This window comes from Phragmites australis, chromosome 5 (genome assembly GCF_958298935.1).
Source record: "Phragmites australis chromosome 5, lpPhrAust1.1, whole genome shotgun sequence".
Classification (NCBI taxonomy): Eukaryota; Viridiplantae; Streptophyta; class Magnoliopsida; order Poales; family Poaceae; genus Phragmites; species Phragmites australis.
In genome coordinates, this window is record NC_084925.1 from 42,520,649 (window position 1) to 42,798,770 (window position 278,122).

Genomic DNA, 278,122 nt, shown 5'->3' on the forward strand with positions numbered 1-278,122 from the left:
GGACGATGACCGGGTTTGCTAGCCAGTCGGGGTGGAGGACTTCTCGGATGAATCCGGCGTTGAGGAGCTTGCTGACCTGCTCGCGGATAAACTCCTGGCGCTCTGGTGCCTGCCGCCGGACCTTCTGCTTCACCGGGCGGGCGTCCGGACGCACTGCCAAGTGATGCTCGATCACCTCCCTAGGGATCCCGGGCATGTCGGACGGTTGCCAGGCAAACACGTCTACGTTAGCCCGGAGGAAGGCGACGAGCGCGCTTTCCTATTTGCTGCCCAGGTCGCCACCGATACGGACAACCTGGGTAGCGTCTTCGCCCACCACGACCTCCTTCGTTGGAACAGAGGTGTCGGCGGCGAGTCAGGGTTTGGATGAAGAGGGTCCCGGGCCCCCTGTAGAGCCATCAACCTCGGCCTGCGCTGAGACCAGAGCCATGTATGACTGTTCAGCGCAGGAGACGGCGCCGCCGGAATCGGCGATCACAGAGATGGAGCCTGCGGGGCCGGGCATCTTAACCGTAAGGTATGCATAATGCACGGCCATCATAAACTTGGCGAGCGCCGGACGCCCGAGGATGGCGTTGTAGGGGAGAGGGAGCTCCGCGACGTCGAAGAGGACGCACTCCGTGCGGAAGTTGTCCCGGCTCCCGAACGTGACAGGCAACTCAACCTGCCTGAGGGGCAGGGAGTGCCCAGGGGTCACTCCACAGAAAGGGAGCGACGGCTTTAGGCGTCGGGAAGACACCTGCAGCTTCTCAAAAGCCTCCTTGGAAAGGAGGTTGAGGCCGGCACCACCGTCGATCAGCACCCTGCCGACCTTGACATTGCAGACAGTGGGGGACACTACCAAAGGTAGTCGCCCCACGGCTGCAGTACTGGCGGGGTGATCAGCCATGCTGAATGTGATCGAAGTATCCGACCACCTTAGGGGCCTTGCGGCCTCCTCGCTCGGGGTTGCCGAGCACACCTCGCGTCGCATGACCTTGATGCCACGGCGCGAGGAAGGCGTGTACGCGCCCCCGTCGATGAAGGCGACGGTGTGCTCGGGCTCCTGGAAGCCGAGCTCGGCGTTGTCGGGGGCGACCTCAGTATCTCCTCCTCCACGGGACTCGTCGCGCTCCCTCTGGCGCTGCTCCACGAGTCCTTTGACCGTACGACACTCCGTGAGGTCGTGCCATCTGGTCTGGTGTATGGGACACCATTTACCTGGCTCGGGCCCCGTGGGAGTGGGGGCCCTCGCTGGAGCGGGAGCTCGGCCGGGGGCCGGGGCTCTCGCTGGAGCTGGTGCCCTTGCTGGAGCCGGGGCCCTCGTAGGCACGGAGGCCCGAGGAGGAGCCCGAGCAGGGGCCCTGACGGGGCGTCGATCGACATCCGGCTGGCGCCCTTGCCGGTGATCGGGCTCTTGCGGCACCCTGTGAGCGGGGACCTGGGTTGGCTCAACGGGAGCAGCCTCGCGCTTCCTTCTCTTCTTCTTTTCCCGCTTGTCGGAGCGGGAAGAACTTGGCTGGTCGGAGGCGGGGCGAGGAGCATGCCACGCCCTGGCCTCCGCAGCCTTGGCGCACTTATCGGCCAGTGCGAAGAGTTCCGCAGTGGTCTCGATCTCGTGCGTACCTAGCTTTTCGAGCATCCGCTCATCGCGGACGCCCTGCCGGAAAGCAACAATAACAGCGTGGGGGGGCCACGCGTGGAATGGTGTTGCGAACCTGGCTGAAGCGCTGTATAAAGCGCCGTAGCGTCTCCCCTTCCTGCTGTTGGACGGTGTGAAGGTCGCACTCCAAACCGGGACGCGTAAACGTGCCCTGAAAGTTGGCCACGAACTGGTGGCACAGGTCATCCCAGGAGCCGATAGACCCTGGGGGTAAGTTCATAAGCCAAGAGCGGGCGGAGCCCCTCAGGGTAACATGAAAGTAGTTTGCCATCACCTTTTCGCTGCCTCCGGCCGCTGGACGGCCGTTGTGTAGATCTGGAGGAACTCGACGGGATCGATGGACCCGTCGTACTTCTCCGGCAGCTCGGGGCGGAACTTGGAAGGCCACCAGACCCGGTGGAGCTCGGCGGTGAAGGCACGGCAGCCGGTGCCGTACCCCGCAGCGCGAGCGAGGGTCCTTGGTGGCGAGTGGCGGCGAGCCGGGGATCCCCGGTGGCCTTGGGCCGGGAGAGAGGAAGCCTGGTCCTCTGCCCCGACCCCTTGCCGGGTCTCCCGCTGACGCTCGAGAGTAACTCGGGCATCCTCGTGGCCCCTCCGCTCGTCAAGGCGCAAACGAAGGTCCCGGGCTTCAGACACGACCAGGGGGGCGGCACTCCGCCTGGAGACCCCTCGGCCCGTTGAGGAGCCGGCTCTGACGGCACCATGCTGGGAAGTGGTGCGAGGACTCCCGGCCTGCACCTGGCGACGAGCAGTGCCGACCAAAGTGACGACATCTTGTATCCACCGGCCTTCCGGAGTGTTCGGCGTGGCCTGAACGGGCGGGTGCCTAAGGAGAGCGTGTGCTGCAAGCAGCGCGCTCCCTGGGCTGGCCTCGCTGAAAGCGAGCCTGCGCCGAGGTGGCCGCCACGCGCAGCCCCGAGCACTCTCTCCCGAGCACTTCGGTGAGACCTTCGGGGAACCGAGTCCTCGGGGGCTGCCACGTGCAGCCCCGAGCACTCTCTCCCGAGCACTTCGGTGAGACCTTCGGGGAACCGAGTCCTCGGGGGCTGCCACGTGCAGCCCCGAGCACTCTCTCCCGAGCACTTCGGTGAGACCTTCGGGGAACCGAGTCCTCGGGGGCTGCCACGTGCAGCCCCGAGCACTCTCTCCCGAGCACTTCGGTGAGACCTTCGGGGAACCGAGTCCTCGGGGGCTGCCACGTGCAGCCCCGAGCACTCTCTCCCGAGCACTTCGGTGTTTGGATCATCGGGGGACTACAGTACTCGGGGGTAAGTGAGAACCCTTCCGAGCACTTCCTTCCCGGTACTTGGACACTGCGGATCATCGGGGAACTGGGGTGCTCGGGAATCTTAGAGGCTACGGCCCCGAGCACCTTCCCCCGGGACTTAGTTTCTTCTTACCCGGCAGGGTGGACCCCGCGGGATGGTGACATGTGGCGGATGGCCGGTCCGGTCTCAGGACTCAGGGACCCCTGGTTCCTAATACACCGACAATGTTCCTTTGTATTCTTCTTCTTCTTGAAGTTGGTAGTCTGTGAGGCCTTGTTTTCCCTTTGAACTTGTGGTCATTCTTCTTCTGCACCAAGTTGGCACTAGAAGGGTCCTCGTTCCCCTTGGAATGTGTGTCCTCCGCTCGCGCCTTTTCTTCGACATCAAGGGACCCAATGAGATTCCCGGCGGAGATCTCCTATCTCTTATTTTTTAGAGAGGTGGCAAAGTTTCTCCATGAAGGTGTGAGCTTGGCAATAATGCCCCTAGTGACAAAGCTGTCGAACAACACACATTTTAGGAGTTCAAGTTCCTTTACAATGCACTTTATCTCATGATCCTGCTCAACTACAAAACAACCATCGATCATTTTGTAGTCATAATATTGCTTCATAATATACAGTTCACTGTCTGTATCAGTCACGCCGAACTTGGCTTCGAGCGTATCCCACAGATCCTTGTCTTCTTGCATATGTAAATATGCTTTCTCACCGATCACGTTTATGACGGCACCCACAAAGATGATGGTGGCTTCCTTGAACACTTTCTCTTGTTCAGGAGTAGTTATTCCTTCAGGCTTACCAGCTGCCGCTCAGTACACGTTCATAGCGGTCAGCCACAAGGTGACTTTTGTTTACCATATCATCAAGTGTGTTTCATCAAATGGACCCAGTTTTAATGCAGCAGCCAGTCATCAAAAATTGCCTATAAGGTTTTTAGATTGTTGAGATATTAAGCAATTTTGAAATTAAACTAATCCAAAAAATATATTAGATACAACATGAATATTTTTCTAGCAAGTTTAATCAAACAAATATTCCTACACAGACTAGACATGTTAGTACACTTAAACATCAAAATATCTCTAAACATGCTATGAATCATCATCAAAATTTTCTCCAACAGTCTAGACATACTAGTTTCCAAGAAATAGCAAAAACAAAGCACGAATAGAAGGATTTGCAAGACAAACATGATGTTTGCAAGGAAGGTAGCAGTGGTACTGTTATTGTCTTCAGCCATGACGTAGTAGTTCACTTGATGTAGATGATGTAGTCATACGCTACGTGGTTGGTGTAGACAAAGGTAGTTGTACGAAGCCACGCGAACAGACGGAGACGATTGTGAGCAGTTGCGCGAAGAAGCGCTCCCCAAAAGTCTTATTCACCTTCTTCCGGTGCAAGATCTCAAAGACGGGGTTCTGAAGGTCTGCTCTTTCTAACTCCTGTGCACACTGAAGCAAGAATGGGAAAACATATGTAGCATCAACAAAACAGTAGAATGAGAGAAAACCTTTTATGGCCATCTTTTTATATGCGCAGGACTCATTCTTGTATAAGCGCGAGCAGGAAAGCCGAAGTGCTTCATTTCTTTGTAACTGATGAGAGGATTAAATAACATTGATTCTAACAATCTGTTCATCTCCTTAAAACCGAAAAGCACATCGCCTCCTGTAAACTGGTTCACATTGAATGGGCCTTGGGATTTTCATGGATTAAATGGGGTGACCCATTGATTCCAACAAATCATTTCAGCTTCATCCATCATTGAATAAGAACCAACAAATTAAATAATATTACTAGGCTTTGGAACATACTTAGCTTGCGATACATGTGCTGCAAGCATTTGTTACTACCTCCGTTTTCGGGATGCACTAATGGCAGTGTGCCGTAAAAAGCTAGAAAGGCAGAGGATACGATTCCATATATGTACCACGTGCTATTGATTCAACATGACATCTATTCGCGTGATTTCCTACGCTAACAGTTTGCTTTTGCCTTCTGATCTGAGGGATATGGCCGAGCTAAACATCGTCGCATTCATTTGGCACAATCTAGTAGGCTGATGTATAGTGGCTCCCGTTAAGAAACCTGAAACCGAGCTTGGCGGCAGCACTGAGCTGAGCCTAAGGGTGGCAGTTAGCCCTATCCGGTCGGGTTCTCGCTGGTTTCAAATCTGATGGGACAAGTTCGGGTCTAAAAATCGTCCCATGGGGCTACCGGATCAAGGCCCATAATCAGGTTAGGTTCAAGCTCGAAGCTAATTTTGCACCGACGGGTGCCCCACGGGTGCCCCATGGGTCCTGAAATCCTTACAGCCCAGTCACATATTCATCCCCCACCAGCCCACCTAAACCCTTAGCACATCCTCACCTGGCACCTCCCTGGGCCTCGACCCATCTCAACCTCCTCTTCACCCTCACTATCCCGTACAGCCACACCACTCCCCCACCCCAGTACCCCATGTCCTCACCCCACCCCCACCTCAGTACCCCACCCCACTCCAGATCCAAATCCACCATCGTGGCTACTCCGGTCTCCTCGGCGCGGCGACTAGCCACTCTGAGTTCTGCCTCCTCACCACCGTCGTGGGGGCCCATTTCACCCCCGTCGTCTCCCATCTCGATGCCCGCCTCGGCGGCTCCGCCTCTCACCCTTTGTGACTGCCGTCACGCTCCTCACGTTCGGCAATGGCGCGCTCGATGCGTTCGCGTCCACCGCTGCACCCGACGCCACGCTTGGGGAAGGCCACCGATGCTCGGCAACGGCACACCCGATGAGTTTGCATTCACCACTGCACCCACCGCCGCGCTCTGGTGGAAGAGCAACACAATGAGGTCGAAGACGCGGCAGTTGCAAGGATGGGAGAAACGGGCGGACTCTGACTCTAATTTCCCTTGTGAGGTCCAAGCAAGAGAGACCGTCAGGTGGATGGCGCCTGTGGTCTCAGCGTTAGACTGAGGAGCTGGTGGTGAACCGATGAGGGATCCGCAAGGAAGAGGGAGGGACGGCCAGGGAGAGCAGGTGGCGGCGCTGTAGTGCTGAGATGTGCATGCACCAGCTCCAGAGTCCAAATGGGGAAAGGAGAAGGGCGGGAGCGGGTTTCAGGTCCTCGCCGGGTCTGGAGTTGGGGGCCGATTTGCATCTGCTATCCATTTTGGGACCGAATCGGATTTGACAAACTGGGTTTCGGGTCATGTGCGGGCTAGCAAAATCTGGCGAGGGCAGACCCATCGCCACCCCTAGCTGAGAGTAGCCGCCATGCCAGGAAAGGCCCCTCTTTTCCAAATCTCTTGTCGCTCGCCACATACCAGCAAATGCTTTACGATCGACCAAGAGAAAATGTATTTGACACTGGAAAACCTTGTGTCTAACCTGAAATGTGTTACCATATTTCTGCTGCAAACTACTGACCGTTTTACAGTTTACTAGACCCCTAGTGTAATCTCGTATTTTTTATTCGATGAATTATCAGATTGAGCATTAGTACTTTTCTTCGAAGAGCTTCTCGTAAGAAACATGTTGCATTTGTGCCGTTTCCAGAAGACTGAAGATACTTCATTCTGAAGGATACTTGTGTACAATAAAAAATGCAAATTATTCAAAATTTCCTCTGGGGTTGGTCAAGATGCAGCTAATGTTCAGTCTTCCAAAAAAGGCCCCTTCTTTTATTCATCAACCTAGTAGGATGGTATTTCATATCCTCGTCCGGCCTACTATTATGAATCATCAGCAACTTGGCACAAGTTCATTCAGATTTTGCAGTCTTTCTTATTCAAAATCCAACAAAAATAAGCAGAATTTCAGGTTAGCATTCACGATTTACTTTCCCATACATAAATTTACCAGTAAGCAATCTGGTTTCCAGCTAAAGCATATCTGAAGCTGAAGCTAGTTTCTACCGGCAAACCAGCAGAGCCGGCATCGATCACAACCTCAACGTTCAAAATCGCCATGAAACTGCAAAATACTCTGTAGTCACTGCCATCGTGCTCTCCAACCACTTGGCCGCTTAAGTCCGCGCCGGCGACGACGATGAGGGCGCGTGGCTAGGTTGGAGGAGCCGATGACCTCACCGTTCAGCGCACCTCCCTATCTATCGATCAAAGCTGTCGGCCATCTCCCCCGGCCTGCCCGCACGGACGCGTGGCCAGACCAGCGCGAGCCTTTCCTGAGGAAAGGAACGACGAGCTTGCCAGCGTCCTCAACGCCCGGCTCGCCGTCGACCTCCTCTGCGTCACGCTCTGCTCTCGTGATCCACCCGGCCTGGGCCTTCGCAATGCAGCTCCCGAGCCTTGCGACGATGACCAACTACCAGTCAACTCACCCAATCTGGGCCGCACGGGTCCAATCGGACGGCTGGCAGGCACCCAGGGTGGTCGGTATTTCGAACACCGTCCACTCCTGCTCGGTGTTCCAAATTGCGACTGCCCCTGATCGTCGCAAGGACACCTCATTCGCAACATGCCGTGGCTCGCCGGAGCGCCGCTGAGTTCCGAACGTTGCTTTGCTTGCTCCACTCTCCTTCCCTCCGATGCCTCCGGAAATATCTTGCTGCTCAGCACACAGCGGCAGATGTCTTGAAATTGAGCAAGCAACGAAAGATCTTCCCGGCGTCATCGCGCGGCCGGGCCGCCGGGGTCATGTCCCTGCAGGAGATGGTGTTGGATGCCGGGACCGTCCTCAGCTAGAGCGACGTTTCCAACCACGCCTCCGTCGTCCTGCGGCCGCGCCTCGGCCGGCGCATCAGGCTCGCCGGGGGCGCCGGGCATCGTGCCGCCGGTGTTCCTCGCGGTCTGCATGCTCCCGCGCCATCCCAGAAACGCCCCAGCTCCGCTGGCTGGCCATGCACGGCCGCGACGCCGAGGCGCTCGCGCGCTCTTCCTACACAGAGGCCGAGGCTGTTAGGTTAATCACGTTGCACACACGTTGTGCAAATTTAATCACCATTACTTGGCCCGTTTCAGCCTTTCTGCGTGTAGATTGCATGTGGCCCGAGTCATGCATGTAGCGTTTCTGCACTTTAATCAGCATTAGCTAATCTTTCATTAGCATTAGCTAGCCTTTAATTAGCATTCCTTGCATGTAACGGTAGCTGAGAATAAATAGAGGAGAAAAACAGAAAAGGCTGCAAGTTGTATCGCAGCGCAAAAACACTCTCGTGTCTCTCTTCTGAGCTCTGTTCTCATATCGTGTTCAAGACTCGTGTGAGTTGGTGTTCCAGGTGATTGCAAGTCCGTGGAAGCAAGTTGGCAACGACGACTGGTACCATAGCCATGTTGAGCTCGCTCCGGACTCCACGCTGGCGCTCATCGTCGCCACCGCGTTCCAGTGCGCGCCCTGAAGGTAGCAGTGCAGGCACTGCTAGGTGGCGCCCTGGTGATACATGGGGTGGTGAGGGAGGCTGGCAGATCGGCTCGGTACCCAACGCTCACGCGAACAAACTATATTGAGTGGTCACTAATGATGAAGGTGATGATGCAAGCTCGAGGACTATGAGAGGCAATATAGAGGTAGGCAGCGTTGACTTTCATGAAGATAGTATGACGCTCGAGACCATCCTCCATTCAGTTCCTCATGAGATGCTGGCAATGTTGGTTAGCAAGGAGAGCACCCAAGATGCATGGGAGACGATCAAGGCCAAGGTCCAGACGCTTTGCCACGAGTTCGAGCACATGTTGTTCTGTGACGGGGAGTCTGTTGATAATTTCTCGATGCGCCTTACTGGGCTTGTGAGTAATCTTCAGATCCTCGGTGACGAACATGGCGATGAGGAGGTAGTCCATAAGTTACTACGCGTTGCCCACACAGGTACTCACATATCGCGTTTTTGATAAAGACCCTACTTCATCTCAGCACGCTGTCTGTGGAAGAATTGGTTAGACTGGCCGAGGAGCGTCGTGATCTAGGCATGTCCATGGGTGTGAATATGACTTGTGGCAAACTGATGTTGATGCAAGAAGAGTTGTTAGCGAGGCACAAGCAGCGTCAGGCAGGCGAGGACGAGTTCGACAGCTCAAAGTCGGGTCGCAACACTTGGTGGTGAGGGGAGCCAAAGCCAAGGAACAAGGACAACAACGCCAGCTAGGACGGCAAGGACATGGCGCACCTCGTCGACGCGCAGGACAGGCACTGGGCGCGCGACTGCCGCCAGCCAAAGCGGGCGTGCAAGGAGGAGGCGCACCTCATCGACGTGCAGGATGACCAACCCGCCCTACTGCTCACCGAACAATGTGAGCATGCTTAGGTGGCTGAGCACAGGCCGGCTAATGACTTCACCAAGCCTCTGGTTCATCACATCTTCCTCAACAAAGAACGTGTGATTCCGTTGGATGTTGGCCATGACGTGTGGTACCTCGACACCGGGGCAAGCAACCACATGACGAGCAACGAGTCCGTGCTGGTGTCGCTCGACAAGATCATGAGCGACACTTTGAGATTTGGAGATGATTCACGTGGAGATAGAGGGGAAGGGAGCTGTGATGTGTGATGTTCAAGTGCAAGAATCAAGAGCACAGGGTGCTGACCCATGTGTACTACATTCCTCGACTTCATAGCAATATCATGAGTTTATGTCAACTCAACGAGAACGGTTGCAAGATCGTGATTCAAGATGAAGAACTCTGCATCTTCGATCGCGCACGTCTCCTACTAGCAAAGGTGACACGTGCACGGAACTGCGTGTACATGGTTGGGCTGGACATCGTTGAACCCATCTATCTTCTCGGGAAGGCTGATGATGTGGCGTGGCGCTGGCACGCACGCTACGGCCACCTTCACTTCTGTGCGCTCCACGACCTCACCACCAAGAACATGGTTAGCAACGTACCGAACATCAACCACATGGACCAGTTCTGCGATGATTGCATGATCACCAAGCAGCACCGTGCCCTGTTCCCTCAGGCCTCAAAGTACCAGGTTGAGCGTGGACTTGAACTCGTGCACATGGATCTCTGTAGCCTGATTTCTCCTGCAACACAAGCGGGTAATAGATATTTTATGTTGATCATTGAGGATCATAACAGGTTTATGTGGGTCGAGATGCTACGCACAAAAGACCGGGTGTTCAAGCTATTTCGCAAGATCAAGGCACTTGCAGAGAACGAGTCCGGCCTGAAGCTGATGGCGTTCCCGACGGACCGTGGAGGTGAATTCAACTCCATCGGTTTCATGGAATGGTGAGATGAGCATGGTGTCAAGTGGTGCACAACGACCTCGTACTCACCTCAACACAATAGGGTGGTTGAATGCCGGAACCAAACAGTCGTGGAGACAGCACACAGCCTGCTCAAGAGCCTACGGTGCCAACGTTGTTCTTAGCAGAGGCTGTCAAGACGGCCATGCACATTTTGAACAGGTCACCAACACGAAGCTTGAAGGGCAGAATCTCGTACGAGGCATGGCACAGGCGGTGCCCGAACGTATCCTACTTTTGAACATTTGGGTGCATCGCCTACGTGAATATGTTGGGCCCTAGCGTCACCAAGCTCTCCGACAGGTCCACTCAAGGAGTCTTCATCGGCTACGAGGATAGAGCAAAATCTTACCGTGTCTACGACCCTGCGACATGCAAGCTCTTCATCACTCGTGATGTCGTGTTCCAGAAAGACAGGGCATGGAACTAGAGCGAGATGGCTTCGGCACATGACGGTGACAGTGGCATGGAGATGTTCACCATGGAATACACCACCGAACATGTCAGTGTTCATGCTCCGGTGAACAAAACTAGTGATTAACCAGTCACAAGTGACGTGGAAGACTCAGTGCACGTCGAGGTGTTGCATGACCGCGCATCTAGTCCAGACGGAGTTGATGAAGTGGTGCCATAGACTCCGCCATCAGCGGGTCCTAGCAGAATTGGGAGGCTAACGACCGAGGGTATGACCTAGGTCACTCCAACAGGTGTGTCGCATGACACTGAAGGCATGACAATGCGACATCGTGCGATGAAGTACATCCTCACCCTGACTAAGCCGCACAACCTTGAGCTAAGCAGGCTATGCATGCTCGCTGCGGAAGAACCTGCGAGCGTCGAACATGCACTCAAGGAGCCATGCTGGAGTCGCACGATGGAGGCCGAGATGAGCCCTATCATAGGCAACAAGACATGGGAGCCGGCAACGCTCCTAGCAAGCCATCGTGCTATGGGCTTAAAATGGGTCTTTAAGATGAAAAGGGCCCAGAGGGCAACGTCGTCAAGAACAAAGCACGCCTCATTGCAAAGGGGTATGAACAGTGCCAGGGGTGGACTTTGACGAGGTCTTCGCTCCGGGTGGTGCGAATGGAGACAGTGCGTGTCCTAATTGCACTAGCCATGCATGGAGGCCAGCAAGTCCATCACATGGGTGTAAAATCTGCCTTCCTCAATGGAGAGCTCGCTGAGAAGGTGTACATGTAGCAAACTCCCGGCTTCATCGATAACACTCAAGAACACATGGTGTCAAGCTGCGCAAGGCGTTGTACGGTCTTCGCCAAGCGCCCCGTGCATGGAACGAGAAGCTAGACGACACATTGCAGTCACCCGGCTTCAAGCGCAGCCCACTGGAGCATGCCGTGTGCCATAGGGAGAAAAATGGTGCAATCCTGCTAGTGGGGGTGTACGCCGATGATCTGATCGTGACCGGCTCCAACACAGAAGACATCCTTGAGTTCAAGGCACAGATGAAGAAGAACTTCGACATGACTGATCTCGATCTCTTGAGTTACTATCTAGGGATCGAGGTTAATCAAGATGTCAATGGGATCGCGTTTTGCATGGAGAGCTATGCGAAGAAGATCCTCGAGATGTCAGGTATGGCTAGGTGCAATCCATGTCTCACACAGATGGATAATCGGTTGAAGCTGCAGAAGAATGATGGGAGTGGCACCATGGACCCAACTCAGTACCGCGGCATGGTGGGGAGTCTATGCACCTGGTGAACACAAGGCCGGACATCGCCTACGCTGTGGGCATAGTTAACCGTACATGAAGGCACCCACGGCACAACATTTGGCAACGGTCAAGCAAATTCTAAGGTACGTGAGTGGCACGGTGGGATTCTACTGTTGCTACAAGCGTCGTGGGGCTCAAGCCTTGGCGGTAACGGGTTATTGCGGCAGCGACCTCGTTGTTGACACAAATGATCCAAAGAGCACCACGAGAATGACATTTTTCTTGGTGAAAGCCTGATCACATGGGGATCACAGAAGCAGAAAATTGCTGCCCTCTCATCGTGTGAAGCTGAGTATATTGCAGCAGCAACAGCGACACGCCAAGCCGTTTGGATCAGCAACTTGATCGGCGATTTGATGGGAGAAGAGCCGAGGAGGGTTAAGCTAGTGGACAGCAAGCCTGCGAACCGGAACGTTAATGCGGAAGAGGGCGCAACAACTTTTCGCTGCAAATCTTTGGCCCAAAAGATTGCGTGCCTCCAGGCCCCGAGCCACCACCGGATAATGCTGTCACTCACCTAACCTGGGCCTTGAGAGAGATTAACCAGAAGAGATTGAGAGAGACAGACCGAGACGTATGATGGTTGATATGAGCCATCCATCGATCAACCAGGGTGGCCTGCAGGCAGGCGCAGCAGCGCGCGCGGCAACGTTAGGTGCGTGCCTGCCTGCGCGCAGGGGCAGGCAGACCACCATGCCGTGCGGGCAGCCGTGCAGCCCGGCCACCACCACGGCACCACCGCCGGTCCCCGCGTCACGCGCGCCCCTGTGTAGTATACCCGATGCCACTCGATAGCTTATCGGTCCCGCGCGACCGCGACGCCCCCCATCGTCCCTTTGTACGAGCTACGGAGCTAGCTTATCGATCGCTCGTTTCCTGCCTGCCCGTCACATCGATCGGCGTCGGCGTGACGCATAGCCTCGGCCCCGCCCGGGCGACGCGCGAGCGAGGCGGCCTGCAGCCCGTGCCGCTGACAGCTCAAACGAACGGACCCGACGGCGCCAGCGAGCCGCCGCCTGAATGCGCGCGTGTTATGTATGCGCACCGCCGCAGATGCATGTGAGTATGTGACGAGAGCTCCGAGCGGCGCACTGGCGGTGCGTCGCACTGACAGGGATGAAGGGGGAGCTTGTGATTGGCTCCGAGGAGTTGACGCCGCCTCGCCTTTGTACTGGCCACCCCAGCTACTGATGTGCAAGCTGTCAACAAGTTGATCGGCGACGCCAGCGGTGCATGTGATGTGGACCTGCTGCGCATACGTTCAGGACTGCTGCATGAGCGGTAGACTAGTCAGTTTATGTAATAAACTAAGCAATGATTCCGTACGACACTGCCAGTTAATCAGCTTGCCAATGCCATCTCCACAAAAGTTGTTGCACGACTAAGCGGTGCCTGAGCCTAGCTCATTGCAAGTTTGCAACTCATCAAGCAAGCAGGCAACAAATCAAATGCTCATATATACGAGAATCCTGGCTAAATCTCCACGGGATCTCTAGCTTTGATGGATACTACTCTTTCCTCCGATCATAAATATACTTCGTTTTAGCCTATCTCATTCTTTGACAAATGTATACCATTCTAGAACTTTTATACACTTTTCAATATTTTCTTCCATTTTTGCTCCTGCTAAATAAGTGCCACCACTTTGATGAATAAACAACCTCTCTTTTATAATATATTATAAATAAAGAGCAACACTATCATTTGATATACTTTCTTAATACTTATACACAAATCTAAAACCACACATATTTGTGATCGAAATAAGTACAGCATAATCACTAGCCGACCGTGCATGAGGGTAGCTGGTCCAGGAGCTAGCTATAACTGGACCAAATTTACATGAGGAGATATGCACGTTCTACTGCACCGCCGCTGGACCAAATTAGCAGTTCCCTAATCTGGGACCAAACAAAGTTAGTAGATACGTAGCGTTCGGACCATGAAATCCGGCCGGCCCAGCTGCAATGCTGCTGAAAATTTATAAGGCTGACGGTGTACGTACGCCAGCCCGTTCCTAACTGCAGATTGCAGAGCTAGTCCACCTACGCACTGCACGCGTGGCTTTTGATACGAGGCCATTAAGTTTTGTTGTCAGTCGACAACATAACAAAAACATTTCTTTTCTTGTTCATGCTGCTGGCAATTTGACATGATTAAGGTATCGATCGATGCAGCTTGTCTCGAATACGATACTTGTACATGCGTAGAGATTGTTCCCAGTCGCTGAGCGTCAGTTTTGGTTGTCAACTGAAGCGCGTTTAGGACTGGCAATTGGTCGGATCAGATCCAGGTTAAGCAAAATCATATATGATCTGAAACCCGCCAGTCATAATCCGATCCGAATCCGAATTATCAAACGGGATAAAACTAAAACCTAAATCCAAATCCACTGGACACTCGTCGGGTTCAGTTCAACATCAACATAACAGCACCACATTGCAAATAAGCAGTTCACCACATCTTGGCTCTCAGTCGCTCACTGATCGGCTGGCGTTAGACTTAGGGAGCGACGGAACGTAGTGCGGCAAGACGTCAGCGCCTCAACGAGACATCGGTGGCGGGGCGTCAGAGGCCGAGTATCGGTAGGGCCTAGATCCACACACCTCTGCGCGCCCTACTCGCCCTTGCATTACCCTACACCACCACCTCCCATCGGCCTCCATCACGGCCACCCCATCATCACCCTCTCGCTTCCGTTTCCTCTTTCCCCCCGCGGCCCTCATCACCACCTTTGCAATTGAACCCGTGGGCATTTTATCGAGCAGTTGAGGGGCAACATGCGAGAGAAGCTAAAAAAAATGTGACACTTCACAAGATTGTACCTTGTTACACTTCACAAGAGAGAGGCTGCTACGTTTGGTACCCAATTCGCCACTTATTTTTGGTGACTGGACATAGTTTCCAATAGATTGATTGTGTCAGTTCTGCCAAAAAAAGGAAAGGGAAATAACGGCGGTGAGTGTCAAACCAGCAATCATTAGCGAAGGCCGTGAGAGATCGGAGTGATCATCGCCGATTGCTGCGGAGGTGTAGTGGGGAGAGAGAGAGAGAGAGAGAGAGAGAGAGAGAGAGAGAGAGAGAGAGAGAGAGAGAGAGAGAGAGAGAGAGATTCCAAACTCGCGCTAGCAAAATGCAACCGTGCGGTGGCACGGAATGATTAATCTCAAAACACATTGATGTGGGCTTGGACCGGAGCAGATCTACGTATATCGGGGCAGGGGAGGTGGAGAATGAGACGACCATCATGAGGAGAAGAGCGCAGAGGAGCAGCAGAGAGTTCGGGCGGCGGCTACACGTCAGCATCGCCGGCAGCGGAGGGGGTTTGATTGGGCAGCGGGTGGTGCGTCGGAGTCAAGCTCAAGCACTGTGCGGGCTGTGACGGCGAGGAGTTAATCAATATTAGGGTTTTCACTTTTCAGTTCACTGGGCCGAATGCAATGAAATAGGCTATGTTGTTACTATACTGAGTGACTCATGAGCATCCATATATAAAATGTAAAATCTAAATCCGATCTGGTCTTATTAAGTACCTAACTCATCAGATCTGTAGACGAAAATTTAGACTCAAATTCAAACCTATCATATATAGAATCCACAGGAACACAAATCCACATGTTCAATTGCGAGCTCTAAGCTCGTCAGTTTCCTACAAGAATCGAATAGAACTGCTCGCGCGAAATTTTTTCCAAACAGGCCGTCTTACTAGCTAACAGCAACCGACACCAATGAAAATCGTTGCACGGCGTACGCTCGCACAGTACGTTAACCGATCGCCAACCAACCACAGGTCCAAGATCTGACAGGTGCTGAAAGTTCCGCCTTAGGATCCGTTTACCGAGTGTGTATATCTCGTTGAGTAAGTAATTCGACACGCAATTAAGTCACTGAGGACGAAAAATGCACGGTCGGCTAATCATATGACAAGAGTATTAAAAAATTGCGAGGTTCATGCATCAAGCTCGCCGGGAGTAAGACCCAAAGCTTGAGACCAGTGGGGCGCCCGTGTATTCATCTGGTCGGATTCACACACTTATTTACCCCCGACCGTGCCACAATTTAAAACGATATCTCACTCCATGATATGCCCGCCAGATGGGAGACAAATTATATGAGATCGGGTCTCATAAAAAGACCTTCATCTCTATGTGATATATGTTCTCTTTTTCTCTCACCTGTGTTTAATCAGACCGTTGGATCCAGAACGAACGGCGTGGATCAGGATCTCACTGAGATTTTTCTGCAGAGGGTCTCACGTAATTTTCTTCCCGCCAAATGACTGTTCGATCTGTGAAGTCGTTTGACTTAGATATATATATTTAGTCATATCGTGTAGAATAAATTATAAGTTTAGCCTGATCGCAGCTCACGGTGGCCCCGATCACAGGATTCCATGGGACTTGAGAACAGCAAAACAACAGTGCCCTCGAAAGGATCTGATGAACGAGCATTTTATATAGTTACCGGCCGCCGCCTTCGGGGAGATATTTTCACTCACGCCGCTCGCGCGCGCGCGGCCGGTACGGTCCAAGCCCAACGAGATAAGAAAGCGAAATGGTCGGCGTGACGCAAGTACCCCACATGAACCGGCATCCAACGAGAACACTGAACACATGACCACCGGATCGGACTCGTACGTACGACGACGGAGCAACGCGTGCGAGTCTTCCTGTGCGCCCTGCCGTGACATACGTTGATGCATGCCTGCAACTGTTCGCAACTGCGGCGAGTGTGCTTGCATTGGGTTAGCTCGATCGTACTCGCACAGCAAGTGTGCCTCTAGCGGAAAGGGAGGGAAAAAGGCAACGTGCTCGTACAAGCGTACGCGTACGTGTACTTGAGGCAAGGGTACGCGAACGTACGCGGCAACTGCCGATGGAGGACAGGAGGAGTTGGTTCCTTGTGACGCCGGGCACAGGCACGTGTAGGAGCCCACGGCTGCCTTCCGCGCGGAGGGGCAGCCCATGCAATCGGGTCCCGTCCGCCCCATTCAATAAACACCTCGACGGCGACGTGCAACTTTGCATGGCAGTCCTCCGACCCGCCCATGGCAGTACAGCCAGTACTACGAGCTAGCTGGCCAATGGCTACCATCCCTGCTTCCTAGAATTACAAGACGGACACGTACCTGCTGCAGCTTTATCATCGCGTAGGTCCACAAATGTAGGAGAGCAGCACGTACGATCTCCGTGTAGCAGTAGCACGTACGATATATAACTGCTGCTACATAGCCTAACTATCGAACCCTAGCTCTAGAGGTAGTAGCTTGTTGTAAAATGACAGATGTTTTTGCAGCACTGCCTTTTCAGAGGCTTTTTGCCGGAGAGGACAGTGGATCCAACATGACTTTGCAGAAGGGCACACGCAACTGTTCCTTAACTTTGCCGTACCATCTTTAGCCTGTAGCTAGGCACAGCAAGCTTACCAATCTTAGACTAGGATGGATCAGTTGCCGTACTAATTTTCGATAGTTGGGGTGTTAGGTATGGAACTTTTTTTGTTTTTTAATTGATAATGTATGGAGTTCACATTCACATTAGTTTCTTTGATGGCGGTTTATATGATCACTTTGAGTTGGCAGAAGCTATCTACTCATCGTCTCTTGCCGGATTTGAGATCCTCTTCGAAGCTATGGTTTTTCGCTGGGACAATCAAGGTGGACCGATCCACACTGGTATTCTCGAGTCTAGCCCATTAAACGCATACCATGAGGTGTGATATCTCGACTGGGATTCCAAGGAGGCTAACGTTCTCCAGTGCATAAACACTGACAACGAGGGCGAGGATCAGGAGAGTGGCCACGACAACTCGGTCGACAGCTAGAGCAGCCGAATGGATCGATTCATGTTCATGGTTTGAGGAGTCGGGACCCCACTCGATGACCTGATGGCGGTAGATCAAAACACCGTAGAGAACAATGGCGCCAGGATTCTCACGGACCAAGTAGCGACAACCACTACCCACGGTATCGACGTCGCTGGAGATATACTACCAGGAATGTCTGTGGCTGGTACCCAGTTAGCTCCTAATACTATTGATCATCGATGGACTATAGGAGGTCAGGTGCCCTCTTGTTTTCAACGATGACTTCTAGTGGGTACCTCTCCACCAGCACCGATCCCGAGATCGAGGAACAAATACTCTCAAGACAACTATTATGAGGCTTCATCGACTCAGCCACAACCAAGCCTCGACAGTGGTGTCTTCAGTACTCCAGAGATCCAGAGCGCTCATCTGATTCTAAGATCCTTCCCCAAGTTGGATCCGGCGAATCCTTTACCCTCGATGCTCAATCAAGTGAAGACTTTACTCGATACGGCTCAGATCCAGGCTGCTCGAGTAAAGAACCCTGGCAGCTCTAGGCACCCGAGTCGACACAACGCCGATTAGAGGAGCCGTGGATGCGGACATCCCTGAGTCGATGAATCGTAGATGGGAAGCTTGGGCGGTCGGGGTCAAAAGCAGTCCTGCGAGCCAACCTGTATGTAACACCCAGTTTTAAACGAACAAAACCGGGCACAACACATGTATGCCAGGATCAAGTTTCATACATGTGCTTACATCATTAGTAATATCATCACAGTGCCTTTATTACAACATCGTATTTAACTTAATACAAAAGGACCCGAGGGTCTTAAGAAAACACAGCGGGGAAACTAAAGGGTTTTCAGCGCTAGCGGCTCCATCTTCCACAGGCGTCGACCGGGGGCAACACAGCCTAGAACAGCAGCTCTGGGTCGAAGTCGTCGAAAGCTCCAGCTTCATTGCCAGCTTCTGAATAGAGGTAGAATGCAGGGTAGGGGACAACAAGTGTGAGTACAAGGATTGTACTCCGCAAGCATAGGGAAAACATGATATGCGGCTTAAGTCAAGGAACGGCTTTGACACTGGCTAACAGCACTAAGCAACTACGATCTGCCTATGACTCCAACATCAGGCATTCTATTTACTAAGTGAAAAGACACGACTGTATCCAAAGGTTTGACTAATCGGATTCCATCCGACTACCAGGACTCACCAGATAATTTCATTACCTGGCTACCCAACCCACCATACCAAACCCTGACCCCAACTAATCTTGAAGAAGTCCAAGCTCGCTCTTAACCGTGAGCACGGCTGATCGACCAGATTGACACTCTGCAGAGTTTGCACTGCTTTCCCCACGAGTCATGATTCCCTTGTTGCTCCAAACTTCTGGGGTGTGGAGTCGGGGTCTCACTACAAGGCCTTTACAAAGCTCCCTTTAACCCGCAGGCACCCACTGAGATTTCACCGCTAACAGACAATTACATTGCTGCAGAAGCCCCCTTTTGTACCACTTATACCGACCTATGGTGCCCACTAAGCTAGAAGGTGACTAATTAGTTAGCCAGGCCGTACCCATATAGGCCTCGTGGTTGTGCGGACAAAACTTGGTTACATGCCCAAGAACCGGTCCTTAGGACCCCACACAGATACAAACACAAACATGCCATAGGCTCCACCTCAAACCATCCATTCTGTTGGGAAAAACCTATACCATGTTGCTACAAAAAGAATTACCATCTCCCAACATTGTTGCATAGTTTATTAATCAATATTAAGATTTCCCAACCAAGACTGCGCTAGCATAGACTACCCATTTTCATAACATGATGAACAATGACGGCAAGGAAATATTGATTCAAAACCAGTAAACCCTAACATAGCATTCATGTTTAGACAAGCATGCATTTTGAAGGTTAAAAACTACACATGCAAATTCTAAAACAGGATAAATATGCTCAAGGACATTTGCCTTCGACAGGGTGCTGCTCAACATCCTCAAAAGCTTGGTCTTCGAGATTGCCGAACTGCTCAGCTCCTAAACGACACACCGGAAAAGCACACACAGAACAAACTTCTAAGATCAGTACACCAAACGATACAGAATCTAAGCAAAAACCCTATAAAAAGATTTTACACGTCGCTACAAACATTTGGGCGCGAAAATCGCCCAAATCGGAGCTACGAGCAAAAAGTATTGAGCTTTTGAAGTTTTAGAGGCTTAACTGCAAATTTTACATGATTTTCAGAGAAAAACCTGAATTGATTTTATACTGGAAATTCTAATTATGACGTCATAAAACAAAACAACATTATTTTTCAATGGAAAAATCGCATGGAATACATTTATGGGCCCATGGACCACGGCCTGGAGGCCAATCCATGGGTCCACGGTGGACCGGGCCGAAGGGGTATGCGTCCCTTTGATCTGGGCCATCCATCCAGGATCGGATGGTCAGGGTTCAAAACGGGCGACGGCCGGTAGCACGGGACGGAGCGGGTGGCAGCTGACGGCGGTGGGGCACCGGAGCTTCGCCGGAACACGCATCCGGCCATGGTTCTTCATGGGACAAAGAGCAAAAGAACGAGGAGCTCACAGGGATTCTATACCGAGACTTCACGGCGATGGAGATGGTCCGAGTGATGGCCGGCGACGGGGAAGAACGGGCGGCGGCCTTGGAGCTCGGTGCGACGGCGTCCGGCGGCGGGAGAGACACGGAGGAGCGTCGGGAAGCGTCGCCCGGGGTCCTGCGACACCAAAGAAGCGAAGACCAAGGTCAAAAGGGGTTCGGCACGGTGAAACAAGGCGGCGGCGAGCTTCTCACCGGCGGCAATGGAGGAGACGGCGTCGGGCTCGAATCTGGGCGGAAGAAAAGGGGGAAACGGGTGCAAAATGCGTGGAACGTCACAAGGGAGACGATGGCCGGCTTATATACGAGAGAGGGGAAGAGGATTGGCCGGAATTTGAAGAAAGTGGCCAGCGGCCATGGCCTTCAATGGCGTCGGTTTTCCCGTTTTGATTGGGCACTAGAGGGAGAAGTAAAGATGGGAAACGGGCGGGGGCACCTTGATGGGGTTTATGGCTTTGAATTCGGCTATTTTTGGGAGGGGAGAGGGCGCGGGGAGGAGCGGGATTTGCACGGCGGTGGATTTGGGGGCGCTCGGGTTTGGGCGGCGGGAGGAAGAGGAAGGGGAGCCACGGCTCAGGCGGAGCAGCTCGGCGCGGGGCCCGCACGGCAGAGAGGGAGCGGTGGAGGGGGCTGGCTCGACCAATGGGCCGGCGCGGGGAAGGAAGTAGCGGCCCACGAGAGAAGGAGAAAGGGGAGGGAAGATGGGCCGAGGGAGAGAGAATCGGCCCAAGGGCATTTTTTCCTTTTAGAAATTCCTTTTCCAATTTGATTTTCAATAATTTTCAAAGTGGGGTTTGAACGAGCGATTTCTAGCGAATTTTAACAAATTTTTCCACACAATAAAAACCTTAATGCATCTATAATGGCATGAATGCATCAAACATTATCCTAGGACAATTTAAATTTAGAAATTAATTTTTCTATTGAACAAAATTGCAACCACCTATTTAATTTCTAGCAAAATTTTAAATTATTGCAAAAATTGAAATTTGGGGTGTTACACTGTAACTGCCCTATTCATAGGCATAGGAACCAGAAAGACCTGAGAAGCTGCATCCCTCATGATCGGCACAATCTATGGAGAGTGATAGACAACTGTCATGAGGAACGTCATAAGGACAACATGCTATAATGAGCGTAGATCTCCAGGAAGGGACGATTGACGTGACTCCCCTATTCAAAGGAACAGACGTGATAATCCTCCTCCTCTGCCTCCTGAAGAGTTTAATGAGGGTTGCGAAGCCTTTGTACCTAAGCTCCGGTCGATACGATGGTCTGAGAAGTTCAAAGCGGGTCTGATCCAAAAATATGACGGAAATCTCAATCCCAATGAGTAGCTGCAAATCTATACCACTGTTATTCGAGCGGCTAGCAGTGATAACAAGGTGATGGCCAACTATGTGCTAACCACGCTGGATGGGCGAACATGTCCTGATTATTGAACATGCCTCCCAACTCGATCCGATCGTACTGAGCTGAAGGCTCAATTCATAGCCAACTTCCAGGGCATGTTCGAGCACCTAGGAACGAAGAACGATCTTCATTAGATGAACCAAGGCAAAGACGAATCTCTTTGAAACTTCATCCGAAGGTTCAGCGATAGGCGCAACACGATCCTGGACATCTCCAAAGAGTCAGTCATCATCGCCTTTAAGCGAGGCGTCAAGGACACATATCTGGTTGGCAAGTCAGCCACTAGAAAGATCCAAATGGCCAAAGAGCTCTTTGAGTTGGCCAACAAGTCTACAAAGCCCGTTGAAGCTCAGGCACATGCCAAAAACCCTTACCTGGCAAGGACAACCCTGAGTCCTCAAAGAACGGGGGGAAGAAGAATTAACCTGGTGACAAGCGCAAAGGCCCAGACACGACTGTAGCTGCGGTCGATAGGAGCAAGTCGTGCAACACCAGGGATGACAAAGGCCTGAGCTAAGGTGGTAGAAAGTGGTGTCCCGTCCATCAGACCAACCAACACAAATTCGACGAATGCCACATCATTAAAAAGAAGGTCGATGATAAGCTCAAGGACGTTGTTGCTGAGTATCACATCAAACAAGCCAAGCCAGATGCTAAAGACGACGAACTCAAATTTCATGGGGCCGATCAGAGCTTAGCACACATCTTCAGAGGATCTACCACGTACAAGTCCAAGAGACAATACAAAGCGGTCGAGAGAGAGGTCAACCTGGCTCTAACAGGGCCTACTCGATACCTCAAGTGGCCAGAGGTCTCGATCACCTTCAACCAAGCTGACCACCTAGCTACGGTTCCACACCCTGATTGTAGTCCAGCTTACTATCCATAACATGTAGATACATCAAACATTGGTTGATGGGGGTAGATCGCTTAATCTCATCTTTGCCAAGACATTAGACAATATGGGAATTTTAAGGTCGGAGCTCAAGGCAGGAGCTGAGCCTTTTCATGGCATAACTTCAAATTCATCCAATATACTCCTTGGCCAGATTGAGCTGCCAGTCACGTTCGAAGAGCCTACATACTTTGAGACGGCTTACAATGTGATTCTAGGCTGTCCAATACTGGGCAAGTTCATGGTTGTGGTGCACTATGTATATCAAACACTCAAGATCCCAGGTCCCAAATGGGTCATAAATGTCAAAAGAGGATCAGCGTGCAGTGATCAAATGCGATAAACAGAGCTTGGATATGGTCGACCATTTCTACCGGACGGAAACTACTTCAAAAGGTACAGTGTCTAAGCGCCAAAAGCATCAAGCCGTTGTTGAGGTTGAGGATTCCAAGATTGTAAGTGTTGCTGGCACTTCCAAATCCAACGAGTTCGTCAAAGGAGATCACAACGATGGTGCCAAGGTCAAGAAGATTGATGGTGGTGTTAAGGTGGTACCCCTCGACTCGTGTGATTCAGCCAAAATGGTTAACATAAGGGTTGACCTTAATCCTAAATAGGAACTTGAGCTCATCATTTTTCTCCAAGTGAACCAAGATGTGTTTGCATGGTAACTGCTTCTAAATCCTAGGAGGTGATTGAGCATCGACTAACTGTGAAATCTGATGCCAAACCCGTGGTGTAGAAACAACAAAGGTTTGCAAAAGATAGGAAGCAACTATCCAAGAGGAGGTTGGCGAACTCCTAAAGGCGGGCTTCATTCAAGAGGTTCGTCATCCTACGTGGCTAGCAAATCCCGTCCTCGTGAAGAAACCCAATGGCAGGTGAAAAATGTGTGTCGACTTCACCAACCTAAACAAAGCCTATTCCAAGAAACATTTTCCTCTCCCTCGCATCGACCAGATCGTCAACTCTACGGCGGGTTGTGCCATGTTGTGTTTTCTAGATGCCTATTCGGGGTATCACCAAATTAGCATGGGGGTGGAGGATGAGGAGAAAACTACTTTTGTTACTCCCTTCGGTGTATTTTTATATAAAGATGTCTTTTGGTTTAAAGAATGTTGGTGCTACTTACCAACGGTGTATTCAAAACTACTTATAGCTCCAAATTGATCGCAATATTGAAGCTTATGTCAATGATATTATAGTCAAGTCTGTAATCAAAGATGCATTGATTAACGACCTCAAGGAGACTTTTGACAACATCAGGAAGTATCGTATGATTCTTAATCCCAAGAAGTGCTCATTAGGCATTCCATCCGGCAAGCTTCTTAGCTTCCTTGTGTAAAGTTGAGGCATCGAGGCCAATCCACATAAAATCGAGACACTCAACCAAATGTTGTCACCTCGAACACTGAAGGAAGTTCAAAAATTGATAGGATGTATAGCAACCCTTAGTCGATTCATCTTTAGGATGGGCAAGTGAGGGATGTCTTTCTTCAAGCTACTGAAGAAACACGACCAGTTCAAGTGGATAGAAGAAGCAGATGACACCTTCCAGGATTTAAAAAGGTATTTATCATCTCTGTTATTTCTAGAACCGCCTAATGAAAAAGAGGAGCTTTTTTTGTATATTGCAGCAACACCACAAGTTGTAAGCACAGTCCTGCTGGTCGAGCGGGAATGTCCTAAGAAAAAGGCCAAGGTCCAAAAACCGGTTTACTACGTGAGCGAAGTCCTACACGATGCTAAGCTACGATACCCTCAAGTGCGAAAGTTGCTATATGCGGTCTTGATGTATTCCCATAAGCTACAACACTATTTCCAAGCGCACAAGGTCATTGTTGTGACAACGTATCCACTGAAGGATGTTATACGCATCAGGGAGGCTATTGGATGAATCGCGCATGGGCGGTCGAGCTCAATGAGTTCGACATACATTATGCACACAAACAAGCGTTAAGTGGAGGGTACTAGCGGAAATCATTGCTGAATGGACAAGTGTTAAAGAAACAAAGCCAAGTATGGTCGAGGACCACTTGACACTCTTGTTCGATGGATCACTCACGCTTCAGGGCTCGGGGGCTGCCAATGTACTTAAATCTCCAACGGGCGATGAACTCAGGTACGTTGTTCAATTAAATTTTAAACCTTCCAACAATACTGCAGAATATGAAGTACTGGTAAATGGGCTCTGCATAGCTTCATCACTTGTAAATGCGTTACTTATCGTGAAAGGGGACTCATAACTAGTTGTAAACCAAGTGTAAAAGGAGTTCTAGTGCTTGGATGATAACATGATGGCTTATCTAAATGAGGTGCGAAAGCTCGAGGAAAGGTTCGAATGGCTAGAAGTAACGCATATCAAAAGAAATGATAACTCTGGTACGGATGAACTTGCTAGACTCGCTTCTTCTCAAGCACCAGTGCCCATGAGAGTCTTTATTGAGAAACTCCTCAAACCATCTGTCCCGATAGTTCAGCGAATAGATGCTGCCCAACTCGACCAATAGTTAGGTCAGGCCAGTAAGGTAGAACTTAAAGACACATTAGCTGCGCTACTCGAACGTGAGCTGACTTAGATGACCCCATTCCGAGCCTATCTCGAAGGCCGAGAGGTCCCCGACGATGATGCGTCTAAAGGGAAAATTGCTCATAAATACAAGTTATACGCTTTGGTAGACAACAAGCTCTACCGAAAGGGGAGTAACATAATCTTGATAAAGTGCATCACTTAGGAAGAATGCGATAAAATATTACTCGATATCCATGGAGACATGTGTGATAATCATGCGTCTTATCGCACCTTGGTCGGAAAAGCTTTCCGCCAAGGATTCTATTGGCCGACTGCCCTTCAGGATGCTTTCGAGCTGATCAAAAAGTGTGAGAGCTGCCAATTTTTAGGAAGACAGACCACTCTACCAGCTCAAGCTCTACAAACAATTTCTCTTTCTTAGCCTTTCTTCGTTTGGGGCTTGGATATCCTAGGACCATTTCCAAGGACCCAAGATGGTTATAAGTTCCTATTTGTGGCTATCGACACGTTCACTAAGTGGATCGAGACCGAAACCGTAGGGAAGATAACCACAGAAGTAGCTAAGAAGTTCATGAGGAGCATACTTGATTCCAAATTCCGCATTGGATAATTACAAACAACGACTGTCAGTTCAAAAGCGGGACCTTTATCACGTTCTGTGAAGAATTTGGCATCAAAACTTGTATCGCTTCAATAACTCACTCTCAAAGTAATGGTCAAGTTGAGCGTACCAATGGTATAGTCTTACAGGGTATCAAAAATTGGGTTCAACAGGCTAAAAGCCTACTCGAAATGATGGGTGAAAGAGCTTCTCTCGATACTATGGATCATTCGCACTTTGACTAACAAAGCCACCAATGAAACTCCTTTCTTTGTAGTCCACGGAGCAGAAGCAGTGCTCATGACCGAGTTAAACTATGGATCACCTCGAGTGGAAAGTTACACGGAAGGAGGACAAGAGCAACCACAAGCGGACGATATCAATTTACTCGAGGAGAATCGTCATCAAGCATCCATTCGAGCAGCTAAGTATAAACAAGTGTTGCGTATGTATCACAATCAGAAATTCTAATCCAGGACACTCATTGTTGGGGACCTTGTTTTACGGAAGGTGCAGAAACAGGCTCAGTGCCATAAATTATTATCTAGTGGGAAGGACCTTATATAGTAATCAAAGTAACTCAACTTGGATCTGTATGGCTATCTACTCCAAATTGTGAGATACTCGAAAACTAGTGGCACATCGATCAACTCCGATAGTTCCATTCATAGATAAGGTAAGTCGATTACATTTTGATCAGACTGACTGTCGTATTATATATTGTTAATAAAAATGATTCGCCTAGCTCTTGCAAATAATGAAAATCCACCACCTCTAAGAGTTCAGAAGTATGTGGATCACTACTCACCCTCAAACGACTCGAGGAATCTCTTCCACTCCTCTGCGGAGCAGCAGCTAATTGTCCCAGGGATCGGCCGTCGACCAGCGTAAGGGCTAGGGAAGGTAGCTGGGGAAAAGACCCTGCTAGAGCTACAGATCGGTGCTGACGATGCCGAGTGGCCCTCCACAGGATGCGAAGGAGATCTGTCGGTTGTCGACGTAGAAGACGATCGCATTTTCATCACTAACAGAGGTTTGGGGGCTCCATCACTGAATACCTCGTTGGCAACCTAGTCGATGATCTCATCAAGATAACACCATCTTTATTTTCCCCATGCGCAGCTCACGTCGTCGACTCCTATGCCGCTCGTTCCGCGGTGTTGGCATAGAGGAAAGCCAGAGGTGGCGGGTGAAGGGTCGATGACCTCCGACGAACATTCTGTTACTTCTCCTCTTAGGCCTTTTGATCGATTCCTCCTCATCAGAGGAAACGATGATGACACCAGGTGGAACCATGGCGAGAGGCCTTTGGACTAGAGGTCCTACTCATCCTATTTCTGAACATGGCTTGGGAGATGACGATGGAGTGGAAGCCATAGTTTCAAGCTTTTGAGTTTCTATTGGGCAATAGGCAGGGAGAAAGGAAGGCGATGGGGTGAAAATAGACAACCCTACATGTATCTATTTATAGCTATGGAAATGGGCCATACTGCGGAAATGGGACCGTCAAGATCCAATAGCGCTGGGTGTGATGACGAGGTCGCCTCGGTCATGCGACATGTTGGGCTGAAGTCAAGGCGTTGCTGAGGCGTTATGACTTGTCCAATCTTTGCAAAGTGGGGTGTGGTGTTATGACATGTTAAAATCAAAGGTTGCGGTAAAAATGAGCACGAGCAGGAATGGGTTTCTAATGCTCACCTACCCTACTGTTTGATTTTCACTTGATGACCAAAACATAATTGTCGCCGTACGCCCTGGAGGCTTATACCCTTGAGCATATGGTCGAGAAGAATGAGTCGATGGTTATGCTCTACTCCCTGCTTGATCAAGTCATCAAGGAGAGTTTGGGGCTATATTATGTATTTTTTATGCTTATATTTCACTCTCTATTTAACTATCATGTTAACCAGAGAGCTGGAAGTTACACTGTTTGATGACAGTGCTTATGCTCCACTTTCTACTCGAACTTAGTTATTGAGCGAAGAGTCAGGGGCCATATCGGGTATCTTATGATACTACAACTCTACTATCGGTCTTGATTATCACATCAAACATAGAGTCAGGGCTACATTGCATACTTTTGATGCTACGAATTTACTCTCCACTCGATCCAATCATCGAGCAGAGACTCAAGGGCTACATCGTATACTTTTGATGGTACATATATGTTGTTTCTTACTCTCTGATCCAGTATGTTTTCCTCCTCGACCAGAGAGTTAGTGGCTACATGGTATATTTATTCAGTAATGATGTAATTTTTGCAAAAATTTATCTGACTATGTGTCGACTACGTTGGATAGAACCAGCAGAGGCATACGTTGGGTTGATGATGGAAAACTATACTTAATAAGGCATAACAGCATAAGAGATTGTCAGTCATCTCGTGCCTAATAGCTAACAAGGTTATGAAGTTCTACTCGATTCTATGTGTGTCTCCATTGAGTTTATGTTCGTATGTTGGTCAAAGCGTAAGCTAGTAAAAATTTGCAAAAGATTATCATGTTATTCCAGTTTCTAGTTTTATACTAGTCTTTTTCTCATTATTATGGTTGCTTCGAGTGGTTACTCGAAGGCCAATGTATGTAATCATCTATCTAGTTGAGTTTTTAGGCGTTAATGGATATTCGGTCAACTAAACACGAGGATGGTTACAACATTTACTAATCAATATTTGCATCTACTTGCGCTAACTCTATTTCATCGATAAGGATATAGCAGGCAGTAGCATAATAGAGAAGAAAAATATCAGTAACGTTTACAAACATCTCCAAGTCACAGAACAAGTTTCAAATGTTTTGAGTCAAGTCATTTAGAAGGGCTACCCTCACTCTCGTTGTCAAGTAGGCTAAGTGCTAAAGACTTGACGAAAGTAGGGATCTAATACTCGATACTCTAAATAATGTCTGTTGCTTCCTTTGTTGAACACCTGAACTCCTCTATCACTACTGATGTGTCGAGGTCAGGGTTGTAGCTCTTGAGGAGATCAAGCATTGTCTCGGCGCTTATGGAGGTTGACTAGTTCTTGCAGTCGATGGTCCATTCTCTCAGTTTTTGAAGCGCTGAAACCGCAGTGTCCCGCTCAGCAGCCATGGCATCTCGATCACTTTCAAGTTTCATCCGAGCATCGGCCTTTGCATCTCGGTTAGCTTATGCTTTCTTCAAAGCCTCAGCCATGGTTTCCTGATCAACTTTTGCTTTCTTCGAAGTTTCTTTGAGTCATGCAAGGTATTTATCCTTTACATTGATGGTTTTCATCGCATCATCAAGAAGGGTTACCTTGTTTTCTAAGGAAGATTCAAGACCTGAGAAGGCGAGCAAGGGCAATTATCATTAGTTGCTCGTTGTTCGAATCATATACTAGCGATCTGCGAGTAAAACTGACACTCAATCCTCTTTTGTTGAGCGATTAGTTCACTGTCCTTCTCCTCGAGAGTTTTTTGGTAGCTCGTGGGGTCGATCACCAGAAGCCGGGACTTGGCAGCTTCTGCTTGGGTGCAAATAGCCTCGAGATAAGATTTCATTGCCGCCCATGGATCTACGGTCGGTGAGCTTGTAGGAGCCTCGGATGGATAGAGCCTCAGGTTTGGTTCACGAGCATCTTCTGAAGTTTGCTCTATTCGAGGAGGCGGAAGTGGCGCTTTAGAAGAAGCCAGAACTGGCTGGCTAGTTTGATCGCTTGTTCCCTTCTACTTCGACTTCTCTGGGCATGGCAACCTACCATTGACTGGCTAAGCAATATGAAGGAAGACCGCAAACCAAGATAAATAGTCAAATCTAACCTTGTGGCGACTGGGATGCGGGAAAAAACACTTGACTTCTGCCTTTTGATGGTAACTTTATTCTTCATCATACCGGCAGTTGGTATCGGTTGTGTTAGAGGGGCCATCTGGGGGATAGATGAAGCCAATGCTTAGAAGAATGGCCAATGTGAGGGGGCAGCTCGATAAAAGTAACCTTTCTTACCGAGTCATCAGACGTGTTCGTCACTTGAGTAGGCGATCGAGTGGCTTTGACTGTCTCCTATAGAAAGGCCACCCATATAGACTAAGCGTTAGTATGCAAGTGCTCCATAGCTAGAGTAGTGACTAAATAATCACTTGATCCCTCGATGTTAGCACCAGTTAGTTTTTTTTTCTGCGAGCACTTGAGGGGCACTAGATCATATAGCGGAGACGATCTCTTGGATCGAAGAGACCCTTCGGCCCCTCGATCAACTGGTGTTTTCTCCTTGTCGTCGGTTCCAGAAGAGGAAGTGTCATCAAGGTCAAGGACCTCAGTCGTAAGGATATGCTCTTGATGAAAGATTAGGACCAGAAATCAAAAAGTCAAATTAGGTTGAATAAGTAGTAATCAACACTGCTCTCTTACTTAAGAATCCCCACCTCTGGTTAAGGATTCGCGAGGGAGTAGGGCTGCATAGAGCATTCTTGTGTTTCTTTAGAGAAGAGTTTGCTCAATCGATCAGCAATATTTGGAGGAGACAAAGCTATAAAAAGAAAGAAAAACTCACTCAAAAGAGCTTGACTGTGATAACAAAAGCAGCAAATTGCTATATAAATCTTACCTCCAACCACATCCTTGGAGCTATTGATGTCTCCAACATATTTCCAAGTGAAGTGATCCCGCGCTTTCAAAGAGCGTAGCCTTCGACTGATGAAGTCTTTGCTACGTGCCACCTAGTTAAGCCACCTTGCCTAAGTTCACCAATCTTTGTGACATAGTAGGCGGTATGGTTGGATTCGCGGTGCTTCTTCATCTAGGATGGATTTTGTAGGGGAAAGAGGCCTCTATAGACTAAGGGGGAGTGGATTAGGTCAAGGTTGGAGATATAAAACCAGTGTTTTTTCCAATCCTTTTTCCAAGAGGAGATTAAAGCAACTGGGATATAGGAGTTTTTCATTCCAAATCGCAGCTGAAAACCACAACCTCCATCACACTTGTTCTCCTTATTCCTCTTTAGATGATAAAAATACTGGAACGGATTTAGACCCAGCTCGATGCCAAGGAAGGATTCACAAAGATGAACAAAGACACTAAGTATAGCGATGAAATTTGGATTTAAGTGGATCTCGATTTGGTGCAGGCCGAGTACATTTAGAAGAAACTTAGAAGGGGGAACGTTGAATCCACATTGGAAGAAGGATTCAAAAACCACGATCTTATAGTCTAATCGACAAGATGGAAATTTCTCACCAGATGCAGGCCTCTAGTAGACAAGATCGTGTTGAGGCACTATCCCTTCAACTTCAAGCTCTTTCAGCCTTGACTCTTGCATTGTCGAAATCGCCCAAACTTCAATCAGGTGCTTCATCTCGTCTATCTGCTCGAGGGAGGTGCCGGTGGTCTTTGCGTCTGGCTGCTTCTCCGACGAGGAAGGAGCGGAGGTCTTCGTAGGGGAGCTGGGTTCCATGAGTCCAAGTCTTCTGGCGGCGGCATGTGTTTGGGTGGAGAAAAATGGATGCTTGTGCGAGAAGGTCGAGGGCGAGCAAGGAAGAATTGCTACAGTCCAGGTTTGTACAGATAAATAGCCCAAAATTTATCACCTTTTTGGTAACCATCCCCATCTCTATGGCACCTCGATCGGCATGAAAGGCAGATGTTGGTGTTGTGTGAATCTCTGCACACCCGTCTGCGCGCATTAAATGCTCCTATACCCAATGTTTCAAATTCGAAGGTTTTTTTAACTCTACTCAGAGTCAGGTGTTGATTAGTTGAGTTTTATTCCTTTTTCGAGTTTTGAGTGCGATTAACAGCAGGGCGCTCGACCCAATTACGTTTCCACTCGATACCCAGAACAAGATCTATTTCTACTCGATTCTTTCGACTGCAGGCCTAATCCACCTTACTCGACTCGACTTAGACTTGGAAGTACTCAAGTGGGCACTTGTAGAAACCTTTCTTCCTAAATAGAGTTAAGAGGCTACTATCGTATATCTAACTATGGGGTATATACGCATAAAAAGTACATTGTATATGGACAAAGTATACCGTGCGTATGCATAATAACTCTGGATACAATAAAACCAAATTAGCGGTACTTGATACACTCAAAATTTTAGAAGACGTATACTAGGAATATCTCGATTGGTTGCCCAACTCGAGAACCACTAGTATCCAAATCGAATTCATCTGCTTTATCGTGGTAGACAAGATATCGACTACGGATGGATATGAGGTGACATATCAGCCCTATATAAAGCGACCTCCCCCAGAAGAGAAAGAGACATCTGCAACTCAACGCAAGCATCAAGACCATAGAAGATATTCGGAGACATCATTCTTAGTTTAACTTAGATCTGATCTATTTCATGTAATAAGTCTAAACATATTACTTATACTCGAGAGAATATAAACACACCACCATTCATACAGGATGTAGAGTATTATTCCTACCGGGATCCAAACCTATTGAAATCGCATGTTTCGATTCGAATTCAACCTCTAATCTCATTAGTACCACAATCAATTACAAATATATTATTAGGAACCAATCTTGACACATCCCTACGCGCGCACGCATTATCTTGAGGGCCTCTGCTACTTGGTCTAGCCGGCCAAGCAGCTGGGTCGACCCAGTTCGGTCGTGCCTCTGTTAAAAATAGGGCCTGCTGCTCCCTAGCACGCATCACGCATGGATACATGGAGTGACCGACACGTTAGTTGTTTCCTGCATTTATCCGGGAGTTACTCCTCCCCAATCGATCGGGCGTTTTCTGTTCGGCTAGCTGGTCCGATCCAGCCAAGGCGCGTACGACCCAGCCGGCCGCGCGGGTGCCTGTGGCATGCATACGACCCAGCCGGCCGCGCGGGGCGACCGGGCGACAGACGTACGTGCCGTGTAACGTAGTCGCACGCCAAGACCGCGTGCCCAGATCGACCGGTGGGCGCCCGCCCGACCTCGATCGCCATCAGCCAGCGAGCACACCCCCGCGCGCGGCACGCCCCTCACATGGGCCTTCCGCCCGCCACAAGTGGCAGCTGTCGCTCCCCGTCCCTCGCGCGCCGGATCGATCGAGCTCCTTCCATCCATCTCGCATTCTCGCTAGCGAAGCAAACACGCCCGGCATGCCACCCGCGCATGTCGTGGCAGTGTCTCGTTCTCACGGGCGCGCGCCTCTCGACCCGACCTTCAACGCCCGCGCCGCGCACACATGTTTGCTCGCGACGTCGCCAGAGCACTGAAGGGCCGCTCCGGGGCCCAACGTGTCGCCCGGCCGTGACGTGACGGCCATTTTTCTGCAGGTCGCATGCACGCAAGGGGCTGTCTCTCGCGCGCGGCACGCCTGAGGGCTGAGGCGGAGGACGTCACACATGGTGGCCGCCCGGGCGGGCCGGCCGGAAGCGCCCGGCTTCAATGCATTGCGGGGCAGGAAGGCATGCATGCGCCACGCGACTGTCACGTGAAGGGTTGGCGCACGCTGTCCGGTCGGGGCCTGCCATGCAATGCGTCCGACATGGCAGCGGCGCAGGGGTTCCACGTCGGCCCCCCCGAGATTTGCGTGCGTTCGGTAGACGCGGCCAAGCGAAGCCCGGACATCGATTGGCGTACGTCCAGATCATGGTGGCGCGAGCGTCGACAAACATAAGAGGTTCTGCATCGATCATGCTCCTTGATTATCGTAGTATGACGTCCAGGCATTATTGTTCGACTCGTTTTCTTTAGCAGACATTGTATACTTGATCTGGTTTTATTAAGACTTCCGCTCATTAGAGTCATTATCCTGCGCGTATGTGTGCAATACAATAATACGTGCTTTGTGTCCTTTTCGTGTCGTCATTCATCTTACATGTATGTAATTAGCATACTTCTGATCTTCGAGCGGGCAAGGACTTAGCTTTAACATCAGTTTACAGCATCAAAAACAAATTAGGAGTAACTAGATTGCTTATTCAGTCTTTATTTCTGGATCCTTCAACACTGAAACATGGCCGCTAGTCATTCGACCTAGCGATCGACGTTTTTTCCCCATGGAAATGGATACAGCTCCGCAGCTCAACTTGGGCACGTGGCAAGTGGTGGGTGATCATAGCTTAATATAATTAGGAAGGGCCACGAGCTGCCTACCAGTAGGCCAGGGGGGTCTCCGCGGTGATTAGGCAGAGAGACACGGGGCCCCCCGTCTATCCCTCCTTTTTTTCCCTCTCTCATTGCAGCCGACTGCGTACATTTCCCAACTCCTTTTCCTTCAAAAACTAATCCCTCCTCCCCCCCCCCCCCCCAAACCCCCCTCGTTATAAAGGCACGCTCTCCCTTTCTGTCTCCCTCACAACACACTCCTCCAGCTATCGCAGAGCGACCTCGAGCGGTTAACAGAGTTTCTTTTCTCATTAGCCAGAGCTGCTGCAAGTGTGTGAACATACGCTCCTCGAAGCCACACGCCCCAGCTTAGCTAGCCTTCCTACCGCCAGAAGTGATCGTCCCCGCCGGTGGCGAAGTACGACGAGGATGTCCAGCCGAAGGTCGTCGCGTGGCAACATCTCCGAGGATGAGATCAACGAGCTCATCTCCAAGCTCCAGTCCCTGCTCCCGGCCAGCTCTCGCCGACGCGGCTCCGGCCAGGTATGCAGCTAGCCGACCATCGCGCGTTCGCATTATAGTGTGTACTTCCATGCAGTAAGTCAAGTCGTAGGTGGTTATGTGTTTTGTTCGTATAAAACCTCTAATGCGGCGTGGATATTGCAGGCGTCGACGACGAAGTTGCTGAAGGAGACATGCAGCTACATCAAAAGCCTCCATCGGGAGGTGGACGACCTCAGCGACCGGCTGTCGGACCTCATGTCCACCATGGACCATAACAGCCCCGGCGCGGAGATCATCCGCAGCATCCTCCGCTCCTGATCGATCACCTACATACGAGCGTATTGCCGCGCCGGCACGCCGTGGTGGTCAACGTCGACGACGACCGCGCCATTCCCCGGCCACGTACGGGGGAGCTCCATTAGCTAGGGTATATATATCTACCTACATATATGTGTATCTTTCTCTTTCTTTTACCTCTCCCTAGATCTGAGACCATCTGGCTGCTAGCTAGCTACACGCACGCGTATGATCTCTGCTAAGCTTCACTGTGTAGAGCATTAGCGCTAGGGCCTAAGCAAGCTTATCCGCACTTTAGCTCGCATTTCTCGCCTCTTCAACTCCTGTTCCTTCGTGTACGTCTCTGTCCTCATTCCGTTTCTTCTTTTGATGTTCCCTTGTTCTCCGATCTCTGTAAATTTAGTCTGTGTGGCTCGGATCGAGTTGTGTTCTCTACAGACAACCGACCGACCACTACTACCTAGAGGGAATTAAGTATCATCACCATGGTGTACTGCTCCAGCTTTTAACAACTTTAATTACTAGCTTGCTGCGTACGTGCTACGAGAAATGCTTTGTCTTTCACTCATGGTTAAGTGCTGCATGTGTAACCAAATGATGCCCTGCCTTCCCTTTCATGGTCGCTTCAATTCCTCGCGCTCGATCGGTCTTTCCCGTACGCAGGCACGTGAAATGCCGCGTGTACTTGGAGATTAAAGTGTGGTAGCACTTGGCATGCCGCATGCAGATGCATGGCCGTGGCCCCTCGAAGGACGCCGTGCACACACGCCTGCTGCGTGATACTAGTACTAGCTCGTAGCTTCTACTACTAGCTACATACTATTGGTGCGTGGCCGACGGCACAGCGCCGTGACAAAAGTCCGGCCCTAGCTGTGTGTCGTGATCTATCTCTCCTCCCACTTGGGCTTGTCTCTTCTTTAACTCGCCTGAAAGAAATAGATGAGCGGGTCAGGCAAAGGTCCGCGTCAACAGCCTCAGTTTGCTCGGCTGTTAACGCTGTGTGAGTGCTGTCTTCCTTAACTGAGTTTCTCTCCGCGACACGCGCCCCCACATGATGTGGTCGATCGGCGACGACCAAGCCCGGAGGGAGAAGTCACGCTCCGGTGCCAGTACAAATGCACCCGCCTTTCTTGCCATCCTTCTATAGCTAGTACTCTGCGTTTACTGGTCGCCATTTCTACCCTGGCCATCTATGATGCGCGCACCCGGCCGGCACCATGGCGAACTCCTATAAGGAAACCCACGTGGTCACGCTAGTAATTAATAATTAAAAATTTAATAGAAATATAATATACGTGTCCTTAATCTAACATGGTAACTTACATAACCATTATGAAATAAATTAGCCATTTGCAAATATTTTAGTCAGTTCATCGTGTTCTATACAGAAATCATCCTCGGGTTAGTAAAGAATTCTCTAAATATTTAGAAGTAATACAATCCAACAAAGTTAATGTCAACTATTGGAAAAATCGATTGCAAATACTTATAATAAAGTAGGGATACCCACTAGTCTCGATATATATATCGAAGATAAAGACACAAGTTTTTATACATGTTGAAGCCCCTATTAGAATAATAGGCCTATTATCTTGCTTTGATTAATCTTAAAAAAATGATTTACCTAAGGGGTGTATATATACCTAAACCTAAGGTTCTAGGCAAAATATCTCGTGTTCTATGTCTAAAAGACTCAGTCTGATGAATCTAATCTTACCGTAGATCTTTGTTGAGTGCCTTTGTTTCCTACTCAACTAGGTTTGTTCTGGAGTTGAATTGACGTAGATGTCATTTCAAGATGGCGATCTCCTGACTGTGATTAGATGTCAATTCGCCTCCCAAGGACATACCCCTCCCTTCCTGTTCTATTATACTTCTTCCAGATATTTAGGAGATTTTTTACCAATCCAGTGATATGCTTTATTTACCCCATGATGTCTATAGAATCTACCGTATTCAGAGTAAATATATAATTATTGATTACATATTCCTTGTCTCCTTGACAAAATTATGTAAAGAGGGGAGGGATTCATCCGGAGGGGAGAAAAAGTAAGGGGAGTAAAGAAAAAGGAGGAGAAAGAAGGAGAAGGCGAATAAGAAATACAATGTAAGTATAGTCGGATCAAAGCAAAAACAATCATATTGAGATCTATGATAGATTCGAGTCACAATTAGATTAATCCAATAAAGGATTTTAGGACTTAAAATACGAGAAAATTCACCAAAATCCTTAGGGCTTCAGAGTCAGAGTAGACCTAGACACATCTCGTTGTGATTGTTTTTTTTTAATTAATCATGGCATAACATGATATTTGGTTATTATTGCTAAAGGAGTCTTAAAAATATATAAATTCTCATATACTTTTCTTTGACTCGCGGAGTTAATGACTAGATATCTTAATTTAAATAAGAAATAGACTTTGTGATAGTACCACGCGCGTACGCTAGTGCTGCGGCAAAGGAAAAAATATGACATGCATTATTTAGTTTCATCGATCTTTCTGGGGCCATCGTGCAAGTACATACGTACTTGGCCAATGAACGGCCGTCGCAGCCAACCAGCCATGGATCCCTCGATGGAGGAGCTTGTTGTTGTGTTGGTTGAAAACAAGCTATGTGTGCAGCTAAAGGCCTAAAGCTAGTGGTTCTAGTACTAGTACTTTGCGTTTGGTCGATCTAAGTAGAGGCTAGCGAGCTAGAGAGCGGTGCAGTAACTGCCGGCCACTGCCAGACTCAGAAGAGATTCAGTAACCGATCAGGAGCATATGTTACTGCACTCGCTCGCTAACGTCGTGTGAATAAAACTATTGGACGTGCGTACGACCGCACGGTCAAAAGATGTGAGGACCAGCGCCCAGCGGCACTGCCTGCGCCTAGTCAAGATCTGACCACTCCTGGCAGAAGCATCTTTTCACATGAGAGAGTAGGAGCAGTATACCAGTAAAAATCGCTGTCCGGCCGGCACATATCAGGTCTGGACCAGCCTATATATCTACGTTGTCATAAAAAATCTAAAATTAAATAATATACGTGAACGTATTTGTTAAAATAGATAATACTCCATCCGATTGTAAATATAGGTCATTTAGACTTATGCACAAGGATTAAGAAAATAGATCAAATGAACTTGTTATCCCTATTTATTCTGTATTGAAAAAGATAACTTATTTATTTGTAAGAGTGATAGCATTTATTAAACAAGGGCAAGAAAGGAACAAAAGAGAAAAAAGTACATAGAGTTTGAGAATAACTTATATTTAGATAATAGTTGAGGAGGCTAAAACGATCTACATTTGCAATCAGAGGGAGTATATTATCGTATTTATAATTTTAGCATTCGTATTCGATACATCATTTACCGAAAATAGAATTCGGTACACCGTACATCGAAAAACCACGGACCCGATCATATTACCATTCCCCCAAAACTACCATTACAGAGCTCTTTGTATTGACCCGAAGTGTATCTGGGTCAACCTTGAGACTCCAGGTTGGCACTTTAACGCGTAATCGAGAGCCCTGTTCGGAACCCAATTTGGATGGTCTGGATGACTGATAGATCCTGGAGTATCCGAGTCCACCCAGAGACTCGGGGTAAAACACAAATGCCCTAACCGAACACCTCCTGTCGGAGCTGAACTTGAAGACTCTGACTGACACACCAGAATCCGGAGTATCCGGTCAGCCCGGAGACTCCCGGTACAGACTAAGACTTAGAACTTTTCGATGTTTGTGGGGTGATTTGTGTCTTTCTTCTTTGGTCTAAATGAGTACTTTGAGCACTGAGACATCTTTAATTCTATCTATACGCATCCCTCCTGATAGTGCGGTATACCTATACTCAATTTCAAAGATAAAAAATGTTTGAATCACATTGAGCCTTTGAATACCTTCAAGTACCGCTCATTTCCTTCAAACTTAGAGTGTTGCCAACTTTTATATCGTCATCACTCTATTTCTTCTTCATTCTTCGTGTGATTGATGCAAATCAGCCGTAGCATCCCATAGCCTCCCACGGTATTAGCGCAAAGCCTTCACTCACTCTTTACCACCGTCTTGGTCCTTCGATGCCAAGCTATTTGCCTTCCCTTCACAGCAGATGGTCCATCAAAACTGAGTCTTGCTTACCCTTCACCGTCTTGCCATAGAAAAATCACTTTGTATTCGACATCTTCAAGGAGTTCACTTTATCATATATGGAGTCCACTCTTGTTCTTCACTCTTGGCATTTATGATTTCAATTCAACTTATACCTTCTTATTGATCCTAATCCCAACTCACTCTCGAGCACAAAGCACATGGGTTAGTCCATAGAACTCTATTGACAATGACATACCTTTAGTTATTTGATCTCCATATGTTCCGAGTGGTGGAGTCGTGCTCCTCAACCAGTTCCGAGTGGTAGAGTCGTGCTCCTCGACCAACTGAGTACTCTTTAAGACTCTAATACCTCATGATCACAATCTAATCAAACCCATATACAAATCTAATTCATATGTTTTATTCTAACCCATTAAGTGTGTGACCCGTTAGGTTCACGTACAAATAACTACGACTTGGAAATGGTCCCTAGCAGGATATGTTGATTCCCGAGTGTATGATGTCATTTTGTCGTATATTGGTGCAGTACACATACACATAAAAAAATGAAAGAAAAAAAAGAGAAAGGAAGGAAGAGGCAAAACCAGCCCACTTATCCTTCTTGGCCCAACCGGCCTTTTTTCCCTCTCTTCTCGGTCTGGCCCAGCCCCGGCCCGCCTCTCCTCCTTTGGCCCAGGCCGGCCCGGCCGCCACCTCCCTTTTCCTCTCCACACCGCACCGGCCCACCCCTCTCTATCCTTTCCACTGAGCCAGCCAAACTCCTGTGCTTCTTCCTCATCCACCGGCCCAGCCGCCCGCTCCTCTCCATGAGCGCGCCGCCACCAGCCTCGCACTCCACCTGCTCCCTGCGCCCTCAACCCGACCGAGCCGCTCCCGTGATTCTGCCACCCAAGCCTCCGCGCCACCACACGGGGCACCTCTCCGCTGGGCCCAAGCGTGCCGCACCACCCGCGCCACCGCCTCTTGCTGCCCCCGAGCCACGTTGCCCAAGCTGTGACGCTAGAGCCGCCGCTCCTCTCACCTCTCTGAGCCGCAGGTTTGGCGTTGGGATCCCCTCCCTCTATCTCCGGTCGTGCGGATTCGAATTGGAGTCCCATGCTTATCTCATCCATAATCGATCCGATCGGGACTCTTCTTCAAATCCCAACTGCCTCGTGCTTATCACCTCTCGTGGGAGCCTCGTGCTGCCTCTATAAAGGCAAGGAGGGGGTGCCCGAGATATAGGGGGATCTATTCTGCTCCAGCTGAAGCCCTGCCACATCGAGTTCTTATCGCCACCCTCGAGTTTGTCGATTTCCTCATCCACATAGCCGTTGCTGCCCCTCGAGCTCACAGCCCAACTGAAGCTCACCGCCGCCGACATGTTGCCGTCATCGCCATGTCTCCGACCCAAGGTGAGCCCTGGCCGTGACTCTCCCTTCCTAATCCTCTCTAATGCCATGCTCCTGGCCAGAGATCGAGCCGTGCGTGTGTTGCATCATTGTTGGCCCGAGTCTGATCCCTGTGTGCAAATCGGGAGCGGCAGCCCCAGCGTAATGTGTGTGGATGCTTTGTCATTGTGATGTTGTCGTGCCCGTTGGTCAGTGATGAAAAACTGAGGCCTGGCCGCTATAACTCGCCGTTGTGCTCTCCTCTCTAGAGCCTGACTGCCTGTTGGTGGATCCTGCAACCTTCTCACTTGTTGAGAAGCCGTGCTATTTATGTTGGTGATGATAGTGCTGATCTGGTCTAGAACGTTTGGATATGTTCACTTCGGTATTTGAGTTTGTTGGTGGTTGGTTGCAGAGTATAAAAGTTAGATGGCAATTCCTTTGTGATTGCCTCTATGATTGATGATGGCTGATTGCGGAGTATAAAAGCTATATGGTGGTCTCCTTTGTGATCGCCTCTATATTGTTGTGGCTTGCTGTTGCTTACCCTACTGATGCCTTTGGGGCTCAGTGTGATAGCCCCTGCCTGTGTGGCTTTGCCTTTGTGGCATAATGCCTATGTGGCCATCCGATAATGGTTATCGTAGAAAACATAATGCCATAGCGGAAGGAACCTTCGTGGCCCAAAAAAGTGATCACCCTCGCCTTTGTCGCCTTCGCCTATGTGGCATTAGTCGCTTGTTGCCTTCGGAGACGGTCGATGAGGACAAATCTGAGGCCCGAAGAGTGAGTTAGTGAGTCAAGCACGACGTCAGAGCTCCTAATTGTGGCCATGCTACCACTTCTGGTAGAAGCTACGCGTCGTGTCGCACTCCTAGCTCATCTCTTCGTAGAAACATACACAATTATGAGGCCTAAGTGGCCAATGATGACCTGTGATACATAAACAGTCCAAAAAGCTTATGCTAGACTGTTATCCTGTACTTTACCGTATTTTATTGCTAACGCTTACTTTGTTTGGTCTTTGTTACGTGTGACTACAGCCTTGCAGACTCGGAGACGACCTCGATATGACGACTGCCAGCGCAGCTTAATCGGAGGTATCCTGAGGATGAGCGTAATTAACCGGAGAGTTTCATGAAGCCCCGGGAACCAAGGCGAAGCAATCGCCGAAAAGATCATACATCAGATAGCATGTGCATTGTGGAGTAATACTTTGTAATTGAAAGATGTACTTTATGAATTCGACATGAATTAATAAAGTTGCAATTTCATTACATTGTCCTCCTGTCTTTTGTATACACTGTATATTGGCACGCCCGCAAACACATACATACAAAGCTACAATACAAATACAATTCGAAGGCTTGTTTCGAATCCACGAAACACCGAGTATACACAAAGTTCATATCGGCTAAACCTTGTTATACACGTGCACCGATCCCTTCGGTTCACAATACCAGTCAAGCTTAAGGCGAGATCTGTACCACCCTTGCGTTAGCTCGACCATTCACTCGATCAAGTAGTGGATTCATCATGATTAAATCTTTAATCATATTGACATGAACATGCACTTCCTCAATTCAACCACCTCGAGGGGCCTAGAGATATCTCTCCCATTATCAAGGAGAGGCAAATTCTATCTTGATCTCTCATACCCCACGACATGTTTTATGACAAATCTGAAAAGTACCTTTATTACTACTCAGTTACGGAATAGCGTTTGGCAGCCCCAAAATATGTCACTACACATTCTAGGAATCAATGATGATCTCAGATCTAAAGATTCTGCAGGTACACCATATGAGATAATAACTGATGGTACATCATAAATAAAAATCGTAGTAGTATCTCAAGGTGGATCTATCCAACATCATGTTCTCCAACATAAATATTCATGTTATTGACATGATATCTCCATACCTATAATCCGTGAAACGTGATCATCAATCAATACATGTGCTGGTCTTATAAATCATCACAATGATACATGATCAGTGATCAATTTAGAATAACATCATGATACAAACAAAGAGTTCCACAAACAAGTCATATGAGTTCCACAAATAAGTCATATACTTGCCAATTAATATAAATAATAGTCATTATTGGAATAGCATATTATTCAAAAGTACATAAATATAGACGTGATACAATCATCTATATAATTATGTTTAGAGTATATCATTTCATTGTAGGCATTAGCTGAGCTAGGATAGAGAAGACCCGTGGAGCTAAACACCCCCTTAATTTCTTCCTTGAGTACTCCAATAGTTGAGTCAATCCGCATGCTCGCTCACCGCTTTATGTTGTGAATATGGATTGAGCCTCGCGTTGCATATTTGCGTGTCATCTATACCGGATCCGCTTGCATCTACAAACAATATATATTCCTGACACATACATGCAATTCTAAAGTCTAGGCGCCAACTATCGTGCGCGGCTTTCCAAATAGAAAGGGAAAAATGAAAAAAAAAAAACCCCTCAAAAATAAGTCTGATTATGAGATTCCTCCTAGAAGTTTTTGCTAAAAAATCCCAAAAGTCAGTCTATTTTTAAGATTCCCCTTTTTACATTTTCCCCATATATATACACACGTATATAGATTTGCACACTATTTCTTCCACACACACCCTCTCTCTCTCTATATATATAAGCGCCCCGTATCATCTTCAGTGCTTAAAACTTTATTTTTATCTGTACCTGGATCAGTCGTTGGTAAATACAAGTTTTAACAACAGGTGATATCAAGTTATATAACAAAAGGCGTGGTGAAATAAAGGACTAATAGAACATAAAGGACTATGCTAAGGCACGCAAGAAACACAGTCCACAACATCAAAGTGCACTGCAGCGCCAGCATGGTGAACATGCCACTCCACAGGCAACTCGGGTGCAGACGCAACCAAGAATTATTTATTAGCCTTACCGTCAGTGTCGATGAAATCCAAATCTTCCACTGAAAACACAAGGATGAGTACAAACATACTCAACAAGTCACAACGCTTGCCCTATATCAAGGTGTATAAATACACGCATATAGTATAACAAGAGTAAAGCTGTAAGATTACCTTTTACGGAAAGTCAAGTTTACACATGCAATGATTCATTTCCATAAGACGGGTTTTGTGAAAACAATGTGTCATCATTATTAAATGAAGGGGGTTTTGGCCGTGATGGAAGGTCACCTGAGCCCAAGTTTTAATGATGTCGGACACTCCATCCACAATAACCCACGGCAAACTGTCAAACCTATTTTACAAAATGGGTGCATCCTGCCCACTCATATTCTAAGGAAACACACGTAACCCATGCTAGTTGTTGTGATCGAACCATAGTTTGTCCATGACTGTGGACACAGCTATTCGAATAGTTTAACCTCTATAGAATGGTACACTTTATCCACAAGCTGAGTTTGGTAGCATACCACCGTTGTGGCAGTGCGATTCAACACAGTTGTTACCCACCCAAGCATCATCTCACTAGCCTCATATGGGAGCTAACCAGGGGTTCCTTACCAATAGCTAGGCCTCCAATCGGGTCGACAAACCTGAACCTGCTTACATCTATTCCATGGTCTCCTGTTTCACTCCTGCCTCTAGATGACTATTAGACAAGCTGTCGGGGTTAGACTAAGCCCTGCCACATACAGGGTCGAGTGGTTGTACGGTGAAGACTAGGTAGGATATCACAGTAACTCAGTCCTTAAATGAGTCAAATCAAACATCTCCACACTGAGCTGACCACACAGGCAACACTCAAACTCCCAAGGCATTCTCGGTGGGGAACCCTGATTTGCCCCAGCTCTAACAGGTTCTAAGTTGTTATCATTAACCGGTGAATCTTTCCATCCCTACAACTCACACAACACAAAGCACCAAGTTTCACACATTTTGCAAAACTAATTATGTTTACGCATTAAGTAACAGTAAAGATTACAATCCTAAGCATACTAGTAACAAGGTGATCGTCTTAGCGTAAAAGTAGCTGGGACGAATGTCCTAGGGTTACCAAGATTATACTTGGATTGATAATAATTAGGCCGGCTAATCTATAATAGGTCATAACTAGATCAACAGTTTAAATTAAGCAAACAAGTAATACTTCATACAATTATTTGGTGGAAAAACGACTATTATGGGTTGTGGTGATAAAATCTAGGTTCAGTATGATCAACAAGAGAAACGGATTGAAACTTGCCTCAGTCGAAGTCCTTGAGAGGGTCCTACTCGAAATCTTGCGTTCCTGGCTCCTTCTCCTTTTCCTCGAACTCTTCGTTTTCTAAAACACGGACAAACAAACAATACAAACACACAATTAAATACAAATATATTCAAAATAAATATGAAATTGATGGGAAGAGATAGGATTTGAATTTAGAAGAATATTGGTGGAATTTTCAAAAATAGAGTTGAAACGGAGGAGATATGGGCTTCAAAAGTTGACCGGTAATTAAATTCAGGGGGAAAAAGGGAGAATATTCCCTAGAATATTCTTTGGAAGAAGGATTTTTGGGAAAAAGAAAAAGTCTATTGTGCTTTGGACTCGATTCATGGATTTTGTGGACCGGATGGGCTTTAGACTACAGTTTGCAGTGGACTGGGGCCATGGACCATGTTGATGTGGTGGCTGACTGGGCTAAAGGGGGTGGGGTTGGCTCAGGTGGCGTTCGCCATGGCACTGATGTGGATTCCACGAGTCGGCATTAGGTGACTGGTCGTCGAGGTGACGGCACCGAGGGATTAGTGGTGGGGGCTCATTGAAGAGCTCAACGCCAGCGGCTCCTGGCCTCGCGTTGGACCGAGAGATGGTCCAAAAGGATCATCACTGCATGACAGAGCCGGTCGGGGCATCTCGACGGTAGGCAGTGACCGAAATAGTGCTAGCAGCACGTTGTAGTTGAGAGCGGCAGCGGTCAACGGGGAAAGCTCACAGGGAGTGGATTTGGCTCGGGAATTTGGGCGTCAGGAGCATATGTGGGGTGCGACGAAGGGTTATCCATGCTCGGCTTGGCCAGTGAGGCATCCAAAGCGACCGACGATGGAGATGGAGCCCAACGAGCCATGATGGCTCGGTGAGGGCTCGGAACAGAGAGGGTAAGGCTGAACAGAGGGGTGAGGGAGGTGGAGAGTGGTCAGGTGGAGCTCGCCATGGGGTCCAATTGGCCAATAGCGGTGTCTAGAGGCGGATCAACGGTGAGCACCGTCGGCGGAGGGGAAAGTGACGAGAGAGAGAGAGAGAGAGAGAGAGAGAGAGAGAGAGAGAGAGAGAGAGAGAGAGAGAGAGAGAGAGAGAGAGAGAGAACCTTTGGCTCGGTTGGGTTGCGGCGAAGGCTCAGGCATGACCTTTTATAGGCGGAAGAGGGAGGATTGCCGCGGCAATCGGTCGGCAAACATGGCGAAAGGCATCCGTGGCGTGCGGCTTTGGCAAAAGCGGGGCCAGTGTCAACTTGCATCAATGCCCACACGTGTGTGTGCAAGCACAGAGAGAAAAGGAAAGGGAGAGAGGCTAGTGGTCGGCGACCACCTCTGTTGGTCGTACACGGCTTTCGTACGTGTGAGTGTTGTGCTCTCATCGTCGGCTCTATATGTGGTGACCTTGTAGAGAGGGCCGGGGCGATAGGGTGGCAGAAGCTGCATGGTTGTGGTAGAGGGTTTGGTGGGTGGTGCTATAGGCGGTGACTCAGCGCGGGATCCTGTTGTGGCGAGCTCGAGCGCATACACGTGGGAGCCACGAGGCGGGAGGAAGACGAAGGTGTGGCTGGGTTGGGCTAGCGCAAGCGGTCGCGGGAGAGAGGGAGCAAAGAGAGAGTGAGATGGAAGAGAAAGAAAGTGGGCCAGTCGAAAGAAGGAAAAGGAAGGTGGGCTGAGAGAGAGAGAGAGAGATGGATTGAGCACAAGAAGAAAAGGGAAGAAGTTTTGGCTTTTGAAAATATATTGAACTAATTTCTTTTGAACAAATTTTGAATTCGAATTTTCTGAAAACTGGGAAGTTACATATGCACACACGTATATAGGTCTGCACACTATTTCTTCCACTATTTTCATATATTTACCCACGTATGAATGTGTATATATAGACACACATGTATATAGGTTTGCACACTATTTCTTCCACTATTTCCATATGTATATATACGTATATAGGTTTGCACACTATATCTTCCACTATTTCCACACACACACACACACACACACACACACACACACACACACACACACACATATATATATATATATATATATATATATACACACACAAACACACACATATCCTTAATTATTAATTATCAAAATCTTACTAGTGAGTCCTCCAACTCTGCTAAGAAGAAGGTGATTATACATTGTCGATGATCCGACTATATTAGAACTCACCTAATCGGGAATGGTTCATAGCAAAAAAGATTCTTCCTAGTTGGGAATCTTCTCTGACTAAATAAAACCTTTTCTGGTAAAAAAAGTTATCCAATTGAATTGAGTTCTACTTGTAGAGATCTACCTTATCTAGAATTACATCCGATCATAGAAGCCTAAATATTACCTTCTCATTTTCTATGTCATCACAGAATATTGAAATAAATATGCATGACTTCTTAGAAGAATTAAATTTAAACTCAATTTCGAAGTTTGAAACTTGTTGTTATACGACGGTGTTTTGGAGGCAACAAGATTCACGAGTGTGCAACCCTATATATACATATATACACATGCGTATATAAATATATGGATATGGGAAAAATGCAAAAAGGGGAGAATCTAAAAAACAGATTAATTTTTGGAGCTGATTTTGCAACAAAACAATTTCAAAGAAATCTCAAAATCAGACTGATTTGGAGAGTTTGCATTTTTCCCAATTAAATGGTTGCGCCTTCTTTGACTCGACATACAGCACTACCACGATTACTTTCCTATCTGTGCATGACAAAGCTGCGACCAATGGATGCACAGTACAGTACCTGATAAACATACGTTCGCTCTAACGCAAATGTACATGGTCGCGTCTTGCCGGGTGTACCAATGGAAAATGTGCAGGCGCAGCGGTCGCTGGTTCGTCCACGGCGCTAGCTGCAAATATATGCGCGCGCGATGTACTCCAGATGCAGTGGTTGCTACTCATGCGGCAAGGAGGACAGTGGCATGTGCCGCGGCAGTGGTGTGGTACGTACGTGAAAGGCGCCCCGCGGCTGCAATTCGTGGAAGTGGCCAGGCCGGCGGCTGCGCGCATCGTGGGAGCAGCGGGTGAGGTGGGGGAGAAGGACCGGGAGCTTTTGGCGGCCCCAAGCCGGCGAGGCGACTCGTAACGGCCGGCATCCCCAGCTGCCAACCAGAAACCACCGCCGGGCCCCGCGAACGGGTGCTGTCACGATAGCGGTTGGGTGGCGCCGAGGCGACGGTTAAAAAGGCCGCAGGGCGCAGGCAGAGGCTCGTCTCGTGCAGGCTTGCTTGCCAGTGGCGAAGTGCAATGACGGTTTCGCCCCTATGGGGCGCTGCAACAGGATCAGACAAAGGCTACGCGGCGCTAGCGCTCAGTAGGGGTGGAACTGGGAGGGGGAGCGTCAGCGGCCCCGTAAAAAGCCTAGCGCGCCGCAGTTGTGCCGAGGAGATCGCAGGCAGGGCGAGCCAGAGTACAAGCGAGCTAAAAGTTCTGCAGAGAAACGTGTAGAAAGTTATGCGGACATACGGATTCGAACCCAATGATGAATAAATAGATATTTATCATATTTAGATATCTTCTGTAATTCTTGAAGCATATTTATTTTTAGAAAAAAACATTTTTGAAAAAAGAACTACTCATAGTACCAAAAGTGTCTCGTATTCGGAAAGAGTCTATCTTCAAAAATAAGAAGAAAGAGTTTAAAGCACGTGCGACACCTTATATATATACTGTACGGAGGGTTCCTATGGAGGACTATCCGGTACAAGTCGTCTCAAGCTATACGAGTTCACGAGCCCATACAAGCCAACAGAAGCTAAAAAAGAAACTACCGACTAGATTTAAATTCATCTAGGCTAGCTACACACTCTTATAACAGACTCAGATCAATATAAGATAAATATGATATAGAGTTATTAACCTCTGGGATGTCTAAACCTATCTAAAAACCTCTGTGTATTTCTCTTGTGATTCATCTACTCAAAATAGCCCCTTATTCTTCAACAAATTCGTTAGATCGGTGATTTATGAATCATCGACAGCTGGTGCTATCCATGAGGATCATGACAAAAAGCCTTGAAACGTCTACACACGACATGCCGTCAACATCGCTAAAGCTTCACTAAAAAATGGTTTTTTGGATAAGGTTTCTACGACAATCTTACCTCTCGTTTCGACGAACCGGTGATCGATTGGGAGATTTTGGCGACGAATTTTCTAGCAACGATTCAAGTGTCAAGGTAAGTCGGTTTATGCATCAACACGTCAAAGATTACGATATCAAGTTCGAACCACCCGGTTGCCAAGATAATTATAGATATCTAATTCACAGCAAGTCGGGATTAATCCCTGTAATTTCTGATAACATAGATTATCAAGATACCAATTCGGAGCAATCCAACGAAGCATCCATGATGGATCTAGATACCTCCTCCAGCAGAATTTACCCATGAGAAGTTTTCGCAATCAGAAGCAGAGGTGATGATCTTGATCATCATGACGACGTCCCTGTAAACACCTGGGGTCCTCTGCCCACAGCGGCAGGCAATGATCAGCCACATGCAGACAAAACACCTCCGACCTTATCGGGGCCTCGGGCATACAATCTCCTGATCATCAACAGGGGGCTGATCATTTTAAATCCATAACTGCAAAGAGGATCCTTCTTCTATAAGAGGCTCTCATGCGCCCTTTAACCACAGATTTAGCTACCCCAGCCGGTAAGGATTGTGTGAACTTAGCAATCGACATGACAAAGGAGATCATGCTCTAGGCCACCCTAGCTGGAAACATTACTAACCGGGGCAGGCCGGACAATCCTCTGTCACGAGATGCATCTGACTCGGAGAGGCATAACTCTAGGAACAGGACTTCCCAGGATGGCAATTGGGCAAACAATCACTGTCGAACCTTACCAGTAAAAAATTATCAAATCAACGACTTGTGTCAGTTTATCGACAACCAGCAAAGACGCTCAGGGCTTCTGAAGAAGCTTCTTCTACCCTATCGATCTATTCCAGAAACATCCTGACATCGATCAAATCAAGACCAATATCTGATTATTGTGAAAAAGACTCTCATGGGTGCTGGAACAAAGCAATGCACCATCAACGAATGTATGGCCTTCTCTTCATATCTACAGAAAAGCTGGCTGGCAAGGTTCCGCCCCAGGATGATCAAGAAATATAATGGAAGAACAAATCCCGTTGAGTTTCTCCAGATCTATACCATGACCGTCCAAGCAGAAAGTGGGAACTAGAAGGTAATGGCGAATTACCTTTCAACATCCCTTGAAAGGCAATAAGAACCTAGTTGACCAATCCATCGTCGAGAACAATATACTCATAGGTTCGAGCTAACTTCTAGGTTCTAGGGTACGTACATTCGACCTGGTATGAAAAATGATCTCTTTCGCTGTTAACAAATGACAAATGAGACTTCGACTCAGATGGTGGCGGGGATGACACATACACTAAGTCTTTCTAGCCGGGGAGAGGATGATCAACCACATGTTTGGTGGTTCCACGTCATACGAGTCCAAATAGCCGTACAAGACGGTGGTCCGAGAAGTTCTAGTCACTATACCTAAGGGTCATCAAGTTGTGAAGTGATCCGACACAGAAATCTCCTTTGGCAAAAAAGATTGCCCTAATAACTTTGGACGGTTGGGCCACTTTCGATAGTGGTCGAGCCTACATAAAGAATTGCAGGGTTACCCGAGTTCTTATCAATGGTGAAAGTTCCCTAACATCCTCTTCGCTAATGCACTCGGAGGGATGCATATCTCACAGTCTGCAATCAAACTGATTACTCAAGCCTTCCATAGTATAGTATCCGGATCTTTAACCACTCCTATTAGCCAGATATTGTTACTTGTCACCTTCGGAAAGCAAGACAATTTTCGAATAGAAAAAATTGTATTTGATGTGGTTGATTTCGAGACGGCATACAATGTCATCTTAGGAAGACCTATTCTTCCTAGATTGATGGTAGTCACGCACTACACTTACCAGTGCGTGAAGATCCCAAGATCTGAAGTAATCGTCACCGTCTGGGGTTGTCCTATGCAGATCTCCATTGCGACAAACAAAGTCTCAACATCGTAGTTCAACAGCAACCAACTGAGGAACACAAACACTCAAGGATTAAGGTGGATAAGAAGCCACAGTCGTAACCACGATCACAGCGCCTTGAGTTGCGTTACAAATATATAGTGCCTTGTCGTTTTACATTTAAACCATCTGGTTTTAAATGTATTGCACTATATTATATTTACATCATGTAAATATGCATTCCAGACCCTATTTTTTTGGAATTTGTGTAATGTTCAATGTGTTTGCCCCATACAATCCCTATACATGCAATAATGTTTACGACCGCTTTAATTTTGCAATTGAGATTCATTTTCTTGCAAGATTCTACATTAATTCATCTTAATTAAGCTAAAAGTACTTTTATGCTCGATAATGCTTAATTCAAGCAGAATTAAAATGAAAAATTAAATTAAGTGATTACCTCAATTTAATATTTATGAAACACAAGGTAATGGAACTATGACATCTACTGTATATTTGCAGATTATCCACCATTACGGGGAGATCTACTTTTTGTCACCTTAACTTAATGACTACATTTTAAGTGTTCTTCCAAATATTCTACTCAATATAACACAAGGTAATACAAACATATGCATCTACTGACAAATGTCAGATGATGCCTCATACTACTGTGAGATCTACACTACATTTGGTGATTATCTTTAACGTGTTAGCTATGTAATTTAAGGTCTGCACTATGTAATTCAAGTCTCAACTTGACTTTACAAAATTTTGCATCATTATTACAATATTACCATGATGATTTTTAATTTACCAACAGTAAATTAATCAAATATATGGTCAAATCCATGTATGATACAATGACCGGTAAAGAGTTCGATAAACTCGCACTTGACGGTCACAATTATCTAACATGGGTAATGGACGTCAAGGCTAGTCTTACGTCCCATGGAATTGTAGCGGCACTTCAACCTCCCCAAGAGGGAGATCTACCGCTACCAGATCAATTAAATGTGGCGCTTTATACCTTATAAGGCATCATATCCATCCGGATCTCAATTCTGAATATCTAATGGAAGAAAATCTGAGCACTCTATGGCTAGCTCTCAAAATAAGATATGAAAAGCAGAAGGCAGTCATTCTGTCCAATGCAAGTCATAAATAGACACATCTCTGACTTTAAGGCTTTATATATGTCAGAGATTACAATCATGTTGTTCATAAAATCTGCTCAAAATTGTGTTTTTGCAGAAAAAAAACTTACATATGTGGAAAAGATAGAGAACACTTCATCTATTATACTTCCCGCTGATAGGATCTTATAGCAACAATACCGTGCAAGAGAATACTATATTTATTCTGACTTAATCCATGTATTACTTCAGGCCAAAAAGCATGATGAACTCCTTCTGAGGAATCATCATTAGTGTCCAATCGGCGCTGCTGCTTTACCTGAAGTATATGCTAATGTCCAGAATAACAACAAGTTCGGTGGATCTTTTAGACGCCATCCAAAGAACTTTAAAGGTAAAGCAGACGCAATAGGAAGTAGAAGCCACATGCACCGGAGCAGGGGAAAGATATTTTTAAACCCAAACTTGACAAATCTAAAATTTATCGCAAGTGTGGATGCAAGCACTTCACTAAAAAATGTCGCACCCTAAGAAATTTAATTGATTTGTATTTACAATCTGTGGGATGTAACCAACCTGCTCAAGGACAAAAATTTGAAGCATACTTCAATCTTCAAACTGACTACACCAATGAGGCTAGTTGTTCACAACAAGTTCTATAAGAACCAAGTAACGACCAGACTCTTCTGCAACCAGAAGATCTCATGAGCACGAAAAATATGTTTGTCAAAACTGCTTCGCATGACATGTTTATAGATCTTAACTAGTCTTCCAGTTCCTTAGATATCATGTTATCTACGTCACATTAAATGTTGTAATATAATATAAGGTATCAACACTTATGATACTAAATAAAGTTTGTATGTATTCTATATATCTAATAAATAATTTTATATTAAATTCTTCATATATATATATATATATATATTTCTACAGGAGTCAATCCGATGGAGGAAATATATCTTGTGGACAGATGCACCATAAACTCTATACTTAGGGAAATAAAATATTTTCAAACTCTTACTAAGAGACAAAAAAATATTTTGACAATCGCTAGATATGATGCAGCGATTGTTGGCTCTGATTGGGCCATAATTAATCTCCCTATATATACTCAAGTAATAATCGATAATGTTCTATTGTATAACGATTCAACTCGTATCTTACTAAGTTATAGAGATATCTGTTAGAATAGTTTCCATATTGAAACACATAATGACGACAAAGAGGAATTTCTCCTCTTAATCAAAACAACGGATATGACAAGCTTCTCTATATACCATCTAGATTGTACTATACATACATCAAACCCGTACCATATATTGCGTACAAAATAATTTTTCTATCTTGATCAAATCAAGACTTAGCATGATTGCCTTGGTCACTCTTCCTTAGAGATAATGAGAAAAATTATTAATAATTCTATTGGTCACAATATCAATTCCCAAAAAATTTCAGACTTGTGTGCGCCGCACGTGACACAGGGAATTTAATTTTAAAGCCCTCTTACCTTAAATTTCATACATGTGGTTCTATTTAGCAATTTTATAGATCATCTAGTTACTCTATAATACTGACTAATGCATCTAAAAATAGTCTCACATGTGTTCCTTATATATAAGGCACCACACTTATGCCAAACTCATTGCTCAAATAATTAAAATTAGAGCAAATTATCCTAGACAGCATACATCAAAAGGCATTGGGGATCCATATGAGGTATAATTATCCATCAATCATATAACACCTCGAGTTGCTCACACGGGACTTATTCATTGTCCGTATGCTTATAACATTTTGAGGACACTTTCAGACATTGGGAGGAGATTAATACCACAACAAATGTCAAAAATTAGAAGAGAATGTCACACACATTCATATCTAGTCCTCATATCCACGTACTAGAGATCTAAACTCTTATTCATAACATCTTGTATTTGCAACATATTACAAATAATCTGTCAAATGCATTTACTCATCATAAATGTGTCATCAAATCCAATTCCCACTATTAATGTGTCAGAAAGAGTGGATGTACCTAACAAAACTACTCAACTCCCAAACCAAAATAAGAGGGGGAGAAGTATGGTTACAACGGATACAACATCTTGCAAGTATTTTCGGAAATAAGAGAAGAATATCCTCCAAGACAGTAAATGCAAATCAATATCAAGTTGATAGACACCTTATAGATATTCACTATCCAAACACCTATGGATGTTCAGCATCCAAATACCCAGCACAAATATGTACACAAATTCAGACGCTGGGTCATGGGAATACCCTAACTCTATTGTTTTGGGGAATACGCGAAGTTAAATAGGATAATATTTCCATAAACTATATTGATTATATAGAATCAATCAATACCAAAGACTAAAAATTATCAACATATATTTCTCCTCAAAATAGCCATACACCTTCAACTGGATTCAAACCAAAAGTCCTATGCAGAGTGCTTCAGCACTCAACTTGATCAAACCAAAAGGTGGTAATTATGGAGAATCGCTTTCGCTCAACAACACAATGTCTTCCCTATGAAAGCAAAATAGATTTTTATTCCATAAGGTGGTGAAATAGCGAGGCTTATAGCACAAGAGTTCACGTAGAGACCCGGCGTCAAGTACGATGCTACATACCCCATGGTATGTATAGAAATTATGTTCTCATATTCAATAACTCTGGCAGATCAAATGAATTGGATAGATTTGAATATATAAGTTCCTAATGGACTTCGTATTCTGAATCTAAATACAAATATCATGTGGTATTGGTTCCATTAAATCACCAACAATTATCTATGAAGATAATTATACGTGCATTGTTCAAATGCAAACAGGTTACATAAAGAGGAATATAACCAAATATATTACTCCTAAATTGTTCAATCCTCATGAATTACAAATAATGGGGAGATAAAAATCATGCAAGCTAAATCTTGTGATAACCTCGCAGATTTATTCACAAAGTCCTTACCAACTTTGACATTCCAATATGTTCATAGTATTGGTATGCGACGATTTCGATATTTGCAAAGATCAGGGAAAGTCTCCTCTTGAATTTTGACATGTTCATACATCATATTGTACTCTTTTTCCTTATATGAGTTTTACTTACAAGATTTCTCATAATAGATTTTAATGAGGCAATATCTACACAAGAATATATGTCATATTTCCTATTTTTCCTACCAATATTTTTAAGGGAGATATCAAAGATCATACCTAATATTGATCCACAGATCATACCTATTGTTCTCTAAACTCGCTTATGGGTTTTTCCTTTTCAAGGTTTTCTCATATGAGTTTACAATAAGACAATAATCAATATATGATGAATCATTTTCTCCTTATTTTCACACTAGATCTTAAAAGAAGTTTTAACAGCATATCACTATTATTCTCCTCATTTTTTTTACATAGTTTTTAGAGTTCTATATTTATGTGTGATGTGGATCGGCATTAATCAAGAGGGGGTGTTGGAAACCGAATGATCCAAGCCGGACACCAGACAACTGCTCGACGGTTTCACTCGCTCGTAGCATCAGGCGCCCGTGCAGGTGGGATGCCTCCCAGCACCTTTTCAATATGTATATATACAAACATTAACCAATGAAAGAATGAGTTCGATCCATTTGTTCATTGTCTCTTTGTAATCTTATCTGATTACTCTTAATATGGGAGACAAGGAGCCAGCGAGTTGGGTGGGGAATATTTCCGAAGTGAGAGAGAGCGAAGAGGAGGGGTTTAACCATGCTGTCCTCCACCATCGTTTGCGATCGTCACACGTCGCTCCAACCAGTAAAATGCTGCCACGTGTTATCTCCCCCAGCATGCCCTCTGGGCCGGATCTTTTTCCGGCCCATTCACGACTGTACATTCACAACAGTGTAGCCTGCTGAAAACACCGTGTAGGGCGCGCTAGTTGCTCGACCAGATGGACGGGTCACGGGTGGCCACTCCACCGTCGGAGGATGTTCCTGCGGCATGAGGATCAAGTAATACATCTACAAACAGTTCAACAACAATCCTACTTGCCTGCAGAGTTGGACAACTACTACTAGCATTACTCGCTAGACAAGAATATTAACATGCACCTGAACGTGCGTCAACTACGGCGTGGTACTAACGAGCGACAAAAGCAGCGGCGTGTCGCTTCATCACGAAGCGAACAATTCTGCAGAATGCCGGAGCGAAACCAAAGTGAATCCAAACTGAGCGCAGTCATCTAGCTCGTCGTAAAATAGACAGCAACGTACCCAAAAAAAAATGTAAGCACTATGCCTGTTTTAAGAATCCAAACGACATAAATCAGTCTCAATTTTTCTGAAAATACTTTAACATAAATCACATCCAAACATAATATTTAGAGATCCATCAAAAATTTCAAAGATGGGCTTCCAGCATGTGATCTTAACCCCCTGATATATCCTTTCTAGAATCTTGCAAACTGCCTGCGATCATAACCGCCTCTCCTTCCATAGGGGTTTGAAGGGCCAATTCCATGCCTCTGTCCACCGTCCACTTTCCTCATCTTTCGGTGTTTCGATGCACTACTCTCCAGGTCCAGATTCACTTTAGGAGGGTCCTTAAAACAGAAAGATGCCGCTACTTTCTGAAAGACAGCAATGAATTAGACATATAACCTCGTTCAATTCTGTGTAGTATCAAAACCCTCCAATTCATATGCAAATGACTCGTGTCGTTGATGCAAGACAGAGTTAGTGAAATATCAGCATTATTCTTACACAAACTGACAATTAGTATTTTTCATTCATCCTCAGCTAGCTTGGTACTTTCAAGGGATAAGCTAGGTTACCACTAAATTTAAGGAAATAACAAATGTGCTTCAACTTGACAACTTAAGATTATGTAAGTTAAAAAAACAATAGCCAGAGTACAGATATATGCCCCCCAACATTTAGGGCGAATTTCAACTTGCAATGAAACAAAATGTCGAGCGGATAAATGCACAGAAACCAACGACAGAACCTTGAGGAAGAACTTCGCAAACATTTACCTTGAGATCAAGTTGATGGATATCAAAAATGTCTTTCATAGAGTGTGAGTTGTATGCCAAAAGGTAGGACCTGTAGGCTTCCTTCGCTGACTGGTTTAGGAAGTAATTCCCAACAACAATATTCCCCTGCTCCAAAACTCGAGTTATAATACTACACATTGAAACAACAAGATTGAGTTCCGAAAGAGACACTCACAAGTTGTGATTGCAATTTTGGCACATGCTTTTCACTGAACACATATTCAGTCAGAGAAATATTGGCCACCTGCAAGCAAACATTAAATGCGTTACTCCCTCTGTCCAATTATGTAGAGCATGCATGTTATTGGAGAAGTCAAATCCTAAAAAATGCTTAGCGTATAAAATTATAGAACAAGATTCATATTTCAAAGTACTTTCACACTATATTGACTTTGTAGCTAGACGATATATAATGTCAGGAAACAATGATCACTTAGAAGTAAGAAAATAGTGCCGCATACACTTCAAGGTTCCTCTTAATAAAGGGGGGACAGACATTATGTCACCGTAACATATATTACCTGCAGGTGAATGAGCAACTTTAATTCTTCCGGTAGTAAGAACAGTAATGCGCTTCCTTTGCCTTTATCACCTCGGGCAGTACGACCAACTCTGTGAATGTAATCCTACATATTAAATTCCAATGTCAAGTTAGCAAATGTGAGAAATAGATAATCTCTTTAGCACGGTTCAGAACCACTGACCTTTGGGTCATCTGGAGGATCATATTGCACAATATAGTCCTAAACAAGGCAACAGATCCTTAGGTTAGTAAGGGGATATAGAAAGGAGTGGCACAAATGGTTTAAAAACCACGGGTCAAAACCTTACCACATCAGGAATATCAAGCCCACGTGCTGCCACGTTAGTGCATAATAAGATGCCCTTTTCTGACTTCAGAAATCGGAAGAATGTACTAGTTCGTTTCTGCTGCTTCAGTTGCCCATGGATATCGTAACACTCTATCCCGAGGAAATTTAGAAATTCTGCATGGAATTTGACTGAGCTGCACGATGAAAAGAACACCATGACCTTCACCTTCTGCTCCTTACGCACTTTCCCTCTTAGGAAAGCATACAGAACCAGAAACCTTTTCTCGCTAGGAACGACACAGTAGCCCTGCTGCAAGCCCTCAACTGTAGGCTGTCAGAGCATCAAAGTTAGTTCTCATACCAAATAATCCAAAAAATCTTTAAAAGAGAGTTGAACAGCATGGTGAAGCAGTTCCATACCTTTAATTCAGAATCATCAACTCCAACATAAACAAGTTTTCGTTGTCTTTCTTCATTTTTCCCAAACGTAAAATTCGCAAAATCTTCAACCTGTGGGATGACAACACATAAGCATTGACACCAATAGAGAAAATTAAGGAAAAGTTTGAATAGGCTGAATAACAGATCCACTAACCTTTTGAGTCTGTGTTGCAGAAAAAAGAACAGTTTGTCTATCCTGCATATGATGCATAATAATTCCAGGACAAAATATAGTGATCTCAGTAGAAAGTTAAAGGCTGCACTATGCATATGAAATGAAATTGCCAGATGGTCACATACCCGAGGGAGGCGTTTAAATATTTGTTTCATATCCTCCTCAAAATTTTGCTCAAGTATGCGATCAGCTTCATCAATTATAAGGCACTACAACATAGGATGAGTTATGTCAGAAAAATAAGGGGGATAGAGGTCAGTCATGACATTCATTGCCTTAAACAGCAATTTTCATGAAATTCAATGTCATTTTCCTGCTAAACAGGGACCCATGGCACATGAGCCAGCAAGCAAAGCTTGGACTTGTCCATGGGCAGCCCAGCACAGTTGGCAAAATATTCCATTCTCTGGGCCAAGGTATGAGTGGGCAACAAGATTGATTCCATCCCTGCCCCACAATATATTTACAATGCAATTATATGCTCCTTCCATTAGAAAACAGAATTTGGTTTTGGTGACGGATATGAAAAAAAAAAACTTTTAGCTACAGATCCAACACTTCTACCCGTTGTAACTAGTTCCCACTTAATTCGGTTTACAGAATAACAAACAACATTATATCCACTGGACTTGCCAACCCACAAATTTGGTGCAACTAATAACTAACGAAGACGAAACACATAACAGAGCTAATGATGACTTTATAAAAATAGAAACTATTAGCTTTTATGATTTTGCATATCCGCACAATGTACGCTGAAATTTGATCTATACTCTAATTCAGTATTAACAGGTAAACTTCCAGTCATGGACAAGAAAAAGGTAGACGTACGCAAAGAATTCATATATGAAATAATCAGGTGACTGATTATGCAAATAGAGAAGTATGAAATTGCTGGTTGTATTTGTTATTTAATGTGACAATTTAAATATGTGCACTATTTCAACAGAAATATTTCCTTGAAACTTGGAAAAAATGATAGTAACCAGAATGTCTTTACCTATAGCCTTTCGTATTTGAAACTACTGGTACTTCGCAGATGGTCCAGAAGCCGGCCCGGCGTTGCAACTAATACATTGATCCCTTTCGCGAGCTGGTTGGTCTCACTTCTGATGTTAGTGCCACCAATTACATATCCAAGAGTTTGTGAGTGATACTTCATTAATTCCTTGGCAACATTATGTGTCTAGCCCAAATGAATCAGTGAAACACATAATTAAGGATAGTGAAGTGTGAGTCCCTACGAATGAATAGTCTCAGCAACCATCCAACATTTAGATATACTACAGAAAACTGCCTTTTGAAGCTAAACAACTTGCTAATATTTAGCAATAGCAATGTGAAAAGCAGTTTTCTTACCTTGTCTTCAAAATACTGTTAAAATGAACAACTTTGTGCATTATATTTACACAGCATTATCTTAGCAAAGAATAACCTTATCTCAGTTGGGACATCTGATTTGATTGTTTCACTCACAGCAAGTTTTTGAACAGTCATAAAACATGTAAAATGGATCAAAAGAGAAATACTGTTGCGTCATGCATATACCTGGATAGCAAGCTCCCTTGTTGGGCAAACCACAATAACTCCAGTTCCGTTCCTCGGCATGAAGTGCATGTTGTGTAGCAGTTCGATCGCCGGTATAAAGAAAGCAAGGGCCTTCCCTGAGCCAGTCTTGGCTGAACCCAGCACATCACTTCCTACCATCAGATGCGGAATTGATCTAGCTTGAATCTGCAATCATGAAAACAACCATGCATACATGCCATTACATCAATACTAAAATCCAACAGCGCAGCAGAGAGCAGATCGACCCACATAACGCAATCATTCACAGAAATATTCAACTACATGTAATTATGGACTTGCACCGAGAACAGAAGTATATATCTTGCCAAAAAGATTGTGTAATGGTAAAATTTAGACGGAGGCGAGCATGACCTCGGTGAGGTGGGTGTAGTTCATCTCTCTGATGGCCTTGGCAGTGAGCTCGGAGATGTCGAGCTCTGAGAAAAGCTTGTTTGTCAGAATCCCACCTCCTTTTCCCTTCTTCAGCTTTTCTTCCTCTTTCTTCTCCTTCTTCCCCTTCTCCTCCTTCCTCATCCCCTCCATCCCCTTCTCCTCCTTTTCTTCCTCTTTCTTCCTCTCCTTCTTCCCCTTCTCCGTCCCCATGCCCTCCATCCCATTCTCCTCCTTCCGTTTCCGCTTCCCCTTCCCCTTCTCCTTCCCCATCCCCTTCATCCCATTCTCCTCCTTCCGCTTCCCCTTCCCCTTCTCCTCCTTCCGCTTCTCCTTCTGCAGGATCTCTTCCTCCTCCGACTCAGAGTCCGACTCCGGCAGAGCAGCGACGGGGTTCTTCGACGGCTGGGCCGATCGGCTACAGGGGCTCAGGTACATGGCGGGAAGGGAAGGGAACGGAAGCGTCGGCTTCGCTAGGGCTACAGGATCTGGGAAACATCCCGGGGGTTTATATGTAGACGGCAAAGCCGGCTTGTGGGCCGGTCGAACAATAGATTGCGGTCATCCATGCAAGCGATGCCCGGCCGGCCCAACAATGGATGTGAGCCTTTCTCTTTTTTTGTTTCTTTTTTTCCCCTAGACGAGCCTTCATCATCAAGTTTCTTTTTTAGACCTTATCAAGTTTTTCAATCTGGAGCACTGTTTTCCACCTGGCGCCGATTGGCAGATGCATCTGATAACTAAGCTTGACTGCGAATGCGTACGGAGAGCGCGGCAAAGCAGTAGGGTGCTGTCGAGCCCACCAGGGTTCGATTCTCTGTGTCGCACCTCCCCGTTAAAAAAGCTTCTAATGAAGGCTCTGGGTAAGAGTGTCCGGTGTTAAAAAAATAACTAAGCTTGACAGCATCTTTTAAATTGTCAACCAACGTCAACACCCTTTGTCTCTCAGAGCATCCCCGAGCTAGCTACCTGCAAACCAGCCAACATGGTGAGAAGCGTGCTCCCAGATGACATAGGATCTAGAGCACTTTTACGGTACCCACAAATTAACATGGGCCATCCAATCCCTCTCATCCAATGGTTTAGATTGCTTTATGATACTCTTTATTCTACTAGTATTATAAGTATCATAGGGGTAATATGAGAAACAAAAGACATGACAGCCTAGTAAATATGTGTTTCCTAGAACAAAGTATTAGTGTTCATTTTTTTAGGGTCTGGAGCTCTAGCCTACCGCGCAATGCCGATCGTTGTGCGGCGCATGCGGGGGTGCACGGTAGGAGGCTCGGTGGAAACCCTAGGCCACACGAGGCAGATCGAGCCATCGAGGTGTGGACGAGGCCGCTCCAGCCGACGCGATTGGGATTGATTGGGCGGTGGTGGCCGATCGCAGCGACTCAGCGAAACCCTAGGACTCTCGGTGGCGGCCCCGAGACATGGTGAAGCGGCCTCTAGTCACGCGCGGCGAGACGGCTACGGTGGCTGGCAATGAGACGTGCCGACAGAATACAGAAGCAACTGCACGTTTAACCCATTGCGATAACTAAAAGAAGCAGCTCAAAAATTAGATTGTTGACCTCCTTCTGGGTGGCTCGGCGACAGGCTGCTACAGGATCCATCGCGACGGTCGGTGAGGCGCTTTATAGTCAGGGCGCAAGAGGCTTTAGGCTTCGCGACGGGCTGGCATGTGCATTGATGCTTCGTGAGTTCGTGGCGTCGACGGCAGAACGAGACGAAACAAAGTGCACCGGCAGCTTCACAAACAAGCACAAACCTAATTAAACATGAGGGGTAGACTTCGTAATTATCTAAAAAAATATATGATAATGACTAAATTATCCTGACAAATGGATGATTAGATTAGATCAGATCTATGATACTCTTCACAAACCAATATCATAGGGCACCGTAAAGGAGCTCAGGATCTATTGGCACGCGATGAGTTGCAGATCGCAGTAACATTGGCTCCCATACCGACAACCGCCTTTTTGGGTCTATTGGCATGCGATGAGTTGCAGATCGTAATAACATATCCTACCAGCAGGCCTCTGCTTCCGCCTCCCGTGACCCAAGAGCGCGGAGAATGCGAGCGAGGCCCTGCCGCCGTGGACGACGCGTACATGAGGTTGTCAGCGGCGTGATGGAAGACGAGAAGGACCTAGATATCAGACGCTTAGCCGAAAGGGTACCCCTCTGTAACTATTCACGCCAATCTAGGCTGCATAAGTTTGATCCAATGGCCACGAGCAACCCCAGGGGTGGTCGGTATTTCAAATACCGTCAACCCCGGATGGCATCTGAAATAGCGACCACCGTGGGGTCGCTGTCTCACCGAGCGTCGCCGCGTTCCGGCATCCCCTTGGTGCTACCTCTCGCATTCCCGCTACTGGAGCCCGGCGTCCGCGTTCGGTACGATGGCTCTCCGATCGCGTTGGTCCATCCGATAGATTCATGGCTGTTGTACGGTGCCGGCGGCGTGTGGCCGGTGCGCTGTGATGTGCCTGTCCTTGTTCGCACCAAGCTGGCTACCTTTCTCCTTGCCATGACAGCGTCGCTTTGCAATGCCTGCACGACGGACAGATGGCGAACAATACAAACAGGCGAGCGGCGTGCCAGTTTCCGGCCATTCGATCGTTTCGTTCGGCCTCTCCTCGCATGTGGTCTACTGCAAGAGTTCTTGCTTGTTAGGCTGTCCTCCTCTGTCACGGAAATACTTCACCCGTTCCAACCTCAAGACTGTCCTCTCCTGCAACACTAAATTGATACGTCAAGGCTTTTTCCCCTTCCGGCCGTTCATGGAACAAAATGCACATTGCAAGGCAGCATATTGGTGGTGAGACAATATTATGTATCTGCGTCCAATTACATAAATTCCGTCGAAGAAGAAGTACATAGTTTGATTTGAGAGTGGAAGATGGGGCACATGAGAATTGGCAATGAAGAGGAGCACAAACACAAAGGGGTAGCGTTTTGGTCCCAACCCCTCAGAATCTGAATATCTGAGCGATCAAGGCTTGCTTTGAGTTTTTGAGAAATTTCCGATTCGCCAGCGGAAGACTGCGAATTCTGGTTTTTGTTTTCAAAATCATGTGAAATGCGCCAGGCAAATTTTAATATTTTTTCATTGATATTTGACTCTGCAACCAAGTTTTTTTGAAACGGAGCCGGCAGGAGTTATGCCGGCCAATATATTAATAGGGTAAGAGAAAATACAGGAAAAACAAAAGCGATAAAAAAAAGCGAGGGGCAAGCACTTAGGTTCAAGCGAGGTGAAAACTAAAAAACATAGCAAACGACGTAGTCTCTTTTCTCCTGCTAAGCACCACGCACCACCCTCTCGCTTCCTCGATTTTTGCTATGAGGGTTTGGATTCCAAACTCTTTTCACTGAAAAATATGTGCATTCCGCTCTTTTCAAATCTCCCAGGTAACTAGAAGTATGAGCGTGCGTATCATCCTCCAACATTGTGAGACCGATGTGCAGGGCCCCCAATCCGAGGAGTGTGGGAACCGACCTGCCGTCCAAGTTCTAACCTCGTTCCGTACAGGTAGACTGTGACGACAGTGCACCAAGAGGTAGGCGGCGGATTCGTCTCTGTGGTGACATAGAGGCCACACTCGTTGGTTGGGCCACCCCAGGCGGTTCTGAATGGCTAGCCAGGCAAACAATTTATATTTTGGAGGGACTCAAGATCGCCAAATGACAGCGTCAAGGTCGGTATCTGCCGCACCAATAACTTGCAACCAATTTTTTACGTGGATACAAGATATATAATATCAACTTGAAGGCGTTTTCTTGACAGAGGAGTGCTCGATCCATGTACGGCGCGAACCCCCACACCGTGATGACAAGAGCCAAGATCTTGAGGGATCGTGGAACCAGATCACCGTGGCGACGCTCGTCAAGGGCACCCTGACGGCGTTCAGCACGCCGGCGAGCACGGTCGACGCAAGGAACAGCACGCCGGTACCACCGAGAACTCCCAGCTGGAACGTGACTGTCGTCCACACCATCACGTTCACGTACGCGACCTCGCCGTGCTTGAACCGTGCCAGCCGCCTCGCTCCGCATGGCAGGGAAGCCCCATTCTCGGCCACGGCGAGCCCGACGGACGTGAACGCGAACGCGCAGAGCGACACCGCGGCCTGCTTGGCGAAGATGAGGCAGTGGAGCGCGGACCCGAGCACGTCCAAGACGAAGCCGAGCGCTTACTGCCGCGCCGTGACGCCGGGTGGCCTGTCCAACCCGGAGTCCAGCGCGACGATCACCACGCCCGCCGTGATCACGACCACGGCGTTCAGGGAGGACAGGTTAAGCCTATTCTTGACGATGGCGCGGCCGAAGAGCGCGGAGAACGCGAGCGAGGCCGTGGACGCCGGGAGGTAGACGTACGCCCAGGCGTACATGAGGTTGTCGGCGGCGCTGAGGAAGCCCAGGAGGACGTACCAGAAGCACACCGTCAGGGACAGCGGCGTCGGCGAGGCCTTGCCGAGGAGGTAGAACGGGAGCAGGAACAGCGCGGTCAGGGGCCAGCCGGCGACGGCCGCCCACGACAGGATTGTAGTAGAGCCGCGAGAGGAGGCTCGACGCCGGGAACGCCGACGAGCAGTAGCCAGAAGGAGAATAGCTTGCTCCGGTAGGTCTATAGGGAGGCGGCGATCACCTCGGCTGCTTTCTGGTGCAGTGAGCGATCTGGCTCCGAGGTCTCCTCCATTGCAACTTCTGGTATGCACAGAAAGGAAATGAAAAATTCAGATATTCTCTGAACAGCATGATAATATGCAACATAAAAGAACTTAAAACATATAAGTAATCACTGATCAGTACTGAAATGTTTACTCGTCACATATGAAAGGACCGTGTGGCGTCATAAAAGGGGGCTAAATTAGGGCACATAAAAACTAACTTCTAAAAACTTCCAAAAACTACACAAAATAAACCTAAACAAGTTCTATCTAGATACACTCTATGTTTATTTAGGATGTCTACTCTACTATATAAAAGAGTTTGCAACCTAGTTCTATATCTAAAAACTACCTAGAAAAGTAAGCACAAAAGAAAGATTGCAAGGAAGTAAATGCGGTAAGTAAAAAGATGAGTAAGAAGGCAAAAAACCGGCACAAGGATTTTTATCCCATGTTATCGGTGGTTCTAACACCATCTAATTTATGTTGGAGCTTCACCAAAACTATGCTCTCCGTCAGTAAAACTCTCTCTGTCACTAGGGATGAAAACGGTCGGAAAAGATCGAAAAAGGTCTAAACTGTTTTCAATTTCATAATTTTTTTCTCAAAAATAAAATTGAATACGATATTACCAGAAATGAATACAATATCAATTTTACGGAAAAATTAAAAACAAAACTATCTGATCGAAAACACCTCAATATTGATCAGAAACCGATATCCTTAGCTCAAATATCAAACCGTAGCACAACACTATACATAGGAACACCCAATTAATATTTCACAAGTCACTGCGTGTTCACCATGTGGCTCTTCGTATGATCAACCATTTTTATTACATGTGACTACAGCATCTGCGTGTTCACCATGTGGCGTTGTACCTGACAACACTATATATGCTTTCTTAATTAACTGACTGATGAACTTAAGCGATAGTATGGTACTGACTACTAATTATGGATCAAACATCCGCGCAAAAAAATATGGATCTAATAAGCCTAATCTACTTTCTGTTTTACAATTGCTACGAAGCCAATTGCAAAACGTACATGTTCGTGTACTAGACCGAAGCCATAAGGTAGGGTGAAAACCAAGAACTTCGGCGCAAAGTAGCTATTGTAAAACATAAAGTAGATTAGGGGAAAAATGCAAAACCCCAAAAAATCACTTGTATTTTGACTTTCTTCCCAAAAATTGTTTTGTTGCAAAAAAAAAACACCCTAGAGGTTTGATTTTGTTGCAAAAACACCCCCAAAAATTCAAAAACAAAATAAAAAAATAACAAAAAATTCTAAAAACACTAGATACAATTCTAAGACCTTTTGTGATTTTTTTTTTCAAAAATAATATACTTTGCATCATATTTTATAGAGAGTAAGTTTGAAAAAAAACGTGCAGCTCATCTATTAATTCGAGTTAAATGCATAGTTAATTATTTACTAATTAAAAATCATGAAACAAATTTTTTTAGTCTTCTTGCATGATCCTCTATCTTCTAAAAATACATGAAATCTTGAAATAGTTATTGTAACGTGCAGGATTGAATAAATGTGTTTCAGATATATTAATTCATAACTAATCCATAACACCCCCAAAATTAGTGAAACCACTTTTATTAGTTTACTTAAACAATTATTTATGTAGGAAAAATAATGGTAGACATGACAAAGTTAAAATAATATGAGTTAATAAATGAGCGGCACATTTTCTTTTTTTTCAAACTTCCTCTCCATGAAATATGATGCAAGGGATATTATTTTTGAAAATAAATTTCACAGAAGGTCTTAGAATTGTCTCTATTTTTTTAGAATTGTTTTTGTGATTTTTTTAATTTTTTGAATTTTTTTTGGGGGGGGGGGGGGTTCAACAAAATCAAACTTTTAGGGTATTTTGCAAAAAAAACAACTTTTAGGGGGAAAAGTCAAAATTCAAGTGACTTTTGGGGGATTTTGCATTTTTCCCTAGATTAGGCTCTAAAAAATACAGTAGAAACAGAATTACAGTCGCGTTGAATTGCTGAAGCTGCAGAACAAATATCCCGACTGGTGCAGGAAAAGACAAGCCAGGGATCGCACAGCAGCAGCTGCATGGGGAAAAGGAACAACCCGGAAAACCATCTCGCTCGCTTTGTGGTTGCGGCAGGGAGGCAATCAGGATGGGAGTCTGCGACTTCTACGCATGCCCACGCGGTGCCACAGCTGCAACGCCCGTCCGCTCCACCCATCCTCAAAAGGCTTGCGGTATGGTAGCATGCCCGAACTCGGTATTAAGGTTACTTTATGGTTGTGAATCAGTTTCTGAATTAATAGTCGATACATACAAATTTAATATAGCATTGTAGTTCTATTTTAATTAAAATTATAGCATAAATGTTTGCTATTATAAAGGTCTTAATTCATAGGATTTATTACATCTATGGCTGATTGGTTAAATAATGGCCTAATGTCACAGGCAACCTAGGTGCGAGCACAGTATTAGTTTATCGCTCGTTATCTTCATCTTCAGTAAAATTAAACTCTACCTCCTCATCTGATCATCAAACAAGAATGAGTACAGAAGGTACTTAATAAGTTCTAATATAGCTCAAGAATTTGATATATGCTTAAAGGAATAATAAGAATTGAGGCTATAAGACATAGCTTTAAGCATAAAACAGGCTTTGATGTATTTGATTAAGTGTGATATTTTGTTAAAAGCATGCAACTAACAACCTAAACTTTTAAGTCATAATTAAATATTTTGGGTCATGGAAGATGCTATTCCTATCTTTTTAAGTTGGGGACACACAGTAGTAACCAGACTACGCTCACACTGCCAGTCACCAAAACACAAGCACACGGCCTACGTACTCACTCATCAAAGATTACTCATACTCTAAATCTAACCAAGGTGTGGACAAGTTTTATATGGCTTTACCGTGAACACGGCAATTTAAATAGATTAACACTTTACATAGGTGTATAATTTTACCCACACGATATGCTCAGTCTCTGATCGTTACAAATGGTAGAGTGGATATAACAAGTCTCAACACATAACCTTCATCACCAGATTCCCACCTATAAAACACCTCAGGGGTCTATGATTTTTGTTTTATCTCATAGCTGTCTGCAATTGTACCTTAAGCATTATATAGATCACTCAAGTCTTTTACTGATCTCCTGTTGCTCCCAACCCTTTAGGTCGAGAAGATATGACCTAAGCCCTTTACCATAACCAGGATATGTACTTGCATAGGGATGGTTTAGCATGACGCCACGATAATTCAATACTTACATGACCGTAGGGGCTCTTGGGGATGGGATGGTCACGGCTGCTTGGGCCTGGGCCAAAATACTTTCGGTGGTTGGAAGCAAGATAGGAAGCAAACCTGCCGGAGAAAATCAAGACACGACCTCAATCGAGCCACTCGCAGCTTTTTTGACAACCGTAGGCGCAGCAGTGGTAGGACCGTAGGAGGCAGCCGAGGACCAGACACCAGAGCCAGAGGGGGGGGTAGCACGCCGGCACGTACGCAAAGCTCGGCAGGCGCAGGGAAAATGGCACGGGTACCTGCCCGTGCGCCACGGCTTCCACGCCGCTCGGTCACACTGCGCAGAAAGTCTGCTGTTGCCTTGCTGCAGGCTAGGGCCTAGGGGGAGCACGTCACTACGTCTAGTCGTGTACTGTACGAAGTACTCAACAGCAGGAGCTCAGGTGAACCGTGCAGTTCCGGAGACGCACTCTGCATTCTGCAGCGCAGCCTGGAGCCTGGGCCCTGGACCCTGTAGAAGAAGACGCTTGCGTTTCCACACGCCTGCGCAACGTACTCCCACGGATAAGCGTATCTTTCCCGTCACGTCGGTACAAGCATGGAGATGATGGGAGTATCTTTCCTACGTCCGCAGGATACGACCACCTCGCTGCCATGGCAAGAATAAAAAAATATACACTATATTTACTAAAATAGATAATATGTCATTATACTTATATATTTAGTATGTATATTCGATATTTCATTTATCGAAAACGGATTTTCGGTATATCGTGTATCGAAAATTCCCTGACCCCACCTTTTTCGGCACACGTGCTGAAAGCTCCCGTATTCGGCACATAAGATCTGAATACAACAGTGTACATCGTATTTAGCATCTCATGTGCTAAAAGCTCTCAGTGCCGTAGCACATGAGGCCAACCGCGTCATCACGTCACTTTGGATGCTACTTTTGTCGCGTGACGTCACTTCGGCATGAATGGCCCGCGGATGCTACGTGCTTCTGCCTTTTGCTCACGGTGCCTTGCGCATTGCACGCTCAGGGCTTTCGACGCATGTTAGGCCGGTGTGATACTGTTGTTTCCTTTTATCACAAGCAAACTTTCAGTGTATGGTATGCAACCGTTGTCGCGTTAAAGCTTTGTCACAGTAAATTAGTGTCCAAAGCCTGACATAGGATAGAGGTGTTGTCATGTTATGTTTAAAGCTCCGTCGTGTGGTTAATTCGTGTTTGAAGCCTAAATTGACAGATCGTTGTACCTCACATAATTGGCAAAAGAACATGCATATTGCATAACTGTTGAATACCTAGATAATATAAAGATGGCAGTGAAAAGTGGTGATGCAAATTAGTGGTAGAATGCTAGTTGTGCTAGTCAGTGCTATCAGGGTAAGATGCATGTCGTCTCCGAGGTGGTGATAGTAAGATGTAAGGATGGGTACAAAGAAATCAACCTTGATCTCCAGGGTCATTAGTGTCATCTCGAGATAGAGGCCTCAGAGGGAGGGGTCGTTGTGGCATGAAATCATCAGCGTTATCATCTTGAGTTATCATGGTAGGACCACGTCCTATATCATTGTTCGTTGTACGGCATCTCGATGTGGTGTGTAAACGTCCTCTTGTAGTGTTGCTTGAACCTTCTCCTGTATTGCTATTAGAATGTTGAGGCATTGGTGGCATGAAATCATCATCCCCATCATCCTCGTCACTTTTTGGTTGAATAGTAGAGGGCGCCACTTTACGCATTAGGTTTCTTGATCTTCGTCATCTTCTACGTGAACCAGGCATCACCCTCCCCCCTCCTTGTCGAAGAGCATATACATCACCAAGAAGTTTGGGATGTCTTTGTAGATCAGCTCTTCATCTTTCTTGAATGCCTAACGTAAAATAGGAGCATTTGACTAAATGGGAAAAGGATAAGTACGGTGACCAAATAGAAATGTCAAACCTGAATGTGGGATACATATTGGTCGGGCAATATCACTATCCTTCTTTGCCTCTAAAAAACATAGCACAAAAGGATGGTTGACTAGTTTGCATACCCTGAGATACTTTTGACGCCGCTCGTGCAAGATGGTCCTAAAGTCGTTGGTGGTTACATGTTGGAGCGTAACAGTTAGCGTAGAACAGAAGTGTCTTGAATGCAATTTGGACACCACTTGGATTAGGTTGGTCTCCTTGAAGGAATCATCCTTCCCTCCATGCACAACCTGCAAGGAAGCATTAAGTGCTATATCGATCGTTTGTAGGTGTCCATAGAAAGGTTTTAGTAAAAGATCCCGTCATAGATTTATTTATCCTTGACTGCAACATTCTTGTTGTGCACCAAAACATGAATCCCTGATTAATTAAGAATCATTAAACAAGTATTGAACATCATAGTTAATATGTAACAATGCTTACTACATAACTAATTAATAAAGTCCATTCGCTATACTCCATCGGCCTTTTAGAGGTAGCACTGAAAAGTCTACTTGCTAGACTGCACCGACCTGTTAGGGGTAGCACTAAAAAGTCTACTCGCTAAACTGCACCTACCTATTAGGGGTAGCAATGAAAAGTCTACTTGCTAGACTGCATTGGCCTATTAGGGGTAGCATTGAAAAATCTACTCGCTAGACTGCACATACTTATTAGGGGCATTACTAAAAAGTCTACTTGCTAGATTGCAACAGCCTATTAAGGGTAGCACTGAAAAGTTTATTTGGTAGACTACATGCCCGCGACTCGATTCCAACACATGGCTGGTCTTACACCCTGCAACATCAACTCATGCATAGGTCATCACATGCCACTGAAGGGGCAGATGATGAGGTTACCAGAGTTCCCCATACCCTTCGTCAATATAAGACACATTCATCTCGACCATCTTAACATAACTAACACCAAGCATGGCACACAGAGGTAGATGGAGAAGGGTCATTCAACAATTTGAAGGTCCTCCACCAAATGATCCAAGCAGGGACACGTTCAACAACAGCTTAGTGCCAAAAGGCATGCTGAGGCCCGAATGCCATTGTGGAGATACACGTAGTGTTCGGTGCTTCCATGAGTTAGATACCTTCGGGAGGAGGTACTTCTGTTGCCTGAACATAGACATGCTTTCCAGAGAGATCTTCTCAGGTAATCATTTTGAGAAAACACATTTCTCCATTTCCTTCATGTATTAACACTTTTCGTTCGCAGACAATAAATCGCATCAAGCCACCAACCGGGGTATTGCATTTCACTAGAGGATCGATGACTTTATATCCCCCAACGACCAGGAAAGGGTGGATATTAGGAAGAAGTGGGACGAGGATGAGCTTAATTGGAGGTGTGAGAAAGAAGCCCGTGCGCAATCGCTTAAAAAAGAAGCATCAAGTGAAAATGATCGACTATGGTACGAATCCACAGTAGGCCGGCTATTTACTTTCCCTAAGGTGTGGCTACATGATATGATTACATTTTGTATGCACCATGATACCTAATGCCACAAAATTGTAACTTTTCTAAGTGTGTGCCGTATGGCAGTGCAACAGTGTTATGTAACCGTACTCGAATGAATTATCGTCGGTCGCTATTCTACAAATATTTTTTACCTCAAAAAATTAGCGATGAAACAAGGGCATGAGACCTTATCCCTGCACGACTAAGTCATGTTAGGTTTAGAAACGGCACGCTATTAGGTTAGTTGTCATCATCTATATGGTTAGGGGCCATTCGCATGTCCTATGTAATGTTTATAATCGTTTATTCCTTCACTACAACGTTTTGGATATGAACCAAAGCACAAATCCCTGATTACTTAAGAAACATTAAACAATGTTTAATAAATAACTAATAAATAAAGTTATGTGTCACAATTATTTGACAAAATGGAATAAATTAAAAATAATTACATTGCACCGTAGCACTAGCTACTCAATGACAACATCGTCGCACGCAATCCACGGGAATGTAAGCGTCTAGCGGGTGTCTGACCCTCATCCCAGTGACCTGCATTGGCCCTTGCATGTCATCATCGTCATCCTACCCTGTGGGACCCCCACCAAATGTGTATTCAGACTCGCTAACTCGGCCTTATATGTACTAAGATGAAGGATCCTCATGCGGCAGTGTGAATGGATCTAGTACGTGCTTAAAAGTTCTTGATATCGACTAGAGGGGGGGTGAATAGTCGTTTCTGAAATTTAAAACTCTACAGTGGATTAGATAGTATCCGGAGACTCCGGCTCAATCCGGATACTCCGGGTTCCGGAGTATCCGAGTTCACCCGGATTATCCGGACTATACAGGAACTCGAAATCAAAGTAAATTTAAGTAAATCTAATATAGTCTACGAGTTACCACTGTCTCTATAAGATGGATAAGCTCATTTCAACAATAATCATGCACTCAAATACTTGCAAGCAACAATATTGAGGCAAATCCTAAATAACAATTTGAATGAGTAAATTGCAAGAAATTAAATGGAGACAAAATTTATTCCCGAAGTTCGGCCACCTCACAAAGAAGTTCCTACGTCTCCGTTGAGGAGCTCACGAAGAGTCAGGTCTTTTTCAACCCTATCCTCACCCAAGCGACCATAAAGATCGAGCTAGGGTTCTTACTCAATTCGTGGGTAATACAAACTTTCTGTGGCACTCCACAACGATTAGGTGCTCTACGGGTGACCTCTTGCCGTCTAGAAGCACAAATCTTTAAGAGAAAAGAACGCAAATCGTAGCTTGGCAAGAACTCAAAATGCTCAAAGATTTCTTTGTTGCTCTCTTGCTCCAAATCTCACTCCCCAAACCTAACTCTCAAATATTTGCAAAGATCAAGCACTAGAGGGGTTTGGGAGGGCTATTGAATGCTCTAGAGAGTGTTTGTTCACTGTTGGTTCAGCAGCCATAAATGAAAGGGGGTGAAGAGGTATTTATACCCTTCCCCCTAAAACTAACTGTTACTGTGTTATTCAGACAGACTCGGAGTATCCAGGTTCACCTGGAGTCTCCGGATAGCACAGAAACTCACGCACCTAACGTGTCAAAACTAGTCGTTACACTGACCCGGAGTATCCGGGTTCACTCGGAGACTTCGGGTAACACTTTAAGAAAAACCGACTAGAACACTAGTTCGGAGGATGCCCGGAAGGTCCGGAAGCATCAGGACCCGAAGACTCCAGACCAACTCAGATACTCCAGCTAAAACACCCTTGGCTAACCGAGACTCTTTCTCAGAGTCTCACTCGGAGACTCCGGGACACTAACAGCATCCGGAGTATCCGGGCTAACCCGGAGACTCCGGGCTCAGGCTTTAAAGCGAGACCGAGACTCTCTCTCGGAGTCTCACTCGGAGACTCCGGAACACTTACACAGTCCGGAGTATCCGAGCTAACCCGAAAACTCTAGGCTCAGAATTAAAGCCAAACCGAGAGCTTTTCTCGGAGTATCACTCAGAGACTCCAGGGCACCTAACAAAATCCGGAGTTTTCGGACCAACCCGGAGACTCTGGGCTCAGATAACTATGCCCTTTTTCCCGGGGTTCATGAGTGATGGCGTCTCTCAAAATTTGGTTTTCACAAAATACTTAGAGCACTGAGACACTACCAAGACTAAAAAAGCATCCCTCTTTATAGTACGACATTCCTAAACTCAAATTCAAAGTTAAAATTATTTGAACTCTATGAGTTTCTTCATCCCGCTTCTACTTTCTTTTTGAGGGACATCGACTTCTTTTAACCTTTTTCAATGGGACTAAAACCTGTTCATAAACTCAATAAACTCATTAGTCCCTTAATCGTTTGTCATCAATTAGCCAAAACCCACAAGGGGCCTAGATGCACTTTCAGTGCTCCGTTGGAGTCCAGTGTGATGAAGGCTCATCCTGCTGATACCACTGCGAACCCCCAGGTGCATCGGGATATTGGAGGAACTATCTGCTGAGGAGATTTGTGAAACTGGAGGCCTGCATTGCAACATCCCAGTCAAACTCATGCGTGTCACTCCAGTTAGGCATTTACTGTGTGCAGCCAATGATGTCCTCTTGATGTGTCGGTGCTGCATGAGGAGGTGTCATGGTAGGCTAAGGAAGTTATGTCCACTGCGCGTGCTGTGAACCAAGTGTACACTCCTCAGCCTCAGGAGCCTACGTGCGCTCATCGTTCTTAGCACCAGGATGTGACACACGATGCACCGGAGCTGAAGGTGTTTCTCGCAGCTGTGATCGAACGGGTTCCTCACGGGTACTGGACGAGCGCCTGTTGTGGGAGGCACAAGACGAGTCTATGGCTGGTAGGTCATACCCCCTCCAACACGAGGCACAACCACCTAGACCACATAAAGCGGACAGCAAGCGGGACCCTCTCGTCCTCATGTAGTCTTGAAGAGGGTTTCGATCCCACCGCGTTGACGAACCGCTTGCTTCCTCACAAGTTTGCTCCGCGCATGTATGCATCTTGTACGCTTCTTCGGTATGTATAAGAAGAGGGTGATGTGAGCAATACGGAGGTTGAACCAATGAAAATCTTTAGAAGTACCGCATCAGTTACCATAACTTGAAGAAGGCAGGCACGATCCTCTTAGAAGGGTCTGCAGGCCACCTCTACAAGTATGCTGAGTAAGGTGCCACGCGTGCATGGACGGTACCATGCAAGATAGTCCAAGTACGTGGCATCGTCACATGGTCCAGCGGGAATGATGACATCGACCATGGTTGACTCTGTCCACCTATGTATGTGCTCGATATTCATGTATGCCCAGTCCTGCAAGGCTTCGCCCCCTTACGCGCTTCTCATGTATGTGACATAAACAGTTAGAATCTTTTAACATAGAACAACTAGGATACTAATGCTACGTACAGTAACACACTTACTCGTGGGCTAATCCGGTGTCTCATGGGGGAGGTACTGGCACCACTTGTCAGTAACCGAACTGCCTCTGCACATACTCAGTAGAATATACTTTCATGTTATTCATGTATAACAAGAAGCATCTGATCATCCACAAGTTTGAGTCACGTAAACAAGAGGATGTGATCTGACCTCCGGTCGCAATTTTGGCCACTCGTGACATACCCCATGGATCTCACTCCACGAGATCAGCGCTAAGGAGGTCCACATCACTGATCACCCGCGAGTAACTACCATGGTCTTGCTGCTGACTCCATCTCAGTCCGGCATGGATCCATTGGTACCCCATCATAGGCCCCATATCATCTGCAACATCATCGGAGATAGGGACTGGATAGTATCTCTTGATCACCCAAGCCCGACATACCGAGAAGTACTTCCAGCTCTATAGTTGTAAGAGGTATAGACACCTTGTAATAGATCTCTTCTTCTTTGGTATTTGGGATGCAACGCAGAAGCCTCTGTAGGTTGCAGCAAGCATAACATATCCTCAACTGTATAATGTCGACTCATAAGGATGTGATGTGAGTCGACCCGCTAACCATACAAGATGAGGGATGACATAATCGCATATTGTATTGCAGGACATGATGCCTCCAAGCAAGATATACAAGTACACCTCATAATGTTGTATAACTATAGCATTGTTCGCATTATATGGGCATAGACCGAACTATGGTAACCCATGGATCCATCACATGGAGAGTCCAATATCCTTCATGTCATACTGCACACCAAACCTACAACATGCAGAGGCTCAATGAAGCTTGAATAGCACTATAACATTTGAAGTACATTACATAACAAATAATTACATGCCTTCAACGTAACCCTTTCACTCCTCTTTTGCTAGTCGTGAAACTTCTTACGGGGCGTCCCTGACTGGTAGCCCGGTTAGCATGGTCACATCCTTCAATGTTATGAACATCTCTCCAAAATGAAAGTGAAATGTGTACGTCTTAGGACGTTATGGGTCCACGAGACCTATGAGCAATGACACCTCAATCGGTGGGAGAGGTGTCCAGTCACCACACGCCATGGGAGCTCCGGTCATCATGAGAGCGAAAGGAAGTAGTCGTACACGTGTGAGTGACTCATGGAATCGATGGTCTAACTCCTTAAGTATGTGCACCCTCTGGACCCGTGAAGAAACAAACTGCAAAAGGTATCTAAAACATGTACTGAGTAAGTAAGTAATAAATAATCATGTTAATTAAAAAGTACATATAATCATGGTGCCTGCTGGCCGGTAAAAATTATCTTTCCCCTATGGTTCTCTTTGTACCGCTGTTGAAGAAGCTCGAGAAGAGCACCATGAGTCATGACAATGATTTCAAGCTTCTTAGTTCAAAAAGAAATATCGTCTATAATGCTAATACATGCGATATATTACAAAATAGTTAGTACAACTAATTAGTGAATAACAATTTAAAGTACATATCATCTATGCGAATAACTTCATAAAACAAACTCCATTACAACAACTCTAATACAATATAATATGATAGTGCCCTAATAGTTCACTGTTGGATCAGGCAAGTCCTCCTATCATAGTCAGGTTGTTTGCACAGTCTGCACTTGTGTGGACTATCAACAGCATTTGTTGCATTCATGTTACCTTGCAGTCTAGTGGCTCTAAGCCTTCTAGAGTCCATGCGTCGTGCTCATGGATACGGTACCCACTTAGGTCCCTCAATTGATTTGTAGTTGCTTCTGATGTTGAATGAACGTGTTTTTGAAAGCCACGCGCTCCTCAATGCATCGATCATGAAGTACGTGATACATATTGTGATTCATCGGTGCCGCTCATGTCCCTGCAAGCGGCCAAGACATAGGAGCACGGGATATGGTGCAGTTTAGGCTTATTGCATGTGCACTTCACCTCGTGAGGCCCAAGTTGATATTGCTGCATGGTGTCCCCTGCGCTATACCCTGAAGTATACCTACGGTGGCACATGACCTCAAAATGATTGTTGGCTAGGTCGTAGATCTTGGTCTGATGAAAGTGTGCCTTGTTCCTCCTCCTAGATATGATCTCCACCACCTTAGGTGCAAAGCACGTGTTGCACTCTATAGCAGCATTACTACAATCTCGAAAGTAGTCAGTCGTTCTATAGAATATGAGCTCAATGATAGCATATAACATGAGGCCTCGTACACCCTTTAGAACAATGTTTAACGCTTCTAATATGCTTGTTGTTATGATGTTGTACCTAACATGCCATACAAAACTTTTAGATAGGCTATTCACATATTATAGGATAAAATATGATCATTCAACTATTATGTGCTAACCTGGAACCGTCAGTGTTATGCATTAAGGATCAACGCTTTGTTGGATTCCCCGCTATCCACTGGCTAAACGTAGCACGTGAACGGCTAACGATAGTTTGGCCCCTCACCATTTGCGTCCTTAGATGGTCCTCCTATGCTTGTTGCTCTGTCATCATCTTGCGAGTTGTCTCATTTAACTCTCTCCATATCTCGTTGAATTTTGTTTGCTGGTTTTGAAGACACAACCCTTTGAATCTATTTATAAGAGATTTGTTACGGTACCTTGTGTACAGGTTCACGTCCAAGTGTTATGCATTACCTTCTCTCCATATCAGGTCACGCAATGGAGTTGTTTGTGATATCATGTAGCATGTCCAATGCATGCAAAAGGCCATTGTTACGGTATGAGATAATGCAGACTCATTCCCTATTGCTAATGACATGTGCCCTCACCAAGGTGAGGAATCACAACTAGCTATCGTTATTCTCACTCTCAACTATTGCAAAAGCGAGAGGAATGATCAGATTATTTGCATCCGCCGTCATCGCTGTCATAAAGGTACCATAGTACTTGCCGCTCAGAGATGTGTCATCCACGTATACAACCGATTTGCAATATCTGAAAGCTTCGATGCATTATCCGAATGACTAGAATAATTTAATGAAGCATCAATCAATGGTGTTGTATGACTCATCCTCTAGTTTTATCGCCTCATCCGCTATGGCCCACTGCATCCTTGGATTCATCATGATAATTTTCTGCAATAGCCTCAGAGCATTATTATAAAACTCTTCGAAGCTTCCAAACAACATCTTCAATGTCTTCTGCTTCGTTCACCACAAGGTATGATAATTGATCATCATATCCATCTTAGTCTGTACTTTCTGCATACTCAATAGGACTACTAGTTCACACACAAAAGACTCATAACATATTATTTTAAGCCATCTAGGTCAATAGGTAGCTCAACTGTACTATCTATGTGATTTCAGTTTTGAATTGTTACAAGTCACTCGTGTAAAACAGCGGGACATTCTCCATAATAAATATGGATAGTCATACTGTATCTATTGAACAAAAGTACATGTAATAAATAAGTAATTAGATATATGTAATAAAATAAGTACTTAGATGTATACACGATATACAACTAATTACCCTCCTCGATAAATAATATGTAAATTAACAATGCAAAGTTAAATAGTACAGTACTTAAAAATGCTAAATATTTAAGTAATTAAATCATCAATGTTGAATGCAAATAAAATAATTAATATTTAGCATTGAATTAAATTATTTAGTAAACAATAACTAAGTATTAATATACAACTATTGTGATTACAGATTTAGCAAACACTAAAAGTACTCATAAATATTTATTGAATAATTATTTGACAACCAATAATAAATTTACAGTGCTCACCCTATTTAAATGATCCGCTTAATCATATTACTCTACTTAATCTATGTGAGTAAGCTAATTAAACATATTAGTTCAATTAAACTAATTAATTCGATTAATCATATAACTCTAATAAATATGATTAAATTACGTAAATAATCTAACTATATTAGTTCATGTCATGCACACAATTACACTAAAAAAATAATCTAATTACATTAATTAATGAAATTCATATTATTAAATTAAGTAAATAACACTAATTACATGAACTAATCAAATTCCATAATCAAACTATGCAAATAATCTAAATACTCTAATTTATCAACTTAATTTAATTAAAAAAATATTTGAACGAAAAATATTTATCAACTTAATATAATTTATCAACTTACTCTAATTATTGTTACTAATATAAATATTAATTATATACAAAATCTAAGTACTTACTATAACTAAAGTTCCTCGCGCTGCTGCTCCTCCTCTCCTTGTGCTGCTGCTCATGGCCTCACGCTGTTGCTCCTCACCTCGTGCTATGCTATTGTACCTCTCCTCGCATTGCACTGCTGCTTCTCCTCGCTGCTCTGCTGCTACTCATCCTCGCTGCTCATAATCGCTGAACGATGCTCCTCCTCTCCTTTTATAGCCTACACGCAATGGCCACAACCTAGAAAAAGTGCACCACGCAAAGATGGCCAAATGGGCCATTCGGGCCAGCCCGGCACGGGCCCGGCTACGGCACGGCCCAAACGACCCAGCTACTGTAACGGGTCGAGCCGTGTCGGCCCGCGTGCCTCCCCCTCGGTCCACGGCACGGTCCGTCGGTCACCGTGCCGTGCCGGGCCAGCCCGGGCATGATTTTGGCCCGGCGGCACGGTCAGCCCAACGAGCACGGTCGACCCGGTGGGCACAGTGCACAGCCAGCCCGAAAACATAAAAAAATAGCTACAAAATTAAAAAATATATAGAAAATAGATAAAAATATAAAAAATAGATAAAAAAAATAGCTACAAAATTAAAAATATAAAAAAAATAGAAAATAACCGGGCCTATGCGTGCCGGGCCGGATCGTGTTGGGCCCGTGCCGGCCTAGACTGGGCCGTGCCCGTGCCGGCACGCCGTGCCGCGCGCTCGGCCCGTGGCCTCGTGCCGTGCCGGTCCGGCCCATCTCGACTCGGACTGTGCCGTACCTGGACCGTACCTATAGTGTCGTGTCTCGGGTCGGCCCAGTAGATACGGCCTATTTAGGCATCTTTAGCACCACGCATGCATATGCGTGACACGGAAAAAACAACAACATGTGTCTGCACCGAAGCCTGACGTGACACGAAGCACAGGGAGCTTTCAATACATGAGGTGTCAAATACAGTGCATGAGGTGTCAAGGAATTTTTGATGCACGGTGTATCGAAAATCTATTTTTAGTAAATAAGGTATCAAATAGATATACTAAATTTTAAATATTTCGATATATTATATATTTTAGTAAATAAGATATAGTATGTTATATATTTTTAGATTTTTGCCCGCTACCATCGTACGATCGTCTCGCGGCGCGGTGCGCACTGCTCGTGTTCGCAACGAGACCAAACCAGAAGTGGGCAGGGGACCAGCGAGGCGGCAGCCCAAGGGTGCTGCAGGCTCTGCACCACCGTCCTAGACCCTGCAAGGACTGTAAAAGTAGAACACAGCAGCTGGATCTCCAATCATCCGTGATTGATGTCATCAACCTCACTATCTTTCTGACTTCCATTTCGGTGAATCAACGTGGATAGAAACCGAAACTGCACAGCGACAGGCCTATCGCTTCGGGATGATGATTTGGGGCTCTTGTCAGTTGTCATGAAAGCAAGAGGCCAGCAGTTGTTGTCCATTGATCATCCAGAGATCAAGATGCGACAACCACAGCAGCACCAGAATACCAAGAAATTGATGGAATAACCAATCTGGTAGTGCATTATCAATCGCTATTCTGTTGAACCGTGAACGCGACGATGAGATTTTCGGAATGCTTTTGGTAAAGCAGAAAATTTCAACTTTTTTTTTAAATGCAGAAAAATACTACTAGATGAACAGAAACTAATTGCCTAGAGACGTCACAATAATTAGAACCGACCGAGTCAGGTCTATTCTATTCCAGTTTCAGTTGGATTGTGCGTGGATGGGGTGCGCATTTTAGGTTTGAATTATCTTCTTCCTAATCTTCTAGGATGATGCCTTAGATATTCTAGCCAATAATCCTATCAGGAATGAATGAATGGATGCCTAAAGACAACCCGACTCTGCAGAAGATGCAGATTTTCATAGATGTGCTGCAAATGATGGGTACAAACAAACTAATCAAGCTAATTGTAGGCACAACTCGACAAACAAACCATGGCCTTCCAATTTCCACGATGTAAAGCACAAACCAGACAACGATCTTCTGATTAAATCCACGGTTGTCGCCATCTTGGATATAATAAAGTGCGCACCTGCCTACCCTAGATAATAATATCTCATAGGCTAAGCAACAAAGTGGAATGACTTCTTTAGCGCCCACTGTTTCAAGTAACCAGTTCTATATTTCAGCATGAACCATGAGGAAAAATCAGGTTGTCGTATTCACTTTTCACAACTCAACAGATAATAATCAGTTCAGGATTTCAGCTGATACCGTAGATCAAAGTTGTACATAGAGATGAAGCGGAAGCAAAAAAGAATGCTATACAAATGTATACTTAGTGCTACTAGTTGGCACCAAGCAGTTCAAGATGCAGCTAAAAAACACGCAAATGAAAAGTGTACATATGACATTTGAATACATGCTGTTTTTATCAAGAGACATTTGTACAGTAGAACTATAACGTTGACACAGTTCAGAACATGATACAATCATATAGATGCACAGTTATCTCAATTACAGTTTGTCACCTATATGCATCCATCTCAGAAAACTCATTTCAACAGAGTATATGGAGCAAGGTACAGATCCTCAACTGCAAATCAAATGTGCTGAAAATAGAAACCAAATGGTAACTATTAACGAGTACATTGACCTGACTACTCTATTGAACCTTGAGTAAAATCTGAAATGTCAAAAAGAATGCAGAGATTACCCATCAGGTAGAATCAGTGATTTATGCCATTTGATAAACCAATATCACAATCTTTCTTGTTGACGGTATGTTTGAGAGCACACAGATCAGCACCCCATAACAGCACAGTTATAAACAAAGTTACCAGAAGGTTTGCTTCCGATCATGTTCCATTGCAATGGCCCCTCCCTTGGGATCCAAGAATGGAGCTCAATCATCCCACCACCCAACACTCTTGGTCCACCAATAACCAAAAGCCGCTCTCCACAACCCCGGAACGCAATACCCCAGCCATTCACAGCTTCCGGTCGCTCTGGTAGCTCTCCCAATGTTGTCCATGTGTTATCCCTTTTATTGTACTTTCTTACTAACTTTCCTGCATATTGCGCTGCGTATAACTCATTTTCGACAACAGCAACAAGTGGAGGAGCACCACTTGCACCATTGAGCCCCTCAGACATGTTTTCTATCACCCGCCAGGTACCTGTATGTAAATCATACTCTTCTCCACAGGTAAGCACCTCTGTGTTACTGGTCATTCCCCCAATAACATAAAACTTGCCATCCATAAAGACACCAGAACACATTCGCCTTGCTTTATTCATGCTTGGAAGTGTTATCCATCTCTTAGTTTCGGAGTTATACAGCTCAGCAGAGCGAAGCACCTGTCCTTGAGCATCCATGCCACCAGCTATAATTGCTTTCTCCCCAAAACTAGCTGATCCAAACAAACATCTAGGGGCATTCATTTCAACACCCCGCGACCATGAGTTTGTCAGAATGCTATAGCTCAGAATAATATGTGAAAGAATCTCCTTGCCAAACACCAGAACTTCAGTGCCCACAGCAAGTGACTCCTTGTCAGAACACATGAAACAATCATTGTGGGGCATCCTTGGAAGCGTCATCCACCGTGAACGGTAGGGGTCATACGCCTCCCACTCCTGCACATTGCAGGAGAAGTAGACCCAGTGTTCTGCAATCCCCAGCTGTCGGCGTTCCTTGTACAGCTCACCACTGCGGACAAGTGAACGGAAGCTCCAGTTGAGTGATGCAATAGAACCATAATCGGAACGAGAGCAACGGGCAAGGCAATTGATTGAATTGTCACGGCCAATGGAACTTATCAAGGTGCTTGAATCTGAGTAGCCCTGATCATTATTGCCTTGACAATCCAGTGGTTCACCCTTCTTGTTCTCAGCCGATTTGGTCCGTTTTGTCAATGATGCCACTGCAGCAATTCCGTCGTGCTCAATAGACAGGGCCCCAGGTGGGCGCTTACTCCTCGTGATCTCGAGGAGGTGGTAAGTCATGTAAGCTAATCTGGATTCCTGCTCGCAGGAGCTCGGCAGTGACCTTGATATCAAGCAAGATTGACCCTCCAACATTCCGTCAGAATCTGCAACGGTTGATCAATAGAACGAGAACCTATACACAAGAATCCAACCCCTCTGCACACATCCTAAATCTGCAAGAGATCAAAAAGACAAAACATGTCACAAGGAATTGCAAGCGAGCAAGAACATTCTCTCACTATGCAAATCACAAGATCACATTTGTGCACGTAACTGAAATTTGCAAGAGATTACAAAGCATCAGTCAGTTTAAGAAATTCACATGATTACATTAATAAACCATCACTCTTCTGAATCAACAGACCATGGCATTAAGCTAAATAGAACCACACACACGCAGTAGCAGGAGAAAAATAAATTCCCAAATCTCCAAAATAACCAAGAAAGGTAACCATTAAGGACCTCTTAGTAACAAAATCATTGGAGGACGGATTCGGCAAAAAAGACTTAACTACTCCGTGCATATCAAAAGGAAAACAAATCAAGAAAATGCCCCAAACTTACACGTTCCTAAAATAGAACCATTAATTGGGTTGGGAAACTATTTGAACAACTAAATCGACATGGAACGCGTCTAACTAAGAACATCAAAATACACCACCTGAGTTACAGCTTCCAAAATTGGAAAAGAAGACACAGGATGCCCTTCATCTCTTTGGCCCAAAACCACTAAACAACTACATGATACCAAATTATCAACTCAGCATAGATCTCCTAGAACCAAAAGCAAAACCCTCACGAACAATCAACAACAAATGGGGACGACTTGCTTGCATGTGTAAATAGATTGTGATTCGTAGAGAACTTTAAACTACCTTCCTATCCCAAAGCCTCCAACGTACCATATTAACAAGAGCTACACTACTACGTTCAGTTTCAACAGTTCTCTGGAAAATTAAACCAATGAACGTTGCATGCTGCTAATAGAAACAAAGAAATTTATATGTTGGGTAACAGATGACATATCTATGGGTAAGTTTCGGTAGCTAAACTAAAAGAAATGGTATTCTAAGTTGGCCCTAAGCCCATCCCTTCTCATCTTGGAAATAGTAGGCCTGAGTTTCTGGTCTACATCACTATATGTTCATGTGCTCATTGTGCATGTTATTCTACAATCCAAACAAATGAAGTTACATGAATTTAAACAAACATAGTATTGTAGTTTATATAATGAAACAAAGGATATCTTCGCCACCCAGTTCCGGGCCCTTTTTCTCGTTCCGTTACGTTCTCAGGCTAATTTGGCTGATTGGTAATTAGGTACCGATATTCCATTTTGGTACGGCTCAAGCATAATGCAAAAAAAAAAACATCTTGAATGTGGAATCTTCACAGCTGACAATGGAAAAATACTGGGGCGGACTTAGCATGGGGCATGTGGATTCAGTAAAAACCGCAATTGTTTCATGGGAAAATAAACTGCACCCACACCTTGGACCCAAGTTCTATGGCGTCAACAGAGACCGATCTTACGGGCGCAAAAGAAGAAGAACCTAACCGAACCAGACCAGAACCATGGATGGATGGATAGATTCTTACTCCACTATGGAGCAAGCAAATCTGCTACTGTTGAAGAGTAAGGAAGATTTGGATTTCATTGCTCAAATCAGATAAAAGATCTGCTAGAACAAAACTCGCTCCAGATAAATCCATCCAAGCAAGTTAGGGGTCCTTGACAACAAAAGAAACCAATCCAACTCCGGATGGATCTCCACTCCACGCCATCCCATACCGCCAGGGGGAGGCGACGGAGGCGCTGGCATCACGACCAACACTACGAAGAAAGCTCGGGTGGCTGGCGTGCTTCGCACCTTCGGCGGAAGGAGGCTGGAAGTGGGTTCGGCAGCGGGCGCCGGCGAGGAAGAGAACGATGATGTGAACGACTATTGAGGCAGATTTGATACATGCCAGTTCCACAAAATTAGGAATAGAACACTCAGTTTCTTGATTTGTTTGCTAAATGCTATTATCTCCTGAAGTTTCTCCCATTCCCATCATCTTCCCTTATCACCCATTTTGCAGCTTAGTCAACAACCGCACGCACCTCAAGGCTCAAGTCATGTCAGTCCGCGCGGCGACAAGGAGCGCCGCCCTCGCCCTGTCCCCCCACCGCCGCCGGCATGGGCCGCCGACACGACGGCGCTCTCGGGTAGCGACGTCGAGAGAACCAGCCGACGAATACACCGGACGCCGGCGAGGTCACAGCGACAGCCCGGCGCTCCTCGCCGGCGGTCAGCGCAGGCACGGACGCGGGCGCCGCGAGGACTCCGGTGGGATCGGGGGAAGCGGGATGCGGTGTGAGGAGAGGGGAGGCGCGGTTATGGGGGGCGCGATGAGGAGGGAGCGAGCCGGAGGAGGCGGAGATGTGGGCGCAGTAATAGGGAGGGGGGGTGGGGGTGGCGTTTATGGAAGAACGGGAACGCCAAGGCCAAGCTCACATGATCGGAACGGGGGGCGGGCGGAAGGGCGCTGCCGTTGCGTTTTGACGCGGCAGCTCGCGTTGTTTTCTCCGTTTGGACGGTCAGCCACGCATATTTTACACGAACTTTTCTCCGCTGGCATTAACCATATCTATATCCAACTGTCAATAAAAGACCTTATGCCGGCTTTTTAATCATTAAAATTGAAAGAAACTCGTAGCTGTAATGAAGAACTTCTAACTGTTTGAAATAAAAATGTTGCGTTCAGGTCTCTATCACGAGGACGCGCGTAACCACAGGGACATTGATTTATTCAATTTTGGTTTAATTGTAATGCCTCTGTTCGAAAGTGTCGACTTCGAATTTGACTTCTTATTACTTCTCATGCAGCTTGCGTTGTTGTAGCTATGCCTCCTACAGCTCTTTTTGTTTGATATAGGATAGGTAACTGTTACTAATCTTGATAGTATCAATGTAAGAGTGCATACGTCTCAAATAAGCATATGCTATACTTAAGTTATATCTCGAGTGTGTCATATTCTAGATAGTCATGATTAACATAGTTGTGTCCCTAATTTTATTGTAACTACTAAGGCCACCGGCTGAATGTAGAAATTTCATAAGTTTTTTTATTTCTTAGCAGCAACTGCATAAGATTTCTCCAGGAGTTACATTATTTCAAGTGAAACCCGTTTAAAATACAGTAACAAAGTACATTGTGCTGCTCTGAAGAAAGTCTTGGTTTATTAGTGACGGGAGTGCTTTATCAAGTGCGTGCTCGAATTGTTGCTGAACCGGTACTGTAGTTGGATCTTGCGGTACGTGTAGTTGGCATCCTTCTTTTATTCTCCCTCTTTATTTTCCTTTTTATTTTTTTAATCAAAGAATATCTTTATTAGTAAAACATACACCAAACTATTTGTCACCATTACATAGATAAGAAATGAAATGCGGTATGCACAAAGCAACATTAAATTTCACACAAGATCTTTAGCTCTTAACAATCTAAAACCATAAGACCATGAGATACTTGCTTATTATTATTGCCACCACTCTCAAGAGATAAACTAGCATCAACCGTCTTCCACCATGGATTGAAGGGTTCTCAAAAACTAAAAAAATTCTATATCCACTACAAATAGGAGATAAATAATAGGGACACTAAAACAACACACGAGCATACAAAGACAAACTCTATTGTCGACCAATGTCGTAGATGTGAAAACCTTTATATCGATAACAACACGTGCAAGAGGAAAGGGACCATCTTTTCACTTTGAAACATCCGAAACGCCTTGATTGCACATAATTTTCTTTTCTTTTTCTTCTTTTGCGGCTATCAAAGAAGGCCACATTTCAGAGTTCGTTTTCTGCACGCACACTCCGAGCTATACTTTTTTTTACAGCGTTTACTACTTCATCTCTCTCATGGACCTCGTTTTTTCTTTTTTCTTGACCCCAGAAGTTTCCATTTTCTTTACAAAACAAAGGGTCTTGCTCTTGCCTCTGCAACATCCGAGTCAGTTGTTTCACCGCTGGAAACGATTAGACCCGTCCAACCGAGTCTAGTCCGTGGACGTCAGACGGGCTTTCCATTCCCGGGGACCTTGTAACGGCCAGTGTTGTCGTGTGGAGGAGCTCCGTGTCCGCATGGCCTATTGGCCTTTTCCGGCGGTGCACGGTGTTCTCTCGTAGGTCCAAGCACGTCTCTTCCGCATAAGCCATCGAGTTGTGACCAGTTCCAATATTTTGCTCTGTGTGTACCGTCATATTTTGCCTGGAAGGATGAGGCATAGTTAGGCAGGGAAAAAAGAATGGGAGGCACGCTGTGCCTTTTAGCAAAAATCTTGGTATTTTGGTCCATAATTTGCCTTGCTTTCAGTTTCATCTGTATTTAGATACTCTCTAGATCTTTGCTTTTCGTGGGATGGGAATAACAACAGGACCGAAGTATTTCATGACGAGTGGCAAATTCCTCTAGATAACCCACTTAACTTGTTTCATTTCTCTTTTGCAATGTGTCACGCTAACCTATCCTAGGATATAAGTTCGGCAAGTCCTATAATTTGAGGGCAACATGATAATCGGTTAGGCAAATGCTTCTAACAAGCAAGAACGAAGAAAGCAACGGGGGATTGTTTTGCTATACGAATAAAAGGACATTGTATCAACCATTCCATCCCTCTAAGCCTATGATCATGTTTGTTTTCACTTAAGATTATAATAAACTAGCTTATTTGTTCAAAGTGCAAACATATCGTTAGATTATTTATTCATATTATTATAAACTGAAGCCCAGATCATTAGGATCTCATAAGATGTGAGAAGTAACTTATTTCAGCTTATGATTCGACTTTTTACTACATGGCTTATCAAAGTTTGGGTAAATTACCCACCAACGTCACTCCCCCACCAAACCCCTAGCCCCCTCCCGTTCACTCCCATCACCCCTAGCTTATGATGCGATTAAGCTTGTGGTGATTGAGAAGCGTTGTTCTTGTATGTCAAATTGAATAATCTTGCACTGAGTTGTTCTGGTTTATGTTGTTGTGTTACATTTTGGCATGACGATGAAACTGAAAATGAACTTGGTTTGGTTCGTATCATTATTGTTGTATTGGCCGCCAATTATAAATTATCGGGTCCTAAAGTTGCTCACAAGAGCTTTGTAGTGTGCTTGTTTAGACAGACACCAACGTCTATGTCACTTATCATTGGGCGGGCCTTCTTGAAATGGGTTGGTGGCGTACAGTACAACAAATGAACCAATCAGTTAAGTAAAGGGTTGGCTAGAAAGCTTAAATTGGGCATAATTTTTTTCTTGGCTTCAAATTTAGAGCTTCTAACTATTTCCCAAAGAATGAATCCCTTGCGAGTTGCGATAGTTGAGGACAATGCATTACATAACTATAAGAAACAAATATGGTATGTTAACACAAAATACGCTGCATTAGTATGATATGTTTCCTTGTTTGTGTTATTTTTCAAATTCCCCTAGGTCTAGTTAATGGGACAGTTACCCACAACATTTGGCCACCCTCAAGAATTGGCCAAGTGGAGAGAAAGATGTCTGGAGGGAGAATTTCATATGTTTGATTTCACTCCATGCGACATTGGATAGTATTCATTTCAATCGGTCAATGAACCTACCTAGTTAGATAGCTGGCTGGTAATAGTGTAGATGGAAATTTGATCTATTCAAGTTTTGGTATCTACATTTATTTTAACATGCTATTGTTATTACATGTGTAAATAACTTACATTTTTAAGTTGTACAAGTGAAAAACTCCCAGTTGGGACTCATTCTACTTTGGCTTTGTCGATTGGTAAAGGTAGTTCATGTCCATGTCCATGTTGCTAGAAAAAACAGACACTAAGCATGTGTGGATAGTGACCATTCTACTTTGTAAGCTATTGTAAATTGAAATTGGAGTACAATAGCTTACAAATTGACTCTTCCTTATGTGATTTTAAAAATTGGACCTCTATGTTTGTGTTCTATCGAATAGAAGGAGAAGTTCGATAGAGCAGATTGGTCCTCCTCGAACATTAGGACTTTTTGTGAAATATGCATTGAAGAAATATGTGCTGAAAATAGGTCTATTGGGCTTACGACTAATAGAGGCTACCAAAACATTGTTATTAAGTACTTACAAATGACAAGGTTGCATCACTCTAGAACACAACTGAAGAACTGATGGGATTTACTCAAAGGCATGTATAAATTTTGGCTAAGCCCTCTCAAAGATACAGGTTTTGGATGGGATGATGCTAAAGGTACGGTGGATGCAAGCGATGATTATTGAAAAAGAGTCACTAAGGTAATAATACTTGCTCATGCGCATTGTATGTATTATTGATACTAAAGATTTCTTGTCTTCTTTTGAGGGACATTTAGAATGGAAGAAACTGCAGCATGGTCCACCAGAGTGTGAAGAATTAATGAAGGAAATGTTCGGCATTGTTGCTGTTGATGGTTCTTCTTCTACTATACCTGGTGAAGTTGTTAGAGGATGTGTTGGAGGGGCTATTGGAGAAGGGATTAGTGACATACATACATGACATGACTCATTGTAGAGCAATTCAAAGGGTAGCAATCCACTGAAGCGAGGTACAAATAGCACTGTCTAGCCCATAAAAAGGTAACAAAGAACTACATGGTTAAGGTAATGAAGGGCATTCGTGCCATTTTGGAGAACAACTATACTATTACCAACTAGGTGAATTTAGGTATAATTTCATTAAAAAAAGTGATAGACTTGGTTGTGAAGTGCGGGGTAGTAGAAGGAAGTGTGGAGCATTTTATGGCTACCCAACTATTTGTGAAACAATTAGTTGGAAATTCAACGAAGTGTTGGAAAGTTTCTACCTTTTCTTAGTAGATATTGTCAAACCTAGAAATCCAAACTTCACAACGATCCATCCAAGACTTTTAGGTTCTCGGTTCGTGTCTCATTTCAATAACTGCATAAGTGCAATAGATGGTACTCATATACCGGTTGTTGTGCCTTCGGCAAAGATGGTTTAACATGTGGGTTTGCATGGATATTCTACTCAAAATGTGTTGGCTATATGTAACTTTTACATGAGGTTCACTTTCTTTGTTGCGAGATGACTGGGTTCGATACATGACATGAGGGTGTTCACTGATGCTTTGTGTAAATATGCTGCTCAATTTCCACATCCTCCATATAGTATAGTAACATTTTGCCTGGTTATCATCTTACTAGATTCAATAATGAAGCTATGTTTCACGGTGTATTTTGATGTTTGTAGGAAAATTTTACCTTGTTAACTCGGGTTATCCAAACCGACCCGATTTTCTAGCTCCATACAAAGGGATCAAGTACCATTTATTGAAGTTTTGAAATGGCCTGCACCCTAGTAGCAAGAAGGAGGTATTCAATCACTTGCATTCATCTCTTCGTAATGTGATTGAGCGCTCATTTGGTATTTTGAAGATGAAGTAGAGAATTTTGTTGGACTTACCAAGTTATCCTATGTGCAAGCAAACTAAAATAATACATACATGTATGACTCTTCGTAACTTCATTCAAGATAGTGCTTTGGTGATGAAGAGTTTGACCAATATGATCAAAATGAACACTACATGTCAATGCCTTCATTTCAAGGGAGTGCAAGTCAATTGGGAGATGAAGAAGGAGGGATGAATGCTTTTTTGTGATAATATTACTAATGCTTTATTTGCTAGCAGAGAGTAATTTATTTTTAGAGCATATTTGTATGGACAAAGACTCATGGATGCATGAACGATTTATCTTTTAACACTTATTTATTTTATTTCGTATTTTACAAATGTTCTCTAAGGCCGATTGAATGTTAAATATGCCACAAAAGGATAAACAAGTCACCCAAATAGTTGAGGATATTGCAGATTTTTGCTTTTAAAAATAATAATGCAGACTCTAATAATCCAGATTGCCAAACAGCTCACAGCTTATCACAATCCAGTTTATTATAATCCACCATCTATAAGTTACTCATTATAATCCTGAGCTGAAACAAACATGATCTAAGTTTACCCCTTATTGAAACACTCACTTAGTAGTATAATCCGAGATGAACATATATTTTTACTGGCTAAATATGAACTGGGAATGGACACAGGAAAAATAAAGAGAGAGCAATTGCTAAGATGTACCGAAAGAAACCAAAGCTTTTTTAAATAATATTAATTTAATAAAAAATTACAAAAATATTATGTGTTCTTGAAAATTGTAAAATAGTACACTATTGGCAGCCGAAATATCGATAAGCCCCTGTCGGCAATTGGTTTGCTAGATGTGCTCTTATGACCGACAAACTCACTACTTATGGCCTCACCACCTATCGGCAATTAGCCTACGGACATATGGTGAGTCTGACGGTCATAAAAGCATATGTTGGCAGACCAATTACCTACAGAATATTATTTTTATAATTTTTTTAAAATAGATATTATTTTTACAAATTTCTATTAAAATAAAATTATTTTAAAAAAATCGAAAGAAACATAACCATCTATTTATTTGCCCACCAGTTTTATCAATTGCCTCGTTGATAACTAGCCTCGCTTTTAGTTTTATCTGTGTTTAGATACTTTTTTTGCTGGTTGCTTAACAAGGCCGAAGTATTTCATGACCATTGGCAAATTATTCTTGATGACTCAGTTAGCTTGTTTCCTTCTTCTTTTTTCCTTTTGCAATGTGTCACACTGACCTATACTATGCAATATGTTAGACAAATGGTTCTAACAAGCAAGAACCTAGAAGCAACCGGTAGGGAACGCAGGAGTAAATTGGCAATCATTTTGTCCCTCCAGTCTAAGATCACCCCTTGTTGAGACGCCTACTAAGTAGTATAATCCGAGACAAAACACTGTTAGTAGCTAAATATGAATTGAAGAAAAGACACTCGCTAAAGTCATATTATTAAACAAAAATGTAACCATGCATGTGTTTAGCCCACCAGTTTTACCAATCGAGATGGTGAAATCGTCGCTTTTCATTTTTCACTCTCGGTAGTCATATTATTTGTATGGTGATCTACAACTTACTCGAAAGGGCAAATTAAATAAGCTCATGATCGCGATTGATTGGAAGCCTTGTTATAATTTGTGAAGCCAATGAAAAAGTAAGCGTCCATACATCGTCCAATTTATGAAAGGCACATATTAAAGAAAGCTTGAATACGACTTACCAACCTCCAAAAAACAACTTAGTTCTCCCCCACCGTGATCCTCATCATTTGTGTCTGTTTGACATAAATGTTTTTCAAGACAAACCGATGTATGGTCTGAGTTGGTGATTTGTCAGCATAGACGTGTTGCATGACCAAATAATTGTTATCATGGAATTATTTAGACGTGCCATATGGAATTGGAAGAATAACAAGGAGGTCAATTAATTCTTTGACACCAGCAAGGCAATTACCGATGCTTATTCTGATTAAATAGGTTGACAATGTCACATGAACAAAAAGCCTTATGAAAGAGGGTCAAATTTTGTTTGTGGCTTTGTTTTTTCGTTGACAAGCATATCATAATTAGGAGGAGAAACAATCGAGTTGCGGTTGACAATTGTCAATTCTGACTTCTTTGTTATTTGATTCATATAAATGTGTGCACGGGAGAGTAATTGAACATTGGCCCAATTGAAACTAGTTTGGGTCAAAGAGAAGAATTATGTTTTTATTCCCCCATAATGGAAGGAGAACTGTGTGTTAGAGCATATACATTGTTGACAGGCCTATATTTAAGGAATTGAAATATCTTGTTTCAAATAACTATCAATAACAACTTTAATATTTGTACTTTGACAATTAATTGTAATAAATATACATGTAATCAATTACAGATGTGCAATACTCTTAAACTACTTTTGATAGCAAATTTACTAGTAGTACAATTTTATTTTACTTAACAAAATATTTTAAAAATTACTATCAGTAAAAAATTGAATACAAACTCATCAGTGACAGATATTTTAAATTCTTTTGCGGAATATTACAAATTACAAAAATAGCAGTGACAAGTATTTTAAATTCTTTGCAGAATATTATAAAATTCAAAAAGAACTACATATGTGATTATGTTTTTTAGGCTAACATGCATGTATTTTATTTTGGCATCCACTGTGCTTACATTGCAACAACCTTTTACTCTAAAAAGTCTGATACGGTTTAGCCGTGTCTTACAAATTTAGTACGCTACGCATACCCGTCGAACCCAAAAAAAAAAAATCTGAATTCTTCCAGATGCGCTACAGGCCTACAAGGCTACAACTGTGCGCATTTAACATCTTCATAGGCTAAAAATCTTAAGACACCTTTCTGTTTATAGATACTTCGTATGATTATAAATACTTGTTATCATTATTTTCTATTAAAATATAATTATAATATATAATAAAAATAATATTATAAAAATATTTTTAAAATAAATTTATATGTATGAGTTTTATATTTTAAATTAAATATTTTAAAAATATTAACAATTAAAGTTTTAAAATTTTGATTAGATTTTAATCAAAACGATAAATATTTATAATTAGATGGAGTAACGTGCGTAGTTAAAAAGCATAAATAATATACTCTCAACGTGTCAAATTGATAGCTTGTTAAATAAGAGTGTGGACGACACACAAAAAGAGCTTCGCATTCTTCCGCGAGTTCCCGTCCTCTTGCGTCGTTGCGGTCTTGTCGCTCGCGTAATGATGAAGCCCGAACAGGAAAATCAGCCGAGCGCAAGTAGCTCGGCCATGATCGACGACGTGGCAGCTTGAACACCCTACCCTCTTCCTATTCGCCCCCTCCTGCCGCCAATGTCCTTTTCCGTTGATTCCACACGTTTCTTTTTGGCCAGAACCGTATCTCTCCTCTAACCATACGACTGCGATGTCTCATTGAACTGCGTGTTGTGACTGTAACATACTCCTACACTTCATCTTCAACCACACGACCGTACACCATTGTTCCAAGTTTGAATGCAGCGCTCCGGTGTCATGCGTACGAGTTTGACGTTGAACTACGACCTGTTCGACCGTGACGAGTGTGGCCAGCCGTGACGGGAGTGCCGTCTTCCGTCACCACCTAGCCGGCTGGTCCATCTGTCAACCGTGAAAAGGCCTCCATCAGTAGGCCCACGCGGCTACATTTGCGCCGTCGCCCTCTCCTGATGGCGCAGCCGTACTTTCCAGATACGACACGTATTGAGATCACGCCAAACAGATTTCTCTCGTCAAAGAAATTCTTCTCGTGAAGAGATTTTCGTTTCTTTAATGTTCTAACAGTTTTTCTTTACGAATTTTTTTACAATAGAATTACTAGAATTATTTCTTTTAGAATGAAATTCTCTCTCCTTTTCTTCTGTGATTCTCCTCGAAGTAAAACTGTTAGAGATAAAAAAATAAAAAATAGAAAAAAAAAGAAATCGAAAAGAGAACGAAATAAAGAAAATATAATTGGAATGATCTGACCACCCGGGACCAGAGGCGAACACGCAACGCACACCGCGGAAGTGCGAGTTGTTCTAGCACGACGAACCAATCCGCTGACCACGCACGCACTAGGCACCACGCCGCCGCCGCCACCAGTCCACTACCACGAAGACAGGCGGGCATGCACAAAAAGCTTCAAATTCTTCCCCGATACGGCAACCGGCGGCCCGTTCAACGGCAGCGAGCGGAACGGGAGGCGCGACGAAAGCGTCCCCTTTCCGCTCGTACGCGCGTCGCGAGCCGAGGCAATCAGGCTCGGCCGCCCCCGTCCTCTGGGCCGTGGAAAAATGCCCGGGCGGCAGCACATTTTCTCCCGCCGATCGAGTCCGGTCTGAGTTTTCTCCTGACCCCCAAAAAAAGAGTCCGGTCTGCGTCGCGCGGCTACTTTCTGGCCAATGCGGCTGCGCCTCTGATCACCTTTTGGGCCCGCTCCATTTCTTTCTCCGCTTTGCCGTCTTTCTTTTCCCGATCTACTTACAAGGGGCCGGATGGCTAGCCGAAGTGGAGGGCCCGCGCCTCACGCCAACCTCCCCAACTGGCGAACCAGGAGAGTGCCGGTACTTTCCATTCACCGATTCGGCCAATACAGTAATAATCACGTTGGGGAAGGAAACTGAAGACCCACTTGCTCTGTTGCAATACGTTAAAATTTTCTTCCTAACTCTATACTCGATCGCTTCACAAGACGTGCATATTTACTGTTGGTGCTCTCTTACTGTATTGAGAATTGCAATGCTGCAAACAGTAGGGAAGAAAGGGCAACGAGGCACCGAGACATTTTGCGATTGGAAAGCTCCGTCACTTGTGGTTGGCTCGGTCTTTTAAGCAAGTAACTAAATAAAAGTGCCTGATCTCCTTGCCACTTGCGCTGTTGCACAATCGAAATCCTTTTGTTGATAGCGAGCATGCACGTCTCCAATACCTGCCGGCCGCCTTTGCCTTTTCATCTCTGCGCTCGCGTCGGATTGGATTTGGACTCCGACTAAGCTACTACTTAACTCTCTCTTTTTTTTGTTCCGGAGGCTTAGCGCCTGCGTAACCGATCGAGATCACAGGGCCATGCAACGAACGGCCACTCAATGGAGGTCAACGTCCCATCTCTCTTTCTCTCTCTGCTTGGAAAGAAAAGGATAAGAAAGGGACCGGGGCAGTTAGTGTTCCACAAACCTCAGCGCCAGCGGCCATCACTGAGGTGACAAGCAAAAACAGACAAGGTGGGTGCTTTACACGCGTAACTTCCCCGTTTGGTGCTCGCCGAGGTGTTAGTCTTTGCAAGTTGCATAATGGAAAACCACAAAAGGTTTGAACGGCAGATCACAACTGATCAGCTAACCAATGGCTCTTCTAGATGATCTAAGTAAACGCCATTGCACTAATGCGTTCTAATTTCACTCCGTGTTGCAGCGTGTGTGGTAGATGTTTCTTGATCTGCTCTTTTCGTGATCTCGATGTCTTTGTTGTTTGATTAGTACTACTTGAGATCGGCACTTGGTCGTGCATGGAGAAATGATTACAGTGAGACGTTTTGCCATCACGATACATGATTACACCCACGCCACATCCATCAGCGTCAGCTGTGTCTGCTACAGTGCACTGCATGACAAAAAAGTTGCTCCCAAATGACGAAAAGGAGCCGGGCCATCGGTTGGTTATGCTCTCATTGTCCCAAATAATTGCGGTGTCACACTGATTAAATTTCTAATCTGATGGAAGATAAACGTAGCAAGCTAGCTAGCTAGCTTTCGTGCTTACAGCCTACAACTATAACGCCTGCCGAGAATAATCAGATGGGCCGAAGAAGATGGTGTACGTTAAGGAGTCCAATTGGGTCGAATTTGACAGGTTAGGAAGTAGGAGCAGTGGGTTCTATGAACTGGGCGCAGCAGGTTTTGTATGGCATTATTCAGCGCGTGAAATATTGTGGGCTTTTCTCCGTTTGATCGTTAACAACTTGGCAAAGGCTACGACAATTGTACTAAAAAAAAGGCTAGGATAATTTTATTTTATTTCTTACTTCGATTTTTTTAAATAGATAAAAAAGAAAATCGAAATTATAGCAGCAACGAACTTGATGGGCTGCCTAAGTGCATCTCTAAAAGACTAGCCAAATTACATTTTCTATATCTAAATATAGAAGATTATTTAAAAAAATTCTTCATTCATATCTCCTGCTACTTCAATAAACTATTCATATTCGACCTTCCATATTTCACTCTTCTATATTTTATTAATTTTTTATAACTAATCATACTCAATCTAATCTAACCAAATCTATACACATAGAAACCTTACTACATCATCAAGAACTAGAGACCAACACAAAAAATAAACAATTCTACACGATAAACACAGTAAAAGAGTAGAGATTAGCATGCTATATACAGCTTGCTTTGGCAAGTTTGACGAGGTGCTCCCCTGCGAGGTGATGGATCCACGTCACACTCCTGCTCCTTCATCAGGATCCCAAATCACTCACACACAAAATTACTAAATGATCAAGTTAGAAAATACACTAAAATCTTATCCTATGCTGCCGAGTTTAACAAAATTTTCAAATGCTAGCTTATGCCCACATGCTCACTGTCCACAGGCTGGGCTCATGAGCACATATCAGGTAACTGAAAATACTGAACTATGAAAAAAAAATGGTCTGATCGATCCCTGTAGCAAATACCATGCAATCATCCCGTCCTTTTGAGGGAATGGTGTCTACGATTCCCTCTCATACCATTTCAGAAAAAAAAAATGAAAGGCAAAATTACATATAGGAGGCACGAGCGGTGCTCATAGATTTGAAGGCATAGAGCAACGGAGCTCGCTGCAGTAAACGTGGAGGAGCACAAGAAGAGAGAAGTAGCACCACCACTAGGTTGGGGGAGAGGAGCAGAACCACCACCAGCGACAACTGCAAGGAGTTGGGACCGGAGGGAGATGGGGAGGCACGCTTGAGGACGCCGTAGCCGAGGGTGGGGACAGGAGCAATAGCACCAGCATGGGGGGGGGGGAGGACCAGCACCACCACCGGCGATGGCAGCGAGGAGTCGGGACCGAAGGGAGATGGAGATGGGGATGTTGTAGGTGAGGGCGGGGAGGCCGGCTATAACATCCTGAGTTTTAGCATACTAATTAATTGCAAAGTTCACTCTAAATTAAAAAAAATGATTAATTAAGTCAACTAAAATTAAGAAAAAATACATATACAAATATATTAAGTTCACTAGGTATTCCAAAATACACTAGATTTATTTCCAAAAGTAGTCCTTGCATTATGTTGATTCGTGTGCTTGGTTTATTGTTCTTATGGTTCTTTGAGTGGATGTTTGAATTTGAATATCTCTCAAATTTGAATATACTCTTAGTTTCTATTCAGCTCAAATCGGGTTAAATTCAAATTCTTTCAATTCAAATCCCCTCTCAAATCACAAGTCCAATCCAAATCATAATTCAAATATACCTATTTGAATGTATACCATGTCTAAAGTCAAATCTAAATTCAATTCTCTCTTTTGAATTATCATAAAAATATTTTCCCTTCTCCTTTTCTTTTTCTTCCCCGGGCTAAACCTCCCCCTCCTCTCTCTCTCTTTACGCGGCCCAACCAGGGCCTAGCCGGCCCGACTTCTTTTCCCTCTCCACTTTCTCGCGCTTGGGCCGTAGACGCACCACCAGCCCAGCTTCGCCTGCATGCGCCAGCCCGCCTGCATGCGCCAGCCCGCTTGCCCGCGCCCTCGCGAGCGCCGCGTCGCCCATACGACGGCCCGTCATCGCGCCTTCTCCCTCACCAGTGCAACGCCACCGTGCTATCCACCCCAGCACCGTGGCAGCTGGCACATTCAATGTGCTGGTGACTTTCTCGCTATCCCTCCACGCTCTCGCTCTCTCTCCCCCCTCTTTGCTCTCTCTGTGTAGCCAAGCCGCCTGACACCCACGACTTCTCGCATGCATACGCGCATGGCCGGTGCAGTGCGGCCATGCCTCGGGAATTAATGTGGGTGTCACCCCGCCACCTCACCACCGCACTGCTCACCGACGACCATGCGACGTCACACATTTTGTATTGCCTCCCTGCTCATCCCCCTCTCTCTATAAATAGAGCAGCTCAGTCTCTCTCTCTCTCTCTCTCTCTCTCTCTCTCTCTCTCTCTCCCAATTTTGTCGTCACCACTACGCTGCCACCGTTGCCATTGCTCGTCGTTGCCGATTTGCCGCCCACGTGTTGCCAAGTAGTACCAGGGGGTCGCCACCATCCCTGTGCCACCCTCTATTTCCCAAGAGCCCGATAGATGCGTGCACGCGCCGGATATCGAGCAATGCCACCGCCGCCGCATCGACGCATCAACAACCGCCGCCCTGCCCATCACCGTTTTCGAGCTCCGTGAGCATCTCCATCCCCTCGCGCACCCTCCTCGCTAGCTTGTTGCCGTCCTAGTGCCCTCCCTTCGCCTAGTGCCATGCAACCATGTGGTTTTCCCCACCGCCGTGCGATTGCTCGTCGTCGGTGACCTCCTATCCCCCTGCCGAGCCGACCTTCATGTCGTGTCACTGCATAGCAGCCATAAACATAGGTTGTGGGTATTAATCACGTGTGGTTAGTGCTTAGCCATTGTCCTAACTATTTGAATAGTTGTGTCCACGGTTATAGACATGCGACAGTAGCAATTTTGTTGACTAGATTTGGGGCGTGTGTCTTAATGAGTGAGTATGTAGACTAGATGTCCGTATGATGAGGTTGTTGGCTCAATCCACCAGAAGTTGTGCGGCACTAGAGGTGACGATAGGACTCCGAAGTGAGGTGTAGCCCCTCCCAGAACCGAAAACTCCCATATATAGCTTCTTATTTGGTTTTAAACTAGTTAAACTGTTTTAAAGTCAATCATATATGATACAATTGAATACCTACATAAACTGTTTTACGTTTAAAATTAAACCGCAAAAGCCTCATCCTTGAATCACCCACCTTCTTTATGCATCTATCAACACCTTAAGCAGTATAAGGCTTGCTGAGTACCTTCCATACTCACTCTTGCTGTCATTCAGATGAGGAAGTCGATGCCAACTTCACCAAAAGTGAAGGCGAGAATGAAGAGTAACCTTAGAAGTCGTGTTCGCACTTTAGTTGTTTGTGGCTTGGGTCTTTGCTTTTCACTGTGTTTTGTTTGCCGTTCAGTCACGTTTGTAATATATTGTATGTGTTTGTAAACCTTTTATGCTCTGAACCTTAATATTTATGTACAAAGTTTAACTGTGATACTACAACTATTATAGTATACGTATCAGCTACTTGATCTAGGGATTGGTACAAGAAGCATAAAAAATCCTGAGTTCGGGGTCTTACACCAGCGAAGGAAGGGAGGCCTTGGCGGGGTACCTTTGGGAGGTGGGAAGCGGGGCTGGGGGCAAAAGAAGTGAGGCTTTGGCAGAGATCCCCTTTGTCCGAATGGTGGCAAGAGCGACCGGACGTTGGAGGATGGCATGGGGGAGAGCCATGCCAAACTTGGCTTGCGAGAGGAGCCAGATGGTGGGCCATCAAAATGGCGTGCACGTTGGAGGCTCTCTTCAAGATAGGAAATTGCTTGTTTTGGCGATCAACACAAATAAAAAGGTGGAATAGCTAGTTTCTTGAAGATGCTCTAACATTTTGAACTCATCAGACTTAGGTTTCAGCCCTTTATGCTGTCACCGACGAACTCAAACTCATCACATGCTATCCTTTTTTTTAAGCGCAAAGATACCCGTATTAAGAGGTAAAGATATCGTACAAAGACACGTACAAATACATGCACCTGCTAGAAGGATACAAAAGGACCAGCTATCCCAGCCAAAAGCATAGAGATCCTCAGAAAGAAAGAAAATTGCAACTAGGCCCATGGAGACCACTGTGTATGCCAAAATCCCCGCACTTCGCCGAACTCCACCACCAGAGATGACGTCGAAGCAGGAGGAGAACAAACGATATACCATATAGACCTAGAAGAGCATCACCGCACCAAGGCTTAGATAAAAGTCACAGAAGCGCCCCCCCCCCAGTCCCCTAAGAACGGGAAGAAAACACATGTTGAAGTCCATCGGCGGGGGACACGCCCCATATCTTCTAGGCCCCAGACATGGCCATGTCGCTGGAAAATTGCGCAGGAGAAGAGCAGGTCCATCCGCCACATCGCCACAATACCCATAGCCATCATTCTAGCCACAACATAGAATCAGCGCCTTTGCCTCACCAGGCTAGAGCGCGCTGTCACTGGACTTAGAACCGACGACCCAAACACACAAACACAACAGACAAAGGATGACAAGCATCCCACACAAACGCAACACGCATACACAAACCTACATCACACTATCATCACCGGAGTCCTCACCATAGATGATGACTTCACGTCCTATCTCCTATTCGCTACTAAATATTATACAAGCATAACCGGACGTCGATCCACCAACACCTCACCTTCCTTGAAGACTCTAAGTCTGCCGAAGGAGTGGAGTCGGCAAGATCAACACTGAATTCTCAAAGTAGCCTATCAGATCGCCCCTGTCTACTGTAGATGGGGAACAATCTCTCTAGATTGGATCATTGGTATCATGGAAAGCAACGATTGTTGCGTAGGCTGTCCTTGGAATGGATGATGGCAGCAGGCAGCTATGGCTAGGCCTTCAACGAGACCGTGAGTAGGCTGGGACAAAAGGGTCATACCGTTCTCTAGCTAGGCCCTCCCAAAAGTGACCCCTTTGGACCGGTCTTCTCAGCCTGATTTAGGCCTGGCAAACCCGGGCCTCGGCCTATTTAACTATAGTGCTAAAGCTCTTCTTATGGCCCAGTCTAACATAAAAATAGGAAGAGTAGCCCACAGTAGCAGTGTTCTTGGGAAAATAATACTATCAGATTTGGTCTCATGTATTCATGACAAATGTAAAAAAGATATCATAAAAATTATTATGAAAGCAAAGAAAATCATGTGTGATGAAACGAAGAATAAAATAAATTGTCACATATCACGCTATGAATTAGATATATACCTAAACTTAAACGCATAAGATAATGTCTTAAAGGATTGTTCTCTGTGTTATTGGCATTTATGGAACGGTTCACTACCAATGGTTTATGTGACCAGATCACCCGATTTTGAATTTTCTTTTCTTTTCGCCAATGCAAATTTCCTTGTGAATTTTGACCAATGCTTCTCGGAACATGATGCTCTGTACACTGTACTAGTATAGTGTTTGTTAGCCTGTATTTGCACTGCGCAGCTGCATACCTCTGGCCGGCCGTGGCGTGGGCCTAAGAACAAGCCTGATGGGAGGAGGGGTCTACCTACGGAGGCCGGTGGCAGATCCATTCACTCCATCAAAAATCTTGACGCGTTTCCAGAACTCGCTGACACGCCGAAAACAGAAGGTTTGGTGGCACCAACCTGAGTCGCCAACCTAGTGGCCAGTCTCCGTTGATGTTCCATAGCTTCAGGGCACCCAGGCTACCTTGTACGGCTGAACACTTTGCATGAGCGGGTGTCCTTACCAATATGGAACCTCACGTGGATAAAGGTGGTAACATGTCAGATCATGATTAAATAGAGCGAGAATATATCCGACTTAAAACTTGAAGTATCAAATCTGATCTAGCTTTGAAAATCTAATCGGGTGTAATTTTATTCCCGCTTCTGCTTTCGATGGGGACCCAAGACCATACCTTATCTCTTCACCATTCGTTCACTCCTCGTCCCAACCACCCATTTGGCCAGCCACGCTCACATCGCGCTAGGTCTGCCCCTCTCGCCCACCGTCGGCGTCTGTCCACCGTGTCTGCAAGCCGCGTGCTCACGTTTCGCGCCTCCCGCCCACCACCGGCGTCTGTCCATCGTGTTTGCAAGCCGTATGCTAGGTCTGCCCCTCCCGCCCACCACCAGCATCTGCCCACGCTCACATCGCGCTAGATCTACCCCTCCCACCCACCGTCGATGTCAGTGGTGGATCTACCCCTTCGACGCATCAAATCTGTGGGGGAGGGCACTCGAACGGCTATGTGGCCTGCGCTCGAGCTCAGACCAAGGTGAAGGCGCGTGAGCCTAACGGCTAAGCGCTAGCACCGTGTCGCCGAGAGCTCTCGCCCGTGCCACCGAGAGCCCATGCCGTGCCACCAAGAGCCCATGTCGCGTCGTCGTCGAACGCCCACGCCCGCGCCATCGAGCGCCCGCGCTGCGCCACCGCTGCACCATCTGTCGTCTGCGAGTCATGAGTAACTTAGCTTAGGTTAGCAGGCGCGGTGAGCTGTCGGGCCCGGGCACCAAGGTGGGCAATGGGACGGTGGAATCAGCTAGGTCGTAAGGGATTTCACATTTTGGCCTACGAGGTTTTTCGGGTTTCAAGTGGCACCCGTGTGTGAAAACACGGACCTAGACCTAGTTCGGGTTGAGACCCTGACTCGATGGCCTCACGAGACCATTTTTCTACTCGAACCCTTCCTCGTCGGGTTTGGAACCCGCAGGACCTGACTACGGGCAAACTATCATCCTTAAATGTAGATGCGAACGTGCGACTCAATCTCTACTATGCGCCTGTTTGCGAGTTGAGACTTTTCCAAAAGCTTTTTTAAAAGATGAGATTGAAAAGCTACTTATATAAAAGTTACATTTGAATTAACTTTTTGATGCGGATGAAATATATAATATATTTAATACTCTTTAGAACATTATCCTAGAAGCTATAAAAGCTCCTTTAGATCAGCTTTCGATTTCCAGTAATACTTTTAGAAATAAACTGTTTAGTTCAACTTTTTGCTTCTAAGTAGCAAAAATCAGCAAAAGTTGAACTAAACAATGCCTATATAAAACACAAGTTTGTTTACGCATCACATCTACTCATACTCTCCTCATATCTAATAAAATCCTTAAAATTCAAATAATTTAGCTACTTTTACTATCTACCCTTGTTCTTCAGCCTCACCACTCGTTACTAGCTACAATATAGGACCTATTTTACTAATGAAAATAAAAAAAAATTAGGATAGAAATTAGCATATAATCTCTTTCTTATTTTTAGATCCTATTTAAAATTAAACTACGTCAACACTATCGACGTACTCATTCAACAGTGCACACATCAACATTTTTATATTTATATTTAATTTTATTATATCTAATGTTTATATTTTTTTTATTACAACGCTTCAGCACTGCTCTCCGGGATCAGGCTTGACACCTCGACAGTTGACATGTGCTGGTGCGGAGGCCGGAGATTGCCTGCCTGCTCTTGCGCGCTGCCGTAGCACGGCAAGCGCTGGCAGAGACGGCGTGCACATGTCACCAATGCATCTTTGCGCGAACGCCGGTCACCTCGCTCCGTCACATCTTCGTCCGATTCACGCATTGCCCTAGTTCAGATGGCACATCACAGAAAAGGGCTGATCAGAGTTTCACGGAAGGTAGCAGGCCAGCGGCTCTACTTCCACACTAATTCGTCGTAGGATATCCAAAATACAATAGCAGTATCTGTAGCTTCAAATAATCTCGTCTCGTTGTCAGTCACTCGCATTGTTCAATGGCACAACTCTATCATAAAATGTGCAAGCAAAAGACGAGAGGTGAGAGCTAGTATTTCAGTCCTTTAGATTCTGGTCATGCTTGTACACATCCAACTCTAGATAAAGAGAAAACACAAGTAGAACCAATGTATTACTTCATCAGTCCTAAAGTAACAGATGTATAATTTCTCTGTACAAATCTGAACTACAAACGAAGAACAGTCCTCGGGCATCTCGCAAAATCACACTACAAATCCCACAGCAAATCTGAGATTTCACAGGCAGCAGAGAGGACATCGCACTAGCCCGTTCTCATTGCACTCGGGGCACCGCCGGAAGCTTCCCACGTCCTCGAGGAACACCTTGCAACTCCCGGAGCATTCCTCGCATGGCACAAACCGCACGCCGCCGCAGCCGGAGCACGCCTCCAGCGCAATGCCCTTGCCGGCGATGCTCGGCGGCGCCATCTCGCAGGCTTCCAGTGCCTTGGACAGCTCCCCGGCCTCGTGCATTCGGCGGATCTCCTCGGCGCCGCCCAGGTGCTTGCCGTCCGCGAACACCTGCGGGAGCCTGCCCGCTGAGCCCAGCGCGGCGTGGAGCTCGTCCTTGAACCCGGAATGCATCGACAGGTCGCGCTCGTCGACGCGCACGCCGTAGCCGTGGAGGATAGACTTGGTGGACCAGCAGTCCTCGTACGTCTTGCGGATGCCGCGGAGGCTGGTCAGGTACAGCACCACCTTCCCGGCACTATCCGGCGGGGGTGGGGGAGCCGGCGGCTGCGGTGGCGCCATCTTGGCGAGCTTCGCGTCGATCCTCTGCTGAAACGCACTGACCCGCGCGCGCACGATGCCCGGGAACCGCTGTATCTCGCGCTTCTTGACGCCCTCCTCACTGCCCGTGCCGTCACGCTTCTTGATGCCCTCGTCGTTGCCCGGGCCGTCCTGTGGCGGGGATATCTCATCAAGCGCCTTCCGGAACGCGGCGATGACGTCCGGATCAAACTCAGGCGATCCTGGCGCCGACTTCTCCCGCCGCTCCTCGCTGTCGGCGTCGCCCTCCTCGTCCTTATCATCGAGGCCGTCCATGAGCTCCCACACGTTGATCACCTCAGGCTCGCGGACCAGCGTCTTGGCCGGCGAGCCCAGCACTTGCCTCTGCCTCCTCACCAGATGCTTCGGCGGCGGCGTCTTCGCCGCACTGACACCGCCATCGTCGCGCCACTTCATCATCTCCTCGTCCCGGTCCAGGCTGAGCGACCCCAGCGTGGAGGACTTGAGCGCGACGGTGTGGTGCACGCCCCCGGCGATCGGTCCGGAGCAGCTCCGCGCGTACGGCGACCGGCCGCCACCCCGGACGCCGCCGCGCAGTGCGTGCCTGGACCCCGTGCAACCCATCAGACAACGCCACAGTATAATCCAGAAAAAAACCACGAATTCGGCAGCAGGAAGGCGCAGCTCAATGGCGGCACAGAGCCTTCTTGGAGCTCCGGGCCATCCCTTGAGAGCAGCTGGACCAAGCACTGAAGTCGAACAGCTGCGACCAATTCAGAGGACTAGGTACGTAGCTGGGCGCGTCGCCACCGCCCAGGACACCAATTCAAGCCTGGATGGTGTTAGTCAAACGCGGGGTGCTCGACGGCGAGGTGGGGAGGTAGGAGGGGTGGAGCTAGCAGTTGAGCGAGATCTGAGGTGAGGCTAAGATGCAACGCGATGGGGGGGGGGGGGGGGGAAGGAAACGCTTTAAGCCGTGCAAGTAATGAAGCGAGGCAGGAGCGTTTCGGGTCACGGGCGGGCGCCCGCCGTGTCCGCGCGTAAAGAGTAAGGGTAGCGCGGGTGCTAGAATTTTTTTTTGATTTAGTCGACACTATTCAGCCATCCGATTTAAATCGGATATACTAATCTAGTTTTATCGGGCTATTTTCACTTGTCTCCATTCTAGCATCATATACCGGTCATCCTTCACCACTCACGACTAGTAACGTCTCTATTGCCTCGTTGCTTCGTCTTTACATCCGTCACTTCTCTTAGACCTCCCTCCCTGGGATTTCTTTTTAAGTCCGGCGAGAAAGGAAAACTTTCTAAAATCAATCCCTCCTTTAACCTTCATCAGGAAGCTGCTACATTTGAAAATTAACAGGCGTGAAAGCGCAATAACTCACACGTTTGTGTTAGGAGCTACGGGTTCGTGATAGACCTATTCAAAGACTAGGTTGGGCTAGAACTGAGCTTTGAAAAGCTTAACAGAAAAACGACTAACCTGAGCTCAATACTAAACTGGGTTTGTAGCCCCAAGCCCGGTACACCATGGTTTTTTAGGCTACCTCAGTTTGGGGGGAGGGGGGTTCGAGCTTTTTCGGGTTTCAAATCTATTTTTAAAGCCTGAGTTTGGAAAAAAAAAACCTAAGAGTGAGAAGTTAAGGTAAGATCCTGTTTGTTTCAGCTCAGGATTATAATAAACTAGTGTATTTGTTCTGAGCTGAAACAAACAGCTAGTTTATTTGTTCAGATTATTATAAGTTGAAGCTCAGATTATAATAATTCCATAAGCTGTAAAAATGAGCTTATTTCAGTTTATTTTGATCTTCTACTATACTACTTATCAAATTTAAGAAAAATTACCAATCAGTACCACTCCTCCCATCCTACACCTGAATCCCCCACCCCCTATTGAGGGCATTGCAGATTTTTATCAATAATCCAGACTCCAATAATCTAGGTTACCAAACAGCTCACAGGTTTCCTCTAGATTATCATAATCCAATTTATTATAATCTACCATCTATAAGCCGTTTATTATAATCCTAAGTTGAAACAAACAGGGTCTAAACCTGAGTTAGACTAAACTGGGTTGGGTTTTTTTACTAAATCGGGTTAAATTTATCAAGCCAGGCTGTCCATTACCAGTCTATTTTGTAGGGATTCGTATCCTCTAATTTTGCTCAAGCAAAATCAGAGATGTTACCATAACGTGACTTTGGTTAGTTCTCAGCCGTTATCGTGAGTGCTACAGTAAAACTGCACAGACTCCGTACCTTTCACGCGAATTACTGTAGCATTATGTGTGTCCATTTCGTAGTCCTCGGCCGTACCCGGTGGGGGATGTTTGCGCGCTTAGAAGAATCTCATGTCAGTGCCGCCCGGCAACCGGCTCGCGGTGGCTCTGATAGGATGTAACTAACTGGAATCACGAGACTATCCGCATCGGCGTGAGAGAGATTACATGCATCGGATCGAGCTGTCGACCGTTCCTTGAAAGTTCGGTATCGCACGTGCATAGGAGTTTGGGGTTGGGCATTGCGCACAAGTGCTTGGAGCAAGGATCGTACGTTGTTTAATGTCGTACCTGTCAATTCGGTAGCATCGGCACGGTTAGGTTCGTACAATGTCATCTCAGCGGCGATCTGCCGTGCCGGAGCGCATCGGGTGGTGCGGTTTTTAGTTTACACGACCCCTTGATGGGTGACGATGTGCGCGCGCGAACTAGCGTTAAGATGGAGGAGTATCTAACTACGTGATCGTCAGGTCGCGTGGTATTAAAACTTGCTGTGGATACGGATCATGGACCACACACGTCGGATCCTGCGCCTTCGAAGTTCGAATTGGTAAGTTGCACATCCTCAATCCTGAATTCTGATTTGCGAACTTGAATTTGGCACAGCGGGCAAGTGTGCAACGGAGGATCCAGCAGCCGCAGGCACCTGTCCCCGTCGATCGCTGCAACGCAGCAGCTCACCCTTTTCTCTTTGTCCGTAAGAGAACTCCGCAACTGCACAGCTGAACCTAGGAGGTGTCGCGTTGGTGTCAACAGGAAACGCACGTCGATGTCACGTTCCCGATAGGATTGTAAATTTGCAACAGTAGCATAGTGGGGTACAAGAGAAGCAATTGGGACTGGGATCAGAATAATAGAGATGGGGAACAGAAAGGAATTGCGTTGCGAAATAGAGTTCATGTGTTTACATCTCAGCTGCCTTCCTTCTCCCTCTCTACTTTAGTCTTGGTTCTGTTTGCGGCTTTCTTCTTCGTCTCCTGTCTCCTTCTTGCACAGCGACCGTGACAGTCTAGGCCAATCCGCCGACGTGCATCAGCGACTTTGAAAGCTCGGAGTCTGAACATGGAACCGGGCAAAGTTTTACACGGTCCAGCACACACCTTTACCGCGGCGTCCTTCTCATCTACCAGCCGGCTACGCACGCGCCCACGATTTCTGAAGCTTTGAACCGCGCTGCCCCGCGATTTCACCGAGTCACACCGACGCGCTGCTGGAGCTGGACCAACGCGAGAGCGATTCGAAGCTTCGAACCCTTTCGGGCAAGAATTTTGGCTATTTCTCGGTGTTGGTTGGTGGCGGCCAGTGGCGGCCGGCGACTGCTGACTGTGGTGGTGAGCAGGTCAGGGTGAGCGGCGGGAGTGCTCGTGCGTTGCTTCCACGAGAGCCGGGTTTTGGCGCGTGGGTGGCATGTCAACTCGCCTGCCGATCCTCATCCACTCGTCGTTCTTTCCAGTCGGTGGTTTGTCCGATTACGGTTCCCGTTTACTCTTTTAGAAAAGGAATTTCTTTATTCTGGTCTCTATATAAGATATGCGTTCAATCATCTATCATTATATTATGAGAAAATCTATGATTCACTATTAAATAACTACTAATTCTACAATCTATCATCGAATAAATTCTGTTTACTTCTATACCATCGAATAAATGTTTCAATTCCTTATATGCCATCGGCTTCCGATACTACCATCTGCTATACTGTTCATAAACAGTACCCGAGAATAAAAAAAAGTCAAAAAAAATATGTTGATTTTTGTGCACGCTCTATAATTCGTAATCAACCCATTTTAACTGTATTCACCTAAAAATACTGTGTAAAATTCAAACTAAAATTTCTCAAAATGAGCTACTTTTGTAATACTGTGCATTACAAAGAACTAATTTTTTTCACCGCGGGAGATAATTTTAGAAATTATTACATCACATTAGAGGAATATTAGTAAATTTTCTCAAATTTTTTGTAAATTTTTATGAGGCTTAAAAATTGCAAGAAGTTACAAAAGTAGTACATTTTGAAGAATTTTAGTTTGAATTCTATACAGTATTTTTAGGTGAATACAGTTAAAACGGGTTGATTATGAATTATAGAGCGTGCACAAAAATCGACATATTTTTTGTGACTTTTTTATTCACGGGTACTGTTCATACTGTTCATGAACAGTACAGCGGAGGGTAGTATCGGAAGCCGATGGCATATAAGAAACTGAAACATTTATTCGATGATATAGAAGTAAACAGAATTTATTCGATAGCGGATTGTAGAATCAGTAGTTATTCGATGGCAAATCGTAGATTTTCTCTTATATTATTCTACCGTTGCTATAAATATAGTGCCAACATATAGCATAAATTCAAAACCAGCATCTAACGTGCTTTCATGAAAATAAATATAGCAAACCATCAAAAGCAAAACCTATTAGTAAATATCAACTCATGCTTGAAGAATATCTATATAGTGGTGGTCTACAGCATGCGGCATCCCCATCTCATCTTCTCTCTTACGTTCTCCTTCTGAAGCAACACCCAAAAACGTATCCAATGAGTCCCCTGAAAATTACATACATATAAGAGTTTGATTTTGCTTTGTCAAACACAATATCATTCCTACTCCACCATATAGCCCAATATAAAATAGATGCCCCAACCAAGATCTGATATTTAACATTAGAGTCTACATTCTGTATCCAAGAACAAAAATATATCTTACAAAATACGTGTGTTGTATACCCAATGATATTTGAACGATTCTATGCAATCAACTAACAGATATTGGATAGCTTCATTGTTATTAAAAAACAACATTTCTCACTACCTTGTCATCTTCGTTTCACTAAGTTATTCTTAGTTAGAATAACACCTTTGTTCAAATACCATAGGAAAATTTTGATCTTTAAAGGAAGTTTAAGTTTTCAGAGCACGAAGTTTGTTGGAATGATATTATGATTTATAATAGCTTTATACATAGATTGAACAAAAAACCTGCCACTTTTATGTTGTGACCAACGAAAGGTGTCTTGTTGATTGTTTAACTTAACCAAAGATATTTTATCAACCAACTCACACCATTTCGTCAATTTATCCCCTATTAAAGACCTGCAAAAGGATATATTTAAGGTGATTGTACTTAGGACATTAGCTACTGTAGTATATATTTTTTGAACTATGTAATAGAGTGTTAGGAATTGATCTTTAAGAGGACATGTACCTATCCATTTATTCTCCCAAAAACGAATTTGAGTTCCATCATTAACTTTAAACTCTCCTAACGTTAAAAATTGGTCTTTGATCTTCATAAGGCCATACCAGAAATGAGAGTCACCTGTCTTCTACTGCACTTCTCCTATTGTTTTATTATACAAATATTTATTTCATGGTAATTATTGCCATAAACCATCTTCGTTAATGAGCTTGAACAACCATTTGCTAAGCAAACATCTATTTTGAACATCAAGGTCTTAGATCCTAACCCACCTTGATCTTTGGGTCTACATAAGATTTCTCATTTGGCTAATCTATACTTTTTCTTATGTTGATCACTCTACCAAAAAAATCTTGATATATAATAGTCTAACTTCTTTAGTATACCTCATGGTACATCAGAAAAGGACCACATATAAATCACAAGATTGCTTGAGACTAAATTGATCAACACCAAACGGCCACCTACAGATAGGTGTTTGCCTTTCCAACAGCTAAGCTTTTTCTGAACTCTCTCCTCTATTGTTTTCTAATCTTTATTACTAATTCTTCTATGATGCATGGGTATTCTAAGATATCTAAAGGGGTAATTCCCCATCCCACGCCCAATTATTTGTGAGTACTGCTCTTCATAATCTTTTGCCTCACCATAGCGGAATAATTCACTTTTATGAAAATTGATCTTCAAGCCAGACAGTTGCTCAAACGCACAAAGTAAGAGCTTCATGTTCTTGACTTGCTCAATATCATGTCCCATAAATAGAATCGTATCATCAACATACTAAAGGATTAATAACCCTTCATCTACCAAATGAGGCGCAACACCTTGTAGCTGCCCCTCTTCTTTTGCACGCGAAATTAAGATTGCTTGCATATCTACTACAATATTAAACATAACTGGTGAGAGGGGATCACCCTATCTGAGCCCTTTCTTAGTTTGGAAATACTTTTCTAGGTCATTGTTTATCTTTATTCCAACACTCCCTCCTGTTATAAATTGTTCCACCTAGTAACACAATGTATTGGAGAATCCTTTCATTCTCAGCGTTTGTTGAAGAAAACACAATTTAATTTTTTCATATGCTTTTTTGAAATCCACCTTAAGAATAACTCCATTCAGTTTCTTTCGATTCATTTCATGGATAGTCTCATGTAAAATCGCAACTCCTTCCAATATATACCGTACTGGCATGAACGATGTTTGCATCGGTTTTAACACCTTTTTTGCTACCCCCATTAATCTATTGGTAGCAGCCTTGGTAAAGATTTTGAAACTAACATTCAGCAAACATATTGGTATGTATTGTTGTATTTTTGTAGCATCCATGCTTTTTGGTAGTAAGGTAATGATCCCAAAGTTAAGGCTATGTAACGGTAAATTACCAATATGGAAGTCATAAAATAAGCCATCAAATCGGATTTTATAACTTCCCAAAACACTTGATAAAATTATGCTGGGAAATCATCGGGTCCTGGAGCTTTATTGTGCTCTATTTGAAATACTATGTCTCTAACTTCTTTTTCTATAAATACTTGAGTGAGTAATTCATTCTCCATATATGTTACTTGAGGAATATCCTCCCTTCGAGTTTCTGTCATAGCAAAATGACTACTCTCTGGGGTGCCAAACAATCCTCTATAGTAAGTTGTGATATGTTCTTTGAGCGCCTCATCTCCACTAATGATTTCGTCATTACGTTCCACCTGATAAATTCTAGTCTTTCGATGTTTACCATTCGCTATCAGCAGGAAATACTTCGTATTTCTATCTCACTGTAATAGCTTAGTTGATTTTGCCTTTTAAAACTAAGCTATCTCCTCCTCCCTCAATAAATGAGACAAACGTTCCTTAAAGACACACAAAACATCAATCTCATGAGGAAGGAGAGGATTACTTTCGGCCTTTCTATCTAGCTCATCTATTACCTTAGTGATTTCCTCATTCTCTTTCTTATATTTACCCATGTGGTTTTTTGACGATCCTCTCAAGTATTTTCTAAGTCTTCTAATTTTATTTTGCCACTTCTCCATCGATGTGCGCCCCTTATTTTCATTAGCCCACACATTAGCTACTTGTTCAAAGAAGCCTTCACGAGTTAGCCAGCATAACTCGAATCTAAAGAGTTTCTGATTACTATGTGACGATGGTTCTTTAGAATCAATAAGTAAAGGTGTATGATTTGATATATCCCTGCTTAAAGCTTCTACAGTAGCCATAGGGTATTTAAGCTCCCAGTCCGTACTTATTAAAATTCTATCCAACTTTTCATAAGTTGGTGTATCGTTTGAATTTGCCCAAGTAAATTTACGACCTAATAAATGAAGTTCCTTCAAGTCTAAAGTTTCTATTACTGCATTAAACAGGAACAACCATCTATCATCATATCTGTTATTGCTTTTTTCTTCCGGTTTCCTTATAATGTTGAAGTCCCCTCCTATCATCATTGGTAGTTCTTCCTTACTACACGCATGAACCAGCTCAGTAAGGAAAATCCCCTTTTGCTCTGGTTGAGCTACTCCATAAACAGCCATAAGAGCCCATTGGAATCCATCACTTTATTTTTGAGGCAAAATTTTACAAATCTCCCTCAAAGATTGAGCTGATATTATAAACCAACGGATTTACCCCCAGAGAATACCCTCGACTGTCCCCTTGGGGTTGTCCAATGCCATAGGAAATCTTTATTACCACAAAAATGATCTAAACAAGAATGCAAAAAAGAGGATCTATGTATCTCTAAGATTGCTATAAAGTCCAATATCTGCTCTACAGAAGTATAAAAAAGGAATCTATACTTAGCCAAGTCCCTAAAATCTCTGCTATTCCAAAAAATTCCTTCCATTTAGAACCCCCTTTTTTTTATTTGAAGTTGTCCTATTAACTTGGACTTTCCGGACTTTTGATTTGTGCTGTGTCTTTCTTAAGGAAACATTTTTTTGAACGACAACCAATATGGCCCGTTTCCTCGTCCATTACTTCCTCTTTCAGGTCACTACACAAATGTCCCAGAGTAATATTGTCTATTTCTTCATTTTCATCTTCAGATGAATCACTTTCCCCATTTTCATCAATATTTTTTTGGTTTAACATTAGATCGTTCTATTTCTCTATTTTTAATTTTTTGAATATAACTTATAACATCACCATTGATGTGTCCCAAATCTATCCTAAAGCTTTAATATTTGAGGAAACATGCTGATATGAAAATGATAAAATTGAATTATTTAAATACATACCATTTAAAGACGGGCCTTCCAAATTGCGCGCTACCACCAGCCTGTCTGCACTGACCTGCGAGTGTTCATCCGCAGTGGCCTCTCTCCTTTTGCTCCATCAAATTGGAGTTGCTGGCTTGGACCTTTTGGATGGTGTCAGCTATGTTGTCTCCACTACATTTTGAGCATTTTCCATCATATTGCATTGCTTTCCCATCTCCTCATCCTTTTCTGCCATTATTTGGTTAGCCGATTCCTCAAGTAAATTATGCACAACTTTGTCTAAAATCTCATTTGCCCGTGTCTTGATCCAAAGCTCAAAAGCTTCATCATTCAGATGTTTGACGCTCAACCTGCTGTTTGGTTTTGTTTATGGTGGCCGATTCATCAGCTGTAGCACCAGCATCGCCAAGTGCAGAGCTCAGCTCGGCCCCATTTCCATCTGGCGCTACCTTGGCGGCCATGAGCTGGGAATGAGCCAGGGCTTGGTTTTGTCCCAGGACTGAGTCCTCCACGTGGGCCACTGCAATGTTACTCTCCAGTTGACCATCTCTATCCTTCTCGTTCTCCTCAGTGCCCAACACACCATCTACATGATTCCCACAGACATCTACTGTTAGCAATGACATATCAGACTGCTCAAACGCAGTCACTTCATCTACCATTGCCTCCATGAACTCCTCAGGTACTTCCCTGACATGTCGGGTGAATTTTTTTATTGAGACATAACAATTGTATTTTCCATCTCACTTAGTTTAAGTGCACGAGATGTACCAGGAGGTGCTGTCCCATTCCCATCTTGCAGTAGAAATGGTTTGGGTGTTGTGTCTTTCCCACTATTTTTGCTCCTCTTCGGATCTTTGTCTGCCATGTCCTCATCATCTCCAAGCAAATCCGATTCATCATCTTCGTCCATATGGTCTTTGTTCATAGCTTTTCCCTACTTTGATGTTATACCTTTAAGATAGACGGTCTTATAATTAATTTTTCGATAGCACATGCAAGGCATACAAAATCTTCATGATTCGAATTTTTTTTTTCACATTTATGCCATGATCTTGTTTTTCATCATTCTAAGATCGGGGTGACCTAATCTATCATACCATAGGAAGAATAATTTTGCACTACGAGTGAATATTTCAGGTACTTTAATGTGAGTGTAGTACAAGTCACTGCTCATGGAGAGAGATTTTTCTAATATTCTCACTTCACTATCACGCTTAGTGATGAGTAGGTGCTACCTACCATCTTCTTCACTAGTTTTTACCTGAAAACTGTTAGCGCAAATATTTATAAAACTTAGGAGATTTCTTATAGATTCAGGGTACAATAATACTTCTTCGATGTGCAAAGTAGTTCCCGTAGGTAGTATGACTATGATTCTTTCAGAACCTATTATGCATTTGTCACTATCAGTCACAGTCATTACCTTTCCAGAGTTATTTCTGAAAGACTAAAAAATACATATTTTCTCTTAAGATGGTGTTTGTGGTTCCACTATCCATAGAACACACTTCCTCTATGCGGGCGTCACGCATATTCTATACCGAAAAATATTGTTTGCAGCTAAGCTTGCTCTTCTTGAGCTTTTATTCATTCATTCAATCATTCTAAATTTAGCAACTAGATAAATGACTAATTACTCAATTTTAGATAGAGTCTACAAAATATTCAGTCACTTCTTCTTCAATGACTTCCTTTTCGTTTCATCCTTCATAGCATCTTCTATGGTAGTGTAGGAGAGCAAAGTAGGTGCCTCTTCATCATTCATTAGGAGGTCTTTTACTGTCAGTGTGGGAGCATCATCAACTTCCATGTGAGATACTTCCCTTTCTATTGCGGCTACTTTGTCCACTTCCATCCCCTCTACAGTGGTGAGGTGTGCTTCTGGCTGCTCCTTCCTTTTCTTCTGGTATGTTTCCACAACATGTTTTGGTACTTTTTAGATTATGGTTTTGCTTACCAAATGGCTTGACTTCTTTTATTGTCTTGCCATTATCATCATCAGGCTTGATCTTGTCTGCCACCACTTTCCTTCCTCCCTTTCTCCGCTTCTCATTGCGGTTTTTGTGTGCTTTGAAAAAGTTGTGATTGACTTCTAGGTCACTACTCTTCCCTTGCTGCTGGGATAAGAAGTTCTTCTTTATGACTTCATCATGAACTTCATGAAGCTGCAACATGTCAATTAGTTTAGTATATTTCTTGTATTCTGATTGACGGTGATTGCATGTAGATTCTGCTGCATTCGGGTGAAAAATTGAGGGAGTCTTCTCAATTTTCTCCTCTTCTGTGATATCTTTCCCACAAAGACATAAAATTGTGCAAATGCGGTGCAGCGCGGTGCCGTACTCTCTGATATGCTTGTGGTCACAGAAATAGAGTCGGACCCATCCTTGCTCTGCAAGAGGGTTGATGGTGTACTTAAGACGTTCAAAACGCTCCTGCAATGCATCCTATAGAGCCTTAGTGCTGATCATTGCTATATACTCATCCTTCAAAATGAGGAGAGATAGTGGCAGAGAAAATGAAGTGACTGATCATTCTCATCCTCTATGGGAACCATTGCACTACTTGTTCCTAAGCCAATAGCAGAGCGGAGCTTTTCGCTCCAAGTATAATCTAGACATCCGGTGCTTAAGTGAGATAATTACGACCATCTGCACTCAGCTCACCGAACTCCTTATTCGTGATGCCAGCCATCTTCATATTCAAATGACGTAAGTATTACAACTATTAAAGTTGAATTGTGTTGCTAAATAGGGTTACTGTAAATTTTCTAATATTTTCTATACTATTATATGAACATTACCGAATTTAAACGCATAACAGGCAATTTAAATAGTAACAATAATATAGAAATAAATATTGTATAATTGCTAAACAGATGCAAAATTCAAATCCTAGAGGTACTTTTCTGCAAGAAAAAGTACTTCCAAGATTTTCTGCAAAGTCCTAGGGTTTATATGCAAAACTTCAGGATTTATGTAATTTCTAGAAACCACAAGGTTTAATTTGAAATTTTCTGCATGCCCTTTTTCTTTTCTATTTCGGCCCCTTCATATTCTTTCTAGCCGGCCCATCTTTCTTCTCCCTTTTCTTATTTCGGTCGGCCGGCCCAGCCCAAAACACCTAGTTGGGCTGATTTGGACCGGTCCGATCCATCATCATCCCATGCCCATGGCTAGGGATTCTAATCTTGCATGCCTCTATTAACTAAGAGGCGAAGCCAGCGACTTGCGTGCGGGCATGGTTGCCGGTCGGGCGTGCGGCTGGTGACGACCCGATCTCTTGCGGGCGGCAAGGGGTGTCCAGGTGGTGCCTTCTACTCGGGTTGAGGCCGCGACGGCATTTGGGACTCCGGGTCATGACCATTCCAGGGGTTTCGATCCGCTGCCGCCTTAAGTTGGCAGTGGATGTGCGGTGCCAGTCAGTGGTGCAACCCCGGCAATGTCGATCCGATTGTCGTTCGTCAGATCATGCGCCTGCGCTCGCGGGATTTCGGGCCTAACGGCTACGGCCGCAAGTCCTGGTGGCGGTGTGTGTATCCCACCGTGGCTATAGGTAGCTGCATGGCGCTCTGGAGCTTGCTGTAGACGTGTGTTATCCTGCTGCAGGCTGAACTTCTTAGAGAACGGGCTTCAGGCCGTGGCTCTTTGGGAGCCAAAGATGGCGACCTCATATGTGATTGCAGGTGTGCATGATGGCGCTTAAGAGTCGTGTTGCAGTTGCTCAGCACTTCCGGGCCGGCGACGCCACGACCAGGGTTGCGACAGGCAAGAGGTACGGATGCAGGACTACAGGGCTTTTGGGCGATCTGTGTCATGGGCTAGGGTAGCACGGGGCCACCGATCGGTCTTCAAGGGCTGCGTGGCACTTGCTGGGATGGCCTAAGGATGCGTGCAACAAGGGTGCCGGCCTACATGACCTCTGCTGATTCAGTGGGTGCACAGGAGGCTAGCGACATGCGTGTGCGTGGGGAATCATGTGGCGTGGGATGGCTGCGCTGGCACAAATGGGAAGTTGGCAGCCGCTTGCGAGCGGCGTGTCGGCGAACGACACGCGAAAACCAGGGCTCGATGTGTGGTCGTCCGAGTTCTTTTTCTGTGCGACTGCTCGCCATCGAGCAATTTGCAGATCGACTTCGGGACACAGAATCGATCTACTGTATAACATAGAATAGATCGAAAACAGTAGTCTGTTCATGATAGCAATGACAAACTGTAGCCTTGATGTCGTGGCGAAATTCATGCTACGTAGGGTATATAGGCTAGACCATTGACTTGCTCGCTCGATGACAACATCGATGCAGTGCAGATTCATTCCGCTAGCTTTGTCTCTGGCAGAGCTTCGTGTTTATAACGTGTTGAGAAATCACTGCTATCGGGTGTAGTCCAGTGACCCTTAAAGAAACAATTGCACAGGAAGACACAATGTAGGGAAAAAACTCTCTTGTTTATTCATATATGTTTATAACGAGGGCTTCTGCCTTGTACATATATAATGCTCAAAATTTATAACAGATAAAATTAAATCTTTTAAGAGATCAAGATGAGTCCATATTCAATTATAAAACTCTAAGTTTTCTAATATTCCTGACGTCACAGAGGACTATTTTTTTACTCACTGGTTAGGACCAGGTTTGATCTCGGATGGTTTGGCTGCATGACAGATATGCCTAGTCTACCGAGCTAGCAAGGTGCCCACGCTGCACGCTAGTCTTGCTACAATATTTTAGTATGAAACGTATAAGCTTTTAATTAAAAAATAATATCTTTAGCTTTTTTAATAAGTTCAGTTATTTAGTTACAAAACGTATAAAATGAGAAGAAGATATAAAATTTAGGTTAGTGGAAGAAAAAATTATTTATGTTGTGTATATGTATTGATTCGATTCGTATATATTTTGATCGATTATCAAAATCGTGTGACAGGTGTATACAAGCTAATTAAAATCAAAATTGTTTTGCCCGCGTGTTATGCCTTGCCTACTGCGAGCTTGATGCGATAAACTTGAGCTACACAGTGCTTCTTAATCTATTATCTTAGTAAGAAATCTATTTTTTTATTTTTTTTTAAAATTTAACTATTGATTAATTATATTTTACATAGACTCTTTATTTAGGTATTTAATTTGATATGGATCATTCTTTTTTCTATTCTAACCCTAATTTCAATTGTTATTAATTTATTTTGTTTGGAATCTTTATTAGATATTTTGCTTCTCAAACCGTATAGAAATCTAACTGCTAATTTTCCATATATTTTAATTCTGAATTTACCTAATTATTAATCGTATTTAATACGAATTCTTTGATTTAATCTAGATGGTTAGATGTTCATAATAACGAATTGTCTAAATCATTTTTTTTAAGTTAATGTGATAATAGATAGATTGGCACTGTTTGTGATTGAGATTGGAGATCTGGATTGTTCTTCAAGTAGGTCTGGACCATAGTAAGGCTTTTTTTATAGCCTACAATAGAGATCTTAAATGGAGGTGTACCTCTAAAGAAGAATACCATATTTCGCGAAATGTAGACATATGTGGCAGTCTGCGTGCGCAGTACATGAAGATGCGAACTGCTGATATGTTTTTCAAGCAGTGTGACCTTGAATAATCGAGCATGGAAGCAGTGCAACAAATATATTTCTGTGAGCACGCGTTCGTAACTGTTGAAACCGGCAGCAGCGCTTCTCATTCATCAAAAATCAGAACCACCACCCTCGTGACCTCATCTCAGGTAATTGCGAAGACGAGTACAGTGCTTTTAGATGTTGCCTGCTGAATCTAGAGACGAAGAGCATGCCGCAGAAAGTCGAGGCCTTAAAGTGGATCGAGAGTACCACTAGGCGACCACTCACCACGACAGCTCACTTCTTCTATTCTTTATGCCTTTATCGTCCGAACTCTATGGCTCGTGAGTTATCACTGCACTCTTGGTATCGGTTCCGATGCTAGAGTTTTGCCGGTTCGTGACCTCGTGAGATCGGTTTCCCGTATCCCAACCACAATTCCCCATACAGAGATGTTTCTTCCTCCTTTTCTTTTTCACGTCTCCTAAGCACATGTGTCCGAAATCTCTCAAAAGTATACGCACCTGAGCCTGAAATCTTGGCGACTGTGTGAACACAACGGCAGCCGATGAGTTTAGGAGGGGGACGGGGGTTTAGTTTTGGGGTTTGGGAGTTTACCGGTCACTCCAGAGTTAGAGAGAGACTTGAGGAGGCAGTCGGATCGGTGGTGCGTCGCGGTGTGATGGTGTGGCCAGACAGCGGTGGCGTCAGCTTTGGGCAGTAGACGGATGGTGGGAAGGGTTGGTGAGGACAATGGGGTTGTTAGCGCGATGTCGGATGGTGGACGTAGATCCGGAGGTGGGAAAGTCACCGGAGGTGGTTGAAGATAGGCAGGGTGGAAGAGCATGTCAGCATTCTAGGAAAGAAGAAGTGCTGTAAGAAAAAACGAGGAAAAAATATGACTAGTCACCTTAAATTGAAATCAGACGGTTGTGCGTCCTCGTCTTAAAAAATTCCCGTTTTCATGCACCTCAAGTTTAGCACGACCTTTCATTTTTCCCCTCTCTCTCGAGATGTCCTCAGACGGAGCTGAGCCTCGCCATCCAGAGACCTTTGATGTCTCTAGCGTGGGCCGGCCTTGGTGTCGAGATTCCAATCAAGGGAAAGGACACTGGGGGCAAACAATACACTGTTTGTTCTTTACTGGGCCTTTCACGACAGTAGCAAGATTCACAGAATTTTATAGCTACCCAAAGGTCGCCTGATGATGTCGTCACAGAGTTAACATAATAAAGTATGTTTGATAGAGTTTTAGTTTTAAAATTTTGTTAGAGCTGATTATTTCTAACTCTAAAAATTTTAGAACTGAAGCTATGAATCAATTAAAAATATTTAGTTTATATATTTTATTTTTATTTTAAATTGAAAACAGATATTTAAAACACTTAATTTTATCATAAAACTCTGAACTCAGGCCGCGGAAGGTTTATCGGACGGCTCTCGTAACCAGAGGACTTGGTTCATGGGCCTGTCGATTTTTCGATGGGCTCCGGATCCGGCCCAACCCATAGCCGGAGCGGCAAGGCGTGAGAAGCGGATTAGCCGAGGCGGATGCCGTGGCGTCTCCGTCTCCCTCCCCTCCGTCGTTCCCAGCCGTGCGCCACCGTCTCCGCCACCCCCACCCAGCCTGGTCGGGTTCCATTCCAATCCTCCGGCGCAACTATCCCCTCCTCGTTTACCCCACATGCCCAACGTCACGAACTAGCCGGCGGACTCCCCGCCATTTGGTCCCCAAGCGCGCCCGAGATGTACCACGCGATGCGGCTGCGCTGTCTCCTCCTGCACCCGTCGCTCTGGTGCAATTCCAGCTCCCTTGGCATCTCCGCGAGCGGCGTCGGCGGCGGGTTCTTCGTCAGGAGGTTCAGCGCAGTCGGGGCGCCGCGGCCCTACGGCCCGGCCCGGCGGCTGTACCGGTTTTACGGCTCTAAGGGCGGCGTCGGCAGCGCGGAGGCGAGGGGCGCCGCAGCGGCCTCGGCGCCGGCGGGGAGCAGCGGGAGGTGCATCGAGCAGGAGCACGCGCGGCTCGGGGAGAGGGACCAGCAGGAGTGGCTGAGCGGCGAGCGGTTCCTCACCGGCTGCAAGAGGCGGGAGTCGCCGTTCCTCACCAAGCGAGAGAGGTTCCGGAACGAGTTCCTCCGCCGCTTGGTTCCGTGGGAGAAAGGGACCCTCTCGTGGCAGAATTTCCCATATTACGTCAAGTGAGACGCGCACACCATCTGTTCGACGTTTTGTTTGAACGAAGCTAACATTAGTGAGCTAACGACTAGAGAATTCGTGTTTGTTCCTGTTGTATTGCAAGTGAGAATGCGAGGCGGCTGCTGAGTGAGTGTGTGGCATCCCACCTGCGGCACAAGGGTGTCACGTCAGAGTATGGCTCCCGGCTGCAATCCTCTGGAGGGAGGATATTGCTCCAGAGCTCGCCAGGTATTAAGCAGCAATGATGCAGATACTTAATGTTGTTGTAAATGCTTGGGTTGTGAGATTTGTTTAATGCAGGAACTGAGCTTTACAGGGAGAGATTGGTTAGAGCTCTCGCGCATGAGCTGAGAGTGCCACTACTGGTCCTGGACAGCAGTGTTCTTGCACCATATGTAAGGTTCTGCACCTTTACAAAGTATAAAGGGGTGTTGCAAACCTTATATCTCACCTGGCTTGTAGGATTATGGGGAAGATTACTCAGAAAGCGAGGATGAGGACGAGCATGCTGAGTCTGAGGATGAAGGCTCAGAGTCTGAGGATGACGAAGGTGACGAAGATTGGACAAGCAACAATGAAAAGTCTGGTGAAAGTGATGACGATGATGCTCTCAAATCTGTGGAAGACCTGAAGAAGTCTGTAGATGACCTCAAAAAGTTGGTCCCTTGTACTATTGAGGAATTTGCCAAGGTGATCCTTATTAGTCTCTCCAACCATACCAAAGTCCAAGAATGACTTTCATATTTCTCCTCACAGCAAAAAAATATATTTGCCCCTATGTTTCCGAAATGGTTTCCCATTTCTTGTACAGAAAAAAATATCTTGTGTCATTCTTATATCTTTGTAAAAAGAAGGGAACATCAAAACATTAAACAATCTCATGGAAAGTGAGTTTAAATAAATGTAAAATAAATTTGATGAAAACAAAACTGTTGCACTACAGAATGTTTAGAAGAACTTCTGATCTTGTTAGTGTTGTAGCATGAACTTTTAATAAGGCAAGTCCTTTGTACTGCTTTTATCTTTCTTTCCTTGCTAGGAAAAAAAGGTAAGGATAACCAACATTTTCTACTATCTTCCCTCGTTAATGATATTTTGCCTTACATAAATTTCTGGCTTATAATTCTCCTTTGTTTGCTTGCTATTCTAGAGAATTGTTGGTGCTGAAGAAATCACAGCATCAGAATCTTCTGAAACACCTGAGTCATCAGAGGAAGAGAAAAGGCCTTTCCAAAGGGGTAATTTGATATTCAATTTCATCCTGATCTTTTTTTTTTGTCTTTGGACTTTACTTAAGGTGAACTGAAGTATTTATTGTCATTATTGACCACATTGCCATTGAAAAATAAGCTGCTGCTGATTGAACTGAACCCATGATTTCCTGAGCATATTTTAGGCCTAACCCCTCGTTATCAGCACCACTTTGCACATAGCTGCACCAACTTTGAAGTTAAATCTGCTTCATCTAAGGGAGGGATCGAGAGAACCTTTCAGGCTTTCACAGTGGAAAATGAATAAAAGCGTATCGTTGATGTTTTGGTTCTGTTTCTGGCAGATGAACTCGCTGGACATGTATAGGGCATAAAAATACCATGAAATCATATGTAACGTTAAGTCCTTGGATGCTGAAATTTTAATCTGACTTTTCTAATTTTGTAATACTCTTTTTCAGGAGATAGGGTCAAGTATGTTGGGGCCTCCGCAGTTGCTGATGCAGATCAGAGGTTATTGTTGGATTGTTGACTCTCTTCCTTTTTATTTTTCTGTGTCATGATAAACTTCCATGTTTGTCTTAAGTGTGCACTAGTAACCGTGCACGAGCAATGCATGTTTTTAATTAGATGATTGTGATTAGGGGTAGATTAGCTGTATTAGATTTATCAATTAGGTCCAGTGATTGTGATTAGGGGGCAACATTAGCAGCATTAGTATTTATATTAATGGAGGAAGGTGGAACTCAAAATCAGCAGGAGCCATTGGATGCAGTTGAATAGATGGATAGGATTGACCTGTGTAGAAGTCTGGTGGATGTAGAAAACAAAGGAATTGATGCTTTTGATATCAGTATAGATGGTGATCTGAGTTACCTTGCCTGATTGTTAGCCTGGGACTTGGGTTTTGACCCATTTATCTTTGTTCTGTTATTCGAATATTAAACAATGAGGCAAGATGATGCTCCTTGTTTAGATAGGTGGTTTAATCACAGTTAGATGCTTCATGTGCCTGCCTTCTGTATGCTTATAAAGTTATGTACTACATGATTGCAGCTATGCAGTGTTCTAGTTTCAAATCCCAGGTAGGTCCTTACAACTCCCATCCTTGAAACGCCCGGCCGGCAATGTTGAGCCTGAAGCCCGAAAATATCAATCTTTATTTCTTTTACAAATAAAATATCAATATTTATTAATTTTCTGATGTCAGCGCAAAGATATATGAACCATGATTTATGCCTCATATCGGGATGTGCCGGGCCTAAAATTGGCAGGTCCAAAACTCTGGCCTGAGCCTGCAAAAATCTGGCAGGGCCTGCCTCAGAACTCTAGCTAGCTGTGCATGGCACATGCACGTGCCTATTCATGTTTTTTATTTCTGCATGTGTAGTGCAGACAAGCGCATCGTGTTTAGTTTGGGTTTGGTATAAGCAAGTGAGCATGTACACATATGTGCTGGTATTCATGCATAGTTGTATATTTTCTCCACCGTGTTGGTGAAGCTAGGAATATACACTTCCTTCCTGGTTTCATGAGTGCTTTATATCACAATAAATTTACTGTACTTCATGTTAGAAGTTCAGTTTCTTCACATTAACACTGATATGTACCATATTACCATACACAGGATCATTTTGGGGAAAATACCTACTCAAGATGGCTCAAGAAATGCCTATACTTTTATTAGTGGCAGGTGGGTGGGTATATCATCTTCACTTGGAATTTCAGCTATCTGTTATCAGTAGAAGTGTCAATGTAGACTCGGTGACGTTCGTAAGCTGAAACATGCATTCTTAGTAACACGTGAGAACATATCATGGTATTGAATATTGGTCAACAGTTTTGTCAGTAACATGCTGGATATCACGTTGACTTACCTTCCAGTTTCAAGAACATCATAGTTCAAGAATGCAGTTTCTCCCACATGAGTGATTTAAGGCAACTTTGTATTCTGAATTTGAGTATTTTGTTATTTTGCAAATCTGTCCAGGTGAAAACGTATTGGCAAATACCTGATTTGTGGTTGCTTAGACAATTGGTTCTGTATCTATCTTTATGATACATTTTTTTTTTCTGAGGGGGATTCTTCGCCATTGGCATTTCTACCATGCATGCTGAAACCCTCATAAATAGATGCCACATTTGCGCTTATCATTATGTTCGAACAATTATTCTTATAGATTATGAAGGGGAACATTTCTAACTCCAGTAATCACAGGGCTTTATCAAATGGACAGCGTGGGGAGGTATACGAGATCAACGGGGATCAAGTTGCAGTCATATTTGACATTCCTACAGCGAAATCGCATGATGGTGATAAATATGTAACTAGCAAGGAGGAAAATGCAAAACCAACTATTTACTGGGTTGATTGTATGCCTCTATTCTGTACCACTGACAGTCAGTTGTTTGCTTTTATTTGAGATCCAGCACCTTGACTTCATCTGATTTCCTTGTGCCTTAGCTCAGGATATTGTGCATGATCATGATACTGAATCGGAAGATTGGCATATCGCATTTGAAGCACTTTGTGAGGTGATTTAACAAAAGATATCTTGACATATATGTTTTACATAAGTTTGAAAATATGCTGCTTTTTCATGTGTATATGAAAACCACTCCTTAGTAATGGTTTTAATCCTCCAATGTTGCCATTGTGTTGTCGTCTCAATCAATAAATTTATCTCTCTATTGATTTGCTTATGACTTTTTTCTTGGAGTAGGTTCTGCCATCTCTACAGCCAATAATTGTCTACTTTCCAGACAGTTCCCAATGGTTATCTAGAGAAGTTCCAAAATCAGATCGCAGAGAGTTTGTGCAAAGGGTTGAGGAAATGTTTGACCGAATTACCGGACCAGTAGTATTGATATGTGGGCAGAACATACTGGCAGCAGCACCCAAGGATAAGGAACCTGTAAGCTTTATTAACTCTTGCTCCTGCTTAATTTCAACTTATGAAGCAATTTTGTTAGTTCTTATATATGTGGTGGAATGTACAGCCCGCTCTGATGTTCCACAATCTCTCTCGCCTGTCTTCACTGGTAATTGTTTTATATTGTTCAAATGAACATATTCTTATTGTCTGGTACTTTTTTGTAATCATGAAATAACTTCTTTTATTCATCTATGATGCAATTTTGAATATTGTTTCTTCAGTACTTGCATCAAATGCCTTTCTTGACTTTTAAAAAAAAAAAATTAAAACCATGTTTGGATATATTTTATTGTGTCTTGCATCAAGGGACAAGGGTCTTGGTTGATTGTTTTCATTCTTTTGGTAACTAGCGCATGGGCTTTAAATCATTGACTCATTGTTGTTTCCTGCTCCTCGGTACAAGCTTAAACCCTACTTCAATTTCCTGGATAAGGGAGCAGTTAAACTAACTTTTCTTTTTGGTACTACAATTGGTACATAAAACACTGATAGTTGCTTTGCATTGTGAAATGTGACTGTCTAGCAAGCTCAGTTAGGTCCACTTATCAGTTATCGGCACCTTATTTGCACATGACATGGTTTACGTCTAGGCGTAGACCTTCTTGTTTTGGCACAAATTGAAATTGTGGTACCCAAATGGAACCTAATTATTAGTTCCTTGTACAACGTTATTTGCAAAAAATATGAAGAAGCTGCATGATTAGCCCTGTTTTGCCTTTCCTTCTGTACTATTCAAAAGAACTACTTTTTTTTACATGGTCTATGAAAGTTTGTCTTCTCAATTCTCATATTTCACAGTCAGTACGTACTAATTTGAAATGTTTCTATGCAGCCATCATCACTGAAGCGACTGGTAGGAGGCCTGAAGGGACAAAAATATTCAAGGTCCAGTGACATATCAAAGCTCTTCACCAATAGCCTCACCGTACCTCTTCCAGAGGTTAGCTTTTTTCTCCAATTCGATTTGCAAAGCTACACTCCACAAAATGAACTATTGAATGTGCCCTCCATCAACTTACGATGATACCATAATGTTGCCTGTAGTTATTAAATCAGTGATTTACAGTGCCCCAGTCCACATTTCAAGTACAAGACTACAAGTGCCCTGTAGCTTGAGGCTCACAGCCCCTGACTTTTTTCTTTATTTATGTTATTAACAGGAAGATGAGCAACTACGAGTTTTTAATAACCAGATCGAAGAGGATAGAAAAATTATTATTTCAAGGCATAACCTTGTTAAATTGCACAAGGTTTGGATGCAGATCCTTCGCTTCCTATTCATCTACCTGCTGTCATGCAGGTTGCCACGTCTATTACGTAGTTCCTGACTTCCTGTAAACCATGATTGATTAATGCAGGTGCTTGAAGAGCATGACCTATCTTGCGTGGAGCTTTTGCATGTGAAGTCTGATGGTGTTGTTTTAACAAGACAAAGTATGTCCATTCAAAATTTTCAGCTCATGCTTGTGCTGGAATTCATGCATATGATATTGGTTGATTATTTTATTACATGCCTGTTTTGTGCTGGTGCATTGGATGAAAATTTTGGAAGGAAAAGTCATTTCTTCGAGAAGTTCATTGGAATTTCCTACGAACGATTTTGATAATATCCCAGGTTCCTTTTTTGGGTTGAGTGCTTCAACGACTGTTCACGCGAACCGCTGTTATTGACTAACTTGAACTTGCACTCTAACTCTCAACAACTGCAATCAACTGCACCTGCATCCTGGTTTCACCTAGGTGGCAGTGTCTGGTTTGTGGCTGGTTACCTGTCCTAGAATCCTGGTGCCAGATAAATTTTCTCACAGTAAAGCTTTTTTAATGGCAGCATGATGTTTCTACATGTAAAAATAATGTAAAATTTGGATGCATGATGAATCAGTGGAAGTTAACTAATCGTGAACTGTTCCGTTTCCATTAAACTAAATCCTCTTTTTTTTCCACTGGGAAGACTGGGCTGGGATTGCCAATAAACGCTATAGTTGGCTGGTTTCAGATGGAAAAGTATTCAAAATATTCATTATCCTAATGCTATGCTGCACAAAGTGCACAATTGCACATGTTGGAAGAACAAAGTTGGTTGCTTTTGTTCCTCCTTTACTTAACAGTCATAGGTTTCCATTGCCAGTCCCAAGGTGGAGCTGATGCGGGATGTATTAAGTGAGTTAGTTGTTCATTGCAGAAGCGGAGAAGGTCGTTGGATGGGCTAGAAGTCACTATCTGTCATCAACAGTTCTTCCTTCTATCAAGGGTGACCGGTTAATCATTCCCCGTGAGAGGTATTTCTATTTCACGTTGACAATTGTTTCAGTTGGTTATTTTACTTTTGGTGGTCCTTTACCATTAATGTTTTCATTTATGTGAAGTCTGGATATAGCAATTGAGAGGCTAAAGGAACAGGGTATTACAACTAAGAAATCCTCCCAAAATCTGAAGGTATTCAACAGCTTATCTGTCCCATAAAGTTGGCTTTTGTTCCAACTTTCTGTTTCTATCATAAATACTAGTCCTATATGCCTATCTAAACTCGTAAGCTCCCTAACTTCAGATTTTGGCTAAAGATGAGTATGAACGCAATTTCATTTCCGCTGTTGTACCTCCTAATGAAATTGGAGTGAAATTTGATGATATTGGTGCACTTGAGGACGTCAAGAGGACACTGGATGAACTTGTTACTCTTCCTATGAGGAGGCCTGAGCTTTTTTCCTACGGGAACTTATTAAGGGTATGACTTGCTGTTCTGCTAGATATATCATTATTGCTTCACCTTTTCTGCTAGAAATATCATGGAATCTTGAATATTGCATTTAGGTCATTGCTTTGTTCTTGACAGAAGTCGCTTTATATTGGCATGAACTCAGAAGGGATTAGTTAATGCAGAAAACAAATATAATTTTTCCCTTGATTTCCCTTGATTAGTCGTCAAGATGTTGTTGCTTTAGCATTGTCTTTCAAGCTTTCAGAAGCTTGTTTCATAGCTGAGTTCAATGTTATGGTGTGTTGTTAGTGATCACATGATGTAGATGTTACTTGAGGTCTTCCTAACGCAGTTGCTATTGTAGAGAAAGATGCGATTGAAAAACTGTCTGTGCCTTTTGGAACGATCCTATTCCCATTCACTTTGCACTTTTGCGGCATCTGTTTCGCACTCTAGTGAACTAATACCAATATTGCTAACAAGCAAACATGGTTTATGTGGTTGCATGTTATGTCCTCATACTAGTCTTTATCTGTTAAAATTCAATGCTGAGCTCTTGTGTAGCAGTAAATTGCTATCAATTATCATACATGACTGCATATTTATTCACCTAATTATATCAGGGCTAGTTTTTATGATAGTTGCTATTCAATGTGCAATTTATGATTAAAGCATAGCAAATTTCATATGCATGCAGAAATAAACTTCAGCTTTCAGTTCAAGCAGATAAACCAAATGCCGAAATTCTGCAATTGAAATACACACTTGCAGATAAAACCAAATGCGGAGATTCTGCAAGTGAAATCACTACTTCTACGGTTCTTAGACAGATTATTGTTTGAGTTCCATTCTCTTAATATTTGAATTCTGGATGTTCTATCAATTGCTCTACCTAGTCATATTCAGAAGTTCTGCATATTTGAATGGTTTAAATGCTTTACTGAATTTCTAATAAGGACTTGTTGCGTGGATCTTTTCAGCCCTGTAAAGGTGTTTTGCTTTTTGGGCCTCCTGGAACAGGAAAAACGCTCTTGGCAAAAGCCCTTGCAACAGAAGCTGGGGCAAATTTTATCAGCATAACTGGTTCTACACTCACATCAAAGGTAATTTCATTTGACTTGTCCTTTTATGGATTTTTCAATTATTTCTGGCTCATATAGTCATATGTCAAGTGAATTATAGCTGCAAAGTGCAAAGAAAGATTCTTAATTTTTTTGGCCTGAAATATCATTTCTTTCACTAAGTTCTAAAAGCTAGTATAATCCATGTTGCTAGGTGAACTCTGAACACCTGAAAATGATGTTTGAATAGAACAAACATTCAATCTTTGCCATTGACTTAGCTTCATGAAATTTCTTTCGTGAAGAAGCTGGATCATAACAAATTTCTATTATTTTTTACATGAAAAAATCTGTTATTAACATACGTTTTATCTGGCTATGGAATGAGACATTCCTGTATGGGATGATGCAGGGCGTGAGCACATCCCTGTGTTTGATTGAACCTATGGTATGAATAAAATATAAATGCAGGATTAGTGGATTCAATTTACGAGAATGTTCCTCTATTGTGCCATATCGTGAGATTTTTCTTTCATGCTGCATGGGGTTGGTGCAGGCTTGCCTAATCATGCACCTTAGTGGTGACTAATGGTTATTAATGGCTAATAAGGTGATTTGATTAGTGACAATTAGCTAAAATTAGTGGTGATTTGTTTCAATCAGTGATTGCTGGTGATAACTTGTGATGATCTATATGATCATTACTATACTGTAACAGTGACTACTGCCTACTGGTAATAGGTGGCAACTGTTGATAATTTCTAACATGAAATTTTAGTTTTTTCAGAGTCAAATTCCATACGTATGACATCTAATTCAACACAGCAAACACCATTTGGTCAATTTGCATGTCTAGTTCAAGCAGCCAAGACCATTTGTAGTCAATCCTGCATCAACATATACTAGCAATCCGACAAATTCTTATACACTCTTGTTGTACAAGTAACCAATGAACTTGCATGATCCTAAATTCATTTTCCAACCATGCACTGGCTTAAAATTCTTTTTTTTTAAACAGTGGTTTGGAGACGCCGAGAAACTCACGAAGGCTCTTTTCTCCTTTGCGAGTCGACTAGCCCCAGTTATCATATTTGTGGATGAGGTATGTTCACTAAAATGAAAGAAGAGAAAACAAGTGCTTATGTACTCTTGAAACATTTATTGTCATTATTTTGGTTGAAATTGGACACGATTCAACATACAATGGTTTTGCATGACCTCCTGATATGCAGTTTGGTTGATATAACAGGTTGACAGCTTACTTGGTGCAAGAGGAGGTGCATTTGAGCATGAAGCAACAAGAAGGTTGCGAAATGAATTTATGGCAGCCTGGGATGGTCTCAGGTCCAAAGAGAGCCAACGGATCCTTATTCTTGGTGCGACAAATCGTCCATTTGATCTGGATGATGCTGTCATACGGCGTTTACCTAGACGGTAATATCTGAATCCATGTTCTTGCTTCCGAGATATACGTAAGCGATGCTCGTCTAGCAAGATGTTCATCAGTTCCCCTTGGTCTACAGGATATATGTTGACCTTCCAGATGCACAGAACCGAATGAAAATTCTCAAGATTTTACTTGCAAAAGAAAAGCTAGAATCTGATTTTAGATTCAATGACCTTGCAAATGCCACAGAAGGTTATTCAGGGAGCGACCTGAAGGTATCAAACTCAAGCAATAATTATATTTTTGTTTCTGGCTGTCCAGAAGAATGAAACTGTTCTGTTCTCTTTTTGTGTCTATATGCAACCATTCACTGTTCGTTTCTGCAGAACCTATGTGTAGCTGCAGCATATAGGCCGGTTCATGAACTTTTAGAAGAAGAAAAGAAGGTACTTGTGCTCTTTTTTACTGTTCACACGTGTGAAACTTTGTACCATCAAGATTATGTTAGTCTCTTGCTTCTTGACATGATTCCCATCTTTTCTAGGGAGGTGTGAGTAACAAAAGCAGTTATTTGAGACCCCTTAAATTGGATGATTTCATCCAAGCGAAAGCTAAGGTATCGTAACCCTGCTTTCCATTCACTGCCTAATATCGCTTTTTTTAAACGCTGGTTATTTTCCTAACGCAGGTTAGTCCGTCTGTTTCTTACGACGCAACAAGTATGAATGAATTAAGAAAATGGAATGAACAGTATGGGGAAGGTGGTAGCAGGACGAAATCACCATTCGGGTTTGGCAACTGACATCTATAGTAGATTTTTCGACCCTGTATTATCTGTAACATCTATTAGGCTGCCTATTTTAGCATAGGAAATCAGTCTTTTTTCCCTAGAGCTTATTTATATAACCTTGTAATCACCCTGTATAAACAACAAAATATCTAATTAAGTGCCAATTTTCCCTACTATATACCGTTTGATATTATCTGTGTATAATCAGAACAAATCATCTTATGCACGAGAAAAAATGATGTAACTGAGCTGCAAATTTCTTTTTAGATGCATTAGGCTGAACAAGATGTAAATAGCTCCAGAATTTTCAGTTGATGTATTCTAAGTTTCTAACTCTCAGCATGGAACTCAATATAACTACTTCAGTATATTGCTTCTTTAACGTAGCCAGTCGACGGCTCGAACCACCAGGATATTGAAGGATGCCTTTTCTTGTTTGAAATAGAATGTTTGAAATACTTGTGTCAAAAACATTTGTTGCTGTAGCTTTGGCCCTCTTATTCTAAGGAGTGTTGGCTAGTTTTCTTTCTCACTGTATAACAAGCAATTGGCGGAGAACTGAACCATCATCTGAGTCATACATGATAGAGATTAGAGAACATGATCTCTCAAAATTTAATTATCGAAGTACGTCCACGCAAAGCGAGTAGTTGGAACAAATGAACCTGGGTGTCTGCAAATCGCATCGTCTCGAGTGAGGACTCAGCACCACATGCGTGTGATTTCCAAAATCCATGGCCATTGCAAATTGGAGTGCCACCATTAATGGGAGTTGATTTGAATCGGACAGCTGGAGGATCTAACCCTCTTCCTGTAGATGTGCAGTCGTGTTCCAGGGCCTAGTTTTCTCTTTCATTTTTTCGCGTCCAGGGCAATCATGTTGGCTACCATGGTACCACCTGCATTCTGGGGAAAAAATGGACTTGGTACCACCTGCTATGCTAGGGCTGATCTATGTACTGTAGCAGTATTGTACAATGTTTGGATCTCAACAAGAACCTAATTTTTCATTTAAACTTTGGAGTTGTTAAGGGAGCTGTCATATCAAGTTAACTCCTCCTTTACTGACCAAAATGTGAAGGTCTGCTGTCCTATTCAGGGGCAATAAACTGTCAGTTTAGTGATGTCCCCTCTCAACTTCACTTAATACAGTAGGAAGCATTAGCACTACACCGAATGTTGCCCTATGTTGTGATAGTACTACATGTACTACGAAATACAGTATACGATTAGCTTTCAAAGTTCGAAATAAGAGTACAGCTAGGTCATGCTTGGAATGCAAGATTTTTTTATGGGCTGTTTTCAGTAAAATTAAACTAACTTTATATCGTTGTAAACGTCTTGGATCCATCTTTTCTGGACACTCGAGACCGAATGGATTGACCGATGTGAACTAACCCATGCAAGTCGGTAATGTTCATACTGTTCAACACATATCCACAAATAATTGTGTTCAGATTTCAATTCAAGTAAACATAATCGAGGGAGTCGATATAAGAGTGTAAAATATTTTTATGCCTCTGTCGTAAGAACAACTAAAAGACCCAAACTCGTTTACTTGGTCAGAAATATGTTTTGTTCTGTTGCCAACTAACGTCTCCATTTCATTTTATAGACAGAGATGTGTTTTCTTTTTTGGGTTAAAACTGAGAGAAACTGATTGTAAAAAACTACCTTAGGACTTTCGTAGCACGATCAAAGATGGGGAAATTCAACAAGAACAAAGTTGGTGGAAGTCAAATTGATGCTCTGTGCTGGTGGCCTCACCAGTTGAACAAAGCAATGGTTGGATGAATTTGTCATCTCTCCATCCAGTTTACCAGCATATGCGAGTTTTGATTATCTCCCATCTTGATCTCAATTTTTAAAAAGAAGACAATTCCTGTCAAAAAAGAAGAAGAGAAAAACAATAGAAGACAAGACCCGGCGTCTTACTAATATTGAACACATGTATTTTGGTTGGTGGCGTAGGCATTGCAACTCTGAAGAGCTAGTTCTCGATCTGACCCACCCACTAGCAGCGATTTGGTCATGTGGTTGGTGGCTTAGTTTCATGCTCGGACTTGTCACTAAAATTAGTGGGAAAGAAGGGCACTCGAGAGTTTATCACATTGCATTTTGTTTTAAGACTTTTCTCTACAGTATACATATTGACCGTGCCACGATTCATCTTTAGATTTTGTTAAACCAATATCAGAGAATGAACAGTATCATGACATTAGCCCTCCCTACAGTACCTCCATAAACAGTAGAATTGCTACAATATTTTGCTACAGCAAATAATGGTATGATACTATTTGTCCAGACTCATATTACTATACATTTCAAAGACTTTGCTTTACAATATCAGAGGATACGAATTCACTGAATCCGTTTGATGGTCAAGAATATACCTGTTACTGCTCTACTGCACTGCAGCTTGTTTTTCCGATATTTTTGGGGATATTCTATCAACTAAAATACGGTGAAGTTTACTATGAATTTTATCTGGATCCTTTTGTTGGTAGTAAAAATGTGCTAGTAAATCCGGTATATTGAAATCCAGAAACGCCTACACGCGAAAAGATGAAAAGGCAGGGACGGCCAGTGATATGTTTCCTGTCTCGGATGTTCTGTTGATTCCGCATCAGTGCATCGCACGATTCTACCGAGATGCTCCCTTCCCACCAACCCCGTCAGTCTGACGTGGCACCCCATGGTAGGTGACTCAGCTCCGTACTACTAAATCCATAGCTAGGTCCCCAGCTATCCCCTCATGTTTCCTTGGCCAAAATGCCCCCATTAAACCGGATAAAGCCAAGAAATCAACAATCCTGAAAAAAGATATATACATAATAGCGAGCAAAATATCTAGACATATTTTCTTTGTACCATCAACAAAACAACATTTTAGAAAAATGACAGTACACATAGTTATTCACTAAAGCTGTTATCAAAATGTTTTTTATAAATAAATAGTGTGGCTTTGCTTTGCCTATAGGATATACTCAGAGCAAAACAAGGACATATCCAGAGCGAAACAAGCTCATAATAGTGATGACTTTGATCCAAATTTTTATTAAATTTTACTATATAAATGATAATTTTTTTAAATTTAGCTCAAACTTAATGTGCCACCCATGCCTCGGTACCGTATTACAGCTACTACCAATCCAGAAAATTCATTAAACCAAGGTATCGTTTGGTAGGAATTTTTTTTGAGCCGGATATATTTAGCTTAAAAAATACAGGACCTAGAACTATAAATAAATTAAGAGTATTTGGTTAAATTATTTGATTTTTATTTTGATTAAAAAAACAAATATTTAAATCACTTTATTTTATTGCATAAACTCCAAATTAATATAAATCTCGCCAAACAACCCAAAATCTGAAGAATGGTAGGTGGGAAATGCCTAGTCAATGGCCGAAGGGCAAATCGGTAACTTGATCACGAATTTACGCAACTACTCGGCAGCGTCTGGCAGGGCGCCCTGCACTATTTTACGTCCCCGCATTTCCACCACTCGCATCGCCGCCGCCCCCGGCTATCGCCTGCCCCGCCCAATTAACTTGCAACTCCAGAGCGGAGAGAGACTGGTAGCCTCGCCCGCCGCGCCCGTCCCTGCGTAGCAGCACCGCGGAGCAGAGCACCCCGGCGAGCAAGCAATGGAGGCGGGGGCCGTGGGCCTGGCGCTGCAGACGCGGGCGGTGGGGCTCGGCTCCGGCCGGCGCCGGAGCGCTCTTTATGGCGGCGGCGAGAGCCGGTCGCGGATCGGGAGCCTGAGGGTCGGTGACCCGGCGGTCGCCGTGCGAGCTCGCGGGTCCAAGCCTGTCGCCCCGGTCCACGCGACGAAATCGTCCGGAGGTACAGGGTCTTCGCCTCTGTCTTTTTTTTTTTCCTTTTGTGTGATCAGATTGGTGCGATTCGGCGAAATTAGTATCTTTCGTGTGGATTTGTGTATGCTGTTTTCGGTCGAATTGATGCGAATTGGGCCCGTTCTGTTTGCCTATAATTGTTGAGTTTGAAAGGAATGGGCGTGTGATTCGGTCGAAGGATCGAAGGTTTGGCTTCAACGGATCGAGTGATGCATTATTTTTGTGCCAAAAAAAACCCTACCGTTTTGTGTGGTTTGCTTCTTCTGTGGTGTCCGATATGGCAATTTGATCAAAAGATGAGCATCTCTCGGTTCGGATTTTGAGCCCTTTGTTTAATTAAGTACTAGCTCCAAACGGCAATACCACAGTCAGGAGCGGTCTTAATTTCATATGGAAATGCGATAACCTGCCACCTGAAAAAGATGCACCTTTATGGCAGTAATAGTTTATTCGCAATGGCGAAATCGATAAACTGGTTGGGATTATTGGAAAGTAGGAAGAGATGGAGGTGCATGCTTATATGCCTAGCTGGCCCAATTTGAAGCAGTCTAGTTTTCAGAAATTCATGTCGCACAATTTATGCATACACAAAATTCAATCAGATTGACATTTTCTCCATGTTTTGGTGCCTATGCAGGTCATGGAAACTTGCATAACTCTGTTGACGAAGCCCTCTTGTTAAAGGTGTTGACTAATATCTTTGATTCCTTTTTTTGATCCTAATATCTTTGATTCCTAATTTAATCAGGCCAAACGTCATTCTGGAGTTCTCCTTCTCTTTGCCTGAGTCTAATATCGCTCTACTGTAATTTCAGAGAAAATCGGAAGAAGTTTTGTTCTACTTGAACGGAAGGTGTATTTACTTAGTAGGTTAGTCCTGATCCTCCTAAATTACCATTGCTGGAAAAGGTCGATTTTTAGATGGAATTGTCATATTTGAATGCAATTGATAGCTGAGTGCATTTGTGCAGGAATGATGGGTTCCGGAAAAAGCACTGTGGGGAAGATTATGTCTGAAGTCTTGGGTTATTCATTCTTTGACAGGTTTGTGTTTCGTGATCAGAGTAATTTAGCAATTTGCAAAGGCTTACTCTAGGTGCTCATGCTCGTGCACGGTACTGATGACAAGATTTACTGCTCTGAATTATGTTTACAGTGACAAATTGGTGGAACAGGCTGTTGGAATGCCTTCAGTTGCCCAAATATTCAAGGTCCATAGTGAAGCTTTCTTCAGGGATAACGAGGTAATGGTTGATGAATTAATCTGCTACTGACATCATCAAGTATTCTCTCTGATGTACCGCTTTCATTTATCTGTAATACTCAGAATTGGGAGCTGTAACTTATGATTCCCCTATCAACTTGTTTCATGCCTTGCAGAGTAGTGTTTTGAGGGACTTGTCCTCAATGCGGCGATTAGTTGTTGCCACTGGAGGTGGTGCTGTTATCCGACCAGTTAACTGGTATCTGGAGTTCACTTTATTGCTTTCGCTTTAATAGTCCATGCCTTCTTTTTTTTTTTCCAATTAGCAATAGTGTGATCTGTTGTTGTATTATCAGGAAATATATGAAGAAGGGCCTATCTGTTTGGTTAGACGTGCCCTTGGATGCTCTTGCTAGGCGTATTGCTAAAGTGGGAACCGCCTCTCGTCCTCTTCTGGATCAACCATCTGGTGATCCATACACAATGGTAGTTTTTTGTTCTTTCAATTTCTTCCATACTTGAAAATGAAAGGGGATAAGATAGATTCTGTTTATTCCATTCGATTTGGACACAAAGAATTGCTATATAGATCTATTGTACATGTTTAAGCTCTAAAGCTCTATCCCTGGAAGCCAGGCCTTTGTTTGTTGTATTAGTGTAGACCTGTTCACATTTTCGATATTAGTGCTAGTATGAACAACTCACTGAGTTCCTTCTATATTAGGCTTTTTCTAAGCTCAGCATGCTCGCGGAGCAAAGGGGTGATGCTTATGCAAATGCCGATGTCAGGGTTTCTCTAGAAGGTATGAACGTATGATTTTGTATAACGAATGAAGTAATGTGTTGTGCATGGTCATGCTTTTCCTTCTAATTAACACTATGTGCCTAGCTATGTGATCACAGATGTTCCTTAGTGGCACTTGATAAAAAGTTTCCTCCATGTCCCTTCCATGGAATGACACATCTGCATTTACCATTTGCAGAGATTGCATCCAAACAGGGTCATGATGACGTCTCTAAGTTGACACCAACTGACATCGCTATTGAGGTATGCACAAGATCCTTTTAAGCTCACCACTTGGTGTGTGAATTTCATTTTCTCCCCACATATCATCAGAACAACTTTGGTAACATAACATTCTTGTCATACTTTGCAGTCACTTACTAAGATCGAGAGCTTTGTCATTGAACATAGCACTGACAGTCCAACTGGCGACTCGCAAGCTGAGTCGCAGATCCAAAGGATAAAGGCGATGTAGAATTTTGGTTCTTTTTGTCGTACCCTTAGTGTACCGCCTAGCGCTGTTGAGTTATTTGTTCATTGGAGTATTAAGAGAGAGAGAGAGAGAGAGAAAACTGAAGTGTCTTTTCCTTGTAAGTTGGAAAGAAATGGAATAAGGGAGCTGATCTGAAGTGTTCCGTTGGCTGAAACATCACCATCTTCACTCCTTGGTTAGCTTTGGCTTGTCGAATGCTGTTTTATTTCTACGGGGGATTGGGGTTGGAATCTGATCTCCAGAAGATTGCGTAGTCATTTTTGGAAGGAAATGGGCAGATGCGATTATGGCGAGAGGGGACTGCACGTGGTGTTTCCATGTTCGTTGAATGCAAATCGGAAAAAAGAACGGGAGGGAAGGATAGACCATCAAGAGCCCGTTAGTCCTTACATTGGACTGGATGGAGGACCAATCAAATAAACACGAGCCATTGGATGCTGTTTTTTTTGTGGAATACTGCATCAAACGCATTCGTGATCTTCTTCTTATAGTTTGGATATACCAGAAATTGAATTCAGGAGCATCAGGCAAGCCCGCATCAAACCCACCCCACCCGCGGCAGGGGGGATGCTTCAAATCTTCCACTCCATGTTCTTGCACGCATAGCAACAAGGACATGGCGTGAGATGATGCATAAGACCATCATAATCATTTTCTCTTTATTTTTATCTTTCTGATTTTTTTTCATTTTTATTTTCTTTTTTTTTATCTCTAACAGTTTTTCTTCAAATGGATTAGTAAAAGAAAATAAGAGAGAATTTCGTCACGAGAGAATAGCTTGAGAATCTCTTCGTAAAGTGAACCGTGAAGAAAAACAATGCTGAAGAGAACGAAAATAACTTCGCGAAGAGATTCTAAGTCGTGAAGAGAATTCATTAGGTATAGTCTACGCAGGCCGCCCCAGCGACGAACACGGCAGTGAGGCACGAGCTGAGGGCCCTGCGCATCATCTCCATGGGCGCTTTGCGCCTTTGCCCAGACTAGAACAGGCTGTTCTTGAAGGGAGCAGCGACGAGGAGTCCCAACTCCCGAGCCCACGACGCCGCTCTGAGTCCATCTGACCTGGGTTTCCGGCCCCCGCCGTGCGCGCCGTCGAGCTCCCGAGCCTGCCTGATGAGGACGCATGCAACCCATGCCCGATCTGGGCCGCACGGTTCCGATCCAACGGCTTCCAGAGACCCAGGGGTGGTCGGTATTTCAAATAACGACCACCCCCTGCCGGTGTCCTTCAAAATGGCCGTCACCCGTGGCCGTGGCTCGCTGGAGCGCCGCCGCAGCCCGTACATTCCTTGTCACCCTCCCGGATGAGGCTAGCCTCCATAACGCCCAGCTTGCAGCGACCACGATCTAGCGCCAGGAAGAACACAGGTAGGACTGAAACAGATAGATAGAGCTGTTTGAGCATTGGCACTTCGGTCATTCGATGGGTGGCGAGTTGCTCCGAATACAACATCTGAAACGAAATACTTGATTTCAATGACTGTAGGAAGAACAGCACACCCAAGCTCTGCATCTCATCTGAGGGATATCGTATCGCCGAGTCGAAGAATCCATCCACTCATCCAGCTTGCTCTCTAGCCTACAAGGTCATGTCCTTTGTAACGAACGTGCTGCATCTGCGCAGTCCTTTGCCCAAGGCTGAAGATACTTTGCTCCGAAAGAACGTCGGCCCGCCCATCCTTTATGCCTGAAGAATGTTGGGGATATTACTTGTTGTGATGTCATAGCCTTGCAGGGTATGATCATATAGTTTTCATCTGACACAAAATAAAAAAATCTATAATCACTATGCTTTCATATTTGGCTATTTTTACTTTAGTTCTCATGTTTGTTTTATACAGAAGTATCTATCAGTCAGTGTTTCATGCCTGATTTTCTCCATGGTGATAGAATTTCATAGTTAGCTTGATTATTGCAGACCAAGGTGAATCAGAAGATAAAAAAAGGCTTTCTGCCTTCCCAAAACTATCGAAGGAAACCCATACTTGGAGTACATCAAATACATTGTTTTCCCTTGGTTTGGAAGGTTTGATGTGTTTCAGAGAGAAGCTGATGGCGGTGACAAGCAAGATTCAACTAAAACCTGTAGTTTTCCTGTTTGATGTAGAAAGAGGTAGCGGCGAACCTATGTTATAGTGAGAGGGGGCATACGCCCCTACTCAATTTGTAATATTCTAGTAGTATTTTGATCTTTCGTAGTTTACACAAAGACTTTATAGTTTTTCAATCTCTAAAGGTGGTGTTCCCGTTCAATTTCACTGTTAGGTCCACCCTTGCCGCTCACGTTGTAGCTTCTCAAATACCTGCTTCATCGTGCGGTGCCATAAAGTTGCTTCGTCGCACAAATAGAGCGCTGGCTCGGTTGGCCAGGACGGCACACGCAAGGCGCGGGCGCCCGAGCCAGCTCGCATTCGAGCGCGTGCGCTCGCGCGGACAGCATTCGTACTTGCCTCCAATGAAGACCGTGAATATAGGTCTCACTTTTTTTAAAAATAAAATAAATAAATAAATAAAAAGCTGCGAGAGGAGTGCTAAAAAAACCCATGAGGAGTGACGAGACTAACGACGGTTCCTAGATGGGTGGGATGCTCTCACTAAATAATCGTGTCACACACAGTTTCCAATTCCTCGTGGGTCGTGTTGATCGCAACCTGGACAGGCCACCAGGCATAGGTAAAAGCTGCGAGAGGAGTGCTCAAAAAAACCCATGAGGAGTGACGAGACTAACGACGGTTCCTAGATGGATGGGATGCTCTCACTAGATAATCGTGCCACACACAGTTTCCAATTCCTCGTGGGTCGCGTTGATCGCAACCTGGACAGGCCACCAGGCATAGGTGGATCACAGTTCGCTGCGGATGCACGGAGCTTCACCATATCAGGCATGCCCCAATTCGCGTCATGCCTCGTTTGCAGAGAGAAACTGCAAAGTAGACATACGCTTGTCAGGATCACACGGTCGGGCCTTCAGCTGGCCTTGGCGGACAGTGCACCCGGTCGGCCGTCAGTGGCCTTCAGTGCTCCTTACGGTGGCCGGCCGTTGCTTAAGAAGATGTCGGTCCTTTCCTAACAGCCATGTTGTGTGTTACTGCAGGCTAGGGTTTCACCCTCGGTCATCTCTTACTAGCGGATGCATTGTACTCTTGTGTTGCTGGTTGTTCTCTTGCTATTGCTTGGTCCGGTTAACCTGTTGAGCCTCTGTTTTCAAGGAGTTGTGTCGTGGTAGGGGTAACTAAGAGGGAAAGCCGCACCATGCCATTGTCAACTACAGTGACGCTCGTGGGCATCATACGTAATGAAGTTCCCCCGGGATCTCTCCGAGTGAAAACCTTATTCAGCTTTCCAGACAAGCAACGACGGTTCCTATGCCATCACCTTCCTGAAGACGTCGCTTTGGTGAATCCCTCTCCTTGCAGGGCACACCATCCTCCACTGTAGCTCCGGCCCCTTCGTTCTCATGTTTGGTGGAGGTTCTCATCATCTTTCGGCGCTTCGTGGCAGTGGCTATGTTCCGACGTCCCAGAACCCGCCTTTGAGCTTTTGGTTTGGCATGGCCGCCGACCAAGTCGGATAGTCAGGCGTGAGAGTGGGACTTCGCCTGTTGAGTTGTCAGGTTATCATGATCGAGATGCTAGCAGGGTATAGTTGCTTGCGGTGTAATGTTACTTGGTGTGACTGATGTTTGTTGTGTAGTGGCTATAGGGTGTATGTTGTTTTTCCGTACCTTCGTCGTCTGGTTGTTTTGAGGGGTTTGGGGTCTCTTTCTTCCCCCTTTGTCTTGCGCTTGAACTGTGCTTCGTGGGTTGTAATACAGTGCTTGTTAAGGTTTTCGGATCCCGATTTTTTATAAATTGGCTCACTATTTCTTCTTAATACATTGACACGTAGCTCTCGTGTGTGTTCGAGAAAAAGTGAACACATGGAGGAAAAGTGGAGGAATTGCATTACAATGGAATTTCAGAGGAAATAGGTGTTCGGAATGGAGGTTTGGCTCATTCCTTCCTTTTGGAAAGTTTCAACTTTCCTATGGTTTTGGAGGAAAGGCAAAATGAGATGAGAGCTCATGGGAAATTTCCTTTGAAAATTCCAATGCAACGAACCTCTCTACCTCTCTTTCTATCACGCAAAAATTTAAATTTCTAATGCCTTGGATTCCTACGTTCAAGAAGCCTCCTCTCGTTCTTTTCTTTCATGTATATTTCAATCCTCTGTTTTACCATTGTATTCTGTTTTTACCACTGCATTAATGTAACTTCGTTTTTCCCATTCCTTCAGTTTTTCTTTCCTCCATTCCAAACAGGCCCGTCATATCCTCCATTCCAAACAGACCCGTTATGATGTGCACCACGCATGAAGAGGTTGCCCAGTACTTCAGATTAGATGGCAATGCCCCGCTGCTTGCACTGAACAATACCTACATCTTTAGACATTTTATTGAATAAATAAAAATAGGCTTTCAAAACATTACAATCTTTTTACAGTGTTGCTAACCAAAGAAAAATGTACATTCTTGCTCTTCTCATGCTACGGCTTACACTTGGATATGATATAAATGTGACCCCAGTAGTAGATTTGATAAACGAACAAAAGAATGATCACAAATGAGAAAACAAATCTTTGTCTCAGGCACGTGAATCAACTCTGCCGAAGTTGTTGGGTCCTCACTGCCCAAGCTTCCTCCATATGCCTTTCCGTCCTGTCAGGCACTTCAGTTTGCCGAACACGAAGCCAGACTTAGGAGGGTTGCCATCCACAAGAGCGTTCTCGTATACCTCCTTGCATTCTTGTACAACCTAAGAAATGAGTAGGGAATAAGACCAAAGAATCTATGACAACGTATAACTAACTTTAATATATAATAATTAAGAATGACATTAACAACCATAATCATCAAATGTTCCCCTCCCAAAAAGCAGAAATTGGCACTTGAACTGGACCGCTAGTTGATGCAAACATAGTTCTACGGGAGATGTATATTAAGAGTGCAATCGGATCGGATACGGATAGATATTGCTGATCCTATATCTCATCCTATATTTTTTTCTCGGAGTCAGATTGAACATGAATAGTGTCAAACAGTGTCAGACATACATATCGGTAATCCTATATTTGCTTCGCACCCCTTCGGACAGTCAGATAGTTGGATAGATAGAAATTTTCACTTTATTTGTATTCTCACACATCACATTAAACAGTATAAGAGTACAATCAAAGTGAGCACAACGAAAGAGTGATCGATGAGATGTGAAAATAAGAACATTCAATATTATCTGTCTACGGATGTGTGACAATCTATCTATATATTATCATATTTTTAAGTAAAATCACAATATATTTTCTCATAACACCTAACATTTGAATACTTCGGATACTTTGAATATCGGATCGGATATGAATAGTATTGAACAATATCGGATACGGATATCGGTCATCCTATATTTGCTTCGAACCCTTTCGGACGGTTAGAAAATATTCGTCCCGTTTGCACCCCTAATGTATATGATGCGAGAAGTCTGGTGTCCTTACCTCTTTGGCTTCCTTTCTTGGAATGCCTTCCCGCATTGCCACAAGCTTCTCAACGACCTCAGGCTATAAAACGCACATGTCAAGTTGCAGAGCATCACAAGAAGTGAACATGACGCTTGATGTTTGGATAATCACGTATTAGCAAAACTGAATATGTTTGCTAGACAAAATTACCGGGCAATCAGGTTGATGTTCCAGAATATTTGTATAAATGAGAGTAAAGCTATCCAGACTCTCAGCTGAAGCAAGCTCCCTCAGATCAGCCAGAATCCGCACTCTATTTTCAACTTTCTGGAGTGCAATGTAAAGACAGCTTTTCATTAACTGGTTCAAGTTATATAGAAGGATCAAACCATAAATGTGTTATTAGGACCATGGGTGTTCAATGCCAAAAATTACAGTATCCAATTTAATTTTACAATAAATGCATGCACTCAATTGCAGGGATTGTGGCTAGTTCCAACTTTGAATGAAGACCAATCTGTAGTTGTAAGCAAAACAAACTCCTGGCAGAAACTGTACTTACTGTCACATTAATGTGCTCTCTGAAGAAATCCATAAGCACTTCTTCATCTAGCCTCATCCTCTCGATTGTTTCTTCTTTTATGTAGTTTTTCTACAGGCACAAAAGGAAACACATTAGCTATTGAAAGGACTTGCAGTTCTCAGAGATAATATGACATGTCATGCGATTCTAATTTATTTTTTGGGCGAGGAATGCTGTGAAATTGGTGGGTGTAATCTGGTAAAAGGGAAAGACTAACTGAACAGAGTACAATGGTGACAGCTCCGTACAAGATAGTTTTTAGGAAACAATGTGCAAATCTTCCTTTTGGGCCGTCAATACATCTTATATGTTCCTAAAAGTCCCTCCAGATATTAACAGTCATTTTAGGGTACAGTGAGGCACGATTAACTTAAATGAACAGTATTTCAAATAGTACTAAGGGTGGTTCTGCAAACCTGAGTAAGGAGATGCTCAATGTACACAACAATTGTTTCCTCTACACAAGCCTCCACAAATCTTCGAAATGATCTTTCTTCAATATATCTACAAAAATAAACACAAGGGTATTAAAATAAAGCACATAAAGGTACACAAGTAATGTCAGCAAAACTCCTGACCGTTACTATTCAACTATAGACAAACTGACAGGAGCAGAAATTTGAAGTGTACAAGCAACCAACACTCCATAGCTTATGAGGAACACTACTGATATGATAGAAACCATTAAATTTTGTAGATAAAATTGCATTGGAGCAACTTGTACTTTTAAAGTTTGTGAATTCACACCAGCATTTTAAATCCTATCAATTCGCATGAGTTTCCAAATTTGCCAAATGCATTGTTTATGCTTGATATTTGGGGATCTAGCAGTAAACTTCAGGCCATGGTTTGATGGCATGGAATATGGCGGGGTGCAATTTTCTCAACTATGTCACACAAAGCATTTCATATTGAGCGCATACAAATGTAGGTAAACAAAATAAGCATCAGCGACAGGATTTTCCAGGAAATATGCATTCATACATAGTTACATACCACTTATTGCAATTTTATTAGAACTTACAGTTTAACATCCCCAAAATAATCAGCAAATGTTGCGACAAGATATTCCGTGACCATTCCATCTAGCCAGTCTGAACAGAAAGAATCTATGTGAGAAAACAATTGCGACGAGATATTCCATAGATAAGAAAAGACGCTGCAAATAGCATATCACAAAAAATTAGGCAAAGAATAGTTCATATGACTGGCACCTCCATGCCAAACAGTATTGTCACTTTAGCTTGCTTACTGGGAGGGTTTAACTGATTGCTCACTACCAAATCACACATCACTGATGTACCTATACTTGGGATTCGGCACAAAGTTATACAGCCAAACTGGCAAAGGCAAATGCTCAGGGATTTTTGAGGGTGTGTTTGGAAGAAAGGGATTGCTCTAAGAATTTTTTGAATTTAGTTTAAGCTAAATCCTAAGGATTTGGATCCTAATCCGTCCTATGCAAACAGACCTTGACTGTTTTTTAGACTAATTAACAGGCCCTGAATGTTAACTGCAAACAAGCCTAAACAACTATTTCCACAAATTGCTGCAAATTAGCTGTTGAAAATAATAAGGCAACATTGAGATCAAATCCATCAATACCAGTGAACAGAGAGCATGATGATGGAGGGAATCATTGTAATTGCGTAAGCATACAATACTATAAATGTTCCAGTGCTTTTCTGGATGATAAGCCTCTCACGGATTGTGAGGAGTTGCAGGTGCTATTAATTCAAAATTTGACCAAGAACTGACATAAAGAAGAGAACAAAGGAGAAGGCTACTATGAAAGAACTACCTTTCTGGTAAAGCTTCGCTAGTAGATCCTGCACACCTGGGTCTTCAAAAATAACACTAACAGTTTGAAGGACAGCTTCCTGTTGAAAGAATAAAGCATGCTGTTTTAATCCACAATTACTTATTCATTGATCATGATGCAGTGCTTGAAATATAAAGTTTTCACTTTTCAGCCCATTCCTTACAAGACAGCTGAGTTGATGAGTGCATACCACTCTAGCATCAATTTCTCAAGCAATACTCGAGATTGGCAAGAAAACTACCAAGAGTTAACCACACCAGTGCCAGTTTTAGCATTCAACTAGCTTTTCTAGAACCTTAACAAAGTAAGGTAGCAGAGTGTTTGACAAGAAGTAAAAGATTTTGTAAGGCATCTTTCTGAGGTTATACACTTGTGACAGTGTTTTTAGTTTTTATGTGATCGCATAAAGTGTCTCTAATTAGGAATGTTGGTTACAGGACAAACAGCACACGTAGTTGGATGTGTACCAAGTACCCAAAACGCACTAGTAACATGAAAAAGAAAAGATAAGGTGCAATTTACTCATGAAAGGCTCTTCATGATTTTACATCGAATATTCTTAAAAAAATCGTTGGTCATAACTACATATGAAATTATAACAGCGATGTAGACCTTGGCCCCTCAAGAAATACTTTCACAGTGGTCAGCAGGTCAAGTTTCATTCCTTAAACCTAAGGTAATATAGATGTATAGCTATATCATATGGATGCAGAACAAACCTTGGCAACCTCAAGAAATCCTTTGCAAGTGTCTTCAAAATTAACCTGCAAAAGAACATTTGCTAAGAGTTTAAAAAGCTTAAAGTGCATGAATAGATAGATAGAAACATTGTAACAACAAAGAACAATTAGCACCAAGTTCCAAATAGGGTTGATATTTACAGTTTTACAGAAAATAAAGCCAAGTACCTAGACCAGGAATCGGCAGGGATCAGATTTCTCTCACCCACTTTGTTCTCCCAATTCAAATTTTAAACAGACCAGTTTCGGAAGTGAGGTTGGCTTCCGGAGGAATTTCATTAACACAAACAACATTTGCATACACATAGTATTTGTGAAGCATGCAATGCTTAGATTTAGAACTCCGCATATATAGGATATAACCATAGTATCATAGAAGCACAATTTTGCAAGCTCAAAATACCTCTGATGCTTCTAGCTAGGTAGATGAGTACAAGGCATGGTGATATTTATGCATTTATTCTTTAGACCAGACACAAGCATGCCTCCATAATGGTCCATTTCAATGTTGAGAATTACACCCATATGACTAATACATATGATCTAAATGCTCATTACATCCAAATTTTGAATTTATAAAAGTCCAGACAGTTTCCCTCTGATACTTTCCAGGAAACTTTATTCTTCACGCCAGACACAGGTAAGAAAACAGATTCCTACTGGGAAACAGAACCCATATGGAATGCAATAATGCATATGCTCTAGTCGCTCTCTGCACCCAACTTTTTGAATTTATGAAAGTCCAGACAGTTTTCCATCTCCCGGCATTGCCAACAAACTATACTCTTTACTTCAGAAACAAGTAGAAAACTGGTTCCTAGGAACAGAACCGTGGCACTGGTACTAAGCATAGTATTTCAAGTTCAAAAAGAAAAAACTTCGAGAATGAGTGAGCTATGTAATAAAAAAAAAATGAAGCCATCTCATGAGAAGTTAGAGCATGATTGAAAGAATGACACCTAAGAAAGAGCAAAAGCTTTGTCACAGATTTGCACCTGTTCAGCATAGTTTTGTGGAAGTGCCTCCAATGTACTGCTGCTTAGCTCTGATGAAAGTTCGTAGCAACGCAGGTTGTTGTTAATCTGCACACACAATGTCAGGATCAAATAATAAACAAGGAAAAGCAGGGAATCCACATCACATTGAGTTTTAAATGGAGAAAGCAATATACCAATGCACATAGCGATTCCAGACCAACATCAGAAGCTGGCTCCTCAAGTCTTTGCCTCTCAGCTGCTTGAAAATCAAGCATGACCTGCAAAGGAACCAAAGTAGAAGATTAAAATAACATATTGACTAACAGATTCAAACAGCATGAAGCACAGCACAATAAAACCAGGTAGGCTCACATAATCTCAAAGGGCAACTATATAAATACCTGAATAACTGCTAGAGCAATACGATATAGCATGACGTCTGTGCTGTTGTCTCTAACTATCTGAACTTGCTCGGTCAATATTCTGAATAGATCCACAGCTGCAGGTGTATATAGTTTTCCATCCTCCGTGCTCTTTGGTGGTTGTATTTTATCAGCCTCCAAAATGTTACTATACCATTTCTACAGAAGAAAACAAGAAAAGATACATGATTATCATGATTAAGTTCATCTAGAATTCAACAGATCTAGAAAGTACCTTAGTTGTTGCCTGCATACGCTCAACATACATATTCATGAGGGGATCCAATGCGCCACTTTCAGAACAAACTTGGGCAAGTGATTCATCCACACCAAGACCAATCAGATTTTCTTGATATTGCACGACCCAACCAGTTACCTGCAGTGACTAGTCTATTAATGTGCTTGCTAAGAACAAAAATCAAACATATGCTGGTCAAGAATCAAAGGCAAACAATCTGCTGAAGTGTAGTTTCTACAATTCATCTCATGGAGAATAAAAATATGATAATTGAAATAAGGTACCTTCAGGATATTGATATTTTGAATATCATTCGCTCTATCACTGAGAAGTCTTAGCATCTGAATGAACCTTTCGGTATATAGGTTTACCATGAGCTGGAAAATTTCATATCTGTATAGAAATAAGAAACACAAGACTTCAGGACATTAGCGAAAATAAGGAAACAATTAGGAACCTTTCTGCAAATAATTGTTTCTAAGGATTTGCTCTTCTCTCTAAATATTAGCAGTTGATGACATGTCAAAATAACCAATCAGACCATCAATATTTTATGAAAGCAAAAACATCATGCCTTTCACCAACTTCTGTAAACTGTTGAGAGCATGGACGGGCCTTGGGCCAGCGCGACACTGCAACACCGTGGCTACTGCAGCACACGGGTTACTGTAGTGCACAGTAGACCAGTTGATGGCTTAATCTCTATTCTTAATCCGTTAGTTGTCTCAGATATCAAGTTAGATTAGTTAGAAATAAGATCTATTGGTTTGTCTTAGAGATAAGATTTGTTATCCTAGATTGTTAGGGCCGGCTCCTATATAAAGGAGGTCATTGCATCAATTTCAATTAAGCAAGAAATATATCAGAGTTCTTAGTATCCCATCTATCCCTGCCCTTGTGATCTGGCCGCCAAGCATCGGCATGGTCGCACTGCTTCAGGGCCATCCAATCTATGCTCATGACAGTTGACCTAACTTGTTGAGATGTTATCATGTTAGTTTTAAGCAATACATAACTTCTGAATGAGCTGACTTGTTGAGAAGTTGCAATACATAACTTCTGTATGAGCTGACTTGTTGAGAAGTTTGAAGAAAGCGTATTTGGAAGCAATACATATGTACGAGCTGACTTGTTGAGAAGTTAGAAGGAAGCGTATTTGGAAGCATTCGCAAAAACTTAATTATGAGATAGAGTATGGCCCACTATATGAGCTCTCAACATCCCTTTGTCTTGCTGTAGGTTTTTGTTTTTGAAGTCCCAGCAAGAGCTGGCTATTGTATTAAGTTGAGGTGTGAAAACTTATCCTGTTATAGTAAACTAATTACCAACTTCCTGTGTATAGGAACAGATATTCTAAAGTCTACCAACAAGATAAGTATAGTTATACTAATTATCAACATACCTAGGAGGAAAACATGGTGCAACATAGTCATATATATCACCAAGCTCATCTCCAATCTGCATTGCAATAGAAGCACAGTAGCAAGCTATAAGTCAAAGATCCATTAGGTAAATCAAGGTAAGTATGTTTTCTAAAGAAACATCATCTATTCCTAGCTAGATCCCAATTTGAAAAGCTAGCAGGATGGTATGATCTACTCCTGCCAGTCATAAAAAAGGTCGCCATAGGATATCTCCATATGTATTTAGATTTTTCATATGGAAAGTCTGTATAGATAAGATTCATCTCGAGGAGTACTTAATATTATAATTTATTTGGTTTCCAACATATATTTTAATTGAAAGAGTGAGGATTTTGTGTCCAGGGTTCCTGCATCCCCATTAACAAATTCAGCATCTTGCGATGTTTCAAAATTTCATAAAAAAATCATGTAGGTGGTAAACATGAAGTTTAGTAAACTTGTAAAATTCAGCATCAAATTCATCATAGAAGTCAAGAAACAAAATAGACAAGAAATCAATCTGGCATTGTTCATCATGTGCTAGCAGTACCACTTGTGTTTTCTAAATCTCAATATCCACGATGAATTTGAAATTAGTTTTTTGCAGGTTTACTTAACTATGTGTACCGCATACATGATTTTTTATTGAAACATTGTAACATGTTGGATCATCATATTTTCGCTAGTGGGGACGCAGGAACATCTGGCCACCAACGAATTTCCCATAGAAATAAATGGTCAAATTGTGTTTTGGGGATCATGACTATGTCCAAAACGTCACTTTTTTGTGAGTGTTTGTAGAGAAGACCAACAACAACATTTTCACTCATGCATGCCAAATAAGTTCTAAATAGGTGACAGTATTGCATGATCAGGCATGAACTGTGATCCTCCCTCTGACTCCAAATATAAGTCCATTTGGATTCAGGCACAAGAATTTAGGTGAGTGGTACAACGACCATGTTACCTATCAATCATTGCCATAATTAAGGCAGTTGGCATGTTTACCTCATTGATTAGACACAATTAAATAGGGGCAAGACAGGAAATAAGGGGTAAAAAGTTGCCTTGAAGTAGTTGGACTTATATTTGTAAAAGTGGGAGGGAGGCTAGATGGACTTATATATGGAATCAGAGGGAGTACTGTTTTTTTCCCCATTTCTTAATAACCAGACCATTCTTATGGAGCTCCTTAGACAATAACATGTTAGCAACACTAATACATGTAGCAAACATGTTGACCATAACAGCTTGAGAACCATCAATCACATAACTCTTATGGAGTCTAGAGCTCACAGATATGCATTTTGTTGATCGATAACCAAGGCTAAAAAATAGAGTACTTACTGATTTAGCTTCCTCCAAAGCTTCCATCAAATCCTCCACGAAAACAAGCTGTGCAATCCAAACATTAGCTACTGCTGTGCATGAAATGTGATAATCAGAAATAAGAACTTGAAATCCTGGATTGGCTTAAGCACTACCTCAGTAAGCAATTTGTTGAAGCGTGACTCAACAGCCATCCTGATACACTCATAGCATTTGTCCTTATAGCCCTTTCCCTGGACCGTTGATTTCTCTTGAGTGCCCTTTCTTGGGGTAGCTGTTGCCCCTGCACCTTTTCTGCTAATGTTGGGGTAGCATGAGTCAAAATAATCAGTAGGTCAATAAGAGATAACCTGACAAAATATGCTATTATTCATGGTTTCTCACATATGTTACGGTTGAAATAGATACCTAAAGATTACAGACTAAAATGGTGTTGCAAAGGGTCAAGTTGTGTCAAACTAGAAAAAACAATATAATCAATAGTAGAAGCCATCAAGTCTTTTAGCAAATACACAATTTAAGTTACATCTATACAATGCCACCAGAAGGTCACCACTAAAGGGGGAAATGAAGACAAAGTTGGGTAGAACATACTACTAAAACTCAAAACTATTGCTCTGCTTACTCACACCAAAACAATCAGCGTTTGATGATAGATTTATGTTACATGCAATTGCAGTTCAAAAGATGTGTATATGTGAAAAATGACATCGTATTATCAAACCATGACCATCACAATAATGCAAACAGAGCTGAAATGTTGGCTGCACTCCTCTGAAGCATGAAAGATATGATATCTTACTGGAAGAACAGATTTATCTGAAGAGAAAAATGAAAATAGTGTACTTTGCAGTTCTCCGTTGGTTTGTTATTGTCGCCATAGCGCCTGCACCCTCAGCCTCAGCTGCTTCTTCTGCAAGTTGTTGGTCTAAGATCTCTTGCATTTCAACAACCCTGATGTAGTCTCAAAAAGAAGAAGAAACAACCCTGATGTAAGAATGTAAATTCGTGGGATCATGTGCAATGATATGTATCTACTAGAAAATAAATAGGAAACATAGACAATACAACCAAATTTATAACTCTAGAAAATTTACATTTTTGAAAGAAAAAAAAACTATTCATTGATAAATTTATTTAAAAGATGGAAGTGGAACAAAAAAAAGAAAATGTTACTACATTTAGCTATATCAACAGGGCATGTAGCTATAAAGCACATTTAACTATGAGCCTTTCAACTGTTCACTTCCAAGATTGGCTATTGAAAATAATCAAAGCGGAAATTGAAGAATGAGTTGTACCTCAAAGCTCGAACCAACGTCTGAGGGCTGCAAAACAAAAAGGTGGAAGTATAAATACCAGCATACATAGCACATGAGATACCTTCAAATATAGTTTGAGCATGTATGTCTTACTTTACTGTTGAAATATTAGTTAACCAATTTTTTTGGATAAAATATAAAGTATAAAATCGACGAAGGCATGTGCCATTAGATCATTAAAGCTGTAACGTGTTCATTGAATGCATCTTTATTACTGATGAAACATTAGGTGAAAAAATGCATGCCACATTACTTATCATATTTGCAGCTAGGCTCAAGAAAAAGCCCCATGCTGAAGAGAAAAAGGCGAAAGCAAAGGCAACAGGGCGCTTTAAATATATGCAGATTTCAGTATTTGCCACTTGAATTCATGTGCCTTTCAGGTATCACTCTGAGTCACTGCATGTCGGGCAGGGTGGCAAATTCTGAAAGGTATGTGAATTTTAATGGCAAATACTGAAATTTCCCTTAAATATAAGATAGCCAATACTTGTCTCTAGGGGTTGTTGGTCCAGGCTGTCACCATTGCAAGGAATTCCACAGCCTGCCTCATCTTAACAAGAATTGAATCTCTTGCTCAAAGGGAAAAAACATTTTCTTTCATTTTCTTAAGGCAATTTTTTCATCTGATCTTTAAATAGAAAAGAAACCTGCTTCTTGCAAGACTTAATATTTAGTGCTATGCACAAGGCACATATGAGGAAAATTTTAAGTGACCAAATCTGGGGGTGCAAAACAGTGCCCCAATTTTAATAGCATACACATAATACAATAACTCAATTTAGTCATTTGCCATATAGCACGGTATAAACAATGTGTAGGCATTAAAGGTACCTCTCTTTTGAAAGTCTGAAAAAGTTGGTGATATGGCCCCATAATGTCTTCTCAAATGTTTCCCATGATCGATCAACATCCTCAAAGTATTCTCTGTGGAGTGAAGAAGAATCCATCAAATGAATTGTACTTATGTACTTTATCGCAATACAGGGCACAAGAAAGATTTAACATTTATTGTCAAATCTAATAGGACTTGATATCATATATCCGTACTGCAAACAATTCTGGAAATTGTATGTGCAATAGGCCATCTCTAAAGATGAACAATTCAGCATCAGCTAGGTAATATTGTAAATCTAAACATATCATCCTATGATCCTAATGTGGATCGATGAAGGATAAATTTGCTTTTCTTCAACTAGATTTTATTATGCTATCAGCAAGGTTCTAAATAGTTAGCTATAGCTGCGCTATAGCAGTTTTGGACCTCAAACACAAAGCAACGGGTCAATATTCCGCTATATGAGCTATAAGCGTTATAGACCTAAATAGCTGCGCTATTTTCCATAGCTCATAGCTAGAGATAGCTCTGCTATCCTACATATGTACCCACATGCCAAAAAAAACTAGTAAACTTTGAAATCCAACTTCGCCTAGAAGGCTTAAAAACATTTCTTATAAACTTGAATTATGCAAAAACCTAGCAAGGCACCTTATGCCGTCTTTTTTCAATACTCCAATGCTTATATTTCTTACTAATCAAGTAATGTTGTCAAGCATATTATGACTAATAATCTTTCTATATTATAATTAGGACAACTTATGTATTATCGTAATTATTTTTTCAGATATGAACTATATTATCAAAAAAAATTAATATTTTGATAATAAAACACAACGAAGGATAGCTCCTGCAATAGCTAGCGATAGCTTCTATAGCTTTTCTGGGGCTGTGCCGCAAAAATCGCGATTTAAAAGCTTGGCTATCAGCAATAGTTCTATTACTTGTACATTCTACATTGGACACAAGACATGATTGAAAGTAAACAACCTAATGTTTTGCAGATGGACTAAACTTCAAAAGTAGAAAGCAGTCGGTTGCATACATTTGCATATGCAGCGCAGTAGAAACTTCTTTTTAACAAAGTACATGTAACTGGTAATTACTGATTTATGTGAGCTTAGAATGAGCCAAACCTCTGTTCGGAATGCTTAGCTTATATCGCATGATAATTAATATTATTTAGTAACTAGTTCAAATTTTGAAGTTCTACAAAAGGAAAAAGATTCCACCTCAGTCGGCCAACTTCTTCTTTGTGAGATGCAGCAGCAGCTAAAGCAAAACGCCTCTTTCCATCAAGAGCTGTTAATCTCTAATTTCAACACAAGCAAAATGACGCAGCAAAGTCAGATAAATAGGGCAATGCCATTAGGGCATCCAATTATGGTGTTAATTGATAAGCCAAAGAATAAAAGTCAACCTCATAAGTGTGAATTAACTCTTTGTCATCGCTTAATGAGTCGCGTGCTGCAGCCGCCTCAACAGATATGGACATCATACCTCCCACATCCTACCAGCATTGAAAAACAAGCTTGAGCTTTTGGTAATTAGGAAAATGTAAATAGCATAAAGGAAAAGAGTCACAATACAGTGTTATAGTTAATTACGGTCAGCAAACCTTTAAAGTTGTGTTTAGGTTGTTTCTTGCATTGCTAAGAAGCTTGATCTTGTCATGGTTCTCAATTAAAGTTTGACATTCCTGACACAACCTGCATTTCATTAATGATAACAGGACTGAGAAATAAAAAGGGGGAGGGGGGACATGTAGCCTTTTGAAAGTATGCTAGTCTAGTAGTCTACCATACCAGTCCTGCAAAAGCATGTGAAAATGTAGAAATCAAGATAATTAGCTTACTTGTCTATATCTATGAAATTCTCACGTAGTTTGTTTATTGTTTCCTGAGATAATGCAAGCGCACTGATGCCAGCATGGGCTTGCTCGACCTGTCAGTTTTCAAGAATACCCAAAATAACTCATCATCCAGCAGACACACATGAAGGGGGATATGCAGATGATGGTAGCAGCAATAGTAACTCAATATAACTCAAGATAATAAATAATAGTTCAGTTAATAAGTTTGGCAGCCCATAGCAGATATTAAGGGATACCTGTTCTGCCACCATTGTACTGAGTTGTGCATCATTTGTCTGAAAAATTTTGTGAAAGATAGTCAGAAACAATCAACAGGTACATGAAGTGATTGAAATAGTGAATGTAATGATAAAATCTCAAGAAGATATTACGTATGACCAAACCGTTTTCTTAAGTTGTCATATTGTAGCATGCTTTCTTTTGTTTTAATTTCATATCTACAGTTAAAGCTTGCCAAGAAATGCCCTGCCAAAACCTGAGAACTGAGAAAGCTTGCCCAGCAGCCCAAGCCATTTTATGAGATGACTAATTTAGTTTGATACATTGTCTGCGAGTATCTTTTTAAATCCATTTGATAAGAGGTAACCCCAAAACGAATTTGGGGAATAATAGCAACGAAAAAAAACATGTGGCAAGCTTACAATCAAAATAAAGAAATACTAAGAAATAAAGTAGGTATAAGAATGAAGCGATTGAATAAAGAAAAGCTAATCCTCGCGATCATCTAAAAGTTTTTTTGAGGTCTATAGGAGGCAGGAGATACTTCAATATGTATTTAGCTTTTCAGTTCTGGGGGCAATTTGAATATTTCAAATTAACAGGTTGAATTTCTGCTCTCAGACAATTCAAATATTTGCCTAAAATTAAAGTACAGTACACAAGCAGGTATACTAAAAAAGAAATAAGCAAAAAAAAAAGCATGAAAAGTCTAAACCGTGGCATCCCAGTATTTTGTTCTGCTTTATCTCTCCATTAGTCTTATTTATTTATCAAACTTTAAGATATAACTTTTCTGAAAGAAAAATGAGTTCAAATTCAACCACTGAACGCATGAGTTCAAATTCAGTGGTTTAATCGCTGATCGGCCTGATTAATCGCTGATCGGCAAGGGAACTAGTTGATTACGGTGAAATCGGCTTGCCGATTAATCAATTAATCGGGTTGACCACTGATTAATCCCTTGACCACCGATTAATCTCCTCTCTCAAAACACGTCGCAACCTCAGAAGCGCCAGCATCTCGCGCAGTCGCGCTAGCCCTCGCCGTCGACCCTATCCGCTATCGCCGCCGTCCTGTGTGTGTGAGTGAGAGAGAGAGAGATCGAGAAAGGTGCTGAGGGAGAGGCAGAGAGAGATAAGAGAGGGAGAGAGGTGGGCCACCGGCCCAAGAAGAAAGAGGCCCACCCAGAGAAATATATCTATTTTAGTATTTTTCCTTCTTATACATGTCTATTCTAGTATATTATATTGCTAGATTACATAAAAAATAAGGTATATTTCTTGCTGACTAACTTATTCATGGTCGACCGATTAATTCAGTTAATCATTGATTAACCGATTAATCCCTACTCTCGGCCGGTTGAGCAGCTACTATCACCGATTTTTTGAACAATAGCTGGTCATAATTTCCCGAATATAATCATCAGATGATGGGAATAAGATTCTGCTATGATCCACGCCACGAACTCAAATGCAGCCAAAACAGAAGCAGCGTATCAGAACTCAGAGAGGAGGAAAAATTACATGGAGAGGTCACGCGCCACCAGATTGAGAATACCTATCGGGGTTTACCCGACTCATTCGCCCACTATTTGATATTTCTCCGCAATTGGCGGCACCACCGCGAGCAAAATTAAGGGGCTTGGGGTGGATCACATCACCTGCTGCCGCGCGAGGTAGTCGGATTTGATGGAGGCGATGGAGGAGAGGAGCTCCGGGAGCGGGAGCAGCTTCGCCACCTCGCGCACCGCCGCCTCCTTCGCCTCGATGCCCAGATCCTCCATGGCAGCCGGCCGCCGCCAGCAGCGTGTGGGAGAAGGGCGGGTGGGAGAAGGGCGTAGCGGGGATGGGAAATGGAGAGACCGGTATCGGGGCGGGGGGAGAACCGGTAAGGGGCCAGATCTGACATTAAAGCTGGTTTTTTTTTTCTACTTCTGATTATGTTTTTTTAATTGACAGAAGTTAGGAGTCAGAATAATTGAGTTTCGAAGAAGTGGTTTTTTTAGAAGTTAGAAGTTTGCTTATGAGTAAAATAAATTAAAGCTGAGAAGCTCATTGAGATATATTTTTCTGAGAAGCTATGAGCTAAGAAACTAAATATTTGTTGTAGAAGCTAACAGCATATTTTAAAATAGTTTTTTTAATAAGCTAAAAGTACAATTTTTCAGAAAAGTTTAAAAACAGAAGCTAAATATTTTAGCGATAAACAAGTATATAAAAAAATATAATATATGAAAAAAAAAATCTCTTTATTTTATCTATGTTTTATACTGGAGGTTTCATTCTTGTATTTATATGCTAAAACTTATAAGAGATATAATCAATTTTTAAGAGATAAAAGATCTATTTTGATATGACTAAGGCCCTATTTGTTTTCTGTTTCTGGTTCTGTTTCTGCTATTGGCAGAAGCCAGAAGCCAGAAGTTAGAACAAGCGGGATTATGAAAAAGTGGCTTCTGAAGAAGCCAGAAGCTTACTTCTAAGAAAAATAAACTAAAGCTGAGAAACTCACTGAGATACATTTTTCTGAGAAGCTATGTGCTAAGAAGCCAAAAAATTATTATAGAAGCCAACAGGCTATTTCTAAAAGCAGCTTGTCGGAGGGTGAACTCCTCAAGCGGGGATCCAGAGGGACCCTCTTTGAGATTCAGTCGGGGTGATTCTGAATCCGCTTCGTAGGTGAAATAAATGGGAGTAAATGAGATGCAGGTGGAGGTGGAATGATCGGATGCAAGAAGTACTAAATGCTAAGGGACTTTTAGACAGGTTCGGGTCGCATTGAGCGTAACACCCTACTCCTGCGTGTATGCTATAAATGCTCTGAGAATATCTCTCTGAAGATCTGCTGTGTTACAAGAATATTTGTCTAAGTCTAGAGCTTCGTGCTTCTTGTTCTTCGAGACTTGTCCGGTGTGTGATCTGTCTATCTCAACTTCCACTTTCAGACCTCGGTCAAACTGTCTTTCTCCGGGGAGCCCGCCCCGCTTATATACCCGCCGGGGCTGTAGCGTGCCCAGAAAGGATAGCGCGAGTTCTAAAGCGCCATAAATGGAAAAGCAACCATCATGGGCTGCTGCGCGAGGTGACGGGAGGGTTAAAAACACGCCCCCGTCCGGTCTTGTTCGTCATCATGCCGCTTTTCAACGGACGCCGCGAGGAGGGCCCACCGGGCAGCCACCGAGCAGTCCGACGTGCCCGCCTGGTCAGAGCAGGTCAGACACAGCAGGGCGGCAGGCGGGGTGCCTCGAGCTCTACGACGTTATCTCAAGGCGCACCGAATGACGCGTGATGGGACCCGTGCATTAAATGTCCCCACGCCTCCCTGCCAGACCGTGGCAGGGACTGACAGCAAGTGTGGGGCGAGCAGTTGGAAGTGACAGGCCACGCGCCCTCTTAAATACATCATCGGGCCTCTCAACAGTTGACACCTCACCTCTGGGCCTCTGTGGGGACCACCGGCGAAGGACTTCTCAGGCCCTCGGGGAACTGTGGGTGCTCGGGAGCTACTGTTCGCAGCCCCGAGCACTCTCTCCTAGATATGCCCTTTCTTGGTCCTCAGGGAACCGAGTGCTCGGGGGCCACTGTTCATGGCCCCGAGCACTCTCTCCCGGAACTAACTGCTCGGGTCCTCGGAGAACCGAGTGCTCGGGGGCCACTATTCGTAGCCCCGAGCACTCTCTCCTGAAATCTTGACTTTTCTTATCATTTGGGGACTTGGGTGCTCGGGGACCACTGTGCATGGCCCCGAGCACCCTCTTCCCGGTACTTGGCCTTCTCGGGTCATTAGGGAACTCGGGTACTCGGAGACCACTGTTTATGGCCCCGAGCACCCTCTTCCGAAACTTGGTCTTCTCGGACCTCAGGGAGATATCTCCCGAGGGAGGGCGCCACGTGGCACTCTGCTGTTCTGGCCTCGGGACTCGGGAACCCCCGGTTCCTGTGTCACCGACACAGCTTTTCAGACAAGCCAAAAAACACAGCTTTTCAGAAAAGCCCAAAAACAGAAGCTCTAACAAATATGCCCTAAACTTGACTCGCATTCTATTGTAAAACTTCAGTTTTTCTAACACTCTCTCTGTGCACTTCTCGCGAAATACATACCTCATCAAAATTCCCTAAAACCCCAATAGAAAAAAAATTAAGAAAATGAGTACATAGCTTGTGATATAGTCATATGAATTGTCTCATTAAAAACCATATCATGAGAAATTTCAGTAAACCTCATTTAAAGGAAAAAAGTGCCATCCACTTAAATGTTTCACATAATTTTTATGATTAACTTTGGGTATTTAATCTTCTTAACTAATGTTTAATTCTCCATATCAGTATTATATGAAAATTCTCTCTCTGAAATGTGCAAATCTCTAAGCCTCGCCATCCAATATCACAGCCGCATCTTTCAAAACTAGATTCTAGAAGAGATTTAGTGAATAAATTTGCAAGATTTTCATATAAATTAGTATGCATTACCTTTATTTTATTTGTTTTATGCAATTTATGAGTATAAAAGAACTTAAGGTTGATATGTGTAAGACCTCGTTATTAGGTTCTTCTATGCCTCTAGTATCAATCCCTATATTAAACAGCTGATACGTATAGTATAATAGTTATAGTATCGCAGTCAAACTTCGTATATAAATATTAAGGTTATAGAGTATAAAAGGTTACAAACCTGGCCGAACGGTCAACTAAACATAGCAAAGAGTAGAGACCCAAGCTACAAGCAGCTAGGATGCGAACACGACTTCTATAACTACTCTTTATCCTTGCATTCACCTCTAGTGAAATCGGCATCAGCTTCCTCATTTGAATGACAGCAATGGTAAGTATGAAAGATACTCAGTAAGCCCTATACTACTTTAAGCGTTGATAGATGCATAAACAGGTAATTCAAGGATAAGGTTTCATAGTTTAGTTTTAAGCGTAAAACAATTTATGCAGGTATCCAAGTGTATCATCTAGGATTGACTTAAAAATAGTTTTACCACTTCAAAACCACGTAATAAGCTATATTTATGGGGGTTTCGGTCCTAGGAGGGATACACCTCACTCTGTAGTTCCTATCATTACCTCTGGTATACCTCTAGTACCACGTAGCTTATGATGGCTTGAGCCAAGAACCTCATCACACGGACATCTAGTCCATACACTCACTCATCAAGACACACGCATCCAAAGTCTAGTCAAAACGGTTACCGCTATCGCATGTCCATGATCGTGAACACGGCTATTCGAATAGATTTAAACTCTGCAGATGTTGTACATTGTACCTACGCGATATGCTTAGCCTCCAACCATTGCAAGCAGAGGAGCGAATCATACCGAGACACTTCAATCACCTTTTCTGCTGGGTTTTTCTACGAGATTTACCCCCCAAGTACTAGTAGTCTTGTGCTGAACATCAGATTCTCTTTTTAAGCATTTACCGGTCTTTACACGCTCAAACAGAGGGTCATATAGTCATTTGACTACTCGCTGCTCTCAGCCTTCTAGTATGATGTCCAACTCAGTCTGGTGAAGGAAAAGTTAAGTTACATACACAGCACCAGCACGCCAGCGGCGGAAGGCAAAAAGCACGACGACACGTGGCTACACGCTAACAGAGAGCTCGAGGCGGCAACATGCTATCTACGTGGACGTGAGAGGGAACTGGGAGGCTCACCATCATCTGGGTCGAAAGAACGGGAAGGTAGCTGGCGGCGAGAAGCTGCAGCGACGATGGTGTTGGCTTGGCTTCGTGCGCGGGCGACTCCCATCAGGCTCCGGGTGGACAGACGGCGGCACAGGGACGACGGTGGCTCATAGGTGCTCCTAGGCAACTTGTGGGGTAGGACGTCGACGGTGAGGTCGCTGCGGCGGCAATGGCCAAGGTGGCAGTGCACTGGTGACGCGAAATGGGGGGGGGAGAGAGAGAGAGAGAGAGAGAGAGACCGGCCTACACTATTAATAGATGGGAGAGGAGAGATGGTGGTCATGTGACGTTGGGCGGATGTTGGCGGGCAGCGTCGCGGTGAGGTGGCGGTCGACGCCCACCATTTTCCTCACGGTATGGGCGGCCTACGCCGTCCACGTGCCGGCAGGGCGTGAAAGTCACGTGACATGGGCGCTCAAGCATGGGCGAAGGGAGAGCGAGAGAGAAGGGTGAGAGCGGGAGAAGGGAGGCCGACGGGATATTTTCCCTGAGAGGAGGAACGGCGGTCGGCGTTGCGGTGAGGTGAAGGAGGGAGGAGAGGTGTGGGCGCTTGTCAGATCACCAACATGCGGCGCGAGAGCGCAGGTGAGAGCAAGTTAGCGTGGCGCAGTCGAGCTGGGTCGGCAGCGCGGTGATGTGTGCCAAGCGTGCCAAGGGGGAGGAACGGCCGATTGGATCGGATGACTGGGCCGCACGCGGAAGGGAGAAGGGGAAGGGAGCCATGCTAACCGGGCCGAGAAAGAGAGATGGGAGAGAATTTGAGCCCAGGGTGAATAGGAGAAGAGGAAAGAAAATTAGTTTTGGGATTAAATTCAAAGGTGTGGTTTGAATTCGTTTGACTTTGGATTCAGATCAATTAAAATAAACATATTTGAATTATGATTTGAAATTGAATCTTGAGCTTTCTAAAATGATTTGAATCAAGGAATTTGAATTTGAATTGGATTTGAGCTGAATAGAACCTAAGAGTAGATTGTAAATTGAGAGACATTCAATTTGAAATCTCCACATAAAAAACTATAAAAACCTCAAACCAAGCACATGAATCAATCTACGTAGTGACTATTTTGGAAACAAATTTAGTGAAATTTTAGAATACTTAGTCCAACTAATATATATGAATGTATATACATTGGTATATATATACATTCATATACATATACATATTTCCTTGAGTTTAGTTAGCTTAATTAAACATAAAAAATTTAATTTGGAGTGAAATTTGTAATTAATTTACATGTTAAAACTTAGAATGTTACAATATGCTTCGTTAAGTAGTTTTTCATATATCTCGATTGCACTTGTGCAACACATGCATCATTATTCTTATAGATAATGGTGGGGGTGTTAGTAGTGTTCAAACCACCTGACTGCTGGATATTATTGATCACTCTTCTACGCCACACGTATTTCAGTGTGGCTTTATATAAAACTATTATTTTCGAGTGGTTCGTCGAAGTGGATACAAGATTTTGCTTTGATGATTTTCAAGATATTGTAATTCCACCACATAGGAAAACATAGCCAGTCTGTGATTTTGTTGTATACGGGTCGGATATATACCTAACATCTGCATATCCAACATGACAAAGAATATCATTCACGCCCATCAAAAATGACCATATTAGGTCATGATTGTGATTTTGGTGATTAATGACAACATAGTCATTGGGACTAACATATTTGTCAATAATATATGTTAGTAAATCTCATGGATGCAATACATGAAGAAGCCACCGAAGTTAGGATAAAGTTTAATTGAATTCAAGAAGTTCCAGAGAAATTGTTCTCACTGGATAGTCCGGTGCAGAGGAATTTGGACTCACCGGAGCATTTTAATGTTTTGTGCAGAAGTAAATTGACGTCATCGGATAATTCGGTGATGGGAGCAAAAGCACACTAGAGTATTTAACATAAGGGTTGATTTTCAAAGGAAACTGAAGTTAAGTACACCGTGTGATGTGGTGTTAAAGAGTAAGTACACCGGAGCATTTAACGGATGTTGTGCAAATGAGGGAATGAGAGATTTCAACACACCGGATGATCCGGTGATGAAGAAGCCAACACACCGGAGTGTTTTAGGAAGATGACAAAGTAGATGAAGGTCAACATACTAGAAGATCCGATAATCAGAATGTCTACACACCAGACTAATTGTACAGAGAAGAAGTGGTTCGGCTTGGTGCAAGACAACACATCAGATAGTCTGATGATGGAAGTGCAGCTTACACAGGATAATCCGGTGTTCAGAATGTATCCGAGGGGAGTTCCAACAGTAAGTATCCACCAATGTACACACCGGATGGTCTAGTGCTTGTATTATTATTGTCACTAGATCATCTGATATTCACAGTAAAGTTGAGCTGTTATAGCAGTTGATGGGTTTGAGACTATAAATACCCACTCACTCAGTCATTTGAAGTTGTTGGAGTGCAGAAAACCTCATATATACTTGAGAAGACATCCAAGCCATCAAAGTGCTTAAAGTATTCATCCAAGATGATTAAGTACAAGATTAGAGAGTGATTAGTGTTTATAGGCCTAGAAAGAAGTGCTGCTATATGCTACAACCAAGAGAGTGGATCAAGGAGTGATCCAATCGTGTACCGAAAGGTACGCCAGCGCCTTAAAGTCTTGATGACTCGTTAGTAACTTGTTGATCCTTTAACTTGGTGTGGAGCAACGACAAGAAGATTGTACAGGGAAGTGAGGGTCCTTGTCTTTGTGACTAAAGCTCCGAAGTGAAGATGACGTACAAGTGACCGGAAGAGAGGTTAGTGGTGAGACCTCATCTTGCTGGCTTGGTGACTCATCGTGTTCAAAGCCTTATCTTGGTGACTTGGTATCTTAATAGCCGTGACTGGAAGAGACATGACAACTGGGAGCATACCCTTTGTAAAACTCCAACGTGGACTAAGAGTGACTTATGTGCCACCAATACCATAGGATAAAAACCCCTTGTGTCAAGTTTGTCTCTCTACCTTATTTACGTTTTCGTATTTACATACTTGCAATTTATCTTGCTAAAGTAAGCTGCAATCCTTTTGAGTGGTAGAATAGACATACTAGATAAATTCAGATCATATTTAGATAGAAATTGAGATAGATTTATCTTGTGAAGTTTTCAGAGGCATTAGTTTATAAGTGTCATAATTCACCCTCCCCCTCTTAGGATATCACCGTTCCTTACAAGTGGGAAATGATTTTTCAAAACCAAACCACTTTAATATCTTCCGAGTGTAGTTTGGTTGATATACTAAAATTCCATCTGTCATATGCTCTAGCTGCAAACCTAAGCAAAACTTGGTTTTATAGGAATCTTTCATTTCAAATTCAGACTTCAAGTACAAGCTTGCTTCCTTTATTTCTTCTTCTGTACCGAAGATATTCAGATCATCCACATATATAGATATTATGCAAAATCCATACTGGGACATTCTTATAAATATATAAGGGCAATCCATGTTATTTGTGTAGCCTTATTTTCTAATATATTCACTCAAATGATTGTACCACATTCTATATGACTGTTTCAACTCATATAACGACTTTTTCACAAGAAATTCACTCAAACGATTGCACTTTCAGGTACCTCTACATCTTGCTCTTAATTATTTCTTATTGTAGTAGCAAAGTCCTTTAGTTTATCAGCGTTAATTTCAGCACACGCATTTTCGTTGGTTTCTTACTGCGTGGGAAGATTCAAATCTGGTATGATTACTTCCTTAGGTTCCATACCATCAACAGGTTTCAACTAGCTCCCCTTGTTTTTCTTTTGGGCATTTTTATGATTGGTTATAGTAAACTCTCATTCCCCACTTTCGCTAGACATATTCAACCATTTAGGACTTGAAAAATCAAACTTCTTGTTCTTTTATTGTTTTTCGGAGCTCCTAGGATAAGATGAGGGGTACCTTTTTTGGTACTTTCACCCTCTCCGGTGCATTATGTGTAGGCACATACGACTTAGTCACGCTCTTTAAATCACAAAAATATTCAAGCAAATTGTTTGCTAATTTATGCAAATCGATAATTTTCTGTACTTCATCATTTGCTTCACTAGTGCGATGATCATATGTCTCAATGCCTTCAGCCTGCCAAATAATTTCTCGATAGTTTTTATCTAATGGTATATTTCATCTCCCTAATGATGGAAAATTATTTTTATCAAATATATAGTCAGCAAAATGGGTCGTATGCAAATTTCCAGTTGTTGGTTCTAAATATCATAATATGGATGCAGTCTCATAACTGACATATATTCTAAAGGTACCATAGTTATTCGCTGAGGCAACGATATTGGTACATAAATCATACATCTAAATTGTGTAAATGGAAAAAATTCGGAATTACCCCTTGCACTAGTTGCATAGGTGAATGAGAGCTGTTGTATGTTAAGTGCTTTCCAGGACTGGCAAAGCCATACGATGATCACCTCGGTAATCCCCCTGGACCCGATTATTCCAGACATCAAGGGGGGACATCCTTATCGATTACTCTGATAAATGAAATAGGGACCACAACTAGGCCCTACCTAGACCACATGTCCCCAACATGTAGTAGATAAATTATAGTGCTGCAACAAAGGTTTAGCAATAAATTTTATTCTTTTAATCAGTGCTTCAACTATTCCATTCTAAGTCTAGACATGCGGTACATAATGTTCAACTTTAATTCTCATACCAGTGCAATAATCATCGAATGCTTTAGATGTAAATTCTCCAGTGTTGTCCATTCTAATGGATTTACTCGATGGTCAGAAAAATTATTCATGATTTGTATGGTCTGCGAGATTAACTTTGCAAAGGCGTAGTTACGGATAGATAATAGACATGCAAGCGACCACTTCGAGCATGCATCTATCAATACCAAAGTACCAAAACGGGCTAGATAGCGGCTGAATATGACCGCAAATATTCCTAGATTCGGTCTAGGAATACAGGGATTTCATCTTGTACTTTCAAGGTTGACAATCTTATTATTAATTTTCCGGTGGCACATGCAGAGCATACAAAATCTTCATGATTTGAAAAATTCTTTACATTTATGCTATGACCTTGTAAGTTAATAATTATGTTTCTCATCATTGTAAGATTGGGGTGACCTAATCTATCATTGTATAGGGAGAATAATTCTGCATTACGAAACACAGTGTTTAAGGTAGTGAACACTTCAGGTGCACTAATACGAGTGCAGTACAAGCCATTTCTCATGGAGGAAAGTTTTTCTAGTATTTTAACTTCACTATCACACTTAGTGATGAGTAGATGTTCTCTAGTATCTTTTTCACCAGTTTCTACATGAATACCGTTAGCGCAGATATAGAACTTAAAGATTTCGTGTAGATTCAGGTTACAACAATGTAATTCTCACAAGTAGAATGATTGTAGCTCTTCTAGAACATAATATACAATTATCACTACCAGCGACAACCATCAATTTTTAGAGCTATTTCTAATAAACTGAAAATACATTTTTTCTTTTAAGATAGTGTTTGTGGTTCCACTATCCACAATACACACTTTTTTCACTCAAGTGCCACAACTATTCAATAAATAAATAAATCATTCCATCATTCACATGTGGGAAAGAGCAGTAACAAGACTAAATGATTTATTAAATATCAAAAAATATTGTTTACACCTAAGTTTGTCTTCTAGAGCTTACATTATGTATTCAATCCTTCTAAAGTCAACAACTAAATAAATGGCTATTTACCCTAATTCTAGATAGAGTTTGTGAAATATCCAACCACTTCATCTTTAATGGCTTTCTTTTTCGTTTCATCTGTCATAGTATCTTCTATGGCAGTAGAGGAGGGTAAAGTAGAACCTTCCGCATCCTTCATTGGGAAGTCATTTACTGTCAGTGTCGGAGCATCATCAACCTCTATGTGAGATACTTCCCTTTCAACCGCGGTTACATTGTCCACCTGCATCCCCACTGCAATAGCGAGGTGTGCTTCTGGCTACTCCTCCTCCTTCTTCTTCTGGTATGCTTCCACAATATGCTTTGGTGTTTTGCAGATTTAGGACCAATGGCCCTAAACACCGCACTTGGTTCTGCTCACTATATGTTTTGACTTCAGTCTTTATCTTGTCATTATCATCACCAGGCTTGACCTTGTTTGTTACCAACTTTACTTCCTCCCTTCTCCCGCTTCTTATTGCGGTTCTTGTGTGCTTTGAAAGAGATGTGGTTGACTTCAAGACCGCATCTCTTTTCTTACGACTATGATAAGAAGTTATTATTTATGACTTCGTCATGTACTTTATGGAGCTGCAACATGTCAATCAGTTCAGAATACTTCTTGCATTTTGATTGATAGTGATTGCGTGTGGATTCTAGTGTATTCGGGTGGAAAGTGGAGACAGACTTCTTATTTTTCTCCTCTTTTATAATATATTTTCCACAGAGACACAGGAGTGTGCAAATATGGTGCTGCACGGAGTTGTACTCTCTGACATGCTTGTAGTCACAAAAACGGAGCCGGATACATTTTTGCTTTGCAAGGGGGTTGATAGTGTACTTAAGGCGCTCGAAACTCTCTTGCAGTATGATTCATGGTGCCTTAGCGCTTATCATGGCCATGTACTCATCCTTCAAAGTGGGGGAGAGATGGTGACGGAGAAAGTAAAATACATGATCATTCTCATTCTCCGTGGGAATCATTGCACTACTTGTTCCTAGACCAATTGCAGCGTAGAGTTTTTTTTCGCTCCTAATACAATCCGGACATCTAACATCCAAGTGAGATAGTTGCGGCCATACTCAGCTCATCGAACTCTTTGTTCATGATGTCAACCATCAATATATTTAAATGATGTAAGTATTGTTACTAGTAAAGTTACATCATGTTCCTAAATAATGCAAAAAAAATCTCAACATTTTCTATGCTATTATGTGAATATTACTGAATTTAAACACATAACATACAATTTAAACATTAACAATAGTCATTAATAGCATATAAATAATAATAACAAAATTAAATATCGCACAATAGCAAAAATAGATGCAAAATTAGAATTCTAGAGGTACTTTTATGTAAGAAATAGTATTTTCGATGTTTTCTGTAAAGTCTAAGGGTTTATATACAAAATTCTAAGATTTGTATAATTTCCAAAAACTATAATCTAATTTGTAAAATTTCTACAGACTCTCCTTTCCTCCCTCTATTTCGGCCCATTACTTATCGGGCTGGATTGGCCCAACTTCCCTGAGCCCGCATAAAGCAGTGCGGCCCAATCCGACGCCACATTAGGGTTAACTAACCCTAGCCGCAGCCCGTCACTCGTGCACTTGCTGGTGTGTGTGTGTGGCGAGCGTCGGCGAGATGACGTGCTGGTCAGAGTGGCCGCATGCGGCGACAGGCGGACGGCCTGGCGCAGTAGGAGCGCGGCGCGGCCAGCAAATCCAGCATGCGGCGCATACAGGCAGGTGACGGCGCTGCCGACAGCGTACGGTGCCCGTGCAGGGGCGGCCGGCAGCAGGCCTGCACCGTTTCGCATGCATTGAGCTGTGCGCCGATCGTTGGACAACCATGCTCGGGCTCCAACTCCCACACCGTTTCACCATGCGCCCATGTGCTTCCCTTCCCATCGAGGCATCGAGTTTCATCCCCTGTAGGCCTGCACCGCTTCGCATGCATTATGTTGAGCATTGAGCGCTGGACAGCCAACTCGATCAAAAACGTAGAGCGAGCTATGAGCCTATGAGAGACATAGGGGATGTTTGGATCCCTTGCTCCCCCTCACTTCACCTCACTCTGCTTGCCTTGCCAGGCAAGGAGAGGCAAAGCAGGAAAAAACAAGCTATTTGGTTCCTTACCCTACCATCTTCTTTCTTTCCCCTTCCTCTTCTCAACCGAGCAAAGCAACTTGCACACATGAAGAAATCTGCAGATTTGAGGGAACGGAGTTACCCAGGGAGAGCATAGATGTCTACTGCTAGATCGGGTACCAATTTCTGCCGCTGGGTGTCAATTTCCACCACCAGGTATCGGTCTCCACCACCAACCTTCGATTTCCGCGACACCTGCTTCCAAAGTCTACCGGGCTTCGCTTTTCGCATGCAATGCTGAGGCCGTCTTCTTGCTTGAGGGAGTGGGAGGCCTTGCTCACACATCACCATACGACCTTGCTCGCGCAAGAGCGCCAACTGCGCTAGCAAGGAAACCTTGCTGGTGCAGGCTAGATTGCCTAGCAAAGCAAGGAGATTGGAGGTACCAAACAGCCAAACCTTGCCGAGCAAGGCGAGGCGAGGGGGGCAAGGAATCCAAACACCCCATACACTCCAAAGGAGAAGCTCCTTGCTAGCTCGATTCCCATTCAACGGCTACAAAAGTTTTTTCAGCTCCCAATGCCCTGAACTCAATGGTCTGCACTCTGCAGTCTGCAACCACACATATCGGATCACCATGTGGGCTTGAACATTGAGGTGACAGGTGCTGGGCCTTGTTGGGCCATTGTGCTGTCTTGAGTCTTGCCTCGAGCACGTTTTTGTGCCGGCCCTGCCTTTTTTTTTTTGTTAGGCCAGGCCACCGTTTGTGCCCGTGTCGTGCTGTGCTTAGCCAGCCTAAAAAGCACGGTATAAATCCCAGCTCTATTCTCGAGTGGTAAAGTGGATGTGTTTCCAATGGCCGACTCATGTTCCAATTCATCAATTTCTTAATTGACTTATTAAATTATCTTTTATTAACAAATTGTTAGAAACAGTATGCTTATACATATTAAAAAAACAGTGTGCTTCCATTAAAACGAGAAACTTGTTAAATTAACAAGCACCAATCTATTTGTTGTTTTAAGTTTAAGATGTTTGATGAGATTCAGGGAATTTTAGTTTTACTCTATACGTGGCAATAGTTGTGTGGACATTTGCTTGAGGGTCTTAGATACCATATGGCTAGGAAGTGAATAGCTACGCAATATGGTTCGAAAATCGTGGCTTCATAGTATTAGAAAATATACGACACCCGGGTATATATTGCATTTGTATGAGATAGAAAACACATAGCTCCTTAGCAAACATGTTTCGTTACACTTACAAACAAACCAAAACAATTGAGTGATCCAACAATGTACTATTCCCTTCTAAACAAATGGAATAAAAGGCAAATGGCACTAATTACATGAATCTCAACGGAAAGCTAGATTTATTGGATGTACATCTCGACTAAAAAATGTATAGCGAATAACTTTTGTTTGACTGCCTTTGAAGGCAAACTGCTGTCATTCCGCTCTTTCATCAGCACTTGGGCATGTCAGGAGGAGGCGGCATCATTTTAGCCTCCGGGGTCTTCCCATCTTTCACAATGAACACGGTATCCATTCCCCACACCGTGTGGCGATCGAAGTGACAATGCATGAACCATACCCCTAAATAAGAAAAAAAACACAATGTTTAAAATAAAATTCACACAACATCATACTCCCTCCGTTTAAGAATGTAAGACATATTTTATTTCAAAAAAGTTAAACTTCATTGGTTTTAACCAACAAATAGTTAAATTGTATGCATGTTTAATATACAAAATTTGTTTTAATAAATTTGTATTTCGAAGTACTTTTAATATGATATTGATTTTATAGTAATTGATAGCATATTATAAGAAAAATCATCAGTCAAAATTTACTTTTGATGACTTTTAAAAAATAAAATACGTCTTACATTCTTGATCATAGTAGTTGTTTCATCAGGAATGTTATGAGTTACTCACCAGGATTTGCCGCACGGAAGCGGATTGCGGCCCACCCGGCCTTGGGCACGGAGACCGTGTTCTGGTACGGCGGGTCGACCAGGTTGTACCTGGCCGGGTCCTTGTTCTCGTCAAAGATACCGAACCCTCGGCCCACCGTGTAGAAGCTGAACCCGTGGAGGTGCATGGGGTGGCTCTCGGCGCCAAGGATGCCCGTGTCCTGGAACACCACCTCCACGACGGTGCCATACTCCAGCACCTTCACCTTGGTGCCCTGCTTCGTGAACCAGAACGCCTCCGGCAGGTCGGGGTCGGTGAAGTTGAAGAAGAACGGTGGCCTGTTGGGGAAGTCCGGCTCGTACACGCCGTGGATGGAGTAGTAGTAGGCGTCGAGGACGTCGACAGACGGGTTCACGAAGCTGACGTTGTTGAGGCTCGCCGCGAGGCGGTTTTTGCCGGGGCCATTGCACGTCTTGTTGGGCCCGCAGGGGAGCACGTTGACGGCGATCGTCACGAGCATGTGCTCGTCGACGTGCGTTGGTACGTCCACCGGGTATTCTTTGCTGACAAGGGACCGGAGCTGGGCCGTGTACGCCGTCGCCGCGTCGATGTCTTCGACGGCCGGCAGGTTGGGGAAGTCCGGCGGACCCGCCGAGGGATGCGCGTCTATGTACTCCAGGATGGCCGTGGCGGTGCTGTTGTCGAACGGGATTCCCGTGTTGGTCGCGAACGTCCTCGCGGCCATGTAGTATCGGCTGTTGCTTGAGCCGTCCGTGGCGCGGTCGGCCTCGAGGAGCACGTTCATGGTCTGACCCGGCGAGATCATGATGTGCTCGACGGTGAACGGCTTAAGGTAGCGACCGTCGGTGCCGACCACCGTGAGGCGGTGTCCGGCGACGCCGAAGAACATCTCGTTGGTGAGCCCCGCGTTGATGACCCGGAGCAGGTACGTCTTGCCGTGCTCCACGAGCATCCTGAAGGTGCCGTTCTTGGAGCACGGGAACAGGTCGCCGGGCTGGCCGTTGATGGTGTTCGCATCCGAAATGTTGACGTCGCCGCCGTCCCGCTTGTTCTCCTCGAGCAATTGCTCGACTTCTACATTCCACCACTCGCCTGCAGAATTTTAAGCCGCGCGTGCATTCAGATTAAAACAACGCATTACACGAACAATCATAACTAGCTAGCAGTAACAATCCAGTTAATTTCTCGCACCGAGGATGATGGGTATCTCCTTGTGGGGCTTCTTGTAGGGGTAGGCGGAGCCGCGCTTGGGGTGGATGACAATGGCGCCGTGCACGGTGGCGCGGTCGAAGTCGCTGTGCGCGTGCCACCAGAGGGTGCCCTCCTCCTCGGAGAAGATGATCCGCTGGGTGAAGTTGGCGCCGGGCTGAATGGGGCACTGCGTGATGTACTCCGGCCCGTCCGACCACGGGTTGCGTGGCTGGTCCACGCCGTGCCTGCACGCATGGCGGACGCCAGACACGTTGAGTAAACAGTAGTGGCACTCGGCAGGCGATCGATAAAGCTAGCATGCATGCACAAATGGCAGGATTAACACCGCACGTACCAGTGGATGGTGATGTTCTTGTTGCCTTGGTTGTAGACGTTGACGACGACGACGTCGCCCTTGCGCGCGTAGATGGTCGGGCCGGGGAACTGGCCGTTCACGGCGAGGATGGTCTTCTCGTGGCAGAGCCTTGTGACGTTAACCTCCTTTATCTGCAAAATATCACACACGTCGTTAATAATTGTCTTGGTCAATAATGCCTGTACCTGTCGCCGTCGAGGAATTTTAACTAGCAAAGCAGTGCAAGCTTTCAGGTGCCGGAAATGGAAGAATCTTTCTCCAAAAAAAGGAAATGGAAGAAATCTAGCTACTACTAGCCGTGTCCCATTCTTGCTTTCATCTAGTCATGACTATCACCAGTTCACATCAGGAAAATGGGTAAAATTGTAGCTTCCGTGATTAGTAAGATAACTAGGATTATTTTTAGACGAGCGTGACTAGTATATACTCGGAAGACAGCTAGCTTAGCTATCTAGGACTGCTTCCTTCTTATACAGTATCTTACAATTCAAATTGGATACTCAGCTGATGCAAATGAAGGCATCCAATTACATTGACCTAAATATTTGAATGTTATAAAACTATTTCCTCTCAAGAAGGAAACATTTATTTTCAAAGATCTGATGTTTTGCCTGTTGCATACTGCAGCGTATGTTCTTTAATTTGCTGAAAGAACAATGCAGGCATGCGCTCAGGCTCAGTAGATTTGATGGTGCAGATACTCAAATACAGGTGCATGCAGCTCTGAAACCCATAAATCCAAGTGGATCGATCGACTTACAAAGAAATCGTAGTGATTAGCCCTGGAAGCCTGGGTCGGGCTAACTGCAACTCCAAAGGTTAGCACCACACCTAGCAGTAACCAAAGCACTGCAGGAGGAACCTTAGCTACACCCATCGTCGGGCGGTCGTCACCCGATAACGCTGATTACGGGCAGGAAAAGAAAGCTGTGTCTGTCTGTGTGTACTCTGTTTGAGCAAATGGAACGTGTTTAATTAGTGGCAAGCAAAGCTAGCCAGAGAGTGCAATGTGCTCTTGCCTAGCTTGCCTTGCTGCGATGATTACCGATGCTCATCCGGAGCAGACGCAGCAGGTATTTATAGGAAATAACGGGACGGGAGCCAACTATGCACGCACGTCGGCTGTTCCTAAACTATATTGTTTCTGATAACTTCGTATGATTGTCTTGCTAGGTGCTTAACCACTCTTCAACGTTTAGTAATGTTTCTCTCCGACGACAAATGGTGGCTCCAGAAGCCCCTTAGCGTGAGTTGATTGGCGGCCTCGCCGCGGTGTGGCGCGCGCGAGCGTGTGATGACGACGGCGACGACGTCCAATGCTTGAATCTTTCCCTGGAACTACTGGCACGACGGCGACATTTTCCAGTTAGATTAGATTAAGCAATACGCATGCATTCAACTGGAACAGGTGGTTTTCAACGCATGCTTCCGATCGACACTACTGCATACAGAGCATGCTTAACTGCTCTGATTGCTGTAGCTAGGGTTAATTCAGACTATTAATATATGCTCAAGTTTGAAGCCTGAGGTGATCAATTTTGACTCTAGCTGATGAACGCGGATATAACGAGCGTTTGTAGTGCCCAGGGGACCTGGCTTAGCTATACAAACAAGAAGACATTTCTTTTTCAATCCGACTGTCAATTCAATATGCATGCATGCATATGCACGTGCATGCTACTAGATACGAACCATTCAATATGCGTGTGTAGCTAGGATGATAGTTGGGTGCATGCATGCATTCATGCATGGCTGACTATCTTACTTGCATGACAAATGCATGCATGAGTGCGGGAGCGATTTTTTCTGTCCAACGATTCACTCGGTGCAATTGGGTGCAAGCAATGGAATAAGAAATTTCCACTAGCCTTGTGGGCGCAGATGGCGCCATCACCTAATACTAGCAATTAAGTCGAGCTGATCTAGCTACCTTGTTTGTCTCCGTTTCTCTCAGTCATTAGAATCTCTCAAGCAACTGTTTGCAAGCAAAAAGCGGACCAGTTTCTTGGTTTTTTGTTTTGACTTTTTTTGTTTGCCTGATATATGTTTGAATTTTGACTTAACGAATGAACGAAAACGAACGTGAATGCGTATAGACCTGGCAACTAGTGCATGCATGGGTTACGATACGTAACTACGTAAGCAATCACGTATGGATGACCCGACCCTCATCATGAGAGCCAATAGAAGAGCCCAGCACGAAGGAACTGGGCATTAGTGGCGAAGCTAGAGCGAAATAGAAGGGTGCAAAATCTTACCTACGCACATAGTTTTACGCTCGATGGACTGCTGTGGGTGCAGAAGTTTGAGCCGTAGGAGGTGCGATAGAGGTAAAATTCTGAGAGTCAGCATTGATTTTTGATTTTTGTGTAGGTGCATCTGCACCCCCTGCTTTCCATGTATCTTCGCCCCTGCTGGACATACGTCAGGAAAATTTATATAAGGCAGTGTGCACACACCTAATTATATATGTAGCATCTGTATATTTTTCTACTAATTTTGCAACAAATTAAAGAAAATGCTGAAAATGGCAGATGTAAATGTATATATTGGTGTATCCATATTCCGATGAAATGTTGTAGTGTTACGATTTAATCAATCATATTTTCTGGCTTTCTTGTATTGTGTAGCTATATTTCGGTGAAATATGATAGTATTACAGTTTAATTACTCACACTTTTTAGTTATACGTTTATTTTTGGTGGGAGCGTTGCGGTTCTTGCATTTCTGTGGGCATACAGGCTAGATGAGGAACGGTCCGAGGCTCAGAGCAAATGTCGAACACGAAGTTTGCGACCTAATTCTCGGCGGCCCCGGCACAGATGACATTGACGTTTTAGATACTTGCGTCGACTTTTTTTAACTTTGTCCACCATATCTACATTAGGCATTCGTACTAGGATTAGACACATGAAAGTGATTTGCATAAATTTATCTCAAAACCAAATATTTCTACTAGATATACCTAACTGATATGCTTAGGTTTGTCTCGATACTTATCACTTGGATTAATTAGATACACAAGAGTGACATGTTGTAATGGTTAAAGTTGTACTTTGGCTGTGTCCATTTCAAAATGTCGCTCAGATATGTCACTGCAAGGGATCGGAATAGTTTGCACCGTTGAACGTTTTTGTTCCCGGATCAAAGTTATATACAACTATAATTAATGTGCATTAGTACCATGTCTGCACTACTTTCTAGTAGTTTTGATGGGAAATACAACTTCACATCCACTTCACTACTACATAAACGGCTATAAATATCGGCTCATTACTACCGATTGTGTAAGAATTATCACTGAAAATGTAGCACTGTCGGTTCTTAACCTCCCGCGCCCAAACAATGATTTAGCTCTTAAAAACCGACATTAAAACTGATTATCAGTGCTGGTTCTAACCACGAACCGGCACTGATACATCGGTTCTAACCTTGAACCGCCACTGATAGTTACTAGAGTACCAGACCCAAATTTTATTTCTAATGTAGCTTTAGCTCTCCCGCCCGACTCAGCTAACATATGCGTTCTCTCTGCCTTATCTCTTCCAATGCTCTCTCTCCGTTATCACTTTTCAAAACATCCAAGAGCATGCCCATGACCGACCGGGAGACGGAGGAGACGAAGAGAGTCCCTCCATCGCCGCTACGGTGGCGACCGAGCGGAAGGGCAAGAAGGTTGCAGTTCCTTCCCTGATGCCTTCCCCGCCAAGCTCGGCGGGTAGCAGTCCACCCATCACCTCCCCCCGTCGTATTTTTCTCGAAAGTGAGAGAGTTGAGCTTCGTCGCCACGGTGGACAACGTCAAGAGGAGGGTGATGGTCTCGTGGACGGAACCAGTGGTGGAGGGACGTTGCGATCTTGGATAATTCTTGCTTACTTGTGCTGTGGGAGTTAGGATCCTATCATTCTTGTGAGATCTTGGGGATGGTTTAGTGTACTGAAGGTGAGAAATTGTGCGTCATCCTAGAATAGAGGCGGAATCCTTGAGCGAATGTTAGAGCTAATTTGTTAGAGCTATTTTATCTTTCTGCTTTGCTTTGGGTATCAATGATCTTGCAGTGATTTAGGTGGGAGAATTCTTGGGTAAATGTTAGGAATAATTTGTCTTTCTGTTTTGCTTTGAGTAGTGACATCTTGTAGTGATTTAGGTACATATTCTTAGGTTGTTTGTATTGAATTTGATTGTAAGATGGGTTTGTATATATGAGATAAGTCGATTTGAGTATATGTCGTCGGTGGCGGTGGTGGGAGCACCGCGTCGAGCGTCGATAGGAGCGACAGTCGAGCCGGATGTTTACTTTTTTTGGCTTCTGAAAACCTTTTCATTATCGGTTAGAGTCACGAATCAGCAGTGAAAAGAATATTCAATATCGGTTCCAAAACCGATACTGATAGTCACTGACTATTAGCGTTGAGTAATTAGTGGCGATTCAATACCTAGCACTGATAGCGATTTTGAACCGCTACTGATGTCTAGCTTTCTAAGTAATGCTTGTGCACATATGTATAATTCTATCCGTCTATTTCTCGAGCATGATATTCATCAATTAATTAATTCTTTTATATATCCTATGATTTTTTTCACTACTCTTTTAATGGTAAACCATGCGGAACCATCCACATCTACGCAAATGAAGTAGCTTTTGTTGGGCATTTCTTCTTTGCTTGCTTGCTTGCTTGAACTAGGCAAGGATAAGAAAGAAAGAATCACCTCATGGTCAATGCAACAAAAAGCCAATCCCGTCTCCGGCTTGGCAAAGTACTAGTCTGAATATTTGTGCAAACCGTGTAATATATCTGTTGGCCGGAGGAAACTAGGAAGGTTCAAACTTTTCCTTGCTTGTCTCTTCCCTCAAAATTAAGATCATTTCAACGCATGTCTGTCTTGAACACATGCATATACCAGTTTGGTAGTATTCACGCATCATCTTTCGTAACAGGTCAGCTTGTCATGCTAAGGCTGCAGGAAGGGAAGCTGAACAGATGGTTCCTCTCGTCCCTGCTAAACAATTCCGTTTAGACTTCACGCGCAGCGCCCTGGTCTCCTCTAGACGTGTCGCCACGAATTTCCTTTTATCATTTGGCGAGGCAAAACCATGGATCAGTTCTTTCTTTATGGGTAGAATCGAAGAAAATTTCGCATGGTTTGAGAGGAAAGAAAAACATAATCTCCTTAAGAGGCACGTGTATGCGGGGACAAAACGTGCTAAACATGCATACTAGGAAGAGCTTGGTACCCACTGATATTGCCAGAGGCTGTTCATTGCTTTCAATATAAGTCCTTCGTAGCAAAGCGAAGGAATTTTGTAAGATTTCAATCCTACGGAAAAATGTGTGCTATTTTTTAAATTGACATATACAAAAATTAAATTAAAAAATTTTAAGCGGTGGGGCTAACCGCCTCCTGTGAGTGCGACAAGAGCTAATCGCACTCTCAAATGGCGGTAAGTGACGCTACACAATGAGCGTTCAGGGTAGTGCCTACCCACCCACTGAGAGGCCGGTAAGGACTAACCACTCTCTTAGAAAGCTAAAGGCTTCCGGTGCCACGTTGTCATCCTTATCATTCTCTAAAGGTGCTACAATAATTTTAGAAAACGGTAGACACCTATTTATATAAATATTATCATTATAAATCTATTTATTTAAATATTAATAAAAAACTCTTTTCGCCCTCAGGTCCAATAACCATTGAAAAACCGTATGCGAGAAACTTTTAAGCGCATATCGACAACCTGCTTCGCCTCTTGGCACAACATAGTTGGCCCGACCACCAGACGGGAGGGGAATCGGCGGATCTGGCGCGGGGAGCGGTCGCGAGCGAAATCAAGCGGTAGGTGAGGCGAGGAGGACGAAGCGCTCGGTCCGGGATGGCGGTGGCAAAGATGACACCGTTAGGAGATGGGGCCACATGTGCTCTACTGTTCTTTTATCGTGATCTGCTCAACTGACGACACGTTAAAATTTTCAGCATCCAGGCCCACGGGCTTGACCATGGGCTGTACAAGTGCACGCTATTTGTTTACCTTTTGGCCCAAACCAAGTGGTTTATGGGGAAAAGCACCGTGAATTTTGCCCCAATGGTTTACAGCTTGTCAGTTACCGGCGCGCGCTCTCCAGTCCAGCCTCACGCCACTCAGCCATCTGCTATCCCTTCCCATCCGCCGGCTCGTCTCGACGCCGGCACGCCAGTGTCGCCGCGATGCTCCTCCTCTTCAGACAACCTGTCCTCTCCGTCCCGGCCCTGTCGCCCTTCCCCTCCCCCTCCACCTCGCGCTTCCGCCCCCTCCCCTGCACCACCTCCTCCACATCTGCTTCCACAGCCGCATCCGAAAACGACACCGCCACCGCCACGCCCTCCTCCTCCTTCTCGGTGGAAGAGTACCTCGTGACCAGGTGCAACCTCTACCCCAACGTGGCCTCCCGCGTGGCGCCGGAGCTCTCGGCCATCAAGTCCCCCTCCAAGCCCGACGCCGTTCTGGCCTTCCTCGCCTCCGCGCTCGAGCTCTCCCCGCCGCTCATCGCTGTCGCCGTCGCGCGCGACCCGACGATACTCACCTGCAGCGTGCCAAGGACGCTCGCGCCCCGCGCGGACGAGCTCCGCGCGCTCGGGTTCACCACCTTCCAGATGGGCCTGCTCGTCGCGCGCTGCGGTGCTGCCGTCTTCCGCTCCCGTGCGCTCCCGGAAAAGATCCAGTTCTGGCTTCCCTACCTTAGGGGCCGCGTCGACAAGCTCGTCGTCACGCTCAAGGGCAACCCTGGCCTCCTCACCGCCGACCTCCGGACGGCCAGGTCCACCATCGCGCTGCTCCAGGAGGAGGGCACCCTCACTGACGATGACGTTGGCTGGTTCGCCGCCTCCTACTGCTCCAAGCTGCTCGTCGCGAGCCCGGAAGAGGTAGACGCCGTCCTGGCCCGAGCCGACGAGTTCGGCGTGCCGCGCAGGACGCGGCCGTTCAAGGACGCGATCGTCGCTGCGTTTAGCGCGACGCCGGAGAGGCTCGCCTGGAAGGTGGCGTTCTTCAGGGACGAGCTCGGGTGGACGGAGGCGCAGGTGAAGATGGCGGCGGCCAAGATGCCGACGCTGCTGACGGTCTCCGCGGAGCGGCTCCGGAGGAACTGGGAGTTCCTGACCAAGGAGGTCGAGATGGACGCGGAGCGCGTTGCCAACTTCCCGGCGCTGCTCAGGTACGACCTGGAGGGCCGGCTCGTGCCGCGGTTCCAGGTGATGAGGGTGCTGCAGGTGCGGCGGCTGTGGCGCGGTAGGGATTTCAACAACATTGCCGCCATCACGGAGGAGGACTTCGTGGCCAAGTTTATCAGGCCGTTCTTGGTCAAAGTCCCAAACTTGGCAAAGATTTACGCGGCCGCCGTCGCCAAGAAGGATGCTCAGTAGCTGATATAGTGTAGAATCCATGAGACGCTGAACCGCTGGAGAGCTCATACTTGTGGATTTCTCAACATTGTCTGCTGGTATATGTAACTCCGATGTAGAGTACAGTTTTGATGTAAGTTTTTTTTAGATGGTTTTGATGTAAGATTACATAATAGTATGAAACTGATGGACTGTGTAAACTGGTGTATGTGTGGCATAATTGTGGCATTTGCCATTTTGCCAGAATTGCAGTTCTGAACTTCTTTTAGTTATGCTATTTCTGTTTGAATATGATTGCATTGAACTTGTTTCAAATGGCATCTGTGGGAAGTAGTCTTACCGTAGATGCAGAGGATGTTTAGCAGGCTCCAGGTCCAGATGGCATCTATGGGAAGTAATCTTCTCTCCCATGTAGGCCAAGGTCTCCAGCAGACATGCGTAGTCTCTTTGGATGAAATGTTACGATTGAAACGTGTCCAGCAATTTTAGTGCCGTTTTTTAGGGCCTAAACAACGTTACTTGAATAAAATAATTTTTCGAAACCTCGCGAGAACCATCCAACTTGTCCCTACGCAAATTCGTACTAAACTTTATGTTGTCTTTCCAACGAGCCATAAAGCTTCGCCATCGGAGCTCAAATGCCAACAGAGCTTCGCCATCGCTGTTCCAATGCCGACACTTGGCGAAGTTTCAATTCAATTTCGTAAACATTCCTAGCTATCACCGGTTATCGGTTTCTAAAAATCTCAGACCTGCTCAAAGCACGCCTTATCAATATAATCTTCTCTCGCAGATAGGCAAATGTCTCTAGCATTCACGCTTAGCCTCTTTGGATGAAATATTACGACCGAAACTCCTCTAGAAACTTCAGTGTCCTTTTTTAGGCCTAATCGACGTTTCTGAAAAAAAATGATTTTTCGTCTTTGGATTAAACATTTTTTGTTGCACTGTAAAATATTCTGCTGAGATGGAGAACTGTATTTGTCGAGGATGGACGAAACTGGTACTGCAGTTCGGCTATTTTGTTGGTGTGGGACAATGGCGCTGTCATATAGTAGTAAGATCGCAGGCACGAAAGCACCCAAGGCTTCGACGTGGTTCGCTGCAGGCCTACCATCTCGTAGCTTGTTCGACTCTGAAGATCAGACAGAAACCAGAGGCCTGTTCTTATGGGTTCAGAAGAGAAGCGTCGACATGGATACTCTGATTGCTACTTTTAATTAGAGCATCGGCAGACGGACTTACTGAAAAATCAAGAGTGTTCGACCCTCCTATCTTTTTTAACTAATTCGATCCTCCAATCCAGCTCAGTTCGAAAAAGGAATCGTGAGTCAGTAAATTCCAAGCGGTGCCTTCGCGAGTTGCAACACAGTTCTGAACGAGCTCGTTGTCACATTTCCTCGGCTCAACGGTCGGCATCAATTTCAGGGTTTGTTGCTTGCCAAATCTTACTACGCCACAACTTAGACGTGTGTTTGCATCAACATCATAATTATGGCTTATCGAACTTTCATAGGTCCTGTTTGGATAAGTTGTAGCTTCTATAGAAGTAGCATATGGTTGGATGGCTAAGGAAGCGATTATGGTAGCTGGGTTTCTGAGCGGGGAAGAAAGCCGTTTGGATAGACTAACTATTTGTGGTAGCTGTGATTGAATGAGAAAATGTCTGAAATGCCCTTAGTTTAGCTGAATAGTTGTAAATATGTTGTTTAAACGTAATTAACCTATTTAAATCCTGATAAAACTGCAATGACATATGTAAACAATGACATCAAACAATACATGCATCCATCATAGAGAATTTTTGATAAATAGTATGTTATATGAAGTTACAATACCAAAGTCTTATTGGTCAAATAGTAGTAGTAGCATGTAATAAAAATATTCCTAAGTTTTACTTGCCATGTAGTCCTGATCAGTGTCACATTTTTCAAACTTTTCATCACGCAAGGCATTGTCTTGCAAGAGTTATTTAAGTTTGCTTGAGCGCCTTGGGTACGCCGGTTTACCCAATAAAATCCTCAATTTCATCTTTAAAACATTGAATGACCTCTCAATTACATTCCAAAGAGAAGAATGAGCATGATTAAATATTTCATACTTTCCGCTTGGTTATCGTCCTTGATGAAATTCCTAAAGGTGATACTTGTTTCACTCCTAAGGTGCAAAAGTACCCTTGCTTGTTTGGATATCTGAAATCATCAAGATTGTACATACCTACATGCAAGGTCACATATCAACGATGAGTACAAAAAAATTGAACAGTTATTGGATTAGTGAAAATTGTTACCTGTAGGGGGTGAGGGGAACTTGTCGCATATTTTCTTAATGAGTCGTTGAATATGCGAGTATCATGCACTGACCTGGCCATCCGGCCACCATAAAAGTAAATATCATATCAAAGTCAAAAATAACCATCACATTTTGAGTTGGATAGCCACATCGACTGGTGTGATTAACAATCTCATCATAAGTACAATGACATGTATATATGTGCCATCTATAACACCAATGCATCTATTAAAAGAAGAGAAAAATCAACTATCTTGCAGTCTTGAATACATGATGATAAAGTTTGGATCTCTAGATTTAATATTTTTCTATCTAACGAACTCAACCTAGCATAACAATAACAACTCATTGATCCATGCATGCATCTCTAATCCATCCATACCTTGATACAATAAAATCAAACTTATTTATATTAAAATAGTGATCCTAATAATTACTATGGCCAATGTTCAAGTACCGCTGTCTACTCAAAATACACAACAATAAAAAAATTATAAAGTAAAATCAAATTTTAAATTACTACTAGTTTCCTACCTAGTTAACAAATGAAAAAAAACATCCTATTGCATACATTCCCACTTTCCTGGTACTCGAACAAGAGCTTAGAAAAACATCCTATTTCATAGTTTATATACAATTAGTTATGGGCACAAAACACTGTCGCTTGTGGCATCATCACAGGAAAATGAATATTTCCCTTCATACGGTTGCTAGTTCTCAAAGTTGGGAATGGACACTTGGCAGTAGACAATTTACAACTGGGCATCGTTCATTTTGGGCTGCAACCCAATGGATTATTTACAGAAGAACATCTATTGGGCCAAATGCCTAAATCTAATATTTATTACACATAATTCAACAGCATGCCAGGGGAGGGGGGGGGGGGGGAGTTGGAGGGCCCAACGTGCACTGCGTCGCTATTACTGGTTACTATTAGTTTTCCGTTTTCAGCTGTGTTGGCACGAGTTGGTATTCCTCTCATTCAAAAAGAAACAATACGTAGCACCATAACAAACCATCAGGATTTCTAATACATGTACTGCGTGTGATCATGTGAGGATGGCTCTAGCACTACGGAGATTTAATATGAACTCAACCGTGGCAGCTTCACGGAGACCTCCTCTATTCCTTAGTGTGCGTTTAATCGGAGGGTGAGATTAGATAATATATAGTCATTTTATATTTTTCTGTATGAATAATCTAATTTTCTGTTTGATTGAGATAAGTAAGTTTTTTTAATTGGTGGGATTAGAATGGATATTATGAACCGATTTTCTATTTAGTTAGTGGGATTATAGCGAATATGATGATCCATTCATATTTATATGCATTTCATAAGTATTTGGATAAATTTGTGCATGTTTGAATTTGTTTAAATTCAAATTGAATTAAAAAGAGAATATCACATGAAATGATAAAAATGCATATAAGTAGAGCATTACAAAGAAACTTAATTTTTCACCATTTTTTTATAAATTAATACATTATATGAGAAGAATATTAATGAATTTTTCTAGATTTTTGTAAATTTATTTGAAACATTAAAAATTGTTAGAAGTTGTAAAAATAAGCTTCTTTTAATTTTTTTAATTAAATATTGGCTCATGCTTTTTAGATCAAACTAATTAAAACATGTTGCTAGTGAGATTTAGTTTGCTCAGGAAAACGTTTAGAATTTTTAGACCAATTTTGTATTTTAAAATAAAATTGAAAATTAAATGAAAAATCACAACGCACACATACGAGAGCACGGATGAGCCTGGGCCGCTCGGTCCAGCCAATTTCGACTATCAGCTCATCCAAGATCTGAGAGAATATTCCCACGCCCTGATCACCTCATCCACCGTGGCCACCCAACCAAACATTAAAAAAAAATGGATGGCCTTCTCCGGATGGCTTGGTCCATCCATCCAAACACACGCTTAAAAATGGTCATATGCATGCATTAAGTTCCCCATTTCAACAAATGCAAACTTACAACATGCACAAAACTGCAAATTTGATATTTGTAAGTGCCATTTTCAACAACATTTCTAATTTTTTTCAGGCATCCAAGTACTATAAAATGATCATGGCTCTAAGAAAAAGAGTCACAGCGCATAGCCGCACAGACATTATGGCAAACGCCTATACTATGTGCGCAGAGCCCACGCACGTATACGCAACCAAGTTACCGAGAACACCTACACTATCCTAAGGACGACAAATAAGGTGAGCGCGCGAACATACACCCATTCCTATACCTTGACGACACGTTGGTCACACTCGACGGCACGGAACAGCCCTTACGCCGGATTCATCGTCGCCGCCAGAAGCACGTCGAACGGCGGTGCTGCCAGATCTGGGCTGAGTGCGTCGGGTGGCAAGGGTGGCAGGGCTGGCTCCACCTGGCGAGCATGCCGAGTGGCGATTGTGGTAGGCTAACAGGGCAGTCGACTGGCAGTACAACTACAACTCACGGCGGTGCGGTACAGTGACGGCTGACTGGTCCTGCTGCCAGATCTAGCTAAGGAGGGGTGTTGGGCCCGCCTAGGTGGTGTGCTGACCGAGCAGGGGCGACAAGGGGCGGAGGCGGCTAGGATGCTACGATAGGGCTAACGGGGAAGGCATGCCAGGTGAGCGAGAGCAGTTAGACGAGTGGGGAAGAAATGAGGCTAAAATTAAATGAGACGGTGGGAGAAGCATATTTATATGATGGTAAAGTATTAGGTAAATATCACACAACTTTGAGGGTATTTTAGTAAACACGATCGGTGGAAGCTCAGGAAGCAAGGTTCGGGCTATTTCTGCGTTACGTGAAAAAAAGCCGGTCACATTTGGAGAAGCCAGTTTGATTTGGTTGGACTTTCGGTTTTCTTTCGGAGAAAAAGCCTAAGAAAAACTCATCCAAACAGGAATTAATCACATACCTTATATGTCGTAAAGTTTTTTTACTAAACTTTGTCATAAATATAATAATTATTCTTTTCACCATGCTTTTTAGCAGCAAGATTTATTTTTATTGTGGCTAAGTTAGACGGCAACCAAAAATACCCTCGGTTCCATGTGGAGCTGCGCGACGGTGTCCGAGACCAGCCGAACGCCTTATCCGGCGTCAGGTACTCGGACTTGCTGCTTGGGTGACTGACTGCGCACGGGTGCACGCCGCAGCTGTGCGCCACCGAGCTGCGGATTACACAACCCAAGTCAAAACATCACCACCGGCTCCCTGCCGCGCCTCGTCCCGTCCCGTTTCCCCTACCACGCCATGCCTCTCCTCTTCCTCCCCGCCGCCGGCCCCCTCTTCCCCGTCTCGCTCGTCCCCACGCGCTGCCGCCTCCGCCCCCGTCTCAGCTGCGCGGCCGCCACGAGCACAGCCGCCACCTCCGCCGCTCCCGTGAGCCTCTTCGCCGTCGAGGACTACCTCATCGCCAACTGCCACCTCACCCAGGCACAGGCCGTCAAGGCGTCCAAGAGACTCGCGCACCTCAAGTCCGCCTCCAACCCGGACGCCGCGCTCGCCTTTCTCACGGGCCTTGGGCTCTCCCCGAAGGAGGTGGCCGCCGTCGTGGCCTCCAACCCGCGCGTCCTCTGCGCCCGCATCGACCGCTCCCTCGCGCCCATCTCCACCGAGCTCCGCGCGCTGGGCCTCTCCCCATCCCAGATCGCGCGCCTCGCCCAGATCGCCAGCCGCTACTTCCTCTGCCGGAGCTTCGTCTCCAAGGTGCGGTTCTGGCTCCCGCTCTTCGGCTCCCCGGAGCGGCTGATCCAGGCCAGCGACTGGAACTACTGGCTCCTCACCTGCGACCTCGAGAAGGTGGTTGAGCCCAACGTCGCGTTCCTCAAACAGTGCGGGCTGAGCGCCGGCGACATCGCCAAGCTGCTCGTGGCTGCGCCCCGGCTCGTCACCATGCACCCCGAGTACGTCCAGGACGCGGTGCGGCGCGCCACGCAGCTCGGCGTGGCGCCGGGCTCCCAGATGTTCCGGCACGCGCTCTCCACCGCCGGGTGCATCGGCCAGGAGAAGGTCGACGCCAAGGTCGCCGCCCTCAAGGAGACGCTCGGGTGGTCGCAAGAGGAGGTGAACCTGGCCGTCCGCAAGGCGCCGCGGATCCTGGTCGCGTCCGAGGAGAGGCTGCGCCGGAACGCGGACTTCCTGGTCAACGAGGTCGGGTTGCCGCCGCAGTACATCGCGCGCCGGTCCGTGCTGCTCATGTATAGTCTCGAGAGGCGTCTGGTGCCCCGGCACCTCGTGGTGAAGGCTCTCAAGGAGAGGGGGTTGGTCGATCAAGACCGGTGCTTCTTCAACGTGGTGGCGCCAACCGAAGAGAAGTTCTTGGAGAAATTCGTTGCTCCCTATGAGGAATCCGTCCCCGGTCTTGCTGACGCTTATGAGTCTGCCTGTGATGGGATGGTACCGGAGGGATTTCAACATAAACTGAACTGCAAGGAGTATTTGTAGGTGTGTGTTCCCTCCATTGCGAAACTCATTCTACTGATGAACCATAGCAGAGAAAGCAGATTCACGGCCTTTTAGTGTAGGTCTATTACAGTTGACAACAGCAAAGTTGATGTTAATATCGATAACAATGTTCGTTTCTGATCAACAATGGTATTGCGAGCAATGCATTTGTTTTTCCTATCTTCTTTTTTGGTAACAGAAGCTGGAGATCGTTCTCCTTGCGAGCAATGCATTTGTTTTTCCTATCTTCTTTTTTGGTAACAGAAGCTGGAGATCGTTCTCCTATAGACTGTGCGATAGATAATAATTTGTGCCATACTGAAGCGATTAACAATTTAACATATGTGCTTATGCCCTTTTATTTACCAAAGATTTTCTGATGCATTCTCTTACACAAGGGATTGAAGCAAAAAAAACCTGACGAATGCTTTAAAACCTACACTGACGCAAAATGTAACTGTGGTGCTTCATGCAAATCAGTCTTACGAAATCGGTATTATGTTTAGTGTAGGTCTATTACTGTTGGCAGCAAAGTTGATGTTTGTAACTATAAAAATGTTCATTGCTGCTGATTCACAATGGTCTTGATATAGGAGCAATGTATTTGCTTTCGCGATCAGCTTCTGGTTAACAGAAGCTGGACAATGTCATACATCATAATGTGTGCCAAACTGAAGTGACTAACATATTGCTTCATCTTGTATTGTGCTTATGCCCTTTTGTTTGTCAGAGATGTTCTGACGGACATTCTTATATCAGCTAGGAATGTGGGCCTGTGTTTCTTTCCTTTGGTTAACGGAGTTTCAGAAACACTGTTGTGCTTCAGCAAAAGGAGGTCAACCATCTGAACCAAGCTGTCTACACTCTACAATACTCAAGTATTAGTACATGGGCATCCCTTCACGGTATTGCATCACCACGTCCGCGCAACGGTGCAAGGAGGGCGAAGGAAGCTCGAAGCTGGTAATTTGCAGATACCAGAGGTCCAGAATGCAGGTACACAGCGCGGCTTGTAGCAGCTTGGAACGAAGGAAATGCTCCTCTGGAACTACTTGTGCCTGAAGAGGCTTCTTCGATTTTTAGAGTAAAGAGGCGACCTCGATTAGACAGTATTTATATAGACTGTAATTTTCTAGCATCTCATTATTTTGGTCTTTTTTTTAAAAAAAAATTATCAGAAGGATGAGTGGCTGAATACTTTTTTATTTTTATATTTTGCAAATATATGCGTCCATTTTGAATAATTACAGATCTCTGAAATTTGTCTTTTTTATTTCTTATTATATAAGTTATATTTTTGTTTGAATTTTTTTTAGACCTAGATGATAGCATCTCTACAACACACTTTTATTTCAGAATTTTTCATGACTATTTCTATATTATTTTGAATTTTAAGAGTATTGAAACACATTTTTTAAAATTTTTTTAAACCTGTCGCCTATTGGTGACATAAGTCCATATCTACAATTTTTCAAAATTAACAGATATATTTGCAGTATTTTGATTTAAAAATGTAAAAAAATATTGCCTTGGCCGTTGTGCATTGTTGGGTTTGGTCCATACGGATTCGTATCCTCTGACTTTGCTACAGTAATAAACTGCATTTCACTGTTCTCTCACTCACGATGTACTGTAGCACCTCTGATTTTGCAAAAGCAAAGTCAGAAGATGCGAGTCCGGTCCATACTTGATAGTCATGTATGTCTTGCCTTAGAGCATCTCTAGCTGCCTTGCCAATCTGCTCTCCATCGCTAAAAGACTCGTCGTCCTGAGGAAAGATGTCTCCAGCAGCCTCGTCAACTACATTGTCATCGCTGTTAACTCGTCATATCGCGCGAGAGGCTCGCCAAATGTAGCGGACACTCTCCCTTTACCATCCCAACCTCCAAGTCTCCAACCACCACAACCATGTTCCCCAACTCGCCTCTCATTCGCGTGTATGGCCGGAAGCCCCGCTGCCGAGCTGCAGCTGCCTCTCCCCAACCACGTCACCGACCTGCAAATCGGGCGCATGACCTCCTCCCCCAACCCACTGCGGTGCCCCTCGAGCACCCTCTGTTGAGGAGTAGCGGGGCTGCAAGGCCGGACGATGTCCTAGCTCACGCCACGTGTCGCTTGGCTCATGTGCACGTCGGTGAGAGTAGAGAGACGAGACGAGAAAACACAACAATTTGATCAAATGCTTCAAAACTTCACCCCTCTCTTTTATAAAATCAATAGATAAACTTTTAAAGCTCATAAAATCACACCGATTTTTGTGCTCATAGAATAAAGAACAGAAAACTCATTTTAACTAGTTCTAACTAAAAATATAGTACAAATCTTAAATGAAAATTCCCCAAATTTGACTGTTTTTGTACTTTCCTTGAATTTGTAGGTATAAATTTAATTCTAAAAAATCAAGGAAAATTCATGAGTAATAATCTAAACTAATGTACAAATTTTTAAAATAATTGACAACCATAAGTTACATGGGAAATTTTAGTGCTTAGTGTGTGCTGTGCATATAGAGAGAGGAGAAATATAGCGGTTGGAATATAGCCGTTGCAAGAACCGCCGTTGTAAAAAGTCAGTCATTAAAAAAAATAGCTGTTTGAAAAAACTAGCTATTACGAATGGAATATAAGTAAATGAGATATGAAGAGTGAGATTTAATTAGTCTGTTGTAGTGTATAAAAATATAGAGAGATGATTTTTTAAAGTAGATAGCCAAATATAGATATGAAATATAGAATTTGACTAATTTGCCAGAGATACTCTTAGGGCAGTAGAAATAGGAAATGATGTTTGGTTGTTGACGTTACCCAAGCTAAAATTTTCTTATCCAAATTTTGGCTATGCCCTAGTTTTGGATACACTCAAATTTTAGTTTGGCACGCTAGGATAAGAACCAAACTGCCCCTTAGCCTGGGGGCATTCACTTTTTTACCATTCTGAGAAACGATAATTATTCATTTGACATAGACTTAGAACGATCTATACTCAGCAGCAATTACACTTCTTTAGAGTGACAATCGGCTAATTATCCTTTAGCCCGAGGAGAGCTAATCACCTGTGGGCTCAAACAGTATTTTCATGGCCCAGAAGAGAACCGGATCGAATCCTTGCTAATTCTACTTGGGCCTAGCAAATCTCCGGTTGCGGGAAGCGGCTGAGCTGGAGCAAATGTGGACGCAGAGGCCTTGACTCGCCGACGGCTGACGAGGGAGTCGGACTTCGTGGCCACACCAAACCTCAGCGCTCCCTTCCCCTCGCCGCCGCCGCCGCCATGCTTCAACTCCAAAAACATCTCCTTCCCTTCCACCGCTCCGCCTCCCCCATCCACCTCTCCCTCCACCGCGCCCTCCTATCCGCCGCCGCCGCCGCCTCCCCGGCCCACTTCGCCGTCGAGGACTACCTCGTCACCACCTGCGGCCTCACCGAGGAGCAAGCCGCGAAGGCCGCCAAGTTCATCTCCCACTGCAAGTCCCCCTCCAACGCCGACGCCGTGCTTGCCTTCCTCGCCGGCCCGGCCCTCGGCCTCTCCAAGGCCGACATCGCGCTCCTCGTGTCCCACGACCCGCGTATCCTCAACTGCAGCGTCGAGAAAACCCTCAGGGTCCGCGTCGATGGCTTCCTCAGCCACGGTTTCACCGCCGCTCAGATCCGCAGCTTCGTCCGCCGGGTCCCCTTGGTCTTCCGCTCCTTCAACATCAACGAGAAGCTCGGCTTCTGGATGCCGTTTCTGGGGTCCCCCGAGAAGTTCCTCCTCGTCGTCAGGCGCAACTTCTACCTCGTCACCTCCGACCTCGACAAGGTCATCAAGACCAACATCCAGCTGCTGCGGGAGAGCGGGCTAAGTGTTCGCGATATTGCCAAGATGTGCGTGGCCAACCCGAGGCTGCTCACCAGTAACCCGAATAGCGTCAAGGCCATCCTCGTGCGCGCCGACGAACTCGGCGTGCCGCGCAACTCGCTTATGTTCAGGCAGGCGGTGGGCAGCGTGGCAGGCCTTGGCCGGGAGACCATGGCAGCAAAGCTCAAGTTCATGGGCGAGACGCTCGGGTGGTCCGACGCCGAGGTGTCCAGAGCGGTGAAAATGAGCCCTGTGCTGCTGAGGTGCTCCAGGGAGAAGCTTCAGCGTGTCTCAGAGTTCCTGACCAAGGTGGTCGGCGTCGATGCCAAGTACATTCTGGGCAGGCCCACTATCCTGATGTACAGCCTTGAGCGCCGGCTGGCTCCCCGGCATTATGTCATGAAGGTGCTCCTGGAGAAAGGATTGATGCGTAAAGATCAGAGCTTCTACACAATGGTCACGGTTGGTGACGAGTTGTTTCGATCCAGGTATATAAATTCTCACAAGGATGTTCTTCCAGGTCTTGCCGATGCATATACATCTGCTTGCAAAGGGGAAATACCTGCTTAGGGTGCGCTATGAAGGATCCTGTTCGTATGTCCCAATGAGAGTTTTGAAGCCTTGCTGACTGGCCGTCTAAATGGGCAGCATCGACCATCACATTTTCATTTTTAGCTCATTCAGATACTCTGCAATTGAGATACTCTGATGTGTAGTCTGCAACTCTGATGTACTTGGCTGCTAGCATCAGAATTGATGAAACTCATTGTGCTAACAATACTAACTTATGATGAGCAAAGCCTGCTGCTGTCATTTTTGTCTACCTACGTTTGGATTCTGAAATGAGATTTATCATGTTTCAACTCATGCAGGAATTTTAAGGGGGCAGCATAACGTTTTTTGTGATTTGTGTAGGGAGTTGTTTGATGGTTTTTCATGTTTGCTGCGACCTGTTCACAATGTTTAAACACGGCATGTATAATGGATATTAGAGTTTTGGCAACAAATATGGGCTCCTTGAGTTCTGCATTTCAACTTGGCTGTTCAGTTGTAGCTTTCAGGCGTGTCGCAATATTCGTGTACACGTCTCCGCTTCACCCGATTGGTATCTAGAATGATGTTCGGTTCAGAATTCAAGTCTCAGTTTCTTCCATGATCTTTTTCTTATGGTCAGCTACCTAGCTTCCCCTTCTATGAACTACGAATCTGTGAGCTTTTTCTCAGCTAGGTAAGCATCGAGTATCAGCTATAGAATCAAGAATATGGATGTAACCACTGCATCAATTAAGCTTCGTTCTCTATTCGAGGGCTTTGTCCTCCACCTGTTTAAGCACGACGTGGCAGCAAGCCAAATCATGCATATGACACCACGTTTAAGCACTACGTTCGCATACTTATCCGATGTTTGTCGGGAAATCGACGAGACTTAGGCCAACTCCAACGTAGTCGGCTTCCGTATAGGAAAATATTGTGACGACGTGTTTTCCTTGCTTTTGTTGATCGCGAGCGGCAAACGAGTGCTCTAATAGCGTCGGTTTCTAGCTCTACAAGAATGCCGATAAAAATCGACAACCGTAAATCTGCGAAAGGATACGGGAGGACGAATTACTGTTTATATATGCACGTGGGTCTGAGTGGAGGAGAAGAGTAATAGAAGGGAGAAAATATGGTATCTGTTGGAGATAAAAAAATAGGAAATACTGTAATAATGTTAGAAGATGCTATAATAGTGTTATAGAGGATGAATTTTTAAAGTATCTGTTGGAGATAGTCTTAGAGTCCCTGGACGAAACGTTTTTTTATTCTCATCGGATTCTTCTAAATTCCTATCAAACGCTAAAAAATGAGAAACGTTTCACCCTAAAATACTTAAAATGTTTCTCATTTTAACATGATGAGAAAGAATCATCCAAAAAGTTGTTTCTCACCGATTCTAGTTTATAGTTGTTGTTTCTAGGAATAATTTGAATTTAAAACGATTGATAGTCAAATAGTTTTAACATGTGATTCTAATTCAACATAGAAATATTTTTAGAAAAAATTCAAATCTAAAACGTTCCTACGTGAATCTAAATTCCTACCGAGCACCCTACATCTCAGTCTTTGAAAGGAGTCACGGCCATGACGTTCCGTATGTTAACCTTCTTCTTATCCTTGTCGGCCTTCTTAAGCTCTGGCGCCGTTTGCTGCCGCGCGAGCAATCCGACGTGCACGATGAGACCCGCCGACTGCCGCTTACAAATCCGAGCCCAGACGCCGCGGCGGGGTCGGTGTTCCAAACTCCGACCACGGTGGATTCAGCTAATCAACTGGGGAACCGAGGTAGAAACCTGAGCAGAGGATCAGTTTCTTGCTCTCTTTGACGAGGACCTATTTTCTTTCAATTAAAGCTCCTCCCAGATCGCATATATCACGGAACTTTGTAAAAACCTTGAAAATTAAATCTTAGATATTTTTGTGTTTTACTTTCTAGGATAACCAAGCATTACGCATTTCCAATTTTCGTAGTATCTGTATCATTCACTCCGAAGAGATGGCTATCCGATTCGACCTGGTAATCAGTGTGCTCAGTTCCTTTCAACGATTTTTAGAAAGACAGGACATCAAACGACGTCTCAGCTCCATATATAATGTATGGCCGTTACTTTTTTTTTCAGGCATCCATAACTTTTCTTCAACCTCCGGATCCCACCCATCTCGTTGTCCTACTGTATTTGCTCTCTCGTCTCCCGCCTACCTCCAGTCATCTTCGATTGCGTTCCTATCGTCGGATCCACGTTCGTCACTCTCGTCGTGCTAACCTCTCTATTTTCACACTCCTCCGTCCTACCTTGACCCACCGACTATCCTCCATCAAACGCGGCTGGCGGCACCCCTACTACCTCACCGTCCCACCCTTGCGCCTACCTCCTCCATTGAGCCGATTTGTCTCTCTTAAAGCTTCATCTAAACCTATCGTCCACCAGAAATCCAACACCAGCAACCTAAATTTCTAACCCGCCGTTGCTAACCCGTCGTAAAAAATTCCTAAATTTCATACATCTGAAAATTTAGAAGGTGCGATAATGTATAGTTTAGTTCATTCAATAATATGTAATCGCACCTCAACGCCGTGCGTTTTCTTCCCCTTGTTTCCTTTTACCCTAACAGCCACTCTTCTTTCTTTCCGACGCCGCCCGCCCCGTCTCGCCCGGCCACTCCGCCTCCCCGAGCCGCCCTCCGCATCCACCCCCCCCCCCCCACACCGCCGCCTCCATTGCGCGCCCTCCTCTCCAACTAACGACGGTCGCCGCCACCGCGGCTCCTCCCTCTCCGGCGCACGACACCCGCCGCCGCCGCCTTTTCCTTCCACCCGCCGGATCTGCAGGGAGGGCTGGCAGCGGCTCAGCGGCGGGCGACCTTAAAGTAAGCGAAAGCTCGTCACACCCAGCCATGGCGAGCCACGATTCTCCGCCACGGCGATATAGCGTCGTTATGGCGACTATTTCTCGACGCCCTAATAACTAGTCATTCTTCTTCTTCGTCGCGCAGGATCAATCTAGCAAACGTGCCCGTGCCGTTTATTTTCCAGAAATTTTTTTATGCCCACGTTGAATCCGCCCCTGTGCTGTGGTCCTGTGACGAGATGAGCTGATTGTCCAAGAAAAGGATGGGGCAGGAGATGGAGGGTGAGGAGGAGGTGGTGGTGCGGTCGGTGAGCGACCTCCCGGTGCAGAACCCCCCGGGTGAGGAGTTCTCCGCCGCCAACCTCACCTGGGCCAAGTACGCCAGCTCCGAGCACCACACCGACGATGTGGCGCTCATCCCCTACGACCGGATGGAGGCCTTCATCAGTGGCGAGTGCAACAACCCCGAGTGCCCCACCCGCTTCCACATCGAGCGTGGCCGCAAGCGTGATATGGGCAGCCTCAGGGAGTACAGGAGCGACGAGTACCTCCTCTACAGGATGTATGTTTGCTCTGCACAGAACATTCATTTGACTCAGTGATTCTTAGTGGTAGTTCTAATTTGCTCTGTACTTATCCGTTGAAGTTAATTCCAGGTATTGGTGCTCATTTGGTCCTGAGAATTATGGGGAGGGAGGGACCATCTTGCCCAGCAGAAGGTACAGGCTCAACACGAGGAACCGCGCCGCGCGCCCGCAGTCAATGCGAGGCTGCACTTGCCATTTCGCCATCAAGCGGCTGTACGCCCGCCCTTCCCTGGTTCTCATCATCTATCACGAGAGGCGCCATGTCAACAAGTCCGGTTTCATATGCCATGGGCCCCTCGACAGGGATGCCATCGGGCCTGGTGCTAGGAAAGTCCCATATATTGGGAGCGAAATCCAGCAGCAGACCATGTCGTTGATTTATCTTGGCGTCCCAGAGGAGAACATACTGCAGACGCATATAGCAGGGATACAACGTTACTGTAACTCAGATGCCAAGGTTGATAACCTTGCTTCGCAGTATGTCCAGAAGCTTGGGATGATCATCAAGAGGTCTACACACGAGTTGGATCTAGATGATCAAGCTAGCATCAGAATGTGGGTTGATAGGAACAAGAAATCTATGTTTTTCTTCCAGGACTCGACTGATACGGATGCATTCATTCTAGGGATCCAGACGGAATGGCAGCTGCAGCAAATGATGCGCTTTGGTCATCAGAGTCTTTTGGCTTCTCATTCCTCATTTGGTGTAAGCAAGCTAAAGGTATGTAACTGTATCAGTGGTGAACAGTTTTGTACTAATTATGACTCAGAGCAATATTTCATCTCATGCGATGTCTAATCATGTAAGTAGGGACATGTTTTATTCTTTGTTTGACATTCTACTCTTTGCTGCAGTATCCTTTGCACACACTCCTTGTATTTGACTCAAGGCAGCATGCTCTTCCTGTTGCATGGATTATAACCCGCTCAGTCACTAAGCAGGATACTTTGAAATGGATGAGAGCACTTACCGATCGAATACATTCTATAGATTCGGCCTGGAGAATTGGTGGTTTTATCATTGACGACCCAGCTTCAGACCTGGACCCAATCAGGTATAACATTGATTATGACCTTTAGTAGTCACTTAGTACCAATGCCTTATTAGTTGAACTGTAGCCAGTTGCCCATTTCCATTTATGTAAAATGTGTGATTGCTACAATCGTGTGTTGCCATTCTTTCAGGGATGTATTTGCCTGCCCAATTATGTTCTCTTTCTGGCATATCAGGAGAACCTGGCTTAAAAATGTAATCAAGAAATGCAGCAACAGTGAGATACAGAGGGAAATTTTTATCCAACTAGGAAAAGTTATGTACAGTATCTGGAGTCAGAAGAATCCCATGGATGCCCTGGAGCAATTATTTCAAGACTTTGTTGATCAAACCTCCTTCACAAAATATTTCAAGTCATTTTGGGTTCCCAAATTGGGTAAGAACGTCAGTTAGTAGTTTCGTAATGTACCTTGTAATGCAAATCCTCATGTAGATGCTAACTAGTTCCTCCTTTGCTAGGATTGTGGATTGACTCCATCAGAAATCTACCATTAGTAAGTCAGGAATCATGTGGTGCCATTGAAGGTTACCATCTAAAGCTCAAGGCTAAAGCATATGATGATTTGCAGCTGGGTGCTCTTCAACGGGTAGACTGGTTAGTGCACAAGCTCATGACAGAGATCCATTCCAGCTACTGGCTCAACCTATATGCAGATGAGAGTGGTTCATTCCCTGAGGTGAAAGCAGAGTATGTTGTGTCCACTTCGTGGCAAAGGGCGTTGCAGATACCTGATGATGCTGTTCTCTTTGATGACAAAGAATCCCTTTCAGCCAAGGTGGCAAGCCAGAAGGATGCTAGTCAGATGCGGACCGTATGGAACCCTGGTTCTGAATTTTCTCTCTGTGATTGTTCATGGTCAATGCAGGGTAACCTATGCAAGCATGTTATAAAGGTTAACATGATGTGCGGAGCACGCAAGGATTTTCAGCCCTCACTGTCATTCCAGTCATTTCAGCATGTCCTACTTGATCTTTGGCAAAAACCGTTGGATGATTCATTCTCACTCGATCTGTCAGTAGCATGGGTCGTGCAAATGCATGAGAGGATCCAAAAGGTAGCTGAGCTTGCCACCTCTGATGGCATTGCCCAAGTTGCAGGCAAATTGCCAATTCAGTGGACAAACAAGAGAGGGAGAAGGGCCGTCAGTAAGCGCACAAGCCCTGTAGTTCTTCCTCATTCTAATGGCAGTTTTCAAAGAGACTTGACCCCAAAGAAGAGCCGAAAGAGGAAGAGTTTGTCTAGCTTTTCGGGTTGAAAAATTTGTTTAGAAGTTCCTTGTCCATTATAACGAGAGTTTTCCGGGACTTATGGATACTTATGCTGCTGCTTGTGCAGGGCAAGTACTTCCCAAAGTCCAACTGTGAGAGCTGGAAATGGATATGTTGAAGGTCCATTGAACCTCTGTACCTAATATATGTTGGTGCGGTTAACATGTTGCAAACATGCTCACTTCAGACATGATTTCTAGTGATATGATTACCTGTGTCGTCATTAAGCTTGTGCTTGATATCCCTGAAGCATATGGAAGATCTAACTTTGATTCCGTTTGTTCTTATTTATTCTTGCTTACATACCTCACTGATTTTGCCATGGACTTGGATTAAGGGATTTCCCCACAAAGTTATTGTAGTTATTCTAAATTATTATATAGTATTCTAAATTATTATATAGCCGATTAATCATAGGTGTGAATATGTTAGTGTGCGACTAGAATTGTATGCAAGGTGATCTAGCAGTATGCAAGGTGCCAGGCATCCTGGCTGCGTCAAAGGGCAAGCTGCGCCGTGCAGTGGAGTTCCTGAAGGTGGAGTGCCTTGGAGCCTCAGTATATCGTGCACAAGCCAGCATTGCTCAACTATGGAGAGGGGGTGATGGCCTGGCATTTTGCCATAAAAGTTCTGATGGCAATGGAGCTGCTGAAGAAGACATTGACTTTTATGCTACAGTCTCATTGAGTGAGAAGAAATTGTTGGAGAAGTTCATTGACTATTACTGTAAGAGTGCTCCGGGGCTTGCAGACGCATATGCTGCTGCCTGTGCTGGGCAAGGGCCTGTCCAACTTCAACTGTGGAATTAGGATGGGGATGTTCAATACTCAACCCTCCGCCTCCTGAGCTGATATCGGTTGATACATTAACATCTACATCATGCTCACCTCAGATAAATTTTCCTCTGGTCTGCTTACTCCTGTTCTGATAAAGCTTATACCTTGTTATCTCTGGAGTATTTGGTTCTCTATTAATCTTCTTTTCCTTGTCCACAAACCTGGCTGACTTCATATGCTGTTTTCTTAGAGAGAGAGAGAGGATGTTTTCCCACCTTATTGTTGTGCTGCTAACTTATTTGATAGCTGGTGAATCGATAAATTTGAGAAACTGCGGCACATAACCTGAACTCCTCATAGCATATATGCAGACGAGCGCTTGGCTTGCTGGCAAGACGAAGGGAGCGTCTCCGCTGGTCCGGGGTTTGATCCCCGGGTCTGCACCTCCCCGTAAAAAGGTCTTCAAAAAAGCCCGGGTAAAGGAACCTGTTCTAAAAAAAAAACTCCTCATAGCATATATGTTACCAATTTGTGTGTGCATGACTGCTTGTAATCATTTTGGTACACTGCATTGACACTGTTACTTTTTAGGGATTTAAGGGCAAAAGATTTTCACAAAACTTTAAAATGCATTTGCTTTTCAGTCAAAACATAGCGTAAACTAACTCTAGTGTACATGTATTGTAGATTTCCGGTTCGTTGACTGAGAGCTCCAGTAAACAACTTCATTTGAAGTATTCTTTTATTTGATTTTCCATGTGTTTTTTAACATTGTTTTGTCATTCTAGTCAGGGTTACAGAAGTAGATGTTTTGTCTTCTGGTAACAGAAGTAGATGTTATTTTTTAACTGATGTACTAGAAATGTAAAAAAAAATTGCAGCCATTTGTCTACATTGTTTGAGCAATTGAATGAAGTGCTTGATTCCTCACTTATGGTTTGTTTAGCTTTTGGTAATGCACCTGAAATTTGAAATGATATCTTGGCACCACCCATGCATTGTTTTGGAGAATAATCTTATGATTGCGTTGATAGTGATCATTATGCACAATGACCCGCAAATGTCTAAAGCGTCGAACTGTCTCCTTCAAACAAGAAATTCATTTTCCGTTATGAACTTCCACAACTCTATTATTCAACCTGGTGATCATTTGGTGGAGTTCAAATGAACATGTAAGTGAAATGACGGTTTGGCTGCCTCACATGTGGATGGACAGGAAAGCAAGTTACCAGTGGTTATTTTTTTAGGGAACTCAAGAGTTTTATTTCATATGAAAGACATATTACACTCAGCGTGCAGGGTTACTATGATACTGCATTTCTTGAGCCCTCGGCAAAAATCCAAAATTAGATAACATATATAAACATATTTCTATAATAGACAATATGTAATCGTATTTATTAATTTAACATATGTATTCGGTATACGGTGTACTGAAAGTACCGAAAAAACTATTTTCAGCTCATAGTGTGCCGAATACGGCACTGTTGCCCGTATTCGGCACACTGTGTGCCGAAAAATACTTTTTCAGTATACGGTCATGCCGCGTTTGTTTTTCGATATACGGTCATGTTGGTACCGAAAAAGTGTTTTTCGGCATACGGGGTGTTGAATACGGCACTACTGCCAATATGACCCTATATCGAGAATACAGTCTATTTTCGGTACACTGTGTGCCGAATACAGATGTTAAATTAATAAATACGACTGCATATTATCTATTTCGATAAATACATTTAAATATGTTATCTAATTTTAGATTTTTGCGTGAACCCTCTTCTCTTTGGAACAAGTCAAATGTAAAAGTTCCTTCGTCAAGGTTGAAGAGTTATGTAGTGCAGGGCCTTGCTGGAGCCGTGCCAAAACATGGAATCCGAAGGTTTGTGGTTGATCATTGATGCTCCTGCTCGGAAGGTGCTGCTGCTGCTGTTCTTTTGGTAAAAATTCAGGGAGTTCTAACGCAACGTACCTGCTCCGTGTGACAAACTGCTGTTTTGTAAGAGTTTCAGGGAGTACTTCGTTTCTAAGAATTAAGGGAGTTCTAGCTTTGGTTCGTTCGTATAATCGTATGTCAGGTTTTAATGTCGCAGCGGTATAGATCTCTAGCAGTCACGAACTAGTTCGATGTTAAACAAATCATTTTTTCCTTCTTCTATAACATATGTCTACTACTGTTAACTACCCAGTCTCTCTTAGGGTTGACACAAAACGAAGAAAACTGTTGTGTTGGTCTAAGTATATCAGATTTGTTCACAGTGTTCATGAAGCATTTCTCTCTGGCATCATCAATTCATTATGTAATGTAATCGCACTTCAAGTCGTAGTAATTCATACCGTTTTATTCGACTATTGTTTCTCAAATTTTAGTATGAGATTCTGATTCGGTCGTTGGCGTTGCCCCGTTGCCCGTGGAACGGCAACTCCGGTCCCTTTTACCGTTGGCACGACGGCTGCCTGGGTAGGGTTGTAAATTAATTAATCTAAGATTACCTACCTTCAATTGATAACATATTTTTTTTTAAATTAAACAATTTTTTTAAAAATTAGTATTATTGATTAAACTAAAAAATGTCGGTGAGTTACCTTTATCACACATTCACACCCCTACGCCCGGTCCGTCAGACCGTGAGGCGCGGTGGCGCGCGTCCGGGTTCGCCTCCCGTGCCGCCGACCGAAGTGAAACCACCACGCGTCCGCGACCATTCTCCTGCGCCAACCCCGCATCCACTATCTATCGTGCCATCATCAGACGCACGCGCACAATCGTCCGTTTCTTATCCACCTCATCCCATCCCACCTCCGGCCACACGTCTCCAGCAACGCGACGTCCTCGACCCCCCACCGCCGTGCGATCCGGCGACCACTCGACCCTGCCCGTCCGTTCCCCACCCAAACCCCTCTTCCTCTCCCCTCCCGAGCTAAGCCAAGCCGCAGTCCCCGAGAACGCTCCCCACTCCCGCCGCACGCTCCACGGCGCGATGGCCGCCCTCCGCCTCGCCTCGTTCACCCTCCGCCCCGGCGCCGCCGCATCCCCCTCCTCCGGCGCAACCCCCGCGGTGCCCCGGTCCGCCTCCTTCGTCCGCGCGGCGCGGGGGCTCCCCTCCCTCCGCCTAGCTCCGCCCCGCCGCCGCGGGGACCTCGCTAGGCCCCGGGCCGCGGCCGACGCCGCGGCCGAGAGCTACGCGTCCGCGCTGTCGGAGGTGGCCTCGGAGAACGGCACCCTCGAGGCGACTGTGTCGGACATGGAGAAGCTGGAGAAGATCTTCACCGACGAGGCCATCGCCGAGTTCTTCGACAACCCCACGGTGCCGCGCGAGGAGAAGTCCCAGCTCATCGAAGAGATCGCCAAGTCCTCCGAGCTGCAGCCGCACGTCGTCAACTTCCTCAACGTCGTCGTCGACAACTTCCGCGCGGGGCTGGTGCCGCAGATCGTGGCCGAGTTCGAGAACGCCTACAACGCGCTCACGGGCACCGAGGTCGCCACCATCACTTCCGTGGTGCAGCTCGAGTCGCAGGACCTCGCGCAGATTGCGCAGCACGTCCAGAAGATGACCGGCGCCAAGAACGTCCGCCTCAAGACACAAATCAACCCGGAACTCATCGCCGGGTTCACCGTGCAGTACGGCCGCGACGGCTCCAACTTCATCGACATGAGCGTCCGGAAGCAGATCGAGGAGATCGCGTCCGAGTTCGAGTTGCCCGCCGTCCCCCTCGAAGTCTGATCGGCTTGAGGCCTCCACCCTCGCCTTGAAGCTTAGGTCCTTTCTGTTGCCTCTCTCTCTGCTCTTCTGTATCATTCTCTGATGAAATGATGAATACATAACTGGATTCCTGGATTTGTATTGTGTTATTATCTTGGCTTCTTTGGATTCTGCATAATCATTATGTAGTATAGAGCTCAATTCGATGTCATATTTGCAAGTTTGATAGATTTGTTCTCAAGTTCAGACATCAGAGGAGAGTCCAATAAAGAAACACGTTTGAAATTAGCTCCAAAGTAGAGAGAATGGTGGAAATGGGAAAGATGAGAAGCTTTCTTTCGCGACATAATTTATGGTGTCGATTCATAAACATAAGTAGCTCATAACATCAGTGATCAAAGAACAAAATGGCTAGATTTAATGTGATTACACACTTTAGTCGGAAGATGAAGGTTCAGAAATCAGAATGCCCACAAAAGTAATTCAGCCTGTATCAATCCAAACGCCCCAAATACCTAACTCGGATCTTCCGAGACTTGCACCAAAATGTTGCAATCATCACTGCTCTTGGCCTGTAGGACTGTCGATTTGATTTATGTGAACTGCCGATTTAACTTTAAATGGTTGTTCATCATTGCAGCTGCTACTGTCTCGAGGAATTGCAAGAATCAAGCGGGAATGTTGGTCTTCTCCCCTTCAGACCTGCAGATCAATGGTGGCGGATCGAACACATATGGACGGACATTCTTTTCTGCATTTCTCTTTCGGTTTTTTTGGCGGGAGCCTGTGTAATTCCTTTTTCTCTTTATTTGTGGTTGGCACTGCAATATGTTTAAAACACTCGATTATAGCGAGTTTCCTCCTCCGCTCGCAATTATGTACCCGCTGATAGAGTTGTGGAGATTTGTATAGGATGCGTGCGAATTGTCGAATTGATGTCGACCCGGAAATAAGATCATGTTGCCTTCTGCTCGCACGCCCTTCACTTCGCCAGGAAATGCATCAAGTTTTGTTCACTCTGCTGCCTATGCTTCTTTGAAATTACCAAGTTTTGTGCTGTGCGACACGCCGGCTCTCCGGTCATTCGTGTTTTCGGACCGTGGATATCTTCGTTTTGCTGCTCAAGTTAACTTTGAATGGCCACTGGCGTGCAGTAAACAAGATGATGCTTAGCCGGATGATCAGCTAGACTGGGACCGATACACGGCCCAAAATTCTCGCTTGTGGCATTCCCCTGCACACATGGATCTCCATGCGTAATGCGTTAACTCCACAAACAACTGTGAGACGGGCTGCTGCTGCTGCAGGCTATGGACGATCTATTGTGCCAGCTGATCAGCATATAACATCCGTTGCACTGGCGAGATTAGGATAGTTGACTATATACATAAATATGTAAATGTAGCCACCAAGGATCCGTGGCGCAATGGTAGCGCGTCTGACTCCAGATCAGAAGGTTGCGTGTTCGATTCACGTCGGGTTCAAATCCCCGATCCAAGCGGATCTCCTTTTTTTGCCTTGTTTTCTTTTTAATTCGTCCAATCCTCACCGTCCATCTACCCACACCCACTAATCATCCCCTTAGGCCGATCGGGACCGTTCACGCCCCACCAATGAAACTCCCTATCCCCTTCCTCTCCCGCTCCCCGCCGGCGCGAGCTATCGCCAATTTGCCATTGCCAAACCCAACCCAACCACACTCCACTCCAATCCAATGCCGCACTAAACCCTATCCTTCCTTTGGTCAAACCCGATGTTCGCCTACCCAGGCACGCCAAGTCCGTGGCCGCAGCGCCACCCACCGTCCCCAAGCCCAGGGGGCGCCGCGTCCGCCGCCGCCCCGCGCCACGTGGCGCTGGCGGCTGGGAGCAAGCGGCGGGGAGCGGGCGCCGCGGCGGAGGCGGTGGACGAGGCGGCGGAGCTGGTTCGCGCCCTGCTGCGGAGGACGGGCGGCGGCAAGGAGCGGCTGGTGGCGGTGCTGGACCGGCACGTGAGGGCGGTCCGCACCGAGCATTGCTTCCTCCTCTTCGAGGAGCTCGGCCGCCGCGACGCCTGGCTCCAGTGTCTCGAGGTGCGCGCCTGAGCCTGACGCGCTCCTGTCTGCCTGAATACCACTCCTTTGAGTCATGGCGTGAATCATGAGCCAGTGTAGTAGATAATCTAGTACTGGTGCTAGTTGATTCGTGAACTTGGCTTCAGTACCGTGATCGCCCAAATGAATGGAGGACTGTGCACTCCTCAAAACCTAGCTGCTGAATCTTATCATGCATTGCATTTTCTATATCCCTAACAGCTTCTCTGTGAGAAGAAGTATAACCACATATATATGCACTCATGTTATTATTCTGATCGCATTGGGCATTTTAGCAAGATATGAATCATGAAATTTCTGTAAGTTGGGTATTTGCAGTTTTCTACTAATTCCATATTGTCATGTTTTGCTAGGTTTTCAGATGGATGCAGAAACAACGGTGGTATGTTGCTGACAATGGCATCTACTCTAAGTTAATATCTGTCATGGGAAGGAAAGGCCAGATACGGATGGCAATGTGGCTGTTCTCTCAGATGCGAAACAGCGGGTGCAAACCGGACACTTCTGTTTATAATTCTCTTATTGGTGCGCATCTGCATTCACGAGACAAGAGTAAGGCTTTGTCAAAAGCTCTTGGCTATTTTGAGAAGATGAAGTGTATAGAGAGATGCCAACCTACGATTGTGACATACAACATTCTTTTAAGAGCTTTTGCTCAGGCTCGTGACACAAAGCAGGTAAACATCTTGTTCAAGGATCTGGATGAAAGTATAGTCTCCCCTGATATCTATACTTATAATGGAGTGATTGACGCATACGGGAAGAATGGCATGATCAAAGAGATGGAATCTGTGTTACTGCGGATGAAAAGCAAGCAATGCCGTCCAGATGTGATCACATTCAATATACTCATCGATTCATATGGGCGAAAGCAGTTATTTGATAAGATGGAGCAGGTGTTCAAGAGTCTACTGCGATCGAAGGAGAGGCCTACCCACCCAACGTTTAATTCCATGATAACAAATTATGGTAAAGCAAGACTCAGAGAGAAAGCAGAGGGTGTGCTTGAGAAGATGGAGGAATTGGGATTCAGACCAAATTATGTGACGCAGGAATGCCTCGTCATGATGTATGCGAATTGCGATTGTGTCTCAAGGGCCCGGCAGGTGTTTGATGAGCTTGTGAGCTCACAAAATAATATGCACATGTCTTCATTGAACGCGATGCTCGATGCCTACTGCATGAACGGCTTGCACATTGAAGCAGATCGGCTGCTGGATACTGCAATCCAGAAAGGTGTTGTACCCAGTGGTTCCACATACAAGTTACTTTACAAGGCCTACACCAAGGTAAACGATCAGGACCTTGTCCAGAAGTTGCTCAAGAGAATGAATAAGCAGGGTATTGTTCCAAATAAAAAGTTCTTCCTGGATGCTTTGGAAGCATTTGGCACCACTGAGAAGAAACCCAGGACATTATCATCAACAAACACGGCAAGCAAGCCGGGTGCAGATTCTACAGGCAAGTCAGAAACAGCTACTGCGAGTAAGCCAAAGGCAAACGTTTGGCAAGCAGCTGTTCGATGAGGCGATCAGATAGAACAAGCTTCGAATTGCCTGACATTTGGACGAACACAATTTATTTACACCAGAAACCGTGCATGCACAGTATACTTGGAGTCGTGAGCAGTTGTAATGCTCCCAGCCTTGGTTGTTTCCTTTTTGTAGTGAAAGCTGAGATCTTTTGTACTTGGCGAAGGCTACTTGTAGATTTCATCATGTTGTGATATCAGCCTAGGTTTTTTGCTTCGATTAATCATCCAGAGCACTTAAAGATCCGACTGTTAGTGGTCGTAGTTTGTTACTGCCTTTTGTGTATTGTTGCTGTTACCGTGCAGATTCTCTAGTAGTTTAGATTCCTCATCTTCTGTTACGTTACAGAAGCCAAGCCTCGATACAGACCTTGAGTAACCAGATACATGCAACTCAGGGAATTACAAATAAGTTCAACAGGTAAAAGAAAGACAGCGACCAGAAGAAGCTGCAGCACAGGTAACAAAAAGCCAACAACATTTGAGGGTAGCTTCAGAGGTAGCAGCAGACTGTCGTCCCAGCCGCTTCGTCATGTTGATCTTCATCATCTTCAGCAGGTTATCCAGCAGGTCCAGGAACTAGAAGTTCAATGTTATGCACGAATTATCGAAGAGATTAATTGGTTGAAGAGGTTCCCACAATCTCGCCGCCCAACGAGTCGAGCGCGGCCTCCGTGCCCTCGTTCGATTCCGCCTCCGTCTTAACCACGGCATCATAGATCCTATCCGAGAGCACGGCGAAACGGTCGTCCTGAAGGTGGGTGGAGAGGATGGCGTGCTCAGCGAGGAGCCGCCGCGCTGGGACGTTGGGCAGATGGCGCCCCGGCGGCAGCGGGAATGGAATAGCGTTTCGCGGTCGGAAGGACGGGGATATGGGGTAGCGGGTGGAGGCGAGCGAGGATAAGGGCGCGGCCGCGAGGAAGCGGCAGAGGTCGCGCAGCCGGAGTGGGAGGTAACGGCGGCTCATGGGGTTTGGGAGCGCGGGGCAAGCGGGACGGTAGCGCGGGGCCGGGTTCCGAGGTCGGGGTGGACAAGACGGTGGACCGCGCGGAGGGAGGGCTTGGAGAGTTGGGAGTTGGCGATTTGGATTGCACCGGGGCGCCGCGGCGCGCCTCGACGATGTCTGCGCTCGCCGGGTTCAAGTGGGAACGGGATTGCCGACGACAAAGCCGAAGAGGAGGCGGGCCTGAGCAAACGTGTGGCCCATACTAGCAAACAGGCGGGCTGAATGAAACTGGGCCAGGCCGGTTCAGTCTAACATCATTTTGGTATCAATCCCAATATACTAACGGTGGAAGAATTCTCAAGCTCAGAGCCTCTGCTACTGGTGCTACTGTAGCAGTAGACTCTGGGTACATATGTATAAGTATATGTATGTATGTATGTATACATGTATATATACATATATATATGTAATTTTTTTCAGAAAATTCTAGAAAATGTCAAAATGAATATTAGTTATATTAATAGATTAGTTGAAAAAAAATCTAAAATGCAAAGAAAAATATCTAAAACTCAAAAAAATATGAAACAAATTTTTTTAGGTTAATATTACTTTCATCTACATGTTAAAACTATGTGCATGCATAAATGTATTATTGTTTTATCTATAATTAATTAAATATGTTTAACATTAATAATTTCATAAATAAATCTTGAAATATACAAAATTTGTGAACCTAATTTTTTTAGTCTTCTTTTATCGTGCTTCATACAAAATATAAAAAACAAACACGACGTAGACACGCTAATCAGACTAGTCCTTCCCGTTCCAACGGGTCAATTCCCATTTCACAACATATGCACGAGAGAGGTTATTCTAGAGTTGAATTGGATCGGTGTGGCTAGTACTAAAGATTCAAATTTATTTCACTAGGTTTAAGATGTAAGTGAGTAGAAAATTGCATACCCAGTTAATCTTCCCTGCGTGCACGTCAAAGTCAAAAGGTCACCCATTCCTTCTAATGAAGGCAGGGTAGCCGATCAAACATGTGATTGCGAAATGGTAATATAACATATGTTTTTTTAATATGAAAGTACAACTTCTAATTTCTACACCAATAAGATACCAAAAATCATGATGCACACAACCATTTTTTTTAAAAAAAAATAGTACACAAATTCACGTTTAAAAGGACTTGTACTAAGGTGGTCAATGCGTACATCAAACCCTCAACCGAGCTATAACATATGTAGAACCAAAATTAGCAGATTTGCACATCATACTGATAACCAAAAATCAAGAGAAATCTCTAAAAATTACAAAACACGACAAGGAAGCTATTTTCATATTTAGCAAGTCTCTTCTAATTATCCGGAGGATCTACGATTCAAGAAAGATATACTCGGAGGAATCCGAGTAGGTTACACCCATTTTACCCTAACTATATAAAGAGGGGATATGGAGTACGACTAACACATGCCAACATATGCCAATTCAAACCTACAAGGCTCTCAACACTAGAGCAATTCATGCCTTCAGGATGTACGAAGTCATGAAACTCTAGATCAAGTCTAGTCAGGTAGGATTTATATACGCCTATCGATGATTCCACAGCAGAAACTCTCATCATCCGACTAGGACTTTAGAACAAAAAACACGGTGAAATCAACCTAGGCCCTAAGGACTAGATCCACGTACCCCCATACTTATAATATTTGTTTCTAAGATCAATTAAGGCAAGACATGACGTATGATTATTATTCATTGAGAGTCCCGAATCTGTATAAAAATCATTGTCTACTTTTGCGATATTTTTCTATGATCAACATGTATACCTATTTTACTTATAAATATTTCAGCAACCGTTCACATATCATCGACGGCTGGCGTCGTCCATGAGGATCGTAGCGGATCGATCATCAGAAGAGAATATGACATCTCTGGCCATGGGTTACATAGATCTCGTGCCCTACAGTGATTTTGGACTTAATGTATATACTAAACCTATGAGTTGCCAGAGATTTATCAGCCTCGGAAGACTACCTATGACCAACAGACTTGAGAGTCTGCCTATCAAGACGATCACCTTGGTGATAGTGAGGATGGAAAATCAGAACGTCTTGTCTTGCATTGATTTATCTCAGATACATATATTACAAATCCAGGGATATGTACATCTAATCCTAAGGATCTAAGCGGATTTCTTCTTGTTCTTTATTCTAAAGCCCTAGTCAGATGATGATGGTTTCTGCTATGGATCTTCGATATGTGTGTATAGATTCTACCTGGCTAGACTTAATCTAAGGTTTCACAACTTTATATATCCTAAAGGCGCAAGGATTTGTATGAGCTACTTGTGCTTGTCGAAGGTTTGTAGGCTTGTATTGGAGTATGTTTGTTTATGTTGGCTTGTCTTGGACGTACTCCCTCCTCTTCTTTTATAGTCGGAGTAAGGTGGGCGTAACTACTCGAACTCCTCTGAACGTTTATTCTCTAAATCGTAGATCCTCTGGATATTTAGGAGAGATCTGTCGAATATGAGAATAGCTTACTTATCAGGTACGATGTCTTACATACTCCATGACGGTTATGAACCATACCGAAACGAGTAAATGACATGTGCGATGTGAGTATCACTTGTAGATAGCTCCCAAACTGCCTTGTCACTTACACTAGCATTCTGCTCAATTTAGTTAACACACCATCTTCATGAAATTAACCAAATTATGGATTGGCAAAGTTGGGCATATGCTTGGGCAGCAAACCGAAGTACCAATATCTTTTTCTTTTAAAGAACATTAGGAGTAAACTTCTTTTCAGCGATGTCAGGAAATGCATACACGAGTATGTATGTGTACAAGTTATAGATGTTTCCCTCATTCAATGGTGCTGTAAACATATGTATCAACTCGGTGTTCTTTCAAATAGCTTGACTAGCTCACCGCCTTTTGTTCTAGAGTGTGCATCAGTGCATGGCCGTTTTCTTTGCTCTTTATTGATGATTGGTACTGCTGCTCTGCGTCTGCCCTTGCATGAAGGAAAGGTCACCCATTTTTTCTCACCTCCAGACCTCCTGCCTCTGAAGTCTCATCTAAGAACCACTGTCATTATACTTTTTGTTCAGTCTACCATTCTTCCTCGCTTTCCTTCTAGAAGGGAGTCAAGGCGATGCCTTTTTTCTTTGCCGAATGCATGAATTCACAATCATGATTAACTGTTATGTAGGTTTTTTTGCGAGGAAATAGCTATGAAGTTTATCATTTAACTTGAACTAATTCGGGGTCAGTTGAATTGTTTTGCTCAGACAAAGGGAGGAAGGCATATGTGATTAACTGATTTTTATAGCTTATAAATCCTGACAACAGTTTAAACAAAGGCACTGCAGCTTCGTTCTGAACCATGAGACATCTGACAGTGGTTGCAGCATTTCCTCATTTACACATTGTTTAGCCGTTGGACCATTTGGCTCCAAACTTACATATGGTTGAACTAACATCTCTTTCTCGGTATGGTATGAAATGCAAATTGAACTTATGCTACCAGAATTTAATCTGATCGATTGCATACGTTTCGAGGTGGAGCACGTGAATTCACTTCATTGGACACACTCTATGCTAGTTCAGAGCATGACAAACACGACGGCTATATTAGTTCCAACTTCCAAGAGTCCTAGTTCTGAAGGAAAACGCATGAGGGAGGCTGCTGGCATACAGAGCAACAGAATGGTGAATGGAGCCGGGCTACAGAGTAAGACACAACTGCACAACTTCAGAATATCCATGAGCAGAGCAAGAAAATTCAACATTGTTCACACATCTTCACTTGTCGCTTATGGTTCTGCTCCTGTACAAAATTACAATTACAGTTTTGTGCATGTTAAATTTTTCAACGGAATTTCGAGCACTACCGCGTTGATTATAGCACAAATTCAGCACCCAGTTCCCCACAGACCAAAAAGTCAGTTTCTTTCGTGTGTGAAAGAAGATCACTTTCAAGTTTGTACATTCAAATCTTCTGTTCCCATTCTACGTTCGAACCTGCTGGGTACCTGCTTTCTCCTCGTCCGCCGCCGCCTCGTGCGGCACAGTTCCAGCTTTCGCACCGGATGGGCTGCCGCCAATGAGATTCCCCTTGGTAGGCACGTCGGCGACATCAACGGCAGCCACGCGCTTCCCTCTCAACCTCGTGGACGACGACGACGACACTTCTCTGTCCGAGCTGTCCGCCGTCCTCGACGCCGAAAAGAACGACAGCCTCCCTGAGAACGTCCTCGCAAGAAGGGACTGCCATCTGCCAGAGCGCCGGAGGGGACCGCTGCGGCCGCCGCGGCTGCTTCCTTCCTCGACTCTTCGCCCGCGACGCAATTGCAAGCTGTGCTCCCCCGCGGCGACCATCTCCCTGCGCACGTGCTCCGGCAGCAACAGTGTGAACCGCTCCAGGTCGCGATCGAGCCGGACGGCGAGGGAGTGTCCCGTGGAGTGCGACCGGGTGAGCTGGGTCCTGACCGGCCGGCGCCCCGACCGCGACCGCATGGCTCGCCGCTGGCTCCCTATCTGCTTCAGCTCCATCGCCTCCATCCTCCGCTCCTCCTCCTCCTCCTCGGTTACCACATCGATCACCACGGCTACTGCTTGCGCGCCGTCATCTTGCCGTACTGCGGCTATTTCGCTGGAGATGCTGTTCGCTTGTAGCGCCGGGAAACTCGGCTCGTCGTCGCTACTGGTATCCTTGTTAGGGTCGAGATTGCAGCGGCAGACGGGGCAGGTCACGTGGCTGGCGAGCCACTCGCCGATGCAGTCCGGGTGGAAGGCGTGGCTGCACTTGGGCAGGAGCCTGAGCCGCTCCTCGTCCTCGAACTCGCTGAGGCACACCGCGCACTCGAGCGCGCCCCCCTTCCCCACGCGCAGCGCCTTGGCCTCGGCGTACTTCATGGAAGGGAACGTCTCGATGACCTCGGCGTCGAGCCCGCGCGGCCGCCGCTGCCTCCGCGACCGCGAGACGAAGGCGTCGAAGGGGATGGCACGGTCGAAGTCCGACCGGACGTCGTGGCCGGTGCAGTGGCGGAGGTAGATGGTGAAGAAGGCGATGAAGACGAACACCGCGATGACGGCGGCCAGGAGCGCGATCATGGCCGTGCTGATGTGCACCTGGCCGGACATGTAGTCGTCATAGTTGCCCGGCGACGCCGGCTGCGCGCTGGTCCCAGTGAGCGCGCACGCGAGGAGCGCGGCGAGCAGCGCATGGCTGTGGCGAGGCATGGACATCCTTGCGCTGATCCTGGCAGAGGCGGGGAGACGTGAGTGGGTTGGCTAGCCTCTCTGCGCAGCATGCAGTGTGGACCTGGGCTATATAGAGGCAAATGAGTTGAGCTGAACTGAGCAGCCAAAAACGTCGCGATCCCGCGGCGCGCGCCGGGTATCGCGGGAGGAAGCCGCGGGCCAGGTGTGCACCTGTTTGGCAGTTTGACTGTCCGACCATCAGGTGTTCAGAAGCAGCGACTGGGCACGGCCGTCGGAGTTGGAATACTGGACTCCTCTGAAATCTGAATTCAAGTGTTCTAAAAAAAGACCTCCCTGGTCCCTGCTTCTGCAAGAAACAACCAAGGGGTGACTGCTCGTATCTGGAGGAGCTGGAAGCCGTTTAAGGTTAAATTCTTCATCCGGTTATTTTTAACTCGCCGATTGTGGACTGTGGACTGTTGGTTGAGACATGGCTTTGATGCACAGGCTACTTACGTCTTGTGCGACCAAGAGTTAGAATTTAGCGACCACATCTTCGTCTATTGCCCTTACACCAAACAAGTACGGTGAGTGATATACTCCGCTCTCGGTATCAGCATGCCTGATGCACAGGTAGTCATATTGCAGGATTGATGGTTTCAATCTCACGTTCATTTCCTGTGGTTGAAGAAGAAAGGCATCGACACTTTGATCATGTTGATTGTATAGCACGTATAGAAAGAACGAAATGCCAGGGTGTTAACACAGGAATAGAAAGGGACAGAGGAGGCAGAGATAGGTGGTAGCTGGATAGATTTGTTCTCCGGCTGGCGGCCATCGCCGTTGCCGTGAGGAGGAAGAAGTGGTTCAGGTTTAGGGATCAGTCATTTTCTGCCTGTTACAGCTCATCGCCGCTGGTTATAACGCGCTAGCGCTCACTCTCTCGCGCCTCCCTCACGGGCTGAGCCCACCACGCTATTACAGAGCCACTCGGGCCCGCTCGTCATCTTGGTAGGACGCCTGAACCTTGTGCTACTACGAAGGCCCACTGGAGACTGCCTTGCCCGCTCCTTGCTTGTTGCCGTATCTGGTACAGCACTGCTGACATTCCCCCAGTCTTGAGATCCTGCTTGCCCCCAAGCAGGTGCAGCAGGGAAGGCTTGCTGGATAGCTTCAGTGTCTTCCCAGGTCGATAGCTCTTGCGGCATCCGATTCCATTTGACTAGCACTTGAGAGATGGACTTATCGCCCCGACGCACCACACGCCTCTGTAGAACCGCTTCAGGTACCTGAAACTGGACACCACTGTCAGGAAGAGAGGATATTACCTGACGGTTGCCGATGGATTTTTTTAGTTGGGAAACATGAAACACCGGATGGATAGATGAAGTATCTGGTAATTCAAGTTTGTATGCCACCTCCCCAATCCGATCGATAATACGAAAAGGTCCAAAATATTTGAAGGCAAGCTTCTGACAAGAGCGAGGAGCTAAAGAAGACTGCACATAAGGCTGAATTTTAAGGAAAACTTCATCACCCATGGCAAATGACCTCTCTGATCTGTGCTTGTCAGCTTGGGATTTCATTCTAGTTTGAGCTCGAGAAAGGTGCTGAAGAATTACAGATTGCATCAGCTTTCTTTCCTGGAGCCAAAGATGTACATCTGAAACAGATGCTGCAGAACTGGCTTCAAGACCCATTTGCCTCGGCTGATGGCCATATAAAACCTCAAATGGAGATAGCTTCAGAGCAGAATGATAATTGTTGTTGTACCAAAATTCCGAGAGCGGTAGCCATTTAATCCATTGTTTGGGGCAAGTATGGACAAAACACCTCAAGAAGGTTTCAACACATTGGTTAACCCTCTCTGTCTGACCATCAGACTGAGGATGGTAGGCTGAACTCATCCTGAGCTGGACATCAGTTAAGCTAAATAATTGTTGCCAAAATTTACTTGTGAAAATGGGATCTCTATCAGAAAAAATGGAAAGAGGCAACCCATGCAATTTGTAAACATGGTCCACAAACAATTGAGCTACTTTAGCAGCCGTGAATGGATGTGATAAGGGAATGAAATGATCATATTTAGAAAACTTGTCAATGACCACCATAATACAGTTAGCAGTACCTGAAAGTGGCAATCCCTCAATAAAATCCATGGATATTAACTGCCATGCACCTTGCGGGATAGGCAAGGGAGCTAACAGGCCAGGAGATTTAGTCCTATCTGGTTTAGCTTGTTGACATGTCAAACACGATTGGACAAATGCTTGAGTAGTAGATTTCATGCCGTGCCAAGCAAACAGCTGTTTCAATCTTCTATAGGTGACAGGAAATCCTGAATGCCCCCCAACTGCAAAAGAGTGAATAGCAGAAATCACTTGTAATTGCAAGGATGGATTATTGCCAATCCAAATCCTTTTCTTATATCTGAGAATACCATCTTTGTAAACAAAGTTGGGTACTGCTAATGGGTCCAGAACCACGGCAGAGATCATCTGTTGTGCTTTGGGGTCAGCTTGATACCATGCTCTGACTGATTCTAACCAAAGGGGAGTGCTAGAAGATAAAGCCAATAGCTGAACAGGAGGATTAGGGTGCCTTGAAAGGGCATCAGCTACTCTATTGTCAGTACCTTTCTTGTACACTATTTTATATTGCAAACCAATCAATTTAGTAAAGACTTTATGTTGCCAATGAGTATGCAACCTCTGATCATCCAAATGGGTAAGACTCTTCTGGTCAGTGTATATCACAAATTCCGCTAGTTGCAAATAGGATCTCCACTGTTCAATTGCTACCAATATGGCTAGGTATTCCTTCTCATAGGTGGACAAACCAGCAATCTTAGGGCCAAGGGACTTACTGATAAAAGCAAGTGGATGACCAGCTTGAAGAAGTACTGCACCCACACCTTGATCACTTGCATCTGTCTCCACCTGGAACTGCTGAGTAAAATCAGGAAGAGCCAGTATTGGTGCAGCTATCAAAGCCTGCTTAAGTGTTGCAAATGCTGTATCATGGCAAGAAGTCCAGTGGAACATAGCATGCTTTTTCAAAAGCTCAGTCAGAGGCTTGCTAATTATGGCAAAGTGCTTCACAAATTTTCTATAATAGCCGGCGAGCCCTAAGAAGCTTCTCAATTGTTTGACATTAGTAGGGCAAGCCCAATCTTGTATAGCCTTAATTTTGGCAGGATCGGTGGTGACTCCTTGCTGAGATATAACATGCCCCAAATAAGAAATCTCCCTCTGGGCAAATGAACACTTAGAGTATTTGACTTGCCACCGATCATTGAACAAAAGTTGCAAGACTTGCCTCAAGTATTGTAAATGTTCCTCTAAGGTGTTGCTGTAGATGAGGATATCATCAAAAAAACACCAAAACACACTTTCGTAACAGAGGTTGTAAGGTTTTGTTTATTGCACCTTGAAATGTCCTAGGAGCACCAGTAAGCCCGAATGCCATGACCCTAAACTCAAAATGTCCGGAATGGGTCTGAAATGCAGTTTTATGCTCTTCTCCAGGCGCTAGCCTAATCTGATGGTAACCAGCTCTAAGGTCTAGTTTAGAAAACCAACTAGCTGAAGCCAATTCATCCATGAGTTCATCTATCACCGGTAAAGGAAACTTGCCTTTGAATGTCAATGCATTTAAGTGTCAATAATCGACACAAAAGCGCCAGGAACCATCTTCCTTTTTGACAAGCAAGATAGGAGAAGAAAAAGCACTTGAACTCGGTTGAATTATACCGGTTTGCAACATTTCAGCAACTTGGCGTTCAATTTCATCCTTCAAAACTGGAGCATACCGATATGGTTGGATATTGATTGGTCTTGCTCCTGGAACTAATGGAATGTGATGATCACATGATCTAGGAGGAGGAAGTTCAGAAGGGGCTGCAAATACAGAAGCAAACTCCTGAAGTAAGTGGTGGACTGAAGGGGGTATTGCTGAGTTGGCTTGGCTTTGGACTTCCTCAGTGATGTGAAGAAACTAAATCAGAGTAACTTCAGGCAATACAGGTAAAATCCCTTGTAGTAGAATAGTTGAGCCTTTGTATGGGATTGACATCCATTTGTTCGACCAATGCACTTTCATAGGAGAATGATGTTCAAGCCAATCCATTCTCAAGATTAAATCATAGCTGTGCAATGGCAGGATTTTGAGTGTGGACTGAAATGGATATTCCTGTACAAACCACTCAGTCTTAACTAATTCAGCAGAACATGTCAAAATTTCTCCATTAGCCACCTTAACTTTCAATGGTTGTGGAACAACTGAAACACCTTGTAAGTTTGAAGCTATCTTGGTACTCAAAAATGAATGTGAGCTACCAGAATCAACCAGAATCAATAAAGAAAATTGCTGTATAGACCCAATTAGTCTCATTGTACAAGGAGCTTCCTGACCTGATACTGCAACTTCAGATAAAGCCATGGAAAGTTGAGCTTCTAGTGGTGATGATGGCTGTTTCATAAAATTATTGTCCTCTTCATCTGATAATAATTCCCAAAGTTCCTGCAATACATGCAATTGCACAGTTGGAGAACAACGATGCTCCCTGTTCCATTTTTCGCCACATTTGTGACAAAGACCTTTAGCCTTGCGGTAAGCACGCAGAGTGGTCATCTTTTCTTCCACTGAAGAAGATCTTGCTGCCTCAATGCCTCTTCTATCCTCAATGTGACCCACTGATTTGGTTATCATCTGACTTGAAGAGGGAGGCAGTGGTAAGGGATAAGCACCCTTGGAGCTTGGTCTTGCTGAATAATAATCAGATTTCTTGTACCCCTTCTGACGAGATGACTCTAGCATCTCCTCCTGCAAGGAAGCAAGCACACAAGCAGTATCTAGATCTTGGGGGCGCTGAACTAATACAACAGACTTGATTTCATCCTTAAGACCATCAATAAAATGCATGGTGTAATAGCGCAAATCAGTGACCGATTCATAAGCAGTTAATTGATCCACCAATTCAGAAAATTGCTCTATGTACTCAGACACTGACCCTACTTGCTTGATGTGAAAGAGTTGCCTAATAAGAATATCATGTTGATCTCTACCGAATCTTTCCAACAACAGTTCACAAAATTCATTCCAAGAGACATGCCGGATGCGGCGCTCCAGTGCCTGGAGCCACTGTGCAGCCGCCCCCGAGAAGTGCATTGAAGCCACTTTGATCCAAATTGAAGGATCGACAGAGTAAAGCTCAAAATAGTCCTCACAGCGAGATGTCCACAACTTAGGATGACTACCATCAAATTGGGGAAAATGGATCTTGGGAATCTTGTTATGATGATATGGTGAGGTGATTGGCGGAACATGCGCAGACTGACTACCCATGCGAGCCCCCGTATAGAAATCATCACCACCATGCTTATGAGGAGGAAATTCATGCGTACCCTTGACCGGGAGATAAGAGAGGGTGGTGACACACCCAAACCCACGCTCCCGGTGATGTGTGTCGCTGCGGTGCCCAGCAGGGTCGACGGCCGTTTGCTCGGCAGGTGATGCAGCCACGGCCATCTCCGGGGTGATGAGCAAACCCGGTGAAGGTGAGTCGTGCTTGAGCAGCATCCGATCGAGGTGTTTGCGTAACACCGCGACCTCCAGCTTCAAATCCCCCACCGATGCGTCGATCTGCGGCTTCCAAAGACTGATGGTGCCCAGATGTTCGTCCAAATGCTTGAACCGCTCCTCATGCTTCAGATCGGCCTCTGCGAGTTGCGTCTCGACGGATTTCTTGAGGCTTTTCATCTCATCCAGCAAGATTTGCAAGCTCGGGTCCATGGCGCCAAGCTTTCGCTGGAACCGGGTGAAATGATCGTGGGTCTCCAGTATGCCGGGATCGGTGTCTCTGATACCAGATTGTTAACACAGGAATAGAAAGGGACAGAGGAGTCAGAGATAGGTGGTAGCCGGATATATTTGTTCTCCGGCTGGCGGCGATCGCCGTTGCCGTGAGGAGGAAGAAGTGGTTCAGGTTCAGGGATCAGTCATTTCCTGCCTGTTACAGCTCATCGCCGCTGGTTATAACGCGCCAGCGCTCACTCTCTCCTGCCTCCCTCACGGGCTGAGCCCACCACGCTATTACAGAGCCACTCGGGCCCGCTCGTCATCTTGATAGGACGCCTGAACCTTGTGCTCCTACGAAGGCCCACTGGAGACTGCCTTGCCTGCTCCTTGCTTGTTGCCGTATCCGGTACAGCACTGCTGACACAGGGTCATCTTCAATCGGTAAACATCGCAGGTTCATCAGTTGCTCTCAAAGATCAAGCAAGAGGCAGATCTTTGGGCCCTGGCTGGTGCTTTGGCCCTCGGTTGGCTATATCAGGAGTAGTACAGTTTATATTCTGTTGGTTATTTCGTCTCGTGTAAGTTCATTTATGTGAGGTGTGTGCGGTGACACTCCGTGTTATAATATTTTAAACTATTTACTTCTTCTCTAATAAAAAAATACGTAATTCTTTTGCATATTCGAGAAAAATAATTATTCGGGGCACGGAGCAACGCTGAAGCTGGTAATATGTTCATGCACCTGCTGCTTTATGAAAGAGCATATGTATCGCGATGATGACTGACACTACTTATTTTCCTTTACGGAGTGTAGCTATCCAAGATTTTCTTTTTCTCGACGGATTTACCGAAGATTTTGCAAGGTCGTATCTGTACACCATGGAAACTTTTTTTTTGTCCTATTTGGAATAGAATAATATGCATGACCAATGCCAATTTGTTTCTAGAAAACACGGCAATTCCAATAGAAATTGAGGAAAATTCCTGCGCTTCAAACTCTATTCCTTGTAAGGTCAATCCTTCAAGAAGTTTTTCCATAGTGACGCTCAACGCATAAGATCATAAGAAAGTGCGTCCACTAGTTCTTAGAATGGTTTTATCTCCCCTTGATAAATGGAGCAGTAGTATTTCTGGAAGATTGACTCCGGGAGTTCTTCAATGCCCAAGAGCACAAGAGTAGCACATGAGTTTTTATCAACGAAGGAAATACGACATCTGGTCTCTATATACGTCAAGATGACAAGATATATGTAGCCATAAGCGTAACACATGAGCTTATTATCTACGTAAACGCCTTGCAGTGAAACTAACCGCGTGTAAAAACCAATAGAATTCCGTGATCGATCGACAAGGCGATCTTTTGAATTCCCGGTATGGACGTCAAACTCCAGAGCTCTTGATTTCTCTCACCCAGATCCTACGTTACAACGACGCCACTTCTGCCAACGTTAGTTGGCACGACAGGCTCGACCGAACGAACCGCCGATCATGCAACGAGGGGCTCAGATCGAGCTGACCCCTTGCCACAGGCAAAGAGAGGACCCATTTGCAGGGGTCGGCCTGGCCGTTTCCGTTCCAGTCTACGCGGTGACCGCGTGAGCCGACACCGCACGAAACGGCAAGGGCCACGCTCCCGCGACCCGGTAAGCCGTCTGGGCCACGGAGAGAAAGGCAAAGGCCCCCCTGCATGTGTCGCGTACCACGGCGCCTAGAAACAGGAGGTATTCGTTTTTTTCACCGGTGACCTTGGGGCGGCATCCTATTTGTCACCATATCTCATATGTATAGATTTAGTGTGTTTTGCATGTCATACTTAGTAGTAATTGTCGTTTTCTGAGGATGACAATTAAAGAAACAGAAGGTGTGCACGGTCCACTCGTCGTGAGAGTTACATATCGGCGCAGCCGACAAACGAGCCAATAGGTGGCGGAAGAGCGACAAGGATGTGTTTGGATCTAAAACCAAGGATAGTTCTAGCTTTACTAGGCAAGATGCGGTGTTTGTTAGAGGTAAAAAAATGTTATCGATATCAAGCTCGCTCATACTTGTCAAAAAAAAAAAAAGCTTGCCCAGCGCGAAGAGCCTAAATGGCTCGCCCGCGAGAGCCACACGCAGACAAATGAATGATATGATTAACCGCTCCTGAAGTAAATGAAACCAAGTGAAGAAGCTTTCTTTGACTGGACGTTGCCCAGATGAGCTATCTGGGCGTAGCTTAGCTAGGCAAACTTTTCAACGAATCCAAACGCACCCGAGGTGTACGTGTCGGGGGAGTTCTGGAGGTCAGTGGATTATGAAGGATTGACGTTCGGCCAGCACGTCTGTCGAAAAACTTCTCGTTTGTCGTTAGGATTCTCTCAGTTTCTGCGTTTCTGGAGAGTTCTTGAGGCTGACCTGAATTGTGAACGGAGAATTTTTGCGCTTAACTCAGCGATGAGCGCATTGTTAGGTATGACGGTGATTGACGACATGGTTAAATGAATCTAGATTCTATAGCTAGAAGGTCCCCGCACATGAATCTAGAATTGAGCTTGACCACAGGGCCAGGCTGTTTATTAAGGGGAGTGATATATCCTGAAACCTGTGTTTTTTTTTGTTCTACGAACGGCAGCCACTCAATTGTGATCGGACGAATCTTAGCTCGTCTTTTCTCTCTCCTCCATTCTTCTCCCACGAAAACAAAGCAACACCTATTTCCTACCGTCTTCGATAGCTCTCCTGTCACTGATCCTCGCACACCGCTAGCCGTCGTGCTAACCGCTCCGCTTTAGAGCTCTCTCACCTGACACTAGTCTATTCAGCGATCCTCTACCATTATTGGTGATATACCTGTTATCCTGCTCCTATGCCCGCCTCATCTGCCGAGCAAGCATGCCACCTACGGATCTCTCTCAAAGTCAAAAGATAAGAATACTGTCAGAGAAAGCCTCCCTCTTCTCTAACCCCCCACCGGTGTGCCATTTTTCGCAGGTTTATTCCACGGTGACGAGAGATTTCAAACAACAATACTAGACGCCAGGGTGCTATAAGACGAAGATGTCGCGCTTTGCTGGCACGTAACCATGGAAGTCCAGCATCATTCGGCATGTTTGTTTTTTTTCCTTATACGTTAGTGGGTATGATGGTCATGCCAAAACCACGGGAAAAAGGAAAGAAAGTGTCCTCCAAGGCTCCAGTGGGACTCTGTATAGTCTTGTACGTAACAGAAAGCATAGACAATGTTTATCTTTCATTTTACGGTTTGCGCTAGTATGCATCACTACAATAGAATCGATTTTATATATTGACTCATTACTATTAGTTTTTAATAGGTCAATAATGATGTAGCATCATTGTCAGTTTATAAACCGTGTCGAAAGAATCTGTTATCGAGGTTTATGAACCAGCAGTGATAAGGGTTATCGCTGTTGACTAATAGATTAAGCCGATAGCAATAACATACTCCCTCATCACTGTCTGTTTAATCTAACGACCAACAGTAATAAAAGAGCATCATTATCGGCTTGTAGTATAAGCTAACAGTGATATCCTTCCCTTTTCTAACTTCTTCTAGCACAAGCTTAATAGACTATTTCAGAACTCTTTCTCACAAACTCACAAATAACAGCTACCACTTCATCCGCTCTCCCCATTGATTCCCCCACCTAAGGGTGGCAATGAGTCGGGTTAGGTCCGGTAGAGCAAAATCATGCCCAACCTAAAATCCTCTAGCCTCAGTCTAACCTAAACCCGAAAGTGTAAACTGGCACCCAAACTCACGTCCGTCAGATTTTTCTATAGCTGTAGCATTCAACAGTTATGTTCTTCAATTCAGCGGTAACAAATAAGCTCCAACAGACCAACAACAATATTTTCAGATAAATGACACATTATGGCATATATGCTACAGCTATGTTCCAACACAAATCATGATCAACAACAGTACATCACAAATACAAGAGACTTTACTATGGACAATAGTCAGCAGGTCTCCAGAGTTTCTGCTATCGTTTGGGATGTAAGTACGAGGGACTTTACTATACAGATTAGAATCTTTGAAGGTGTTTTGCGCGTTCGAAATCTGTTTTGCAGATTCAAAACTCAACTTCGAATTGTGTATCATATAAACTTGTAACATTTACGAGCGTGCCAGTATACTATCGTATACAAAAGAACATTAGATCAATGTAATATAAACACTGAACTTTATTCATTCATTATTGAACTCATAAAGTATAAGTTTCAATGATTACAATATTTGCTCCACGCACATACACACACGTTATCTGACTAGCTGACGATCTGGCGACTGCTTCGTCTTGGTTCCTGTTGCCTCGTAAAGTCTCTGGTTAATTATGCCCGTCTCTCGAGCAACCTCTAATTAAGCTGCTGGCGGTTGTCATATAGATATTGTCTCTGAGTCTGTAAGGCTATAGTCACACATATCAAAACAGAGCAAAGTAGGTGTTAGAAATAAATAAAAGCAGAAACGAGATAACAGTCTAGCATGAGCTTTATGGACTGTTTATGTATCTCGGGTCATCATCGGCTGAACAACCTCAAAATAGTGTAAGACAAGAGAGAAAGGTTAGGAGCACGACGTCTTGTATAGCTACAACTGACATTATCTGGGAGCCCAGCGATCGGCTTAGCCACACTAAAACCCCTCGGGCCTCGGATTCATCCTCATCGGCCATCCAAAATGCAATGAGCCACAAAGGCTAACGCCAGAAAGATGACAAACCACATAGGCTAAGGGTGATCTCTAATGCACCAAGCCACAAAGGCATCAGCACCATGTTAGGCAACAAAAGGGGCATGATCACAGATCAAAACCAGTGCTCCCTCATCCTGCAGGGGCATATCAGAGCCAACATTGCCAGGGCACAAACACATGTATCAAAACCAACAACAGGGGAAGTAGCATAGTGCAATCCTTGACATCAGAGTAGAAGGGATGACATATATGATTTGGAAAGCCACCCACATAGCCAACTTAATATCACGAGAGTAGCAATAGACATCAAGTTCTTCAAAATGATCATAACCAGCTCAAGTATGACCAAACACTTATCCCTGATCACTATTAGTAAAAAGAGAACGATAACATAAGGGTAATAAAACCCATAACCAGCTCAACACTCCCAACCTCCTAAGAGTAGGGCCATCCGACAACAGCACCTCAAAGGATACCAGTCAAGACCAAATCAATGAATGAGACAACATCTTCACAAGCGACTAGCCACAAAGTAAAAGAAAGCCCCATCGATCCATCAATGAGCCATAAGCGGCACAAGGCAAGCGCTGCCATTAGTTCACCCTCACATTAAATAATAGAAGCAAAATCAATCTACCTAGGATCAACCAACAACAGAGGGGTGGGGCATCAAACATAAGTACCCACCACATAGGACCCCCACATATGGCGCCAGCATGTCAGGCAACAAACCACGGTGAAGCTCAATGGCATTCAACACGGGGCCGACCAGCTCAAAGGTAACCGAATAGGGAAGAAGAGAGGGAACACTCACCCAGATCAAGTCATCATGCGACTAGAGCCTAAAATCTCATCGACACATGACCGGAGCTCGGACTACAACGACACAAGATCAGAGCCTAGTGCTACAACGGCATACTAATAGACAGACATCGGCATCCATCCTGAACAGCACGCCGATACATTGCGATAAGGACATGTGGTCGGGTATGAGCAGAACACATCATTACAGCCAAGCTACCAGCAACATGCACGCACAAAGGCGACAGCAAGCACACGCACGTGCTGGAGCTCTTAGACACCTTGCCGGTAATTGGCGGCACTCTGACTCCCAGCTGGCGCGCGATAAATCATCCTGACTAGTGCATCCCCATGGTAAAAGCATACTGCTGGAACACACGGCGAAAACAACACACACCGGGAACAACACCTGCCAGCCAAACTGAAGTGGCCTCACTGGCATGGACACGCACGGCCGCAAACGATGACACACAGCTCGGCGGCATGTGCAGAAGCACAACCCAACACCGGTGCAATCAAAGCACCCCTGAAACGGTCACGGCACAAGCACCAGTAGAGAACCTCTTGACGGTCACGGCACAAACGCCGCCCAGAACACAAGCACATATCAAAAGATCCGACGATCATCAAATCAAACAAAGCACATCTTGACGATCGCTGTAATAAGGTCGGTCCGGGCTCATCTCAAATCAATATAACCGACGGCCACCAAAACAAACAAAGCACATGCCATTAGTCGCAGCAACAAGGCCAGTCGGAGCTCATCTCAGATCAACAGATCCGACGGCCAACAAAACAAACAAAGCATATCTCGACGGTCGCGACAACAAGGCCGACCGGAGCAACACATGTATTTCACACGGCCATGACGCAAGCACCGACCGAAGCTCATCTCGGTGGTCACAACAACATGGGCCAACTGAAGTACCTGTACGGTCACGGCAACGAGGTCGACCGGAGTCCCTGTAGCAGATGTAAAAGGGGGAAAACAACAGGGCACTGACGTCACCAGTGAGCCTGAAGGCTCACGAAATCGCCGACGACTATAAACCTATAGCATAGAAGAAGGAGAAGGGGAGATGGATCACAGCAGGGACCCATCAGCAAGGGTGATAGCAACCATGGTGCTCCGGCTGATCCCACTCGTCATTAGGGCGATTTCACCTGAGAATGGCGACAACAAAGGTAGCGATTTGTGGCGGCAGCAAAGCTTTGGCTATGGCTCTCTCCCGATGGATCTCCCTTCTCTCTTCTCTCTCTCTCTCGCCTCCTCCCTCTTCTCTTTGAATCTCCTCCATCTTCCGGGCACCCCTTCCCAGCCCTTTATAGTGGCGGCCAGGGTTCCCTCACGGAGAAAATAGATCAAGGGTCACTAGGATTTAGGGGAAGGGATAAGAACAGGGAAGAGATAAGCACGGACGAGCCTAGAGAGGGGCAGCGTGGCTCGACATGGCATGAGCGCGGTCGAGGTGATGCTCTCGAGTAGCTCCAGCCCAAGGAGCAGAGAGGCGCGTGAGCAACGGCGGCGACACGCTCGAGCGGAGCTAGGGCGGATGGTGCGACTCGGGCATGATGCGGCGCGGCACAGGGCTAGCGTAGCCAAGACGCGTCGGATAGATGGTGGCGGGGAGAAAAAGAACAGGATGGCGCCTGCTAGGGCTAGCTCGGTCAGGTGCGGAAGAGGGTAAGGAGGCAGGGGAACTGGGCCTTGGGTTGGGTCGGCCCGACCAGGAAAAGTAGAGGGGAGCTGGGCTGGGTTGGCCAAAAGGAGTTAGGCCACCCGACTTCCCTCTCCTCTTTTTTCTTCTATTTTTAATGTATATGCACGTGAACTGCACATCTATACGACAAAATGTCGTCATACAGAAAGCTCCAATTATATTTTTTATATTTTAATTAAATAGCATGTTTCAATATGAAAACTGCTGGTATGAGCGTATTTATTTTGATTTTTAATGAATTAGGAAGTTCTATCATGATATTTAGGTATGTAGAAAGATCTAATTATATTTTTTATATTTTATTTAATTAGCAAGCTCTAATATAGAAACTTTCTATATGAGCGTATTTATTTTTCATTTTTACTTGACGAGTTTTAATAAGGGTTGAATAATAAAGAAAATTTTTAGAGATGGTCCCAACAAATACTCATCAGAAGCAAACAGTGAAAGCATATAATATATAGCTCCTTCAATCCAGGCTAATTGCTAATAGAAGATGACGAGATAATTTATTTGTTGGTGATTGTAAAATATTTTTAATATTTTGATTATGAATTTACAATTACGATATAACTGTAGTGAACAAAAGATGGATGTACGATGCGAGTCGTGTAAGCGCAAAGTATAAAAACAACATGGAGTATTTTCTTATAACAGCTGCGGCGCATAAGTTAAATACACAGTCTTAATACCTGTTGGATTATCTATGCGTCAATTGTGAGAACAATAAACAGTTTTTCACCACCTAGCAAATACATTATAACTTGATACCAAGAGGCTTTATGCCTGACTATACATGTTAGACCGAGCACGTTGAAACTTAGATCCTCCATGAAAGACAATATATTAGCAGAAAAGACGAATACTTATATACCGATATACTAACTAAAGAATATACCGATATGCCACATACCGAGATATGTTGATAGTTGATGATCCAGAATAGATGTGAACTGATATTAATGATGATAATCTAGAACAGTTGCTGGTAGATGCTTATCTCTCATTTCCGCAGCCTGTCCCTGCCACCGCGTTACGTTAGCCTTCCGTCGCCGTCGGAGAGATAGAGAGGCTTCCATTGTTGCTGGGCTGTTCGCAGCATCGCCAATTGCCATCGTTCCATGCGTTCAATTCGGGGTCCATGCGGACAGGAGAGGCTTCGGCCGAATGCTGTGGCGAGCAAGTAGCTATATGGGCCGTAAAATGGACCTGTAGGAACAAAAACCGACATGAATTCCGGGAATTTTTTATTTTTAAAATAAAAAATTATAGAAATAAGTATCGTTTGAAAAATTATAAAAATAAACTAATATCGCACATTTTTGCAATTTTTAAATTAGACATATGTTTTTACAATTTTTTATTTTCGAAATATAAAATATAAAATTCTGAATTCCGGTACACGGATTTGGTCCACTGCCGCCCAGTTTCATGCTAAAGCCACTCCCGTATGGCCGTATACCGGCGTACCGCCATCTTGATACGTCGTATCAGTATGCCGCAGGCAACTCGTACTACGTTACATTACCATCTGACACTATCGGTCAGAACCTATCACCTGTAGCCTGTAGGCCGTAGCATCACCTTCACTCCCCTGCACACGCACAGTGAACGCACGAATGGTAAGATCGCAATTGCACCAAGCTGATTTTCGACAGTGGCTGGCCGGCCCAGAGCTGCTGTGGCACCACCCCCGCACCATCCTCGACCAGACCAACAGTGTCATCCAACAGCTGCGAGGGAGCACGACGACGGGCACCAGAGGTTTTCCGGGTGCCGCGGTGTCGGCACGCGGCGTACGCGCATCTTTTCCCAGCCGGTCCCGTCAGTCCTCTTTGCATCCAGGAGGGCAGGCAGGGGCCAGCCAATCTCTTCGATCGGCTCCCTTTGCATGAAACGTCCCCGGCGTTTCTCGCATTGGTGGCGTCTGGGTTCTTGCATGCGTCCTTGACGCGATGGTGCCTTTTCCAGTGGTGTTTCTGAACATGGTGAGGGGCGTCGATTATGGCGTTTGAGGCGAACGGATCAGCGCGTGGAAAGGGAGACTAATGGCGATTAGTTCCGTTCGGTAGTATATCAGTATGTGCTTGTCATTGGTCATCACACTGAAACTGAAGCAAGAAAAATGAAAAGCTGAACAATATAAAGCTCATAGCATTTCAATAAATCAATGTCCAGAAATCTGGAAAACGAAGTATGTAATTTTCATTGTCATTATGATTGCCAAAGAAAAAGTTACTAAAAAGAAAAGGAAGCTGTAATTCAAGGACATGTATATACTTCCATTACTTTTGCTTCAGCATATAGGTTTCCTTTGTCCAGCAAGTGTCAGGCGATTGAAGGAACAGTAGTAGTGTAGGACGTGAAATAAAGCTATCAGCTATAGCAGTGGAGCAAAACAATAATAAGGGCAGTTCTAATAGTGATAGATAGTAGTAGCTAGTTTTTATTATTGTAGTATATAGAGAAAAAAAATTAGATGAAGTTGATGTAGAGGTGAACCTTACTTATATAAAATGAAATCTTAGAGAACTAACTCTTAAATAAAAAATAAAAGTTAATTTTAAATATTATAGGTATATAAAATTGAGAACAAAATCTTTTAAAAAATATGTCAGGAGAAGTAAGACTGGTTAGAGATAATTATTGGAGCGGTCCTAAGCGTGACACATGCATGCATGAAAGACTTTGCTGTCAGGTGCACTAGTTCGTAGCCATGCTTGTCCTAGTAACATTCTTTTCAGTCACAGCCAGCACAGTACCACAGTACATTATTGTCCATACATAAAGAAAAAAAACTTATAAAGTCGTTATACCTGGACCATGTGTTCGTGATAGTTTGTAGTCATTTCGTAAACAAACTTCTCCGTACATATAGTAAAATTTCATTCCTTCCAGATCCTTACAACAAAACAGTTCATCATCGGACAATGCGCTGATTCATGTCCCCGATTGATACTCTCAACACCCAATGAGGAAATTAACCACACCCTTTTAATCATTCACATCCACTCTAATCCAACAAGTTTTTTTTTTTTTTTTTTTTTTTTGCCCCGATCAGTACAAGCAGAACGCTGTGAGCAAAGGCACTACGCCTGCAGGTTCATCCACCTACTTGCACTTCAGACTTTCAGAGCAAAGAACCCGACATGTGACCGATGTTCTTCAAGTGTAAACTCGGAACCCGGAGTTATCAAAGTACACGCAAGATCGTTGCTGTTGGGGCACGAAACGTGAATCGGACAAAGCGTGGCGAGAGACTCGGGCTCAAACTTGAAATGATCAGTAAGCTAACAGGAAAAAAAAAAGAGAAAGAGATTGTTTGTGAAAAAATGAGTGTATTAATTGTGCCCCCAGCACGTCTCTTGAAGGTTATTTTATAGAAATAAGATGTAGGAAAAATTACTATTTTATCTTTAAAATTATGTTACAATCATATACATGTGAGACTATTTTTATTATTTGCTTCTCTGACATGGCTATATCTATTTGAGAATTATAATCGTAATAGTATACCATCGTACATCGTTGGGGTATCGATAGTTGGGACATTTTTCCCAATAGCACTCCCTCATCCACTAGCTTCGAGGTTCAGAGGGGCAAACAGATGCACATAGAACTAGCTCCAGCCTCGCCTCAGGGTTAGGATATCCCGAACTACTTCTTGTCCTTGTAGACCCTCTCAGCGGTGGTCGCAAGCGGCAGCGATGAGGCTCGACGAAGGCGAGGGACGGCATGGCGCAACGACTCCTCGACAAATGTCGAAGCCAGAGTCGATGTTGGAGCCGAAGGCGGAGTCAGTGTCGAAACCAAGAGACGGTGAGGCTCGACGGAGCAGGTGTGGCCCAGAGCCCCGTAGCTTTGGCCAAAGGTAGAACCGAAATCAAAGCCGAGGGGCAGTATGGCGCTGCGACCCCCTCGACAATTGCCGGAGACGGAGTCAATGTTGGAGCCGAAGGCAGAGCTGGCGTCATAACCCAGGGGTGACGAGGCTCGACGAAGCTGTTGTGGCCCGAAGCCTCGCATCTCTGGATGGAGGCGGAGCCGATGTCCGAACCGAGGGATGGCATGCACCGTGACCCCCTAGGCTATTGCTAGAGGCGGAGTCGATGTCGGAACTGAGGGGTGGCGAGACTCGACGGAGCCGGTGTGACCCGGAGCCCCACGACCCTGGCCAGAGGTGGAGTCGACATTAGAGCTGAAGGGTGGCAATGCTCGACAGAGTCGATGTGGTTAGGATCCCTATGGCTCTGGACGAAGGCGGAGTCGACATTGGAACAGAAGGGTGGCAATGCTTGATAAAGCCGAAGGTCATCATCGAAACCGAGGGGCGACGAGGTTCGACAAAGCCGGTGTGGTCCAGAACCCCACGGTGATGGTCAGAGGCGAAGTCGACGCTGGAGTTGAGGGGTGGCGTGGCACCACGACCCCCTCTGTGGTTACAAAGGTGGAGTCGATGTTGGATCCGAAGGGTGGTGAAGCTCAACGGAGCTGGAGGCGGAGTCAACATCAAAATCGAGGGGCGGTGAGGCTCAATAGAGCCGGTGTGGCTCGGAGCCCCGCGACGGTGGCCAAAGGCGGAGTCGACATTGAAGCTGAAGGGCAGCGAAGCTCGACGGAGCCAATGTGGTTCGGAGCCCACGACTTTTACCGGAGGCAGAGTCATCGTCGGACCTAAGGGGCGGCGAGGCTCGATGGAACCGGTGTGGTCCGAAGCTTCGCGGCGGTGGATGAAGGCAAAGTCAATGGCAGAGCCAAGGGGTGGAGTTGTGTCATGACCCCCTCAACGGTTGCTGAGGGTGGAGTCAATGTTAGAGTCGAAGGGCTGCGAAGCTCGACGGAACCGGTGTAGTTCAAAGCCCATGACCTTTGCCGGAGGCGGAGTCGACATTGGAGCCGAGGAGCGACGCGACGTCGTGACCCCCTCAGTGGCCCTATGCTTGCGTGGTTGTCTGAGCAGGCTCTCTGACGGCAAGTATTTTCTAGCGCAAGTACACGATGACACAAGGGAACTGCAACTCGCCTAATGGGGTTTAGTGCATGTCCTCCTGGGGTCCTGTGCCAACTGCCCTCGTAGATGCCGAAAGGAATCCAAACATTAAATGCGACAGGACATGCGTGCAAAAAATCAAGGCATCGGGTGAAACTAGGAAACATCATGGGGCTAATCGAAGTGTTGCCACGTGCCCCCGAGTAGTAATGAGAAAAGTCGCAGAACTAGCATCACGACGAACCTGTTTCCTTCTTGAGGCACGCGCCTATGACTGGTAGAGCTTTATAAACAGAGGTTCACCTCACGAGCCATCTATTGCTGAGCAAGAGAGAGAAATCCTCCCTCATTGATCATTACGTCTTCTCACACTCCAGGAGTGAGTTATCTGGTAGGGTCAGCCCTGACGCTGATGTCGGTTCCACTTGCAATAGTGCCACTGGTGACAGGCGATCTAAGGGGGCAGTGTACAGGGTTGGAGCCAATTCTAACTGTTGTGCTCCCACCATCGCCGAAAGGGCCTTCGCCAGCCACCTCATCCCCTCCTCTGGTCTGATCAGGCTCCCCGATCAAAGTCATCGATGTTTCCTCAGATGACGAGGGGGAAATCATCTGGGACCTCCTCAAGAAGGAGATCAAGGAGGAGGAGAAGGAGACCAAGGCAGCGAAAAGGAAGGCCACAAAGTCCCCTAGATCCTCTTCGTCCGATGGCTATGGTAGTTCAAGGGTCGGCTTCTACCTTAGCCCTCGCGGTGGGAAACACCTAAAGCATAGGCGCCACCATTAGGGGCTTTTCGCATCATTTTTCTTTGTGCTTTCTTCTTTCAAGTTGCTCAAAAAGCTAGGAACTTTAGAGAGGTGACCTATGCATATAAGCGTCTGTTGGATGTAAAAACCATTGGTTTGATGATTTTTATGAATCTTTGGCCATCTCCTTTTGATCATCTTTTTTATGCTCATGACACTTTCCCTTAATTGAAACGTTGACAAGTCTACGGGAAGGACTTCCATCCAACTGAGGAAAATACCATCCCAAATCCTTAGGATGGGGAAGGTTGGCTCTCTAGGATTCAAGTTTATCGGTATCCCAACTCTTGCACTGGTCTTGTAATTGCTTTAAAAATAACACGTTTTGACAGAGTTAGCGAAATCCTACAACTTATGCAGTATCGGCCAAGCCTTTTGACTCTTATAAGAATTAAAAGGTGGCAAGCTATTTTTAGTTGGCTTCGTGTGAAAACCGATTTAGTGTAGCACAATAAGAGTCGATGGAGGTGGGCCATCCAGACTTCTTTGGTGAGAGTCAATGGAAACAATGGCGACTCAGCAAGGGACCGGAACATTTCTTTTTCTACCGTGTTCATTTATCGATGCTTTGTTCTGTTGCTGACATTCTACCACCCTCCACCCCCCTCACGCTCAGTGCTTGCATGTGAGCGGTGGGCGTGTCTAAGGTGGCATACCTCACCAAGCACAAGAACGTTTAACATTGTGCCCCGGCACCCTCGCAGTTAATGCTTTCAAGCGAGTGACTTGTGAGATCTTTAGACCGAGGCTTATTGCCCTCGAGGCCAAGTCTTACACCTACCCGAGGCATGTGGCCTTCGTGGTCTCATCTCGATGCAGCCAAGGCTCGTATCCTTCGAGGAGTGGTTTCCATGGTGGTGTTCTTTCATAGGCCACCGTCCGAGGCTTCATTTTATTATTATATTTACACCGAGGTCGGAGTCGTTAAGGTGTTTGTCAAGGCCAAGGGCCATCGAGCCATTATTACCATGGCGGTGGGGTTACTGATGTCATCAGTGCGGGTTTTTGCTGAGGCACAGGGCTGTCAAGGAAGTGCGTCATGTGATTGTGGCTTATAGCCTACGAGGTGTGGAGCTAGTGTCACTATGATGGGCTTTTGCCATCGCCGTGTGCTTTTGTCGAGGCACAGGGCCATCAAGGAAGTGCGTCACACAACTGAGGCTTATAGCCTACGAGGTGCAGAGCTAGTACCGCTGTGATGGGCTTTTGCTAAGGCATGGGACCATCAAGGTAGTGTGTCACCCGACCTAGGCTTTGCGTGAAAACATATGCATCATAGGTTAGCCATGTATATTTTCAAGGTCACATGTTTTTTGCATGAAAACATTGTTGTAGATGCAAAATGTTCTAGCTTGACTAATGTCGTATTAACAATGGCTGGACTGATATGGCACATGCGAGCCATATGCGGCCTCTGCGGTGAAGGTCTAAGTGAGGGGTGCTTCGACAATTTGGCCTACGCAGAGGCAAGCACCACACATTTTTGGTTGTGTGGCAACCAGCTAGCAGCAGCATGGAAGTATTTAATTAGTGGCTATCACCATTCAGCACGTACCAGGAGAGGTGTCTTGCGGCTAGCGGTGTGGGGCCTCCACTGCAGAGGCAGCTTAGGGCCTCAGCTGACCTATTGCGGAGAGGGCCTTCGGAGGCGGCCCGAAGCCAGCTAGGGGCTCGGTCGAATGACTGTGACCCACTAGCACCTCGGCAGCCCGGGGCGCCCCCATTTGCCACCCACACATGCGTGAAATGAGTTGCTGCATTTGTGGTTAGTAGCAAGGAGAAGGGGCATACTAGAATAGAATAATCAACAAGACAATGTTGAGTTAAATGACCTATGTACACATGCCAATATAGGTGGCTTCATCAGTTCATGCTAGGACACATCTGGCCAACAAAGGTGCATTGAGCGGGCTCCAACATGTAGCGCCATTGCATATTAAATGCAGCAAGCTTTTTGACCAACAACATGTATCACTCTACTCTAGTACTAGCAATGTCTCGTCATACGTGTGCCTCACGACTGGTAAAGGGGCTAGCCGGTCAGCAATTCAGGTAAGTAGGAAATAGATGTCATAGAGTGTGATAGCTGACACCCTTGTAATTTTGAATATCATGTGCTGCAGGCATGTCCCACTCTCAGGCACATCACAAAGGAACACCGCTATAGGCTTGCGTTCGTCTAGGCAGCCAGCCAGCTTGGATTATGAAAAAAAAGGAATAGTTACCACGTGCCAAGTACTCGTACCTACTCAATGCTACCCTCCACCGGTGCTTGAAGCCACCCCTCGCTTGGGCCAGAGGCACGCCCAGTGAGCACGCTGACAGTGTCCTTGCACGGAGCCATAGACTTGACTACGACCATGACGAAGGCAGTCCCGGCTATGTCCTAAACCTCCAAAGCACACCGGAGCCTGGCCGATGGAGCCCGACACTCTTCTACTCGGGCCTTCGGAGTGGGCCAGCCCATAATCGTAGTCGTGATCGGAGCATGGCTGACATGCCCTGATAGTGGTGGTGGTTGTCGAGGGCCATGCTGTGGAGGTGGGATTGAGCCTACCTCAGGCGCGAGGAGGCGACCCGAGCCATGGAGGGGGCCTTCGCCCCTGCAGCGGAGGTGAGACGGAGCCTTCCTCAATCTACAGTGTGAAAGTACGTGGTTGTGGTGCTGTTCACGAACATACTCGGATGAGACCGAAGGTGCTACATCCGATTAGTGCAATATGAACACTTTGTATTTCTTATAGCCTTGTCCCTTGTTGGTAGAGGCTTGCAATAATATTGCAAACGTGACAACTACCTTTGCACCAGTAGACGACTTTTGACCATGCGCTTGCTACAGAAAACTTGATAGATCTTTGGCCATGCCCCTAAGCTCATGGCACGTAAGAAGGTGCACAACGGCTCCTATGCATGCCCATACCCTGCCATATCGTGCGTATACATGCCAGAGTCTAAGCATGCCGACCCACATAAAGAGTTTTGACAGGAGGATAAGGTAAGACACACCATGCATCCCTATGCATGATACTCCATGCATGGTTAGTGTAGCACTAGTAGGTGCTAGCAATAAATACATTAGCAGTACTAGCTTCTAATGTAGCCATGCTACATGACAGTTCTATCGACATAGAGATAAACAGCTTGGCAAGACATGACAAGCTGACGACACCGCACTGTGCAGAGCATGGTATGCTAAGTTAATAAATATATCGATATGCCTACCATGCACATGCTGCCGTAAACACGATGGACTTCCTTAACCGTGCCTATAGCTCACGAGTCCCCAGAGTTCAGCTATGCCTATTAAAAATAAAACTAGCCGATAGCTAGTACTACGCTCTTAGACCCTTCAAGCGATGCACATGGAGTGACGAGTACTACAGCCTTTTGCCTCCCGCGCTTGAGCAGTGCTACCCTGTGATGTATGCCGCAACCCACTGCATGCTAGGACAGGAAGCAACTAATACGTCTAACTATTTTGTTTTAGTTTATTGGCATATGGAAGTATACTATTTACCTTCGAGTACCTCCCGTGCAGCTTCATGCGAACCAATGGGCCCACGAGTAGGCACGGCAGTGGGCTCCCCGTGGTGAGGTCACAGTGGACCGGCCTGCCCACGCGTGAGGCAGTGAGCCAGCAGCCTCCCACTTGTGGAGCCGCGAGTGCGCGTGCGCGTGGGGCATGATGACAACCCCTCGGGCAATGATGTGGCCGACGATGAGCTGGCACGCGTAGAGCCACATGATAGCATCTTTCCGTCGTGTGACTGGTGGTCCATTTTGAACGAGAACTTCAGATGTTTACGCTCTCCTCTCACAGCGTGCTCTAGCCTCCCTTCCTTACGCGGCTTGTTGTATCGATGCCCCCACAAATGACGCCATCTGTTGGGGGGCACAAAACAGCGCCAAACAGAACGCGACGAGAGCATCCCCTAATAGGGGGCTCAAGCTTGGAGATGATCAGTAAGCCAAGAGGAAAGAAAAATAGGGAGTTTGTAGAAAAATAAGTGAATCAATCATGTCCCTCTGCATGTCTTTTGGGAGCTTTATAGAGAGAAGAGGCAAAGAAAGTTATCATTCTAGTTTTAAAGTTATGTTACAGGCATATACATGTGAGGTTATTTTTAATATTTGCTTCTCTAACATGGCTATATCATTTAGAAATAATAGTCATAATAGTATATCATCTTACATCGTTAAGATATCTATAATTGGAGCATCCCCCCCCCCCCCCCCAACAGTTACGATGATAGTGACATAAGATGATTGGAGCGGGCCACTTCTATCATCATACGACAGGGATTATAGTGCCCCACTAATCTGAACAATCCGTAGCAATGCGTATCTGGTGAAGGCATGCTGACTCGTCAGCGAAAACAGGTCCACCTGTTCATCAGATCTCCCGTGTGCAGACTCAGGCATCTGGACTCGATGCTAATAATTGGTGCCGAGAGATGTGACTCCCATCAGTGGATGCACTCTTATGTGTTGCATAAATTAAGCAGGTCCCATCGATACATGTTTACTTGCACGCAAACATGGAGGACTAGTAGTTCACTTCTTCTGACAATGGCACAAATTACCAGAGTTATCCATATACTGGGATCGAATTAATGTTACATGACAGTTTCTCAATTTTGCAGCTAAGTAGCTAGCTGACTTGATTAAGACACTCCTCGGAGATCTTGGCGACTATCTGGTTCACCGCGGCGGCGATATCATCGACCGACGCTAGCCGGCATTCATCCTCCATCTGCAACAGAAACGGGGAGATGTTTAAACAGAACTGAATTGATGTCTGAAACATGATGAAATGGCTGGTCATTGCAGTGCCGATATGTGCTATGGTATTGTTACCTTGAGACTGAAGGAGTAAAAGGCCAGGTGGTCGGCGGTGGTGGTGACGTTGAGGTGGAGCACGGTGAGGCCGAGGCACAGCAGCGCCACCACCATCTTCAGCAGCTGCCTGGGCCGCCGCGGCGCGAGCACCTTCACGTTCGCGTGGCTCTCCGCCACAGCCACCTCGATGTCGGCCACGCCCTGGCGCACCGCGCAGACGCCGCTCTGGTCACCGCCAGAGCTCGCACTGTCGCCGGCACCAGCGACACCGTCCGCGCCGGCGGAGTACTGAGGAAACGTGAAGAACCCGGCGAACGGCGCCGCCGGTGGCTCGGAGCGTTTTGCGCTGCGCTTCTGTGCCTCCAGCGACTGCAGCAGCTGCTCCAGCTCCTTGACGAAGTTGATGGCGCCGGCCACGATCGACGCCTGGTCACCCTGCACGCCGTACTCAACACACGTTACGTTGCAAACGGTACGTGCCCTTCGGTTGCAACCAAGAGCGTGGCGCGCAAGAAGGGGCGGCTTTTGATGCGCGGGCAGTACACAATCGCTATAGATTCCGTGACATATGGAACCAAAGCGGCATGGCGCGGCGAGGCAGCAGCATACGGCCAGGGGGGAACAAGATTTGACATCTGTTACAGTAAAAGATAGGGGACAGCAACAATGAACGACGCGGTGAATGCCAAGCCGCTCGTGCACATGCGGCATGGTGACATGACCCGTAAAGCTCACGATACGGGCGGAGACCGGTACGCTTACACTTACACAGTTGGGTGCTGAGTGCGTGCGTACGTACCCGCTGCGCGTAGGAGGGCGGCATGACGGACCGGAGCACGGCGAGGTACTCGTTCATCTGCCGCCGCCGGTTGCGCTCTATGGCAATGTGGTTAAGCCGCTGGCTCTCCATCTCCTCCTTGTTCTTCACCTTCTTCGGGCGCCGTCGCCGCCTCCGCGACGCTGACCCGGCGGCCTTGCCGCGCCCGAGCTCTAGCGCGGGCGGCACCGGCGGCGGCGACACGGAGTGGTGCTGCACGTCCCAGCACTCCTCCACGCTGCCTGGAGCGATGGAGCACGGGCAAAGCGCCGCGTCCCAGGTGGTGACCGCACCGGTGCCGTGCGGCAGCGCTCCGTCCTCTTCTTGCAGCACTACGCCGCCCTTGTCCTCGAGCTCGTCAATGTCGATGCCGCAGCCTACTGACGCCACGGCAGCCGTGGCCGTGCACTCGAGGTGCTCCTGGGGGAACACCACAGCTTCTAGCGCCATGGCCTTCCTCCTAGCTTGCTACCTACTCGATCAGCCTGCCACCTAGTTGCCACGACCTTGCACCTGCACGGATCGAGTTATAGTGCAACTAGGTAGACAAGAACTATGACTATGAATTAATACGCGGCTGGGTTGCCCTCGACACCACGAGTCCATAGACATGGAGGTAAGAGAAGAGGGAGGCGGTGAGGTGGTCCCTTTAAAGGGGGGTGTGGAATAACATGGATGCTCAGTGGAGACAAAGACCCGGTCTTCCACAAGGATGGGCCATGGAATGCGAGGAAGGAGAAAGCGTGAGGTCAGGGGAGGCAAACGACACGTATCCGCATGCTCGGCCTGTCGCTCTGTAGGCACTTACGTTAAGTATGGTTGGTGGTGTACATGAGAACGAGATTAAGATCATTTGGTATAGTTTTAGCTTCTAACTGCATGTCAAATTTTTATATTATACTCCATCCAATTGTAAATGTAGGTCGTTTTAGCTTCCTCAACTATTCTCTAAATATAAGTCATTCTCGAACTTCTATACACTTTTTTCTCTTTTGTTCCCTTTATACCCTTGTTTAATAAATGCTATCACTCTCACAAATGAATGAGTTATCTTTTCTAATGCAGAATAAATAAAGAGCAACAAGATCATTTGATCTATTTTTTTAATCTCTGTGCACAAGTCTAAAACGATCTACATTTACAATTGAAAGAAGTATGTTATAATAAAATAGTTTAAATATGTAGTTTTAATTTAATTTAGAAACAAAATATATCACTCAAATATATTCATCGTACCTAACGCTTTAGCTATACGAATTTTTAAGTATTTATTTTAATTTAAAATAAAAATAAGATAATTCACTCAAATATATTTAGTGTACCTAACGTTCTACTCATAAATCTTTAAAGTTTATAACTTTAAAAAGTTTTAAAACTAAAGCTCTACATAACAGAACCTAACTAATCAGTCTCTACTGCCTACTCCTTAATTATTTGATGTACGGACTGATAGTGGTAGTCTTCTTTATCAATTGCATGGTTCTTTTTCGCCACTCCTGATGATGCAACGGTAGATGTAGAATTGATTGGACATTAACATACTCGACTCTTACTGTTCAGTCGAAATAAACAAAACAATTAGGAGTGCAAGTGCAACCCTCCAGTGGCAAAAAATTAAACAGGGGCAGCTATAGCTGGTTTCATGCTCCCCAATGCTGAAAGCTGCATGCACAGTCAAAGAACTGGCGTCGCAGTCGGGAACCACGAGGTGTCTCACCCCGCAGGAGTTCCCCGATTCAGAAAGCGAAGTACACGCACTTGCCATACGCGACGGTTAATCAATACTCGAAAGAAAACTGACCACGCCAAAGCTAGCTGCTGGTCTCATCGCAATCCCGGTCTCAAAGGTTTTTTAGCCTGGATTTCAGGAGAAGATCGATGAGATTCTAGCTGATAATTATCGCTACCTAGCTCCTCTTGCACGGACCCCCATCATCTTGCGGAACGCCAACACTAATCATGTTGACTAATTGCCCGTTGCCATCTAGGGGCAGGCAATATGGATATGGTAGAGAACGGGGCTGCAAGGAGGAAGCTCATTCGGCTGCATGCACAAATCCTGGAGATAACTGAACCCGTAACATCAGATTAGGTCCCCAGAATAGAATATTTGCGATGTCTGAAAGGAATCGTTAATTCTTAAGTGGTCCATAGCGTTTCCAATGGAGGAAGGAACATGCCAATGTCACTACAATCAGAAAGATATCCGGCATCTGATCTACGGTGGGGCTGGAGACACCGTATAAAAATTCAGGACGACAATGGTGTACGTGTCTCGGCGGATCAGCTTTATTGCTAGACAGCGTATGCCTCAATAATTGAGCTTAATCAATAAATTAATCGGAAAACTTCGGTTCAGTTTCGCATATTAAAGCAGATAGTGGATAAACTCGATCCGTCAGATATCCCCACGTACGCTCGAATTTACATGGACCATTCAGTTATCAGCATGTTTTAGAGACCACCTGAAGTAAAAGGTGTTTTTCTTTGGAAAACCAATGTTTTCAGACATCAGATTCAGAGGGCTCCAGATTCAACATTCAAGTGATCATCTGAAGTGAGGTAGAAATCAATTAAAGCTGAAAATTGATAGATGGATGCATGAGGCTCAACGATGGCACTCTAAATTGGGAATGAACTCTATCTTAGTGGTGGAGCAACATTGTTTCTTTTCAGAAACCAAGCAGTCTACGTAACAATAACAAAATTAGCTAGGGTCACACCTGTCGCCATTAGCCGTAGCCGTATGCAGACATAAATAAACACACTTCAGATAATACGTCTCACCTACCATGACGGCTAAAATCCAATAATAGATAACATATGTTACCATATTTTTAAAAATAGACAGTATGTCGATGTATTTTCAAATCTAGTATATGTATTTGGCACCTCATTTACTAAAAACTCGATTTCGGCATCTGATGAACCGAAAAATGATGGGTCCGGTCGTATTCGGCACCTCAGCCGACCTTTGTCGCCTGTGCTGCTCGTGCGTCTTGTCAGCACATCTTGTCACCGCTTCATGCGCCCTGTTGCTTTTCTCGAGTTCTGCAGCACGTGCGCTGCTGTCCCCGCGCTGCCATGTTTTGCTATAAAATGAGAGCGGGTTGTTAAGGAATAGTAGTACGAGAAGAGAGGAGACGAGTAGCAGCGTGAGCAAAGCAGAAGCAACACGAAGCGAGGAGGAGCAGCAGCGCGAGGAGAGAAGAAGCAACGCGATGCGAGGAGTAGCAACAGCGCAAGGAGAGGAGAATCAGCCCGAGGTGAGGAGGAAGAGCAGCGCGAGTTACCGTAAACACTTAGATTATGTATTTAATTAATACTTGCAACAATAATAGTGATTAGAATAAGTAGATTTTTTAATCTATTTAATTATATTAATTTGATAAATTATAGTACTTAGATTATTTGCTTAGTTTAATTATATGGATTTGATTAGTCCGTGCAATTGGATTATTTACTTAGTTTAATAATATGAATTTCATTTATTAGTGTAATTAGATTATTTTCTTAGTATAATTATATGAATGTTATTAACCAGTATAATTAGAGTATTTACGTAATTTAATCGGAGTTATTATACTTATATAATTAATCAGATTAATTAGTTTTATTCAATTAATTTGGTTAATTCTATTAATTTGATCAATTAGTTTAATAACTTAGGTTTGGTGGCACCATGGAAGATAGTGTGCCATAGCAGCGAAGGTGCATGGTGGTGGCCCCACATGCCTATGGGCGTCTCCCCTCCTGGTGGTGCTTTGTGTAAGTGGTAGCGTAGGATGATAGCCTAGTGCATCGAAGCTTTCAGTCATTACAAACCGATTGTATGCGTGGATACCATATTTCTGAGCAGCAAGTAACAGATACTATTATGACGACAATGGTGGTGGATGCATTTAGTCATATCATTCCTCACGCATTTACAATTATTGAGAGTGAGAACAATGATAACTGGTTGTGGTTCCTCAACTTGGTGATGACACATGTCGTGGGTAATAGGAAATAAGTTTGTATTATCTTAGACCGCAATAAGAGCCTTATGCATGCGTTGTATATACTATATGATAGCACAAACAACTCCATTGTATAGTATGATGTGGAGAGAAGATGGTGCATGCGACACTTGGGCGCGAACCTATACATAAGGTACCATAATAAATTTCTTGTAAAGAGATTCAAAAGGTTGTATCTTTAGAACTAGTAGACAAATTTCAACGAGATATGGAGAGAGTTATATGAGACCACCTGTAAGATAATGGTAGAGTAGGAAGCACATGAGGACCATCTGTGGACGCAAATGGTTAGGGTCAAACTATCATTAGCTGTTCACATGCTACGTTTAGCCAGTGGATAGCGAGGAAGCCGGCGCAGCGTTGGGTCATAATCCATAACACTGATGGTGCTAGGTTAGCACATAAAATTTTAATGATCATATTTTACCCTTTCTTATGTAAAAAACCTTTCTAAATTATAGTATCCCATATTAGGTACACCATCATGACAACGAACACAACAGAGACGTTCAACAATATCCCAAAGGGTGTGCACGGGCTCCCGTTGTGTGCTATCATTGAGTTTACATTCTATAGAATACTTTCGAAACTGTGGTAATGCTGCTTTGAAGTGCAGCACGCGGTTCGGATCTAAGGTGGAGGAAATCATATCCAGAAGGAGGAAAAAGATATACTTTCATCGGACCAGGATTTACGACCTGGTCAATAATGAATTCGAGGTCATGTGCCACCGTAGGTATGCTTCAGTGTATAGCGCAAGGGACAACGTGCAACAGTGTCAACTTGGCCTCATGAGGTGAAGTGCATATGCAATAAGCCAAAACTGCGTCATATCTCATGCTCTCATGTATTTACCGCTTGTAGGGACATATGTGGCAACGACGGATTACAATACATATCATCGTACTTCATGATCAATGCATTGAGGAGCACGTGGCTTCTAAAGATGCGGTCCTTCAGCATCAGAATGGGCTACAAAGTGATCGAGGGGTCTAAGTGGGTATCTTATCCCCGAGCACGAGCACGGATCCTGGAAGGCCTAAAACCACGATGTTGCAGGGTGACATGGATGAAGTAGATGCTATTGAGGACCTATGCAAGTACAAACTTTGCAAACAACCTAATCATGATAGGCGGACTTGCCTGACCCAATAGTAAACTATCAGGCTACTATCAAACTATATTGTATTAGAATTGTTGTAATTTAGTTTATTCTTTGAAATTATTCGCAAACATGGTTTGTATTCACCTATTAGTTGTACTACTTGTTTTATAATATATCGTATGATACTGACATCACAAACGATATTTTTTTATTGAACCATGCAGCTTGTTATTCACTTATTTATTGAACCATGAAACTTGTAATATATTCTAATTTGTTATTCACTTATTTATTGAACCATGAAGCTTGAAATCATTATCATGACTCATGATTGTTTTTCCGAGCTTCTTCAGCAGCAATACGACGATAACCATAGGGGAAGGATGATCTTCACATAGCAGCAGGTACCACGATTATATGTGCTTCTTAATTACCACGATAATTTGCTACTAAGTACATGTATTGGATACCTTTTGTAGTTGCTTCCGTTGCGAGCCTAGAGTGTCCACATGATCAAAGAGTTAGACCCTCGATTCCATGTGGCACTCGCACGGGCAGGACTACTACCTTTCACTCTCATGACGGCTGGATCTCCTATGACGGACAGTGGTAGGACACCTCTCCTATCGATTGAGAAGCCACAACTCATAGGACTCGTCGACTGGTAGCATCCTGAGACACGCACGTTCCACTTTTCTTTTGGCGAGATGACATTAACATTGAAGGATGTGGTCACGCTGACTGGGCTGCTAATCAGGGGCACCACGTTAGTAGCTTCGTGACCAGAAAATGAGCAATGAAAGGGTTACGTTGAGGACAAGTAATTATTTGCTATGTAACGCACTTCAAATGTTGTAGTGATATTCAAGCTTCATTGACCCTCTGTATCTTGTAGGTTTAGTGCGCAATATGACATAAAGGATCTTGGGGTATCCATATCCTGGATTCATGAGCTACCACAGTTCGGTCCATACCCACCGAATGCGGACGAGGCTACAGTTATGCAACACTATGAGGTTTACTTGTACCTCCTGCTGGGAGGTATCATGTTTTGCAACACGACCGACGATTATATCGTCCCCCATATTGTATGGTTAGCGAGTCAGCTTGCATCACGTCGTTATGAGACGACATCTTACAGTTGGGGGTCTGTTATGCTGGCTACAACCTACAGAGGATTGTATGCTGTAACCCAACAGTTAAAGAAGAAAAGATCTATTACAGGCTTCCTGGTTTGTCAGCCTTGGATGCTCAAGAGCTACTATCTAGTCCCCATCTCTGATGCATTGCAGATGACATAAGGCATATGATGGGGGGTATCAGTGGATTCATACCAGGCTGAGATGGAGCCAACATCAAAACCATGGTAGCTACTCCTAGGTGATTAGTGATTTGGATGTCCTTAGCGTTGATCTCATAGAGTGGGATCTATGGCGTATGACACGAGTGGCCAAAATTGTGACTGGAGGGCTCATCGCATCTTCTTGTAGATGTGTGTCGGTGTATCAGGAACCAGGGGTCCCTGAGTCCCGAGACCGGGCCGACCATCCGCCACGCGTCACGATCCCGCGAGGTCCACCCTGCAAGATAAGAAGAAGCTAAGTCCCGGGAGAAGGTGCTCGGGGCCGCCGCCTCTGGTTCCCGAGCACCCCAGTTCCCCGATGATCCGCAGAGTCCAAGTACCGGGAAGGAAGTGCTCGGAAGGGTTCTCGCCTACCCCCGAGTACTGTAGTCCCCCGATGATCCAAACAGCCAAATGCTCATGAGAGAGTGCTCGGGGCTGCACGTGGCAGCCCCCGAGGACTCGGTTCCCCGAAGGTCTCCCCCAAGTGCTCGGGAGAGAGTGCTCGGGGCTGCACGTGGCAGCCCCCGAGGACTCGGTTCCCCGAAGGTCTCACCCAAGTGCTCGGGAGAGAGTGCTCGGGGCTACACGTGGCAGCCCCCGAGGACTCGGTTCCCCGAAGGTCTCCCCCAAGTGCTCGGGAGAGAGTGCTCGGGGCTGCACGTGGCAGCCCCCGAGGACTCGGTTCCCCGAAGGTCTCACCGGAGTGCTCGGGAGAGAGTGCTCGGGGCTGCACGTGGCAGCCCCCGAGGACTCGGTTCCCCGAAGGTTCGCGCAAGATCGTCCGACGACCCGAAGGGTCCCATCGTCGGGGTGTCAGCCAGTCAAAGGCCCAATGCCGCATTTAATAGGCACGCGCGGCCTGACATCCTGACATCCTGACATTCTCAGCTGCCCACGCCCTGGTGTCAGACCCTGCCATGCTCTGGTAGGGGGCGTGGGTCCATTAAATGCACGGGTCCCGTCCCTTTTCACCCGGGTGCCTCGAGATAACGTTGCCAAAATCGAAGCGCTCCGCCTGCCACCCTGCCCTGACAGAAGAACAAGACAGGGTGGGCGCACCGGGCACCTCTGTGGCTGCCCGGTGGACCCTTTTAATGGCGCCGGAGGACATCCACAGTGGCGGGTGGTCGGATGCACGCCGCAATTTTCCACCGCCCCTGTCACTTCGCCAAGACGGAATGATGATGCCTTTCTCCGTGGCATTCGCGCCCCCTCTTTCCCATTCTGGATAAGTCGAGGTCGGCGCGCCTATAAAAGGAAAGGATGGAGAACACATAAAGACAGACCGAAAACAAGGAAAACAAGGCAAGAAAGCCCCGACAACCCTCAAGAAGCACCCGAAGCCCAGATCAAAAGGCGAAGAACATCACAAACAAGCTCAAACCAAGCTAGAACACGAGAGCCTCAAGCTATCTGTAGACAGCTCACCCCTGTAACCAGATACATCCTTGAAGAATTCCCTTCAAGGAGAGATATAACACTCGCACAGGAGTAGGGTGTTACGCCCCCGTGCGGCCCAAACCTGTCTAAACCCCGGTGCATCCATCTTTCTTGCACTAGGTCGATCATCTCCCACCACCAGCCACTGCATTTATCTCCGTTCCCATTTATTTCCCAGACAAGCTCATTCAGGATCATCCCCCGGCCGAATCTTTAAAAAGGGGTCTCTCGGGATCCCTGCGACAGGAGTTCATCCTCCGACAATGTGACTCAGACTTATGGATGACCAGATGCTTCTTGTTGTATATGAACGATATGGAAGTATATTTTCCTGAGCGTGTATAGAGGAATTTTGGGTGCTGACCGGTGGTGCCACTACCTTCCCCACGAGACTCCAGACGGGTGCACGAGTAAGTGTGTTATTATAGGTAGTATTAGTACCTTAGGTGATCCATGTTAACAAATTATAATTATTTATGTCACGTACAATATGAGTTCATAGGGGGGAGGCATGCATGACTAGGCATCCGTGAATATCGAGCACATACAGAGGTAGACGGAGTCAACCGCGGTGGATGTCCATGTTCCTACTAGATAATATGACGACACCACATACAGGGAGTACCTTTCATGGTATCCTTTGTACACGCTTGCCACCTTACTTAGCGGACCTGTAGATCCGGCCCCCAGACCCTTCCTCGAGGATCATACCTGCCTTCTTCATATTGTGGTAAGTGATGTAGTATTTATAACAATTTTTATTGGTTAAGCCTTTGTATTACTGACATGACCCTCATCTTATATGGATCGAAAAAGCGTACGAGATGCATATGCAGGCGGATCAAGCTTATAGGGAAGCAAACGGGTCATGAACGCTGAGAGATCAGAACCCTCTCCGGGACTACATGAGGACGAGAGGGTACCACTTCATGTTTGCTATAAGTGGTCTAGGTAGTTGTGCCCCAAGTTGGATTGGGTATGACCTACTAGCTATGAACTCGTCTCGTGCCTCCCACAATAGGCACTCATCCAGTATCCATGACGAACCCGTTCGGGCACACTTGCGAGAGGCACCTTCGGCTTCGAAGCATCATGTGTCATGTTCCGGTGCTGAGGATGAGGAGTGCACGCAGGATACTGAGCCCAACTAGTGTACATTGCGCTCACAGGCCCTGCAGTGGACACAACCTTCTCAGACTACGATGACACCCCCGCCTGCATCATCGACTCATCACGAGGACGTCGTTGATTGCATGCAGTAGACGCCTAACTGGAGTGCACACATGATTTTGACTGAGCTATTGTAATGCATGCCACAAGCTTCACCGATCTCATCAATGAACATCATCTCTAATATCCCGATGCACCTGGGGGTTCGCAGTGGTACCAGCAGGGTGAGTCTTCGGTACACCAGATTCCATCAGAGCATGTTCTAGGGGCGTCCACACTGCTGCATGAGGATCCTTCGTCATGGTACATGCAAGACCGAGTTAGCGGGTCTGGATACACATTCAGTGGGGGTCCCACATGGGAGGCCGATGATGATGACGGGCAAGGGCACATGAGGCAAGGGCCAGGTTAGGCAGCTGTGAAAAGGGTCACATAGCCGCTAGACGCTTATACTTCTGAGAATTGCATGCGACGTCATCGTTGTTGAGTAGCCAGTACAGTTGTTCAGTACACTTGTACTTGTTCGTGACATATGTACTATTCACTTTAATGTAGTAGTCATCTCTATTATGTCTTATTCATTGTATTGTTAATGTAATTACTTTCAATGTATTTAATATTTGTTAAATAATTATGGTACATAACTTTATTTATTATATATTTCTTAAGCGTTGTTGCATATTAATTAGAATATTTAATACTAGTTTAATATTTGTTAAATAATCAGGGATTTATGCTTTTATGCAAAGCCAGAATGTTGCTGTCAAGGATCAATAAATCTATGTCTAGATCTTCTAGTTTAGGCTTTCTATGGATACCTACAATGAATCATATAGCACTTAATGCCTCATTGCAGGTTGTGTGTGGAGGTAATGATGATCTTTTAAAGGAGAACAACCTAATCCAAGCCTTGTCCAAATTGCATGCAAGACACTTCTGTTCCGCGTTAACCAATCCGCTCCAACATGTAATCACCGATGACCTTAGGGCCCTACTGCACAAGCAACGTCAAAGGTACCTCAGGGTGTGCAAACTATCATATCATCATTCTGTGTTGTTTCTCTAGGAGGCAAAGAAAGATAGTGATATTGCCTGACCGGTATGCATCCCATATTCAGGTTCATCATTTTCTATTTGATTACTCTACTTATCTTTTTTCCACTGATTCGAACTCTCCTCTTTTGCGTTAGGCGTTCCCGGAGGATGTAGTGTTGATAAAAATAGAAATTCTAAATTTCTTGGTGATATATATGCTCTTTGGCAGGGGTGTGATGCCTGATTTATGTAGAAGACGACGAAGATCAGCAAACCTAAGGGGTACATGCGCGCCCTCTACTATTCAAGCAAAAAATGACACAGATGATGAGGATGATGATTTTATGCCACCAATACCTCGACGTTGCAGAAGCAATACAGAAGAAGGTGCAAGGAACACTACAAGAGGCCGTTCGCACACCACATCGAGATAGCGTACAACCAACAACAAAATAGTACGTGATTGTACCATGATTGCTCAAGATGACATCACCATTGATGATTTCATACCACAATGATCTCTCCCTTCTAGACCTCCATCTTACCGTGATTGCTCAAGGTGATGGTGAATTTTCTATTATCCCATCCTTACCACTTTCCATCATCACCTCGGAGACAACATCCATCTTACCCTGATAGCATTGACTAGCACAACGAGCATTCTTTCTCTATTTTGCATTGGCACTTTTCACCACCATCTTGAGAAGGTCTAGGTATTCTCCATATTCTCTGAGTTAATACACATTATATGGCAATGCTAACTTGTTTGTGCATGCTGTGATGTAGGTATTTTCCACATTGAGACTACAACACAGGTTTGCCACAACGACCATCCTCGGGTAGGGGTCAGGTGTAGTCTCTTTTACTTGTATGCTTAGGAAATGTATTTTGTTCAGACTTTTGTACGACTATTTATTTTATGTACCTTTCCATTACATTAGTTCAGTTCGATAGGTATATAGTTAGTGTCTTATATTGTCGTACTATATTATGAACTATTTATGAGCTTCATGTCTAATGTATGTGATGGCTAGTGTATTATATTAACATACTATCCAAGCATACTTCTTTCCAACATGTGAAAAGCATCACTTAGCAGCTTCCAAACGTATTTGTGTGCCGTCCTGTCAGACAATAAATCGTTGGCTTGCAACTTTCCACATCAAAACCATTCGCGCATGAATATATCGTTACATGACAGGGTATAATTTATTCAATTACGAACAACACAGTACAATAAAATATTACATTAGGCTAAGGTAGTACATCGAGATATATTACTTCTAGTCATACAGAACTAATAACACATGTAGCATACGACACAAGAATGTTTTTCATGAAATACATTGGTAGTAACAAACTGAATGGTCTGCACTTATTGAACCACCCTTCCCATGAGACGACTTTTTTTTCTCCACCTCCCGCCTTGCAAAGTCCGCGTCCATTTTCTTCAACCTCTCCTTCGTCTCCTCCGCTTGTCGCTTCATCTCGAGGTCTTCTATGTCCCATTTCTTCAACATGTTCACCCATTCCTTGTCCTCGGCTTTGATGTTGAAGTTGATCCACATTATGAAGTCACAAAGCCTAATGGACGACTGTATGCATAATTTAGCTATTATTCGGATCAAAATATGATGAATCATGTAAAATATGACATACATTAAATACCCTATGACACATGGACGAACGATCAAAATTTGAACACCGGAAGAACTCCTCCCATAGGTTTCGAACTCATAAAATACCTTCATTTCGCTTGCAGTACCACACTTGCACAACAATAGTGGTATAGCAAACGTATGCATACCAGAGCTCATCATCTTTTTACTCCATATTGTGTTTGGGGCAGGATAACATATGTAGTTCTGGGTTGCCTTTCATAGTCGTTCATAGCATCACTTGCAAACACACACCGCTGCAACCACACCCTGCTGCCAAAACAATACTTGTGTCGTGAGTCAAACATTAGACATGAAGTGACCAAACGACTCAGCTTTAATTATGAAATGACAACACATTCCTACAAGCATATCATCTCTATCGTGACTCACACTTTAGACAGGAAGTGACAACACGACAGAGCTTTAAGCATGAAAGGACAACACCTTTGTCATGAATCAGGTTTTAGACATGAAGTAACCACATGACAGAGCTTTTAGCATGAAATAACAATACCTCTATCCCGACTTAGGCTTTAGACATGAAGTGACTACATGATTAAGTCTTAATCATAAGTTAAATAACAACACATCTATCCTGACTCAATCGTTAGACAAGAAGTGACCATACGACATAACTTCAAGCATGGCATGACAACACCTCTATCGTGAATCAGGATTTAGACATGAAGTGATCACACGACTAGCTTTAAACATGAAATGACAAAACCTTTTTATAGGCTCAGGCTTTAGACACGAAGTGACCACACGATAGAGCTTTAATCATAAATTAAATGATAACACCTCTATCTTGACTCAACCATCTATGCAGAGACAACAATAAATGCTTACTAAACTTTTACAGAATAAAATGACCACACCAAGAAATAACTTTCACAGGGAATCTATACCAAGCATCAATGCCACAACTTTTTTAGCTTTAACAGGGATGATTCTTGATTGGGTAGATTAACACCAGGGAAAGAAGCACACTTGAAGAGCGCAGTACAACGGGGATTTGTATGCTGCGTTTGGATTCCCATGCTACAACTCCCACCCATGACATGCACTCAGTCCATGCATCAGCCCCCAACCACCATAAATAACCCCACCCTCAACCATGGATAGATCGCTCCTTCCTCAGCTCTCTTAACTGCAATGTCTTTCTCAGCTCCACCAAGCCCACCAAAAAAACATTGGGAGATTAGCATTCCCTAGGGGGTGAAACCACCAATGTGCTTTTGTTGTGACCCGTGTAGGCTTCACGAGTTCTAAGATATCTCCTACACTTATGGCCTACGCTTCTTCATGTGTGCCAACTACCAATACGACAAGTCTCGACTTGGACCGTATGAGTACCCACCGGTATAACGACATAGATCACTCATGTGAAATTTTAATACTATTTCGTGCAATGTCTCACTAATTTCCCATCTTATTTTATTTGTCCAATCTCCTCCACCTATCTGTTACTTCATGGAATGATTAGACATGGAGTAAAATGAGTACCAGAAGCGGTGGGTCGATATGAGCATGCGGTGGAGGAGAAAAATATATGAACACTGAGAGTATGAACAATAGCATGAGGAAGTACGCTCAAGCGTTAGGAGGAGGAGCGCATGAAAAAGCAGTGTAAGAGCGCACCGCGGCTGAAGCTCGCGAAAAAGAGAGGGAAAGAAAATGGAAGATGGCCTGTCACGTTAAGGTGGAGGGTCCGGGTACTCTAAGGAAGGCAAATATCTTAGATGCACCCAGTTGAGAATATCTATTATAACATAATCTATTTTCATTCCCTAAGACACGCTATTAAGTTAGTCTTTAGGTCTACCATACATGTCGACGTTTATTGTCGTCATCTCTTTATGGTTATGGTCTATTCGCATAGCGTCAAAAAACCTCATGTCTCATATAATATTTATCAACGTATGTAATCTCTTTGCCGGACTATATAATAATTATGTTTCACAACTAATATTGTTTACTAAAAAATCACCACAAATTTACATTAAGAGAATAAAGAAATATTGATAAAATTACGTCGAAATAAATTTACAACAGTAGCACGCATTATAAGAACAGATATTGGCCAGTGTTGTTGTATGACCTAATGAGCAAAACACGGATAGCATCAACACGTAGGAGCGGCGACAAGACTATTGACCTATATTCGATATCTCAGATACCGAATATGATCAGATCCACCAGTTTTCGGTTCCTCAAATCGAGTTTTCGATTCCTCAAATCGAGTTTTCGATGAGCAAGATACTTATATATAAATACTAAATTTACAAATACAATAACATATTATTTATTTTAACTAATATGATGATATATGTCTACCATAACGATACCAAGAGATAGATCATCCAGCCATATTCTTTTTCTCAACAGGTCTGTCAGTCTAGCGCGACATCACCTGTCTGTACCATGGGATGATGCATCGACAAGTAGGGCAAACAGGTCATCTGCGGCGCCATCAAAGACTTGTCAGGGTATTGCCAGAGATAAAACCATATTGGTCCCTTGAAGGAATTCATGTACCGCACTGCGTTGCCTTGCCCCATCCCCATCTCATAAAAATCATTGCAAAATTAACAAACGACAATAGGGGCCATGACTGAAAAGGTCAAGATCGAAGGCACCAGTTGGCACTTGTACATGGTACAGCTGCAACAGTTTATAGTAGTAGGTGCATGCCTTGGACCACTCAGGTTGAGGCCGTGCCTGCTCTGAAAAGTGTGCGCGAGGGAATATCATCACATTCAGTTGCGGATTGGCTGCCTCGTGCAACAGTAGCCTGAGGGAAAGTGAGAGCAAATCCAGCTCGTAAAGAGATGAGCAACTGTTGTTCATTGAAGAAGCGGTGTGCCGCACTGGGATCCGAGCCTCTCGATGGAACAGTTGGAAGCAGATAATTCAGATGGAAAAGCGACCTCAATCGAATTGAACGAAGCAGTAAGTGCGACCATTTCTTGATTCCCCCCAAGTGTAAGATAATGCTCTAGTATTTCACCTGCTGCTCTACTTGCTGTTGTCTTCCTCCAAAAACTTACTATTTTGTCACAGTTAACGCGTGGTACTAGTATATTCATTTGGAAAACTTATAGTTCAACTGTTGCTGTAGATGTGCAAATCTTTACATTCGCAATATCCTGATTCAACTTGAGCTCATTTTTTATTCCAAGACGGACACCATCTCGTCTTTCAGAATTCAGATCCCACATCTGAAGACAACAACTGAGCAATATCGTGCCCCCACCCCACCCCCAAGCCGGCCGGACTCTAAAACCCGAGGTGGACTAGACTTGACCAGATGGGCCCCAGACAGGAAAGTGGCCTGGTCAAGTGTCCCAGTGGTGCTGCTAAGTGTCCCCGGAAGGAGTTGCTGATAGAGTTCTCCTGACATCTCATCAGCTAATTGGTACAGTTTTGGTATGGTGGTAGACAGCGTCGTAGCTATCACTTGGAAGGAGTTTGTTGAAGAGTTTTGTCGGTAGCATGTTCCGGAAGGGACTATGGAACTCAAGGCAGATGAGTTCAGGAGGCTAAGGCAAGACAATATAAGTGTTAATGAGTACATCTGCAAGTTTATTGGGCTATCTCGTTATGCACCAGAAGAAGTCTCCACCAATAAGAAGAAGCAAAACAGGTTCAATAAATGGTTAGAAAGCAACCTAAAGGCACAACTGACTCCCCATATCTATCCAAACTTTAACACCCTGATAAACATGACCATTCTGCTGGAAGAAGCTAGATCAGAATTGTACGAAGACAAGAAGTGCAATTTCACTGCTCACAAGGCTCAACAACAGGAAAGGTCCCAGAGGTTCAAGCGTCCTGCTTACTCCAGCCAGAAGGCTCAGTCCACCATGCAGTATAGGACTCCAGTCTCTACGTCATATCAACCCAACCCTTCCTACCGCAGTCACAGCAATATCAAATCTCAGCAAACAACAATTGCCAAGTGGCCAACACAAGCAAGGCATGTTTCAATTATAGTGAGACCGGACACTTCATCGCCAACTGCCCCTGCAAGGCCAAGTAAACAGCATTTGTTCAGTCCAACACTGTGAATGGACCCTGACCAACAATGTTTGGGGCCAGCCGTAGAGCCTCTCACGCCCCCAACCAACCAGTAAGGTCGCAGCAGTCCTTCGGAAGAGCGTGCATCAACCACATCCACACGCAGGAAGCTCATGATGCATCTGGAGTTGTTCTTGGTGAGTTTTTAGTTGAATCTATTCTTGCAGCAGTATTGTTTGATTCCGGAGCATCGCACTCTTTCATATCATCCAGTTTTGTGGTAAAGGATAATATACCTACAGTGCTACTTAAAAACCACAGTAACCAGATTGCCTGGAGCAGACATTAAGTGTCAGTTGGGATGCTCTCGGTTAAGGATCACTCTAAGTGGGGTAGTATTCCTAGCAGATCTAGTGATGCTTAAGTCCAAAAGGATAGATGTAATTCTTGGAATGGACTGGTTAACCCAGTATGATGGCACCATAGCCTGTGCAGGTAGGATAGTGACCCTAACCAATCATGAAGGGACACAAGTAACTTGTCATACACTTAGGTGTAAGCCAGACCTCATAGTGTATAACCTAGAGGCTAAGACCCTAGAAGATGTACCAGTGGTAAATGAATATCCGGATATCTTTCCGGAAGAATTACCTGGTACACCACCGGACCAGGATATTGAGTTCATCATTGATCTCATCCCTGGAACAACCCCCATAGCCAAGAGGCCCTACCGTATGGCAGACGGAGAGCTAGCCGAGCTGAAAGAACAGTTGAGGGAACTTCAGCAAAAGGGATACATTAGACCAGTTCATCACCCTGTCGATCACCAGTTCTTTTTGTCAAGAAGAAAGATGGAAGTATGAGGATGTGTGTGGACTACAAATCCTTGAATGAAGTGACCATTAAGTATAAGTACCCTTTGTCGAGAATAGATGATCTCTTTGATCAGCTAAAAGGAGCCAAGTTTTTCTCCAAGATAGACTTAAGATCAGGATACTACCAGCTGAAGATAAGGGAATCAGATGTCCCAAAAAGAGTTTTTGTGACCCGTTATGGGAAATGTGAGTTTACAATGGTGTCTTTTGATTTAACCAATGCACCAGCATACTTCATGAATCTCATGAATAAGGTGTTCATGGAAGAGATAGATCGGTTTGTCGTAATCTTTATTGACAACATACTGATCTATTCTAAAAGTGTCCAAGGGCATGAACAACATATGAGAGTAATTTTGGAAAAGCTCAGAGACCATAAGTTGTATGTTAAGTTTTGTACATGTGAATTCTGACTAGAAAAGGTCACCTTCCTTGGTCATATGCTGATAGCAGAAGGAGTTGTTGTGGATCATGACAAGGTAGAAGCAGTTGCCAACTAGCAGCAACCAACCAATGTGTATGAGATCATAAGCTTTCTTGGATTGGAGGGTTATTATCGCCGATTCATTAAAGGGTTCTTTAAGATAGCCAGACCTATGACTGAGCTTCTCAAGAAAGAAAAGAAGTTCAAATGGACACAATCATGTGAGAAGAGCTTTCAGGAGTTAAAGGATAAGCTGACAACTGCCCCAGTGCTTGTATTACCCAACATCCGTCAGGGCTTTGTGGTGTACTGTGATGCATCAAGGCGAGGCCTGGGATGTGTCCTAATACAGGATGGTAGGGTAGTAGCATATGCCTCTCGGCAGCTCAAACCCCATGAGTAGAACTACACAGCCCATGACCTGGAGCTAGCAGTAGTAGTGCATGCTCTCAAGATTTGGAGGCACTACCAGATTGGGAAAAGTGAAAAATCTATACGGACCATAAGAGTCTGAAATATATTTTCACCCAACCAGACTTGAACCTAAGGCAAAGAAGATGGTTGGAGTTGATTAGGATTATGACCTAAAAATTAACTATCATCCAGGCAAAGCAAATGTGGTGGAAGATGCATTAAATCGAAAAGCTTGTTGTCATCACATAGTGGTTAAAGTACCCCCACTGTAGTCACAAATGCAATGGCTGAACCTGCAGATAGTACCTCAAGCTTACCTCCATAACTTGAGTGTACAACCTACCCTTGATGAGCAAGTCAAACAGACCCAGCACACGGATCAAGAGTTGATTAAGATCCGTAAACACACCGGTGAAGACAAAGCTCCAATCTTTAGAGTAGATGAGAAAGGAATCTTATGGTATAAAGATAGACTTTGTGTGCTCCAGGAAGGGAAATTCTGGGAAGTAATCCTGGATGAAGCCTATAACTCAGCTTACTCCATCCACCTAGGTGCCACAAAGATGTACATGAACCTGAGAGGAAAATACTGGTGGAATGGGATGAAGGCAGATATAGCCAAGTTTGTTGCCCAGTGCGACACCTGCCAGCGAGTTAAGGCAAAGCACCAGAAACCTACCGGATTACTTCAACCCCTACCAATTCTTGTGTGGAAATGGGATGAAGTAGGCATGGACTTCATAGTCAGACTCCCCAAGACAAGAAGGGAAATACCTCAATGTAGGTAATAGTGGACCGTATCACTAAGATTCCTCACTTCATACCCATATGAACAAACTATGGTGGAGATAGTTGTGCATTGACAACATAGTGAAGCTCCATGGAGTCCCCAACAGGATTATCTGTGACAGAGGTACTTAGTTCACCTCAAGGTTTTGGATAGCCTTGGGAACCAAACTAGACTTTAGCACTGCCTATCACCCGTAAACTGATGGTCAGACTGAAAGAGTTAACCAGATCCTAGAATACATGTTGAGAGCTTGTGCCCTAACCTATGGAAAGGATTGGGAAAAGAGTATGGCCTATGCAGAGTTCTCATATAATAATAGCTATCAAGCCAGCTTAAAGACGTCCCCTTTTGAAGCTCTTTATGGTAGAAAGTACATAACACCTTTAATGTGGTATGAAGTTGGAGAACGTACCTTGCTTCGACCTACCCTCATTAAAGAAGTAGAAGATCATGTTGCAGAAATAAGAGAAAAACTAAAGGCAGATCAATCCCATCAGAAGAGCTATACAGACAAAAGAAGAAGAGATCTGGACTGCAAGGTTGGAGAGTATATGTACCATAAAGTCTCACCAATACTAGGAACCTGGAGGTTCTGAGTCCGTGGAAAGTTGGATCCCCGGTATATTTAGACCTTACCAAGTTCTGAGAAAAGTTGATGCAGTAGCCTACCAGATATAATTACTACAAGAACTGACCGACGTACACAATGTCTTCCATATCTCCCAGCTGAAGAAGTGTCTGATAATACCAGAAGAGTATGTCCTAGTGGAAACGCTAGATCTACAGGATGATCTCCGGTAGCAAGAAGTTCCAATGAAGATCTTGGACACAGTCACCCGTCAAACTAGAGAATAAATAGTACGTCTATGCCAAGTGCAGTGGAGTAGACATACAGAAGCAGAAGCTACATGGGAACGAGAAGATGCCTTGACAAAAGAGTTTCCTTTTCTGTTCGAGGAAGATCTCGAATCTCAAGGACAAGATACATTTTAAGTGGGGTAGGTTTATAACATCCCAATTTTTGCCAAAATTTGAATTTCAAAAATAAAACTTTGCAAAAGAAATCAAATAAAAACCAAATTCAAAACCCAAACAAAAACATTCAAATAATTTCTCTACCTCGTCCTCTCCTTGGTCTCATTTCAACCAACACCCATTCCCGTAGCCCATCTCCTTCTCTCCCTCTCCCCTTTCTTTTCCCGGCCAACCCAGCTTCTGCATCAGCCCAACTTCTCCTGGCCCTCTCTCTTTTCTTCCCTCCTCTCCCGCGCATCGACCCGACCTGTCGCCTCCTTCTTCTTCTTCCTCTTGCATTCGCTCTCGCTCCCACACACGTCACACCAAGCCACCGGCCATCGGCACCACCACCAAGCCAACCACCGCCCGCCAACCGTCAACCGTAGCCTCGTACCCTCACCGGATTTGCCGTTTCACACCACCAGCTTTGCCTCTCCCACCTCACTACTGTCGCACACCGAGCACGCGTGCGAGGAAAACGTCTCCACCTTGACTGATGAGCGCGACTCCACCTTGCTCGCGCCGCGCAAAGTCGCCAAGATCTACACCGCCGGTATTAACTTTGCTTGACAATGCACAACGCCGTACCACGCATGCCTCATCATCGTGGACCCTGATGTCGACTACCATAGCTCGCTGCTCACCTAGAAAAGCCCGCCTCATGCTCCCTCGCAACTCACCGCCACTCGCTGAAGCACACAAGGGAAGCATTAGCACCCTTTCTCCCTCACCTCTCTCTCCCGCACTGCCCTCTCCCTCTTCCTTGGATGAGCACTGAGTTCCCCTCTCTTGATCTTCTTGATCGAGCCAAATTCTCCACTAACAAGCCACTCCAGAGCACCCCCTCGACCACCTCTACCCTCCCATGTGCTCCTCTCCCCACCTCCGGCCTTCACTGAGCCTCCCGTTGAGCTTTCGAATCCACACCAATGGTGGCTCATCACCAGCCAAACTCGTCACCTCCCTCACCCTAACTCCACTCAAAATTGATTCCCCACACTTTCCTCCCTCTCCCATTCTCTTCGCCGTCGAGAACAGTGGCTAGGAAGGCCATTCCGGCGAGCCTCCGGTGATCCCACCGTCGCGGGCCAGAAATAGAACAGGTGGCGCTGCTCGAAGCTTTAAGCCGGTGGCACCGTTTCCCCATCATCGTTCATCGTCTCTCCCTCTCTCTGTGTGTGTCTAATCTGATAGGTGGACCTGGCGATAACACCATCCCACCGGCTGTCACCCCCTCCAGGGCTAACTTGGGCCGCCTCAACCCAACTAGAGCCCAGTCCATCATAGTAGCAAACCCCGAGTGCAAAGTACCATTTCTCAATTTACTGAAAATCCGGTTTTTGAGGAATATTCTAGACCTTTTTTCTTCTTCTTTTTCAAATTAAACTCCCGACCAACTTTCGAAGCCCATATCTCATCCGTTTCAACTCCGATTTCGACGATTCTTCCACCGATATTTATCTAAATTTAAATAATATCTATTCATACTAGTTTTATATTTATTTGTGTGTTGTGTTGTTTATCCGCCCGTGTTTTAGAAACTGGAGAGTTCGAGGAGGAGGAGTTTGAAAGGCAAGACTTCGAGTAGGACCCCCTCTAGGACTTCAATGAAGGCAAGTCTTAATCTATTTTCCTTTGACCATATTTAACCCAGTTTAATCACCATAACCCGTAGCAGTCGTTTTCAATAGATTAATTGCATGAAGTACTACTTGCTAGCATAATTAAACTATTGAGCTAGCTATGTCATATTTTAGATTAGCCAGCCCGTTTGTGATCATCCTGAATATAATCTTGGTAACCCTAGGACAACCGTCTCATGTACTTTATTTATGCTAAGACGATTACCTTGATAATAGTATGCTTAGGATGGTAATCTCTATTGTTATTTCATGTTTAACCAAATATAGCTTTACAAACTATGTAAAACTTGGTGGTTGTTATTACGTGAGTTGTGGGATAGGAAAACTTATTGGATACTGATAATAACTGAGAACTGGTTAGAGCTGGGGCAAATTAGAGTTCCGCTGGGAACGCCTTAAGAGTTGAAGCGTTGCCTATTGTGGCAGGCTTCATGAGGAGTGTTGTTTGTGCGGCAGGCTCCATGTGGAGATATTTTCCTTGACTCGTTTAAGGACCGAGTTGATGTGATATCCTATCTAGTCATCACAGTACAACCACTCGATCCTGTATGTGGCAAGACTTAGTCTAAATCCCATCAGCTAGTCTACTAATCACGCAGAGGCAGGTGTGCAACGGGAAACTATGGAGCATGTGCAAGTAGTTGCAGGCTTGGCGACTCGGTTAGAGGCCTAGTTAAAGGTCAAAAACCACTGGTTAGCTCCCGTAGGTGACTAGTGAGATGATGCTGTGGTGGGTAATGGCTTTGATGAGTCGCATTACCACGATAGTGGTATGTTACCAAACTCAACTTGTGGGTAAAGTGTACCACTCTGCAGAGGTAAAACTATTCGAATAGTCGCGTCCACAGTCATGGACGAGCTATAGTTCAATCACATCAACTAGCTTGGGTTGTGTGTATTTCTTTGGTGAGTGTGTGGGCAAGGTGGGCCCATTTTGGAGAATAGGTTCAGCTGTGTGTTGTGGGTTGCCGTGGACGGAGTGTCCGACAACATTAAAACTTGGGCCCTAATGACTTTCCACCACGGTCGAACTCCCTTCATTTAAGAATATCGTTATGACGCTTTCACAAAACTGCTTTATAGAAAATACACCATTACATGTGTAAACTTGGCATTTTTGCAAAAATTAACCTTACAGCTTATTCCTTGCCGATATCATATGCTTATACCCCTAACGTAGGGCAAGGGTTGGGACTTGCTGAGTACTTTGTACTCACTCTTGCTTATATTTTCAGAGGATGATCCAGACTTCACAAAGCAAACAGTGAGGCTGACGAGTAGGTATCGGTCGCGTTCGCCCCTGAGTTGCCTGTGGAGTGGTGTGCCATCATGTTGTTCCTTCTATGCTCTCTGATAGCATAGATTTTGTTAGCCATAGGAATCCTTTATGTATTTTTAGGATGGTGGATCCTTCTCACCACTCCCCGTGTTATATGACTATGGTATCATCTGTTGTAAGACTATTATTTACCAGCGACTGCTCTAGGGACTGGTATAATAATGGTTTTAAGCACCAAGGGTAACCCGGGGCGCTTCAGTATACATACTGGTATACATATATTCATATACATACACATATATCCTTGACTTTTAGTTAGCTTAATTTATCATAAAAAGTTTTATTTAGAGTGAAATTTGCAATTAATTAACATGTTTAAAACTCAGAATGTTACAGAATAGGCTCTCAGAAGATTAAATTAGGGTTAGAAGAAAAAGGAGATAGAATATTCTTGATGAATTTATGACATTATTTGGCAAAGGAAAACCCCAACTATGGTGATGGCATGATATTTGTAGGGAATGAATAAAAGACTAGATACATGCGACAACGTGACTGTGGCGTATGTGTAACGACATGTGGACCCTACATGTCGGAGCATTTCAATATAGTCCGATGCGACCAATTTTGAATAGACTGACAAGAACAAGTATGAACCGTTGGAACTTGTTGAGATGGATGACAGTATAAAGTGGTATTCGAATTTAGAAGAAACTCACTGAAAAAGATTTGAATTGAGAGGAATATAAATAAAGAATTTCTGGAGAGGTTATTTGGGATTCTAACCGAGAGAGAGAGAGAGAGAGAGAGAGAGAGAGAGAGAGAGAGAGAGAGAGAGAGAGAGATCAAAGAACAGAGTAGGGGAGGTCAGTGTAGAACACGAGAAGGCAAGCTTGTTTTTATGGTTGGTTTTGGTAGACAAGTTTTGAGGTAGCGCCAAAACAGCGACGAACGCTCCCCGGTTCAGTGGTGGCCACACACAGACACAGAGAAGAAGATGCGCACGTTCTCGAAGATTGGTTGCGATATTCAAGAAGCTGTTTGAACAAAAATTCATGATATTTCCAAGAACATGTCCAAGATAAGGTAGAACAGTCTAAAGCTAACCCGAGTAGGAGATCAAGAGGCAGAGGCTTCAAACGGCAGTGCCTGGATTGGGGCTCATGTTCCAAATATGTTTCTGCAAATCCAGGTGTGCCCTTCTAGGGTCACAGATAATATGTGAAGGAACATGTTGTGACGTGGTTGTAGCATCAAAAGTGATAACGGAGCAATGGGAACAAGGATGAAACCTCCAGTGCATGGACTGGATGCATCCAGACACGTGGCAGTAGGCACAGCAATGTAGATGCCGGTGTCGTCGTTGCTCCTCTAGATAATCTGCTTAGTGAGGTTGTGAATGACAACCAGTGGCAGTCGGTGGCCAAAGGGCTTCGCGTTTGGATGGACGGTGCGCCAGGAATGCCAAGGTCATCCTATGGTGATGCAGTTGGAAAGGCATGTATTATGGATCGATATGTTACACAAGGTTCTATGCAAAGTGATTCATTTAGAGTTATCGAACATGGCGAGGCACACATGATGGTGGTGATCGGGGCTCCAGAAGCTTACCATTGATGACGGGATCTAAGATCAAAATTAGCGGCGATGTTGGAATGTGGGCTCGTGTTCCCGTTATGTTGCTGCTTGTCGCTGTAAAGAATAGTGGGGTCCCCTCGCAGGTGGACCCACGCTAGTAAGATATTAGCAGGTGTTGTATGCCACATTTATCTGGAACCGTGGTCACCCCACGCGACCAGTCAGCGATAGCGCGACTAGCCAGCGACCACGCAATCAGGCTCTCTAGCCAAGCTCTGTGACCAGTTACCAGGTTGCAGGAGCAAACCCCGCGACCAGTCTCCTCTGTTCGCAGGGCAGGTATGTGTCTAAACAATCTAATCACAATAAATGTTTTTTCACTCGAGTATTTCCCTTCCCCAGGTCCTCTTTCTGGTCAACCAAGGCATGGTCGGCGCAGAGCTACCGTGTCCCATCCCGTAGCATTAAACGCTACAGGACGGCCTGACAGACATGTCAGGAGGTTTTTTGCAGGTGAGTAGGCGGCACTTGGGGACGAGACAGGGCAATCCAGACTACCGGGATGACACAGGCGGTGGATCAATGGGACAGACTCTTTAGCGCCGTAGAGCAAGTGGGATACGTCTGCTCTTAGTATTGATGGGCCTAGGTGGGAAGCGCTAGCTAGACCTGGGTCTATATCTTGACTCACGTGTAAATCCTCTCTCCCTTTGATATATAAAGGGAGGAGTACCAGGCTTGTAATGGGAGAGGGGAATAAGGAGGAGAGGAAGGCTGGGCAGAAACACCATTCTGTAACCAACTTAGACCACAAGAAAAGAATACACAGAATGTAGGGCTATTACCCTAAGGAGGGCCTGCATCTGGATAATACTTGGTGTTCTTGAGTTGCACATACACAAACAGATTCAGTAGGCACTCCCTAAACAAAGATCACGCACCCGTCGTCCAATACACCCCTGAGATTTTACCCCCGGCACTGCTGATGAGGGCAAGCCCATTGGTTGTCATGAGGAAGCCTTGACATTTATATGATGACGCATGTGGTGCAGAAACATACCATCATAAGCATCGGGAACACTGGCGATATTATCGTTTCGCGCCCTGGATGCAGCCAGACGCAGAACAGCACGGACGATGACGTAGATCCCGGTGTCATCTTTGCTCCTCCCGGCAATCTGCTTTGTGGAGTCGTGTACGCCAACCAGGGGCACATGCTTGTGAAGAATCAAGGCATTTGGTGGACGCATCACCGAGAACACGGATACCAATCAGTGGCAATGTGGATGTCCACGATGACAAACAGTGCCAGGGCAAGACAACAGTTGTGGATATGGTTAGGGGGTTTGACAGCGGTAGGGGAGAGTGTGCAACTCCTATTTATAAGGTTGGGTGCGGCTGGCCACGACATGGAGAGAGGAAATGGTCAGAGGTGGAAGACGAAATGAACAGGTGGAAGATGAAATGGACAACTTAGGTTCGAGGATGATTTCTCCACCGTCTGAACCCCAAATTAGATATTTTTGGATTCTATCTTGTATTAATCAAAAAGATCTATGACTTTGGTATTCATTAGAACTTCTGAAAATGTCATCTTGATTTTCAAAACTGCGTCACAAGATAAACTGTTTAAACTTTGACCTATCTACGTAGCTCTAGTTTCAAGGGTCAAAACTCCAAGCTCCATTATCCAAAACTCTGACCTATCTGCAAATCAAAGCTCTTAGCGAGTCCTACAACTTTGGTATTGTCAAGATTTGTATTTGAAGCTGTCTTGAACTCTAAAACTGCATGAGAAGATGAGGCTGTAAGATGACGCTGACTGGGCATTGCTCACCGCAAATGACACATAAGCTAAATGGGTGATGCTGCGGCCATGGCGCATGGCAGAGAGAGAGCGGATGGTGTCGTGCGCGGCTTGGTCGGGCCAGGTATGGTTCATGAGAGATGAATGGCATTGTTAATGTCATTCATGCTGAATTATGTTGGTTTAGTTTCAACTATTTCTCGCAATTGATGAAGGGGACTGAATGAGGACAATAGCATGTTCAATTTGACAATTAAACGACATAGGTGCACATTGAATTCATCAGTTTTGGGAGCTCCAATGAGCAACCATGGAGTTGAAAAGGCGAATGGCGTTGTTCATGTCCTCTCGATCTGGAGATGGGTGAATGGACAAGGCAGCTTGGACCATCTTTGGTAAGGGAAGGAATTAGGGAGAAACAAATATAGGGAACTTCAAAGCTTTGGGGAAGGGTGACAAGATATAAAATGAAAGAAATTGATATAGGGATTTTGGATCATATTGGAAACATAGAACAAGGATTTATCCAACCTTGAAATTCTTTAACCTATTATAATATTTTATAAATACATTTTTCATCACACAAAACAAATTATATTTAAACTCTGAAATGTTATTTTATTGTTTTAAAATGCTTTTCTAATTTTTTGGAAAAGCTTCAAATTTCAAAAAATTTATTTTATTGTTTTAAGCAATGCAAACAAAGTGTATTCGTCCACCAGATGAAGTACACTAAGGATTTACGGAAGAAGTTCAATATGAGCGATGCAAAGCTACTAGCGACACCGATGACTTCCTCGACTGTGCTTGATCTGGATGAAGATGGCTACCTCGATCGTGCTCCCTCCTGTACCTGACGGCGATAAGATCCGACATCCATTTCGTCGTTTACTTGCGTGCTCGCTTCCAAGCTTCACCAAGGATGTCTCACCGTCAAGCGGTGAAGTGCACACTCGGGTACCTAAAGCACACCCTTGAGTATGATATTTGGTTTTCTGCATCTTCTCTCTCTTTGTGGTTTTTGGGATACGGATTTTGCTATATGTATAATTGACAAGAAGAGTACCTCCAGTACCTGTCATTTCTTAAATACTTCTCTTGTGTGTTGGTTTTCTTGCAAACAGTTTAGTGTTATGCAATCAACAGTTGAAGCTAGATATGTTACTGTCACTAGTTGTTTTTCGTGGATGGTTACTACCTTAAGGAATGTTGGGTTAGACTTCAAAAGTTTGCTACTTTTATGTGACAACACTAGTACCATCAGCTTAGTAACCCAGTCCAATACACCAGAACTAAATAGGTAGATGTAAGATTCCACTTCTTACGAAATCACAATAAGAAGGTAGATATTGACTTGAGATATATAGATACCCACTTTGTACTAACATCTTTATCAAGCCTCTAGATGCTACAAGATTTGTCTATTTGAGTGGAGAGCTTAGAGTTTGTCATTCCTTTGGCATTGTGTGAGGGAGAGTTGCAGTTGTACATACTCTATTTTAATTTTGTTGTGTTTGCATTGTATTTCATCCTGTAAGATAATCATAGTAGTTGAGTTTTGATTTTTATGTCTTTTAGCATTGTTAGTTGTTAGACTTGAATTTGGACTAAATTGTGTAGTTGTGCGAAGCAATCCTTTAAACTTAGGCTCCTCTTGATGCTTTGACATGAATCATTTCAAGCAAGCTAGCTTTCCTAAAGACGAAACTTAGCAATTTTATAAATCATATAGACTATGAAATGCTACATTCTTGATCACCATATTTGTAATTGCTTTGTCTTAGTCAATGCTTGTGTTAAGCCTAGTTTGGTAGATATCATGTCTAGGCTTCTTGATTCAAGATAGTGGATTATAAAATATTGCACTATATTTTCTATCTTTGTCAAATGTTTAGTTCATGATAGAACCTTAGAAGAACATGTGTTCCTTATGTCGCAAAGATACTATTTGACTTGATCTAAGTAAAAACTTGATGACTTATGTATTTGAATACTTTTGAGAAATCAAGTCTCTTGTGCTAAAATATGGTCCAATACGGTTGTCTTGATTCTTCATGTGGTTTGCCAAAGAAGCAAGTACATGGTTGCTAAACTCTACTTGAGGATAGCGTGAATCACAAAGAAATGTACCTAAATGATCCATTTTGTTTTAATCACTTGATCTAACTAACTTTTGGTTTCATATGTGAGTGTTTGTAAAGCCTACTGTCATAAATACTTGCTTGCCTATTTTGAGATTGAAGTTTGCTAGGTCTTAATGCTTGTATTGCCTCGGCACGAGTGGATGCTTATGTGGTGGTCACTTTTTATATGATTTGTCTACTTGAACTTAAATGCGCCAACAATTCTTCAGGATTAGCTTGTAAAGTTTATTCTCTTATGTCACTGTTTCTTTTTTAGCCTTTATGCGATTGTGAGTTCCACATTCTACTCTTAATAGCCCTTTGATATTTCTAGCTTGTGTAAATACTTTGTGGTATACTTGTGAAAGCTCATTAGGTTTGCATATTCATGCTCTTTATGGTGTTTCTCCTTGATGTTTGTATTGCTAAAGGGGGAGAAAAATATGCACTAAGCCATAAAAAGATTCTTCATGATGTAAGGAGAAAATATGAAAAATGTGCATTCATCATTGGGAGGGGGGTTGCATATCTGGTTTGTCTTTGCCTCTCCTCAAGCTTTTGCGATCCTTCTTATGCCAAGTAATATTTTCTGTTCTTTCTTGAGTTTTTTGTCATTTGTATAAGCTTTCCTTGTTGGATTTCTTCAAACCAAAATGTTTATGCTTTAAGGGTTGTCAATGTACTCATCAGGGGGAGAGGTGTTGAGAAACCAAGTTGAAATGTATCTTGTTTCATATGTGATGAGTAATTGACAAGTGTGTTGATTTGGTTTGATAATTTTTGAATTGCATGAGTATGTATATGTACTGCAGTTATGATCCTGACTAATCAAAGTTGCAGAGAAAATAGAGTTGGCATGTTTGTTTCTGAGTCTAGAAAAATTATACGCGTCGAATGATCCGGCGTCTGGAAAGACTACACGCCGGAGCATTTCAACTCAGAAGAAAAAGTTGAAGTACAAGCCGGATAGTCCGACGATGGGCATAGTGAACACCGTAACATTTTGAGCAGAGCGAATTGCAAATCGTCTCTGGTGAACTTACATCCGGAGAATACACCTGACCATTTTTTGCAGAGAGTTTGCAAAATGGTTGTCTAGTGGAGATGAACTCACCGGATGGTCCGGCGATGAGAAATTGTGTACGCCGTACTATTTCTTGCAGAGAGGATTCTAGGCGGCAAGTTTGTGGAGTTGAATATGCCGGATGGTCCAACGCTCAGGGGTTGTGGACATTGGATTAGCCGGTGTTCATGATTTTTTCTGTGATATGTCTTAAGCTGAGGATTTTGATTTGGAACTAACTGGAGATGGTTTGGAGATATGTGTTTGCTTATCTTGTGTTGTACAGCTGATGGATGCAACTTGGCTGCTAACGACAGGATGATCGGGGTCAAGAAGGGTGTTTGGTGTCGGATGATCGAGGAGGCCAGACAAAGTCAATGGTGATCCTAGCTGTGCACATAGAGGCAAAGCAAAGTATGAAAGGAAGGATGAAGACTGCATGTTAACAAAGTCAAGCGGAAGGGATGCCAGTGTAAGTGATAAGGTAGTTCAGAAGTATCGAGAGTGGGAGACACTTATCAGCAATCAAGATCACAAGACGGAGTACACGTGTTAACATCGGGATGCTTGCTTGGAGTCATAGCAAGTGGTAGTGAGTCACGCTTTGAGGAGCATGCAAGGTGGTTTCACGGTTTAGTCTCAAAACCGTGAAAGTATGTAGTGCATATGGCATCATCGCGAAGCTCGCGTTAAGAAAAATCTAAGTCATGAAGAAGCCACGATCGTTTGATGGATGGAGCAAAATATGAACCAAAATACCCCAGTGGTAGGTAAGAGGTCATTGGAAGATATAGGTATTTTAGGAACAATGAAACTTAAGGATTAAGCTACCTCTCTAGGCCTATAAATAGAGAGGTATGACTACATAAGAAGGTTGAGCTAGCCATTTAAGCTTTGAGAGATAGGTTTTAAAGGAGAAGAAAGTAGAGCTTAGCCTTTGTAGTAGGTTAGAGCTTTTTATAAGAAAAAATATTTTGTAATCTATCAAAAAAAGATGTTCCTCTGAGCTTAATAAAAAAAGTGTTTTTGCCTATACTTGAGTTCATCTTCTTCTAGTGTTCTACTTTTGGCTTCCGTGTTTGGTGTAATTTTTGTATGTGTTTTTTTATTGATTTTCGTTTTTCTCGAGAGTTGCACCTTTTGCATCGTGTAAGATGTGTTTTTTCTGTTGCTAGAGTGTTAAGTTTCTTATATGAATTAATTTTGAACCATCTCAATTCTCTGGATCCATTAATTTAAAAAAATCTCTTTTTCTGATAGCTAGTTCTTTTATATTTAGAAGTTTTTCTGATGGGTAGTCTCAGGTCTGAACTGAAAAAGGAAAGCATAGGCCGAGGTGTGTGCTGAATTAGTGAATTGCAGAATCTTTACTACCACCGAGAAATGGAAATATATGCTGCCGTTCTTAATCGGATTGCTTAAAAAAGTAGATGCATATGTTACTTCAATTAGAACATAGATTTGGGTGCTTTAACTAGAGAGCTCGTACAACGAGTGCATTCAAGTACGAGGTACTGTTTATGATTTTTCTTCGTACCGACTCTGAGTCCAACCTAATGATCAGTCCATGTTCAGTAGGCAAATGACCAATTTTTAAGATGCCATCCTTCGTACCTTGTTTGATAACGTCCCTAAGTCCTGATCAGCCTCTCAGTGCGACCCCTGAACATTAAACACGGTAAATACTTCCAATCTGCCTTCTGATCCAGGGTCCAATCTCTCTGTCCTTCACCAAACAATCAAGCAATGTTCAGGTCAGGTATTGTTAATCGATGAGGGAAATTTATCATATATATCCCTTATCTGTGTCAGGCACTCAACGGTGTGATTCAAAATAAAGCCTTTCATGAACATGAACATGAACATATGTCATGCCACGTTGAAACGTCATGCAGGTGTGAAGTCATTTTCAGAACGGTAGGTATAGCTCAAGCCAGATGATCTCCATGTGAAGAAGCAAATCGGATGCCACAACGTTGCAACCAGACACAATCAGATTCACTTCACTTTCGCCGATTATCATATTAAAATATATCGTACCTAAAAGGACAAAATCGTCTCAAAGCTATAATGGTGTCTTTGCCTTTGCGAATCTGTAAATAAAATAGGTAAAGTTCCATCTGAGCCACCCGTTTCAGACCCAATGTTCAAGAAAAGTTTCGAGAATATGTAAATGAAAAGATACGAAGCAGCCTAGTGGAGTAAGATTTACTCAAAGCATTTGACTAATCAGAGAGAAATCGATGAGAGGAGATCAAACTACAAAATCTATATGAACTCCGTGAACGCTGATGAACAGATGAACTCAACAGGACCGATGCGATTGAAGTCCTGATGTTGCGATGGAAAACTTGTTCTTGAAACTTAATCATGGAAACCTTATAGGTTGTTGGCATCAACTGCCAGAACTTGAACGATCGCCGTTCTATTCATCGAAAGCACTTCATTTCCTCATAGGTAACGCTAGCGAGTCGATATATATATATTCTTTCCCACACACCCGCCGAAAGCCACACTTGGCCACCAACTCCGCGTTGAAATAGGCGCTGTTATATAGGGCCATATTTCCCGTGTGTCTCTCTGCTTCAGTTATCATAGTGCAACGCAAACACCATCCAACCTGACGCAGCTTTCCGAAACTCTTAGTTCTGCACAATGGCTTCATGGATTTCTTGCTTGCCTTTGGCAGTGCTGCTGCTCGTGGCCGTCGCCTCCTCGGCGGCCGCCACCAGGTACACCGTCGGCGACGGGTCCGGTTGGACGACCGGCGTCGATTACGCCACATGGGCCGGGTCCAAAAGCTTTAAGCCCGGCGACAGTCTTGGTACGTGCTCGCGCGCTCGTACTTCGCGCATGTATGGATGCATGTCGTCACGTGTTGTCGTGTTCGCAGCGGCTGATAGCAACCTCTGGAATTTTTGAAAGAGACTGCTCACGATTTTGTTTGATTCACTCTAGTGTTCAACTACGCGAAAGGACTGCACACTGTGGTGGAGGTGAGAGCGGCCGAGTACATGGCGTGCACGGCGACCAGCCCGCTCGGCTCCGACAGCAGCGGCGCGACCACCGTGGTCCTCAAGACGGCCGGCAGTCACTACTTCATCTGCAGCATCCCCGGCCACTGCAGCGCCGGCATGAAGCTCGCCGTGACCGTCGGCGACTCCTCCTCCCCATCCTCGCCGTCGTCGCCCACCACGACCCCAAGGTCCCCGACCACGCCGTACACGACGCCGACCCCAAGGTCCCCAACGACTACCCCGACCACGCCGTTCACGACCCCGACCCCGACCACCACCACGCCGTACACGACGACGCCGACGTCCCCGGCGTGCACTGGAGGCACCACGGCAACCCCAGTAACCCCGGTAACACCGGGCATGACACCATTCATGGCATACCCCAGCGCGGCCAGCCTCGGATCGGCGGCGTTGGGCAGCTTTGGCCTGGCTTGGTTTATGATCGTGCAGCTTGCACTGCTCTAGACACAAGGGTCTTAGCCAGGGTGGAGGCAGTGCATTTATATAGCTAGGTCACGTCGTGTGTAATATGTTTGTTCTTTGTTGCGGAGGTACCTGAAGTTCACTTGGGTGAAGGAAATTGGTCTGCTCTGACGCTGGCTGCCTGGCTGTTGCCTTGAGCCAGTCTTATGGTATTTGGCCTTTTGAATGGCACCTCTCTCTCCGAACAAAACCCTTTTCTTTTTCTCGTGATTATATATGCCTTCCTCACAGCTAGCGCTGAACGAAAAGCTGTAAGCTCGTGGTTAGCTCAGCGAGTGTTTGGCTTGACTCAGCTCGTTCCTAAATTTAATGAGTCGAATTAGAGTTTTAACTGTTTAGATAATAAACCAACTTACGAATCAAATAAGTTAAAGATCATCGTCTGCATCATATCGCTCTTTTTCACTGTGATCATCTATTTGCTCATTAGTCATCCTTATCATCGATGGAAATGATTCTCTTCAGCCTACTTGGCTTTTTATGGGTCTCTTCTCGTTACGATGCAGCTTTTATCTTTTTTCTTCTACCATCGATCATTCCTTCAGACTTTGCATGTATAGATAGATATGTGGAGAACGTTGTTTCATATATTGTTTTTAAGGAATATTTTGTTTCAGTAGCATAGTATCCATTGGTGGATATGTCTATTGTTGTGCTGCATGTGGGTTTGAAAATTTTTCAGAAGAGATTCAACTTATAACAATTATACCTCTGATTAAATCATGCAAAGAAGTATTATACTTATAGATATTATTGCTGTTGTTGTATGATTTTATCGATGTATTTTTTCAGTTGATATTTATATTCTTTTAAAAAATAACGAGCTGCTCGTGAGCTAATGAGCTAGCTCGCGAGCCGAACCGAGCTAGCTTTTCTACTCGTTATATTAAACGAGTCAAACAAGCCGAGCTGACTCGTTATCTAACCCTATTCACAACAGTGCAATGACTTCACCCCGAAAAATAACCGCAAACACTCCTCTGGTTGGGCGAAACTCTCGGCAGTCGGCACTCCATCGTCCACGCACTACATGTAAAACAGACAAAAAGACACAAAATTAATAATAGATCATAATAGGACCCATCACTTATGATAATAATGATGAATCACAGTTATGACCTATCACTTATTACTAGTTATGAATGATGAGACATCCTTAGCAGTCATAAGTGATTGGTTAAGTTGTGACCCACCAATTATTACCAGTCACGGTAAAATTGTGAACTATTACTTATTACGAGACATAAGTGGCCAGTAATCCTTAACTAATCATAAGTGACAAGTTAAGTTGTGATCCATCACTTATTATCCAATTATAAATGACGGATCATCTTTGAGCAATCATAAGTGACGGGTTATCCTAGAGTCATTACTGACGGATCAAATTATGACCCGTTACTAATAACCAATTTAATAAAACAGAACAGGTGAAGGAATTTTAATTAATTAATCATTAGATATATTAATTAGTTTTCTATCACAACTTACTCTGCATTTTATAACCGTAACCTATTACATAACTTTTTATTAATAACAGATCAAGTTATAATCCATCACCGATGATCTTATTGATGATAAATCTTTACCTATTATTTATCACTAAGTTATTAATAACGCATTCAGTATAACAAATGCAAGACTATCATTTATGATAGTATTCACTCTCACTTACGATTTTTTTTTATAGTGATACCGCCAATCTTTACTAGGATGAGTGCTGCAGGAGGAAGAGCGAAGCCGGCCAGAGGGTTTGAGACTGACGGATCGGGCCTGGGCTCGAGGCGTTCTGTGAGGGCGGGCAACCGAGACGTTGGCACTGTGGCTGAGAGGGCGACGGAAGTAACCCCAAATGAGCACGGCACATTCGTTGGCCCGCAGTGGCGGAACTTGGAATTGGAAAGACGACCCGGGTGGCCGGCATCGGGGACATGGTCAGCATTCGGAATGACGACCGGGTGATCGGTATTCGGAATGACGACCGGGTGTGGTCGGTACTTGGAGAGTAACAACCGGATCGTGTTTCCAAGTTAGGCCGTAAACAAACTAGGCCGAGCGAGTCCCACGTGCAGCAGCGCACGGGGGAGAGGCTTATTCGGCCCATCGTAGTGTGGCAATATGGACCATCACAACAACAGATTTTTTTTATAGATTTTTATTTTTAAAAATAATAGAATTATGCATCCGTTTTAGAAAGATTACAAAATTAGCTTTTGTCGCCCGCTGAATGGGCCATCTATACTTATCACTGAATGCGGGAGATCTATATTTATCACCTGTACGGTAGGTGATTTATTTAAAAATCATAACATACAATGTTTCAATGCTTCAAACCTTTAAGAAACTATCTAAATGGTCATGATAATTATAAAAAATTATAGCATAGAGGATACTATCATTTAATGCTTCATAAATTTTAACTTAAACAATTACATGTACAATAAGAAACTAAAATAAAAAAATTATTATCGATGTAATAGGTAAGAGAGTATCCCACGTGGTGGGTCTCGTGCCACCAAATGTCACTATGTAGCAGGTATTATTAAGACCACAGTCACACCGTATAACCATGGCGAAGCTCGCACGATCAGCCCCTAGTCACGCGACAGCTACTCACCTACACAATCAAGTCTCATTTAATATTGTATATTCGAGTGTTTTTTCCTTCCTCAGGCACTTGTTTTCGGCATGGCACCGTCGTGGAGTGGTGTAAAGTTGCAGTGACCCATCTCGTAGCATTTAATATCACGAAATGGTCTGATGGATGAATGTGACAGTGTTCAGTGATTGTACAAGACTCGCATGACAACTAGAGCAGGGCATACATACCTATCCGATATCATGACGGGTTAGGGTTAGTTGGCTCCATCATGAATAAGTTTTTCACAGGGTTTTGCACGGTTTATTTATTTATGCATCTTCTCCCTTGGTATAAAAGAGGTTAAGACCATATTTGTAAAGATGGTTAGGACATTCTATAACAAATTTACCTAATTTATAATGTAATACATATGACATAGAGCTAATATCCCACAGGAGATCTGGATATAGATAAACATTGGTGTTCTTAGTCTATGTGTGATACAAATGCAAATCAACACGCCCATTATCCGGTATATCTCGAATTATTGCCAGAGATTATCCCAACATTTATCTTTTTTGTTTCTCACCTTAAAGGTCATATTATTATCCAAAAATTTGTAGAGAGCTAGATGGTAGCTATGCACTACCACATTTTTTTCATAATCTTTTATAACTATTTAGATAATGTTTTGAAGGTTTGGGAGCATCAGAATATGAAAAATTTATGATTTTCAAATAAATTGTCCGCTGAACGGGTTACAAGGTCCTATTTTTGCAATTTTTAAACAAGCACATATTTTGCGATTTTAAAAATGAAAATAAAAATTTCAGATTTCACCAGGTAGTCAGAGTTTGAATGATGACCGGGGTCAGATTTCAAAGTCAGACCCGTAAATAAATTCGGCCGAGTGAAGCCCAACTGATTCTGGAGTTCTAAACAGCAAGTTGGGCCAAGCAGCGGTAAAAATAACACAGTGGCAAACGCAGACCTTACTCCAGCAGTGAACAGTATTCAGCTCTTCAATTTTCCCTTTCAATCTACTCTATTTAAAAAAGTGGTCTTCTGTTATTCAAAAATCCTAAAAAAAATTGTACATGTTCCATAATCCATGTGCAACCTATTTAATTAGATTCACTAAAAATCATTTGTAGAATTTAAACTAAAATTCTCTAAAAAATGTACTTTTATAACTTTTAGAAATTGTTAGAGTATCAAATAAATTCTCAAAATTTTGGAAAAAATTACTAATATTCTTCTTATATGATGGAGTAATTTTTATAATTATTATAATTACCTAGTTTATATGGTGAAAAATGAGTTTCTTTCTAGTGCTATATTTATATGTATTTTTATAATTTCATGTGATATTCTTCTTTTAATACTATTTGAATTCAAACATATACAAACCTAGGGCTGAAAGTAATTTTATAAATTAGTCAATCATATAAGAAGAATTTTAGTGAATTTTTCCATATTTTTGAGAATTTATTTGATACCCTAATAATTCCTAGAAGTTATAAAAATACCATTTTTAGAGAATTTTATTTTAAATTCTACACATGCTTTTTAGGTGAATCCAATTAAAATGGTTTGCACATAGATTATAAAATATGTAAAAAAAATTATAAATTTTGGAGCAATAGAATATCACTATTTTGAACAGAGTAGATATGAAGGGAAAATTTAGTGGCTGAGTACTGTTCACTATGGGAACAGTAGGCTAACTACCCTCTCAGTTGGCTGCAAGGGGCGGGTGGTAAGCTCTATGCTTGCCACTGTGACATCTTTACCGCTCTCTGATAGGGTTGCAGCTCTTTGAGAGGATGGTAGGTATCTATTTTTATAAAAAAAATTATCCGGAATCTATTTATTTAATTTTTTAAGTTAGAAAATGTAATAAAAATAAAAAAAACTCATGTCTCGAACGGTCGAATACCGGTTTGCATGATTGCATCTCGTCATTCTCCGGCTCTTGCCAGGTTTCGTCAACTTGTAGTAGCTCGCCAGGTTGCATCACTGATCTACACGTACAGATGTACCACGGTGCACAGAGAATCTGAGTGCTCGCCGGCGGTGAACCCGCGTCGGTGCTGTTGATACGACAGTTGAGCACTAGATTAGCCTACGCAGCATGGCGGTGCGAGTCAAATTCGAGCTTCCGTGGAAACAACGGGATTCTGGCAGCTGGTTTACGAGGTCGCACGAGAATCCCATGCGGTGCCAAGCCAAATCAGAACGCACCGCCACGGCGGCACCGACGCGACGTCCGTAGCCCGAGATGAAACAAACAATGCCCCGCGACAGAGATGGCAGACTAGACCAGAGTCCGACGCGTGCGCATCACGACCACGAGGGGTCACCGCGTGTGCCGATGAGCGCGAGGACAACGGAGCACGGAAGTGCCGTGCTGGCCGCGCTGCCGCCTCGATCGGACTCGGGGACCGCGCGGCGGGCACGTGCCCCGCGCGCGGACGGCGTCCGGTCCGGCGTGCACGGCGGTGAGGCAAAACCGACCGCCGCGTTAAAAACGGCTTGCTTTCGCGGATCCCGCTGCGCCAGAGCCCAAAACTGCCCGGAATCGCGTCCGCTGGTGCCGACCGGCGTGTGAATTCCCAAGCTCGCATGGAGCCGTACCACCTGTCACCGACGGGTTCCCGTGTGCCTCGCATGAAAAGGTGGCATATTTTGGAAGGAGCTTAGCTGCAACAAAGTTTCATGGATCTCGTAGCGAAGGTAGCATCGTGCACCGTGCGTGCTCACGCCTGACGCAATCATGTGAGGAAGTTTCGCAAGCAATAACCTTGCCCTACGAGCTTTCTCTAGCAGTCGGTCAATTTTCAAAACAGAGAGAAAAATGTTGAATCTTCAAAATTTAGTCCAACGTCGTCGCCACCAGTGTCACCATCGTCATGATATATCAAGATCTAGCGGCTGTTCTTCTCTATTGGGTCCTCCATCAGGTCTTAGGTCCCTATCAGGAGCATGACAGGAGTTAGTTTTACACCGATAAATATTTCAAAGCCAGATCAAATTTGTTTTCATGAGTTTTGGATTTGGTACATTCTGGCTCCACCCAGTTCTTACTCTGCCTGATACCACCCCTAATTAGACAACCAACGGTAGGGGAAGAAATTCTCCACAACAAAGCAGTAAGATAATACAGTGGCAACGTGCATTTTTTAAGGCAAGTGGCTAGGCGAGTATAATGTCTATAAACCCCTTTTTATTCATTAATTTTACAACATCTTTTTAGCTATTTCCTATTGTTGCTCATAGGAACCTAATTATGTCGAAAATGTTAGCACATCTTACACAGCCTCCATAAATCTAGTTAAAAACCTATCATACATTAATTGTCATTAATCCTTTAAATTTTATTTATTTTCTTACCTTAAATAAAGAGTTCAATATGAGTCATCTCATATTTTGTCCATAACTGCCATTTCCACCAGACTGGCAGTTCCCGGATTCCTGCCGGCAGGTGCAACAACACACAAACACACAAAAAAAGTCCCCTAGCTTAGGATAACTTTATGGTACATCTAAATAACTGTATATCATCTATCTTATTAGATATAATAGTTAGGATTAAAGAAAATGACAAGGTAATAGGTCATTCATAATTATTATGTTTTTAATGTACTGTCTATTTTATTAGATATAATAGTTAGAATTAAAAAAAATGATGAGGTAATAGATCACCCGTAATTATTATATTTTTGTTTTAGAAAGTCAAATAGTATCTATTAATTAGTTGTTTTTTTTCTTTTGAAAAGTTTTGGTACGGTTAGTGGTGGCCGGATTTTGCTCCTAGACAACAATTTATTATTTTGTACACGTGTGACTTCATACGTGTACCACTCAATCATAAAACCTCCTTAGGCACGTTCGTATGTGACTTCGTATGTGACTTCACACAAAAATAAAGCAGCCAGTTCATGTGTATCATTGATACGTGTGTATGTTTGGAAGATTTATATGAGCATAAATGTGATAGGATATACATATATGATAGGATATATTAATTACACATGTTGATTAAATTTTATGATCAGAACTTTCTTTATAATTTATAGTGGTATAACTAATCTCTATTTATTAAATTTAGAAAGATAATATACGATGATTCATAGGGTCCAAATTAAATTAGCCTCTTACCTCTAGGAGGTATGAAAGAGCTTCATGACCCATCACAAAAAGAATTAAAAAAGACCCAACACAATGCGCGAGAGGGTGAAGCGGAATTACCCGCCGTGGAGCTGACGACCCACCTAGCATGTCATCCCAGATCCGGGTCAGAAGTTTCCAAAAAGATCCCTTTACGAAAAGCAAAAGAAAAGGCTTTGAAAGTTAGGAAAAAAACCTCTATCTACACGTTAAAAAACCTAAACCCGATTAAAGCCGTGCATCAAGACTACCGCACAGCCTAGATCAAATAGCAAATCTAGATCTAATCGTCTAAAATTTAATACTTAGATTTACTATCGGAATTAGGCAAGATGATCGAGACTCCAATTAAAAAAAGCTCATATAGCCGGTTTCACACCAGATCTTAATTTATAGATTAAGATAAAATAATTTAAATCGTTATTTTTAATAAAAATAAAACTAAACTCTTGAGCTACCGCTCCATAAATTTCTTTATGCTAAAAATATTCAGTGCACAAATTCGTAGATCTAAACTCTACTCCGTAGTAAAGTACCGCACTCCGTACCGCACGAGAGGACAGCCCGGCCCCGACCGCGCGCGCACGCCACCAACCCGGACCCAGCCAGGCTCCGCACCGCTGCGCCTACGCATGGCCAGCCAGGCCGCATCAGAAGTCCAAGCACATCGCAACTCCTCCACAACTCGCGTGCACCATCCGCGAAGCTCCCAGCGCGAGCGCGCTCCGCATCCACACCTGACCCGCGTACATATATGCAACAACCCGCGCGCGCCACCACACGCGACCACTGCTTGTTTACATGCGAAGTAGCCGGTGATATCGTCCGATCCTATTGGCAGCTGACTGGCGGTTTTGGCATGGTGATAGGCAAGGCGAGGTCGAGCAAGGCGGAGGGGGCGCGGTGCAGGCGGCACCCGCGGCAGCGGCAGGGCGCGGGCGTCTGCGCGTCCTGCCTGCGGGAGCGCCTGTCCCACCTGTCCCTCTCGGCGTCGCTGCCGTCCGTCCTGCGCGGCGAGGAGGAGGAGGAGGCGTCGTCCTGCTCGGAGGTGTCCACGGCGTACTCCTCCGAGGGCTCCAGCGGCGCGTCGTCGTCTGCGGCGTCGGAGTGCGCCAGCCCGGCCGCGCCGGGGTTCCACAACGAGATGAGGCGCGCGGCCCGGGTGTCGCTGTTGATGAGGCACGAACGGGTCGTGGGGGACGCCGACGCGGTGGCGGTGTTCCTGCAAGCGAGGAGGGAACAGAGGAGTAGGACGGCTACGAGCTTCTGGGCGAAGCTGCTGCACGCGACGTGGGGAGGAGGGAGGAAGCAGCGGGGGTGCTCGCTGGCTCACTCCAAGACGCTCGAGGAGAGGGGAGCCGCTGCCAAGTGGGTCCTCTTCTGATCAGGCCATCTGGCCAATTGGTCATGCATGCACGCTGATTTTTGTGGCTGTGGCTGTGTTGTTCTGATTTGCTCAAATTTTTTGTTCATTTGGTGCATTTCTGTTGACCCAAAAAGTTGCCACGCTAAATATTGAACAACTCGTGCGCAATCCATACCACCACGCGTAGGATGTTCAGTACCGGAGATAACTATTATGATTTGGTAACAGCAAGTAACCGGATAAAGAATAACTAACTTAATAAATAGCACTTGAAAATCCAATCTATCACTACAGCGACAGAACTTCGTCAGTAAATCGCATCCAGGAGGGACCCCGTCAGCGTACAGTCAGCTAGCGGCTTATTCTTGATCATCGAGGTCAAGAACGAGTAACAGCAAGAAGAGAAAGAAGTAAGAACAAGACTACATGAGCTAGATAGAAAGATATTAGATGCATATTAATAATCGTTGTATCTTTCAATCGACCATGACCCCTTATAGTTAAAGGGCGACATGTCTTAGCTATACATAATTAAGACTTCTAATTCAAATCGAACAAAACTTACATATATGATTCAGCTATAACATATGAGTCTAAATTTTCTATAACTAACATATATTTCCTATTTAACTACGTAAATTCTCATATATATATATATATATATATATATATATATATATATATATATATATATATATATATATATATATATATATCCGAATATCCTTTATTGTAGTTCGGTCTTCTTCGATTTGACTACGTTTTCGATCCGAACATCTGTCTGTATCATCTGGACATGATTATGATTACTGTTCATTGATCAGTTACTATTTACTGATCGGGAGGTACTGTTTATCTGATCATAGTTGCTGTTTATCTTACTAGAGATACTGATTATAGTGACAACTATAAATATTAAATCTTATCATAAATTTTTTTTTCCCTTTTGTCTGGGTGTTGAAGGGGCATGCAGGAGCTAGCCCATAGCCAAGCTTTGTACAGATCTAAAACAAAGAACATGTACTCGATCCGTTGATCCGTATTGGTTGATTGGTTTTTACTTCAGTATATGCCAAAAGTTGTTTTTGGTAATCTTGCTATATGCTTGTAAATTGTAATGACAGTAGCTGCATGGCATGCCATTTAAAAAGAGAGAGAGAGAGAGAGAGAGAGAGAACAAGATATTTTTCAGTGAGCTATGATGAGCTATTCCTCTAGTTTGTTTAATTTGTCACACAAAATGTTTTTTTAATATTAGTCAGACTAGCTGTAGCTTAGAAATTAGAATAGAAACTAAGACCTTGCTTAGAACGCAAAAAGAAAATCATACGAATTTTGTTGGAATTCCAAAAGGATCCGAATAGTTCCCGTTGAAGTTGGAGCCTTTAAAAGCGTCTTTTGTCAGGTAACAGGATTGACTGCCCACTGCGTGCTGTTAATTATGCTACTGTTCTTATATAATTTAAAAAATACTTTTGTTTTGCTTATTTATAAGACGTTTCTTCTCCATTTTATACCACCACCCATTATGAGTTCTCATAAGAAAAAGAAGGTGGTGTGTAAATAGTACCTTAGTTGAATATAGAATGCGGTATTCTCACTTGTTTCATCATAATCGTTATTACAAACAAAATATTATATTGTTTTGTGTCGAATATAATACGAATACAAATAATAAAGTGACATAGTATACTATTATAAAATATATCTTCGAGGTGAGAACTTCTTTGTAGATGATATTATTGACTGTGCATATCGAATTGACGCTCACATCATTTTCTATTGCAACAAGTATTTTAAGATTACGTCTTGTAGTTACTCGCAATAGGATGATATAGAATTGTCCATAAGAGAGGATTTGGGAGGTAGATTTTAACATGTGAGATTGTTTGGTCATTGCGAAATTTAAAGGGAAACATTTCGTCGTCAAATGGGTAGAAAAGTATTCGCGGAAGAAAGACTCTTTCAGCATGTTGTACAGCACAATTTCAACATCAATGGTGTTCCTTTGGAATACTTTTACTATCAACCTTTTTCCTTTGGGCTCTCTTTTTAGCATGCTGGTTCAATATTTTTGAGCAAAATCATAGGGCAATTAGCCTTTAGTTTGAAAATATATTGTGGTAGTCCATTTGGTATGAGAGAATTCAAAAATTATGAGGGATAGTATTTGCTAGGATCATCCTCTGCACAATTGTAGATATGATAGACCATCTCATATGCAGGAAAGCGTTTGATAACCTTTATGTTTATGCCATCAATGTTCTCATTCCTTGTTGATAAAATAGCTCGATATGTGATGTTGTCTGAATTAGACATGTTTGTTTCTATACTTAGAAAAACTATCAAATAAATCTTCAATATCAGATTCCACACTTGTGTAAGGCACACATATATCATCAGGTAATTTTATGTAATCATCTTCGACAGGTTGCTCAATGTCATTCCTAATATGTAGTAGGAAGCTATAAAACTATGAATCGGATTGAGCCCTTATATTACAAACAAACCTCAGCCATGTTGTCTCATAGGTAAGACCTATGTAATGTTGTTGTATTTGTTATTTGTGCCCTCGTCTAGAAGGATTTGCCTAAAGTTACCTTCAAAAACTATTTCCATTCCTCCAAATGGTATATCATGCTTTTTCATGATGTCTCTCATACTCTTATCAAGTGTCTCAATTGTCTGCTTTTTTGTCATGGAGATTTTATCCCATAATATAAGTGAAGCCAATCAAAGAAGCTTTGTTGTCACACTGCTTGGTAAAGTTACACACCCTGCCATCTTGTATGCTTAGTGGTATCTTAAATCTTGAGTATATAGTCCTGCCACTAGGCATGATGGACGCAACAACAATAGACATTGCGGCATTAACAACTATCTTTCCCTCACTACAGACTCTTGCTTGTAAAGCTTTGTATAGGATTGTCTTTTCCGATCCTTCCTGGATTGTCAACAAAGAATACACATCCACTATCGTTGTCAATAAATAATAGTATATTATCCTAAGCATATTGTTATTCACAATTGAGAGATGATGTGGCTAAGGCCAGCTCATAATCTACCTCAATAAAGCTCTTTTTGAATATTTCTCTTATCTCACCAGATATGGTGTCATGTGACTCTTCAATATCAAAAAGAGGGGATGATTCATGTACTTACACAGCAACTATAGATATCAAAAAGAGGGAATGATTCATGTCCTTACACAT

The 278,122-nt window shown here is 44.3% G+C and overlaps 17 protein-coding genes, 1 non-coding gene and 2 pseudogenes across 24 annotated transcripts; 12 read left to right on the plus strand and 8 right to left on the minus strand.

Annotated features, from left to right (window-relative positions):
- Positions 1 to 33,971: 33,971 nt before the first annotated feature.
- Positions 33,972 to 35,077, plus strand: LOC133917713 (transcription factor ILI5). The gene is made up of 2 exons (XM_062361577.1): positions 33,972 to 34,278; positions 34,402 to 35,077. Exons 1-2 carry the CDS (start codon positions 34,165 to 34,167, stop codon positions 34,555 to 34,557), a joined length of 270 nt encoding a protein of 89 aa, XP_062217561.1. The 5' UTR covers positions 33,972 to 34,164; the 3' UTR covers positions 34,558 to 35,077.
- A 20,569-nt stretch (positions 35,078 to 55,646) lies between these two features.
- On the minus strand, positions 55,647 to 60,253 carry LOC133919797 (DEAD-box ATP-dependent RNA helicase 27-like; annotated as a pseudogene).
- Positions 60,254 to 63,554: 3,301 nt separating this feature from the next.
- On the minus strand, positions 63,555 to 69,463 carry LOC133918095 (probable purine permease 5; annotated as a pseudogene).
- An 11,580-nt stretch (positions 69,464 to 81,043) lies between these two features.
- LOC133919798 (F-box/kelch-repeat protein At1g74510-like) lies at positions 81,044 to 85,117 on the minus strand. Of its 2 annotated transcripts, XR_009909975.1 has the most exons (3): positions 84,745 to 85,117; positions 81,367 to 82,813; positions 81,044 to 81,262 (listed from the first exon to the last, which is right to left on the minus strand). XR_009909975.1 is itself a non-coding variant. In XM_062364304.1 (2 exons), exon 2 carries the CDS (start codon positions 82,731 to 82,733, stop codon positions 81,453 to 81,455), a length of 1,281 nt encoding a protein of 426 aa, XP_062220288.1. In that variant the 5' UTR covers positions 82,734 to 82,813; positions 84,745 to 85,116; the 3' UTR covers positions 81,044 to 81,452. The 2 variants fall into 2 exon arrangements, 1 of the variants encoding a protein (XP_062220288.1); XM_062364304.1 differs by having other exon boundaries at positions 81,044 to 82,813; positions 84,745 to 85,116.
- Positions 85,118 to 103,690: 18,573 nt separating this feature from the next.
- On the minus strand, positions 103,691 to 105,341 carry LOC133919800 (uncharacterized protein At5g39865-like). The gene has a single exon (XM_062364305.1). It carries the CDS (start codon positions 105,021 to 105,023, stop codon positions 103,905 to 103,907), a length of 1,119 nt encoding a protein of 372 aa, XP_062220289.1. The 5' UTR covers positions 105,024 to 105,341; the 3' UTR covers positions 103,691 to 103,904.
- A 14,828-nt stretch (positions 105,342 to 120,169) lies between these two features.
- LOC133919801 (uncharacterized) lies at positions 120,170 to 131,123 on the plus strand. Of its 2 annotated transcripts, XM_062364306.1 has the most exons (24): positions 120,170 to 120,866; positions 120,968 to 121,092; positions 121,165 to 121,259; positions 121,327 to 121,554; positions 122,015 to 122,102; positions 122,537 to 122,588; positions 123,703 to 123,768; positions 124,294 to 124,448; positions 124,540 to 124,610; positions 124,799 to 124,990; positions 125,076 to 125,117; positions 125,844 to 125,951; positions 126,172 to 126,261; positions 126,370 to 126,445; positions 127,194 to 127,290; positions 127,378 to 127,447; positions 127,560 to 127,736; positions 128,690 to 128,812; positions 129,789 to 129,872; positions 130,020 to 130,204; positions 130,294 to 130,432; positions 130,544 to 130,603; positions 130,702 to 130,773; positions 130,846 to 131,123. In XM_062364306.1, the coding sequence occupies exons 1-24, from the start codon at positions 120,220 to 120,222 to the stop codon at positions 130,957 to 130,959; spliced, it is 3,156 nt and encodes a 1,051-aa protein (XP_062220290.1). In that variant the 5' UTR covers positions 120,170 to 120,219; the 3' UTR covers positions 130,960 to 131,123. The 2 variants fall into 2 exon arrangements, with proteins under 2 accessions (XP_062220290.1, XP_062220291.1); XM_062364307.1 differs by lacking the exon at positions 125,076 to 125,117.
- Positions 131,124 to 134,426: 3,303 nt separating this feature from the next.
- Positions 134,427 to 137,440, plus strand: LOC133919803 (shikimate kinase 1, chloroplastic-like). The gene is made up of 10 exons (XM_062364311.1): positions 134,427 to 134,794; positions 135,443 to 135,489; positions 135,621 to 135,675; positions 135,777 to 135,849; positions 135,962 to 136,049; positions 136,186 to 136,268; positions 136,366 to 136,495; positions 136,734 to 136,812; positions 136,993 to 137,057; positions 137,167 to 137,440. Exons 1-10 carry the CDS (start codon positions 134,596 to 134,598, stop codon positions 137,266 to 137,268), a joined length of 921 nt encoding a protein of 306 aa, XP_062220295.1. The 5' UTR covers positions 134,427 to 134,595; the 3' UTR covers positions 137,269 to 137,440.
- Positions 137,441 to 141,701: 4,261 nt separating this feature from the next.
- On the minus strand, positions 141,702 to 156,425 carry LOC133919802 (exocyst complex component SEC6-like). Of its 2 annotated transcripts, none has more exons than XM_062364309.1 (25): positions 156,203 to 156,425; positions 154,560 to 154,598; positions 154,306 to 154,394; positions 154,069 to 154,159; positions 153,871 to 153,960; positions 153,683 to 153,762; positions 152,447 to 152,539; positions 151,592 to 151,618; positions 151,137 to 151,244; positions 150,446 to 150,587; positions 150,309 to 150,356; positions 148,961 to 149,016; positions 147,843 to 147,951; positions 147,556 to 147,696; positions 147,300 to 147,479; positions 147,093 to 147,176; positions 146,917 to 147,003; positions 145,901 to 145,945; positions 145,161 to 145,239; positions 144,384 to 144,453; positions 143,776 to 143,863; positions 143,339 to 143,428; positions 142,987 to 143,103; positions 142,813 to 142,875; positions 141,702 to 142,079 (listed from the first exon to the last, which is right to left on the minus strand). In XM_062364309.1, the coding sequence occupies exons 1-25, from the start codon at positions 156,323 to 156,325 to the stop codon at positions 141,948 to 141,950; spliced, it is 2,271 nt and encodes a 756-aa protein (XP_062220293.1). In that variant the 5' UTR covers positions 156,326 to 156,425; the 3' UTR covers positions 141,702 to 141,947. The 2 variants fall into 2 exon arrangements, with proteins under 2 accessions (XP_062220293.1, XP_062220294.1); XM_062364310.1 differs by having other exon boundaries at positions 150,446 to 150,584; positions 156,203 to 156,424.
- A 12,764-nt stretch (positions 156,426 to 169,189) lies between these two features.
- LOC133917714 (laccase-21-like) lies at positions 169,190 to 172,553 on the minus strand. Its single transcript, XM_062361578.1, has 5 exons — positions 172,279 to 172,553; positions 171,498 to 171,649; positions 171,143 to 171,387; positions 169,952 to 171,043; positions 169,190 to 169,610 (listed from the first exon to the last, which is right to left on the minus strand). The coding sequence occupies exons 1-5, from the start codon at positions 172,393 to 172,395 to the stop codon at positions 169,480 to 169,482; spliced, it is 1,737 nt and encodes a 578-aa protein (XP_062217562.1). The 5' UTR covers positions 172,396 to 172,553; the 3' UTR covers positions 169,190 to 169,479.
- A 5,046-nt stretch (positions 172,554 to 177,599) lies between these two features.
- LOC133919804 (uncharacterized) lies at positions 177,600 to 179,183 on the plus strand. Its single transcript, XM_062364312.1, has one exon. The coding sequence runs from the start codon at positions 177,720 to 177,722 to the stop codon at positions 178,911 to 178,913; it is 1,194 nt and encodes a 397-aa protein (XP_062220296.1). The 5' UTR covers positions 177,600 to 177,719; the 3' UTR covers positions 178,914 to 179,183.
- A 5,087-nt stretch (positions 179,184 to 184,270) lies between these two features.
- Positions 184,271 to 186,850, plus strand: LOC133919805 (transcription termination factor MTERF2, chloroplastic-like). Of its 4 annotated transcripts, none has more exons than XM_062364316.1 (2): positions 184,271 to 185,625; positions 186,600 to 186,850. In XM_062364316.1, exon 1 carries the CDS (start codon positions 184,432 to 184,434, stop codon positions 185,623 to 185,625), a length of 1,194 nt encoding a protein of 397 aa, XP_062220300.1. In that variant the 5' UTR covers positions 184,271 to 184,431; the 3' UTR covers positions 186,600 to 186,850. The 4 variants fall into 4 exon arrangements, with proteins under 4 accessions (XP_062220300.1, XP_062220298.1, XP_062220297.1 ...); XM_062364314.1 differs by lacking the exon at positions 186,600 to 186,850 and adding an exon at positions 186,356 to 186,593; XM_062364313.1 differs by lacking the exon at positions 186,600 to 186,850 and adding an exon at positions 186,385 to 186,593.
- A 1,915-nt stretch (positions 186,851 to 188,765) lies between these two features.
- On the plus strand, positions 188,766 to 190,273 carry LOC133919806 (transcription termination factor MTERF2, chloroplastic-like). The gene has a single exon (XM_062364317.1). It carries the CDS (start codon positions 188,894 to 188,896, stop codon positions 190,028 to 190,030), a length of 1,137 nt encoding a protein of 378 aa, XP_062220301.1. The 5' UTR covers positions 188,766 to 188,893; the 3' UTR covers positions 190,031 to 190,273.
- A 2,296-nt stretch (positions 190,274 to 192,569) lies between these two features.
- On the plus strand, positions 192,570 to 196,015 carry LOC133919808 (uncharacterized). The gene is made up of 6 exons (XM_062364318.1): positions 192,570 to 192,865; positions 192,992 to 193,408; positions 193,503 to 194,154; positions 194,289 to 194,488; positions 194,619 to 194,863; positions 194,947 to 196,015. Exons 2-6 carry the CDS (start codon positions 193,110 to 193,112, stop codon positions 195,741 to 195,743), a joined length of 2,193 nt encoding a protein of 730 aa, XP_062220302.1. The 5' UTR covers positions 192,570 to 192,865; positions 192,992 to 193,109; the 3' UTR covers positions 195,744 to 196,015.
- Positions 196,016 to 199,305: 3,290 nt separating this feature from the next.
- LOC133919810 (ATP synthase delta chain, chloroplastic) lies at positions 199,306 to 201,209 on the plus strand. The gene is made up of 2 exons (XM_062364320.1): positions 199,306 to 200,290; positions 200,874 to 201,209. Exon 1 carries the CDS (start codon positions 199,511 to 199,513, stop codon positions 200,252 to 200,254), a length of 744 nt encoding a protein of 247 aa, XP_062220304.1. The 5' UTR covers positions 199,306 to 199,510; the 3' UTR covers positions 200,255 to 200,290; positions 200,874 to 201,209.
- A 436-nt stretch (positions 201,210 to 201,645) lies between these two features.
- TRNAW-CCA (transfer RNA tryptophan (anticodon CCA)) lies at positions 201,646 to 201,717 on the plus strand. Its single transcript has one exon. It is a non-coding gene; the product is annotated as a tRNA-Trp (tRNA).
- On the plus strand, positions 201,649 to 204,128 carry LOC133919809 (pentatricopeptide repeat-containing protein PPR5, chloroplastic-like). The gene is made up of 2 exons (XM_062364319.1): positions 201,649 to 202,304; positions 202,679 to 204,128. Exons 1-2 carry the CDS (start codon positions 201,987 to 201,989, stop codon positions 203,849 to 203,851), a joined length of 1,491 nt encoding a protein of 496 aa, XP_062220303.1. The 5' UTR covers positions 201,649 to 201,986; the 3' UTR covers positions 203,852 to 204,128.
- Positions 204,129 to 208,547: 4,419 nt separating this feature from the next.
- Positions 208,548 to 210,135, minus strand: LOC133919811 (E3 ubiquitin-protein ligase ATL31-like). The gene has a single exon (XM_062364322.1). The coding sequence runs from the start codon at positions 210,061 to 210,063 to the stop codon at positions 208,825 to 208,827; it is 1,239 nt and encodes a 412-aa protein (XP_062220306.1). The 5' UTR covers positions 210,064 to 210,135; the 3' UTR covers positions 208,548 to 208,824.
- Positions 210,136 to 233,390: 23,255 nt separating this feature from the next.
- On the minus strand, positions 233,391 to 235,271 carry LOC133919812 (transcription factor bHLH94-like). Its single transcript, XM_062364323.1, has 3 exons — positions 234,471 to 235,271; positions 233,690 to 234,106; positions 233,391 to 233,585 (listed from the first exon to the last, which is right to left on the minus strand). Exons 1-3 carry the CDS (start codon positions 234,936 to 234,938, stop codon positions 233,484 to 233,486), a joined length of 987 nt encoding a protein of 328 aa, XP_062220307.1. The 5' UTR covers positions 234,939 to 235,271; the 3' UTR covers positions 233,391 to 233,483.
- Positions 235,272 to 265,824: 30,553 nt separating this feature from the next.
- LOC133917715 (blue copper protein-like) lies at positions 265,825 to 267,018 on the plus strand. The gene is made up of 2 exons (XM_062361579.1): positions 265,825 to 266,120; positions 266,255 to 267,018. The coding sequence occupies exons 1-2, from the start codon at positions 265,952 to 265,954 to the stop codon at positions 266,776 to 266,778; spliced, it is 693 nt and encodes a 230-aa protein (XP_062217563.1). The 5' UTR covers positions 265,825 to 265,951; the 3' UTR covers positions 266,779 to 267,018.
- Positions 267,019 to 274,304: 7,286 nt separating this feature from the next.
- LOC133917716 (uncharacterized) lies at positions 274,305 to 275,025 on the plus strand. Its single transcript, XM_062361580.1, has one exon. It carries the CDS (start codon positions 274,404 to 274,406, stop codon positions 274,926 to 274,928), a length of 525 nt encoding a protein of 174 aa, XP_062217564.1. The 5' UTR covers positions 274,305 to 274,403; the 3' UTR covers positions 274,929 to 275,025.
- Positions 275,026 to 278,122: the final 3,097 nt, after the last annotated feature.

Coding starts and splice junctions, on each gene's coding strand:
- LOC133919801 (XM_062364306.1), top strand. CDS start 120,220: ATGCCGTGGCGTCTCCGTCTCCCTCCCCTCCGTCGTTCCCAGCCGTGC. Junction 121,555..122,014: donor CTATTGAGGAATTTGCCAAG/GTGATCCTTATT, acceptor TTGCTATTCTAG/AGAATTGTTGGTGCTGAAGA. Junction 128,813..129,788: donor GTTCTACACTCACATCAAAG/GTAATTTCATTT, acceptor TTTTTTAAACAG/TGGTTTGGAGACGCCGAGAA.
- LOC133917716 (XM_062361580.1), top strand. CDS start 274,404: ATGGTGATAGGCAAGGCGAGGTCGAGCAAGGCGGAGGGGGCGCGGTGC.
- LOC133917715 (XM_062361579.1), top strand. CDS start 265,952: ATGGCTTCATGGATTTCTTGCTTGCCTTTGGCAGTGCTGCTGCTCGTG. Junction 266,121..266,254: donor TAAGCCCGGCGACAGTCTTG/GTACGTGCTCGC, acceptor GATTCACTCTAG/TGTTCAACTACGCGAAAGGA.
- LOC133919800 (XM_062364305.1), bottom strand. CDS start 105,023: ATGGGTTGCACGGGGTCCAGGCACGCACTGCGCGGCGGCGTCCGGGGT.
- LOC133917714 (XM_062361578.1), bottom strand. CDS start 172,395: ATGGGTGTAGCTAAGGTTCCTCCTGCAGTGCTTTGGTTACTGCTAGGT. Junction 171,650..172,278: donor CTAATCACTACGATTTCTTT/GTAAGTCGATCG, acceptor GATATTTTGCAG/ATAAAGGAGGTTAACGTCAC. Junction 171,388..171,497: donor AAGAACATCACCATCCACTG/GTACGTGCGGTG, acceptor CCATGCGTGCAG/GCACGGCGTGGACCAGCCAC.
- LOC133919803 (XM_062364311.1), top strand. CDS start 134,596: ATGGAGGCGGGGGCCGTGGGCCTGGCGCTGCAGACGCGGGCGGTGGGG. Junction 136,050..136,185: donor CTTTCTTCAGGGATAACGAG/GTAATGGTTGAT, acceptor CATGCCTTGCAG/AGTAGTGTTTTGAGGGACTT. Junction 136,813..136,992: donor TGTCAGGGTTTCTCTAGAAG/GTATGAACGTAT, acceptor TACCATTTGCAG/AGATTGCATCCAAACAGGGT.
- LOC133919809 (XM_062364319.1), top strand. CDS start 201,987: ATGTTCGCCTACCCAGGCACGCCAAGTCCGTGGCCGCAGCGCCACCCA. Junction 202,305..202,678: donor CCTGGCTCCAGTGTCTCGAG/GTGCGCGCCTGA, acceptor ATGTTTTGCTAG/GTTTTCAGATGGATGCAGAA.
- LOC133919808 (XM_062364318.1), top strand. CDS start 193,110: ATGGGGCAGGAGATGGAGGGTGAGGAGGAGGTGGTGGTGCGGTCGGTG. Junction 193,409..193,502: donor GAGTACCTCCTCTACAGGAT/GTATGTTTGCTC, acceptor AGTTAATTCCAG/GTATTGGTGCTCATTTGGTC. Junction 194,489..194,618: donor TCAGACCTGGACCCAATCAG/GTATAACATTGA, acceptor CCATTCTTTCAG/GGATGTATTTGCCTGCCCAA.
- LOC133919811 (XM_062364322.1), bottom strand. CDS start 210,063: ATGTCCATGCCTCGCCACAGCCATGCGCTGCTCGCCGCGCTCCTCGCG.
- LOC133919806 (XM_062364317.1), top strand. CDS start 188,894: ATGCTTCAACTCCAAAAACATCTCCTTCCCTTCCACCGCTCCGCCTCC.
- LOC133919805 (XM_062364316.1), top strand. CDS start 184,432: ATGCCTCTCCTCTTCCTCCCCGCCGCCGGCCCCCTCTTCCCCGTCTCG.
- LOC133919812 (XM_062364323.1), bottom strand. CDS start 234,938: ATGGCGCTAGAAGCTGTGGTGTTCCCCCAGGAGCACCTCGAGTGCACG. Junction 234,107..234,470: donor CGCCCTCCTACGCGCAGCGG/GTACGTACGCAC, acceptor TACGGCGTGCAG/GGTGACCAGGCGTCGATCGT. Junction 233,586..233,689: donor TTTACTCCTTCAGTCTCAAG/GTAACAATACCA, acceptor TTTCTGTTGCAG/ATGGAGGATGAATGCCGGCT.
- LOC133919810 (XM_062364320.1), top strand. CDS start 199,511: ATGGCCGCCCTCCGCCTCGCCTCGTTCACCCTCCGCCCCGGCGCCGCC.
- LOC133919804 (XM_062364312.1), top strand. CDS start 177,720: ATGCTCCTCCTCTTCAGACAACCTGTCCTCTCCGTCCCGGCCCTGTCG.
- LOC133919798 (XM_062364304.1), bottom strand. CDS start 82,733: ATGTTGGAGGGTCAATCTTGCTTGATATCAAGGTCACTGCCGAGCTCC.
- LOC133917713 (XM_062361577.1), top strand. CDS start 34,165: ATGTCCAGCCGAAGGTCGTCGCGTGGCAACATCTCCGAGGATGAGATC. Junction 34,279..34,401: donor GCCGACGCGGCTCCGGCCAG/GTATGCAGCTAG, acceptor TGGATATTGCAG/GCGTCGACGACGAAGTTGCT.
- LOC133919802 (XM_062364309.1), bottom strand. CDS start 156,325: ATGGAGGATCTGGGCATCGAGGCGAAGGAGGCGGCGGTGCGCGAGGTG. Junction 150,357..150,445: donor TCAACAAATTGCTTACTGAG/GTAGTGCTTAAG, acceptor TGGATTGCACAG/CTTGTTTTCGTGGAGGATTT. Junction 147,952..148,960: donor GCACCATGTTTTCCTCCTAG/GTATGTTGATAA, acceptor ATTTCTATACAG/ATATGAAATTTTCCAGCTCA.